At 57.4% G+C, this 276704-nt stretch overlaps 7 protein-coding genes and 1 long non-coding RNA gene across 119 annotated transcripts in view; 4 read left to right on the forward strand and 4 right to left on the reverse strand.

Annotated features, from left to right (window-relative positions):
- Positions 1-1310: 1310 nt before the first annotated feature.
- HDLBP (high density lipoprotein binding protein) lies at positions 1311-68879 on the reverse strand. Of its 25 annotated transcripts, XM_085000793.1 has the most exons (30): positions 34006-34073; positions 33779-33900; positions 33576-33620; positions 29708-29772; positions 29004-29116; positions 27317-27474; positions 26203-26418; positions 20630-20836; positions 20329-20544; positions 19885-20091; positions 19625-19732; positions 18819-18923; positions 18495-18573; positions 16862-17001; positions 15811-15915; positions 15571-15684; positions 14895-14981; positions 14667-14798; positions 10741-10959; positions 8786-9007; positions 8479-8697; positions 7853-7991; positions 6167-6321; positions 5575-5679; positions 5243-5377; positions 4180-4323; positions 2320-2505; positions 2071-2187; positions 1845-1973; positions 1311-1762 (listed from the first exon to the last, which is right to left on the reverse strand). In XM_085000793.1, the coding sequence occupies exons 5-30, from the start codon at positions 29077-29079 to the stop codon at positions 1676-1678; spliced, it is 3807 nt and encodes a 1268-aa protein (XP_084856919.1). In that variant the 5' UTR covers positions 29080-29116; positions 29708-29772; positions 33576-33620; positions 33779-33900; positions 34006-34073; the 3' UTR covers positions 1311-1675. The 25 variants fall into 25 exon arrangements, with proteins under 25 accessions (XP_084856919.1, XP_084856917.1, XP_084856926.1 ...); XM_085000791.1 differs by lacking the exons at positions 33779-33900; positions 34006-34073 and adding an exon at positions 34506-34663; XM_085000800.1 differs by lacking the exons at positions 33779-33900; positions 34006-34073 and adding an exon at positions 34506-34663 and having other exon boundaries at positions 29004-29167.
- On the forward strand, positions 67566-101946 carry SEPTIN2 (septin 2). Of its 11 annotated transcripts, XR_014828778.1 has the most exons (15): positions 68272-68870; positions 74045-74216; positions 74887-74916; positions 77728-77848; positions 87340-87426; positions 88708-88831; positions 89881-90015; positions 90182-90299; positions 92253-92354; positions 92711-92856; positions 93937-94020; positions 95465-95522; positions 97747-97849; positions 100062-101363; positions 101459-101946. XR_014828778.1 is itself a non-coding variant. In XM_084998097.1 (14 exons), the coding sequence occupies exons 3-13, from the start codon at positions 74908-74910 to the stop codon at positions 97846-97848; spliced, it is 1086 nt and encodes a 361-aa protein (XP_084854223.1). In that variant the 5' UTR covers positions 68024-68180; positions 74045-74216; positions 74887-74907; the 3' UTR covers position 97849; positions 100062-101946.
- Positions 101947-104051: 2105 nt separating this feature from the next.
- FARP2 (FERM, ARH/RhoGEF and pleckstrin domain protein 2) lies at positions 104052-187805 on the forward strand. Of its 50 annotated transcripts, XR_014830374.1 has the most exons (31): positions 104052-104137; positions 118438-118641; positions 138357-138461; positions 139916-139958; positions 141847-141925; positions 143305-143402; positions 145048-145162; positions 150396-150543; positions 156763-156858; positions 158705-158868; positions 160370-160438; positions 160835-160892; positions 163733-163949; positions 172851-172972; positions 175928-176017; positions 176477-176610; positions 176696-176774; positions 177375-177633; positions 178854-178984; positions 180686-180754; positions 181217-181306; positions 182491-182739; positions 183075-183145; positions 184154-184174; positions 184368-184447; positions 185252-185360; positions 185460-185578; positions 185846-186006; positions 186774-186881; positions 186981-187132; positions 187360-187805. XR_014830374.1 is itself a non-coding variant. In XM_085000830.1 (28 exons), exons 2-28 carry the CDS (start codon positions 118465-118467, stop codon positions 187427-187429), a joined length of 3087 nt encoding a protein of 1028 aa, XP_084856956.1. In that variant the 5' UTR covers positions 104052-104137; positions 118438-118464; the 3' UTR covers positions 187430-187805. The 50 variants fall into 50 exon arrangements, 18 of the variants coding, with proteins under 18 accessions (XP_084856956.1, XP_084856958.1, XP_084856946.1 ...); XR_014830358.1 differs by having other exon boundaries at positions 156730-156858; positions 175928-176610; positions 182992-183145; XR_014830361.1 differs by having other exon boundaries at positions 175928-176610; positions 182992-183145.
- A 303-nt stretch (positions 187806-188108) lies between these two features.
- STK25 (serine/threonine kinase 25) lies at positions 188109-198132 on the reverse strand. The gene is given in 12 exon segments (XM_021076024.2): positions 188109-188589; positions 188710-188846; positions 190048-190119; positions 190299-190413; positions 190532-190687; positions 190689-191122; positions 191200-191357; positions 191946-192054; positions 192552-192608; positions 193112-193342; positions 197392-197513; positions 197976-198132. Coding segments are annotated over 11 exon segments (1560 nt in total). The 5' UTR covers positions 197443-197513; positions 197976-198132; the 3' UTR covers positions 188109-188549.
- An 11645-nt stretch (positions 198133-209777) lies between these two features.
- Positions 209778-216396, reverse strand: LOC102164681 (uncharacterized). Of its 2 annotated transcripts, none has more exons than XR_002339393.2 (4): positions 216295-216396; positions 214607-214758; positions 214428-214506; positions 209778-210003 (listed from the first exon to the last, which is right to left on the reverse strand). It is a non-coding gene; the product is annotated as an uncharacterized LOC102164681 (long non-coding RNA). The 2 variants fall into 2 exon arrangements; XR_001304724.3 differs by lacking the exon at positions 216295-216396 and adding an exon at positions 214892-215078.
- Positions 215011-227903, forward strand: BOK (BCL2 family apoptosis regulator BOK). Its single transcript, XM_021076030.2, has 5 exons — positions 215011-215320; positions 215804-216055; positions 218320-218448; positions 224525-224688; positions 225534-227903. Exons 2-5 carry the CDS (start codon positions 215833-215835, stop codon positions 225657-225659), a joined length of 642 nt encoding a protein of 213 aa, XP_020931689.1. The 5' UTR covers positions 215011-215320; positions 215804-215832; the 3' UTR covers positions 225660-227903.
- Positions 227904-229943: 2040 nt separating this feature from the next.
- On the reverse strand, positions 229944-267623 carry THAP4 (THAP domain containing 4). 8 transcript variants are annotated; one of them, XR_014830377.1, is made up of 8 exons: positions 267032-267184; positions 263853-265018; positions 246209-246368; positions 243988-244097; positions 243195-243298; positions 234168-234292; positions 232676-233864; positions 229944-230671 (listed from the first exon to the last, which is right to left on the reverse strand). XR_014830377.1 is itself a non-coding variant. In XM_085000841.1 (7 exons), the coding sequence occupies exons 1-6, from the start codon at positions 267106-267108 to the stop codon at positions 234173-234175; spliced, it is 1737 nt and encodes a 578-aa protein (XP_084856967.1). In that variant the 5' UTR covers positions 267109-267623; the 3' UTR covers positions 231541-233864; positions 234168-234172. The 8 variants fall into 8 exon arrangements, 5 of the variants coding, with proteins under 5 accessions (XP_084856967.1, XP_084856968.1, XP_020932071.2 ...); XR_014830376.1 differs by lacking the exon at positions 229944-230671 and adding an exon at positions 231541-232258 and having other exon boundaries at positions 267032-267623; XM_085000841.1 differs by lacking the exon at positions 229944-230671 and having other exon boundaries at positions 231541-233864; positions 267032-267623.
- A 120-nt stretch (positions 267624-267743) lies between these two features.
- Positions 267744-276704, forward strand: part of ATG4B (autophagy related 4B cysteine peptidase) — a 22391-nt gene continuing 13430 nt past the window's right edge. For 19 of the 21 annotated variants that reach the window (XR_014828762.1, XR_014828763.1, XR_014828769.1 and 16 more), the window contains exons 1-3: positions 267744-267779; positions 275322-275423; positions 275547-275618. Coding sequence is in view for 3 of the 21 variants with exons in the window: in XM_084998091.1 (XP_084854217.1) it covers positions 267770-267779; positions 275322-275423; positions 275547-275618 (184 nt within the window). In the remaining 18 variants the exon portion in view is untranslated. 21 annotated transcript variants of the gene reach the window in all.

Genomic DNA, 276704 nt, shown 5'->3' on the forward strand with positions numbered 1-276704 from the left:
AGGGAACGGACACGCACGCCGGTCCCGCCAGGGCCCTGCCCGCAGCGGCGGAGGCCGCAGGAGACAGGCCCCGGGCACAGTCATCTCGGGATGCTTAACGACACCCAGCGACGGTGAGCGGGACCCCAAACGGCTCAGGAAGGGGAGCCTGCGTTTATGACATTTAGCAATAAGTGCACATGTGCAAAACCTATTGTGAGAATTAAACATTTCCCTTGGGCAACGGGCAGGGCTGGATGCTGCAGAAGAGACAGAGGGAGGAGCAGGTGTGGGCAGGCGCAGGGAAGGCTCGGGACTCGTGCACGAGGAAGAGGGCGTCTTTCTCTCTCGTCAACTCTACCCAGTTCGGGGCGGCCCGGCCCGCTGAGCGGAAGCAACGCCCTTTCCTTCTACCCCGTTTATGGGGCCTACACACGGGCACACGTAAGGCTGCTGGGGCTCCCGGGCCCTTGCAGAGGCAGCCGCAGTCAGGCTCGGGGTCAGCGAGTCTCGGTCCCACTCCGGAGCTGCAGAGCTGAAGGCCTCCAAGCTCTTTTCTGAGCATGAGAAACCCCGAAGGGTGGGGCGTGGGCGCCCAGGGCACAAGGCGGCTTCTCTGGGAAGTTGGTACCTGGGTGATACTGAGAACTGGAGAGTGGCCCAGTCACTCGCGGTGCAGAGACAGGGACCCAGACGGCCAGAGCTGAGGGCCTGTCCTTGGTTTCCACGCCACACGACACAGGTGTCTCTGCTGCCAGGGCCCCACCTTGCCCTCACCCCGACTCCCCAAGGCCTGGGGCCCAGCCCCTGGGATGAGCTCCCCCCCCCGCCCCGGCCTCCTGCCCGGGAGCACCGGGCGCCTGGTCCAGGCTGCCAGCCTCTCTCTACCCAGGACCAGCCAGCCTGCCTCCTGAGCAAGCGGCAGAGGGCGGCCGGGGTGGCACGTGCACTCCCTGCTGTGGACTGGCGCACTGGCCACCGGCCACCCGTGGGTGAGGGAGGGCGCGGCCCCCCAGCCCCCAGGCCCAGGGAAAGGCCCGAGTGCTGGGGAGACGCGGCCGCCGGCTGAAGTAGAGCAGAGGCCCTTCCCGCCCCCGTTGGCCCTTCGTCTGGGCGATGAGACCAGGCAGGGCTGAGCCAGGCCCGTCTGAGACCCGGCTCTCCCTTCTGGCCTCCTGGTGCCTGTGGCTCCGCGGCCGCCCAGCGCGACCAGGCCTCCCTCCCCACCCTGGGGCCTGGGCAGGTGGGCCTCACGGCAGCTGGAAGGAGGCTCAGGACCAGAGGCGGGGGCAGCGGGGGCAGCGGGAGCTGGGAAAGGAAGAGGGCAGACGTTTTGGCTTTTAGAAAGTCAAGGACATTTATTTCCTGAGGTCGTGACACAGGAAGTGGACGCGGCCGCAGCTGCAGCGCTCTCCCGGGGAGGCCGGAGCCGGGGCAGGCCGGGTGGATGACGCGGGCCTCCGCGGGGCTCGTGCGGCCGCCGCCCCAGCACAGAGGTCGGGAGCAGAGCCTGTGCCGGGGGCGGCCAGGCCTGAGACCCGGCCGCCAGGGCGCGGGCCACGCCGGCTTCGCTGTGAGACCTCGGGGAAGGGGCGTCAAGAATTTGCGGAGGGTCCAGCCGCTGGGTCGGATTGAGACGGACCATCGTGTGGCGGGTTCAGGTCAGCAGGCTGGAGAGGTTTCTGCTTGTCGAGCATTATCGCTTGGGGCCCCAGGGGAGGGTCTTGGGGGCCACCTGAGCCCCGAAGCTGGGGAACTCCTCCGAGCTGCTCATGTCGGGGGCCTGCGGGGAGAGGGCCGCTTTAGGGAGGCGCCGCCCGCACGCGCCCGGGCGAGGCGAGCCCAGGACGGCGGCAGAGGCTCACCTTCTCGCTGCTGCTGGCGGTCCAGGGGGCGTCCCGCACCACGAAGCCCCTGGACGGCGCCTTGGCCTCCTCGTGGGCCGGGGGCTTCATGTACAGCTGCAGCGCCTCGGTGTCCACCACGTCGGCCAGCTGTGGGCGTGGGCAGGCGGGTGGGCGGGCGTCAGTTTGCCGCGGGGGCCCTGCCCCGCCCGCCCCCACCCCGGCCCCCGGCGCCCCCGGGACTCACGTATTCCTCCTCCAGGTTGAGGATGTGGTCGATGGCTTCCTCCACGTTCTCCGGCAGCCCCGTCACGGTGACGCAGTTGGGGTCGGGGGCCCCGCTCTGCGGGAAGCGAATGTCCACCTGGAAGGAACAGGCACAGCCGCTGCGACCCCGGCCGACCCCACGGCTCCCCGTCTGGAGCCGAGTGCGCGCGGAGCCCAGGCGGAAGCCCCACGGCCCCTCGACCAGCCTGGCGGGCTGCTGCGGCCTCACCTTGAACTCATCCATGATCTTGCGGATGGCTTTGCCGCGGGCACCGATGATGCGGGCGTGGACGCGGTGGTCGAGCGGCACGTCCTCAGAAACCATCTGCTCGAGCTCCCCCACGATCTTGAGGATGGCGTCCCGGGCGGCCTCGGTGTTCTTCTCGTAGCCCGTGATGGTGATGTGGTCCTGCGGCTGCGAAAGCAGGGCTGGGTCGGCAGAGGGGTTCCTGCCCGGCCCCACGCAGGGGACGCGGTCCGGCGGGCGGACGCCAGCAGTGGGCTGCTCGGCTCGCCTTGCCGGGCAAAGCGCCCCGCTCGGCAGAGACGGGGTGGAGAGGAACACGGGGAGCGCCGCCCACCCTCCCGCCTCCCCGGGGACGCACAGACACACAGGCGGCCCGCTCCAGGGACGCCCCCCGTGGGCCCGCAGCTCTGCCCCACCCCTCAGGGGAACGCGCCAGGCCCCTCGGGACGGGCAGAGCAAACGGTCACTCAGGGCGGGAGGACGCCAGGAAGGACGGCCTCAAGCCGCGTTCCTCGGCTGGGAAAATGATGATGCCCACGCGGAGAGAACGTGGCGCGGCGGAAAGGACCAGAGGACAAGAACGGAAACTCGCAGAACTCCAGGTCACACCAGGACAGCGGCCAGGGGCCCCTGCCCTGGTGAAGCAAAGGCAGACAGCGGGAAGCCCAGAAACTTCCCTCGCCCACCAACTACACAACAGCCACAGACAGACTGCAAGTGACGCACGAGTCTCACAGGAAGAGCTGTGGATGAAGAAGACACCACCACTCGACCCCACGTAGCCCGTGGAAGTGAACTACAACAGTCTAAATGCTAACCGGTACCTAAAACATTGATGCTTCTGTGGAAAAATGGAGGGAAAAAAAATGTAGCGAAGGCAAGAAATTCAAAAGCTAAATTCAAGATCAAGAAGATCAAAAAAGTGAAAAATGAAGGAGGGCAATTCCATCATTGTTACTTTTTGCTTTTTAGGGCCGTACCTGCGGGGTTGGACGTTCTCGGGCCAGCGGCTGAGTCAGAGCTACAGGTGCCTGCAGACACCACAGCCACAGCAACGCTGCCAGTTACACCACAGCTCGTGGCAACGCCAGATCCATAACCCACTGAAGGAAGCCGGGGATCGAACCCACATTCTAAGGGATATGAGTCGGGTTTGCTACCTCGGAACCACAACGGGAACTCCAGGAGGACAGTTTTATAAGCAGAAGTACCTAACAGGCACAGTAGGAGTTCCCGCTGTGGCAGAGAGAGGGTTAAGGGCCTGGCATTGCTACAGCTGCTATACAGGTCACAACTGTGGCTCAGATCTGATTCCTGGCCTGGGACCTCCATGTGCCATGGGGCAGCACTGCAAAGAAAGCCCCTGGCGAGGGTGAGTGAGGGTCAGAGCAGGGAGCAGAGAGGAGGCCAGGACGGAGGCCAGCGCTAAGAGGCTGGGGAGGGAGGCAGGTTCAGCAGGCGGCCCGCCACGAAGCCCAGGCACGGGCAGAGGCTTGTGGGATATGCTGGCCAGAAGGTTCCAGTGACTCACTGCCCGGCACCTGGGCCAGCAGAAGACCAGGCAGAGACCAGCTCCGCTTACGCAAGGCCGGGCGGGGAGGTGGCCCCCACCGGACCTGGGTCCGAGAGGGTGGGGACCCAGAGGCAGGGCTGCGGGACAGCGCCCCAGGTCCTCAGGGCGACAGACGGGTCCAGGAAACCTCACGCGGGTGGCCTGGGCCGGAGTGGGGCCCAGACCCCAACCACACTCAGATCCGCAGGGACCTGCCCGCCTGGGCACCCCCTGAGTGCCTGGTCGCCGTCCCCGGGCCTGGCGCCCCTGTGCCCGGTGCCCGTCCGTACCTGGCTCCCATCGTCCTTATCAGGAAACTGGATGTTGACGTCGTGCTCCAGGCGGATCTGGGTGATCACCGCCCCCTTCCGCCCGATGATCTTGGGGTGGTACTTGGGGTCAACGGTGACGCTCAGCTTGAAGCTCCGCAAAGCCTGCAGACGAGACCGGTGAGCGCGAGGCGAGGGGAGGGCGCCGCCTCCGTCTCGGCCTCCAGCATGGCGCGCGCCCCGAGCACACCCGTCGTCAGCTCTGGAGCCAGAACAGCCTCTGTGCCCCCTCCCGCCAAGGGCACAGGTCCTCAGAAGAGGGCTGAGGTTGTGGGCGGGGGGCCCCAGGCCGGGCCGCTCCCCTAACTGCGCAACGGAGACCGGAGACAGGAGCGTAAGGACAACACCGCTCCGGGGCTTTGGGAGCCGGGGCCCGAGAGCCAGCGCAACGGAGCACAGATGCTGCGGGACGTGCCCGGCCAGGCGCTCAGCTCGGCCTTGGTGGGAGGACGGACCTCCGAGCCTGCGGCCGGCCTGAGCCAGCGACTGGCGAGGTCCATGGGCCCTGCCCCATCGCCAGACCCCAGGAAGGTCCCCGGGCGAGGACCCCGTTATCCCCCAGCATCAGTAACGGGCCCCGGGTTCCCGGAACCACTGCCCCTGCAGTCCTCCAAGCGCCGGCGCCACAGAGAGGCTTGGACGGCGGAGCCCTCTGGCGCCCCCAGGACCGCACGGTCACACGCGGGGCCTCTGCTGGCAACAGCTCCCAGGCCCCCAGCTGGATTTTTCCTGGGAGGCTGGAGGTATCGCCAGTGTCTGCAGATTTACCTAAATAGCCATCAACTTGAAGTCCCAACCATGTCACCATTACCTTAAAGAGAACGGATGGCCCTGTCCCCACCGCCGCTTCCCATTAAAGCCCCCCAGCCCCCAAGACCTCTGGACGCTGGCTACTCAGTGGGGCCACCTGGCTCTGTCTCCCGCCACCTGATGTCACCAGACGAGGAGCAGCCCAGGCGCTGGACACCTCAGCAGGTCTGGCACCTCCCACGTGTGGTCAAGGAGGTGGCCCGCAGGCGCTCACCCGGTCTTCCTGCTCCGCCTGCAGCTCCTTCACCCGCTCCAGCAGCCCAGCCTTGGCCCGGTCCAGGTTGGCAGCCAGGCCCGTGATGGCGATGACGCCTGACTGCAGCTCGGGGGCCGGGACGTGAATATTCACCTGTGGGGGACAGGCTGGTGCTCACCGGGGCCCGCAGCACGGGCTCGGGTCTACCTGCCCGCCCGTGGGGGTTGGCGAGCCGTGGTCAGCGCCCGCCCGTCACTTTGGCCAGGGACACGACGGCGGGCTCGGACCGGGAGGGTGGGGGAAGCCTGTCCCTAGGGAGGGCCGGCGGGGGCAGGGCCCACGAAGCCCACCTCAAACTCGTCCATCATCCTGCGGATCCCGCTCCCCTTCTGGCCGATGATGTACCGGTGAAGGTCAAGGGGCACCTCCACCTCAATGGTGACGGGAACCAGGGCCTGCGGGGAGCGGCGGGTTAGCCCTGTGAGAGCCAGTGCTCTCTATACGCTTCGTACTGTTCCGCCGGACGGAGGCTGCCTCCGCCTGACTCGGCAGAAAACACAGGGCCGGGTGTGGAGGCCGCCCTGGCGGCAGCGTCTCACAGCCATGGGACCACCGGCTCCTCCCAGTCCCCACTCCAGCCTCGGCCACACCCTCCACCCTGCCACCTGCTCTCCCCACAGCACTTCCCGCCACTCGACACGGGACAGACCCCTTTCTCGGCCGTCTTCGTCTGCTCTGGCGGGGCCGTGCTGAGGACAGCACCCCCGTGGGTGGCGCTCAGTACGTACACGGACCAGGTCCCGTCACCGTCAGCGGCACAGCACCGAGGGGGAGTCTGAGACCCGCCAGCCCTGCAGTGCCAGCCAAGGCCCTCAGGGTGCAGGGCTGAGGGGACAGGTGCCCCCCCGCCCCGACCCCCAGGGAGCAGAGCCTCCGACGCACCTCAAGGGCCTCCTTGGCGGCCTCGCACTTCTCCTTCCGGCCGGAGATGGTGATGATGTCGCATCTCCTGGGGGAGCCGGGCTCGGCCTCCTTCCCGTCTCTCCCCTCCCCGGGGTCGTCGCCGTTCTCCTGGACGGCTGGCTCCGTGCCGTGCGCTGAGGGAGAGAGAGGGGCAGCTCGACCTGCGGGGGGGCGCCAGCCCAGGACGCCCTAGGCTCGCAGCTCACACGTGCCCAAGCACCAGGCGAGCGTGAGCGCTGGACACAACAGCCTAGGGCACCACGACCCATGACCCTGGCCTGAGGTGAGGGGGGAGGTCAGCTCTCAGGCTGCTTTTGTCCTTTTTAAAATCTTTTTAGGGCCGTGCCCGCAGCCTGTGGAAGTTCCCAGCCTAGGGGTGGAATCAGAGCTGCAGCTGCCAGCCTACACCACAGCTCACGGCAATACCGGATCCTTAACCGCCTGGGCGAGGCCAGGGATTGAACCCACGTCCTCTCGGATACCCGCCAGGCTTGTTGCCGCCGAGCCGCGACAGGAACGCCTTTCCTCTTTTTAAATTAAAGCACGGATGGAGCCCCGACTCGACCCCTAGCCCGGGAACTTCTGCATGCTGCAAATGCAGCCCTAAGAAGAAGTAATAAATAAAGTACGGGTGATTTATGACGTGAGGCCAATTCCTGCTGCGCCACAAAGTACTCAGTCAGAGGCGTGTGTACGTTCTTTCGCATGTTCTCGTCCACCGTGGTCCACCCCGGAGACTGCAGAGCGTCCCCTGTGCTGCACGGCAGGACCGCACTGCTCCCCCAACCTAAGCTACCAAAGGTCTCTTTGCGACACCTTGCCTTGCTTTGCGGTCGGCTCTGCTTGCAATCGAAAGAGCAGGCCTTGCTGTCTCGTGCTTCCTGTCAGCGTGACGTACCTGGCCCGTCCACTCACCTTTCATGCACATCTATCTTATATTCAAAGTCACTTTCCTGTGGGCACCTTGCAGCTGGGTCTTGTTTTCACGGGGTGGGTGAGAACACAAATTTGCCTACGTCTTCACACTGTTCTGTGCGACCCTTCTTGAATGTGGAATTGTTTCAAGATTGGAAAGCACACATTCAAGTGTGAGGCATAAATGTGACAAAAGTGATCTAACTAGTTTTCTACTCTCAGGGGACAGGACAAGCTCCAGAGAAGACAGGGCTCCGAGTGCAGGGCACAGGGCAGCAGAATGGGGGAGGCCCTCCTCGTTCCAGCGCAGGCCTGAGACACTAGCTGGATCCCTGTCCCAGCACACATCCTCCCTGACCACGGGCTACCCCACCCCACCCCCAGAGGCACCAGCACAAGGTGATAAGCAGGACACCCTCCAGTGGCTCAGTGGCCACCTCACAGGGGACAAGCCTCACGGGGCAGACAGGCGGGCAGAGAGAAGCTGCTGCTGTGAACAGAGCCCATCACATGGGCACTCAGAGGCCGGGCAGCAGCTTAGAATCCCTAGAACACTTGAAGGGCACCTTGTCCCCCTGGAGGCAGCCAACACAGCCCACCTTCTAGGGACCAGGGAGGGACCTGGGCCTCTGGGAGCCCCCAGGACAGCTGGACACCCGTGGTGCAGCACTGCGAAGGAAGGGGCTTCACTGTGACACCCGCCAGCTGCCCGCACCCCCCTCCCCAGGTGCGGGCCAGGCACACACCCACCTGGGTTCTCCTCTCTGTCTGGGAATTTAATCTGAACGTTATGGTCGCGAGTTATCTGCTGGATTCTGGAACCTTTGGGGCCCATGACCGAGCGATGGAACTTCTGGGGAATGGCGCACTCTATGGTCACCTGGGCTTCCTGGGGGGACACGGTGGCAAGGTCAAATCCACATCCCAGCCTTCCCAGCCACTTCCCCCCGCCCCCGCTGCGGAGGCGAACCCAGAGCTGGGCGGGGGCAAAGGGGAGGCTGCTTTCTGAGAGGTGCCCTCAAACCACAGCACAGAAGGCACTGACGCTGGCTACCAGCTGGGACCTACCAACACCCCACTTCTCTACTGGAGGGCCCCCTGGGCCACACGCGTGAGGGGCTGCTAGGTGCCACCCCCACAGGTGGCATCATTAGCCAGGTGGCAACTGGAGGCTGGGCTGACTCCACGAGGGCGAGGCTATGGGGACTGGTCCAGAAAGCCCGAGGAGCTTCCACCCGGCTTCTCCGGGGGGAGGGCAGGCGGGACGGAGGCTCCGAGCCAGAGCCTGGCACCTGCGGAGAGGCCATGCGGGGCTGCCAGCTGGCCTGCCTGTGGGAGGGACGCAGAGGCGGCCCCCGCCCGCCCCGGGCGCCTACCAGGTCCTCGATGATCTCCTGAATGCGCTTCTTGGCCGCCTCCACGCAGTCCTTGGCCCCCTTCAGGGTGACTCTGTCGCTCTGCGTGCCGGAGCGGGGGAAGCTAACCATCACCCCGCCGTACTCCTCCGCGATCTCCCGCAGGACCTGGCCTCGTCGGATGACAAAGTGACGGTGGTGCCTGGGGTCCACCAGCATGAAGTCCTCAACCACGTTGTCCTGCGGCGACAAGACGGGAGGAGCGTGAGCCTGCCGCTGCGGGCGCCACGGGCGCCGCCGTGTCGGCCCCGCCCCCACCAGGCCTCACCAGGTTCTGGATCAGGGCCTCCAGCTCCCGCTGGGCCTCCCGGACGGCGTCCTCCCTGCCTATGATGGTGATCAGGTCCTGGTCCTTGTCCTCGGCGGCGGGGAAGATGATGCGGGCCCCGGTGCTGTCGCGCACCTTGCGGATTTTGCCGCCCCCTTTGCCGATGAGGAACTTGTGGTATTCCGGCTTGGCTCGGATGTCGACGGTGAAGCTCTTGGTTTGCTGCAGAAACGAACCCCGCGTACGGCGGCCTGAGGGCAGCGGCCCGGCCCCGGAGCAGGCGGATGGGGACCACGGGGACACACTGTCACCGCCCCTCTAAGCGAGGCTGCACACACGGACCCCAGACACTTCTGCGTTCCCCTCCGAGCTCAGAGACACGGAAGAGGGAACGGCGGTAGCGACCAAACGTGCGCAGGCTGCACTCCAGCCGCACCGGCAGAGGGGCCGAGGCGGGGGTGGCCTGGGGCTGCACCCGCCCAGCAGGCAGCCCTGGGCACACACAGCCCCCAGGAACGGGCGCCCTCAGGCCTGTCAAGCAAGCAGGGTGTGTGCACCCACAGCCTCAGGCCTGGAGAGGCCCAGGGCCACCCGCGCCCCGCTCGGTGGCCTCCCTGAGATGCCCGCGGCGCCCCGCCCACGGCTGACAAACCCACTCGGTGTGCCCCCCGCCCGCCTCTTGTTTAGACACCGGGCCCCCGAACAGGAGCGGTCGGAGGGCATGGAAGTTGCCAGCGTGCTGCAGGGTGAACTGAATCAATTCTCCTACCTTTAAGCGCAGCCTTCACAAGACACTGCTGACGCTCACAGCGCAGCACTTGAAAAAGCTGCGAGTTAGGGGAGCCCAACCTAGCAACGCGACACAGACAATACATCCAAACCACGTGGGATTCGCCTCGGAAACGCAGGGCTGCGTGCACAGTACACCAATCTAACCTCCTCTAGCAAAGGAAAACCCAGGTGAGCCAGTCAAGGGACCACTCTAAAACCCACTCCTGACAGAAGCTCTCCGCAAAGCCGGACAAGAAGGCACTTCCTCAACCCGAGAAAGGCACTGCTCGAGGCCCACGGCTTGCCGCACACGCAAAGGGCCGAGGACGCTCCCCGGAGCCACCAACAGGCAAGGCCGCCTGCTCGCAGCCTGGCTGCTTTCCACCGTAGGGCCACACAGCCAACAAGGCGCACGGGCGGGCGGACGGACGGACGGTCAGAGAGTGATGCAACTGCCCATCCGCAGACGGTGTGCTCCACATCCCAGCGTCACAAGGACCCACAGACCACCCTGGTGCGAACAAGCGAGCTTTGGAGCAGATGCTCGCCGCAATAGCTGAAAGCCCAAACGCCTAAAACAGTACCATTTGTCACACCATCACCAACCAAAACAGACAGACGCCAAACAAAACGTGAACGAGGTGTTCACGCTAAAAGCTACACAACGCTGATGAAAAATCAAAGCCTTCAACAACGGAAGCGACGGGGACCGGAGGTTCGAAACTGCCAAGACAGCAATTCTCCCCAATCCGTCTTTAGATTCCCATAAGCCCAGTCAAAATCCTGTAGGATTTTTGCCTCTGGAAATTGACCAGCTGGTCCCAAAATGCATGTGGAAGGGCGCGGGATCTAGAGCAGCCAGAGCAATTTCGAAAAGCACAAAGCTAAGGACTCCCCAGAGGCCCCTGGCCCTGTGTCTAGCTGAAGTGGGCAGACTCCAGAAACAGGCGGGTCTGAAGAGGGTCACGGGAACCCTGGTCACATGACCTTGATCTCAGCGCGGGTCACACGGATGCGTGCTCACCACACCTCCCAGCTCCCTGCCAAGATCTCCTGCACACGCGAGGGAACAACCCAAGCGACAAACCCAAGGGCGGATTTTCTAGGCCGAGCCCGTGGGCGCCCGGCCCCGAAAGGCCCTGCGGCAGCAGCAGGTGCACGACGGCCCTCCCCGCGGTGCTCACCTTCTCCTCCGCCAGGTGCAGGAGCTGCTTGCGGGCCTTCTCCACGTCGGAGGAAGGGCCCCTGATGACCACGGTGTCGCTCCCGGAGCCTTCCACGGGGAAGTGGATGTGGACGCCGCCGCACTCCTCCATGATGGAGCGGATGAGCCGGCCCTTGGTGCCGATGAGGGCGTTGTGCAGCCGGGCAGGGATGGCGACCTCCACCTCGGCGATGTTGGCCTGCGTCACACACAACACAGGGGAGCCTGCGTCACACACAACACGCGGAGCCGAGCCAGGATGCCACGCTGAGGGTCGATCCCCCGTAAGCTGGGCCCCTGCCTCCGGTCAAGACGCAGCAGCAGGACTGGAGTCATCGTCCACGTGCAACAGCGCCCAGACCTCGGAGGAGGAGACCAACCAGGCCCAGTCACTGCCCACGGCCAAGGTCTGCATCCAAGACGCAGACCCGACAGCCCAGGGAGAGCGGCCCGGGGCACGGCAGCCCCGTGTGCTGACATGTGCGGGCAGACCCCTGGGGAAGAAACAGGGGCTGCAGCTCCAGGCCAGCTGCCCACGCTATGGGACCTGGAGGGGTAAGTGGTCCCAGGTCAAGCACGGCTGGACCCCACCTAACAGTCTGCAAAGTAAGTCCAAAAAGGAGGAAGCTTTTTTAAAGCACCTTAACGAAGCTCAAAAATATTTATAGGAATGAAAAAACAGCCAGCATCCACCAAAGTTAACTCTGTAATATTTGGCATCCAATAAAAACAAAGGACATGCAAAGAAACAGGGAGAAACAATCGACAATGAGGAATGAACCATGGAAACCAACCCAGAAACGACACCGATGTTGGAGCCAGTGGGCCAAGGACACCACAGCAGGTGTTTTCATGTCACCACACCTGGCAAAGAGCTAAAGGAAAGACCGAACGTGCCGAGCACAGAAACCAACGGCCCACCTGCTGACGCCGAGCTTTTCTCTACAGAACGACAAGCGACAAGGTCCTACCGTTCAGCAGAGGGGCCTGTACTCAACATCCTGTGGTAAACAACAATGGAAGAGAACGTGAAAACACGCTCGCAGACCGAGTCACTCTGCTGCAGCGCAGTAGACACAGCGGAGCAGATCGACTCCACTTCAATTAAAAAAAAGGGTTCAAGTTGAACTTTGAGAGGTGAAAACAGGATCTGGAAAGAAAAAAAAGACTCGGTGTGACCACAGAGAGAGCAGACACTGGAGAAAATTAATAAACGCTAAAAGCTAAGGGAGAGAAGAAAGCGCTCCCCTTCCCATCCGAATAAAAAGAGCTCCGGTCAAGCTGCCCAAGGCCAGGTAACGCACGTTTCTGAAGAGAAAGACAGAAAAACAATGACCCAAGTATTTCCAAATTTGACGACAACTCTAAACTCTCAGCTCCAAGGAGCTCCGTGAACTCACGGCAGGGACACACGACATGACATGAAGACGAGGCGCGCTGTGACTTGCTGCAGCTGCTGACACAGCCGCGCCGTGAGCTGGAGGAGCAGGAGCGGCGTCAGGCGCGTCGTCAGAAACCACGCGTGTGAGAAGACGCTGCGGCCGAGGCTCGGTACCGAACGAAAGCCCGCCAACCTCAGGGTGTGGGGACACAGGGACGCTTGCCCCGGGCTGGTGAGGATGCTGGATGGGGCAGCCCCCGTGGAAGATGGTCTGGCTGTTTCTCATAAAACCAAACACTCCCTTTCCTATGCGATCGCGAAGAGGAAGAATCCAATCTGAAAAGGCCGCATCCTACTCCAGCCTAATGACACTCTGCAGGAGGCAAGCTCTGCAGCCAGTGGAAAGCTTGGTGGGTGTCATGGTTGGGGGAGGCGGGGGGGGGCGGCGAATGGCTAGAGCGACAAGGGACACCTTTAAGTGCGTAAATACATAATATTTTCTTCTCATTTAAAGCTCCCTAACAGGGAGTTCCCGTTGTGGTGCAGCGCAAATGAATCTGACTAGTATCCATGAGGTTGCAGGGGCTCGATCTCTGGCCCAGCTCAGTGGGTTAAAGATCTGGCGTTGCCGTGAGCCGTGGTGTAGGTCACAGACGAGGCTCAGATCCCGTGTTGCTGTGGCACAGACCAGCAGCTATAGCTCTGATTTGATCCCTAGCCTGAGAACGTCCATATGCGGAAGGTATGGCCGTCAAAAAAGCAAAAAAAAAAAAAAAAAAAAAAAAAAATTGAAACAAATCTCCTAAAGAAAGGTTTACAACTCGTGAACATAAGACCTGATGACAAAGCCCAGTGTTTGGGGGCAGCGTGGAAGCCCCCTGCTCTCCAGTCCTCATACTGCAGTTCCAGTCACATCCAGGTGCCCGAGAAGCCAGGCTGTGATGAGCTGAAGATGTATATACACTGAACACCCGAAAGCAACCACTCAAATAAGCCAAGAAGCACATCCGACAAGCCAAAGAGGAAAAGAAAAGGAATCATAAAAACACCTACTCCAAAAGGAGGAAGAAAGAGAACAAGGCAGGCAGGATCAACAGAAACCAAACAGCAAGACAGTGGATTTAGGGAGTTCCCGTCGTGGCTCCGTGGTTAACGAACCCGACTAGCACCCATGAGGACTTGGGTTCGATCCTTCGCTCAGTGGGTGAAGGATCCGGCGTTGCCATGAGCTGTGGTATAGGTCGAAGACTCAACGGCTCAGATCCCACGTGGCTGGGGCTGTGGTGTGGGCTGGCAGCTGCAGCTCCTCTGTGACCCCTAGCCTGGCAACCTCCACATGCCGTGGGCGTGGCCCAAGAAGGAAAAAAAAAAAAGACAGTAGATTTAAACCCAGCTACTGGATGCCTGAGGTGGCCGGGGTGGGCACAGGGGAACGAGGTTGTCATCAGTCTCCACTCCGGGAGACGATGAAAACTTCCCGACACAGACGGCGGGGACGTGCACAAGGCCAGCGTGCCAAGGGCGCACGCCAAGTTCCGGCCTCAAAGTTACCACAATTTAAAACTGAAAAATTATAATGACGTCAGGTACAATTCTTAAAATTCACATTAAATGTAATTCAATTAACAGGTGCATGAAATGAAACATGCAACATACCTGTATAATTACTAGTGTAATTAAATATAAACACCATTATCTAAAAGGCAAAGATGCCAGAACGAATAAAAAGGCAAGCTGCCTGGAAGAAACTCACCTTAACACGAGAAAGGACAGATTTCAGAGAATAATGCTACGTGGATTAAAACGAGGTCCTTCTGTGATGATGCAAATCGCACACATTAGGGAGGAGAAAGACAAAGTAGCCAAGGACAGGACGCACCGCGACACATGCGACGCTGATTAACCAGACAAATCACATTAGAAAAAGCCCCTTGAGGAGTTCCCTCCTGGCGAAGCCTCGAAGCTCAGACAAAAGGAGCTCCATCTCCTATGACGACGCACCGCCCAGAACTAGAGGAGGCCCCGAGACGCGGGCCGACACGAGGAGTCTGAGCCAAGAGTGGAGCCAAAGCAGCCAGACCCGCAAGAGGAGACGCGGTGGCTTCCTCCACACAGCAGAGCGGGAGGTGAGAACGGGTCGACTGTGGCAGGACAGGACGTGTGGATGGGGGCGCCGCGCGGGCCCGGGGGGCAGAGGAGGCAAGGGAAAGGGAACGAGGGTATCCTGGGGACGGACGTGCGTCATCTTCAGCTGGAGGGGATCTCAGTGAGGTACACGGGTGTCAAAACTTTAAACACGTGCCGCTTCTTCCTATTAATTTCTCGAGAAATCGAAAAAAAAAAGGGCCACACCTCCAGAGCGCGACCCTTTCCTAGCAGCCGTGGCGGACCAGCACCGCCGGGGGAGGGCTGGGGGAAGCCCCCGAGAGGCCCGCCGGCCCACCCGGCCCCACGCCCTCGGTCCCAGGCTGGGGCCCGGGGCACCGGGATGCTCGACCGCGCCCCGCCAGGCAGCGCCCTGTTACCAGGTCTTTCTGGATGGACAGAATGCGGCTCCGGGCAGCCTCGCAGTTGGCTCGCTTGCCTGTGATGACAATGGTCTCTGAGTTGCTGTTCTCGGCGGGGAGGTCGATCTTGGTGTTGCTCTCTTCTCGAATCTGCGAGGACAGAGGGCGGTGAGGAACGGCCTCCTGGCTGAGGTGCTGGGGCAGGGCTGGGGGTGGGGCAGGCTTAGGAGGCGTGCGGCCAGCCACCTTCTTAATGTTGGCCCCTCCTTTCCCGATGATGTTCTTGTGAAACTGCTTGAAGATCGGAACAGAAATCGAATAGCTGTTTTCCACCTGCAAAGAGAGGAGCCGCACGGTCACCCACGCTGAGTGAGGCGCCCCTCTGGCCCCTGGGGCCGTGGCGTGGCGGGTGGGGCCCGGCGGGCAGGGACACAGACCCGACCCCACTGCTCCGGATCCAACCTGGAGGGTCGGCCCCAGGACCGGCGACACACCGGACAGCGAAGCACCTGGTGTGCAGGTCAACTGGCCAGGCGGGCAGCGGGGGTGTCTAGGGCACACCCAGGCCCCCAGGCCGAGGGGCGGCACAATCTCCAGGAGACCCTCCCGCCACCTCTTGGAGGTGACCCTGAGCCGAGACCAAGCTCACAAGAACCCCGGGGCCTTCTCAGCAGCCACCCTCAGCACCCTGCAGACAGCCCAGTGCTTGAGGAAGACCAGCCATCAGTGAGCGACCCCTCACGCTCACCACTGTGGGCTCCCCGCCTCCTCTCCCCCGCACCCCGCACATCTGAAGGCCCCTCAGACCCACTGACTCCACAGGACAGAGAAGGCTCCCCGTGAGCGTGGGCTCCCAGTGGACCCCCCGGCCCACACCACCGCCGACACTGTCACACAACAGAGGACGGCCAGCGGCTCCTACCAGATCTGCCACCATCTTCTGCATGTATTTCGTGCATTTTTCCACCTCGTTCTTGGGCCCCCTGAGTTGAACAATATCGCTTTTCTGGGCTGGGTCTGGAAAGTTGATGATAACCTAGAACAAGTCAGCAGGACGCCGAGCTCAATTATCGGTTGAGGACTGACCCCCAAAGGCTGAATGCCCTCCCCTGCGGTCAGACGAGCCCTAGGGGCTAGAGCTCGCCCGTGGGAAAAACGGTACCTCCGGGAATTTGTCCCGAATCTCTCGGATCCGCTCCCCCTTCTGCCCGATGATGGTGCGATGGAACCTCTGCTCGATGATCAGATCCTTGGTGCGCTCGTTCTCCTACGGACGCAAGCGGCCGGGGGCGCCAGTGAGGGCGCCGGGCGGACCTGCAGCGCCCCTGCTCCCTCCAGCAGGGGCCTCACCGCACGGTCCACGGGCCCCGTGTTATTCTCCCCAGCAAAGTACAACTAGAAATGGAGCATAGGGCCCTTCCCTGGAAGCAGCCAGTCAGTGCGCAGCCCACTCAGCACCTCTGCCTAACAAGAGCCCGTGAGGCGCGGCGCTCGGCCGAGTGGGGAGCCACCCCTCCTGAACGCAGGGTGGCTCAGACGCTTCCCTGTGTGGGGATCAAGGAAGAAGGGGTTGGAGTTCCTGCAGCAGCTCCGTGGAAATGAACTGTATGCGTGTCCAGGAGGACACAGGTTCAATCCCTGGCCCCGCTTAGTGGGTTAAGGATATGGCATTGCCGTGAGCTGTGGTGTAGACAGGCAGCTGTAGCTCTGATTCAACCCATAGCCTGGGAACTTCCATATGCTGCAGGTGCGATCCTAAAAAGACCAAAAAAAAAAAGAGAAAAGAAGGTCGAGAGCCACGCCCTGTGCTGACCCCATGAGAACGTCAGGCGACACCACAGAGCAAAAGCGGCACACGGAGAAGAGCAACAGCCGGACAGCCCAGCAGATCCTGGGTCAGACTGGTGTCAGGTCAACAGAGAAGCGAGGCACAAGACGCCCCAGGGCGAGAGGCTGTGTGTCTGCACCGACCCAGAGGACCGAGCCGAGCCGAGCCAAGCCGGTGCGTGTCCAGCCCCCACCCCCGGCCCCCGGCAGGGCGGGGCACCAGTCTGGGAAGGGGAAGCAGCCCCCAGAGGAACCACAGCAGCAACTCTCAACCCTGGCGGTGCAACCACCACCGGGACCCCTCAGAGTCCAGGGCTGCCCCCCACCCCACCCCCCGCCCCGGGCGCCCGGGGTCTGGCGAGGCGGAGGCCCCAGGGCGGGCTCACCATGCGGGAGGCGAGCTCCAGCAGCTCGCGCTTGGCCTGCTGCACGCCCTGCGGGTCGCCCTCGATGCGGATCAGGCTGCTCCTCTCGCTGTCGGGGGGTATGCGCACCGACACCTTGTACTGGTCCTTGATCCTGTTTACTTGGGGGCAGAGCAGGCGCTGGGACGCGGCCCCCGCCCGGCCTCACGCCTCAGGGCTAGACCCTCACCTACCGCACGCCCGCATCCCCCGAGAGCTGAAGGGACCCTTGGCTCGGGCCACTCAGCTCTGGGATGCAGCTGGCGTGGGGGCAGCGGGCGCTGTAGAAGCTTTGAAAGGTCCAGACGTTTCTAACGAGGAGATAGACCAGTGTGCGGAAAAAAAGCCTCTGTCGTCAGCTCCAACCCAGCCTTTGCAAAACCCCTCCTGTCGCCTCCTCCGGATGGAGGACGTTGCCCACCAGGTAGCAAAGGGGAGCCACCTCCCCAGGGGGTCGCTGGGGAAGGTTCTAGGCAGAGATGGCCATGAGCGTGAGGCCGCCCTGTTCCACATGGGACTGCGGAGGACAACAGCCAAGGACGCAGAAGCTGGGGGCGCAGTTCAGGTGAGAGAAAACGAGGGACCTGAACCAGCAGCAAGAGACAGGTCCTGCGAGCTCCGGAGAGGGTGCTGCACCCGGGAGCAGAAGGCCCCGTCTGCTCAGAGCTGCGCTTGCCGAGGCTCCGTTTGCTTCGGAAAGCCTTACGGCCACCCCAACAGTCAAAACCAGAAGCAGGTTTCTGGGGCCGGCACGGTCCAAGCGGGTGTGCCACGGGCGCAGACCTAGTCACTCCGGCGGGTCCTCGCCCACCTTTAGGAAGCCCAGAGCGTGGAGCAGCAGCAACCAGCCCACGTTCCCCCGAACAGAGGAAGGGCCACGCGAGGCAGAACCCCGAGAAGGCAGGCTTGCAGATGCCTGCTCTCTATACTGGGGCGTCTCTGCAACCTTGGGGGGACCCAGGAATGGCGGCATGTTCGCCCCCTCCCCAAAGGTCACCCGCAAGAGACAAAGCCGCCCCCACGCCCTGCAGCTGAACCACGCAAAGGAGTGGATTTAAAACCCCACGGTGGGAGTTCCCGTTGTGGCGCAGTGGTTGACGAATCCAACGAGGAACCATGAGGTTGCGGGTTCGGTCCCTGCCCTTGCTCAGAGGGTTAAGGATCTGGCGTTGCCGTGAGCTGTGGTGTAGGTTGCAGACGTGGCTCGGATCCCGCATTGCTGTGGCTCTGGTGTAGGCCCGCGGCTACAGCTCTGATTCGACCCCTAGCCTGGGAACCTCCATACGCCGTGGGAGCAGCCCTAGAAAAGGCAAAAAGACAAACAAACAAACAAAAAACCCCACGGCGGATCCAAGCGCAGCGTGCAGAGCCGTTCCTGACGCCCCACCACGGGGCTCCGGCCTGACACGGTTCCATGTGACGTTGGGCCTGGCCCTACAGACCCTCCCTGCGCTGCAGCAAGTTTTTAACCGGGACGGAAGGCTGCAGGTCAGGGGCGCGTTGGGTGGCGAATACTTGGGGCCGGGAGAACCCGCAGACCCACTCCAGCAGGCCTGGCTGGAACCGGTGGACGCGCCTCTTGGGCGCCCCCTCTGCCCGCCCCCCCCTCACTCACTGTTGGCCCCGCTCTTCCCGATGAGGTGTCTGTGGAACTTGTGGTCGATGCTGATCTCCACGTAGTCCATCCGGCTCACCTGCGGAGGGCACGGGGTCCGTGGGGACGGAGCCGAACCGGCCGTAGGCCGCTGCCGCCACCACCCTTCCCACAGGCCGCCTCCAGAGACCCTCCTTCCAGAGAAGGCTTTGTCTGACCCTCCTGGACGCTGGATGGGTGGACCCATTTCAGAACCCGCCACTCACCGCCCAGTGCACCCGCCCGCGTCTCCAGGTCCCTCTCGCGAGGGCTGCGCCCACTGGGCCAGCGCAGGGGGCCCCTCACCAAGTCCTTGACCATGGCTTCGATCTGCTCCTGGGCCGCGCTGACGTCCTCCGTGGGGCCTTCCAGGGTGATCCTGTCCTCGCCTTCTGTGAACTCAACGTGAACCTGCCGCCAACACGAGGCCGGCCTGTCAGGACAGCGCCGCCCAGCCCAGCGAGCCCGAGGCCCGCGGCCGCCCTCCCGGGCCAGCAGCTGATCCCAAAGCCCTTCACACAAACGTGTGGCCACAGACACCATGAGACCACCGTGATTCTGGTCTTGAGCGCTGAGTGGGAACTGCTCAGGTCCCCGGTGCCGGAGAGGGGCAGGACAGGTGACGGGGGCCACGAGACCTCACCCAAGTCCACCGGCCCAGGGACAGGCCACCCACCGCCTCCCACACGCCAGGGAAGGGCGACCAGGTGGGCTGAGCCCACAGAGCAGGCCTCTGCGGGGAGCAGACACGACGCGTGCGCTCTCGGCTACATCCATCCTGGTCAAGGTCACCAGACCCACTGCCCCCCCGACGAGCGCGGGCTGGAGGACTCAGCAACACCTGGGTCAGTTCTGCTCCACAAAATCCACTACCTACTCAGTAGTTACGCCACCACGGCCAATAAATGCGTTCTGAGGGAGTCATTAAACTTAGCAAGCCCGTCTTTTTCTGCTTAAAAAGATCCCCCGCTGACGACAGATATTTTTAAAAATGCCTACTGCGCTTCCTTAACTAACCGTGGGACGCCTGTCACACACACCCGAGTTTTTAAAACGTACACCAACCGTCCAAGCATCTCCAGGGCAAGCCGGAGCCCGAGGCGCCCCCCTACCTTGGGCATCTGCTGGGTGATTTTGGCCAGGTTCTGACCCTTCTTGCCAATGATGAAACGGTGAAGCCAGGAAGGAGCCGAGACGGAGGAGACCGTGAAGCTGTTGGCCTAGGAGCACCGGGAGACGGCAGGTTCGTGGACGCCGCGCCAGGGGGCTGTCAGGGCTCCGGCGGGTGAGCGCTCCCGTCCCCCCGACTCGGCCCCCGGCTCCAGGTCCTGGACGTGCCCGCCAGGAGGCCGACGCCACAGGGAGCCGTTACCTTGGCATAGACCTCCGTCAACGCCTGCCCCAGCTTCTCGGGCTCGCCTCGAAGGATCACAGTCTCGGAGGCGCTGTCTGAAGGTGGGATCTCCACAGAAACGCCGGTTCTTTCCAGAATCTCTTGCAAGGAGTTGCCCTTGGGGCCGATGACGTACTTGTGCTGGGACTTCTTCACCTCGACCGCGATGGTGGTGGTCTTCTTTTTCTGAGGAGAGCGCCCGGGCGTCGGAGGGAGGGCGGCCAGCGCGGGCGCGGCCCTCGGCCTCTGAGCCGCCCCTGCGGGCCGGGCCGCGGCCTCAGACGGGGCCCTGGAGAAGCGGCGGCGTCGGGCCAGAGGAGGGCTGCGCTGCGGGAGGGAGAAAGCGCCCAGGCCCCGCCCCGCGGGAGCGCCCCAGACACCTGCGGGCCCTGGCCGGCACCGCGGGGCCGCCGCCCGGCCTACCTTCTCCTCGTAGATCTTGCGGATGCGAGCCACGGCCTGCGCCAGCTGCTCCTTCTCGCCCGTGAAGACGATCTCGGTGCGGTTGACGCTGGGCGGCGGGATGTTGATGCGCGTGCCCGTCTCCTGCATGATCTCGCTGACCAGCCGGTTGTAGGGCCCCGCGATGAAGGGGTGGAAGGCCTTCTCCACCTCGAGCCGCTCCACCGCACGTTTGTCCTGACGCGAGAGGCCACGGCCGTGAGGGCGCCGCGCCGGCCAGGGCCCCGGACGGCCCGGCCCGGCCCGGCCCGCCTGGCCTCACCTGCTCCGCGGAGATGAGCAGGACCTCGTGGCGAGCCTTCTCGATGCCCTCTTTGGTGCCGGTGATCCTGATCTGATTGCTGGCGTCATCGGGGCGTGGGATCTGGATTTTGGTTGCGGTTTTGAGCTCCAAGTCCTGCAGTTTCTCTCCGTTTTTGCCGATGACAAAGCGATGGTGCTCTTTGGGGATGGCAACGGTGGCGGAGGCCTGCGGCGGGAGAAGACCCAGAGGAACAAACCCTCCCGCCAGAGGCCCCCGGCTGGAACGCCGTCCGCGCCCGCCCTCGCCTGGCCGACCCCAAGCCGCCCTTCAGGACAGCCTCGGGGGGGACGTCCCGTTCTCGGGGAGGAGGCCCCAAGCCCCAGGCCAGAGCAGGTTCCGAGGGACACCCGCGGGCCCGCGGCACACCTGCGGCCACTACGGGGACTCGTTGGCGGGGTGTCTTCTCGGCCCAGCTAGAAGCCGTCACCAGGACCGGGGCCTTCAAGCACGGCACCTCTCTCGCCTCCCTCTCAAAGGCCCCCGTGCCACGCCAGGGCTCGGAGGACAGCACGCACCGGCCGACCGACCCGATTAAGCTTTGTTTCTAGAGCGCTGTGCTGTGTTTTCAGACGCCAGTGCGCCACGTGCTGACAAGCCCTCCTGTAGTCCCTTCTACGCCACTTAAAACAGACAACTTATTTGAGGGAAGAAAACGAAAAGTATCAAATCCTTCAACCAAGGAGTCAGACAGCTAGAAATTAAGCAAATTTCTGAGGTCACAGAGGAATCTGGGAGGAAGGCAGAGGTTTCCGGTCTTCCTGAATCTGTACAGAAGACAGTCTTCAACCAGGAGAAGGAAAAAAAAAAAGGACGAGTGTGAGTTAGGGTCCCAGCGCTACTGCAGCAGGCATCACAGCAGGCACGACTCAGCAGCAGCCTCCTCAACACGCACAACAAACAGTGAAGCGCGACTACCCAAGGGCCTCAGCTCCCAAGGAGCACCGTCAGCCAGCAAGCCCACGGGCTCACACGCTACGGCCCGGAAGGTTTATTCTAAAACGGTCCAATGTTGGGAAGTCTATTTATACAGCTTACCATCTTCTTAGAGCTAAGGAGAAAAATGAAAAGACCCTCGCCACAGAACTCAAATCCTTTCGGGATGAGAATCTGCAGGAAAAAATCAACACATACATACATACCTTCTTTCTTTTTTGGTCTTTCTAGGGCCACACCCACAGCACATGGAAGTTCCCGGCTAGGGGTCGAGTGGGCACTGAAGCTGCCGGCCTATACCACAGCCACAGTAAAGTGGGATCCGAGCCGCGTCTGCGACCTCAGCTTAGGGCAACGCCTGATCCTTTAACCCACAGAGCGAGGCCAGGGGTCGAACACACATCCTCATGGATACTGATCGGCTTCTTAACCGGTTGAGCCACACAGGAAGTCCTGGACTTTTTTAACGTGACAAGCTTCGCTATACACACTTCGGCTAAAGCCGTGCTTGCTGGGCAAGTGCTGCCCACACCACTACTTACCCTCCCCTGGAGTGTTTCTCCACGAAAGGAGACACGCAAGAGCAAAACAGACACGAGGCCTGGACAGGAAGAGGCCCGTGAGTGCCCACGCAAGACGCTGGCAAAAGTCTGTACCTACCTGGTTCCTTCTGTCCCCAACAGGAAGGAAAAACTAGGACCCAGAAGCCAACAGCTTTAACTTCCACTGACCACATCCAGGTAGAAGACATAGTGGCAAGACCTCTGACTCCAGCTGCTGGTCAGCACAGAGCAGGGCCGGAACATGTGCCTCAGCAGCCAGAACAGGCCCCTTAGGCGACCCAAGGCCACCTGGAGCAGAAAGCGGGTGACCAAGACTGCATGGTGACAAAGAGAACGGAAGACAGGACGTTTCTGGAAAAGCAGCGTACGGGAGGGTAGTACCTGTACCAGAGTAAAGCCCAGAACCATCACCACACAGAGGACGCTGGCACAGAGAGACAGACCAACAGGTCAGGACCGAAAATCCGGGAACACACCCAAGTGAGCATGAAAGTTCAGAATGGATAAAAACTGCCACTCCAGGCGCTGCAGGGAAACTCTTAACAACGGTTCTGATGACACAGGTGACAGGCACAGGTGAGTGGGTGGAACTGGACCTCCAGGTCTGCACATTCACTACAGATTCTAAACTCGTCCGGAACGGAAACACAAGGACATCTTCACAAGCCCCAGAGGAAACAAGAGGAAGCTTCTTACACCCCCAGACTAAAAAGAAACCTCCCTGACAACCCAAACCCCCCAAGATTAATAAGTCTGACCACAACCAGAATGAAACTTTCACACAGCAAAACACACTGAGATCAAAACACAAACAGCACACGGAGAAACATTACCCAGAACACACGTCACTGACGAAGGAGCCCTAACACCTCGAGCTCGGAGGGGGCTTTAACCCGACCGCAAAGAGCCGGAGAAAGGACAGCGCAGAGAAAATCCCCTCCGACACTGAAAGCAGGCTCAACCTTCTCATCAGAAAAATGCCAAGTCAAAGTCTCCGTAGCTACTTCTCGGAGTGAAAAACCCAAGCAACTGTTACCCTCTGACCAGACGTTTCATGTCTAGGAAATCTATCCAACGCACACTGGGGAAGAGAGGAAACAGCCGAAACACAAGGTGTGAGCTGGGACAGAATGTCTGACAGCAAAAGCCTGGAAGCCACCCGGGCGCCCTTCAGGAGGAAGGCCTGACTAGTGAGCACACACCCGCGCAGCCCCGAGGGGAGCTACCACCTGCGTCCATGCAGACAGCGCCAGACTCTGCAGGGAGAAACCAGCCAGAACCGAGCTGACAGCAAGTGACCTGGTGCTGAGGCTGCTTTTCTGTGCCCACGGCAGGCGGAAGCTCCCAGGCCAGGGACAGAACCTGTGCCACAGCAGTGACACAAACGTTGAGCCCACTAAGCTACCGGACGTCCTTTTGTTCTATTCTCAATCCGAACAACGGATGAAGGCACCGAAGTCGAAGCAAGACGACCTAGCAGTGGAGGACAGGACGAGGGGGTCTCTGAACAGAGCGGACGTGGCTCTGACTTTGCAAACATGAAATGTTGAAGTACTTTTACAAAATCTAAGACACTAAAAACAAATGAACCCAACTCCACATCAAGATGACAGTATAGGAGTTCCCGTCGTGGCACAGTGGTTAACGAATCCGACTAGGAACCATGAGGTTGCGGGTTCGGTCCCTGCCCTTGCTCAGTGGGTTAACGATCCAGTGTTGCCGTGAGCTGTGGTGTAGGCTGCAGACGCGCCTCGGATCCCACGTTGCTGTGGCTCTGGCGTAGGCCAGTGGCTACAGCTCCGACTCGACCCCTAGCCTGGGAACCTCCATATGCCGTAGGAGTGGCCCAAGATATCAAAAAGCCAAAAAAAAAAAAAATGACAGCATAACCTCAATAGAGAGAAGAATTACTTCAGTGATTTTAAAACCTACGATCTCTCATCTAATTACGAGTCCGAGTTTGAACTCACGCCACTTCCTACCCTAAACGCCCAGCTGTCCTGGACAAACAGCTGATCTCAGGTCTGCAGAAGGAAACGGCCAAGGTGAGTCCACAGACCTTTCTGTGTAAAGAACAAGAAAGTGACCGATGCGTGGTCAGGTCAGAAAGCTGCAGGTGCCACCTGGAAGGCATCCCCACTGGCCAGAGAGGAGACAATTTCGGCATAAAGAACAACTAATAGGAGTTCCCATTGTGGCACAGTGGTTAACGAATCCGACTAGGAACCATGAGGTTGCGGGTTCGGTCCCTGCCCTTGCTCAGTGGGTTAACGATCCGGCGCTGCCGTGAACAGCTCGGATCCCGCGTTGCTGTGGCTCTGGCGTAGGCCGGCGGGTACAGCTCCTATTGGACCCCTTGCCTGGAACCCATATGCCGTGGGAGCGGCCCAAGAAATGGCAAAAAGACAAAAAACAACAACAACAAGAACAACAAAACAGCTAACAAACACATCGGAAGATCACAGAGACACTAAAAAGGTCCATGGATCGCTAGTAAAGACGCCAGAGCTCCAATGCGGTCCACAAACTCAAGAGACGAGGATCAGTTACCGACCCCGCACTTCCCACCCGAACGCATTCCGGTCCTTCACAAGCACGCCACCGACTCAGGCGGGAGAGGCGGGAACGCCCTCTCTCGCCGCCTCCGGCGGACTCCGGCAGCGAGCGGAAAGGGCTGGCACAACCAGCAAGCAAGAGGTGGGCCAGGAGCTTCACGGGGACGGACCTGGCTGAGGACCCCGGGCTCTACTGGTCCACCTCGGAGTCGGAGCCGAGCACCAAGCACCACCGGCATATTTTCCTGCCACTCACACAAGGTGAACGTGGACGGAACCCGGAGCTTAGCGCCGTCTGATGGATGGGGAACCAACCTACACCTGCCTGGTCCCCCAAAACACATCAACGGCAGTAAGAAGGGGGCCCTGCTGAGGAGTGAACGCGCAGGCGGGTCTCACCGGGCCCGGAGGCAGCTCCACTGGGAAGGCCTGGCGCAGACGGGCTTGGGCGCGGGGAGGCTAACACACTCCCACTAGCCTTCCTTAGGCCGTGACCACCACAGAGGTTACGTTTAATTCAAGCGGGCCACAAGGGAACAGTTACGCAGAGGGACTAAGGTGTCTGGGGCTTGCTTTAAAGTAATGGGGCGGGGCAGGGGGACTAGAAGGGGACAAAGGCCTCGGATCTGTTCTCTCCCCGCCCGGGGCTCAATCACAAAACAGTCAAACATCCACTGACTAGAAGACAGCAGCAAAGGTCTGAGCGCGTCCTGCACAAGAGCTGGGCCGTGAGACCCCTTGGACACACCTCGCCTTCCCACCCTTAGACTACGGCCGCGAGGCCAGCAAGGGCTGGGGAAGGCCCAGGGCGCCACAGGGCCGAGTGAGTGCCAGCGGGGAGCGCCGCCCTCCGAGGCCCGGGCCGGGGCCCCTGGTGCCTCAAAGTCCCATCTAACCGCCACATCAAGAGCCCGCCCCCCGGGGGGCAGAACCTTCATTTCTAGCTAAGCCCGTCTCAAGCTCTGTCGGTCCTACAACATTTTAATGATTATCTGCATTTATCTGAGCCTCTAGGTGAGGCCACCTGGGGAGCAGGGCATCACTGGTTTACCTGTTTATTACGATGGCTCCCAAACAAGGTCCAAGTGCCGGCGTCAGACTGCTAAGGACTGTGGAGCCTGTGATAGCCACGCCCAGGGCCTGGGGACGTGTACCCCACAACGCACGCACCCACTGACTCTCAGAGCCCGGACTGGGACCTCCGACCTACGCACGCGTGTCCTGACTCCACCATCTGGACGAGCGCAGGTGAAGTATCTGGAACCCTGGCACACGCCTTTGACTTTCAGCTCACTCACCCCAACAGCCAAAGTGGTAGCTGTCCTAGTTCTAGTACAGAGGTAGCAGGTTCTCAAAGGGTCAGGAGGCTGCAGGTGCTGAGCCCCTCTGCACTCTGGCTCGGCCCACTGGAGGGAAGAGTCTGAGGAAGTCCCGTGCCAGCAGGGCCCCTCCGGGGGGACCTGGCCTGGGGCACACCCACCTGAGTCTGCAGCCGAGCGACAATGTCCTTCCGGGCCTTCATGACGGCGTCCAGCTTCCCAGAAACCATGATGGAGAGGCCCTGGTCTTTGGCGAGGGACAGCTCCAGGTGAGCGCCGGTCCTCTGCATGATCTCGAGGCAGATTTTGGCTTGTTCACCTTCTCCAAACTGGTTCATGTCCTTGTACTTCCTCTCCTCCAGGGGTACGTGGAACACCTGCTCCGAAGCGGTCCGAAAGGGGAGGTTACGCCTGTCCGGGACAACGAAGCACCACCTCCCCGCGGCTCCGAGGCCAGAGGGAGCTCAGAGAGCCGCAGGGAGAGAACGGTCGACAGGAGGCTGCCTCCTGGAGAGAGGAGCCCCACCCCGCAGGAAGACGGGAGGGGCTGGAGGTAAGAGCCAGCTGGGAGGCTGGGCAGAGGAGGGTGGGAGGACTCAGCTGGGCAAGCTGGAGGTGAGGTGTGGAGGGTGGGCAGGAAGGAGGGAGGGATGGGGGCCTGTGGGCACTGCGGGGTGTGGCCGGTCCCTCAGCCCACCCTGCAGTGCAGGACGCATTCTGACGGGTGACTCTGGGGCTAAGGGTGGAAGCAGGGCAACCAACAGCATTCTGGTTTGGGGCTGGAACCCCCAGGCAGACTGGGCGCATTTGCCAACTGGGAGGATGGCGGGAGGGACACCGAAACACAGCTGGTCATGGGTCTCAGGTGTGCGGTGGCACCTAACGTCCAGGGCCCGACATCAGCGGCACAGAGCACGGAGCCTGGCAGGACCCCCGCTCCGGGAAGCAGAGAAGCGGACTAGTGGAGACCCCGAAAGCCAAGAGAAGAGAGAACGGCTTCAAGACTGCGGGACAGAGGCGGCAAGGACAGTGTGGGTGGGTGGGAGCAGAGATGAGAAACAGAAGGGACCACCCCTGCTGGGGGTGGTGTGTGTGCCTGCGCGCGTGCGTGTGTGCCTGTGTGCGGGTGTGTGTGTGCGTGCGCGCACAGGAGTGTCAGGAGACTGACCTGATCCGAAGGCCTCTTCTCACACCTAAAGCACTCACACTTCAGTGAGCAAAGATGTTACCTTTTCCTACTTGGAGAGGCAGGTGAAGAAAGAATGGAACGGCTACCTGAGTGATGACGGACGCCTTGATGGGCCGGATTTTGTTGCTCCAGGCGCCGGCAGGTTCCTGGGGGTTTTCCAAGCAAGCTGCTTTCTCGGGGAGCGGGGGGAAGGCATCCTTGTAGGTTGGAGGGTCGCTCTCCTCTTCTGAATTTAAAGTGGCAACTGGACCAGCCAACACAGAGGGAGCACAGTACTTTCAACATGAGGTGAAAAAATACTAGGAGGGCTTTATGTCAAAAAGAAAAGGAAAACAGAAAAAAGGCCTAACTGCTGACAACTCCCTCATCCTCTGACTCAGTCAGGGGAAGGGCCCAGCAGGTCAGCAGGCCCATGCCCTCAGGTCCAGTGTGTGACCTGGAGAGGCCAGACTCTGAACCCAGTGGCACCCCTGTCCCAACACCTCCCCTAACGTGGTGAGCTCCTTCGAGCCTTGACAGAGTTTTCCGCCCTCAAGAGTCTCATTCTTTAAAAAAAAAAAAAATCACAATCAGGACGATGCCTGGCACATAGCCAGCTCTACAATTTGCAGAACAAAATAATGCTGCTGCCCAGCACTGCCCATGAGCCCTCTGGGGGAAACCCCGGCGGATTTCCCACTGAAACAGGCCGTGCTGCGCTGGCCTCCCCTCCCCTGCAGGAAGCACTGCCTCGTGGAAATCAGGTCCCTAATAATGAACCACCTCCATCCTCCACGGCACCCCAACTGCTCACGTCCCTGACCCATTAACCCCGGTGCCAGGAACACAGGAGTGCGACTGTGCAGATACCCCCGATGTCGGGGGCTGAGCTCAGGGTCTGGCAACGGCAGGACCCGGGAGAAGCAGAAGGATGACCTTTGGAACCAGACAGAGCCAGGGCCCACTCCGGGTTCAGCACCGCTAGCCCCGTGGCTGTGCTGTCCGCGGGTGCCAACACAAAGACTCTGTGCTGACAGCTCGCTTCCCTCGTCTGCAGAGGGAGGCACAGGCCCCACAGGGCTCTCCACTGCCCCAACAAGCACCTGTGTGCTTAGTCACCACCCCGTGTGACGGGTCAAAAATGTTGACTTTCAACTGATTTAAGCTTACGAAGGTACTCGATTCAGTTACTGGAAGGCATTAAAGAGTGTCCAGACCAACGAGGAGCAGACCCAGCCACTCTTTCAACAGAAAATCTTCTAATAGCTACACACAGACGAAGGACTCTGGGTGAAAACTCGGCACTCAAACCAAGCTGTCCTGTGGTTTGAACACATACCAGATTTTGAAGGAATGCAAAGACCGTAAAACGTGCCATTAAAGAGACGCGGAAATGTGTGTTTTGGCCGCAGCGGCTGCCAGTCCGTTTCTACCGGACGGCACCTTCCACCTCGGCCACCTGCCCTGGAGAGCAGGAGCCAGAGCCCGCCTTCGTCCTCCAAGTGGTCTCCCAACAGTCTCTGCAACGTGTTACAGTCGGGTGCTAGTCCAACACAACGGGGGCGAGGCAAGTGTGAAAGAGAGCCCACTCATCACTGTGGCCTGGCAGCTGTCCACGTTTTAAATCTCACCGTGTGCGGTCCAGCTGCCACTCCTGGCCAGCTTCGCCTGCACACGGAGGTCGTGCAGAGCAGAGGGCACACCACCAGTGGGCCCTCAGGGCCGAAAGGCACCTCCGCAGAGGCCAGAGGACTGCAGAGGGCTGGTGGTTAACACGGCGAGTACGGGCCTCACCTCTTATCTGCTGCGGAATGAGTCCACTGCGGTGCTCAGCAAAGCTCTCTTGGGTCAAAACTGCAACGGAGCTCATGGTTGATCTCGCGCCTCCACACGGTCCGGGTGAGCCACTGCAGCGGAGGGAGGAGGCGGAGAGGGAGATGGCACACAGGCGGCCGGCGCTGCCAGGGCGGGCGCGGGTGAGAGCTTCAGCCAAGCGTCCACCCTGCTCCACCAGCAGGTGCCACCTCATTCCCTCCCTTGCACCTTCAGACCCAAGGGGCTTCCCAAACTCTCACCGAGTGGTGAAGAGGAGAAATCCCTGGACAGCTGCCCCTGAAAAGCTGCCGTCGCCAAGGAGACAAAGGCTCCAGCGGAGAGTACCGGGATGCCCAGGGCCCCGGAGACGCAGTCCCACCCCAGGGCCCCACTGAAGCCCTCCCGGCCTGACCCAGCCCCAGACGCAGACGCCGTGGGGCCGCTCCTACTGAGGCCATGTGGGTACGCGGTCCGTCTGTTCACCCGGGCGCCCCTGGTGCTGACGGGAGCTACCAAGGGCCGCTGGAGAGCAGCTCCGGCTCTGCTGTGAACACAGCAGCAGCGAGACGGCAGGGGAGCCGTTGGGCAGCTTCGCAGCCCACCCCCGGCCCCACCCGAGGGGCGGGGGTGCTCCGTGAGACTCCGGGTCTCAAACCACAGCCCCCTTGACAGGACAGACTTACCAGCAAAATGGTCAATAGCCAGAAGGTCCGTCCTGAGGCCGCCTCTGTCAGCCTGCCAGCTTTTGCTGGGGTGGGACAGGAAGCGAGAGGGAACAAGGAGAAAACCAGAGAAAAATCACTCATCTGCGTCCCACAACCCAGATCCTTTCGCCTCGCACCCAGATAAGGTGAAACTACTACTGCTCACGCTTCAGTTACGAATACCAGGACTTCGGCAAATTCCTCAAGGGAAAGACGGCGCAAGAAGCCCTTCCATCAGGCCATTCGTTTCAGCAAAACGCACTGCAGTAAACCCTAGACCACTGAGAGCGTCTCACTTCTCCAGGGGCCCGAGGGAATGAGCCCTCAAGTGCCGAGACTTTCCCAAGTAACCATGTGAAGTAAAACTCTCGCGTGGGGAGTAATCTCCCCCTCGCTCCTCTTGCTAATCTCCGCTGAGCCAGGAGGAAAAGGGGCCTGCAGTACCGTGTGTGGTGTGAGAAAGAACGTGGGCCTGGGGGCTTCAGAGCTCTCTAGGGTGACCGAGTTCTCCGTGTATTTTGCAGTCACTTTGTTCTTCTGGCTGTTATCCTATAAAAGTCCTTCCGTCCCTCTAATCCACTGGGGATTTAGAAACCAGGCCATAAAATAGCAGGGTTGGAAAGAACCTTCAAAGGTCATCCCGGGAGGATCAAGAACTCCCTGTCAAGAAAGAGGGTGTGGGTCACTTTGCCTAGTGAAGCTGCCAGGGAGGGTACCTGCCCTTTGACGCAAAACGCCGCCTGTGCTCGATAAGGCGGACACCGCGGCCGGGTGAGGCAAGGTCAAGATCAGGAGAGCCAGCACTAGCAAGATCGACTCACCTGACCGGGGAAAAACACCCCAAATTCTTGCCCCTAAGACACACATGGTTCCGGAGCCAGGAAGCCTGTGTATGGCAATCACAGAGTCACGGTTTTAAACCCGACCCTGGATTTGAAGGGTCTCAGCGTCTCAGCTGGGGACACAGACCAGTGATGTTTCAGGATTTAAAACACAAAACCCTCTACACGCAAGGGGCTCAGTCCCAGGGGGGACGTACCAGAGCCAGAGGCTAGAGCCTCGCTGAGGCCCAGTCCCACCAAGCAGGCCAACGCACTGGAGACAACAAACTGAGCGAGGCTCTTTTACTTAAGAATCTGTCTCCAACAAATACTAATCTGCAGCTTTTAATGGTCCAAAGAGAGAAATCCCGTCCATTAAATCAAATGATCAGAGTAGCACATCCACACGTGGTTTTGATGGGGCGTGAAAGGCGAGTGCGTGGCGGGGTCCCAGCTGTCGGGTCAGTCCACTCCTGGCCAGTCTAGCGATGGGTGGAAGCACTGCAGGTCAACGCACCTACAGTGAAGCCAGGACCCAGGCGTCCACCTGGCTCTCCTTGCTGAGAGGACCCCCAACAGGCTCCTGCCTGCCGACCTTCCACCCGAACAGCACCCACGCCAGGCTGTCCCACGTGCGGATATCACTTCTCTCTCTCTCTTTTTTGTCTTTTTGCCTTTTCTAGGGCTGCACCCGTGGCATATGGAGGTTCCCAGGCTAGGGGTCTAATCAGAGCTGTAGCCGCTGGCCTGCACTACAGCCACAGCAACACAGGATCCGAGCCACGTCTTCGACCCACACCACAGCCCACGGCAATGCCGGATCCTCAACCCACTGAGCCAGACCAGGGATCGATCCCGCAACCTCATGGTTCCCTGTCGGATTCGTGAACCACTGCGCCACGACGGGAACTCTGGATATCACTTCTCAAAACCCAGATGCCCGCCCTTGAACAAGCCAGGTCCACCCACGTGACCTCAACTGTGCCCGCGCCCTCTTCTCTGTGCTCCTACCGACAGTCCTCCTGCTTTCCTGGACGGGGCAAGCTCTCTGGGCCCAGGGAGGGACACACAGTTAGTCTGGTTGTGACACACAAGATAGACGAACTCCTGGCAGTCTCTTCTGAGACAGCTCACACAGCTCGGAAGTCAGCTCCAACTGGCCCTTCTGGGAACCCCTTAGTCCATGTGGCCCGAGAAAGAGGCTTCAACACAGTGGAAGCTCCAAGTCTGGAAGCACAAACCGAGCAGAGCCTCTAACAACCCCACGTGTGCACAGGCCCTCGAGCAGCCAAGGACAGTGAGGTGACCTACAGAAAACTTCAGGCTGGTCTGACAGGATACACTAGGTCTCTAGCTCGATTTCAAACGGCAGTTTGTCACAGCTGGAAACAAGAGGGTTCTGCTACCATCGGATTAGGTGGTTGCTTTACTTCCTTTCCTTTCTCTCTTCCTCCCTTCCTCTTTCTTTTTTAAAGACTGCACCTGCGGCATACAGAGGTTCCCAGGCTAGGGGTGGAATCCAAGCTGCAGCTGCCTGGCCTACAGTACAGCCAGAGCAACGCAGGATCCTTAAACCACTGAGTGAGGCCAGGGATCGAACCTGCATCTTCATGGATACTAGTCGGGCTTTTTTTTTTTTTTTTTGGGGGGGTCTTTTTGCCTTTTCTAGGGCTGCTGCCACAGCATATGGAGGTTCCCAGGCTAGGGGTTTAATTGGAGCTACAGCTGCCGGCCTTTGCCACAGCCACAGCAACACAGGATCCGAGCCACATCTTCGACCTACACCACAGCTCATGGCCACGCCGGATCCTTAATCCACTGAGCAAGGCCAGGGATCGAACCCGCAACCTCATGGTTCCTAGTCAGATTCGTTAACCACTGTGCCACGACAGGAACTCCACTAGTCGGTTTCTTAACGTACTGAGCCACAAAGGGAACTCTAGGTTGCTGCTTTTCTTATTACCTTCTCAAAACCTTGTCTGTTAAGAATCCCTTTTACTTTTTATTTTTGGCCGCACTCACGGCACATGGAAGTTCCTGGGTTAGGGAACGAACCCACACCAGAGCAGTGACCAAAGCTGCTGCAGTGACATCATCTTAACCCACTGTGCCACAGAGAACTCCAAAGAGCCCACTTTAAGCACGGTTTGATGACCTGTGTAAATGCAGACCTCAGCTCCGCTCTACCTGAGGCTCTGGAGTAGGTTTTATCCAAGGCCAGCCTCAGCCCTCCCTCCATGCCCCTGGCCAGAGTATCCATCTGCCCCTAATTCAAAAAAGCAGCACGTAAGAAGCTGCCCCCCGCAGCACCACACCGACACCAACCTGCAACCCACTGGCTCCGCTGTTACGGACCACACCTAACAGGTTTACCCGGCTCCCGGGAGGTCTTCCACAGCCTCACAACTGTGACCACGGGGGTGTCCTCTCCCGCTCACCTGCTATCTCAAGTTCCCAGGAGACTTTAGACAGGCCCCTTATCGAGGGCCAGAGGCCAAACATTTGCTATCACAGCTCAAGTGGTCAAATACTGTTGCTCAAATTAGGACCGAAAGGGACCTCAGACAGTACTGTCTGAGTAACACTGGGGACAGGAACTGCACAGCCCCCAGGGAGCCCGGGCTCCACTGCCGCTCCACCTGCTCAGCTGTCAGAACAGCAAACCTGCAACTTCTTTCCCCTTCTGGCCGCAGAGCAAGCCCACCCTCTCCTACAAGACTCCTGCAGATCCGTGAAGCCCTCTCTCCTCCCACCTTCGGCGAGTCCCAAGACGGTCCTGGTCCTTCATCATTTCGGACGCTCCCAGCTACTTTCCATGCAAGAGGCACACAGGTCCACCAAATGCAAATCTCAAACTGGTCTCAACCTGAAGTTCTGTTTCTCAGACTCTAACATCCACAGCAAAACAGTCCCGTTTCAAAGTATAACTAACGAACAGCACTAGCTCAAAGAAAGAAGGCTAGACTGGAGCAGAGTTTCTTCTCTCCCTGCCCCCAGGATGGATGGAAAGGCACACACACACTCACCTTCTCCTCTGGGAGAAACGTGCAGTTCGCATCTGAAACCTGGTCCTAACAAACGCACCACAGGGAAGTCTTTGAGTGAAGAATTTTTTGTAAATAAGGGCATGTAAGTTGATTTCTTTGTAACGTTTTGCCAATCACACAAAGGGAAAAGCTGCCTTCTGCAAAGAGAACTCCTAGTAGTAGTCCAGAAAAAAGAATTTTACCTCCCTGCTTTATTTCTATACTGGACAGGACTGGTTATGGAAGTCACCCCAAAACTCCAAGAAACCCAGGACTTCTGTCTTCTTCCACAATTAAAATTATTTACTTTTCTCTCCACAGCAAGCTTGCAAGGGGAAAAAAAAAATCAAAACGCTTCTCAAGACCCACAAACCAACTAAGTGACATCGCAGAGAGCACAAAGCATAACCCTAGGGAAGGCCACCCTCACCGGGTCCACAGGACCGGGGCAGAAGGCAGGCGTCTGTGCCTCGCACCAAGTTCTGGAAGTCGGCACTCGTCCTGCAGGAGGAACTTTCGCAGATGCCACCTCAGCACGGCCCTCCCACAGGCCACGCGAGCCCGCGGGCGGGGACAGGCTTAAAGGGGCAGGAGCGCGCTCGGCCTCCCCGCCTTTCCTCCACATTCGGTACTTTTCCGTCCTGCACTTTTCGTCCGCGGGCCCTGGGGCGCATCCAAGACGCGCTCCAGCCGCGAGGGCAGCACGGCTCAGCCGACCACGCACGCGGCAGCAGGTGGTGGAGGCGAGGCCGGGCCTACCCAGGCCCCGTCCTGCCCTGCCGTCCGGTCCGGTCCCGCCGCCCAGGCTGCCCTGCGGGACAGGGACCGGCCCCCGCCCCCGCCCGGCGGCCTTGTGAGCTGGGGGGAGGGGCGCCCCTGCCCGGAGCGGGAGGGGGAGGGGGCAGCTGCCCGGCCGCCAACGTCACCGACCTGGGCCCAGGTCGGCCGCCCCTCTCCCCGCGCGGGCAGTTGGGGGGACCTGGAGGGAGTGGGGCCCGGCCTGAGGTGGTGGTGGTGGTGGGGTGTTCCGCCGGGTGCGGGGCAGCGCGGAGCCCGCAGCCGCGGGACTCGGGAAAGTTTCTCACTCTGCCCAAGCCAGCGCGGCGGCCCATGCGCAGTGGTGACACGTAGCCGCCCCCCCCTCCCCCGGCCGGGCAGGAGGAGCGCCCGCGGGGGGAGGGGGCCCGCCGCGGTGGGAGCGGGGGGTGCACGGCTGCGGGGGACCCCGGAGGAGGGGGGATCCGGGCCCCCTCCCCCGCCCGCCCGGTGCTCCACGTCGGCAGCCCGGAGCCCCAACTCCCCCTGCAGCCCCAGCCCAACCCCGGGGCCCGCACCCCCCCACTCCCGCCCCGGCCTCCTGCTCACCCTGCAGTGCACCCACCACCGGTCCGTGCGTTCGTCCGCCGGGAGAAGCCGGGACCCCCGCTCGCTCGCTCCCTCCAGGCCGGCGCCCGGGCCCCCGCGGCTATATAGGGCGGCGGCTCCAATCCCGCCCGGACACGTCAGACCGCGGCCGCCCCGCCCGCCGGCCGGCCAACGCCGCGCCCCCGCCCGCCGCTCAGAGAGCACCCCAGGAGTCGTGCCCAACTCCACGGGAGCTCGGCAGCCTTTGATGGGGGGGGGGCACTGGGAAGTCATTCGCCACCTTCGGAAAGCAGAGGCGGCGGCGGATGGGGAGCCCCGGCTCGGGCAGGCAGGAAGGACGGCGGCTCCAGCGGTGGAGGTCCCGACACCGCCTTCCCACCCCGCGAAGAAACAAGCAGCCTTGGGGGACAACACGAAGGAAATGAACTGCTGGCCCCAACCAATGACAACTTCAACAGCTGCACGACAAGCTGGCCCAATAAACTCCCTCGGGGACACATCCCATGCCCCCCAAGTTGGCAGCACAAGCATCCACTCCCTCGTTTGCCTGCGGTCCTGGTCCTTGCGTCCTTCACTTCTCCGAAATAGCCCCGCTCTGCCCCCGCTGCCAACCTAAGCCCCTTCCGCCAGGCAGGCCCCCTTCCTCTAAGGGCTCTCTCAGAGTCCTGTATCTCCGAGGTCCCACAGGTCAGAACCGGGGCCTTAAACAAACAAGAGAGCAGAGTCCCCACCCTCAGGGGGCTTCCAGGGCAGTAGCAGAACCAGTCAGGTCTGCGGGGTTACTTTGTTCTCAAGAGCACAGGCTGGCGGAGGAACTCGCGGCTGTGGCAGCACCTGCGGTGAGCACAGGCCTCCATCGGGCGCGGCCGGGCCCGCAGGTCCGCAGGGCCAGGGGCCAGGCTTGGGCACCAGAGGTCAGGTTAGAGAAGCCCCTGGGGCTGGCTCAGCACAGCCTGTAGTCTCCACACACATGTTGCTCAGGTTGCTGGGATGCTGGTGGGAGCTCTGAGGGGCAGCAGGCAGGACCAGACATATTTTCTTAGAGGAATCCTGCCCAGGTATGTACACAACGCAAGGGGCAGGTGGCGGGAGGCCCACTGCACATGCTCAGCCTAAAGATGACAGCGCTTCCCACTATGGGCGCCAAGGCAGAAGCACTGAGTGGACAGTTCGAATGGCAGCACCAAGAAAGGCCTTAAGGTCCTTATTAGTTGGACGTGGGAACGACACAAGTCAAGAATGGCAGGGAGGTTCTTGGCTGCCCCCACAGAGATGGGGGGACTGAAGGAGGCCGTCTAGATTGGTAAAGGGGCGTGTGATGCGAAAACTCAGGATATGACATGTGAGCTGCCCACTGGACAGTCAAGGAGGCCACTGCGTGCACAGGGTGAAGATCGGGGCGAAGCCTGCACAGCTGACAGAAGACTCGAAACTTCGTGACATCACTGGGGCCAGAATCCATGGAGCCGAGGACGTCCGCTCACCAGGATGGTACCTGGGCAGGTGGCAGCTCCTCAGGTCTGGAAGACTCTCCTTAGCATCCCCTTCGGTGCTATCATTGCAATTTGCAGGCAGTCTTTCCACAAGGATTAATTACCCAACCAGCAACCCAGACAAGTGTGTTCTGTTGTGTTTTTGTTTTTGTTCTTGAGGGCTCAGCTCTAGAGAAGGGGATGAGGGGGGAGGAAGAGGGGAGGGATTCAGAAAAAGTAGGCGGGTCAAGGAAAGTCTAAGGAAGCTAAGAAGTCACCACAGAAGCTTGCAGAGTACCTGGTGCACCAAGGCGTCAAAAAAGCTGGACCAAAAACATATAATTAACAAAAGATATTAAAAATTAGGGAGTTCCCGTTGTGGCTCAGTGGTTAACAAGCCCAACTAGTTTCCAGGAGGATGCAGGTTCGATCCCTGGCCTCGCTCAGTGGGTTAAGGATCTGGTGCTGCTGTGAGCTGTGGGGTAGGCTGGCAGCTTCAGCTCCAATTAGACCCCTAGCTGGAAACTTCCAGATGCTGTAGGTGCAGCCCTAAAAAGCAAAACAAACAAACAAGCAAAAATCAAATGTTAAAACTGTGCTACAACGCATCCCAGGATGCTTATGTGCTGACAATTACAACCAGCTTTTCTCCCTCTCAAGATTTACTACACTGGAACTCCTAGTTCACAGGGGCAAATGCTGAGACATCTGGGTCCAGCGATAGTCACGGCAGATAACGTGCAAACCCCTACGGGGAACATTAGCATGCGACATTTGGGTTTTTAGTCTTTAAGGGAACAGGGGAAAAGCTCTGGGCTCCTCAAGGCACAAGGTTAGAAAAGAGACATGATGCCCTGTAGGACTAACCCCCAGCAGTCATTAGGCCCCAGCCCACCAGCAGCCTACAGGATGCTTCCTTCCTGACCGCTCCAATAAAGGTTCAGCCCCATTTGTCCAAAAACCCCCAGCCCAGACCTGGAAGTAATCCAAACAGAAAGCAACCTGCTGAATCTCAGACGAGGCCCCAAAGAACACCCACAAATGTATCCATTCTGTAGAAAGTAAAAGTCTGAAGTTCAAAAAACATGTGAAATAGGATTGGACTCAAAAACTTCAGGTGACAGAATTATCAGATTGAGATGATTAAAAAAAAACCTTAAAGTGACTAGAGACACAAGCCAAAGAGATAGCAATTTAAAAAATATCAAGAGTGGCAAACTATTGCATTTGGAGTGGATAAGCAATGAGGTCCTGCTACAGCACAGGCAACTGCATCCAGTCACTTGTGATGGAACAGAATGGAGGATAATGTGAGAAAATGATATATATGTGTGTGACTGGGTCACTAAGCCATACAGTAGAAACTGACAGAGCACTGTAAATCCACTACAACGGAGGAGTTCCCGTCACGGCACAGCGGAAACGAATCCGACTAGGAACCATGAGGTTGCAGGTTCGATCCCTGGCCTTGCTCAGTGGGTTAAGGATCCGGCATTGCCGTGAGCTGGGGTGTAGGTCAAAGACGTGGCTTGGATCTGATGTTGCTGTGGCGTAGGCTGGCAGCTGTAGCTCCAATTCGACCCCTAGCCTGGGAACCTCCATATACCTCAGGTGCAACTGTAAAAAGCAAAAAAACAAAACAAAAACAACTAAAACCCCCCCAAAAAACCCAAAATCAAGAGATGGAACAAATTAAAGCAGTGAAGAACCTCAGAAAACAGGATGAGGAAGTCCAACATATGTCTAATACAAGGTCCATAAGAGAAAAACACAAAGAACAGAGAAGAAATTCAGAAAAATACTGGAGAAAATTCTAGAAGGCACTGATATCACATTTCCCACCTTTCCTCAACAGAGACAGAGCAGGTGGCTAGCAGAATAATTTAAACTATACCAAAACATAGAACAGTGAAACTTCAAAAATGGCCCAAGACAAGAGTAGACCTTCAAAGCAACTAGGGAGAAAAGACAGATCACCTATAATGGAAAATCAGAGACTGAGGGCAGACCAGTGACAGCACAAGGCCGACGAGGACAGACAAATGACAGCAATACCCTATGCTGAAGAAGTAACGGTCAACTTAGGGTTCTATATCCTCTTTAAGAATGACAGAGACACATTCAGACTAAAATAAAGCAATTCCTATCTTTTTTTCTTTCTTTCTCTCTCTCCCTCTCTCTTTTTCAGGGTCACACCCACGGCATATGGAGATTCCCTGGCTAGGGGTTGAACCGGAGCTACAGCTGCTGGCCTACACCACATCAATGCCAGATCTGAACCGTGTCTTCAACCTACACCCCAGCTCATGGCAATGCTGGATCCTTAACATGCTGAGCAAGGCCAGGGATTGAACCCGCAATCTCATGGAAACTAGTCGGGCATGTTAACCACTGACCCACGACGGGAACTCCTCAAGCAATTACTATCAATGGATAACTGCTAAAATAACTATTAAAGGACATATTTCAGCAAGAACGTAATAAAAGCCAGAGACTTGCAGAAAGCAATACATAAGAAACCAGTAAACTAGATAAAAGTGAAATAAGAATTGACTATATACTAACAAGAACAATAAAGTCTGGAGGGAATTAAAAGATAGAAAAAACAAACTGTTTAATAAAACTTCCAAGCCAAAAACCAAACTTTCATTCAAATGGACGTTGCTGGCAATGTTGTAGCTCTCGGGTCAGGCTGCAGGGTCAAAGGTATTCGCTACGATACACATTATCGTTTGTTGGTTATGTTATTTTGTATTGCTAATTATTAAATAAAAGAGAGGAAAAAAAACCAAGAGGAAGCAAGAGAAGCAATTCAAAAGCAAAGCAAATGAAACACAAAATACAATGCCAGAAATGAATCCAAATGTGGCAACTATCTAAAGTTAATGCACTAGCCAGTCACAGAATCCAGCGAGGAGCTACTCGGGAATCCTAAACCACGAGGACACGGAGGATGAAAGTAAAGGGTGGAAAGAATACTCCAGGCACATACTAACCAAATTACAGCTTAACTAGCTATATCATCTTGAGCTAAAACAGACTGTAGGATAAGAAGCATTATTAAGAACAAAGAAGGTCAAGAATAAAAAAACACAGTCGACTCTGATTATGTATGTATCTATAACAAAATACATAAAGTAAAAACTGAAGGTTATTAGAAATTGATATAGCCAAGATTACAGGGAAAGATGGACTCAACTCAGTGACATAAATTATGAAGATTAAAAGTGTACAGAAAATTAGGAGTTCCTGTTGTGCCACAGCGGAAACGAACAGCATACATGAGAATTCAGGTTCAATTCCTGGCTCTGCTCAGTGGGTTAAGGATCCAGCGCTGCCATAAGCTGTGGTGTAGGTTGCAGACACAGCTTGGATCTGGCATTGCTGTGGCTGTGGTGGAGGCCAGCAGCTGTAGCTCCGATTCGACCCCTAGCCTGGGAACCTCCATGCGCAATGGGTGTGGCCCTAAAAAGCAAAACAAACAAACAAAAAGTACAGACAAGGAAAACTATGCAGGTAATAAACCTACTTTATTGGGTTTATGTAATTCTTTGCCAATGATCAGAATGGTCATTCTTTTGAAGTGTACATTTAACTTTTACAAAAATTGGCCAAAAATAACACTGTAACATTCTATGACAATCAATCAGAAGTCGAGTTGAAACTTTTAAAAGCCTGGGAGTGCCCACTGTGACCCAGCAGAAACAAATGCAACTAGTATCCATAAGGATATGGGTTTGACCCCTGGCCTCACTCAGTGGCTTGGAGATCTGGCTTTGCCATGAACTGCGGTGCAGGTCTCAGATGTGGCTTGGATCCTGCACTGCTGTGGCTGTGGTGTAGGCCAGCAGCTGTAGCTCCAATTTGACCCCTAGCCTGGGAACTTCCATGTGCCATGGGTGCGGCCCTAAAAAGAATAAATAAATAAATAAATGGCCTGGAAATCTAGAATCTTGTGTCTAAATAACCACGGGTCGAAGAGGAAATCTGAAAATATTTAGCACTGAACTCTAAAGCAGTTATATATCCAGACTTGTGGAGTGAAGCCAGAATGTTACTTAGGGACAAATTTATAAACGTAGCCATATTAGTGAAATCTGTGTGAAAATTAACTAGCTAATCACCATCTTCTAAAATGAGAAAAACAACAGAATAAAAATAGAAAGATAAGAAATTAATGAAATAAAAGACATACACCACAGAGAATAAACTGAGCCAAATCTAAAGACTAGTTAGATCTCTGACGGAAATGATCAATGAAGAAAAGCGAACGGGTAAAAATAGGCAATACTAAGAACTCAAAGGGGATCAAAAGCCATCACAGCAACTCTGCAAAATCATACAAGCAGTCCATCGAGAGAAGTACTACCAGAAACTTAGAAACAGGTGAAACAGGCAATCTCTAGGAAGTTATCCAAACTAAGTCCATTAAAAATGGAACGTTTAAATAGCCAAACTCGGAGAGCTCATCACGGCTTGGTGTTTAACACATCCAACTAGTATCCGTGAGGACATGGGTTCAATCCCTGGCCTTGCTCAGTGGGTCAAGGATCCAGTGTTGCTGTGTGCTCTGCTGCAGGTTGAAGATGCGGCTCAGATCTGATGTTGCTGTGGTGTAAGGCCAGTGGCTACAGCTCCAACTAGACCCCTAGCCTGGGAACCTCCACATGCCAGCTGTTGTGGCCCTTGGCCTTTTCTGTGCTGGTTGTTATATTCATAAAAAGTGTATATGTGGGGGTTCCCGTTGCGGCTCAGCAGTAACGAACCCAAGTCATATGCCGCAAGTGTGGCCCTAAAAAGACAAAAATAAATAAATGAATAAAGGTTGTCTTTCCAACTCGCTTACAAAGCCAGGAAGCTATACCTCCCAGACAAGGAGAGTAGGAGAAAAGAATGTGGGAATTTCATCTAGGTATTTAAAGGCTGAAGCCTAAAATAATCTAGCAAACTGATCCAGAAATGCAAAAATAAAAATGTAATATATAATAGTAAAGTCAAGTTTAATTAAAAGATGCAAGGTGGGAGTTCCTGTCATGGCTCAGCAGTAATGAAAATTTCCAAATCTGATGCAAACTATAAGCTAAGTTCCCAGAAGTTCAATGAGCTCCAAACAGAAACAAACTCACACCAGCACACACCATAATTAAATTCTTTTTTCTTTTTTTTTTTTTAGGGCTGCACCCTCGGCACATGGAGGTTCCCAGGCTAGGGGTCTAATCGGAGCTGCAGCTGCCAGCCTACACCACAGCCACAGCAGTGCCAGATCCTTAACCCACTGAGCAAGGCCAGGGACTGAACCTGCAACCTCATGGTTCCTAGTCGGATTCGTTTCTGGTGTGCCACAATGGGAACTCCCATAATTAAATTCTAAAATCATGTTGTAGGAGTTCCCCTTGTGGGTCAGTGGGTTATGAACCTGACTAGTATCCATGAGGACATGGGTTTGGTCCCTGGCCTTGCTCAGTGGGTTAAGGATCAGGTGTTGCCATGAGCTGTGGTGTAGGACGCAGATGCAGCTTGGATCCCACGTTGCTGTGGCTGTGGTGTAGGCCAGCAGATGCAGCTCTGATTTGACCCCTAGCCTGGGAACCTCCATATACCATAAGTTCGGCCCTAAAAGGACACACACACACAAAAAGACCAAAAAAAAAAAAAAAAAAAAAAAGCAAGCAAGGTGGTACAATACCAGAAAAACAGATTAAAGTAATTCACCGCATCATTAGCACTGGAGGAAGAATGATTTGATCATCTCAAAACATTCAAATAAAGAATCTGATAGGTAACTAGGACCACAAGGACACACTCCCTACCTAAAGTCCTCACAGAAGCATTCGTGTCAGGGTCACGTCGGGAAGACAGGTTGCACGGAGTGGCTTAGCTCTTCCAAGCCGCGTGAGATTCTAGCCAGGGCAGGAGGACTGGAAACGAAGTCCCAGTGTCCATAGACACACAACCGCCTACCAACAAGGTCCAGGAGGGCCTACACACACGCACTAGAACCATTTCAAGAGTCCAGGACGTTTTCTGGGAAGGAGATCAGTACACACAATCAGCCATGTTCTGAACACAGCGACAGACCACAAATGGGGCCCTGCCATGTTCACCTACATAGGAAGGCTTCATCATCAGACCGCACTCTCTCCCCGCGAGGCTGAAAACTCAATGCAAGTGCAACTTAAATCCCAAGAGGGGCATCTGATGTACACATACGTAATTAATACATATTTACTATTAATATATATTTCTATATATAATTATTTTATAATTCTGCATCCTAAAACAATATATACACACACACAATTTTAATTTTCTAATTTTTTTTGGGTCTTTTTGTCCTTTTAGGGCCAAGCCCTTGGCATATGGAGGTGCCCATGCTAGGCGTCTAATCGGAGCTGTAGCCACCGGCCTATGCCAGCCACATCAATGACAGATCCAAGCCGCATCTGTGACCTACACCACAGCCCACAGCAATGCCGGATACTGAACCCACTAAGCGAGGCCAGGGATTGAAGCCACAACCTCATGGTTCCTAGTCGGATTTGTTTCCGCTGCTCCACGATGGGAACTCCCACACACAATCTTTAGAGTGATTAAATATACAATTTTTATTTATTTATTTGGACTTTTTAGGGCTGCACCTGTGGCATATGGAAGTTCCCAGGCTACGGGTTGAATTGGAGCTGCAGCTGCCGGCCTACATCACAGCCACAGCAATGCGGGATCCAAGCCGTGTCTGGAACTACACCACAGCTCACGGCAATGCCGGATCCTTAACCCACTGAGCAAGGCCAGGGCTTGAACCTGTGTCCTCATGGATACCATGTGGGTTCGTTACCGCTGAGCCACAACGGGAACTCCTACATATCCAATTTGTATGTCTATTATAACAACCGTCACAGAAGAGGTCAAGGGCCACGAACAGCTGACACGATGCTAAGGAAAATGAGGTGCAGAGGACTTGCCTGTCCCCCCCCCAGTGCAAGATGGTCCGGCTGCAGCAATACAGGCCACGTGTGCTCCTGCAGGGAGAGGCCGAGGACACGGAGCAGGTGAAAGCGGAGCCATGGACCTAACAGACAGCCGCCACTCCATTAGAGGGGACTTCAGGCGTGGGCTCCACAATCAAGGCCCCTGGAGAAACTGATTATCCAGATGAGAAAAACCCTAGGTCCCCACTTCGAACCACTCACAAGGCAGTTCAAGCCCGAGATGCAAACACCGTGACAGACCCTCTCACTTCTAGATACACACTCCAGAAGAACGCTCTCCCACGTGGGTAAGAGAAACGTACACAAGAGTCACATATCCGAGTTTCCTCCCTGGTGGCTCGACAGGTTAAGGATCCAGCACTGTCACTGCTGTATCTCGGGTGGCAACTGCGGCACAGATTCTGTCCCTGGCCCTGGAACTTCTGCATGCCACAGATGCATCCAAAATAAATAAAGTAACCCAATCTTATTTGTGTTAAAAAAAAAAAATCACATCACATTACTGTAGCAACAGCCAAAAAATTTAAATAACCTGTCAATAGACAAGTATGAGCTGTACCTGACCGAAGCTCCTTCAGGCAGGGCCATACTGAAGGGGCCAGGAGGAGCACTGGACCTGGGGGCACCCCTGGGGCCAAGGAGCGCTCAGGTCTGCTCCTCGCTCAGTAGCCCTGTGCCCCTGTAGGAAGCGAGCACCAAGGGACAGGGTGTTTGCCACAGTCTGCGCTCCCTACGGAGTGCGGCGTCAGGCCAGGGCCAAGAGCATCTTTTATTTTCACTCCTCTTGACAGCTGAAATGTACTCATCCACTCCTTTTATGAGTGCACGTAAGCTGCAGTGTCCCTGATGCTAGCCACGTACAGATGAGTGTCTGGCCAGGTTGCCCTGTAGCATCTTCTACAGTAAACACAGAAAAAAGGAGGTTCCTTTCTTTGGCTCAGAGACCATATACATGTTCACCTCAGCAGCTCTGTTTCCCCAAAATACAGCAGTCCACGTTCAGACGAGAAACAAGCAGCTATAGTCTGTGGGTTTTTTTTGTTGTTGTTGTTGTCGTTTTTTTTTTTTTTTGTCTTTTTGCCTTTTCTAGGGCCGCTCCCGCAGCATATGGAGGTTCCCAGGCTAGGGGTCGAATCGGAGCTGTAGCCACCGGCCTACAGCACAGCCACAGCAATGCGGGATCCGAGCCACCTCTATGACCCACACCACAGCTCACAGCAACGCCGGATCCTTAACCCACTAAGCAAGGCCAGGGACCGAACCCGCAACCTCATGGGTCCTAGTGGGATTTGTTAACCACTGAGCCAGGAGGGGAACTCTGCTATAGTCTGTGTTTTTGTTTCCATAACTGTGAATGAACTTTCTCCACTAACACGTGCCACTTCTTTTTGGGCCATGAGAGGGTAACTTAGAATTTTCTTCAATGACATGTATCTCTCTCCACAATGTAAAGACAGGTACCTTCACCCAGCTTTACCTAAGCCATGGCTGGTGTCTCGTGAGAAGATACCGCGGCTGCTATCAGGACACCTGGTTCAAAGTCTTGCTCGATGCTCTCTGGGTTACCCTGCCAGCCGTCTAAGCTCTGACACCCACACCTCCCACTTGTATAAACTCGGGGAGCCTGTGTAAACTGCTGCAAAGATGAGGAAGGTGGCTGCTCTACGGCAGCCACCCCACTGTTTGGAGAGATTAGAACTCATTTAGCATAAAACTCTACTCCATTCATCTTACAATTTCGGAGATAACCAGCAGTATCTTTATAAAGATGAGTGAGGAACAGTATTTAGAGTGTAAATCAAGAACAAGTGTCAGATAAATAAACCTTTTAACTCTTTTTAAAAAGCCGGCGGAAACAGATTCAAAGATTCTGAATCCAAATTCATGGTTACCAAAGGGGAGATGTAGGGTAGGTGGGACTAAATTAGGGGGCAGGGAGCTCCCATCGTGGCTCAGCAGAAACAAACCCGACCAGTATACCCAGTACCCATGACGACGCAGGTCTGACCCCTGGCCTCTCTTATTGGGTTAGGATCTGGCCTTACTGCGAGCTATGGTGTAGGTCACAGATGTGGCCTGGATCCAGTGTGGCTGTGGCCGGCAGTTAAAGAACCAATATGAGCTCTAGCCTGGAAACTTCCATATGCCACGGGTTCAGCCCTAAAAAGCAAAAAAAGAAAAAGGCAGTTGGGATTGACATACACACACTGCTACAATAAAACAGATGGGTGACCTGCTGCACAACACAGTGGAATCTACTCAATACTGCGTAATGACTCTATGAGAAAAGAACCTAAAAAAAACCAGATATATGTATAACTAATTTACTTCACTGTACACCTGAAACTAACACAACTTTCTGTCAAGTATACTCCAATTAAATTTATTTTTAAAAAAAGCAGATAGGACAAAGGCCGAGTTCAAAAGGGTAAGTTAATGGACTTCCAGGGAAATGAAATGAAACACTACTCTAGAGAGCCATCCTGGCCAATACGTACTGGCAACACGTGCCTATGGACCCTCGTGATACAGCCAGTTAGAACTGATGGAGGCGGAGTTCCTGTCGTGGCACAGTGGTTGACGAATCCGTCTAGGAACCATAAGGTTGTGGGTTTGATCCCTGGCCTTTCTCAGTGGGTTAAGGATCTGGCGTTGCCGTGGGCTGTGGTGTAGGTTGCAGATGCGGCTCGGATCCCATGTTGCTGTGGCTCTGGCGTAGGCCGGCTCCAGCTCCAATCAGACTCCTAGCCTGGGAACCTCCATATGCCACGGGTGCAGCCCTAGAAAAGATAAAAAATAAAAAAAGATTAATAATAATAATAAATTAAACAGAACTGATGGAGGCTGTACGTCTCAGACACACACTGGGCTTTGAAGACTTGGTACAACAATGGGAAGCGTCTCCTTGCTGAGTCCGTGTTGGTCACCTGAGGAAATGCCAACATCTCAGACCAGGTTAAACACCACGCACGACTGCAGGCTTCACTTCTTACGTTTTTAAGGTGGATACTGGAAAACTTTTAACTATACATGTAGCTCTTACTGAACAGCAACGCTACAGCACCGGTTTTCCAAACCAAAGCGGAAGTGCAATCTTATTAGTAAGCTTTCTTGCTCTGGCTGCCCTGTGGCATATGGTGTTCCCGGCCAGGACCAGATCTGAATGGCACTTGTAACCTACACCACAGCTGCGGCAATGCTGGATCCCTGACCACCTGTGCCGGGTCAGGGCCTGAATCCACATCCCAGTGCTCCAGAGTGGGAACCCCCGAAAACTAGTTCTAAAGAAAAACCACAAATCATTTATTACAAATCTCTTGTTTTAATGAATAAGTTCAGGTTGGGGAAAAAATACAAAATGGGTACTTGTCTTCTCGACCATAGACAGCCAGAGGCACATGGCAAAGGGCACAGTCTCCAAGACCCCAAGAAAGGAGTGGCCGAGTGTAGTTTACAGTATTTCTTCCAAACACTCTAACAACCCATTAAAAAAAAAAGAAAAAAAAGGCAAAAGCTACAAAAATCTTTCACAGAAATGTGGGAAACAGGAGTTCCCATTGAGGCTCAGTGGTTAATGAACCCGACTAGCATCCATGAGGACACGGGTTCGATCCCTGGCCTCACTCAGTGGGTTAAGGGTCCGGTATAGCTGTGGGCTATGGTGTAGGTCGAAGACGCAGCTCAGATCCTATGTTGCTGTGGCTGTGGTGTAGGCTGGCGGTTTATAGCTCTGATGCAACCCCTAGCCTGGGAACCTCCATATGCCGCCAGTGTGGCCCTAAAAGACAAAAAAAAAAAAAAAAAAAAAAAAAAATGCAGGAAACATTTAATTTGTACCAAAAAATGCTATTTGCAGGCAGGATGAGACTCAACATTTCACCTCCCAAACTGTCGAAAATAAAGATGACAGAAAAGGTGTGAGCACACTATGTGAGTCTGAGTGGGCTCAACATGCAATTTGATTTCACACTGTAATTTAAAATACGAGTTTTCTTTGACTCAGCAATTCCTACTTCTAAGAACTCCTCATATACATACTCATATATATGTCCAAAGACAACAAACATATAAATTAAAAAAAAAAAAAAAAAGAACAGAGTTTCCTTTACGGCTCAGCAGTAACGAATCTGACTAGAATCCATGAAGACACAGGCTGGAGCCCTGGCCTCGCTCAGCGAGTTAAGGATCCGGCATTGCCGTGAGCTGTGGTGTAGGTCGCAGATTCGGCTTGGATCCCGCATGGCTGTGGCTGTGGTGTAGGCTGGCAGCTGTAGCTCCAATTGGACCCCTAGCCTGAGAACCTCCATTAAATGCCACAGGGGCGGCCCTAAAAAGCAAAATAAATAAATAAATAAATAAAATTTAAAATAAAATAAAAATAAATACAAAGCTTGGCTGATTTTTTCCATCAGAAGAGACTGAGGAGACAAGGCTGGCAGCGCAGTCTCATAACTGAGCCCACCCAAGACCAGGCCTCCACTCCCCCCGCAAACTGTCACTGACCCATTCTCCCCAATGGCCATCCTGAACCCCAGCGCCACCTGTGACAGCGGTGCACTTGCTCCCCAACCTGCTCACACCAGTTTTGCTTGGTGGGTAATCACATCATATAGAAATAATACAGAGTTCCCCTCGTGGCGCTGTGGAAACAAATCCGACTAGGAACCACAAGGTTGCGAGTTTAATCCCTGGCCTCGCTCAGTGGGTTACAGATCCGGCATTGCTGTGAGCTGTGTGTAGGTTGCAGACAAGACTTGGATTTGATGTTACTGTGGCTGTGGTGTAGGCTGGCAGCTGTAGCTCTGACTGGGCCCCTAGCCTGGGAGCTTCCATATGCCACGGGTGAGGCCCTAAAAAGACCGAGAAAAAAAGAGAAAGAGAGAGAGAAATGTTTCTATGAACACTAAGTCTACCACACTGAAATTCTCCCTAAACCAGTCTGCTTTAAAAAAAAACAGGTCGGGTGAAAAAAATCCTTAAACCCTACATTCTAACTACTTCATAAGTGTTTTAAATTCTTTCCTTTTTTCTTTTCTTTTTTGCCTTTTAGAGCCTCACTAGCAGCATATGGAGGTTCCCAGGCTGGGGGTCAAATTGGAGCTATAGCTGCTGGCCTACACCACAGCCACAGCAATGCAGGATCCTTAACCCACTGAGAGAGGCCAGGGATCAAACCTGCAACCTTACGGTTCCTAGCAGGATTCATTTCCTCTGCGCCACAACGGGAACTCCAGTGTCTTAAATTCTCGATGGCACCTGAGAGACTGATGCTGAAGGCCCCTGATGACGTCCTATGAGTTTGGTTTCTGTAAGAGACTATGCAGGATGCAGCCAGCAGGCCTCAAACCCCCAGAGCCCTGCCTCAAATGGTCGGTGAATGAGGTCCCCGCTTACATCACACCCAGCATCCGTGTCAGAAAAGGGGCAGCTCCGCATTATCCTGACATGCAGTCAGCTGTCTACACGCGAAGCGTCTCTAGAAGGGTACGACAGCCGCTGAGAACACGTTAGCGGGCAGGAGCAGGGTCACAGGATCGGGTACCGACAAGGGCCAGTGCCAGGTAGAGAAGGGGCTGCACTTACTGACTTGAAAAGACAGAAACGTCATGAAGTGGGGAGATGAGCACCGGTAAAAGCACCTATTTCATATACCGCTTACCCCAAACTGTTGTTTGACAGGTGCTAAGCATCCACGAGCAGAAACGTGGGCGGTGGGCTCTGCATGACATCGTGCGCCTCGCTTCTGCCACAGAGACACCCTCACTGGGAAAAGGAAACAGAGGCACCGGGAAGCACAGCCGAGTGTGGAAACACTGACCCACCACGCAGCACGGGGAGGGCCGTCTACTTGGCGTCCGTAACAACCGACACGGGAAAGAAGGATGGACAGATGTATATGGAGAACTGAATCACTTTGCTGTCCATCACCTACACGCGAATAAAATTCTTCTAAAAAAGAGGTGCCATTACGTAGCATTAGTAGTTACTAAACAAGTGAAAGGCGGAGTCACGAGCATTTTCTACTGGGCCACGTTATCAGCAAGAAGTCTGAAGGCAGCCTTCTCGTGGCTAGTTTCTTTGTCAGGGACGGCTGAGCGCAGAGGGTGAGACTCTACATGGACCCACTGAAGCCCTAGGGACGTGGCAGGCACCTGGGAGCTGACTCTCAGCATCTGCAGAGCAGCACAGAAGGGCTGAGCTCCGCCAGCTGCGAGGACGCAGTTAGGAACTACGAGTGCAGATGCCTGGCACCTCCGCACAAAGACCAAGTCCCCGAGAGGGGCGAGCCTCGCAGCCCTCCCCCCCCGCCGTCCTCCCGCAGGGCCAGGTCTGCAGAGAGGACCCCTCAGGTCTCCGACTCTCCACGTCTCTGGTGGTGGTGTCAAGGAAACCAGTCACTGCTTCCAGGTGAAGGGCGTCCGTGACGTCTCTGAGGCCACACTGCAGAGCCGTCCTCCACACGCAGGTTCCCTGCCACAGGCTTGGAGGCCCCCGTCCCCGCCCTGACCGTGGGGGCATTTCCAGGAAGAGAAGGATGGGGATGCAATGGCTATGGAGGGGTGCCGTCCTAAGACTAATCTACAATGAACAAAACAATTCTTAGTTTGTCCCAAGGCAATAACTTATACCTGAAGGTATTGTTTTTCCTACAATTTACATAGAAAAGTTCCATGAGCTAGAACGAGTTTAGCTCATGTTTACAAAAGCTTTGCTATGGACACCAAGACAGCTAAAGGTATGGAGGGCAGGGATAATAATAATTAGAACCAGCCCTGTCCAAAGAGAATGCTTTTCTACAAAGGAAGACACGACGGTCCCAGAAATCAGGCCTCCAGCTTCAGAGACACCCGCCTGTACCATGCTCTCCAAGAACTTAAAGCCAAGCTGGAGGAGCACCATGAGCATCGAACACGGCTTCGGGGCGACACACAATCACACACACACATCTACACGTTTCTAACTCTAGGAGGCATCGCTGCTTCTGCAGTTGCTAGCCGGAATGTGTTCTAAATGTGGATAAAGGAAAGAACTCCTTTCTCCTTTCTCTCCAGCTGAAACTGTATTTCAAAATAACAAGAATTGATAAGGGAGACCTTCTTGATATAAAAATGCCAACAAGCAGAGTTCCCGTCGTGGCTCAGTGGTTGACGAATCCAACGAGGAACCATGAGGTTGCGGGTTCGGTCCCTGCCCTTGCTCAGTGGGTTAACGATCCGGCGTTGCCGTGAGCTGTGGTGTAGGTTGCAGACGCGGTTCGGATCCCGCATTGCTGTGGCTCTGGCGTAGGCCAGTGGCTACAGCTCCGATTCGACCCCTAGCCTGGGAACCTCCATATGCCGCAGGAGCGGCCCAAAGAAATAACAACAACAAAAAAGCCAACAAGTAGCAAAACAACTAGAAAAATCTTCATTCCGTGATTGCTAACTGCAGGCTAAATAAATCATGGCCCCCAAAGATATTCAGGTACTTAGCCCTGGAATCTGTGCATGTTACAAATGAATGAAGTTAGAAATACTGAGACGGGAAGATTATCTGGGACTATACAGATGGGTCCCAACTGAACCCTAAAATCATGTGCTTTAAGATAGAGAAAGGGGCCACAAGGAAAAGGCAAGAAATGGATTCTCCCCTAGCGCCTCTAGAAGGAAGCTCCGCTGACACCTTGACTTAACCCCAGGGAGACTGATTTCAGCCAAGTCTGTAGCAATTTGTTACATCAGCAATAGGAAACTACCAATGAAACAATGGATACAAGGAAAATGGCTGTTAAGCCCATGAGACAAACTTCACAAAGGACAGAATCAGCCTGCTGACCCTTGTCTTCACCTGTCACCTCTAACATCACAAAGAGAAAGACAGCCTGACACGAGCCTCCCGGCATAAGGAGGCCTGAGGTCCACAGCACAACCTACGGCAACTGTGCAAAATAAATCAATACATAAAAGCAAACAAAAACCCCAAACCAGTTAAGCATCTAGGCCTAGTTACTAGTTTACAGGAAATATGAGAGTCAGAGAAGTACAACACATGCCAATGCAAGTTAAAACAACCAAATCCAGATTGTGGGAAAACCCACAGCAAAAATGGCCCCATTGCTTTCATAAACGAGTGGCATTTTTTTTTTTTTAAGAGAAAAAGGAATTGTTATAGATTTTTAATTGTTTATAGATTTCCTCTTTAATGCAGTGGGGAGACTTTTCTTTGGAGTTTGTTTCATTCAAACAAACCAAGTATACAAACATTTTGTGATATTTGAAGAAAACTGAATACAGAACAGACACTGGGTGATATTAACAAAATAGAGTTAATTTTTAATGTATAATTTCTCAAGGTCTCATCTACTGAAGATACACAGTAAGTATTCACGAGTGACATGAGGCGTGGGATTTGCCTTAGGACACCCAAACTCAACATTAAAAGTATGCCTGGCAAGTGGGGAATAAGCAGGGAAAGACAAAAATGGCAAAATGCTGGCAACTGTTAAAGCCAAGTGGTAGGTGGATGAAACATCAATATTCTCTTCTATTTTGAGGTTTGTTTAAAAGTTTTCCTAGCAAAAAGACTTAGATCAAAGAGCACTACCTACCAAGGCCTACAGGACGCTACCAAAGCTTTACTCTGAGGATGAATCAAATTTATAAGGAAAAATGCAGATAAATGCACTAAAGCATCAAAATCAAAACGGAAAGAGAAAATCAAAGAAGTACACAGAATAAACAAACAAAAGAAGAACTGTTGAAACAGAAAACAAAAATCAGGGAGTCCTGTCATGGCTCAGCAGGTTAAGAGCCTGACTAGTATGCATGAGGATGCGGGTTCAATCCCGGCCTTGCTCAGCTAAGGGTTAAGGATCTGGCATTGCCATGAGCTCTGGTGAAGGTCGCAGACGCAGCCTGGATCTGGTGTTGCTGTGGCTGTGGTGTAGGCCAGCAGCTGCAGCTCATATTCAACCCCTAGCCTTGCAACTTCCATAAGTCACTGTGGCCCTAAAAAAAAAAAAAGAAAGAAAGAAAACAAAAACAAACAAAACACACCTGGTTCAGTCAATCAAAACCACAATCAGTTTATCTGAAAAAAAAAGCAATTAAAGAGCAATTAAGTCTTTCAAGTCCGACAAAGACAAGGAACTAACACACAAAGAATACAAGCTCACAATGATACAATACTATCCTTGCCCAACACTGAAATAAGAATAAATGTTACAAATAGCAGTAATTATATCTTCTGGTAGCTCCCAAGGAAGTAAGAGTGTCTCTGCCCCATGGGGGGCCCCGTAAATTATTTTTGTACCTTACTGGCATTAATTGGGTTCTGAGTCCGTTAGGGGACCAGTAAAATAGGCCAGGAGCCACAGGGATAGGCTACATCCATCACCCACAGCCAATCAGGGTCCATCCACACAGCTGGGCCGCTTCATCAAAAACACGCAGCGTATACTTGGGAGAAAGGGTGGCTCCCCAGAGGAAAATCCCCAGTGCATTATTTTGCCTCCCCAAAATAATGAGTGCATGCTGCAGAGAAGAGATTACCAACTATAAGTCAGTTTACAAACACGTAAAATTTTAAACAAAATATCAGCACGGGAGTTCCGTCACAGCACAGCAGAAACAAATCCGACAAGGAACCATGAGGTTGCGGGTTCAATTCCTGGCCTCGCTCAGTGGGTTAAGGATCCAGCATTGCTGTGAGCTGTGGTGTAGGTTGCAGATGCAGCTTGGACCTGGGGTTGCTGTGGCTGTGGTGTAGGCCGGCAGTTGTAGCTCTGATTCGACCCCTAGCCTGGGAACCTCCATATGCCTCAGGTATGGTCCTAAAAAGACAAACAAAAAAATACCAGCCCAATAAATCCATTCTAAACTTGAAAGAATGAGACACCGTGACTAAGTAAGTCTGTTTCAGGGATGCAGTAAGGATTCAATATTAGGTAGTGTATATATCTCACATTACAGCTCAAAGGAGGACAAATAAACACACACACATCAATGACAGACGGCCATTTAAAAAAATGCCCAAAAGACTGATGAGGCTGCTGTGAGCTGTGTGGGTCGCAGATGTGGCTCGGATCTGGCGTGGCTGTGGCTGTGGTGTAGGCCGGCAGCTGCAGCTCCAATTCCACCCCTAGCCTGGGAACTTCCACATGCTGCAGGTGCAGCCCTTAAAAAAAAAGAAAGCAAAAAAAGATTGATGAGGCTTATTATTAGCATCTATTTCCTGCTTCCTCTGGAATGTAACATCAGGAATAGAGAGAAATGGCTATATGAAGAACACTTCCCACAAGTAAAACACATCATTATTTAGTGAAAAGCTAAAATTATCCTATTAAAATAACTAACAAACCAGCAAAGATGTCTACGATGGTCAAAGACCATCAAACATGTAACCTAAGGAGAAATAATTAAGAGACAAATGCCACTGTTTGCAGAAGACCATCTGTCCAGAAAGCCCTTCTTTATATTGAAAAGCTAGGAAAACTGAAGGCAAGTTCAGTGTTAGCACAACAACGCACACACTAGATGCCTGAACCATGGCGAAGTTCCAACGTCCAGGAAACTCAGCACAAGGATGTCTGTTTTCTCCAAGTTCATCTACAGCCCCAGGGAAATGTCAAATGACACCTGCGGTTTGGCTGGACAATGGCCACCCAAAGGTATCCGGTCCTGATATCTGGAATTTACGTGTCACCTTACCTGGAAAACAGTCTTTCCAGATGTGACTGAAGATCTGGAAGAGAGGACCCTGGATTATGCGGATGGGTCCTAACTGGCATTACAAGTCTCCCAAAAGAGAGGCAAAGATACACCGTGCGGAGGAGGAAGCTTCTATGACGGAAGCCGAGGCTGGAACCACCCGACTGCAAGCCAAGCAATGCGGGACCAGCCAGCGGAAGCTGGAAGGGGCAAAGAACGGCTTCTCCCCTAGAGCCCCCAGAGGGAGGTGGCCTTGTCCACCTCAAAGACCTCTAGCCCCCAGATGTCAGAGAGTAAATTTCTGCTGTTTCAAGGCAGCCCTAGGAAACAATGTCCCAGTAGATTTTCAAATATGTACACATACACATATTTGAAGAAATATCATACATATGATTCCAAAATTCACCTAAAAAGAAAACCTTGGAAAAAAGGGGAGGGGGAAAAAAGGGCAGAGGCGGGGTGAGGACAGAAGCAGAGGACCTAGTGCACCGTGAAGCAACAGTGATTAGTACTTGGCGGTTCTAAGAAGAAAGCAGATACATGAAACAGACTCACATGTATTTCTGAGTTTAGCGTTTGAAGCAAGTGCCATTCCAGCTCAGCAAGGAAGGATGGACGAGGCAATGAACGGAACTGGGTCCATCTTCAAAAAATTATAAAGATTGATCCCTACCTCACATCACACACCAAATAAATTTCAGCCAGACCAGAGACCTGGCAGAAAAAAAAAAAAAAAAATCAAGCCTTGAGGAACCAAAGACGGAAGAGGAAAGCCTGTGTTTTGAGGAGGCAAAAGCTGCCTGATGACACAGACGGTAGATGCCATCCAGGACCCAATGAAGGCTTAGCATTTTAGGAAGTTAGTATAGACTAATACAGAAGCTAGACTACAAACAGAGTTTCTGTTCGGAAGACTCCAGAATAGGCTAGGACACAGCAACACACTCATAGAAAATTAACACACCGCACATAAACACCAACAGATGTGTCATCCCCACTCAGCCCTCATACTACGCGATCAACAAAAGTGACACAGACTTTGAAATGGCGAGGAAAATAGTCTACCTGAAAGTTGAAAATGTGTAAAATTAGAAGGCAATTTAAAAACACATAATAGGAGTTCCCGCTGTGGCTCAGCGTTAACAAACCTGACTTGTAATCATGAAGAGGCGGGTTCGATCCCTGGGCTGGCTCAGGGGATTAAGGATCCGGTGTTGCCGTGAGCTGTGGCGTAGGCTGGCAGCTGTAGCTCCCATTCGACCTCTAGCCTGGGAATTTCCATATGCTGCATGTGTGGCCCCCAGAAAACAACCCCCACTGAAAGCAAAAACATGCGATAAGAGGCATACACACAATCCAATTCAGTGATGACACTTCCTGGAAGCTACTCTCCGGACACTGGGACATGCAGAGAACTGGAGAAGACACAAGTGCGCCCCAGTGAAAAAGCAGTGACACACCACACAGCAGGTGTCACCGACAATGAAGCCATGGCTCAGGTAACAGCCTGAAGAGGCAGAAAGACGGTGGCATCTAGGACTGTCACTGCTGGAAAAGGACGTTACCAATCTGGAACTGGAGAGACGGGATCAAACCTCGTGGTGTCATGCAGAAACTGCAGGTTCTGGAACGAACGCGTGTCTTCCAACACACAAGATACAAAAACAGACACAAGTATATTATAAACACACAGCCACTGCATATACACGGTACACACACTTCTTTACCTCTGTCTGCGAAGGGTCTGGGTGCAGTGGCACCCAACAACAACCTAACTGGTGCCCAGATCCTGCTTCTCCGAGCACCAAGTGTCATGAAAGGCTTCGGGCCTCCCTGAAGCAAAGGCTGACGTCAGGTCTGAGGCAGGAAAGTACAGGAAGGACCCAGAGCATCCTGCTGCGCCAGAATTAAGGGGAACCTATCAGGAAGGACACAGGAGCTGGTTTTAAGGGGCTCCCACTGGCCACACATGGAACAACATGAGCACCAAAATAAATAATGACAATAAAAGATGATAACCGACTGGATAAAATGGGGGGCTGTGAGCCTACATGGATAAAAACGAGTAAACTGAAAGTCTGATAGGAAGGCATATCCCATTGTGGTTCAGTGGATTAAGAACCTGACATAGTGTCCGTGAGGATGCGAGTTCAATTCCTGGCCTCGCTCAGTGGGTTAAAGGATCCGGCATTGCTGCAATCTGTGCTGTAGGCTGGCATTGACAGCTCCGATTTGACCCCTAGCCTGGAAACTTCCCTAGGCCACAGGTGCAGCCCTAAAAAGAAAAAAAAAAAAAAAAAAAGTACTTCTCCCCAATGGTATACTTCTTATCATAAAGACTTCACAGTGGGGAAGCCTTGCGACCTCACCTTCATCAAAGGATCAAAATGACCATTGCCGGTAACGGGACGAACTGAAGCCATGTGCCATGGGATACAAAGCAAAGACCCCACTGTTCCTTCTGTGCTGTTTCTGATGCAAAACCTGAATCCAATCAGGTGGAAACAACAAACTCACTATGAGGGACCTTCTGCAAAATAACTGCCTGTGGTCATTAGAAGTGTCAAGAGGTCAGGAAAGCCAAGGTGAGACTGAGCCCATGTTTGCTCCAGTTTGATACCAAAGAGACCCCGAAGGCTGTTACACCCACTGTGAACCGGACCCTTCCGGGGAAGGGGAACTGGTCTGAAGGCAGCAAAGCATTCGCCTTAATGGCTATATTGTGCTTCAGGAGGAAAGTGTCTTGTTTGTGGGAAACACAACAAAATAACCAAGGGTAGTGAGGTTTCCTGCGCCCAACATAACTGCAAGTGGTTCAGAAAAAGTACTCTGGATGCCACTTCCACGTGCTTTCTAAGTATGATAGTTAAATCAAAACAAAACTAATTTAATGGAGGACAGTACTACTTCTGAAATTAAAAGAAGCAAACGCCTTAATTTATAAACAAACACACTGATATATGGGAAGGATGGCAAATCACCTCAATTTTACAACACTGTCACGATCTGAAACCTGTTACACATCCTTTCTCCAAGTTCATGAATACGCAGACTGTTTAAATCACAAAGTGTCAGGGAGGCCTCTGCTGGCACAACCTGGGCACGCTCAGCAGCACTCCCCACACAGGCACCCCTGCTGCCCCAGGTGCTCGCAGAGCTTTCCAGACACACACGCAGAAGGCAGAGCACAGGAGACGCCACATCTGAGCTCGCCACCAATCCGACGGTTCTCTGAGCAAAAGTCAGAGCCCATAGACGAGCAAGGCGCACCACGCGGGAGGGGCGGTAGGGACGCTGCCGAGGAGGCAGCGACACGCAGCCCAGGCGAGGAGACCCGAACTCTATCCATCGGCAAGGGCTTCGGAGAGAGGGAGAGACTCACACGAAGATAACTGAACGGAGTTCTAAAGAAACACGAAAAAGACTGGGTGTTCCCGTCGTGGCGCAGTGGTGAACAAATCCGACGAGGAACCATGAGGTGGCGGGTTCGGTCCCTGGCCTCGGTCAGTGGGTTAAGGATCCGGCGCTGCTGTGAGCTAGGGTGTAGGTTGCAGATGCAGCTCAGATCCCATGTTGCTGTGGCTGTGCTGTAGGCTGGGGGCCACAGTTCCGATTAGACCCCTAGCCTAGGAACCTCCATATGGTGCGGGAAGCAGCCCCAGAAAAGGCAAAAAAACAAAAATAAATAAATAAACCAACCAACGAACCAACCAACCAACATAGAGGCTGAAACAAAACCCGAATGTACCTCCAGGAAAGCAGCAGACCAAGTGCTCTCAAGAACCTAATCACCACACAGGTCGACACAACGCTTCACCCGCCACCTCCTCCCCGAAGATGAGGTCCTACAACGACCCACACGACGCGGCCCCAGCAGGAAGAAATCAAGGGCTGGAGGGTGCCAGACACTCCCTCCAGGTCAGCAGCATCGCTGCGGATAAGCACACCTGAGGCCCGAAGCCCCGAGCGACCAAGGACAGGGCGACGCTGACAGGCCCCAGGGCTCCCAAAGCCCACGGAGGCCTGTCCTAGCGGAGCGCGGCGGAGCCCACTGCTCAGGCGACAAAGGCAGTAAAGAACTCTGGTCTCAGGCGGAGAGGCAGCTCCCAGCACAAGCAGTGCTTCGAAACAGAAGCCTTGTTTCCAGAGGGAAAAAACTGTTATTCCTCCAACGGATTTCACACTGATCAAAGCCAGAGCCGCAGATAATGCACATCCTACCTGACTTAGGTCACCCCAGCGGGCCAAAGCCGCGAGCCCACACCTGTCACCACCTACCACCCCACCTCCCGGAGTCTCATCTCCGCCAGAACGAAGGCGAGCGAGGAACCGTGGATTTCAAGTGCTCCTCACACACCCCGCAGGGCCTCCGACTCCACAGCGGACAGGCTCGTCATCACCCCAAGTTAGGGAGGAGGAGGAAGAGGTTACGTGGAGTCGTCCTTTCCCCTTTTCAAAAATTTTTTTTGGTCTTTTTAGGGCCAAAAAACGGTTAAAGGACAAAGAGTCGTCAACTCTGTGCAACAAGGAATCAAACCACACACAGGGCATGGAGAAGGGAGCCCCGAGGGGCACAACCACTTCCCAGGAATCACGCACCTCAACCCCAACTTCAAACACAGCCCCCCAAATGCCAAACGCGACACCTTTCAAAACCAAGTTCTGGGACCCCGCACTCTCCTGTTTCCCCTTTCCCTCCGGCCTCCGAGGAACCGAGGGGCTGGGCCCGTCAGGAGGGCGTGGTCTCCCTGTCGTGGCCCCAAGGCCCCAAGGCTGTCGCCAGGCAACCTCCTCAGGAGCGCAGCTCTCTCCAGAGCCTCCGGACGCACACCTCCTTCGAGGCTGGCGAGGTTGCCAGGCTGCCATGCAGGCTTTGCTCCCAAGGCCCCTGCAAGGAGACTGCCTTCCATCCCGCGGGAGCCACACGCCCAGGGCTCTGCAGGATGAGCCCCCAAGGGGAGCACAAGCCCTGGCACCGTGACCTCCTGCGACGGACCCTTCCTCGCCGTCCACATCCACTCAGCTCCAGGCGCCCAGGCCAAGTGAGGCGTAGGCTTGACCTGCTGCGTCACCAGGTCACTGCCAGGTTCACACCAGAACGCCCCTGGAAGGGGCGACAGTTTATGCGGCAGTGTAACGCGACCCTCGGACTGCCTCTGGCTGCAATTACTTCTTCCCTCCAGAAAGAAACCAGGGGTCCCGCCTGCACTGTGTCTAGAAGCTTTCCGTGGCACGGCTGACCTGAAGACAGTGGATCCTGCTCGTGGAGCGCTGAGCAGGAGCCCCGCAGAGCCCTCCATCACCCAGTAGAGCGATGCTGAGAACTGCTCCACCGCAGACATCTGGTCCCAGCTCAACCCACCCCCAAAACGAGATGCTAGAAGCTCAGAGAGAGCAAACGTGCTGATCAAGGTGACACAGTGCAGAAAACCGGCAAGAGGGCTTCCCCAGCAATGGCAGGCCCCGGCCGAGCCACGTGGCTGGCAGAAAAGCCACGCGCAGCGAGCCCCCGGACGTCAGCCACACGCGGATCAAGCACCCCGCCTCTGGAAGGGGCTGCGCGAGGCGACGCCTGCGGAGGCCAGAGCGCCGAGGGCAGTAGGAGCGGCGAGCTGGGGGTGGCCACGGACGGCCTGGTTTCTAGGTGCGGCCCAGCCCTCGGAGCCTGGAGGGCCGCTCTGGCTCGCAGTGGAGGTGGCGGCCCGCTGTAGCCGTAATGCACCCAGGTCTGCAGAATGTCCCCAACATTCCCTCTTCAGTCTCAACACTGGCCTGGCCGTTCGTCCCCTACACACACACACACACCCCCCGAAGGGGACCCGCCACAACCAGGACCCTCTGCTGTGCGGAGGGCAGGACAAACCGAGAGGGGTCCGGGCAGGGCCGCTGCTTCAGGAAGACGGGGACACCCCACGACGCAGGCCGAGCGCTCAGCTCACTTCCTCCCGGGAAACCTACTGGCAGACGCGGCCGGGCGAGAAGCGCCCGAGGACGCGTTGGCAAGAGACCCGGCTTCTGAGGGAGCAGGACGCACGACCGGGTGGACGCGAGGGCAGAGCATCTACCCTGCTGCAGAGGCCCGGCCCCGCGCTGGACATGACACGCCCTCGGCCCGGGCAAAACCCTAAGTGAGCCGCCAGGGCCGAGCGCCTCGACCGGCACCCCTGAAAGAAGGCCCGAGCTAAGAAACACTGAGCAGAGGCTCGGCCTCCTCTGGGCCTCGCTCTTCCCCGGTCCTGTAGGAGGGACCCGACATGACCACCTCCCCAGGCGGGGTCACCCTGAGGATCACGTAAGCTCCCAGGCAGAGCAGGCGCGGGCGGACTTTCTGCCCCCGCCCCGGCAGGATCTGCGACCGAGGATCCCAGCAGCGCGGGCAGCACCGGCTCCCCGCGGGCAGCACCAGCTCCGGGAGCCACACAGGCCAGCTGCTCAGCCCAGCAGGCCCCGCGACCGCCCCATCCCCGAGCCCTTCCAGGGCTCGGTGGGAAAGCAGGGCTTCTCCACCTCAGCCCGCGTGCTGACCTTTGGGGGCCCCTTCCCTGCGGGGCCGTCCGGGGCACTGCAGGATGCTGAGCACGTCTGGCCCCTTCACCACCAGATGCCAGGAGCACCCCCGAGTCATGACAACCAAAAACATTTCCAGGAGTTCCTGCGGTGGCTCAGCGGTAAGAAACCCGACAGGTATCCATGAGGATGTGAGTTCAATCCTTGGGCCGCTCGGTGGGGTAAAGGATCTGGCGTTACCAGGAGCTGTGGTGTAGGTCGCAGACGAGGCTTGGATCCCACGTGGCTGTGGCCGGCAGCTGCAGCTCCAATGGGACCCCTAGCCTGGAACGTCCATATGCCGTGGGTGCAGCCCTAAAAAGACAACAAATAAATAAACAAACAAACCCCAGACATTACCAGATGTTCGGGGGGGGGGGGACACGACTGCCTGGCCGAACCCCTGCTGGAAATAAATAGACCACAAAATAGGCTATCCTACATGAGTGAGTATCAGCCATGAGACATCCTTCCAAGAGGAAAAACTAAGTTTCTAATAAACTGAGTTGACCAAGGTGGGAGACGGAGGGAAGGAAGGAAAGGAAGAAAGAAAAAAAGAAAACCACCTCAGAGCCACCTTTCTTATCTCTGAAAGGAAGGAGCTAAAGTCCTACAGGTCAAGAAACACCCAAAGTCACAAGACCGATGAAGCACAGGTCTCCTGACTCTCAGGCCAGGGCAGAACTCCCTGCACAAGCACCTCAACCCTTTGTCCTGCCTCGCAGAAAGAACCGAGGCCCAGCTGTGCACACCCAAGACACGAGCACTGCTGCATGTCTGCCAAGGTCCGCAGCAGGAATGTCTAGGAGTATCAGTTCCTATAAATAAAAGGCAAACCTGAGAGCATTTTCAGAAAACTTACTGAAATGATCCATCCTAATTTCTCAATGGCACCTGCTAACTAACTACTGGCTTCTGCATCAGCAACTTCCTGCCTCTTTGCCCTAGATGAAGCCTACTTTCCCAGTGGTGGGGTCTCAGGGCACATCAAAGCCTCCTGAGAGGGTCCTGCATCCATGGCACAGCCTGAGGTGGCAGAGGCCATGCGGGCAGCACTAACACCAGTTTTATTAACTGGTCGTATGAACAGGCTAATACCTCTTGCTGCAGTGATGGGTTTATCAAGGAATGTGATTTTAGCGTAAAAATACCTTAAAATACAATTACAGGAGTTCCCGTCGTGGCGTAGTGGTTAACGAATCCAACTAGGAACCATGAGGTCGCGGGTTCGGTCCCTGCCCTTGCTCAGTGGGTTAACGATCCGGCGTTGCCGTGAGCTGTGGTGTAGGTTGCAGACGCGACTCGAATCCCGCGTTGCTGTGTCTCTGGCGTAGGCCGGTGGCTACAGTTCCGATTCAACCCCTAGCCTGGGAACCTCCATATGCCGCGGGAGCGGCCCAAGAAATAGCAACAACAACAACAACAAAAGACAAAAAAAAAAAAAAAAAAAAGACAAAAATACAATTACAACAAGAAAGGTAAAAACTGGCACTCCTTCACGATTCCTCAAGAACCATCTCCCAAACTATTGTTCTCTCTACACGTCTCTGGATATATTTATGGTTTAAGTAAACATAGGATCACAGCCCATCGTGGCACAGGGAAACAAAACCGCCAAGGAACCACGTAGTCTCGGGTACGATTCCTGGCCTCACTCAGTGGGTTACGGATCCGGCGTTACCGTGAGCTGTGGTGTAGGTCGCAGACGTGGCTCCGTCTGGCGTTGCTGTCTGTGGCTGTGGTGCAGTCCGGCAGCAACAGCTCCAATTAGACCCCTAGCCTGGGAACTTCCACAGGCCTCGGTGCGGCCCTAAAAAGACCAAAAAAAAGGGGGGGGGTCACATGACACGCATCGTGTCACCGCTTGCCTGCTAGCTTCCATTTAAAAATGCGCCACGGAGGTCTTCCCAAGTTTTACCCACAAACCCACCTCACTTGTTAACAACTTCACACTGCAGAAAACAACCGTAAATTAAATCCCCCTTTTTTTCTCCTGATTACAAACACTGTTGAAGAGCATCATCTGCTCACTGCAGCCTCTATCGACAGTTTTCATAAACTCCAAGAAATGCAACTCAAGATGCGTGACCAGGCACTGCCAGGGCAAAAATTACCCTCCCAGTGAGCTAAGCTAGTCTTATTCCAGGACATCCGAGTACACCTGCCCCTCACTCTCGGTAACTCAGAGGGTCACGCTTACCCTTCCCAGTCGGTAGGGAAATACAATTTTCGCGTCAAGTCTCTGATCATCAGCGAAACACATCTTGCTCTGCATACTGGCCGTTTCAATTTCTTGACTGAAGACCAACTATTCACAACCTCCATCCACCTTCCTACCAGGAACTTCAGGACACTTTTAAGACAAAGTAAAACTCAAGGCTGGGCTACAAAAGGTGTAGCAAACAGAAGGAACCACAAACTTCACTGAAACAAGTTGTAAGCTGAAAAACAACACTGCTAAAGGGCATCCAGGCAAAAGCCATAAAAACACTGCACTAAAAAATACTTTTTTTTTTTTTTGCCTCTCATGGCTCTTGGCCAGAGGCCGTGGGTTTTTTCTCTCCTGGAAAGGGAAACAGAATCTCTGAACTGAGGAGCAACGGAAAACATTCTGAAGACAGAGGAAGTAAGTTCTTCCACAGTTATCAAGGTTGTAGCCTTCTGGAGTTCCCATGGCGGCTCAGGGGAAACGAATCTGACCGGCATCCATGAGGATGCAGGTTCAATCCCTGGCCTTGCTCAGTGGGTTAAGGATCCCGAGTTGCTGTGGCTGTGGTGTAGGCCGGCAGCTGCATCTTCGATTCAACCCCTAGGCTGGGAACCTCCAAATGCCTCAGGTATGGCCCTAAAAAGAAAAAAAGACTGTAGCCTTCTCCCTTCACTTGGCCCCGGACACAGGCAGCCAGGCAAGAGGGTGGGAGATATTTTTCTGGAGAATCTAAAGAGATTTGAAGAGATGTTCCCACATGGCAGAGTGGGTTAAGGATCTGGCATTGTCACTGCAGTGTCTCAGGCTGCTGCTGTGGCGGGGGTTCGATCCCTGGCCCAGGAACTTCTGCATGCCATGGGTGTGACCAAAAGATAAATAAATAGAGGCCTGAAGAAGCTGTCGGGGTGCTGTAAGGAGAGGGCCCAGCCAGAGGCCTCCGCAGCAAATGACACAGTTGGCAAGCCCCCAATCACAAGCTGAGTCCCTCTAACGCATAAAGAGACAAGAAAATGTCACCAGGTAAGCCCAGAAAAGGCTCTGTTAGGAAAACCAAAACCCCAAAAAACAAAAAGCAACCTGAAGCAAGCAGTGACTTCCGGCGGGGGTGGGGTGGGGGGGTGGGTTTAGAAAACTTCAGAACTCATTCACGACCTCAGATAAGAGGAGTTACTACATCCACGAAACAAAAACAGAAGATTATGAAACGGGAACAGAAAGCTTAGAAAAGAAGTAAAAAACTCAATAGAAGGGCTAGAGGATATGGTTGAGAATGTCTTACACAAAGAAATGGAAAAACCTAAGAAAATCAGATTGTCCATCTAGAAGGCGCAACACATGAATTCTAGAAAGAGAAGGAAAGTGAATGGAAAGAAATCAGGGTAATAAGACAAGACGAATGCGCAGCACTGAAGAACAGAAATTTCCAAATAAGAGGCCCAAAGGGCTGGCAAGACATGAGATGAAAACAGACTCCAAGGGACACCACTGCACTAGGTGCTTTGAATTTGAAAGAAAATCCTTCAAGCTTCAAAAAAGAAAACACAGTCACATTAAAAAAAAAAAAAAAAAAAAGTGAGCTCCCATAGTGGCTCAGTGGAAACAAATCCAGTATTATTCATGAGGATTCGGGTTTGATCCCTGGCCTCGCTCAGCGGGCTAAGGGTGCAGTGCTGCTGTGAGCTGTGGTGTAGGCCACAGATGCGGCTCGGGTGCTGTGGTGTAGGCTTAGTGGTAGCTCCGATTCAACTCTTAGTCTGGGAACTTCCATAGGCACCAGGTGCGGCCCTAAAAAGCAAAAAACCCCAAAAAAGTTCAGGAACCAGAATGATTTAACTCTTCGCCAATAACACTGCAAGATGGAAGCTAGAGGAGCGGGATGATGTCCACGCTCTCACTCGGGTCCAAGAGCAGAATAAAGCACTCTGACACCCAGGCTCTCAAAACTGTGTCTCCCGTGCAACTTGAGGAAGTGCACCATCAAAATGAGTTTAAGAAAAAATCTACTAGGAACTCTATCTGTCACTTGTGATGGAGCACGACAATGTGAGAAAAAAGAATCTATACGTGTATGTGTAACTGGGTCACCATGCTGTACGGTAGAAAATGGAGAGAACGCTGTAAACCAGCTATAATATAAAAATAAAAATCGTTATATTAAAACAAGAAACTAGAACGAGAAAGACATAGACAGGTTCCAGGAAACCCAGGCAGTGATACCTGCAGTGAGTTCCTGACAGATGGGAGGCCTAGGAGAGATTCGGTCAGGATGAGATTAATACAATACTGAACTTGATCAGATAAAAATGACCAAATTTCTTGAAAGGAGATTGAGACGACTGGTGAATTTGGGGATGAATCTTAGTGACAAATACACAGAACACTAAGAAAACAACAAAAACGACTCATAAGACTTTTAGGGAAAACAGAAACTTCTCCAGGAAAGGAAACAGGACCCCATCACACGATCCGGCCGAGATGCCAACGGAACCGCGTTGTCAGAGGTACACTCATCACAGGGGGAAGCTAAAGGTGCGCCTGCCTTGGGCGGCCACGGATCTGTCTGCACAGAGAAGGCAGAGGGCTGAAAGGGCCCTTTAGGTAGAGAAGTTTCAGTTGGGAAGCACTGCGGAAGATCTGACTAGTCCGCTTGTGATCCAGATCACAGCCATCCTGGTGCACGGGGCGCTCACTAGCAGCCCTGCCCAAGCCAGCGTCTTAGACGGGACTGACTGAGGGGCATGCAGTCCTTCAAGACAGGATCTCAGCCAAGCCCTCCACCGTTTGAGACGTCGGCGGTGCACCAAATTCTCAACCTCTCCCCATTTATGCTGCCAGCCAAAGCTGTCCCCTGTCCCCTTTGCATAGCTAGTCTTTTTATCTAGAACACGCCATCGTCCTACCTCCTCCACCTTGAAACACTCTACTTCGTCTTCGAAGCCCCAGATCAAGACCTATGTTCTCTGTGACGGTCTTCCAGCAGGCGATCGCTGCCCCTCTTTCCCGTTGCCATACCTTGTACACATTTCCATTTCTGCACCTGGAAGGCTGAAGCCTGCTCCTTTACAAGGGACTCTCCCATACTAGACCACAAGCTGCTTGAGGAAAAGAAAAAAAAGTCTATGTCCTCGTTGCCTTTGCACCCCAGAACCCCTGACAGTGCCTGGCAGAAAGCAACGTCCAACACATTCTCTGGGGGAAACATCTTCTACTGCTGAAGAAGTCATGAGGCCAAAGTCAGACCACCAAAACATCAGTCAACAAAACCAAAGGAGAAAAGGACTTGAGGATTCAGAAAGAAAGTCTCCCATCAGGACACTGAGAAGCCAGCTTGGCCCCTGGAGAGGGCACTGGGACAAAGACCCAGCGGGGCCTCGGGTACCAAGGAGCGTGGGCCGACTGCATCCTAGCGTGTTCTCCTTACCTCACTGCACGTTTCCTCAGCTGATGTCCGCCTGACCAAAGAGGAGGTGAGCCCCAAACGGAGCTCGGCCCAGAGTGGAACTAAAGGCAGTGACTGGGAAGTTTAACCGTCATTGTTGCCACTGGCTTGCAAACTCTGTTCCTCGATTTTCTCCAAACCTCAACCTCTCCTGAGAGGCTGATGGTTGAGGTCTCAAATCCAGAGAGCTGGGAGTTCAAACGACTGAAGCCATTCTGAACCAAACACCTCCTCAACTAGTTTAACACCGATGCCAAGCTCCCAGTACTAAACGAAGACACCGGGTTTAGCTCGCGGGCACTTAACTGTCCAAAACGATGGCAACAGGACCTAAGCACCAGGCGCCACCCGTGTCATTAGCGCAGGTTCGCCTCTTCTGCAGGACGGCACGAGCAGCTGTCAGGATCCCGTGACGCGCCCTATCTTACAGGGTCTCAGGAAAGTTACTGCCAAGAACGCGACGGTCCGTCCTTACGCCGACACCAAGCACGGGGGGACTCAATGCCTGAGGGCGTAAGGCAGCCAGGAGGCTGAGGGCAGACACCCCAACCGCAGACCCGATGCGTGAAGGGCAAATCATCCTGTTTCTGAGGCTTCAACTCATCTATACCCCTGCAGATGTTTCATTTGACCACGAGCGCTGCGTAATCAACACGGAGGGCGACTGCTCGGCTGCTTCACAAGGTGCCCGAGCACCGCGCCAAGGCGGGCAGAGGACACCTGGCCGCCGGCCCCGAGCGCTTCATTCTTTCCGAAGACGCCCTCTCGGGATCCCTACGGCCAGAAACAGCTTCGCCCCGCAGACCCTCAAGAACCGTGCTGACTTTCAGTCGGGGGAACCCAGAGAGGCTTCCTGTACGAGGGCACTGGCGCCCAGCCTCCCAGCGAGTACGGGCCAGCTGCGGAGCCTGCAGGCCGCGAAGGGAGAAAGGACGCCCGGGGCCGGGCGGTCAGGCCCCGGCCCGGCCCTCCCGCCCCCGAGCCGCGCCGCCCGCGCGGGCTTGGAGGCGCCCCAGGCCTCACCTAGCCCAGGACGGCAGCCGCCCGCCCGCCCTCCCCCTCCGCGCAGGCCCCAGCCCCGGGCGCACGAAGGCCACGTCCCCGGGGACGGGCGCGCAACTCTATGGTCAGCGCGCCGGCCCGCCGGGCCCACGTGACGCGCGCCGGCCAATGAGGCGAGGCCCGGACCACCGAGACGACGGCCGCCCGGCGCTAGAGCAGCCCCGCCTGGCCGCAGGCCGCCCTCCGCGGCCTCGCTCCGGCGCTCCAGCTCGGTGCTGCCGCCATCTTCCTGGAGGAGAGGAGCGGAGGCCAAGGGTCCCCTCGCCGTGCTCCGTCCCAACTCTTACCGCCGCCTGCCCTCCCCGCGTCCGCCTCTCCTCACAGGTCATTTAGCTCCATCTGTAGAAACGCTCTTTTTCCCACCCCAGTTACTCACAAGGCAGAGTCACATTACCTGTTCTACTCTTGGCAGCGTAAGGAAACCCAGCTCATAAGGTAAGAACTGTGGCGAAACAGGGGCGAGCCGCCATCTTGGTAAAGGAGAAGAGGCTACGCTTGACCTCCCCCCACCCCCCAGCCTCTATATGGCCAACTGCTGTGGGAGGGGCACGGCGCCTGCGCAGAGGCGGAACCGCGGACGAGCCCGAGCCTGCGCACTCCACAGCTGGCGAATGGGGGCAGGGACGGAAGCGTTTGGCAAGGGGCGGGCCGACGTGATGACGCAATCCGACTGCGCGCGGAGCTGGGCGGGGCGCGAGCAGGCGGTGGGTGCTGGGCGGGTCCGCGGCGCGGTTGGTCGGCGCTTGTTCTTCGGTTCGTCCGCGGTGAGTATCTTGCGGTGTGTCCCTGCCGCCGCGGGCGAGCGAGGGAACCGACGCAGAGGGGCGGGGGCCAGGTTGGGGAGGGGGCCCGGCCGCTCTGGGGGGCAAACGGGCGGGGCCGCTCGTGCGGTGTGGGGGAGGGGCGGCTGGCCCCGTATTCTGGGCGGTCCCCTGGCCCTCCCCGGGTCTCCGCTCCCTCCCGCTCGTCCCTGACCCTTGACCCTCCCCCGCTCTCCCCGGGGCTCTCTGCTCTGTTCGTACCCTCTCCGACTTTCCCTGGCGCTCTCCGGCGCTCCCCACCCTCTCTCTCTTTTCTCCACCCTCCCCCACTTTCCCTGGCGCTCCTGGGTCTCCTTATCCTCCCCCGTCCTCCCCGGCGCTCCCTGGTGCTCTCCGCTCACTCCCCGGCCCTACCCTGTCTTCCCAGGCCCTCTCCGGCTTTCCCTGGCGATCCCTTTCCTCTCCCCGGCTTCTCCGCCCTCCTGGTCCTCCCCAGTCTTCCTCCGCCCAGCTCAGCCCTAGGGGGTCCCGGGTCCCATACCTCCCAGGCTTTCCCCGGGCCCCCGCCCACCAGTAGTCTCGCGGCGGGGTATGTCCCGCGAGAACCCAGGTGACTGCTTGCTCACCTTGCGAGAACTCCGTGGGCCTGGGGCTGCTGGTCGTGGTTCGGGAGGGAAAGTGCAGGTCGGCCGCGATTTCGGCATGTGGCCATCAGGTTGTCTCCCTGACACGAGCCACTGCGCCCCTCCAGCTCCCGGCCGAGGGTAAGCCTCAAGGAGTTCTCGCCGCTTGGCCGCAGATACCGCGGGAGGAGAGGAGGCCCCGGGCCTGCGTGGGCCAAAAGAGGCGGGATGGAGGTCGGGCGGCCCCCCATTTCCGGGGAGGCCTGAGATGAGGCCGACTCTCAAGGGGCCCACGGGACCCACACGACCCGGCCGCCTCTTGCCTTTCCGGCCGCAGTTTTCGTCAGTACCTCCCCTGTCTTAGCGTCTTTTCCCCACACGTGCACCGGGGACCACCTGTGCGGAATTCGTAGGTGGACCGCTGTGGTCCTCCTCACCTGGGCCTTGGTCCAAGGCCTCCTGTCTGACCCAGTTCCCTCCCCCTCTTTTCTGGTACCTGCTCTGTTACTCAGACTCTCCCTGATGAGATTTCTTCCCCTGAAGTGGGTGTTGGCCTGAGGTCAGCCTCTCATCCTGCGTGGTACCTGTCCTGGGAGGGGCATGGCGCTATCCTTTACTGGTCCAGCTCGGTGACCAGCACAACTCAGATCATTGTAATAGGTCAAGATGACCTAAATGCTCCAAATCCGTCTTACCATCGTGAGGAGAGATGGTTAGGGGTTCGGGGTCATGTGATTTGAGGTTCATCGTTTTTGTTGTTGGTAGCTCCCACCCAGGCTTTCTTTGCTCCACCTAGCATCCTGACTCCCAGCTAATCAGGGCAGTGATCTCCTGTGCTCTCACAGGTTGTCCTGATATTTTTCGTTTTTCATCTTGTTCTCTCACTGAGCTCTGCAGCCCAGGGTAAAGAACAAGGGCTTGTCCATCAGATCGCAGTTGCATCCTGACCGCTCCTGAACTGGCATACAGCCCTCCCTGGGGGGGGGGGGGATGGATGGCACGAGCCTCCCTGTCATTTTTCATAAATGTTGTTGAGGTCTGTTTTTATACCTAACTCAAAAGGCAGAAACTCCTGGAAAAGGAGAAGGTGTGTTCTTTCCTCCTGAGAGAAGGGTCATCCAAACTCAGGAGGCAGCAGAACTGCGGTGAAGGCAGTTGAACAGTCTTATTGTCCCACGTTGTGCTCCCGTGGTCGTCGTCATCACAACAGAAAATGCATTTGATTGTGGGCTGCCGGGCGAAGCCGCTGAGAGCCGTCATGGTTTCCTGTACGTGAACCTCAGGTCCAGGCTCTGGATAAGGGACCTTCGAGGGCCTGCGTTGCAGGGTCATTTTGTGGATCGGGATAAGGTACAGAAGTCCGTAGTGACAAGGCGGTGGATGTGGCTGATGTACATAGACGCGCTGGCAGGGCAAGGTTATGTTGACAAGGGTCCAGTTTTATCCCCTTGTTCTTTGTCTCTTTTGTTTTAGAAAAGTTGATTTCTTCTGTGAGGTTTGGGGGTGCAAGTATTGCTCTTGGAAGAAAGAAGCAATGGTCCAAGAAAGAAAGCCTTTTTATTTTATTTTTATTTATTTTGTCTTTTTAGGGCTACATCTGCATCATATGGAAGTGCCTAGGCTAGGGGTCAAATCAGAGCTGCAGCCGTCAGCCTACACCACAGCTCTAGCAACACCGGACCCAAGCCGTGTCTGCGACCTACACCACAGCTCAGGTCAATGCCAGCTCCTTAACCCACTGAGTGAGGCCAGGGATCGAACCTGAATTCTTATGGATACTAGTCGTATTCGTTACCACTGAGCCAGGACAGGAACTCTGAGGAAAAAAACCTTTAAGCAGTTTATAGTATCTAGAATGAGTACAATCTACATTTTTTCATTTCACCAAATTTCTGAGGTTTGGGGGATTTGATTGATCTGCAGCCAAGGTTTAAACTAATCACAGTGCTTGACGTTTTGTGTTGCTGGACTAAAAAGCCTTCCTGCCTAAAAACCAGGCACTTCAGAGGTTCAGCATTCCTCTCTCAACTTTTGTTTCGCTGTAGTTAATAACTTAAACTGTTGGAAAACTGTAAAAGGTACAAATTATCCTTCAAGGGAAAATAGTCAGTGTGAAAGAAGTGGAACATGGCAAGAGGAACTTGGTAAAATTCAGGCGCATTTGAAATAGGTGTCTTGAGAACTCCCATTCTGTTCCCACAGTACTATTCTCCATTTCCCGCCCGGGGCCTCTAGGCAGGTCTTGGGTCCAAAGAACCCGATAGAGAGGAGCGGGCGTCCCCCTCTCCCCTGTGGAACATCCTCGGCCCTGCCCAACCTGCGGAACTGGGCAAGGGGTGACCGCCGGGCGCCAGGAGCAGCTCGGCTCAGTGCGGAGCGGGCCTGCGGCTTGGAAGTCAGACACACGTGGTAGCTGGGAGGCTGGAGCCTGCTTGGCCTTCCTGACCTCAGGCTCTTCACCGCCAGGTGCCACAAAGTCATTTTCTCCAGCCTGGTGAGAAAAATCCGTTTCATTGAGGATTAGGGCTGGGCTTGGGCTACATTCAAACACTAATTTAGGAAAATAAAAGTGGTTAGACTCCTTTAAGGCCTGTTTTCTTTCTCAATCTGTTCCTGTGTTTGTTTTGCTTCCACTCTATCTAAATGGTGTCTTTCCTCCAATTCTCGGTATTCGTTGTCAGTACCGAGTAGAATTTTGACTTATTTAATCCCTGTCTTATGTCCAACCACCTTGCCTAAGTTATTTTATTCTAGAAATGTTTTAAACCAAAGTGTTTGTCTTTTGCGTATTCAGGTATATTAGCAAAATCATTTTCCCTGAACTTGCCGAAGTAGTGGTAAAGGGTGATGGCGAGATTGGGGTATCGAGGTCTTATTTGGATCCTGATTGAGTCGGCAGCAGCAAAGGAGACAGAGAAACATGAGCGCTGGCCATTCTGTTATGTTAAGGGTTATTGTTAGTTTTTGTGGTGGTTTGTCATTTGCAAACCCTCCTTTTTAGAAGTGTCTAGTATTCGCAATCAGGGCCTGGGGACAGTGGGTAAGGGGATATTTGAAACAGCATTCGTGCTGAGTTGATCATTGTCGAGCTGGATGATGAGGTGGTAGGTGGGGTAGAACTTTTGTATATGTCTGGAATTTTTCATAGATGTTTAAAAATAGCTGTGGTAATGGATATCCCTTCCCAGTTAGTGATTGTAATTTTTTTTTTTTTTTTTTTTTTAATCTAGGTCCACACCCACGGCATATGGAGGTTCCCAGGCTAGGGGTTAAAGCTGTAGCCGCTGGCCTGTGCCAGAGCCACAGCAGCATGGGATTCGTGCCTCGTCTGCAACCCACACCACAGCTCACGCAAGGCCTGATCCTTAACCCACTGAGCGAGGCCAGGGATCGAACCTGCAACCTCGTGGTTCCTAGTCCGATTCGTTTCCGCTGTGCCATGACGGAACTCCCTGTGATTGTAATTTAAATTTAACATTCTGTTGTTTAGAGAGTTACCTTGCCATTGATTTTTGGAAGTATCAAATTATATTAGGCAGTTTCCTCACTTGGTGTTTTTATTAGAGTTGTTTGCTGAATTTTATCATACTCGTCTTCATTTATTCAGATGTGGTTTTCCCCTTTAATTCGTTGCAGCAGCTTGTATCGATAGATGTTTTTGGTACATTTCTAGGATGTAATGGCTAGCAAATACTTCACTGGGGATTTTTGCCATTTCTCTTCACGAGTGAGAGTGACCTGAGGAGCCAGTTTGCTCACTGCTGCTTCTCCATCTGGGTCTGCTGTTCGAGTTGCACTGCCTTCGTAAAGTAGACTGGAGTGCTTTCTCTTTCTGTGGTGGCTTGAGGGACATTGGTGTTACCTGCTGAGGTTTAGGTGAAATTCTCAGTCTGTCCAGTCTTGGTCCCCTTTTCATTGGTAGCTCTAGCTGTTTAGTGGTGTCCGTTCTAATCTGGTGCTCAGTTCCCGGTTCACTTTTGGTGGGTGGTTCGCAGTGTCCAGGAGACCACCCGTTGCTTCCAGAGTCTCGAGTTCGCGGCCGTCTTGACACGTGGGGTCTCCATGTCGGTGATTATACCTGCTGCTCTGTGTGTGCTCCTTTTTCTTTGCTGGGATTTGTGAGGAGCTTGTTTCAGAGAACTGGCTTTTGGACTTCTCTGCCCATCCATTGAGTTATTTTCTGTTTATTTGTCTTTGGTGTTCTTTAAGAATGAAAATAGGTAAAACCCAATTCTCACTTGAGTCAGTGAAGCTTATGCCCTGACCCTTAGGTTTCGCTTCTGTTGCCTTTTCACGGCTTTCTGGGTAGTTTGTGGTTGCGCTTTTGTTACCCTCCTTGATCCCAGGGTTAGCCTGGGAGGTTCTAAATAACTGGGAGTTACCTGTGTTTTGCTTTTCGGGGTGTTTTTTTCCCCTCTAGTTTTAACAGATCATGATTTGAGAACACCACTTTAAAAATACCTTAAAATTTGTGTATATTTTCTTCATAGTCATTTCATGATAATTGCATTTTTCTTTTCATCATTGCTTTTCTTTATTGACTTGAAGAGTCTCTGTATCTGTTAATTCAGATTTATCGGTTGGATTATTCAGTCCTTCTCTGTTCTTGCTCCGAATCTGTCCAGTTTGGAGAGCCGCTGAGCAAGCCCACCTTGCATTGCGCTGTTAGCAAGTTCTCTGGCCCTTGCTGTGTGTGCTTACCTGCTGTCAGTTTGCGGGCGTTTTATCTTTCCAGGTTGTTCCTGTATCTGGAGGCTTTCCTTCAGTCCCATCATGTTTGCGGAGCTCTGGGACCTTAGCCTGGCCCTTGATTTTTAACGTTAACGGGGCTACTTTGTATCCCTAGAGCTTATAGACAGGTTTGGGTGTGTTCCCCCCAAACCTGTCTCTTCTTTGAAGGAGAGCATTTACTTCTTTTACATTTAGACTGACGACTGATTCTTGAATTTTTGTCTTGTTTCTCTTCCTTTTTTTTTTTTTTTTTTTTTTTTTTTGCTTGTTTGGTCAAGTGGCTGTTTCATACTTTTCTCTTGGAAGTGTTTTTTTTGATGACTACCTTTCCTCCTCTTTTGTCATCAGACACTGTCCTCTTTATTACTTGAGGACAGCGTGTCTGTTTCCTCTTCTGCCAGGACCGTCTGTTTTCCAGCTGGCTGCCCTGTTTCCCTTCTGAAAGTGTTACTTCTCTGCGCTCACTCCTGCCCCCAGCTCTTAGGTTTGGCTGCGGAAACTTAACATTTTAAATTCGGGAGTATGCACAGTGTTCTCTAGGCTGTCCCTTCTGTTCAAGAGCATAATCCGCTGCTCTGTTACAGCTCCCAGTCTTCGCTCTTCTTGGGAAGGTTCTCTTCTGTTACTGCTGTTTTCCTCCATGTGCTGCTTTTGCTCGTGGGAACCCTTGCTGTTACAGGGTAGACTGCCCTGCTCCAGGGTGGCACCACACAGGCACGCTGCTGTCTCAACCCTGGTTAACCGTGTTTTTCGGAGGTGAGTGGCACCATTTCCACGCAGAAAGGAAACTGAGGGTGTGCAGTATTCAGGAATGTTACATCCAGGGAGGCCGGAGGGTGAGAGAGCCTTTCCAGTCAGTCTCTGTGCACCGGAAGGAATCAACTTTGACGTCATTCACATCTCTTGACTTTGGTATCAGAGGTTCGCCGACAGACTCCACGTTTCCCAAAGTTTCTGAAGTACTCGGGAGCCCCGGCCCTCTTCTGGTACTTAGAGAGAGAGTTCCTGCTGCTCCCCGGGCCTCAGGGTCCAGATCTCGTTCTCAGGGGCTCAGGGAATCTCCAGGGCTCTGCAGGCACCCCTCCTGTGGGACGTTTTCAAGGAGAGAGACGTTTCATAACCCAGAGGTGGTGGCACTCGTTTTGCATCCCTAGTGCCACACATACAGTCAGTACAAAAAAGTGGTGTTGAAAACCTGGCACACGTGTGTGTACATTTAGGTATAGGGGGTCGCTTTCTTTAGCTTAAACTTTTCTGTCTCGTTTATCTTTATAGCAAGAGGTGGTCATTTCAGCATTTCTGGGGAAGTATTTGCTGTGATGAGAAGCCAAGTGAAACGAGCTGTTGATGACTTAGGTGTCTTGCATGTCAGTGCACGTTAAATATGTGTGTATGTGGATATGGACGTACTTTTTCTTTTTAACAGATTGACGGAACTTCATTAGAGATGTCTAAGGTAAGAGATCACACTTCGTCATTTATCTGCACTACAAAGAGACACTGCTTTGTTTTCAAACCTCTTATACTCAAGATTTATGATTCTTTTCTTTTCGTCTTTTTAGGCTGCACCTGCGGCACATGGACGTTCCCAGGCTAGGGGTCAAATCGGATCTCTAGCTGCCGGCGTACACCACAGCCACAGCCACAGCCATCTAGGATCGAGCCCAGCCTGGGACCTACACCACAGCTCACAGCAACGCCGGCTCCTTAGCCCACTGCGTGAGGCCGGGGATCGAACCCGCAACCTCGTGGATTCTGGTCACGTTTGCTGACCACTGAGCCATGATGGGAACACCTGTGATTCATTATTTTTAATACAACCAGAATGTTTGACTCACTAAGACAGAGCTCTGATTTGTCGTCTTAAAATCTTTGAGCTTTTCTTTTTTCAGATTTTCAATTTCTTGTTTCTAAAAACATGACAATACATTTAACTTCCTTAGATCATTTCTAGCAGACCATTCAAATATTAGTTTTAGGAGTTCCCATCATGGCTCAGCCGTAACGAACCTGACTAATGTCCATGAGGGTGTGGGTTCGATCCCTGACCTCGTTCAATGGGTTAAGGATCCAGCGTTGTCATGAGCTGTGGTGTAGGTCGAAGATGAGGCTTGGATCTGGCATGGCTGTGGCGGAGGCCAGCAGCTCATAGCTCCAATTGGACCCCTAGCCTCGGAACTTTCATATGCTCCTAGCGTAACCCTAAAAAGTAAAAAAAAAAAAAGTGTCATAATAAGTTTTAAAATTGTAATAATTTTTCATGATGAGGTAGATGGGGCTCTCGGACTTGATAAATTGGTTTTTGCAAATTAGCCCAGAGCCCTGAAAGGATTTAGTTCTAAAAGACATGCTGAGAAAGCAGAACTTGTGGATAAAATTGCAAGAATGTTATTTCTCTTTGCCTTTTGTTTTTAAGTCTTCTGAGAGTGTTCATTACGGTGATACCCAATGATAGTAATTTTTGGTTTTTATGTAAGTATCAGTGTGGAACTTTGATAAATGAAAAAAAAAAATCAGAAATCAGCCGTAATTCCATTATTCAAAATAACCACTAGTGAATCTGGTAATAGTTTTTATGCACCTGTGGATACACATCTGAAAGGTAGCCTTAAAGGACATTCTCTTCTGTAGCTTGCCTTTTGCCTTTAATAAGTCTCTCTCTCTCTCTTTCCACACCTGCGGCATCTAGGACCACATATGCATATATAGGGCCACATATGGGACCACACCTGCGGCACTTAGAAGTTCCCAGGCTAGGGCTTGAATGAGAGTTGCAGCTGCTGGCCTACGCCACAGCCGTGCCAGATCTGAGCTGCCTCTGCAGCCCTCGCTGCAGCTCACGGTAACACCAGATCCTGTAACCCCCTGAGCGAGGCCAGGATGGACCTGCATGATCAAGGGTACTAGTTGGGTTCTTAACCTGCTGAGCCTCAGTGGGAACTCCTGTCAAGTCTCTTGATGGATCTTTTTATTTCCTCCCATTTTGGGCGCCACGGCCTGGATCCCACAGAGTTCCACTGGACTGCACTGGCTCCTCGTGTCGGGAATGCGGACGCTTCAGCCGTGTCCGCTGTGATCCGCTTGTATCCGTCTGTGAAGCCAGGTGCTCCGCACCCACCCCAGGTGGCCTGCCTCCCCTTGGTGGGCTCGCTTCCTTAGAGCGAGGAGTACAGCAGCGGCCTGGGCTTTCTCCCAGCTGCTTTGCACAGATGCTCCACTCCTGATAGCTGCAGGTCTTTACTTTGGGAAGCTATTCTTGAGTTTGTCGGATGGCACCGCTGTCAGTTGTTGCCTTACATGCTAAGCTTGACTGATTTTCCTTTAACTCTGTAGACAGTTTCTCAGGTCAAAATTTGAAATTGTAATAAGGTTAATTAAGCATGTGTCTTTTATGTATTGCTTAATTGCTTAATAGAAATGTTATTTTAGGGAATTCCTGTTGTGGCTCAGTGGTTAGCAAATCTGACTAGCATCCGTGAGGACACAGGTTCGATCCCTGGCCTCGCTCAGTGGGTTAAGGATCCGGTGTTGCCGTGAGCTGTGGCGTAGGTCGCAGATACGGCTCGGATCCAGCATTGCTGTGGCTGTGGTGTAGGCTGGCAGTTGTAGCTCCGATTTAGACCCCTAGCCTGGGAACTTCCATGTGCTGCAGGTAAGGCCCTTAAAAAGCAAAAAAAAAAAAAAAGAAAAGAAAAGAAAATCTTAGGTCACCATGAGGCACGAAATGATACTGGATGGGATTTTTTTTTCTGTTTTTAATGTTTTTACATGAATACTATCAATTTACTGATGGAAGTATTTTGAGGCATTCCCATTGTGGCTCAGCGGATCAAGAACCCCACTAGTATTAATGAGGGTGCGGGTGTGGTCCCTGGCCTTGCTCAGTGGGTTAAGGATCCAGCTTTGCTGCAAGCTGCAGTGTAGGTCACAGATGGGGCTCAGGTCCAGTGTTGCTGTGGCTGGCGTATGCTGGCAGCTGCAGCTCACATTCAGCCCCTAACCTGGGAACTTCAGTATGCCGCAGGTGTGGCCCTAAAAAGAAAAAGGAAAGAAAAAAAAAGAAAAATATTGCAAAAAAAATTAAAAGCTCCAATCAGAAATTTTAAAAAAGTGGCTTTGGAATGTGTATGCACTTGTGTGTATGTATGTATGTACTTTTTGAATTGTGAGAGCTAATAACCTATTTGTCACAGAGTTGATTATGTCTGTCTTAAAAGCAACTAATAAGGTGTTTTTCGTTCTTTTTTTTGGTCAAATCTTATTTTAGCAACAACCAACTCAATTTATAAATCCAGAAACTCCTGGCTATGTTGGATTTGCAAATCTTCCCAATCAAGTTCATCGAAAATCGGTGAAAAAAGGTTTTGAATTCACACTGATGGTGGTCGGTAAGAAGTTAACTTACATTCTCAAGCTTGTTTAATATGTGGACGTGTCCCTTTCCCACCCATGGGGTACAATGGTATGACCTTGCGGATGGGTTCAGATAACCTGGAAATTTGAGAAAAAGGTCTTTAGAAAATCTTGCTGAAGTGCAAAATGGGAATTTTCCTTCATTTCCTTGTTTATAAGTTGTGAAAGTTGTCACTCCTCGTGACAGCCAGCCTCTGCAATGGCCCCTAGCGATCCTTGCCTCCTGGTATTCAGGACACTTTCGGGTCCCGCCCACAGTGAACAGGGGGCCGTCGCGGGCATGAAGGTATGTGATGTCAAGACTGGCTCGTACAAGACATGGTGGCTCCTGCCTCCTCTTGAGTCAGTCACTCTGCGGGACTTGAGCAGCCTTACGAGAAGTCCCGCAAGGCAAGGGGCTGCGGCCTGCCGGCTGCCGAGGGCCCCATCTCAAGAACATCCTGGGCAGGCCGTCCAGGCTGACCTCACCATTAGTGCAGAAGAGACCCTCAGGCCGTACCCACCCTAGACACTCCCAAATTCCCAGAAATCTATGAGAATAAATGGGTTTTGTGTGTGTGTGTCTTTTTCAGCTGCACCCGGGGCATATGGAGGTTCCCAGGCTAGGGGTCTAATTGGAGCTACAGCGCCAGCCTACACCACAGCCACAGCCATGCAGGATCTGAGCTGTGTCGGCGACCTACACCACAGCGTGGGGCAGCGCCTGATCCTTTAGCCCACTAAGCAAGGCCAGGGATTGAACCTGTGTCCTCATGGATTCTAGTCGGGTTTGTTAATCTCTGAGCCACGACGGGAACGCCAAGATAATTGTTTATTGTTGGTTTAGGCCTTGGAACTTTAGAATAATTTTTTTTGTACTTTTTTTTTTTTTTTTTTGGTCTTTTTGCTATTTCTTGGGCCACTCCTGCGGCATATGGAGGTTCCCAGGCTAGGGTTCCAATCGGTGCTGTAGCCGCCAGCCTACGCCAGAGCCACAGCAACCCGGATCCGAGCCGTGTCTGCAACCTACACCACAACTGATGGCAACGCTGGATCCCCAACCCACTGGGTGAGGCCAGGGATCGAACCCGCAACCTCATGGTTCCTAGTCGGATTCGTTAACCACTGCGCCACGACAGGAACTCCAATATTTTGTACTTTAAAGATAACTAATATACTTAACTGGAAATGTGTTATTAATTTTAATACTTGTAAAAGTAACTCTTAACTTTTTGTGGTAGATGTATTTTAAACAAGGATAAGTCCTTACTGCACACATTTTTTGTTTTGTTTTTTAGGGCCACACCCGCAGCATATTGAAGTTCCCAGGCTAGGAGGTCGAATTGGAGCTACGGCTGCGAGCCTATACCACAGCTCACAGCAACGCTGGATCCTCAACCTACTGGGTGAGGCCTGGGATCAAACCTGAATCTTGGACATGAGTTGGATTCATTTCTGCTGAGCCACAACGGGAACTCCACATTTTTTAAAATTACGGTCCTTTGAAACTGAGTGGTTACCTGAAGTTTCTGTACCATCAGGTGTATGTTATCGTGGGTGTGGCAGGTGGTGTCTCAGCGTGTCCCTAACAAACTCACCTTGATGAACTGTCATGTGGTTATTGTACCACGTTTGGGCTCATTCCCAGCACTCGCAAAATTCTCCCCAAACACCAGGACGGGCGACCGCTGCACCGGCCTGATGGGGTGGTCATGTGTGAGTGGGACAAATGACTGTCCCTGGGGTAAGTAGTTCACAGACCCGAGAGGCAGGAGATTGGGGCCCTCGGTCCAGAAAGGTGCACGGTGCTGTTTCAGGAGGACAGTTACGTGACCGTGTAACAGTGCCTGGTCAGGCTCCTGGTAGAGAAGAGAAAGCAGCACAGCCTCCACACAGCTGCTTCCGCTCCGGCCGTGATCGGGCGACTCGGGCAGCAGACCCTGAGGAGGGTCAGACTCATGTTTGATGCTTGGTGAGCCGTACAGTTTGTGGTCAGGTGTTCTGCTCCTCTGTTGTCTGGGAAACAGCCATAGACAACCCGTCAGTAAACAGGCACCTCTGTTCAGGTGAGGCTCTGATTGGTTTTTGGTTTTTGGTTTTTTTTTTGTCTTTTTGCCATTTCTTGGCCTGCTCCCGCAGCATATGGAGGTTCCCAAGCTAGGGGTCGAATCAGAGCTGTAGCCGCTGGCCTACGCCAGAGCCACAGCCACGCCAGATCCAAGCCGCATCTGTGACCTACACCACAGCTCACGGCAACGCCAGATCCTTAACCCGCTGAGCGAGGCCAAGGATCGAACCCGCAACCTCATGGTCCCTTCTCGGATTCGTTAACCACTGCGCCACGATGGGAACTCCAAGGCTCTGATGGTTTACAAAGGAGCAGGCTGGATTTGCTGGAGCGTCGGGAGTTTGCTGAACCCTGAAATAACTATACCAGACTAGTCCTCCTGCTGTGCATAGCTCGAAGGCTGCTCAGAATATGTGAAGCAGCCTTTTAAGACATTGAACAGGCAGTGCAGAACTCTGATCCCCGAGAGAAAGAAACTCACCTCATTCACCCCATTCCAGCCTCTGCCCCGGGAGGAGGAAATGGCCCTGACACAGCAGCCTGGGCTGCAAACGAGGTCACGGTTCAAGGAAGCTGAGGTCACAGGGCAGAGTTCGAGAGAAGAGACATACTCCCCCGTCGGCATCGGGGTTCCCCTCAGCACCGTGGCTGAACTCCGAGCTGCCAGTGGCTGGGTAGGTAGGGCTGGCCTCCATGGAGCCCGCAAGACCGTCGCTGGAGTCAGAGCTGACCTGGAGCCTGGGAGTGCAGAGCTGGAGGCCACGCCGGGGCCAGGGCACGTTGGAGGTCAACCCGGAGGCGGCTTGCCGGACACCCGTGACTTTGAGCAAGCTCCCATAGGAGGGGGGTCAGCTGCAGAGGCTGCTCTGAACCCTCCCTGACAAAGCTGGTGAGCCAGCCGTGAAGGGTCAGGCTGATCCACAGATAATGAACTACTCGCCAGGACAAAACCCATCCCTCCTTAAAGAAGGACGTCAAAATCCAGACATTGACAGGGTAGTGTTCACAATGCTGGGCGTCTAATAAAAAGTTCCCAGATGTGCAGAGAAAGGGGCCCCGTGGCACGAAACCGAGAGAGAAATCGGGTGGTGGAACCGTCTCCGAAGGTGGGACGCGCCGGTGGCGTTGGCAGCCGGGAGCGAGGCTGCTTTCAGTGTGGGTCTGTGCTCAGAGCAAAGCCAGGATGCAATGCGGTAAGTTAACGAGACGCTAGAAAGAACAGAATGGAACTTTGAGAGATGAAAACACGTGCAGGTTCTGAGGTGCGAAACTGTCTGGTGGGCCTCGCAGCAGAGAGCACAGTGCAGGAGGAAGGCCGTAGGCGCACCCAGAGTGCGGGCGCCCCAAGGGGATGCACGTGCAAGAAGCACGGTCACTGGTGAGCAGGAAGGCTCACAAGGAGCCGGAAGAAAGACACGCTTCCACACAGAGCACCCGAGGTAAGAAGGTCCACGAGTTCTGCTCAGGAGTAAAGCAAGCCGCATGTATAGAATGACACCTTGAAGTACTGAAAGTACAAAACCACAAGCCCGGAGCTGTGTGCGCATCAGAAATAACCTTTAAAAATGAAGGTTAAAAGAAAATAGAGACATTTTCAAAAAACAGGCAGAGGAAAATGAGCAGCGTCAGAGCTGTTCCGTGAGAAAGGTGCGACGAAGTTTGCGGCGCCGAGGGAGCGCACTGGAGTGGCAGGCCTGCGGGTGAGCCTCAGGTGTGCGTCGCTCTTTAATGTCTTGCCCCCGTGTAGCAGGGAGGAAGAGCGAACGAGGACCGCGCAGAGGCCCCGCGGGCGCGCGCCCTCCAGGTCTGTGGCCCGGTGGCGCCTTCCTGAGAGGAGGGTGCCCAGCTGATGGCGCACGTGGCGAGCTTCCGTGCAGCCTGGAGAAATAAGGGCTTGGTAAAAAGCGTTCAGTCAGAGGAAAGGACAAGAGAAATGGGTCGACGAGACAGTAGAGAAGGCAGCGAGGTGGCCGCAGTCGTGTGAGTGGACACGGCCGCCTGGAGGAAGAGCAAAAGGCGTCATCAGACTGCTGCCCTGAGGCCACAGCAGAAACACTGCCAGTCGAGAAGCCCAGATCAGTAGAAGGGGGGAGTTCCCGGTGTGACACAGCAGTGGTGAACCCGACCGGTGTCCATGAGGATGCCTCGCTCAGTGGGTTAAGGATCCGGCGTTGCTGTGAGCCGTGGTGTAGGTCACAGACACGGCTTGGATCCCGAGTTGCTATGGCTGTGGTGCAGGCCGGCAGCTACAGCTCCAAATTGACCCCTAGCCTGGGAACCTCCATATACCGCAGGTATGGCCCTGAAAAGACCAAAAAGGAGAGAGAAGACTGGGAAATTATCATGCAAGGCCCAGTCATAACAAAGCCTTGGTGGCTAAGTTAACATCCGCCAAAGCCGACTTCAGGTCTCCTGCCTGGCTGTCCCCAGAGATGGAGAGGGTGTGTCACGGAGTTCCCGTTGTGGCGCAGTGGCTTGAGGACCCCAGGGTTATCGCCTTGAGGATTCGGGTTTGATCCCTGGCCTTGCTCAGTGGGTTAAGGATCTGATACTGCCACAGGCTGCGGTGTAGGCCAGCAGCTGCAGCTCTGATCCGACTCCTTGCCCAGGAACTTCCAGAAGCCGCAGGCGCTGCTGTAAAATGAAGAAAATTTATGTCAAAACGAGAAAGGAATCTGTTCAAAACAACATTGCCCTAAGTATACCTGATGCAGAATCTGGTGGGAGAGTCAAATCTGTAAAAATAGGAGTTTTTAACACTCTTCAGGCAACTTAGGAAGCAGGTAGAAAATCCGTGATGTTGTGGCATGTTTAATGATACTGGCGGCACAGTGTTTCATACTGCAGTACTGGAGCTGGTCGGCCGTAGGACCCGGCCGACATGCGGAGCTGCGCTGCTCAGCTGCCGAGCACGCAGTTCTCCTCTAGGGCAGGATGTCCGTGTGTTCCTGGAAAGTGGCTGCTGTGCAGGAGCATGCAGTGAGAACCGCCAGCTCGTGGAGAAAAGAGGGGCGTGTCCCTCGGTGACACAGAGTGAGGAGCATAATTAAAACTGTCTCGGTTTTATACATGTTACATGGCTAAGAAATCACAATTACTACGTCAAAAGCGATTAGAGTAATAAAATCTCTTTCAAAGACAGTGTCAGTTATAGCAGCATAGAACGTACGCATTGCTCAGGGCTGATTGAGCAGCATGCGTGCGAGACCCGCACTGAGAACTTCCCCCTGCCGAGAGGCTGAAGGAAGCCCGGCCTGCTCGTGGGTCGGAGCACAAGGCGGCCTCTCCCCAGCTGACCCACGGTCAAGTCCGTCTCAGTTGGTGTTGCAGTGGACTTTGCAGAAATAGAAATGAACCCTCTGATTCTGATGTGCAGGTGTAAACGCAGAAGGCCGAGAGCAGGACAGAGCGACCTGAGTTCCAAGAAAAGGCACTGCCGTGTGTGAGGGGCGGCATCGCGGTCAGCCGCGCTCAGTGACAGCCCAGGCCCCGCACGGTCACCTGGTCATGAGGTGCCGAGGCGATGCAGGCGGGGTGGGAAGAGGGAGCTTCATCCTGCTGCCCACTGGACAGCAACGGTTCATTCGAGGCGGATTGCCGGCCTAATTGGAAAGCTATAAAAAGTCTGGAAGAAAACGGCCTTAAGAATGTGCATGAGGAGTTCCCACTGTGGTGCAGCGTGGTCGGCGGCGTCTTGGGAGCCCCGGGATCCAGGCTCAATCCCCGGGCCGGCCCAGTGGGTGTGCTGCGGGGCGGCCAAAAAAAGGTGTGACTTTGGAGCAGGCAGGTTGCTGAGGACATGCACATGAGTCCCCGAGAGAATCGTTGTGCTTCTGTCAAGACCAACTTTCTTCAGAAGCACCAATAAAAAAAATGGGCCATAAGCTGAGAAAGTACGGGGATGCCTGGGGCATAGCACTTAGTCTAGAATATATAAAGCTTTCGCGGCTCACTAAGAAGTTAGATGAGCCAGTTTCACAAAGGGTCCCAGATCCGAACAGACATTTCACAGGAGAGAAACAAATGGCCAGTAGGCACGTGTCCTCAGTCATCTGCACGGTGACCAGGTAGCACCGTGCACCGGCTGGGGTGGCTGAAGTGTCAGAGGCTGGTGGCGAAGGTGTTCGCAGCGGGACAGCCGGAGCGCGCCTCCCTGGTGTGGCTCAGGTCATCAGACCACTCCGGAAGCCAGCCCGACCTCTCGCAGCCAGGCACACACCACAGGGCTCATCAGCGCCCCGGGTCTTCACCAAGGAGGGACCAGCATCTCCACAGCCTGTGTGCAATGCTCTGAGCCGCTTTTCTGGAACTAGCACGGGTGTGTCCAGTGGCAGGAGGGCAGGTCAGCGAGCTGTGCTCCTCACCCGAACAGCAGCACTGACCAGCCTCAGGAGTGAACGCTGTGTGCCCAGCAAAAGCAGCTGGACAAGGAGAGGCTCTAGGGTGTCCTCAACCGGGCTGGAGTGGCAGGAGCAGGTTGCAGTGGCGGCAGAGGGGCGAGTCGACTCGAGTTGTTCAGAGGAGCCCTCCAGGAGTGTGGATACCCCTCACCGCATGGCACACTGGGGTCAGAGCCGATCCAGCCCTGTAGTTTACATGAGTGCACTTAGGAGCTCCCTGGGGGCCCAGCAGGTTAAGGATCCAGTGTTGTCACTGCTGTGGCTCTGATTACAGCTGTGGTGCAGGTTCGATCCCTGGCCTGGAAACTTTCCATGCCGCAGGCATGGAGAGAGAGAAGTTTGTATGTGTGTGTGTGAAGCTTATTGCCAGGAGTTCCCATCATGGCTCAGTGGTGACAAACGCAGCTGGTATCCATGGGTTCGATCCCTGGCCTCACTCAGTGGGTTAAACCATCTGGTGTTTCCATGAGCTGTGCTGTAGGTCACAGACGAGGCTCGGATCTGGTGTGGCTGTGGCTGTGGTGTAGGCTGGCACTGTAGCTCTGACTTGACCCATGGAGCCTGGGAACCTCCATGTGTTGCAGGTGCAGCCGTAAAAAGACCAAAAAATAAAAAGTAGGTAAAGTTTATTGTCAAATATTTCATCTGGTAGGAAGTTGATGGGGTGGGGGTTGTGACCAGATTTACGAGAGGGTTACGGGGCGAACACTGGGAACCTGACGGCTGAGCTGGAAAGTGAAGACTGGCTGGAAAGCAGGCCTCTGCTGCGTGATCTGAGCTCGCGGGTTGTGAGAATGTCCACGAGTGTTGCGGGCACGGGGCCTGGTGAGCACCTTCTCCCCAGAGCTGCACCGCCGTCCGGTTCTGCCCCCTCCTGCCCTCGCGGGCCCGGCTGGCTGCCCCGCAGCTGCTGAGTGGACGGAAAGCCGAGGCCCCCGCCCTGCCCCCTCGCTGCCCGGTGGGTACCGTGCAGGGCCGTGCAGTGCAGTGCAGCGCGGTGCTCTGTCTCACCTGTGTCCTCCGGGCGCCGCCCCTCCTTGTCTCTGATGCCACGTCTTTGTAACAGTGTCAGCTCCGAATGCCTCCCTGCCTCCGAGCCTTTGCTCTTGCTGCCTCTAAAAGGTGACCCAATGAAGATTGCTGACCGCAGAGTGTTTTGTCTGCTTCCCCACCAAAGGCGCCTTTTTGAGAAACTCCTGGCAGCCCTAGAGATTCTCGTGGAAGGAGAGCAGGGCTGGGTGTGCTTGGAGCTGCAGTCCGAGTGCCGTCGTGGCGGAGGTGGTGTGTGAGTGGTTTGTGACTGTTCCCCAAAGGCTCTCCGACCAAGCGCAGCGATCTCTTACGCTCTTTCTTAGAACCACCCGTCTCCACTCGGACACCTGTGCTCAGCTTTCTGGCCTCTGTCCCTCTTCAGCTTTCTTATTTGCAGCTGTCCCCGCTCGGTTGGTAACAGACCGGCTCTGTCATCTTCCCCTGCTGGACTGCAGAGCCCGTGGGAACGGGGACTTGCCCTGCTGTTCTCTGCGTCCCTCACCCGGCCCCGGGCCAGGCTCTCGGAGAGGCCTGGGTACCTACTGGCAGATCCCTGCAGGGTCGGGAACGTGTAAGGGGCATTGCCCAACGGCCCGGTCAGAGGGTAGCCTGCCCAGGTAGTGTGTCTCATCTGATTTTTCCTCTCCCTCGTGTGGACATGTCCAACATGTAATTCTAGTTTCGTCCTTTTAATGTTCCTTTTCATTTATGAAAATTGGAGTCTAAAGGGTAGCCCTAATTTTGTATGTCTACAAGATTCAGATTCAACTTTTTTGTTCTCATCTCAGTTTTCTGGAGATAATGTTTTTTTTTTTGTTTTTTTGGTTTTCTTTTTTGCCGTTTCTTGGGCCACTCCAGCGGCATATGGAAGTTCCCAGGCCAGGGGTCGAATTGGAGCTGTAGCCTCTGGCCTACACCAGAGCCACAGCAACGTGGGATCCGAGCCATGTCTGCAACTTACACCACAGCTCACGGCAATGCCGGATCGTTAACCCACTGAGCAAGGGCAGGGACCGAACCCGCAACGTCATGGTTTCTAGTTGGACTCGTTAACCACTGCGCCCCGACGGGAACTCCAATGATTTTTTTTTAATGGGTGTGTGCTCCTTCCCCGTGCTGAGCAGGACCTGGCAGAGGGAGAGTCAGAGGCAGGTGCCCGGGCACAGTCAGACCAGGTTCAGAAGCACTTCTCCATGCAAGATAAGCCATAGGCAGTACCCCTCAGTAAGGCGATGGGATCTGTTCACGCTTCCTTCCAGTAGGTTTTACTTTTTGGTGTTTGGCATCTTCTTTCTAGTTAAACTTCAGATATTCAGAATACATAGCTAACTGTGGTTGAAGAGGAATTTTAGACTCATTAAACGCTCGAGTGACTGTGCTTGCCTGACTTGGCCGTGTCACGCTCACCCCAGTGAGCAGGAAAGTGGCCTGGCAGCGCGCAGCGGGCGGCGGTGGGATGCGGGGTGTGAGTAAACAGGAAGGGGACGGGGTGGCCAGAGGGGGACACTGCGGCCTGGTAACACGCAAGGGAGCCTCGCGTCGGCCCGTGCCCGTAGCGGGGAGCCTGGCTGCCGCAGGGCTGCGGGCGCTGTTGGACGGGTGATGTTCAGCCATCTGAAAACGGGCCGCGTTTACAGAGTAGCAGACCCCTATCGGAAAACCTTTCGTTTTACTTACCAGAAAATAAAGACCCACCTCTAAAGTCCATCCCATGAATTTGGGGAGAGGTAAGATCGTGTTTCTGATCTCACGATGTGTGAATTCTGGAGTCTCACAGATCTAGATTCCGTCAAGGCCCTGCTCTGGCCGGTGCTCTGGCCGCTGAGCCCGCTGCCCCGGGAGCACCTGTTCCCCACCAGTGAGCCTGGAGACCAGACCCCTCTCGTCACGTGGCTGTGGAGGAAGGGCCCGCGGGGTCCTGAGCCCGGTGCCAGGCCCGCTGTGGCGCAGGGATGACATCCTAACAGCCCTTTCGCTTTTACCCCAGGTGAATCGGGCCTGGGGAAGTCGACGCTCATAAACAGCCTGTTCCTGACCGACCTCTACCCGGAGAGAGTCATACCTGGAGCCGCAGGTACAGAGGTGCCCTCGCCTCCCTAACCTAGTTCTGCACGAAGGTGCTAAAGCGTGCCGAGAGGGTGCTTTTCGCCCCTCAGTGTGATCCGTTTGTTTCGTTTGGCTCTGGACACGAGGAAGACCTCAGGTAGGTGGGGAAAGGCAGGCCGCCCTGACGTCCCTGGATCCTGGGGGCAGCAGACGCTGGCCGTCTCCCCAGGGCCCATCCTCTGAGTTTGTTTTCTTGCTCTCTGAAGTCGACTAGGGCCTGCCCATGTCGTGTTTGATGGGAGGGTCCGGTTCTGGCGCAGGAGGAAGCCTGCCCACGCGGAAGGCGGGGTAGGCGTCCTCTGCCCTCTGCCTCTGGGGCGCGATCCTCCAGCTCAGGACACGGGGCTTCGTGAGGGTGTGGAGTGAGCGCCCCATGCACACAGTCAGCCTAGGACTCGGGCCACCGCAGCAGGATTAGAGCCCCTGGCCAGTGTTGGGGTTTGTTTTTTTGTTTTTTGTCTTTTCGCCATTTCTTGGCCCGCTCCAGTGGCATATGGAGGTTCCCAGGCTAGGGGTCCAATCGGGGCTGTAGACGCCAGCCTACGCCAGAGCCACAGCAATGCAGAATCCAAGCCTCGTCTGCAACCTACACCACAGCTCACGGCAACACTGGATCCTTAACCCACTGAGCAAGGCCAGGGATCCAACCCGAAACCTCATGGTTCCTAGTTGGATTCGTTAACCACTGTGCCACAACGGGAACTCCTAATTCAGGTTTTAAATGAATTAATTGTTTTGGTTTGGTTTTGTTCCCGGGAACAGAAACTGTAATTTTTAGTATTGGTGTTTTTACCAATACTGGGTAAAGGGCCCAAGTAGCTTGTTAGTCTTAGCTGGACGTTTCCCTTGCTGACCCTGGGGTCATTTAGACACGTTCTTCATGTCACCCTCTGAGAACTGCCCTTGAGAGAGAACGGTCTTCTGAGTTGGTGAATATGACAAAGTAAACGACGGGCAATTTCTCACCTTTGCAAACTGGCCCGACGCTAAGGTGCGTCCTCTCACCGCCTTTGCTTCTGGACGTGAGGATGACTTGGCTGCGACGTCTGTCACCCCATTGGCTAATCTGGGTTGATCCCACTGGCTAGGCAGGTGTGCCCCTCCTTCCTCAGTGCTCCACGTGTGTCCTTCCTGGAGCTGCACGCTCGGTCGAGGACAACGGAGGACTGTTCTTTGGCCAAGGGTGTACGAGCAGCTGCATCCCTGCTAGGACCTCCAGACAGGCTCTCAGGTTTGCTTCTTTTTTTAGAGAAAATTGAAAGAACTGTCCAGATTGAGGCTTCAACTGTTGAGATAGAAGAGCGAGGGGTCAAGTTGCGCCTGACAGTGGTGGACACGCCCGGCTACGGGGACGCCATCAACTGCAGGGATTGGTATGTGCCCTCGGCCCTGCAAGTGAAGAGGCTGCGTGCCTGCGCCCGCTTGTTCCAGTGCATTTCAGGGTGTGGTGTTCATGCGTGATTGCTGGGTTTGCATATCTGTGTGTGATAGAACAATGGGGCAGTTTAAGTCTTTTTCCTTTTTTTTTTTTTTTTTTTTTTTTGTCTTTTTAGGGCTGCACCCGTGGCATGTGGAGGCTCCCAGGCTAAGGGTCAAATCAGAGCTGCAGCTACCGGCCTACACCACAGCCACAGCAGCTTGGGGTCCAAGCAGCATCTGCGACCTACCCTTAGCCCACTGAGCAAGGCCAGGGATCAGACCTGTGTCCTCATGGATACTGGTCAGGTTCATTACCACCGAGCCATGACGGGCACCCCTTAAACCATGTTAATTAGGACCTTTCCAGTGAAGACTCTCTCAGGGAAGGAGTGGCTTTCTTAGAGCACCCTAGTGAGAGCTGATCCCCCAAAGCCAGGCGCACAGTGAAAGCACCTTGATCTGGCCTGTGGCCAGTGGATGAGATACTGCAGCACAGTCTCCTTCCTTCCCGTGTTCAAGAGAATGAGCTCTCCGAGGAGACTCAGGACCCAGTGTCTGGCGTCAGCCACCCGTTGGCAGCACCTGCACAGTGAGGAAGTCGAGAAGCAGAGTGAGAGTGCAGTCTGTCCTGTGTACCTTGCAGAGAGGACCGCTGTGACCGTAGCCTGTCTCCTGGTGCCAGTCCCCTGAACCTAAGGCATCAGCTTTGCAGCACTAGACGAGAAGGGGGGGGGTGGTGAGGTTCTGCCTCCGCCAGGTATCGTCTCAGCACACCTGGGCGCGGGCCTCTGCCCCGCTCCGCTCCAGCCCTGTCTGGGCTCAGTCAGCGCGGCCTCTTTGTAACCGGTTCCCTTTGGGCTCTTCCTCCCAAACCCTTGGAGGAGATGCTTCTCGGCCCAGTTTCCAAAATCCTCCGTCTTGCCAAACCTCGGCTTCGGTTTACTTCTCTTACCGTGCCGACGTGTCCTCGTGCCGCTGTGATGGCTGCTTGTGCTTCTCGCAGCTTCAAGACCATCATCTGCTACATCGATGAGCAGTTCGAGCGGTACCTGCACGACGAGAGTGGGCTGAACCGGCGGCACATCGTCGATAACAGGGTGCACTGCTGCTTCTACTTCATCTCCCCCTTCGGACACGGGTACGGAGGCGCTACCGCGGAGGCCTGACTCGGAGACCAGGGTTTGCACCTTCCCCCAGACGGTGGATTTTAGCGCAAGAGCTGCGGTCGTCGTTTTGCGAGAAAGTCTCTCGCGGCGTCCCAGTTCTTTCCCTGAGGATGTGACGCCTTCCTCCGCTTGTTTTAGGCTGAAGCCCTTAGATGTGGCGTTCATGAAGGCCATACACAACAAGGTGAACATTGTGCCCGTCATCGCAAAAGCCGACACTCTCACCCTGAAGGAGCGGGAGCGCCTGAAGAGAAGGGTGAGTGCGGGTTGCTCGTGTGTCAGAGCCGGGGCGCGGGCGCCGCAGCGGAGCCGGGCGGAGAGCTCGGTGGTTTGGGCCCGGCGCCGAGGACGATGTTGGAACTCGTAGCTGCCGTGCTCTCACAAGCCAGCGGGCTCGTGCTTCCCGCCCTCCCCATGCCCTCTGTCCCTCGTCGCTGTGTGTTCGCAGAGCTTAGGGCAGCGCTGGCACGTGGGGCCTCGCCAGTGCCTGTGCCGTCGGCAGTTGTGCGAGTCAGACGGCGCCTTGGGAAATTGAGGCGCGCTTAGAGTTTTGAAAGAGGGGCTGCATTTCCCTCAAAACGAGTTTTTAGCAGCTGGAGCTGCTCTTCTCCCCACCAGAACAGCCCCGGATATGCTGCCGGTGTTTGTAAAGTCTCTCCCCTCTGGGGGCTGGGAGGTGGTGTCTCGTTTCAGCTGTGTCTGCCCGCTTTCTGGTGCCAGGGTCTCTCCCGGTGCCTGAAGCCCGCTGGCGGGCGCTCTTGGGTTTAGAACCGTGCCGCTCTTGTCGGCTCGGGTGGAGCCTCTGATAGGCGGCAACGACGGCTGTTGCATTGCGGGCGGTCTCACCTGGTCGACCTCGGCGTTTCGTGCTTGTCTTGCTGTCCTCCGCCCTCGCAGAGGTTCGGAAGGGGGTGTGCATGTACCGGCCAGCCTGTTCATTGACTGTCTCTAGTGCCTGTCAGTTTTCGAGAAGATGTTCAGACTCTTGGAAGAGCCTCAGAAAGCTTAGGCGTCTTTATGCTTGGCAGTAAATACCTTAGCGACTTGTGCTTGAGGGGACCTAACTCTTCCTAGGAGGCTGCATTATGTTTCAGCCACGCGGGGAAGGGGCCGTCAGGCCTAGAGTGCTTTGTACCCGTCCCGAATCGTGTCCAGAGCTCTCAGGGCTGAATTTCAGTGGGAAAGGGATCGAAATCTTGGGCCTTTTCAGCTCTGTGCCCCTGGTCTAAAGAACCCCGTCCCGGACCTCTGGCCACTCCCCCGTCCCTGCCAGTGGTGGCGGGTTCTTGCTCGGCCAGACCGAGCTACGTGAGGGCTTCCGTTTGTCGCCGCCTCCCCTGTCCCTTGCAGTCCGCGTACCTGCCTGCGTGTTTTCCTCTGCTCCGTCCTCGTCCCAGTGTAAGCCCTGTCTTGCCGGGGCCGAGGGGTGGGTTGTAGGCTGGAGCGGGGAGCCGGCCAAGCAGGTTCCAGCTCACTGCTCGGCGCTTCCAAGAGATTGAGGTCAGCCTGCAGGTAGGGGCTGCCGCCAGGCGGGGGGCCAACCGTGGGTTCATCCAGGGCTTGGACCTCACAGGGCCCCTAAGCTCACACTAAGGAGGAGACAGGGGAGTAGGTTTGAAGGAGGGCTTTGCTCTCTGCTCACGTGAAGGCCCAGACTCTGGCTGAGAGTGGGCAGGGCTCCCGTGGACGCCCAGCGTCGGGGGAGTGGGGCCGGGCTGCAGTGACTGGGGATGGCTGCTTACTTCGCTCCGGCCAGCCCACTGCTTGGTGGCTAGTGCAGAGCGCGAGGGTACACTGCTGACCGCTTGTTAACCCCGGTCATACCCTCTTACCCAACTGGACGTCCTCCCTTCCAGCCGTCCGGGGTGGCTCCTTATTCCCAAGACCCACACTTGCATCCTCGTGTCCACACGGCCGGCAGGCCTCCTCCCTCTGGCACTTGTCCCTGCTCTACCTACAGGGCCTCCTGGGGCTGCGGCCTGCTCTCCTGTAGTCTCCTGCTTGGGCCTCGAAGGCCGCGTGTCACAGTTACTCTGTGCACAGAGGGCCCCTGGGCTGCGGGCACGGATGCCGCCTGAGCAGTGTGCAAAGTCATCTGATCCCTTGTCGACGTGTGCATAGTTCTGACGTGTTTCTAATGTGATGCATTAGACTTGGCTGAAATAGCATGCAGTTGCTAAAATGGCTCTTGGTTTTGTCATTCTTTCAGATTCTGGATGAAATTGAAGAACACAGCATTAAAATCTATCACTTACCTGATGCAGAGTCAGATGAAGATGAAGATTTTAAAGAGCAGACCAGGCTTCTCAAGGTAAGGGCTTTGCGCCCGGTGCACAGTGTCAGCAGTGACTCCTGTTTCCTGTGGTCGACGCATTTAAAATGGGAAGAGTTGGCAGGGCCCGAACCCTGGACAGCTTGACCTCTGAGCTAGTCCGGGTAGGTTTGGTTAAAATAGCCCTTTTGTTTTGCATGTATTTTGGCAGGGCTGTCACCTGGGCTTAGGATTCTTACTCCAGGTGCAGGCCGTTTTCGGGTGACCTGTCCCACGTGGAAAAGAGCTGCCACGTGCCCTGCAGGGTGTGCCTTGCGGTTGGCAGCGATGCACTGACCGCACCCGTGTTCCCATGGGTACACGAGGGTTGAGGTGCCCTGTGTGTCCTCTTCTAGGCCAGCATCCCCTTCTCCGTGGTTGGATCCAATCAGCTGATCGAAGCCAAGGGCAAGAAGGTCCGAGGCCGGCTGTACCCCTGGGGCGTCGTGGAGGTGGAGAACCCGGAGCACAACGACTTCCTGAAGCTGAGGACGATGCTCATGTGAGGGCGGCCGCGGCCTCGGGCGGTGCCTGGCGGGAGCTGCGCTTGGACCGCAGGGGGGGCTGTGGCCACCGTGGCAGAAGGCCCTTTCCGCCCTGGGGCTGCGGCGAGCTGGGGGCTGCGCCGGGGCCTGTGGCTGAACACGCTCTCCTTCCTAATCTGGCAGATCATGTCCATGCGAAAGGCAGACTAGACCTGAGCCGTGGTGGCCCCACCACACGTGGGACGCCTCAGGCTCTCACACGAGGTGGCCCCGCCAGCCTTGAGCTTCTCCAGTTGGCTCTCAGCAACCAGAACAGACCTGATGACAAAAACAGACTTTTTTCCTCCAAAAATAAATGTCACAGTTAGTAATGTACGGCATTGCCGTGGCTCTTGAATGAAGAGGCAGAAGGAAGGTGTGCGGCTGAAATCTAACGCCTCTTTCATCAGAAAGTTTGCAGATGCTGCTCCAGGTAGATGGGGCAGAACCGGCAGTTGCTGTGTCTGCCCCGTCGGCCTCGGGCAGTTCGGTGAACTGAAATCACTAAGCCTTCTGTTCGAGTCACTGCTCCTGCTGTGTCAGGTGTGGAAGCTGTGACAGTGCAGCCCAGCCCTCCGGCAGTAGGCCCTTGGTCCTGTCTCAGAGCTGGAAGCTGGGCGCTTTGCTCACTCTGGAGCCTGGAGTACTTGAGTGTCGTTTCGCACGGTGACTCGAGGGGTCAAAGAGCTGCTTTTGCCTCGTCCGATTGATGCTGCGTTTGAGCGGTTTCTCCTCAAGCGCCTCGTCACTGGGTGCCGATCAGCTCCTTGTGGTGGGAAGCGTTACGCTTACGAACCCACAGACGTTTGAATTAAGTCCTTTCAGAAAAGTGTGTTCTTTTCAGACAGTGTCCCTAAAAAACTTTCTAGAGTCTCTGCAGCGGGACATGCTCATGCAGAGATGGGGTGCCCGTGGCCCTTGGAGGCGTGCACGGTCTGTTGTGGCCCAGAGACCCCGCTTCTCCCGTGGCAAAGGGACTCAGCCCCTGCCGTGTGCCCTGTGCCCTGGGCACGCGTGGTGATGCAGGTGGCCAGCCCTGTGCTCCTCTTCTCTTTCAGCACCCACATGCAGGACCTGCAGGAGGTGACCCAGGACCTTCACTACGAAAACTTCCGGTCCGAGAGGCTCAAAAGAGGCGGCAGGTTGTTGCCCGGGTTGCGGGGTAGCCCCTCCTCCGCGCGGCCAGCTCGGCCTTGACCGCGAAGCAGCCCGTTCTGGTTTTCTACTCGGAGCTGTTTCGAGACCTGTTGCCAATTTAATCTCATCATGGGTGGTTTTTTGAGTTTTTGGCTTCTTTGGACTGTTCCCCCCCCCCCACTGCCCCCGTTTTTTGGCCGCCCCCCAGCATATGGAGTTCCTGGGAAAGGAGCAGCTCTAAGTGGCAGCCAGACCTCAGCTGCAGCTGTGGCAACGCCAGATCCTTAACCCACTGTGCCGGCCTGGGGTCGAACCTGCGCCCCAGTGCTCCCAAGATGTGGATCCCATCGTGGCCCCGCGGCCGCGCCTCTCTGGCCGGTCCAGGGCGGCTTTGTTGGCGCTCAGAGAGAGCAGCTCTGGACAGAGAGATTGTGTTGGACGCTGTCTCCCGGGTGTCCCTGTCAGCCGGGATGAGCGGGGACAGTGGCTGCTGCGGACGCTCACCGTCCGCGTCACCGCGCTGCCGGGGTGTGTGTGAGCTCTGCATCTCGTGGCCCCATCTGTGCCCAGCAGAAGCGCGAGGGCGTGGCGCGCGTCCTTTTTCTCCAAGGACGTCTCACGTTTGTCACAATCGCCGCGGTTTTACGGGTGCGGGTTTGTGTGCACACATGAGGACTACTTTCAAGTCTGCCGTGTGAGGTCCGCGATTTGGGGGCCGGACAGGAGGAAAGGATTTAGAGGCAGCAGGCACTTCCATCTGAGGACGGCAGCCAGGTTGTGGCCCCAAGAAAGTCCTGTGAGGCCTGTGTCACGCGGGTCCCTGAGGGCTCCTCTGCCTGGACACACTTGTCCTGGTCCTTTTTTTTTTTTTTTTTTTCCTTTTTAGGGCCACACCTGTGGCACATGACGTTCCCAGCCCAGGGGTTGAATCGGAGCTGTAGCCACCGGCCAGCACCACAGCCACGGCAACGCGGGATACAACCTGGACCGGCGGTGCTCACGGCAACGCCAGATCCTTAACCCACTGAGCAAGGCCAGGGATAGAACCTGTGTCCTCATAGATGCTCATCGGGTTCACTGCCCCGAGCCACGACGGGCACGCCTCCTGGTCCCTTTTAAGTACCGTGGTTGTTACGGTCTCAGTTCGTGGCTTAGCTCCGAAGGGAGTCGTCACACAATATACCTGCTGGTCTTGAGCAGGCGAAGATGAGAGCTTAACCCCCGGCTCAGAGTAAGACAAAATGTCTTGAATTTTTCCATTTTGTGTTCTTGTTTCCGTCATTCATTCTTTTCTTACTCATGTTGTTAATCGGAAAAACGGTACAGATGTGTCATCCGCAATAGATGTGTTTCTCAGAAACGCGAGGTGAGGCTTTACTTGGGGCGTCTGTTGTCAGCAGTAACTGTGTTTGCGGCAATGTCATGACGGTAGTTTCTTTCAACTCTTAGGAAAGTGGAAAATGAGGACATGAATAAAGACCAGATCTTGCTGGAAAAGGAAGCTGAGGTACGTAGAAAAGTGTTGTTTTTTTTGTTTGTTTAATCTTTTTTGCTTTTTCTAGGGCTGCACCCGTGGCATATAGAGGTTCCCAGGCTAGGGGTTGAATCGGAGCTGTAGCCGCCAGCCTACACCACAGTCATAGCAACGTGGGATCTGAGCCGCGTCTGCGACCTACACCACAGCTCACGGCAACGCCGGATCCGTAACCCACTGAGCAAGGCCGGGGATCGAACCCGCAACGTCATGGCTCCCAGTCGGATTCGTTACCCACTGAGCCATGACGGGAACTCCAGAAAAGTGTTTTTTGAGTCTAAAATGGGTATATCCAAAAATATTATTTGTAGTTAGCTTATTATAGTTTTTTTTGAGAAGGAACATGTTACATATAACTAAGCTATTTTATTATATATACATGTGTGCTTAACAATATGCATATATATACATATACACATGTTCTCTCATTTGATCTCCGAGAACAATTTAGTGGGAAAAGTTGGAGAGAGAATTTAGTAACGTGACTGTTTTTTTTTTTAAATGTTTAAAAATCAGTAGTTTCCCTGTACATAGACAACGGAAATATAACGAGAGGAAATCCCATTCGCCAGCAGTAACAAAAACTTAGGAAGTGTGTGGGCTTATGTAGGGGAAGAAATTAGAAGAAGCTCTGCTGAAAACCCCCCAGCCGAGCACCATGGATTAAAGGATCTGGCATTGCCGTGGCTGCGGTGTGGCCCAGGAACGCGATACGCCATGGCATGTGGCCGTAAAAAAACAAAAAGAAAAGTAAAAACTACTTTCAAAATTTAATAGGAATTCCCGTCAAACAAATCTGACTAGCATCCGGAAGGACACAGGTTCGATCCCTGGCCTCACTCAATGGGTTGAGGGTCTGGCGTTGCTGTGAGCTGTGGTGTGGTTTGCAGACATGGCTCGGATTCTACGTGGCTGTGGCGTAGGCCAGTGGCTATAGCCCCGATTCGGCCCCTTGCCTGGAAACCTCCATACGCTGCGGGTGCAGCCCTAAAAAGGCGAAAAAAATTTGTTTGAACAAACAGGGCTTTTAAGGTAGGATGCTCCAGGCAAAGATGACACTTCTCTCTAAATGTAACGCGGTTCCAGAAGGCTTCTGGGTGTTTGCCAAGGTCTCCCTTTTAGGGGAGAGTTTGGTAAAATAATCCCTTTTGTTGGGAGGGCGGACACACAGGAAGCTCTGAAGGGCACACTAAGGGGAAGAGGCTTGCTCCTGCTGGCGGCAGCCTCGGGCAGCAGGGCTCCTGAGGGGCTTGGGCTGCAGATGTGCTCTGGGGGCAGGGTGGGCGCTAAGCTGCTGGGGTTGTGGGGTGCAGGCACGGGCAGGAGACTAAGAAATCGGGCCAGCCTTTTGGGAACAAAGATAAAACTCACTCTTTGGCCCCATGAAGTCACTGTGGATCAAATATTTCAATGTTAAAAACGTAACCACATAGTCCCCTGAAGAGAACGCGGATGGGTACCGAGAACACTTGCCTGGAGGCCTTTCTGAACACCCGGAAGCCACGCTGATAAGGCCTGATGCGGGAGCGGGAGCGGGAGCGGGAGCAGGACCACTTGAGCGGGGGCCCTGCTGCGCACCAGGAAGCCGGGCCAGGCCCGCCCCAGACGCTCGGTCCCTCTGTGCTGGCCGTCTTGTCCTGCGTTTTGAGGGGAAAAGTAGCTCATGTTGTTTTTCTTCTTTTTTCTCTTTATTGATCGTTCTTATTTTTTGTTTGAATTGATCATTTTTATTTGAATTTATTTTTGATTGAATTATGTAACTGAATTTATCTTTTTTTTTTTGTCTTTTTGCCTTTTCTGGGGCCGCTCCCGCGGCATATGGAGGTTCCCAGGCCAGGGGTCTCATCGGAGCTGTAGCTGCCGGCCTTCGTCAGAGCCACAGCAACGCGGGATCTGAGCCACGTCTGCGACCATCACCACAGCTCACGGCAACGCCGGATCCTTAACCCACTGAGCAAGGGCAGGGATCGAACCCGCAACCTCATGGCTCCTAGTCGGATAACTGAATTTAAATTTTATTTATTTGTAGTTTATTTGAATTTTGCTCGGTTCTCTGTAGTCACTGGCCCTTGTGCCGCTGTGTAGCAGCTGGTTGGGACTCGCTGTCCTGTGTGGGGAAGGCACAGACGCTGACGTGGACGTGCCGGGACGAGAGCCCTGGGCACCCACAGCGTGTCCCTGCGTCTTGTGTCCGCAGCTCCGCCGCATGCAGGAGATGATCGCAAGGATGCAGGCGCAGATGCAGCTGCAGATGCAGGGCGGGGACAGCGATGGCGGCGTTCACGGGCACCACGTGTAAGGTAACGAACGGGCCTGGACAGCGGCCAGTAGGTCCTGGAGCTCCGTCCTTCACCCCTGCTGGCCCAGAGGGGACAGGTTGCTCCTGAAGAGACAGAAGCTTCGCCACCCCTCCCGTCCGGGGAGGGTTTCATGTTGCCTGAGCTTATAAATGTGGCAAGGCTTTCCTTCCCTCCTCCCTGCTGGGGCTTCTCTCCCCACGGAAGCCGCGCTCCTGGTCAGTGGAGGGCAGCGCACCCACGTGCCCGCACACAGACACGCTCACAGGACTCGGAGAAGCAGTCGCCCGGGTCCCCAGGTGGCTGAAGGACCTGACAAAGGACGCGGAGCACGGGGCCCCCAGGGTGAGGTCTGAGAGGGTCCCCAGTTCCAGAGCTTCTGTCCCCGAGGAGCTGGGGTACGTCAGCAACCCGGACGCTCTCCAAGCCCCCACTTTGGGCACAGGCTCCTCTCGCCTCTCTGGAGAGGCTCCCGAGCTGGAAATGACAGGCTTTTGTCGTGGCTCTTTCTGGGGACCACCTCCGTCCAGGAGCCCTGGTCAGGAGCAGAGGCAGGACTTGGCCTGAGACGCTCCCAGTGCCCTTCCCACCTTGGGGGCGCCGGATTCGAAGCGTGTGCAGGGCCGCCAGAGACCAGGCACTACGGTTCACGCTCAGACAAGGTGGAAGGAAAAGTGCGTCAGAACAGCTCTTGTTGGTGCTACAGTTAGAAGGGTGTCAGAGCCAAAAGGATCTCTTCCCAGAGCGTTTCTAAGCGTCTCTGAACCCGCTTAGACGCGGTGGAGACGGGGCGGAGGGCGGGGTTGTGCCCGGCTCAGGGGCACCGTGTCAGAGACGGCTGCCCTGTGCCCCGCCACGACTCCGCTCCGACCACCGCACTCCCTGGGACCCGTGGACGTCTGGCTGTGTAGACTGGCCGCCCTGCCTGCGGGGGCTCTGCAGACACCAGGGGCCCAGGACGAGGAAAAGGCCAGTGTCCCGTCCCTGCCGCCTGCGGACACTCAGGTGGCTGCCACCTCCACCCCGAGAGGATGAGGGAAGGGGCCAGCGGAGGAAGCGGTTCCGTGGGGTTGGGGAGGGGGCCCAGAGCTGGGGGGCCGCTGGGGTGCCGGTGGCAGGGACCCGGCTCTAGGGCAGGAGGTGCTGTCATGGCGTGAGTGACCGCACGCTGAGCTGACACTGAGGACCACGGAGATGGAAGTCAGACATCTCCGGAGACCCAGGGAGGAACGAGGGCCTGTGGGGGCGGCTCCGGGCCTTGGTCTCGAAGCCCAGCCCTTGCCTTTCTGCGGCGTATTGGGAAAGGTTTTAGTTGTGAAATACATGGACAAAAGGACGCCAACACACACGTACAGAGTAACCACTTTTTCTGTGGGGGTGTTTTGGGTTTGTTTGTTTGTTATTGTCTATTTTAGGGCTGCACCCTCCCAGCACAAGGAAGTTCCCAGGCTAGGGGTCGAATCCGAGTTGTAGCCGCCGGCCTACACCACAGCCCACAGCAACGCCAGATCCGTAACCCACTGAGCAAGGCCAGGAATCGAACCCGCATCTTGATGGATACTAGTTGGGTTCATTACAGCTTCGCCACCACGGGAGCTCCCACCCTTTAAGGGAGCACCCACGGAAGCCCACCTGGCCAGAGTCAGTTGGTTTTCTTTTGTTGTTGTGTTGAATCCTTAGAACATCTCAGGGGTGCCAAGTTCCCACTTGGCTGAAAAGGACATGGATGCTGGGCCAGTGTTTAAAACAACCTGCCTTTGGGCACAGCCCTTGTTAATTCTCTGACCTCCTGAGTCCAGAGCACGGGCAGCTTTGGCACCTCACGGGGGATGGGGTGGGGGCTATTGATGGTAAAATGCAGAGAAGCTTGACTCCTGGAGGGTGGGGTTCACTTGAGGCCGGAAGGAGCGAGAGACACCAGCTCATTAGCTCTGATCTTGCTGCTTCTCTTTTTAAAACTTTAGTCAGGGAATTACAAGACGTCTCCTTCTGGCACATGAAATTAACTGTATTTCTGTATACGTCTCGGTTCTGTGGGACTCCTGATTTCTCAGAGCTTCGCAAGTGGCATTTTGATTTCCGTCGACTCTGGCCTGAGCCGCCTTCTGCTCCGTCTGTGGCCTCTGTTGCTGTGCGGAAAGAATGGTGCTGCTCACTGCCCAGGGCGTAGGCGCTGCGTCCCTCCCACTTCCACGCGTTGTGTTTTGTTTTCCAGGAACCATCTCGCAAGACCCACATTCCGATGAGCGGCACAGCTGCGTGTTCTCACGGCGGCTGGAAGGGTGCCATCCACGGTCTATAGTACCTGTGCCTGAGAAACTAATTTTTCAGAAACTTTCGAGGTGTTACTTTGTATGAAGTATCTTAACATTTATGTTTCATTATGTTATACTTTCTTCTTTCTTTCCTCCACCGCAACTAACCACTGACCTTAGCATCGATTCCCGGGGCCTTCAGCATGTAGAGTAAATCACTGAATTCGACTCGGCTGGCCTCACCACCCAGCCCCGATTTGTTTCTAGAAGCAGACAGATTTCCCGGACTGTTCTGAGTGGTGCGGAGGGACGGGCTGACCTGGCGCAAGGCTGTCCACTCACCAGGTCGCCACGTGAGCTTGACTTCCTGGCTTCTGTTGGAGCCCAACACCTACAACCAGTTTTGCTGCTTTAACTCAGAACTGATGATTCACCTGCGTGTTGATCTGTTTACCAAATGAAACAGTTTTCTAATGAGATACATGTTTATACTTAAATAGCTTTTTCTAACGTGGGCTTTTGGGGTGAATTTTTTAACAAGCCTCTGGGTTCCGATGCTAGGTCATTTTTTTAAACCGCTATGCATAGAACTCTCCACCAGCCACGTTCTGTAGAGTAGGTCACCAATACTAGTTTATTCTGCTCCAGGAAAAAGCCCTGCGTCCACGAGCAGCAGTTTTCACGGTGCAGCTAAGATTCCGACCTACACGGTGAGAGGCAGTAAGCGGTTTCCACTCAACTAAATTTAAAACATGACTTAAGGAAAATTAACAAGTGATTGTGCAGAAACCACCTTGGTAATACTTTACACTGCAATCTTGAATGTGCTTTGTGTAACGGCGGCGGTTCTAGAGGCCCCGCCTGGGCTGTGGGAATCAGGGTCCTTCGGCGGCAGCCCTGGGGCCTCCGCCCCACGGATCCTGAAACACACCCGGGTTTTCCTCACGGTAACGTTCTAAACAGCGTCCAGGCGGATAGCAGTGATCCTTGCTCTGTGCAGACCGTCTGTCCGCGTGCTGTGTGAGAATGGAGGGTCTTTCAGATGCGCGCCGGGGCTGGCTGGCCGGTGCCCCCAGTCGAGGCTGCCCCCGGATGGGTTTGTGTGCTCTGCGGCCCCGTCCCGGCCCTGTCCTCCCGCCCAGGGGCCAAGGTGCTGATACTTCTGCTGCCTCGGGAGGTGGGGCCCAGAAAGTGACAGCTGGACGCTCTGGGAGGAGGTGGTGCTGGTTCCGTTTTCTTTTCGCCAGAACAGGAGAGAATGTGTATCACTCCAAGGATGAGGAGGGTGGCTTTTGCCAGAGAGGAAGAAAAGCGGGGTGGTCGGAGCACCTTCGAGTCACAAGGGTGTCCTGCAGAGGCTGCCCTCCTCCAGACCTCCTTCCTGTCGCCTGCCTGCGGGTGGTCGGGAGCCGCAGCTGCAGGCGCACTGGGCAGATTTTACCAGGGAAACGTCTTCCCTGGCCTGAGGGCCCCTGCACGCAAGGCCAGTTGTTTGGGTGGTTTGGGCGTTGATGCCCTACGCTAGTGAACGCTGTTCAGCAGAGGGGCTGGGGCAGCATTTGAAAGTGGTCAGCGTGAGCCCTGTCCTGTCGGACGACTCCCTCCTGCGCACAGCTGCCGCCTAATGGAGATGCAGGGGTGGGCCTGCCCTGTTAGACTTTCAGATTCCCGTTTGTCTGCTGCCCAAATCTAAGTAAATACTCTTGCTAATAGATAATTGCTCTTTTACTAAGGGATAATCTTTACCTATGAAAGTGTATTTTGAAAACTTATTTTACACAGCAATTTTGTATCCATTGAAACTAACCTTTTATCAATAAAGCACTATTGTTTAGATACTGAGAATTTCTCATTGTTGGCTCTTTTTTTTTTTTTTTTTCTTTTTAAGGCCGTACCTGCAGCATATGGAGGTTCCCAGGCTAGGGGTCCAATCAGAGGTGTAGCTGCCGGCCTGCGCCACAGCCTCGGCAATGTCAGATCCCCAACCCACTGAACAGGGCCAGGGATCCAACCCGAATCCTCATGGATACTAGTCGGATTCATTTCCACTTTGCCACGAAGGGAACTTCTCGTTATAAAGATGGAGGGTCTTCTGGGAAAGAGTCAAGGAAAGCCCTGCTTTTCTTGTGTATTAAAATCAAGGGGGGGAGTTCCCGCTGTGTCATAGTGGAGTAGGAATATGACTGCAGCAGCTTGGATGACCGCCAAAGCTAGGGCTCAGTCTGTGGCCTGCAGCAGTGAGTTAAAGAACCTGGTGTAGGTCTGAGCCCCAGCTTTGATCCCTGGCCCAGGAACTTCATATGTTGGGGGGGGGGGTGTGGAGGAATTTGTACCAACAGTACCAACACCTCTGTACTGGTGATCCCAAACCCCAAAGAGCATGCCATCAAGACTGGAAAGGAATCATTTCCAGGAAGAACGATAAAAATTAGCACTGGTGAGTTCAGTGACTTCTACCCACAGAATACAAAATTTATCTCATTCACTGTAGTTAGAACTATTAAGAAATTTTGAATGTGCCGCAGGTACAGTCCTAAAAAGCAATCAGTCAAAGCAAGCATGAAGGGGTTCCCACTGTGGCACAGTGGAGTAATGATCCGGCTTCTCTCTGTGGCATTGGTGGGTTCAATCCCTGTCCTGAACACAGTGGATTAAGGATCTGGCCTCGCCGCAGCTATGGCGTAGGTCACAGATGCAGCTCAAATTCCATATCTGGTTTGAGAACTTCCATATGCCTTGGGTGTAGCCAAAAACAGAAAAATAAAAAATGGAAATGATTTTTTTTGAGAAGCTGGTCTGCAGCCCTATCTGAATGGCCAGGCGGCCCTCTGGCTGCCCACTGCACTGACCACCCTAGGACAGTTTGGGCCCCCTTCCTTCCTGGTAGTTGTCTGCCTAGACTCCTGGAGAGTGAGGTCCCGGCTGTGCAGGTCCCCTCTCCAGTATTACACCCCGCAGTGTAGCCTCTCTGACCAGGTTCTCCGCTGCGGCACCCCGCTGGCACGAAGCATCTGTCCAGGGTCTTGCCCTAGGGGCAGTGAGAACAGTGCCTGGGTTCTGACATAGGCGCTGGCGCTGGTGTCCCTGGGGGCCGGTTAGAGGAAAAGCCTGGAGGGAGCGGTGGCCGAAAGGGATGCTCTACAGAGGCTCTGACCCTCCCACCTCTGGGTGAGGAGTCTGGGCCTTGCTGAAGCTAGACTCCAGGTTTGGTCCGGATCCATCCTGGATTTACTCCCTAGGGCAGCCGCGCGGGGGCGCCCCTGACCGGGCGCGTAGACCGCGGCGGGTGCCAAGACCGGGGCAAGCCGAACCGAGTCTTGAAGAGTGCATAGGAGTTCACTGAGTCCGTAGAAGGCGCGGGCTCGGCGTGGTGTCGTGTTTCCATTCCCGGGTGGAGGTCGCGAGGCTAGAGGAGGACCGCGAAGGCTTGGAGGGCCGTGGGCCTCCCCAGCAGGGCCTGTTTCCGCCGCAGCACATCCTCGCTTGGCACCCAGTGCCTCCAGGCCACGGCCTCAGTAGCCCCAGGAGGAGCGCAATTGCCAGGTGTGGCGGCAACCGGAAGACGAGCAGCTGGCGCGGAGGGAGCTGGCAAAGGGAACCCGCCCCTCCCCAGCGCCCCGCCCCGCCCCTCCCCAGCGCCCCGCCCCGCCCCTCCCCAGCGCCCCGCCCCGCCCCGAGCGAGGCCCCGCCCCGCCCCGAGCGAGGCCCCGCCCCGCCCCGAGCGAGGCCCCGCCCTGCGAGCAGAGGCGGTGCTGCATTGCGTTCGACTCCTTTTGTCCCCTCTCGCCCTGCCCCCTCCGGTCCGTTCACCAATCAGAACTCCGTGCCTCGCTTTCTGGTCGCTGGCCCCGGAGGCCCCGCCCCAGAAGCCCCCAGGCCAATCGGAGCTACGTCCGCGGGGGCGGGGGCGGGGCCCAGGGCGGCCGGTTGGGGACCCGGCGCGCGGCGCGGGGGCGGCCCGCTAGTTGTCGGGAGCGGGCGGAGCCGCCGCGAGACCCGGGGGCCTCTGCAGGCGACAGCGCGAGCTGGGCCGCGGGTAAGGACGCCGGGCTGCAGGCGGACAGGGTCCAGGCTGCGCCTCGCGACACGGGTGGTGGAGGCCGCGGGCCGAGGCCCCAGGCAAGGCGGGCGCTTCCAGACGGCAGTCGTCCAGGGGAGTCCACACCCCGGCTTGGAAGGCCTCCTCGGGCGGCGGGCCCCGTGCGAGGAGGGCCGTGTGTGGGGAGCCTGCCTGTTGGAGGCCTGGAATGGGCGGTGAGGGTCTCGCGTGGAGGCCCAAAGTGGGCTGGGGGTCCCGCGTGGAGGCCCGGGCGTGGGCAGAGAGGGTCCCGAGTGGAGGCCCGGAGTGGGCTGGGTGTCCGGCGTGGAGGCCTGGCAGTGGGAGGGTAGGGTCTCGCGTGGAGGCCCGGGAGTGGGCTCTGGGGCCCGGGCGTGGGCAGGGAGGGTCCCGCGTGGGCTGAGGGTCCGGCGTGGAGGGTCCCGCGTGGAGGCCGGGGTGTGGGCGGGGAGGCTCCGGCGGGGAGGCTGGGGCGGAGGCACAGGTGGAAGCTCTGTCCGCGGTGTGACCACGCCTTTTTCGACCGTTCCTTAATTTCGCGTTACCGCTGGGAATCCGCATCAGGTGTTAATGGTTTCACTCCTTGAAGCCTAGGAAGCCGCTTAAGGCTGGGAGGAGCCTCTAGAGAAAATCGTGAAAGCTGGGGCCGGAATCAGACCGGAGCATCGTTTACTCTGGTGGCAGCAGCCTCTGATGGCCTTGCTTGGACTGATCAGTCATTGCTGTGAAAAACAAATCCAAACAAGGCACGTGGAAGGAAATAACTCAGTCCACAGCGAAAGGATGGGAAGATTTTTCTGGGGTGGTTTTTCTCTTTAGATTCTGTGAGGGAGCGTTGGGCTGACCTTGTGCAGATGTTCGCTCACCTCAGGAGTGCTGGGCTGAGGGCTGGCTGAACGCAGACTGTTACAGCAGACGGCACCATCCTCTCCTGCCGGAGAGATGGGAGGGGACGTTTGAGGTCCACAGGCCTGGAGTGACCCGTACTTAATAGGCCAAATCTAATGTCAGTTTTCTGTATCTCCTGGGGTTTTGCTTTTTTTTTTTTTAATGCGTTCCTTACACCAGTAGACATAGGTCGTTGTGAAGCCCTTCCTACTGGTTCTTTTTCTGGTTCTCAGCTCTCCCCATTTGGAAGCAGAGGAAGTGGAGTTGATATCGGAGAGGCAGCAGTGAGTGATGGCTTGAATCGAGATCCCAGTTCTCTGCTCAGGATTGATCCTGGGCAGCCTGGATGAAAACCAGGAACCCTATCCACTAGACTGGCCGAGGCCAAAAGCAGAATTGCCCTGATTCTTGTTCCCATTGAAAGCAAGACTGTTTCAAGGAGGCAAGGGGTGTAGAGTTTATTGTTAGCGTCACAGGACAACATGGGGAGAGACAGAAACACAGAGCCTTGGGCTGTGTGTCTAGGGCGGAAGCAAAGCCGTCATCGCTCCCAAAGGAGGAGTGAGGGTGCGGGCGTCCCCCTGGACGAGGAGCGAGCCACTTCTGTGGGACCGTTCTTCCCGGCCTTTGCCGTTGGCCCACTGCCTTGTTTTATCTTTCACACCCGACCAGACCCGGGGTCCTCCCCGACCTGCATGCCGGAGCAGAGCATGGCGGGAGGTTACCCAGACTCCTTATGGCCTGGCGCCCCCTCCCCTTCTGACCCAGAGGGGCTCTCTGCGCATGTGTGGTTGGGGTCTCCCTGCCCTGAGGATGGGGAGGACGTGGCCTCTTTGTTCTGCCCGGCAGGGCTCAGCCCCTCTCCTGATCCTATCATCATCTTTGTTTATCAAGGGCACAGAAGACAAGTGCCCGTCATTTGCCTTGTGCCTGTTGTTATTTCTGTCTTGCAGTATAGACAGGTGGCTGGTCGTGAATGTCTACCCTGTAGCCCACCTAGCTCCTGCCTCAGGAAGTGTAACTACAAGGCCAGTTGCAGTTGTGTGTCCTGGAGCCCATCTGTCTCCTGCCTCAGAGTGGCTGGTTTAGGCTCACACCCTGGCTGTGCCTCCCCAGTGCTCCTGCTTTGTTGCGAATCAACATGTGCTTGGCGCTGAGTTGCAGACCAGATGCTGCCAGGCAGCTGCCTGAACTGCAGGAGTTTGCAGGCTCGTTTAGGTGTGGAAACACCTTCCCTGTAGACTTCCAGGCCCTTCTGCTCTAGTCCCCGTCCCCAAAGGGACGTTGAAATGATGCCCTCATTGGTCTCGGCCTGAGGTTCCTAATCCACCAAAGGAGGCCCTCGTGGAGTCTGCGAGGCTCCAGCATCAGTGAAAAAGCTGTGAGCTAGATGCCTGGCACCCAGTAAGTGCTTAATAAGTGTTAGCCCTCGTGTTACCAGATGGAAGGATAATCTGAGTAGACAGCCGAGAGCGAGGTAGGCGGGGTTTAGGCAGAATTATCCTGCTTGGAGGGAGAGGCAGGGCAGGAGGGACAAGGCAGAGATGGCCTCGTGGGAGTTCCACACAGGGTCTGTCCCCTCCTGCCGTCAGGACATGCCTGCCTCTAGTCACATGGACACCTCCGCTCTCCGAAAGTGACGGCTGTTTGTTACTGCTCCTTCCCCCGTCGGGCGTGTTCCTGCTTGTCCATCACCCACTTTCTCAGACCCTTGCCAGCTCCCCTTCTGCCTGGTGGGCCGTGGGCTTCCAGCGCACAGCAGGGGGTGTCAGGAACCCCTTCAGGCTTGGGCACTGAGCCAGGGTCTCCCCTCATGCTCTCTGAGATCCAGGTCTGTAGCATCGTGGGACGTTTGCGTATTTGTCAACTCCAGGTTACCTTGGTAACAGGGTGTCCCAAAGGCGAGGGTTCCTCAGAACTTCGTATGCTAAAGTCCACAGTTTGCTGGGTTTCCAGTGATTCTGGAGCTTGGTCTCATCGCTTTGGAGAGCAACTAGCAGTATGTGATAAAGATTCTGATTTTGGAACCCCAGTTTTGGAAACGAACCCTGTTACACCGTTCTGCCGTCGGAGCGGCTGAGGAAGCCCCAGCCAGCAGGTGCGCTCTGGCGGCGCCGTCCCTGACCTTCCCGCCAACAAAGCGCCCACCAGTTAGATTCACGGAAACATGTTCCACAGCGTGTCTGAACCAAAAAGGCACAGCCGTCTGTGCAGGGTGGTTATGCTGCTGTAAAGATAGGCCGCGACGTGGCCAGGACCAGAGGGAAGGGGGAGGGAGACGAGTGCTTTTCCTCCCGGGGACTCTTCCCCAGGCGGGAGTTGAAGTCCACAGTCGTTTTAAGTTCAAACGCAGGAGGCACTGTAAGCTGGGGTGCGGCGGCGAACCCTTCTTCCTCCCCCGGCCCCCCAGCCCTCTTAGCTGGCCCGCGAGGTCCCTCACTGCCCAGCCCCGACAGCCGCTCTTGTCCTGCTGGTCGCCTGTCTCCCAGCAAGGCCCAGCTCCCACTTCGAGCCTGGAGACCCCCGGTCCACCAGCGGCGCCCCCTTCCTCCGTGTGGCCTCGCGCCCTGCTCCCCGCCACCGGTAGGTGATGCCTCTTCCCTGGTTGTCCCTCCTTCTAGGGAATCCTGTGCTCGCCTTATGGGTCCCTTAAGCTGGGGAGGAGACAGCACGCCCGGGCTGGGCCGGGCCGCCTGCAAACTGACTGCCAGCAGGTCCCTGACCCTCCTGAGCCTGAGTCTTTATGGTGACATGTGTGATGGGGGTGCAGGGGCCGCGGCACTCACTCGGGACCCACCAGAACCTCTGTCGGCCTGATGCAGCCACCCCGCCCTGCTGAGGCCTCTCCCTCCCCGCCAGCCACCAGGTTCCTGGTGGCTTCCTGACCTCACCTTCCCCCTTTGAGCAGAGGGCCCTCTTTGGCCTCCCGCAGTGGGGGGGCCTCTGCCTCTCATGAGTGCCTGGCTGCAGGGCTGAGCAGCCCAGTGCTCAAGAACTGTTTGAACTAAGCAAGTTTCAGCTAGGGCGCGGGCAGGGGCCAGATTTCATGGGGCCTGAGACTTAAACAATTGGGAGGAGGAGCCTCTTTAGGAAAATACAATGTTACAGATAGGTATTAACTGGGAATGTAAGTATTTATTTAGAGTGACAAAAAGTAAATAAGTTATAGATTTGAAAAGCTGACCTGTCATACCTATATCACTGAATCCAAAAATGTGCTTTTTTTTTTTTTTTTTTTCCCCTTTTCTCTTTTGGCTGCCCTGCTGCTTATGGTGCTCCCAGGCCAGGGGTCAGATCCGCGCCTCAGTCATGACCTAAGCCGCAGCGGCAGCAACACCGGATCCTTAACCCACTGTGCTGGGCAGGGGATCGAACCTGCGACCCAGTGCTCCCAAGACACCGCAGGTCCCTTTGCGCCACAGCAGAAACTCCTAGGATGTTTGTTAGTTACCGACACACCTCTGTGATGCTTTTTATTTGGCCGCATGCTTTTTAATTGCCTCGCCGCGACGGAGAATGGAAAGGGTGCAGTGATTGCTCCAGTGTGTGGTCAATCAGAACCTTTATTAGTGACTTGGGGCCTGGACTGTGGGCTCACACTTGTGTTTCTAGCTCAGCTGCAGAGTGTGTCTTGGACAAGCAGGAGCCCTAATAAACGCTGTTTTGCACAATTCCATTCAAAAAAGTAAAAAAAAAAAAAAAAAAGTGTATTTTAATTCTTCTGCTACATTGTTAGTTTTCTGACAAGCAAGAAGTGCAGTTTGGCTCCTGGGTACTGAATCGTGTCGGGTGATGGTGTTCCCACAAACGGGCGTCTGGGGCCCCGCGTTTCACACCTTCTTTCCCACAGGTCCGCTCCCAGCCGGGGGGTGTGTTCCTGCCACCGCAGGGCCCCTGGCCTGGGCACAGGGGTGAAACCGGTGTGCCTCAGGCCCAAGCTGCGCTGAGATGGCTGGTCATGACCTCAGTCACACAGAAGCAGCTGCAAACAGCCCTCGTGTCCCCCGAAACCCAAACTGAACGTGCAGGGCGCTCAGGCCACCCACATGGAGGGAGGACGAAGATAGTCTTAGCCAATTGCAATTGGAATATTTTTGCGAATTTTAAACAAAAGGCTGTGATTGCGGGCTCACTGCACTGAGGGCCTTTCCTGGCACCTTGGGAGGGGCCGGAAATGAGGCAGAGCCGAGTCACACTGCTTGCCCAGGGCCACTGAGGCCCGACGCTGGTGCCAGGTGACACCACAGCGCCCCCTCTGGCGGCTGGTGGGGTGTCTGGGAAGGAGGGAAGGACACCCGGTCGTTTACAAGTTACTTGAGTCACAGGCTTTGTTAGCTGCTTTCTCCCGCAGCATCCAGATCCCAGCTGCCTTGGTGCGAGCTAATAAGATGCATGTGGGAGACTAAGTCTCCATATCTGAACCAGAAATCCATTCCAGGGAGAGTTCAAGAGTGTTAATTTAGGAGTTCTTCTTGTGGTTTAGCAGGTTAAGGATCTGACGTTGTCTCTGTGAGGACATGGGTTTGATCCCTGGCCTCGCCCAGTGGGTTAAAGAACCGGTGTGGCTGTGGTGCAGGCTGGCAGCTGCAGCTCTGATTTGGCCCCTAGCCTGGGAACTTCCACAGGCCATGAGTGCAGCCCTAAAAAGGGAAAAAAACGTTAATTTCTGTTTTAACTCTTCTCTTAGAAGGAAGAGCAAGGGTGACCCCTGAGCAGACATGGGAGCTCCCCGCCTTCTCTATGGGGCGGGGGGGCGCCGCGTGGTCCTTAGGAAGGCCCGCCGCTAGGGCGTCTGAAGCAGGAGTGCTCACGTGGGGGTCTGCGCAGAACCCCCTCGTTCAAATGTAGGCAATTTGAAAAGCGCAGACCCGAGGAAAGCAGGAAATAAAGACCAGCCCTCTTCCTCTCCCGGACAACCGCTGTGACCTTGCTTAGGGCGCGACTGTCCGCCTTGGTTCCTGGGAGATGGAAGGACCCGGCCCGGCCGGCCTCTCCCACTGATGGGGCCACAAAGCTGGACGGCTGCGTGGAGCAGCTACCTGAGGACCCAGACGAGTGGGTGGTGACGGCAGACAAAGGCCGGACGTGAGGGCTGCCACGCCAGCAGCGAGTTTCCAGCTCTGTCCCAGCATCCCCGCCTCCCCGCCTGGCCGCCCGGCACCCGAAACCCAGAGAGGCTCCAGGAGGGAAGGGGGGCCACCGTCCCTCTCCCTCCCTATTCTCCAGGCCGGGCCGAAGGAGCCTGCAGGCCTAAAACTGAGGGCCGTGGACAACCCGTGCTGCCGTTTCTCTCTCCTGCAGCCTGGCCCCAGGCTGCAGTGCAGGCCCAGGAGTGCACAGCAGAGCAGGGTGACAAAAACCACAGGTTTCTGCCTGGAGACCACTGGGCAGCGTTTCAGGAAGTGACCCCTGGAGTTGCTGCTGAGCCTGTGGGCCGCGTGCGAGCTGTGCACGTGGGAAGCCGACCCCAACAGCTTGCTGGAGACTTCGGGAACTTCCCCAGGGGGCAGCCTGCTGCTTGGGGGCAGCCCGGCCTCTGAAGGTGGACCTGATGCTGGGCCATGGCCAGGCCCACCAGGCCAGTGTCAGAAACGCCACATTCTCTGTTGGGATTTAAACGAGGCCCAGAGGCTCACAGTCCATAAACAACTGTCCAGGATACAATCCCGAATTACCCGTGTATGCAGAACCAGGGACAGGCCACAGCCGAGATGGTGCAAACATGAGCTTGCCTGCCAGACACCTGGGGGGAGGCAGAACTTTGGCCCCCATGGCCTTCTGGGAGCAGGTTGCGTTACATGGCGAACGTTCTTTGCAGATGTGATCAGCCCTAAACAGGTGAGGGTGTCCTGAGCCCTCCAGCTGGGCCTCAGCCGATGGCACAGCTGTGTCAACCAGAGACTGTCCCAGCCGGCGGCAGAAGACAGGCAGGGAGGTCGGGAGCCTGAGAGAGACCCAAGTACGGCTCTGAGGATGGGGACGCCACCGCCGGGGAGTGCCGGTGGCCTGCAGAAGCTGGCTGCGGCAAGGACAGCGGCTCAGTCCGGGCCCAGACAGACCCGCAAGAGCTGGAGGGGCTTCTCCCCCTGAGCGTCCAGGTAAGACCCCGGGCCAGCTGCCGCCGTGACCAACCTCCGGAGCCCCGGGCAGAGCACGCTGCGGGTCCACACGGTGCCAGATGCCGCCCAGGTTGGGGCTGTTAGTTTAAGCTGCCACGTTTGCACTTGAGTTGCTAAGGCCAACGGTAAAAAGCAAAACGTGCTTTAAGGCAGCCGTATGAGAATGTCCTGAGGAGCAGGGGCCCTTCCGAAATGAGTGGGCAGCGGAGTCCTGGCCAGAAACCCCAAGATACAAGGAAGAAGCAAGTGGGGACCTAAGAACCGGAGGCGCGATGCCCGGAAGGAACCGGAGGAGTCAAAGCGAAGCGCAAGCTGGCCATGCTTTTGCTTTGCAGGCGGGTCTTTCGGTTTCTCAGTCGCGAGGAATCGCAGGTCTGCGACACTGACCTGGGCCAGGACGCTCGGGGGCCTTGAGCCAGCGGCCCACGGGGTGAGGGCCTGGCCCACGCCTCGGGGTGAAGGAGCCTCACGCCCTCCCTCCCCCCGCCCTGGGCTCTTCCAAGGGTTGGGCCCCCCCCTCACGGACGGAAAACTCTAACACTAGCAAAAGTGGAGAAGCCATCTGTCACCCGCCAGCCTCCAAGGCAGCACGCGGCGGTAGCTGTGCGGGTCTGGGCTCCCCTGCGCTGATCCCCACCTCACGGCGCTGTTTTCAAGTAAATCCTGGACGTTCTGCTTTTTGCACAGAGATGGGGACTGTCCCCCGCCTTGCACACGATGCTGTTAAAATGCACAGCAAATTAATGTCGTCTGATCCGCTTGTGGCCAGATTTCCTTGATTGTCCCATGAACACGTGATCCAGGTTTGTAGAAGGCCCACACGGAGCATTTGGCACCTAACATCTTTTAACGGTTTGTACTCTGCTTTTTCTGACGATTTATTGAGGGAATGAGGCCGTTTCTTCTGTAGGATATGCTGGGCCCTGCTTTTCCCTGTAGTCTTTTCAATCCCGGGGCCGTGGCTCACTAAGGAGCCGACTGCGGTTAAGCCACTTGAAGTAGTTCTCTTGGTAGTTTTGACACAGCGCTGGTGCAGGCGGGGCCGTCTGCTATGCTGTACTTGCCGTCTGACCCGTAAGAACGGTGGTGACAAGGAGCCTCGGCCCGAGGCAGCGCTTTACCCTCCCGCAAACTTGCTTGAACAGAAGCACGTTCCTCCCGTTTAACCACCGAGCACCTGCTGGCGCCTTGCTCGAGTTCACTTTGATAACAAAGCAGCATGTCCAGATCTTCCTGCTTCTGTCTGTGGAGCTTCTGATGTGAAATGTGACAGCGTCATACCGAAAACACAAGCAGACCCCCCAGAAAATCCTGGCGAATCCAGACTCACTTCACCTCTGAAGGCTTCATTTTTCAGTTGCTAGAATCTCACTTAACACGAAGTCAGAGCACGTGGCCGCAGGTTACGTGTGGAAAAAGCTGTCTCGGGTTCAAGCCGTTCTCTCGAAAGTCCAAGGACTGAAAGTGAGGTGTGAGGCTTTCAGACCCGCCTCTCCAGTCCGCTCTGGGGCCGGGGGTCTGAAAGCCGTGTGCCCCTCTTCTCGCAGACGCCGAGCCGCTGTTTTCATGTGTGAGGCTGGATGGGTGCGATGACACCATTTTATGGGGTTTAAGTTTTGGCTGCTGGACACTGTAAACTAGTTAGAATCAAGAACACATCTCCTTTGATTTTATTTTCACATTGAGCTGTCTTATCACAGAATTATGGATTCTCAGAGCTGAAAAGAGTCTCATGAGCACCCTCGTCCCCCCTCGCTCTCCAGGACAAAACTGGGGCTGAGGAGTTCCCGTTGTGGCTCAGCGGGTTAAGGACTTGATGTCTCTGTGAGGATACAGGTTTGACCCCTGGCCTCACTCAGTGGGTTAAGGATCCAGCGTTGCAGCAAGCATAGGGCACAGATGTGGCTCGGATCTGGTGGTGCTGGGGCTGTGGTGGAGGCCGGCAGCTGTAGCTCCAATTCAACCCCTAGCCTGGGAACTTCTATATGCTGCAGCTCTGGCCCTAAAAAGACAAAAGCAAGCAAACCCAGGGCCAGGGGTGTGAGGTGAGCAGGCTTGTTAAGGGCAGAGCTGGCGCTGGGTGTACGCGCCCTGAGCCCAGGTTGCCGGCCTCCTCGTTTCCACAGCGCCTGCCTTTTTACTTGGCCTGCTTCTGGTCACAGTTTGTAGGCACCTTTCTGTTGGCGGGAGCTGCCTCTTTCGGCCCCAGAGTGTCCGGGGCTGGTGCCTCCTGGTGTTCGTGGGGTGGCCTTGCCCGGGATGTGTTCTCGCTGGGCCGTAGGTTTGGCGCAGGTGAGGCCTCCCAGAGCACCTGCCGAGCGCCACCTGCAGCAGCTCCTCCCCGGGTTTCCGGCGCGTCTGTGATGCTGTCAGCTGCTGTTGGCTTCCAGCAAAGGCCCAGCCACATTCCCGGGGGCGGGGGGGGGGGGGGTCATACAGGCAGACAGTCCCTGCGGCGAGGGTGCCCCACAGCCTCCGTCTGCCCCATCTCTCGCATCAGCTCTTTGAGTCCTTGCTCACGGTACAAGTTTTAGCGTTTTTTCCCTCCAGTTCCTTGCAGTGAGTGAATTACTTAGTTGCTTATTCTAAAAATCATCCGTCATGCTTATTAGAAAAGGGAAAAGGGGGGCCTGTCTCCTGATGGCGGCAGTGACGAGGGGGAGCCACCCGGCTGGAGGGACCGGGCGGGCCTGTTGTGACCGCATCTGCAATGCAAGTCGGTCCTGACAACAAGCGGGTTTTAGGCACGTCAGACAAGCCCGGTCAGGGTGGCGAGTGTCGTGCTCTGCTTCCTTAGGGAGTCAGCGGAAAAATATGTTTTTTGATCCTCTGAAAGAGGCGACCCAAAATATTTTAAGGAAGATGGATTTTCTTTTTCTTTTTTTTTTTTTTGCACAGCAGAAATTGCAACCAGCTTCCTTTACCATGGATGGTGGGCCATGCTCATCTGGGGAGCCAGGTGCTGAGTTTCCAGCCCAGGGGAGGCAACCTGGGGGCTGAATCCAGGCTGGGCTCGTGTCCTGGCTCTGCCATTTCTGATTTATGTGTTCCATGGCCAACCCTGGTTTTCGTTTTTTGTTTTTTGGGGGTTTTTTTTAGGGCCGCACCTGTGGCATATGGAAATTTCAGGGCTAGGGGTTGAATCAGACCTGCAGCTGCCCATCTTCACCACAGCCGCAGCAATGCATGATCCAAGCCACATCTGCGACCTACACTGCAGCTCATGGCAGCATCAGATCCTTAACCCACTGGGCGGCCAGGGATCGAACCCACATCCTCGTGGCTCCTAACCTACTAGCCACAACGGAAACTCCCTCTGCATGCCCTTTCCTTCCATTTTCCCCTGTTGTCAGGCTGGAGCAGATGACTGCTGACTGAGCAGCTACAGGGAGAGTTCAGCTCAGCTGCTTTTTCCACTGCGGACCAGTAGACTTTGTGGCCAAGATGCAGTAACATTCAGAGCGTTGGGGCTGGGCTCCATTCTCCCTCAAGCTCCTCCCTGGGCTCTGACGCCTTCGGGAGCCCGTGCTCAGTGGGGTTTCGGGCACCGTTGGCAGCAAACAGCTTCCTTTGGCTGGAGGTGCTGAGCACAGCCCAGCTGGGTTGCTGCCCTGTGTGACATGGTCCAGGTGAAAATGGCTGGGGTGTGGGTTTGCTGCTCAGAGGGATACAAACCTGCTAAGAGCCACACTTCAGGATTCCTTTTGAGCCAAGAAAAGTATTCTTCTCACTTGTCGACGTTATCTTTTGTTCTTATGGGAGATGAAATAATGTAAAAAGTATGTTGGTTTTAAATATACTTTTATTATGAAATAAACACAGATGTAGAAAAACTGCACGAATCAAATATACAGCGTAAAGAATGATGGCGTGGTCACTGTCCCGTCGAGCGATGCCGCTGGGCCGCTCGCACCGGGACCCACCCCTGCCCCGCGAGGGCCGCGCCCTCCCTGCAGGCGGCCCTCCCCCAGGCCGTCAAGGCGGAGCCCTCCTTGCTGGCTGACTCTCAGTTTTCTCAGTTTGCTCCTGTGGACACTGTGGTTAGTCTTGTCTCTTTGGTTTTGGTTTTTTTAAGAAGTAGGTGTTCAGTAGGAGTTCCTGTTGTGGTGCAGCGGTAACGAACCCGACTGATATCCCTGAGGACGCAGGTTCGATCCCTGGCCTCGCTCCGTGGGGTAAGGAGCTGCGTTGCTGTGAGCTGTGGTGTAGCTCTCAGACGCGGCTCAGATCCCGCTTGCTGTGGCTCTGGCGTAAATCAGCGGCTGCAGCTCTGGTTGGACCCCTAGCCTGGGACCCTCCATATGCCGCGGGGCCGCCCTAAAAAGACAAAAAAGAAGTAGGTATTTAGACATGACTTTCTTACAGTAAGTAGAAGAGGAAGAACCTGGAGGAATTTTTTCCATCTAAAATTACCATGAAAAGATATGAATGAGAATTATACATTGGCACGAACCGCAGACTTACCTTCTGAAAATAGGCCTTGGTTACGTGTGTTCAGAATCGTAGCTTTGCTTAAACGAGGGAGGGACCCTGTGGCACCCAGAGTAACGCGTCCCACGGCTTGTGTCGGAAGAACCTCTTCTCGGGGGCTCGGTTTGGGGTGAGTGTCGTGAGCTGACCCCCCCCTCCCCGCCCAAGTCACCTGTTTGACGCTGAGAGGCCTCGAAGGTGGAGGCCGTCTTCCTGCGCGCCGTTCACCGGGCGTTAGCTGCCCGCGTTCGCGGGACTGGAATGAACACGCTCGCAGTCACGGTTCTCAGATCCGTCCGTGGCTCACGTGTAGCGCCCGTGGCGCGAGAACAGTGATCTGAAGCGTGGCGGGCGGTCACTGGGGTCTGCACGGCGCTCGCGTCTTGGGGCCGTTTGCCCTCCGATGGCCGTGAAGTTCCTGAGCAGACACTTAGCGGGTACCGACCCTGGATGCAGCCTGAAGATGGTGCGGCCCAGGTGCCCAGCCGGCGGGTCAGGGGACAGTGGCCGTTACACAGGCACCTGCGTCTCACAGCTCGGCCCTCCCAGGGCTCTGCCTTCTCACCGTCGGGGTACTTCTTTGACGAGCCAGCTCTGCGGGGTTGGAAGGGTTTTTGCTTAAGGGCACAGGAGGAGCTGCTTGGCAGGGGTCACTGAGAAGCTTTTCGAACTTAATTCAAGAAGTAGAAAGCACAGGAGTTGGTCTGTCTTGATAACAGAGGAAGCGGCTGGAGGGCTCAGTCGTTAAACCGGAAGAAAGGGAATGGACAGGGATTAGTGAGATTAATCCCTGAAATACTTGCTTCAAATTACTAGAAGCCTTTTTGAAGGGGACTCAGCAGAATAAAATAATTCTGCTCCGGAGCTCCCTGGTGGTCTAGCGATCAGGACTCGGCACTTTCACCTCGAGGCCCGGCCTTCTCCCTGATCTGGGACCTGAGACTCCGCATCAGGCCCCTGATGCTGCAGCCAAAGACAAAGGAAAACAATGATAATTTCTGCAGTTGCCGCTGCCTTTCTTGATTTACTGTCTGGCATTTATTTTTTGCCCTACTGTATTTTACTGTTAAATATTTGTCTTTAAATTGACGTTCATACATAAACACATATTTAAGAAGGAGATTTTGGGGAGTTCCTGTCGTGGCGCAGCAGAAACGAATCCAACTAGGAACCATGTGGTTGCGGGTTCGATCCCTGGCCTTGCTCAGTGAGTTAAGGATCCAGCGTTGCCGTGAGCTGGGGTGTTGGTCGCAGACGTGGCTCGGATCCCACGTGGCTGGGGCTGCGGTGTAGGCCGGCAACTGTAGCTCCTATTTGACCCCTAGCCTGGGAACCTCCATATGTCGTGGGTGTAGCCCTAAAAAGACAAAAGACAAAGAAGATTTGCTATGAACAGAAGGTAATTTTTTTTTTCTTTTTTTCTTTTTAGGACTGCACCTGCAGCATATGGAAGTTCCCAGGCTAGGGGTTGAATTGGAGTTGCAGCTGCCAACCTACACCACAGCCACAGCAACACCAGATCTGGGCCACATCTGCAACCTACACCGCAGCTCACAGTAATGCCGGATCTTTAACCCACTGAGTGAGGCCAGGGATCAAACTCGTGTCCTTCTGGATACTAGTTGGGTTCTCTCTCTCTTTTTTTTTTTGTCTTTTTGCCTTTTCTAGGGCCGCATCCATGGCATATGGAGGTTCCCAGGCTTGGAGTCGAATCAGAGCTGTAGCTGCCAGCCTACACCACAGCCACAGCAATGCTGGATCCGAGCCGTGTCTACGACCTACACCACAGCTCATGGCAACGCCGGATCGTTAACCCACTGAGCAAGGGCGGGGATCGAACCCGCAACCTCATGGTTCCTCGTCGGATTCGTTGACCACTGCGCCACGAAGGGAACTCCAAATCTTTTTTTTTTTCCCTAGTTGGGTTCTTAACCCACTGAGCCACAACAGGAACTCCCAGAAGGTAACTATATTGGTGAAGACAATTAAAAGCAAGTTGCTATTATTAGACTCCAGCCAATACTGAGCCTGTTCTTTCTGTGTTAACAACAATGCAGTGATTGGCCCTGATCAACTTAATAGCTTAAAGCTAGAGGCCTTTCTCTTGGTGCCACAAGGAGGGTTGAAAGGGCATGAGTGCCTTGCTGGGCCAGCCCTCGGACCCTCTCAGACCCTGGGTGTCGTCATCCGGTGGGTGGGCACTGGGTGGAGATAAAATCACTATGCAGATGTGGTGCTGTCCCCCCAGTCTGTCACCTCCCGAGGCCACTGGCTCTCTCCCCAGCCTGGTAAGACACAACTTAGAAAAAACCAAGGCGTGCAGAGCTGGCAGAGACGAGCTGGCCGTCTTCCTCTCCTCCCCTTGGCCTTCTCCCCACTGCGTCAGCGAAGCGCCGAGCTGGCACCCGCGGTGCGCCCCCGCTTACCTGGGCAGGAGAGCCCCGTCCGGCCCTGAGAACCATGGTCAGCACCTGTCTCTGGGCTGGTGGAGGGAGGATCTGGGGAAGGAGGCTGCTGGCCTCTCCTCCCCACCAGCTGAGCAGTGACGCTCGCAGAGTTTCTGCGGGTAGAGTTAGCACCTGCCTGCCCAGCAGGGCCCCTGGAGACGGCGGCGTGCATTAGGGCGCGGTGCTCTGACTCCAAGCGCAAGGGGGAGAGGGGCTTTAAGCTCTTTGTTTCGCTGTCAGTCAGGACTCCCAGGGGTATAGAAACAGTGCCAAGGACGCCTGACTGCGCGACCTCTTTTGTCCTCTGTTTTAATACCTGAGCATGTGAGGTGACTGGCTTTCCTGTTTGCTTCAGCGCACTCCCACTCCTGGCTGGTGAAGGATGGGCGAGCTGGAAGGAACCTACCGGGTCCTGCAGACCCCGGGGGCACGCCTGGGCGGACAAGCCCCCGTGGGCGTCAGCACCCTGGAGCCCGGGCAGAGCCCCGCGGCGGCAGCGGCCAGGCTGCAGGTGCGCGTGGAGCTGCTGGACGGCACCGTGGAGGCGTTCGCCGTGGAGGTAAGATGCCGACTCTCGGAGCCAGAACGCGGGCAGCGACGGCGCGGCGTTCCTCATCGCAGGCCAGACTTCGCCTGTCGGTCAAGTTGACCAGAGTGGCTTTGGTCATAAGAGGTCCTTGGAAATAGCTCAGAGGCGGCATGGGCTCTACGCCCTTCTCTTGAGGAGGTGGGCTGAGCGCGGTGGCCAGTGGGCTGGAGCCACGCGTCCCGCCTTCCTCGCCAGCCTCTGGCTGCCTGGGTGCCAGCGGCCCTTGGCCTGGCTGCGTGTCTCTTCAGTGCCGCTCCAGGTGGCAGAGGACCAAGCGCTCACCCCGCCAGGGGCCTGCACAGAGCCAGCGTGGCACTCGTGGGTCCTCGTCAGCAATGATGACGTTTTTATGTTGAATTCCCTGAGAGCAGATCACACTGATAACACCGGCAAAAGCAATTGAGTATAGCAGACATTAAAAACATCTTTTCTCATCTTCTAGATGGCATTAGAATGACTAGTCTTTTTAAAAATTACGATTTTCATAAATAATGCGTAAGTATGCATTATTCGTTTTCCTGATATTTTTCTGTTGGTTTAAAGTGATACGTTTAGAAGCATTTCTGTGCTCTTAGTGATGCGAAGTAAAGGTGAGAGAATGAACTTGGACTCCAGCAGGAGGTTTCTTCGCCTTGTGGAGAAGTCAAGGCGCTGCCCGGGCAGCAGAGGTCGAGCCGTGGCCCGGCTGGAGAGGCCCAGAGGAAGTCCCCCCGAAGGCTGGGGCCGGGGCCCAGGCCCAGGCGACGGGCGAGGGCGGGGCCGCGCCCGGGGCTGGGGGAAGAAGAGGTGCCCTCCTGTGTGGGGCCCAGGCTGTACCAGCCTCTCTTGCTGGAGTGTTCGAGGGCATGTATCTGGTGCCTAGGTCCTTAGGGTCTGAGCTCGGAGAACTCTGAATGCTTCTTTAAGGTCTTATTTGAGGAAGAAATCAAATACCACCTCATCAGGGCAGTGGAAATTGAAACCAGTAGGACCTGTCTGTCCAACTTCACGAGTAACTCCTGTGTTGCAAGAGGCGGCCTGTGCAGGGCAGGGAGCCTGAGACAGGCCACCTTTGAGCCCTGGAAGCGAGGGCTGGCTCTCGGCTCTCTGCCAGCGTCGCTGTCTCACCGAGCACTCGGGCGGATTGCCTGGAGGAAATGGGTTAAAGGTCTGGGAACGTCTTCCTGGGGCTCTCGGATCGCTTCCAGCGAAGGGTTTGGAAGAATTTCCACCACGTACGTAGCCATCGAATGAGAAACGCACCTGCTACGGTCTGGGCCTGGGAGGTCTGCCCGCTCCCTCTCCCAGCGTCTCCAGGCCGCAGCAGCAGAGGTCCCCAAGATGCGGAGTTCCAGGCCAGCTGTGCCCTGGGCCTCCCGTCCCCGCCCCCACCCCTGCCCTTCGTATCGGACCGTGGCCGGGGTGCAGGGTGGTGTCGTGGGGAGCAGGCGGTGGGGCTCTGTCTGCAGCGCTGGGGGCGGGGACCGAAGGGAATGGGAAGTTGAGGGGCGGGCTTGGCTTTGGGGCCCCTGCACCTGCCTCACTGCTTCCTCGGTTTGTTCCTGACCCCGTCTCAGCAGAGGTGTCTGGCTGCCTCCGGCTCAGGGCGCTGGCCTGGGCTGGACGCGGAAGGTCTGCTCTTAAAGGGCCTTTTCCACTGAGGGGGGATTGGACATTTAGTTCATTTCCCACTGTTCTGTTTTGCTTCCGTGAAGACGCAGAGCGCCTGGGCGGGGGCCTCCCCGCGGCCAGAGGAGGCGCCTCGGCGGCCCGGCTGCCTGCGCTCAGGGGGCCCGGCTCTGCCGCGGCCCCGGGGCCAGGACGGCTGCCCAGACCCCGCGGGAGCGTTCCTCGTCCCTTTCCTTCTGGATCCGAGAACCCCTGGGTCCTGCCTGCTGATCGACCGGTGGTGCTGGGGGCGGGCTGAGCGCACGCTTTGTCGCAGCTGGATGGCCACAGGGTCACCGCCCCGCGGAGTCGCGCACCCGAAGCGCACCGTTCAGGGTGACAGAGTTGCAGAGGAGCGCGGCCGCTCGTGGAGCATTTTTGGCACCCCACAAGGAGGCCGCCTGCCCTTTAGCTGTCCCCCCCGGAGCCCTCGGTCCTCCCCCCCAGCTCCAAGCAAGCGGTCACCTGCGTGCTGTCCCCACAGGTGTCCCTGCTGCGGCCCTCCCTCCCCGTGTAGTCTTCTGTGACAGACGGGCCTCTGGCACCCGGGGGACGCAGCGGCTTGCCCCGCCCGTGCTGTCCACGTCGCCGCAGGGCCCTTCTCCTCTTCACGGCCCAGTAGTGTCACGCTGCATCACTTTGCCACACTCGGGCCACCCATCACCGGCTGTGGGCTCCCAGGCTCACGCCGCTCCAGACTTCGCGCGCAGGTGTGTGTGTGGACGGGCGTCTGCAGGCAGCTGTGCGTGGGCACCTCCTGTGCGATTGTCTGAGCCACTGGCAGCCTGGCTGCAGAGTGGCTGCAGCCTCTTCACCCTCGCAGTCCGTGGGCTGCCAGCCCTTCCACCCGCCCACATGCACACTGGCTTTTTTTTTTTAATGAATTTTATTTTATTTATTTATGTTTTGTCTTTTTAGGGCCACACCTGCAGCATATGGAGGTTCCCAGGCTAGGGGTCAAATCGGAGCTGCAGCTAACAGCCTACACCACAGCCACAGCAATGTGGGATCCGAGCCACGTCTGTGACCTACACCACAGCTCACAGCAACACCGGATCCTTAACCCACAGAGTGAGACCAGGGATCGAACCCACAACCTGATGGTTCTTAGTCAGATTTGCTTCCGCTGCGCTGCGACGGGAGCTCCCGGTCTGGCTTTCTGGTTCTGGCCATCCTAGTGGCTTTGAAGTGGTATCTCATTGTGGTTTAAAATGAAATTTAAACATTTTTCATGGCTAAAGAAAAGGGTTTTGAGCCAAAAATACAAGAATTGTACCTTAAGAAGTTACCTCGGGGCGCTCCCTGGGCAGATGGTGAGTCGTTAGGAAGTGGCCACACACGGAGTGGCGAGGACCACGGAGAAAGCCGAGCAGAGGCCACCGAGCTCGGGGATGCAGCTGACAGGGAGCTTCCTCTTCAGCTTTGTAGACGTTTCGAAGTTCCCTTCAGAGGGGTGTAAGCGTACAGAGCCCGGGGCTTTAATCGACACTGTTTTTAAATCGGTGTCTCCTTGGTGAGCAGTAGCTGCCAGTGTCTGTGATTCACCCTCATCTGCGTGGGGTTATTTGCTGCAACAACCCAGGCTTGTCGGGCTATGTGAGATCGTGGAGTAAGACACTCTCCGTGGGTCTTTGTGGTGGTTACTAGTTAAAATACTTCTTTTTATCCGGCGTTGCCACAAGCTGCTGCGTAAGCGGCTGCGGTGTCGACCTCAGTGGCAGCTCCAGTTCCAGCCCCGGGCTGTGAACGTCCATATCCCACAGGTGCAACCATCAAAAGGGGGAGAAAACAACTGTTTGTGGGGGGGACGCAAAGCAAGGGAGAGAAATCGGTATGCGGGTTTGGGCGGTGCTGTCTGTGTGGCTTCAACTGCGTTTCATTTTAAGTGCAGTTGACGTTCACTGCTGGGCCGCTTGGCCACCCAGAGGTCGGTCAGTGGCCACTTCTTTGATCTAGTGAAGCCAGGATTTGTTTTCCATTAATTAAATGAATTCCGTGGTTTTGAAATTAGCCAGCTCAGTTCTAGGAAGTCTTTTTTCTGAGCCGTGAGAAAAGCCATCCGGCAGCCAGGCGCCGGCTCGCCCTGTCCTGTGCGCAGAAGCGGAGTGGGGAGGTGGAAGGGGTGCCACGCGGCCCAGGGCAAGGGTGCAGCTGGCCAGCGCCCCCCCCCCCCCCGCCCCCCGGGTCACAGAGGCCGAGGGGCCTGGAGAATCGACGCTTCGCCAGTCGGTCATCTGCTGCCTAAGAACTGATGTGAGTGGGAGCTCGTCTGCTCCCCGGACGCCAGGATGGTGGAAGGCACGATTCGGGCTCTGGAAGGGTGGGCTGGATGCAGTTTGGCCGCAGGGAGCAGGCGCGGGCGGCACCCGGGAGCAAGGGGCCGGGGTGCCCGTCGCCCTCCGGCCGCCCGCGCCCGCTCATCTCTGTGCTCAAGTCCCCCTTTGCTTAACTCAGAATTTCCAGAGTGGGCTTTCCTTAGGAATCGGAGAAGCTTTCGCTTAAATGTGGGCAGTAGGAGGACGGATTCTCAGTCATGAAGTTCCGTGCTGGCAGACTTGAAATTGCTCTTCCAGTGAAAACTTAATGTTTTCTTTCTGGCCAGGAAGAAATAGCTGGAATTCCAGAAAGTATCATAGCCAGATGTTTGTCACTGCTTCCACACGAACCTCCTAAATACGGCACATAAACGGCTGAGAACTTCAGCCTCATCTCAGAAGAATTAGAACGGAGCATCAGAAGTGTGGATAACACAGGCTGTATCAAGAGCTCTTATTTGGTTCTGGGATGCACAGCTATGAGGCGATTCTGTCCTAGCTCTGAAACCTATTATTTCGTCTTGGAAAGCTGATCTGTTTTCTTGACCCTGATGCTCAGGAATGTGGCAGGGAGTGTAAGGCAGGGAGGAGGGCGTTCCCCCAGTTGTGTTGAAGCTCCAGCACACACGCACGTGCAGAAACACGCCTGCAGGCTGGCTGGTGTGCCTGTGCGAGATGGCTGGCGACAAACATAAGAGGGTTGGGCAGCACTGCCCGAGAAGCCACCACGGCCGTGTAAAGGGACTGGCAGTCATCTCAGGGCGTCAGCCAACAGCCATGTTCATGACACCTGCCTGTGGCATCGTCGGAACCTGTGACGCTGTGTGTACCATCCGATGGGCTTCCATCCCTGGCAGCCCCAGCAGGAGCCAGCAGGTGACACAGGTGACGCCGGCCCCTCCGACGGGTGAGCCCCTGCTCTGCTCACAGGGCGCTCCTTTCTAATCAGGAAGAACTTGCGTCTGCTGTCCTGCACGCTCAGGAGCTGCAAGAGCTTCGACGGACGTGCCGTTTGGCCTTCGAATCGCGATCCCCCTGGGCCTCCATCCCTCCCAGAAGTTTCAGATGCCGACCTTCTTGGCCCAGCTCCCCACATGGAGCCACCTCCTCGAGGGCGACACTTGCCCGGGCGTCTCTCCTTCAGGCCTCCCAGGCTCGGCCTGCTCGCCCCATCCTGCGGTCGGCTTCCTTCTCTCTCCCGAATGACGAACCACGTGGGGCCGGCCAGGACCCTCTGCCACTGCTGTCTCAAGTCTGGGGACAGCTTGCTCGGGCCCACCCGGACCTGTGACCCGGCAGGATGACCTCCGAGCGCGTCCCTTCCTGCTGGGCCCTGTGGGCACACGCCCCGTGGCCTGTCTGCCCACGCTGGTCCCTGAGCCCCAGGCTTCCTGAATGTGCCGGAGTGTGTTCTGCAGGTGAGCACGGGGCTCGCGCCCCCGGATGGTAGACGCTGTGCTGCTGGGGACAGTCTGTGGGTGTCACTGTGCGCACCTGCGCGGCTGACACAGCGCAGACGTCCTGGTGGCAGGCGGTAGCCCCCCCAGGGCGGCGCTGGCTCCGTCCCGTGCCCTGCACCGCACCGCGCTGCCAGCCGGCCGGTGTCTGCGCCGCTCTCCCTCCCGCCCAGCAGCGCCTGGTCCCCCGGGGTCTCTCTCTTCCCCGCAGCGTCCACAGGTGCAGCTGCCCCATGCAGGCCGGTTGTGGACCTGGCCCTGGGGCTGTCTCTGTCCTGACCACGGCCGCCAGCGGGCCGTGCCAGTCTGCCGCCCCCTCCTGCAGCCACCCCGCCTCGGTGGGCCTCTGACGCCTGCCGCAAAGTGGAGTCACCAGGAGCACCTTTAAAGCAGGAGCCCTCAGCTGATCTGGGTGGGACCTCACCCCCCGCCCCAGCCTCCCACTCGCTGGACAGCGTCAGGCCCTCCTGCCCCAGGAGGCACGGCCTCCTCGGGCCCCTGCAGCATCACTTCCGCGGGGATTTTTGGTCTGGCTGGTGGTGGTGGTCGTTTTCGGACAGTGTCCCCGGCTCCCGGAAGCGGGTTGGCGGGGGTGCCGTTCTCCCTCCTTTCTCGAGCCTTCGCGCGTCCACGGGCGCGGCGTCTCATGCACATCCTTGGGGCTGGCGCCTGTGCCCCCATCCGCCCGCTCCGGGGAGGCTGCCCGCCTATGGGCCCCTCGAGGGCCCTGCCGCGAGGACCAGCCAGGACGCACGGCGCTTCAGCTTCGGGCCTGGAGGGCGCTCCTCTGAGGCCTCTCGTCTTCACGCAGGAGAGCAGAGTCTGGCCGCCGCAGCGAGGCCAGCCGGCCCGCAGGAGACAGAACAAAGCAGGGAGGGGTCGCATTGTGGACACGCCCGCAGATGGGACACCCTCCCCTCAGGCGCGTCCGAGGTCCGTGGCGGGCCCCCAGGCGGAGACAGAGGGAGATGTGCACCCAGGGCCTGGGACTCTGGACCAGAGCCAGGGCTCCGGCTGCTGCTGCTGCGGCCCTTCTGTGCACCGCTGCGCTCGGGCTGCCAGTGTCAGAGGTGCCAGTTGGTGGCCAAGGAGGCGGCCTTTTAAACCATCCTGGTCCTTGGCTCCGGGGCTGTGGTCGTCATGGCTTTTGTTTTTAGCGAGCTCTTGACTGGTCACAGAGAGAGACGTGAGCGACATCCGAAGGTGCTTCCAGACTGTTGGTGCTGGAACGTTCTTTGCACATGTGTTATGCTCTCGTGCGTTTAACTTGTACTTCATATAACACAGCTTCATTTTGCCACAGTGGCAGAGAGGGTCCCAGCCCTACTCGAGGGCTTTTTCCAATGTCAGTGACAGTCAGAAAGAACGTCCTGGGGCCACTGTCTCAAACCGCCCTGGGTTGGGCCCTTCTCTGAAGCCCAGTGTGCACTTCTGTCACAACTCCATGGATGAACCAAAGAGATCCTTTTCCAAAACAAATTTAAGGAGTTCCTGTCGTGGCACAGAGGAAACAAATCCAACTAGGAACCATGAGGTTGCGGGTTCAATCCTTGGCTTCGATCAGTGGGTTCAGGACCCAGCGTTTCCGTGAGCTGTGGTGTAGGCCAGCAGCTATGGCTCCGACTGACCCCTTGCTGGGGAACCTCCATGTGCCACGGGTGCAGCCCTAAAAAAGCAAAAAAAAAAAAAAAATCATAATGAAACATACGTTTTTAGTGTTTCCTTTGTAGATATTTATAATGTTTCCTCAAAATTAATATTTTTTTGCCTTTGTTTGGCTGACTGATATGTGGCCATATGCTTTTTTGCATCTTTTGATATTTGAAACTGGTAAAGTCAAATTTTTGTAGCAGAAGAAAAGCCTTTTTTTTTCCGAAGGAATTTTCAGTTAAGACAACTCAGAAGAAGCTTAAGGCTCTAGACGCTGCTGTCCTTCTGGAAAATATGCTGGAGTGTGAGCTCTTTTAAATCAAACGTTAAATCAAGGGTAGTCAGCTTTGAAGCTGTTTGCTTCCGGCTTAGACCTGCATCAGTTGTACATCTTTAAAAACCATATAAAGTAGTGGGAACATATCCTAAATGGAGCTGGGAATCCAAATTGTGTCATGAAGTGAAACCATAAATTATACAAGGTACTAAGAGACAGCTGAACTTGGTAGCGTGTTAACGTAAAGAATAAAGACGTCTTGGAGAGACTCTTGCTGCAAGCACAGGCTTCTACAAGTCTTCAGTTTGTCCTTTGGTGGAATCAGGTGAGAGCAGAGACCTCAGAACGCAGTAGGAGAGTAAACTGCTTTTGGAAGATTGTTACTGTGTAAAATTCTAGAAAACCAAAGTTTTCATTGCTATAAATTTTCTACAGTTTAGAAATTGATGCTGTTATTTTTAATTATTCAAATCAACTGGATTTATAAAGTAAAGTGTTTTGTGCTGGTTTTTTTTTTTTTTTTGCATTTTCCACCCTAGAAAGTTTTTTTTTTTTTTTTTTTTTAATTATAAAATTGGAGTCCCCGTTGTGGCTCAGTGGTTAACAAGTCCGACTAGGAACCATGAGGTTGTGGGTTTGATCCCTGGCCTCGCTCAGTGGGTTAAGGATCTGGCGTAGCTGTGGCTGTGGTGTAGGTTGCAGACGCGGCTTGGATCCCGCATTGCTGTGGCTCTGGTGTAGGCCAGCGGCTGCAGCTCTGATGAGACCCCTATCCTGGGAACCTCCATATGCAGCGGGAGCAGCCCTAGAAAAGGCAAAAAGACAAAAATAAATACATACATAAATAAATTATGAAATTAATACACGCTCAGAATAAAAAATTCAGTCAGTTCAGCACAGAGGGAACAAACTAAGGCGTTAGTCTCCTGCGTTCCGAAGTGACATCCCGATCAGCCTCCAGGCCGGGAGTCTTGTGTTGGCGTGAGCAGCACTCGCCGTCCCGTCGCACGGGTCCGCTCCATCCCGCAAGCCTTTCCCTCCTGCAGGTGCGGGAGTGAACCTTGACAGCGCGGGGTTGGTACGGCTGACGAGGAAGCGCGTGCTTTCTCTTGGTCTCGGTGGCTTTGGGGCCGCAGCCTGGCCGTGCCCTCTGTAAAGCCCGTGCCCCTTCCTTTGCGTCGCTGCTGGCAGCACATGGCGGTACAGGAGGCTGCTGTGGGTTTGGCGCTTTCCTCCCCTGTTTGCAAGTCTCCTCTCTAGGCTGAAGACAGGACGGCTGCACACACCGGGGCCTGCGGTTTCCAGGGCCTGCGGCCGAGCCCTCTGGGGGCTGGGAAGGTGGCTGGAGTAGGAGTTGGCCGTAGAGTTGGAGTTGGAGTAGGAGTTGGCAGTAGAGACGGGCCACTGCCGGCGGCCGAGGAGAGACTACAGATACGGAGCGGGAGCTGCGCCAGCCGCCGCGCATACTTGGAAGAGGCTTGGACCCTGGCGGTGGGGACGGTGGCTCTGGTGCCCGGGACCAGGCTGCAGGCTGGACGCTGCCCGCGGGCAGGGCTGCACCTTGAGCGAGAGTCTCAGGAGGGCCCCCCCGGAGGCTCCCGGCCCGTCAGAGAGGAAGGTCCACAGGTCCTGTCCCAGGACCACCAGGCCCGGTGGAGAGGGACGGGCTTGGAGCAGAGAGCCATCGAGTAGGCGGCCAGCGCGCGCATTTAACAGGGCCCGGCGGGAGGGTTCAGGCTGTCCTGTACTTGAGGGGGAGCCACCATAGAAAGAGCTGGGGCACCAGCACACCCATGCCTCGCAAGCTCATTTATGCCCCCGTCTGCGGTCGAGATTGGGGTCCAGGACCCTCTGTGCGGGGATGCGAGCCAGAAGCTTCTGGAGCAGGGGATGCAGCACGCTCTTCCTGCTCTCGGACCTGACGCAGCCCCTTGGGCTTAACACGCAGCTGGAGGTGGACCTCGGACCAGAATTTTAGGAACATGTGAGAACCTCGGATTTGAAAGCGTACACCAGAGTGAGTGCGAAACGCCCATCAGAAACGCCGTGGCCTTTCTCTCTCTTTTTTTTTGCTTTTTAGGTCCACATCCTTGGCATATGGAGGTTCCCAGGCCAGGGGTCAAATCATAGCTACAGCTGCTGGCCTACACCACAGGCACAGCCATACCAGATCCCTGACCCACTGAGCGAGGCCAGGGATCGAACCCACATCCTCATGGATCCTAGTTGGATTCATTACCACTGAGCCACGACGGGAACTCCAGAAATGAGGTAACCTTTCAAAGCATCTGGAATGAATGGAGCCAGCTGCCTCTGAGCCCTCGAGATGACTTTTGTGGGCTAGTATATTGTAAAAGGAAATTTGCGGTTGATCTAATTATTAGACAAGAAAACCCTTAAGTAACGAAGCGACGAGTGTCATTCGTAAGGGAGGAAACGTTTTGCAGTTTGTCAGAGGAGCTGTCAACGGGCCGTGAGGCCCGCCAGTTTCAGAACAGAACCAGGCGTTTTTGAGAAGAGCGTCCCACTGCTGGGGACAAAGAGCACTTTGTTAGCCAAGCTTCTGTCGCCCAGTGTCGTCCGGACAGAGTCTTCCCCAGCACCGTTCCCGACGTAAATGGTCGGCAGCATGCTTCGTGTCTGAGCTTGGAGAAGAGCGCTAATGGTGCGACCAACTGGGAAAATGGAAACTGAACCGAAAAGTTCAGTTTTTAACCTAAATTCGCGTGCGCACCATGTTCTTAGTGCCGTTGCCCCCCCAGCCCGGGTTTGGGGGGGAAGTCTGGGTCCTCACGGGTCTGTTGGCTCAGGCAGCGTCGACCGTCGGCCACTCCGCTGGGCGTGAATGCGGAGCACGGGGCCGCCCGCGGCGCTGGTGCCAGACGCGGCCGACTCTTCCTGGCGGCTGGGTCGGGTCGGGTTGGGTCGCGTCTGTCCTTAAACAGCCTGCCTGCCGTTGGTGCCGCTCTGGGCCGCCTTGCCCGCCGCGCAGGGCGGCTCTGCGGCACGGGAACAGCCGCTTCTGCGGCGCCCAGAGCCCGCGCAGCCTCGGCGCCCAGTTGGCGGGTTTTCTCGAGGCGGTAGATTGAACCCCCGGCGGGGGCTGCAGCCCGCGCCCCGCATCGTCTGTCCTCTTGCGCTCGGACCCTGGGGGCTCCGGTCCAGCGAGCGTCCCTGGTGTCACGTCGGCCGACTCCTGCTGTTTACTGCCCCCTGCGGAATCCTCTCCTGTCCAGCGCCCGTTGGTGTTGCTGCCGTTTTCCTTGCCCTGTATCGTCTGACTTTTCCTCGTGATGGCCGGGCCCGAAACACGTGCCGGCTTTAGGGCCTCTGTCGGACTTTCGAGTTACAAAGATCTCCTAGCCTCCGACGTGCCTTTCTCCTGTCTTCACAGTAACGTCTGATGTACAGACGTGTGTGATTTGCGGGCAGTCCAATGAGTTGCTCACTCTTCTATAGCTAGTGCTTTTTGTGTCCTGCTTAAGAAACAGTTGACCTACCGAAGCTTGACTGTTCTACCTTTGTGATATTCGTGTTCACATTTGCGTGCGGCATGAGGTAGGGGTTGGTGTTCGCTGCTTTCCACCTGGATGTCCGCCTCTTCCGTCGGCTGACTGCCAGTGTCGTGTAGTTTCGGGTACGGCAGAGTGCATGAGTTATGCATAGACACGTAGCCATTCTCTCCCCAGTGGGTTCTCGCAGAACCTTGGGCGGAGTCCCCTGTGCTGCGCCGGAGGTCCTTGCCGTCTGTTGCGTACCTGGTAGGTGTATGTGTCAGCGCCTTCCTCCTCATGAGTCCCCCTGCCCCCGTTTCCCCTGTGGTAACCATAAATCTGACTTCAAAATGGTGAGTTTGTCTCTTCTTACTAAAAAGTTATCTTCTGTCATTTTTATTCGATTCCACGTACAAGTGACACGGTATGCTATTTGTCTTTCTCTGATGACACCGAGTATGACGGTGTTTCATGGGTTTTGTGGTGGCTGAGTAATACTCCGTTGTGTGCATGGACCACGTCTTCTCAAGCCAGTCCTCTGTCGAGGGGCATCTAGGTTGCCTCTGCGTGTTGGCCATTGTGATCATGGGATGGGTGCATCTTTTCCCGTTCCACTTTTCTCCAGAGAGGCCCCCTGGAGTGCCATGGCCAGGTCATATGGTAGCACTATGTTTAGCTTTTTAAGGAACTTCCTTGCTGTCCTCCGAGGTGGATGCCCCAGCTTACGTTCCCACCAGCGGTGTAGCAGCCTCCCTTTTCTCCTCACCTTCTCCACCAGGTATTGTTTGCAGATTTTTGAGGATGACCACTCTGACCAGTGTAAGGTGATACCTCATTGTGGTTTTGATTTGCATTTCCTTAATAATTAGCTTTGTTGAGCATCTTTTCATGTGCTTTCATGTGCTCATGTCTTCTTTGGAGAAATGCCTGTTTAGATCTTCTGTCCATTTTTTTGGGGGGTGTCCTTTTGTCTTTTTTAGGGCTGCATCTGCGGCATATGGAGCTTCCCAGGCTAGGGGTCAAATCAGAGCTGTAGCCACCGGCCTGCACCACAGCTCATGGCAACGCAAGATCCTTCACCCACTGCGTGAGGTCAGGGATCAAACCCGCAACCTCATGGCTCCTAGTTGGATTCGTTTCCACTGCACCCCATGACAGGAAGTCCCTCTTCTGTCCATTTTTGATTGGGTTGTTTTTTTTTTTTAATGTAAAGCCGAATGATTGTATGTTTTGGAGATTAACCACTTGTCAGTTGCCTTGTTTGCAAAGATTTCACCCCAGTTCTATGGGTTGTCTCTTTGTCAGTGGTTTCCTTCCAGGGTCTTTTGCGATTCCATGCAGATTTCGAATGTTTTGTTCTAGTTCTCTGCCGCATGTCGTTGGTGATTTGATGGGATTGCCCTGAATCTGTAATTGCATTCGCAGGGTTCACTTCTCCAGCCCACGAGCTCGGTCTAGCTTTCCGGCTGTCTGCGTTGCCTCTGGTTTCTTGCGTCCGCGTCTCACAGAGCAGAGGACTTTCCTGACTCACCGGAGATTTGCCAGCGGCGCCCCAGTGCCCCCGTTCTTCACGGGTGTGCCCACAAGGACGGGCTTCTTCAGTGTCATTCGGGGCACTCCACGTGTCTGACCCTCCTGCCCGGTCCCCGCTTGGTCGCACCAGTGTCCGTCGTGACCAGGGCTGGAGCTGACAGGCCTGCCTCTGCGCCGTGGCCCGTGACCCTCACGATCTTGATGTTTCTGAAGATCACGGAGGTTATTTTGTGGCCGAGCCTCAGATTGACCTTCTGATTGGATCCAGGTCATCTTGGGCAGGTATTCTGGCCTGAATGTGTGTCTCCCCGAGTTCGCGTGTGGAAACCTGGCCCCCACAGTGATGGTGTGCAGGTGGTGCCTCGTGAATGGGCTCAGCGCCCTCCCGCAAGAGCGCCTGGGGAGCCCCGGCCCCTTCCGCAGGTGAGGACCCCCCTGTGCCCGGGGAGCGAGCCCCTCCCGCCCCACCCCCAGCACCTTGATGCTGGACACGCAGCCTCCGGACTGTGACGACCCAGCGTCTGTTGAAAGCCCTGCAGCCTACGTTTCAGCAGCCCGAACAGAGGGAGACTGGGGGTCCGGGGACGGCCCGGAGCGGGGCCGGCCTCACGGCCTCCTGCTGCGCGGCACACGTGTCCACCGTGTCCGTCTCTGGGCTGTTCTCTGACCACTGCGGGCTTCCCAGGGAGGGCGCTCTTTTCCGTGTGGAATTTGTGTTAGCGAGAGGGACTCCAAAGGACGTTGGGTGTCGGTGTCTCACTGCTCACTGAGCTTGCTGTGTATCTGTTTAGTTCTATCCACACGGACTCGGGGACTCCTGTGCAGCGGGTTTGCCCCCACCACACCCTGGATTTGGCCGGCGGGAGCTGCCCCTGCGCCCCGCTCAGAGTCCCCACCTCTCTGCAGGCACTTCCTTGTTCTGTGGCTCAGCGTGTCTGGGCCCCCCTTGGTCCGAGGCCCTCTGGCAGAAGAGCTGGGGGCTGTGGCCCTCTGTGCCAGGTCCGCTCCCCATTGCTCTGACATCTGTCTGGGCTGCGGTGTCTGCCCGCACCGCCCTCCCCTCCACTCCCACCCACCCCTTCACCGCCTGCCCCCCCCCCCCAGCAGGTTCTGACATCCTGCACTTGGCCCTTAGGTACCAACAGCCCCCTCCCCGACCCATCCTCAGGCCAGGGATCAGACCCAAGCCACAGCTGCAACCTGCGCTGCAGCGGCAGCACCAGATCCTTTAATCCACTGCACCGGGACGTGGCGGTGCGGCAGAGGCTCAAACCTTCGTCCTAGCGCTGCAGAGACGCTGCCAATCACATTGTGCCGCAGCTGGAACGCCATACTCCATTTTTTAAAGTTCTGTAGACTTGAAAAATAGGTTAGTACACATGCATGGTAGAAATTTCAGGAACCATAGGGTGGTGTGCAGTGCATGGCTCGGTTCTCTGGAACCAGCCTTCCTAGTGAGCCGTGCCCCTGGCAGAGAGCCTGGGCACCTGCCTGAGGTTCACACCTGCTGTTCGCAGGTCTCCATCTGAACAGCCGCGGCACTCGAGCGGTTCTGCTCCCCGCCCGTCTCCCTGGACAGTTCGTCTGAGAGGTCTTCTCGTTTTAGTGCACAGAGAACAGCTCCGTCTGACTGCTCCAGTGTCCCTGATGTGCCAGAGCTTGGCGGCCTGCCCTGTCCTGTCGATTTGGGGTGTGTTTAATCATTTGCAGTAGAAGCGTTACTGTAACAAACATGGTTCCGTAGACGTGGCCTTGCACCTGCGAAATGCACGCTTTTAGAGGAGGGGCTTGAAGAGAACGGCATGGACGTGGAAGCTTGGTACGTGGGCAGCCTGCACAGAGGCGCCCAGCTCCTCCCGCTGGCCCACGCTGCGGCTGTCAGAGCCAGCTCTGCCCCTTGCGTGGGCAGAACAGTGGACTCTCAGTGTCATTCCGATTTGCATCTCTCTAAGCGTGAGCGCCGTGACCCTCTTTTGTGTGTTCAGACGTCATGGAGGTTCTTCCGTTTTTGTGAACAGCCTGCCCTTCTCCCCATTTTTCTATTCAGCTGCAGTTTGGCCTCTTCTGGAGAAATCGGCCCTTTGTCTGTGCTGTGAGCTGCAAAAGCGTTTCCCTGTTTGTCTTTGAAGACGTGTTTGACTTCACAGTGTTTCTTTCTGTGCAGGCGACTTCAGTTCTGTGTTGTTCCATCACTGCGGTGGCTTTTAGCTGCTGAAGGGACCAAACCGGCCTTTTCCCCACTCGGCACATAAAGCGGTTTTATCTCACTGCAGCCCTTAGATGAGGAGATGTATCCTGTTTAGATGCGTTGCTCGTCTGGAAATGGTGGTGTGAGATAAGGGTGCAACCTGGTTTTTCCAGATGGATGCCCAGTAATATTTTTTGAATGAGCCGTTTTCTGCCCACTGAGTGACTTGAAGTTGCTGGACCGGACACCCCGCCAATCGTGTATATCAGGGTCTGTGTCTTCACTTCTGACTCTGTTCCGCTGATTGGCCTGCGTCGACATGCGCCAGTGCCAAGCCTCGTGGTCTTTCAACAGCTTGCGTATCTGATACGGCGAGACCTCTCTTTTCTTTTTCAGAGTTTTCTTGGCAGTTCTGGGATTTAAAAGATGGCTGACTGTAGAATCAGCCTGCCGGGCCCTCCGAGGGCCCGCTGGTGCCTCTCGGGCTGCGTGGAGTCTGGGGTAACGAGGACGATGAGTGCGTCTGCGGGCGCCTCTCTCCGGGAAGGGGGCTGCCGTTTCCCTCTTCCTCTGTTCGCTGGCTCTCTCGCTCTCTCGTCAGTGTTTTAAAATTCTCTCCGTACAGCTTTCTCTTGGTGTAAGTTTATTCCAAGATACTTCTGCTTTTTTACGGTTTTATTTTTTCCACTATAGTTGACTTACAGTATTTCAGCTTTTCCACTGCTTCCCTTGGTGTAAGTTTATTCCAAGATACTTCTGCTTTTTACGGTTTTATTTTTTCCACTGTAGTTGACTTACAGTATTTCAGCTTTTCCACTGCTGTCACGCATGTGGTTGGTTTCTTCCTTTTCGTCCTGAAAACGGTGGGTAGTCGTGTATGCGAAGGCCGCTAGTATCTGGGTAGTCTTCCCCCGTCACCTAGCTTGATTTCATCTTTTTTACGACAGCTCTCTGATTGCCGGCCTTGGGTTTTCCGAGTATGTTTTCCCCTCTGCCAGCAGTGGCGTCTCGCGTCCTCGTTTCCAGTTCTCACCTCCGTTCCTTTCTGGTTCGAGGTTGGCATCACTCAGGGCAGAGTGTGCCGCTGGGGCGGCCGCTGTGTCTTGCTAGAGGTTAGGGAATCGCATGCCTCTCTTCCCGTTTCACCAAGGATCGAGCTTTCTGCACCACACAACAGGTCCCTGTGGCCAGTGAGTCCACACACCCCGTGTTCTGTGACAAGCCACGTGGGAAAAGAATCTGAGAAAGGAGTGGATGTGCGCGTGCGTAACTGAATCGCATTATTTTATGGCAGAATTCCTCACAACGCTGTAAATCAACCACTTCGATAAAACTAAAAAATGAAAAAAATGGCAGTTCCCATCGTTGTTCAGCTGGTTACAAACTCGACTAGTATCCTTGAGGATGCAGGTTCGACCCCTGGCCTCACTTAGGGGGTTAAGGATCTGGTGTTGCTGTGGCTGTGGCGCAGGCCGGCAGCTACAGCTCCTATTTGACCTCTAGCCTGGGAACCTCCCTATGCTGTGGGTGCGGCCCTAAAAAGAAAGAAAATAGATGCTCCAGAGTTCTCTTGTGGCACAGTGGGTTAAGGATCTGGGGTTGTCACTGCGGCAGCTCGGGTCACTGCTGTGCAAGGGTTTGATCCCAGGCCCAGAAACTCCCACATGCCGTGGGTGCTGCAAATAAAATATCAAAGAAAAAAAGGAATTGAATTTGATCAGATGCCTCCTCAGCATCTCGGCATTCCCAGATTTTGGGAATAACCATGGGATCTTTTTTCTGCAGGCCTATTAATAACATGTGATGATAAACAGCCCAATATCATACTGAACTATCCTCTCTTTTTGAATAATTTGACTGGGTTAGGGTGTGTCACTCATTCTGTTTTCCCAAGATGACGTTCGCTGATATTTTGCTTAGGATGTTTTCACTGATATCCAGAAGAATGAATTTTTCTATTAGGGTGTAGGGGGTTGTTTGGAGTTTGGGGGCTCTTTTCCCTAAATAAATGTAAGGGACACCCCCATATCAGTGTCACCTTGGATTTTACTTTAAATGACTTTGGAAATGTCTGTTCCTACATGGTTTGTGAGAACGACTGTTTGTGATAGTTTTGTGGGGGTTAATTATGTATTAACAGCAAAGTGATACACAGCAAAAAGTTCCTTTTGTTACCTGAACATAGGATAGTAATCAATTTAGAAAGCTTTAGTAGCTCGTTCTAATTCAGGGACTTAGGAGTTCCCATCATGCGCAGTGGTTAATGAATCCGACTAGGAACCACGAGGTTGCAGGTTCAATCCCTGCCCTTGTTCGGTGGGTTAACGATCCAGCGTTGCAGTGAACAGCTCGGATCCCGCGTTGCTGTGGCTCTCGCGTAGGCTGGCAGCAATAGCTCTGATTAGACCCCTAGCCTGGGAACCTCCATATGCTGCGGGAAGTGGCCCTAGAAAAGGCAAAAAGACAAAAAATAAATAAATGGATAATTCAGGGACTTAGATGTCGTGTGTGTGCTCACTCAGGTCTGTGTACACGTACGGGACGTGGGCGTGTCTGTTCCTGTGGGGCTGGGACGTCAAGTGTGCTCGTGTCCATACGTGTATAGTATGTAGGTGTGTATCTCTGCAGATGCACATGGAGTTGAACGTGCGTCTGTACCCAGACCGAGGGCTCCTCCCCAGGCGTTGGACGCTGCGGTGGCCGTGGCCGCGGACATGCCTCTGTGTGGCGCACTCGCTCTGGTTGGCGTCCCTCAGTCCCCGGCAGGCCTCCTGGACCCTGTGGGTAGAGGGCTTGGCCAGCTGGTGGGTGGGCTCCGTGGGGCTGTTGAGCTTCCCACCTGACTGCACACAGGGGTCGGGCAGTTGACTGGGGGCTGCGGGTAGCAGGCAGTGGTGGCACCAGCCTGGGGGGTGGGGTGGCTGAGAACCAGCTCCAGCCTCAGATTCATGCTCAGGCCGAAGCGCACCGTTCAATGACCGCATCCCGTGATGGCTGGTGGAGTCACGGGCACGGGGGACGTGACAGATGGCGCCTTGGCAGGTTCTGGAGGCGGGGGTGCAGGCCAGCTGCAGGGGAGGCCTGGGGGCATCCTGCCTGGGTAGCCTTCCCGCCCCCACCTCCAGGCCTAGAGCGAGGGGGCTGCCTGTGGGCCTGGGGTTGGGGGGGCAGCGACAGGATGGCACAGGGCAGTGATGCAGCCCAGGGGGTGTGGGATGCTCCACCGTCTGGGCACGTCCCCACCGCTGACCAGTCCCAGGCCGTTTGGGGCGCTGCGTTTGGACGTGGGAGCTGTGTCGCTGGCCTCTCTGTCCCTCCAGCTGCTCGCCGTGGTGTCATCTCTGGGCGCCTCCTCGTTGGGCCCAAGGGCGGCTGTTATTCCGCAAACGACGGTGCGTGGCCTCTCCTCGAGGTCCCCGAGGGGGGCCCTGCTGCTCCGGCTTTGCCTCTCCCCATTTCAGTGGCAAAAATAACGTGCACGCTTCTGGTGAAAGATGCAGCTGTTAAAAACTAAGAAGGTCACGGCTGCGGCAACACTGATCGGCCTCACCGCCTGTCCCGCCTGGACCGGGCGCGGCCTCCAGGTTGAGGGGGCGGGGGTGCTCGTGAAGCTGAATCGGATGGCCTAACTGCCTAGAGACGGAAACCTCTTTTTCTTGACTAAACTGTAGTCCTGGACTTTGCACAGAGTTCTCGTGCTTTTTAAGGGTGCGCAGGGCTCCCGCTGTGGTGCACGGGACCCGCAGCGTCTCGGGAGCCCTGGGACACAGGTTCGATCCCCAGCCCGGCACAGTGGGTCAAGGATCTGGTGTTGCTGCCGCTTCGGCTTAGGTCTTGACCGCAGCCCAGATCTGGTCCCTGGCCCGGCCTAAAGGAAGAAAAAGGGTGGGGCGTCGTTTTTAACTTGTGGGCACACTGTTCTCTGTTTTAGCAACTCTGCTGCGTCTGTCCTTGCGTTTTCTACTCAACCCTGTGCGGCTGTTTCAGATCATCCGTCAGAGGAGGTGCCAGAGCAGAGCTGCTGGGAAGGGTGCGTGTGCACCTGTGAGCCCCCCCACCCCAAGAGGTTTCAGGCTCCCCCAGGAGGCCCCCTGCCACGTCCTCCCAGCAGTGGGACGACAGCCCCGCCACTCACAGTGCCGGCGCCATGCCCCCCCCCCCGAACATCACAGCCCTTTTGATGGGTGAAAACGACGCCCGCCTGTTTAAGCTGTCCTGCTGTCAGAGGCTTTTTTATGTGCCTAATAGCTTTTGTATGTCTTCGCCCAATTCACGTGCGCAGTGTGAGACAGAAATCATAGTTTTCCATGTGCTGCTAGGTGGTAACTTGGCTCAAATGTTTCTCCTCAGGAGGTTTTCGTTCTACTTCATCCGATCCGTCGGTTTCCCTTTGTGCTGTGCTCAGGGAGGCCGTAGAAGTGCTCTCCTCCGCTCTGACTTTCGGCCGCTGGAGTTAGTGCGAGCCAGGGAGCCACCTCGTTTTCCTTCTAAACGGAGAGCTGAGCGCCCCGCCCCGCTGACCAGCACGCAGAAGGCGCCCAGAGGTCAGGCGGTTCCTCGGGGTCCTGGGTCCTCTGCAGACGTGGACCGGGAGACTCCACCGTCAGACTCCTTTGATAAAATGTTTACTGAACCCAAGTGCTTCCAAAGAACCATGCCCCAAGACACAGGGGATACGGCATCGCAGCGACTCTAAGCTTTATTTTGGCGTCCGTTTCTGAGCACGAGGAGCCTCGGGCTCATTGACTCGCTTTGTGACAGTTTGTGAGCTTTACTAGAAGGGAAAGTGAAGCAAGAAATTAGATGTAGTAACGTCACAGGGCGTTCCCATCGTGGCTCAGCGAACCCGGCTGGTGTCCGTGAGAACGCGGGTTCCATCCCCGGCCTCGCTCAGTGGGTTCAGGATCCTGTGTAGCCGTGAGCGGTGGCGGAGGCCGGCCGCCGCAGCTCCGATTCAGCCGCTGGCCTGGGAACGTCCACACGCCGCGGGTGCAGCCCTAGAAAGCCATGTATTTGTAATAGTTTCACATGCAGGGGGTGACTTTATACCACAGAGCTTGTAAATCTTTCTTGTTTAAGGTCTTTTAATCCTCCTCATGCTTTTTCTCACCTGTCCCATCTCAGCCTAAATGCACCGGGCAGACGCTGCTGACGCAAGTGTGGAAGCGTTTGAATCTGATAGAATGTGACTACTTTGGCTTGGAGTTTCAGACCCTCCAGTCCCGCTGGGTATGTACCCTGAGCTGCTGTCGGGGGCTGGGCCCCGGGAGTGCTGCGGCGGGGGGACCCCGAGGCTCTGCAGGAGTGATGCAGGCGGGGCGCTCTGCCAGGGGCGGGTCGTTGTCATCACGGCTGTGCTGCTGAAGCGTTTTACCAGCGGCTGTGGGAGCTGCATTCCCTTGTCTAAGCCTGAGTTTGCATCCTCCTACCTTCTAGCCCCCCAGTGTGTGCCGAGGAGACCCTCTCTTCCTAGGCTGTGAGAGCAACCGGCAGCGCCTCCTGTGCCGTCATCATTTCAGGAGTGCACTTTGAGCAAACTACCGCCTCTTACCTAAGAGATGAGCCTTGAAAGCGTGGAGCCTTAATATTTATGGGTGGAACTGTTTTAAAGAAACCAGGTCAGGGAGTTCTTGTTGTGGTTCAGCGGGTTAAGAACCTGACTCGTATCCACAAGGATGCAGGTTCCATCCCTGACCCCGTTCAGTGGGCTAAGGATCCAGCGTTGCTATGAGCTGTGGTGTAGGCCGCAGACTCGGCTTGGGTCCCGCATTGCTGTGCCTGTGGTGTAACAGGCAGATGCAACTCTGATTCCACCCCTAGCCTGGGAACTTCCATATGCCACAGGTGCTGCCCTAAAAAGACCAAAAAAAAAAAAAAAAAAAGAGAGAGAGAGAAAAGAAAAAGAAAAAAGAAAGAAAGAGAAATCCTGCAATTTGGAGTAAAAATTATATCATTTCACCAAGTCTTCATTTTATCAATTACAAAATAAAATGTTATTTCAAAAGGGGGGGGAGCGTTCCCGCTGTGGCACAGCAGAAAACAAACCCAGCTAGTATCTATGAGGACGCAGGTTTGATCCCTGTCCCTGCTTAGTGGGTTAAGGATCTCAGGTTGCCATAAGCTGTGATGTAGGTCACAGATGCAGCTCGGATCCCGCATGGCTGTGGCTGTGGTGTAGGCGGGCAGCTACAGCTCCAATTCGACCCTCAGCCTGGGAACGTCCATATGCTGCATGCGGAGCCTGAAAAAGGCTAAGGAGGGAGAGGGAGGAGGAGGAACCAGAACCACCCATGAGCGCAAAGCTCAGGTTAGAGCTCTGTCCCCTCCTGGCCTGTGGTCCCGCTCCTCAGCCTGGGTTGGCAAAGGCAGCCGTGCCAGAGACTCGTTTGTCCTCGAAGGACACCCTCCCCCCAACGCACAAGCCTCGGGGTCCATTCTGGGCAGAGCAGCAGTGGGTGTGGACTGGGCTGCAGCGCGGTGGCTTCCTGACGTGCCCCCCCGACCCCCTCCCAGAGCCACTGGCCTGTCCCCTCAGCTGGTTTCCTGGGGTTCGACGGGAGGCTGAAACCGTCCTGCCTCAAGTCCCTCTACCTTAATTATAAATAGTTCTGTGTTTTGTAATGTACTTATTAAACAATGAAGCGAATTAGTGGATTTGATATCTTTTCTTAAATCCTCTGTAGGTTTGGCTTGAACCCGTGAAGCCTATCGTTAGGCAAGTACGAAGTAAGTCCTTTTTTACTCTTTAAGAGGTTCATTTACCATGCCCTGTTCTGTTTTGTTCCTTTTTTGTTCCTTTTCCTTTTTAGGGCCACACCTGCAGCACATGGAGGTTCCCAGGCTAGGGGTCCAACTGAAGCTGTAGCCACCAGCCTACACCACAGCCCCAGCAACACCAGATCCAAGCTGTGTCTGCGACCTTCACCACAGCTCACGGCAACGCCAGATCCTTAACCCACTGAGCGAGGCCAGGGATCGAACCCGCAACCTCATGGTTCCCAGTCCAACTCGTTTCCGCTGCACCACGACAGGAGCGCCATGCAGTGCTCTGCTCTGGACGTCCAGGTTCAAGGCACGTTCAGATGGCCATTGTCACTCCGGGCAGCAGTGACGGGATCGCCAGCAGGTGGACCTGGACGTCCCTTTGCTGCTTCGTGTCAAACTGCAGGGAACAGAAGCAAGCACCGGTCTCACTCGGCTCGTTCCGCCTCAGCTGCCGCACATTTGGGACAAAGAAGAGGTTCTGTTCAGTGTTGCTTTAATTCGTGGCCAGTATGCACTCTTGAGTATGCAGTTTCTGTGGGACGAAAAGGCATGAAATAGGCAGTCGCTCGCTGTGGGAATTCATGTGTGACTTTTGGGGGTGGGTCGAGGAGGAGGAGGTGAGGCAGGAACCTCTGTTCCCCAAGAAGCCCAGGGCTTCTCAGCGCCTCAGATTTTACCCACGCAGTTCTTACTTTCTTCTGGTGAGAATTCCATGGCTAGGTTATTATAACGTCAGTAAAATGAAATTCGCAGGCGAGCTAATATTTTATGCCTTTTCTTGACAATAATCAGGCTGCTCTAGTTCAGTGTGAGTGAGGATAACGTTTTTCTTTCACTAAAGTATGTAAGAATTTCAACAATAATTTGGTCTGGGGAGTTCCTCGGTGGCTCAGAGGGTTAAGGATCCGGCATCGTCACTGCTGTGACGCAGGTTCAATCTCTGGCCCAGGAACTTTCGCATACCTTGGGCACAGCAAAAAAAAAAAAATGGATTTTTAAGTTATTACTGCTACAAATAGTAGAAACACCTTAACTTTTTTAATCCTAAAATATAAGTAGGAATATATTTTAAGATTTTATTGTATAGTTTCCTACTTGTTTTTAGGGTCTATTTTAGTAATTTCTGCTTAATGAGAAAGTTTAAAAATTTTTCTTTGGTACATGTGACTGGTTCTTAGGACTCATAACTTCATGCCTAGGAAGTTTCTTACTGCCTCTTACTTGAAAAGATTTGCTTAACAGTCCATTTGAAAGTACTCAGCAGATTAGTATCCATGAGGATATGAGTTCAATCCCTGGCCCTGCTCACTGGGTTCAGGATCTGGTGTGGCCGCAAGCTGTGGTGTAGGTTGCAGGTGCAGCTCAGATCTGGCATTGCTGTGACTGTGGTATCAGCCTGCTGCTGCGGCTGCAATTTGGTGCCCAGCCCAGGAACTTCCATATGCCGTGTGTGCAGCCATAGAAAGAAAAAAAAAAAGTGTTGAGGGATTTCCCATTGTGGCACATCGGAAACAAATCCAACTGGGAGCCATGAGGGTGCGGGTTCGATCCTTGGCCTCGCTCAGCGGGTGAAGGATCTGGCGTTCCCGTGAGCTGTGGTGTAGGTCGCAGACGCAGCTCGGATCCTGCATTGCTGTGGCTGTGGTGTAGGCCGGCGGCTACAGCTCCGATTGGACCCTTAGCCTGGGAACCTCCATATGCTGCGGGTATGGCCCTAAAAAGCAAACAAAAAAAAAAAGTGTTGCGGGAAAGCCCTGCCGAGTCGCACCGCGGCAGGCGCATCGTGCAGAAAGCCGGCAGACCCAGAGGAGGACCTCGCTTGCGGAGTTTCCAACTTTTCTTTTTACAGGGCCCAAGAGTGCTGCGCTCCGCCTGGCAGTGAAGTTCTTCCCACCCGACCCGGGTCAGCTGCAGGAAGAACACACACGGTAAAGAGCTGCCTCCCCGCCTCTGGGTGCTCGGAGGCCTTCCTCCGAACCAGCCCAATGTCCATGCGAAGCTATAAGCAACGTGTCGCAATTAAAAGAAGCATTTTTGCAGTTGCCTCTTGTTCAGACACAAATGCAGATAGGCTTTGGAAGAAAGGTTCCGTGCCAACCTGAGAATTAAAGGTGGGACGCCTCATTCTTTTTCGTCTTCTTTCCATCCTGGCCTGGCCCAGGAGATTGGCTGTGGTTCCCTGGGCGACGCAGGACGGAAGGTCCTCTTCTCTTTAGGAAAATCCGCATGTTGGCACAGTTCCCTCGTGGCTCGTGGGTGAAGGATCCAGCACTGTCACGGCTGTGCTTCTGGTTACAGCTGTGGTGCAGGTCCGACCCCTGGCCTGGGACCTCCCTTCCAGCAGTCTGAGAACGCGGGGCGTGTCCTTCTGGTGAGTTTAGGTGACGTGCGAGTACACCCAGCATCTGTGGAGGGATCCTGATTTTACGAAACAGCGTCAGCTCTGTGTCTAGAACTGAAAGTGGGTCCTTTTAACCCACACGTCCATAGCAGGCCGTGGGCGTCGTTCTGCATTGGTACACACGTCTGTGGTCTGATTTCTCAGCTAGTCCCATATGGATGCATATATTAATGCACAGCTAGGTCATCCCCAGTGTTTCCCTGTTATGGAGCTGTAAGTAGATGCCCTTGTCCACATAGCGGGGTGAAGCCTGGACGTATTGGTGTGAGAAGAGTTCACAGAACTGGGACGGCTTCGGCTAAAGGGTGTGCTTGTTTGCGTTTCGGGAGAGGCCTGGGGGAGTTCCCTGGTGCTCCAGCAGTTAGGACCCTCACCAGCGCTTTTACTGCAACAGCCCGGGTTCAGCCCCTGGTCTGGGACCTGAGAACCCACCTCCAGCCCCTTGGGTCAGAGTAGATAAGTGAATAAAAAATGAATTTAAAGAGCGAGAAGACGGTAGCACCAACAGCTCACACCGGAGCGTGCATCCAGCGAGTCGCTGAAGCTGTCTTGTCACATGGTGCTTCCGGAGCGCGGGTGCTCAGTGGGCAGTTGTTGGTGGAGCAAACACACACACAAACGTTGTCAACCCCTCTCTGTTACCTTCTCACCGGTGCTGTCACCCGCCCCCGTTTCTCGGAGCCCAGCCAGGAGCAGAGGCTGCCAGCCACCTTGACAGGCCGTGGCCGCGTCTTCCCTGGCGCTTCCTGCACTTGCCCACAGCCGCGAGTGCGATCTCGTGTGTGCCACAGACGTGCCTGAGTCGAGAGCCCCCTGGAGCTGGGGGCATGGTGTGTGTGTGCCCGGGCCGACTCGGGCAGTCCGTGTGGCGCGGCGGCCTGACCTCTGCGCCTGGCCCCCCTCTAGGTACCTGTTCGCCCTGCAGCTTAAGCGAGACCTGCTGGAGGAGCGGCTGACCTGCACGGACGCCACGGCGGCCCTGCTCGCGTCCCACCTCCTGCAGTGTGAGTGCCCACGGGAGGCTGTGTCCGCGGCTTTTCTGTGAGCTTGACCTTGTCTCAGAACAGAAAGGGTGTTGGTTTAGGTCGTTGGGCTTTCACGATCCCTGTTTTTTTTAGTTTTTTATTTTATTTTTGTTGTCTTTTTACCTTTTCTAGGGCCGCTCCCGCAGCATATGGAGGTTCCCAGGCTAGGGGTCTAATCGGAGCTGTAGCCGCCGGTCTACACCAGAGCCCCAGCAATGCGGGATCCGACTGCGTCTGCGACCTACACCACAGTCTTGGCAACACCGGATCCTTAACTCACTGAGCAAGGCGAGGGATAGAACCCGCAACCTCAGGGTTCCTCGTCGGATTCGTTAACCACTGCGCCACGACGGGAACTCCAGCGATCACTTTGAAAGTGTGCGAAATGAAAGAGACACTGAGGGAGCTGCTGATGCGGCTCAGCAGTAATAAAGCCGACTAGGATCCATGAGGGTGCGGCTCCCACCCCCGGCCTCGCTCAGCGGGTTAAGGAGCCGGCGTGGCTGTGGCTGTGGGGCAGGCCGGCAGCTGCCGCTCTGATTCAGCCCTGAGCCTGGAAACTTGCATAGGCCTCGAGTGCAGCCGTAAAAATAAAACAATTTTCGAAGCTTTATTGACGTGCGGTTGCTGCACGGGGTTGCGATTGCCTCTGCTGTTCAGCCCGGTGCCTTAGCTGTACGCGTCCCACCTCCGTCTGTCTCAGTCTTGCCCATAAAAGTATTTAAAATACAGTCTCCTCAACAGATACAGTCAGGACATTATCCTGGTCACTGTAGTCTTGAGACAACTCTCAGATAAAATATGATTTTTTTTTTTTTTGCTTTTTTTTTTAGGGCTGCCCCTGCAGCATATGGAGGCTCCCAGGCTAGGGGTTGAATTGGAGCTGCAGCTGCCGGCCTCCACCACCAGCCTACGCCACAGCCACAGCCACGCAGAATCCCAGTCGCGTCTGTGTCTTCCACTGCAGCTCAGGCAACACTGGATCCCCGACCCACTGAGCAAGGCCAGGGATCGAGCCCGCATCCTCATGGATGCTGGTCAGATTCGTTTCTGCCGTGCCACGAGGGCCGCTCCAAAAGTGATTTTAAACACAGCAAACACGGTAAAGGCGCAGCTCAGTGTGTGCGCCCGGCGTCAGTCGTTTCCCTCCAGGACGCGGAAGTTCTCCGCGTGCCTTCGTGTGCCTCGGTAGCACAGACATTTGGAAAAGTAAAAGCAACCTGTTGGCGATTTAGGGCGTATTTACTACAGACTTAGGGTCACCGTTTCCCCTTTAATTGAGCGCTCGCATGGCAGGTGCTCGCAGCTTTTAACTTAGAAGTGAAAAGGAGGAGCTCCCGTCGTGGCGCAGCAGAAACGAGTCCAACTGGGAGCCATGAGGTTGCGGGTTCGACCCCTGGCCTCGCTCAGTGGGTCAAGGATCCGGTGTTGCCGTGAGCTGGGGTGTGGGTCGCAGACGCTGCTCGGATCCCGCGTGGCTGTGGCTCTGGTGCAGGCCGGCAGCTACAGCTCCGATTCGACCCCTAGCCTGGGAACCTCCATGTGCCGTGAACGTGGCCCTAAAGAGACCAAAAAAAAGAAGACGAAACAAAAGAAAATGACCACTGTCCCTGTCTCACCTTAGCGGAAATAGGCGACTACGACGAGACGCTGGACCGGGAGCACCTGCGTGCCCACGAGTACCTGCCTGGGCAGGAGCGTGCCCTCGAGAGGGTCCTGCAGCTGCACCGGCAGCACGTGTGAGTTGGCAATGCTCCCGGGTGGGGAGGGGCAGCTGCCTTGAGGGGGGCCTTGGGGAGCCTTTGGGGAGCTTTTCTGGAAGGAAGTGAGGGGCCCTAGGGTGTCGAGGAGAGCAGAGAGGCATGGGCCGGACGGGCTGGTGGCCGACGGGCCTGGAGGCTTGTCTGCTTGAGGCGGGCACAAGGAGAGGGTTCTGGGGGACCAGCCACCCTGTGGGGGACCGGCCTGCGAGGTGCAGGTTCATCACATCCAGGAACGTCCTGTAGGTAGCGCTCTAGGCGTCCCCTTCACACCGCCGACGCACTGAGGTCACTTCCCCTGTGCGACCATCTGCTTTTGCACACGCGGTAGTGCTCCCAGTGCTCTGGGGCCCTCGCAGGCTGGCACGGGGTGGCGTGGGCTGGCAGGAGGCGCAGACGTGGAAGTTACAGTTCATGGGCTGCAGTGATGGGCAGGCCCACTGTATGGGAGTGGGGTGGGGGCAGCGAGAATGGAGAGGGGCGGCGGGGGCGGGGGTATGAACAGAGGCCTGTGGGGCCTCACAGCACCTGGTCCCGGCCGTGGAGGGAGCAAAGCATGTCCACACACGTGACTGCATGTTCATGTTCACGTGCTTGGTGTGTCCGTGTGCAGGGGTGCATGAGCACACAGGTGTGCATCTGAAGGTGGCTGCTCACACACCCTGGCAGCCAGTCTGGAGGGAGGAGCTTGGCAGCCTGCTTTTCAGGGAGCAGAGGTGGCTCCTGCGGGGAAGCAGGGCCTCAGCTCTGCCCCAGCCCCACAGCCCCAACCTGCCACCCTCATCTGTCATAGTCGTGAGAAAACTATTGCACATTTTAAATTTTTAAATCATTCTTTGTGTAGTTTTGTTTTGTTTTTGCCATGCCCACAGCATGTGTAAGTTCCTAGGCCAGGGATCCAACCCATGCCCCAGTGACAACATCAGATCCTTAACTGCTAGGCCAGCAGGGAACTCCTTTGCATAGGTGTTTAAAGGACAATCAATTAAATTAAGGACAAATAATTCAAGATAAATTTCTTACATAGTTTGTAATTTCCTTCCTTGACCCCCTGGGAACACCCTCGTAGTCACTGATAAGACACTGAAGAAGCGTCTTTCTCGACTTCTGCCGTGTTTCTTTTGGATCTTTGAGATCCCGGAAAAAGGAGCGGAGCTAGTCTCTCCCTTCTTTCAGGAGGCTGGAGCAGAAGACCACAGACTGGGCGGCCTGTCGACCAGACATTTATTTCTCTCAGTTCTGGCCGCAAGTTCGGGTTCGGGGCAGCAGCAGATTCGGGTCTGGTGGGGCGGGCTCACCTCCTCCCTGTGTCCTTCCACGGGGGAGGTGGGGGCCTTCCGGGCCTCTGCAAGGTCACTGACCTCATCCGTGAGGCCCCCTCCAGATGCCCTCACCTGGGGCTGGGCTTTAGCATGTGAATTCTTGGGGGGATGAAAAATTCAGTCCATAGCATCCTGCCCTTGTCCCTTCTCACGTGCAAAATAGGTTCATTTCACCCCACCGCCCGCAGGTCGTAACTCATTCCAGCATCAGCTCTAAACTCTAAAGCCAACAACACAGACAAACAGGAGAATAGACCGTGCTCATGGATTGGAAGGATTAATTTGTTAAAATGGCCATAATTTGCAAGACAGTCTTCAGATTCATCACAATCCCTGTGAAAATACCAATGGCACTTTTCACAGAACTGGAACAAATGATTCTTGTTACATAAATCAACCTGTTCATTGAAGGGTAACAAGGTTTCGGGTGGTGGCCCTCGTGCTGTCCTTCAGCTCCGTCTGAGGCAGACGGCAATGTCGTGGAGGGGGGCATGGGGGGCGGGTGCAGGGGCAGGTTCCTGTTTTCATGCAGGAACCATGGCACCAGATGCCCATGGCCCGTCTCAGGTCTCTTCACCCTTTTCCTAAGGGAGGCACCAAAATGGGTCCCATATTACCCATGATTCCAACCTTGGTGGGTTGCATGTCACTGCAAAGTCGGCCCAAGCCCAGACACAGACCAGATCATTCTAAAATGTGCACAAAAGGCCGTAAACAACCAAGGCAGTCTTAAGAAAGGTCAGCGTTGGAGGTGCTGCTCTCCCTGACTTCAAACGATCCTACAGAGCTGCAGTCATCAAAACAGTATGGTACTGGGAGTCCCCGTTGTGGCTCAGCGGGTTACAATCCCAACCAGTACCCATGAGGAGGCAGGTTCAATCCCTGGCCTCGCTCAGCGGGTTAAGGATCCAGCCTTGCCACAATGTGCCACATTGGTCACAGACATGGCTTGGATCTGGTGTTGCCGTGGCAGTGGCGTGGCCCTCAGCTGCAGCTCTGATTTGACCCCTAGCCTGGGAACTTCATATGCCACAGCTGAGGCCCTAAAACCAAAAAAGGAAACCAGAAGACAGTGTGGTCCTGACATAAAAACAGACCCGGGTCAGTGGAGCCGGCAGAGAACCCAGAGAGGAGTGCACGTGGTCACTTGACCGACAGCGAAGGAGGCGGGAGTAGCCAAGGGGGAGAGGCGGCCCTTGGATAAATGGTGTCCGAAAACCGGACCCCTGTCTTCGGCCACACCCGGTGAGCTCAGAACGGATGAAGACGTAAGGCCTGAAACCGTGAAACCCCGAGGGGCGTGCAGGCAGTGGGTCCTTCAGCAAGACGGGTGGCCCTCAAGCAACACGGGCTCGGACGGGGCCAGTCCGCCTCCACGCAGACCTCCCAGCGGAAGATACGAGGCGCCGTGTGATCGAGGGGCTGCACGCTCAGATGCGGGGCTGCAGGCGGGCAGGACTCAAGGCAAGCTGTGCATAGGGGTGGCGCCCCAGCCCCCGAGTTGTTCCAGGGTCTGCTGTGTTTTGTGGGGTATCTCTTCAGGCAAGAGGAACAAAAAGAAATCAGTGGGACCTCATAAAACCAAACCTCCTTGAACAGCAAAGGAAACTGTCAGCAAAGCACACAGCAGCCTACTGAATGGGAGAAAATATTTGCAAATGATATATTTGATAAGGGCATAATATCTAAAATACACAGAGAACTCATACAACTGGACATCAAAAAAAAAAAAAAAACCCTCAAAAAAATGGGCGGAAGACCTAGAGAAACATCTTTCTAGAGAAGACGTGCAAACGCCAGCAGGCACGTGAGAAAGCGCTCACCACCCCTCATCATCAGGGAAACACCACCTCACCTGTCAGGATGGCTGTGTGTGCTCAGAAGACAAGACTCGAGCCACGCGTGAGTGGATAGAGGTGTGGGTGTGGGTACACCGCGGCGCACCGCTCCGCCGCCTGCGGCAACGGGGACGAACCTGGGGGCACTGGCTCAGTGAACAAGTCGGAGACAGGCAAGCGCTGTGTGCGGTCACCTACGCGTGGAATCTAAAACTACGGCACACCAGTGAGTATAACAGGAAAGCAGCAGATTCAGAGAATACACCCGTGGCTACCGGTTGGCGGGGTGGACAAACGGTTATGTGTAGGTTAGGCTACAGAGGTGTACAAATTGGGAATGTAGCTGGCACTTGCTAACTGTAAATGGCTCGTGACCTTTAAAACTGTGAATCGCCGTATTGTACACCTGTAACTTATATAATACTGCGTATCAGCTGTACTTCAGTTAAAAAAAGATCAAAAAATAGGAGTTCCCATCATGGCGCAGCGGAAACGAATCCGACTAGGAACCATGAGGTTGCGGGTTCGATCCCTGGCCTCGCTCAGTGGGTTAAGGATCTGGCCTTGCCGTGAGCTGTGGTGTAGGTTGCAGATGCCGCTCAGATCCCGCGTTGCTGTGGCTGTGGTGTAGGCTGACAGCTGCAGCTCCGATTGGACCCCTAGCCTGGGAACCTCCATATGCCACGGGTGCGGCCCTAAATGGACAAAAAGAAAAAAAAAAGACAAGAAATAAGTGTTGATGAGAAGAGGGAAGCCGGTGCCCTGTGGGGGATGTAGAGCGATGCAGCCCAGTGGAGGGCAGGACAGAGGCTCCTCAAACAGAAACAAAATTGCCGTGCAGGCCAACAACTCCACTCCTGGGTGTTTACCCAAAGAAAACAGTCCTTGGAAAAGATAGCTGTGCCTGTCTGTCATGGGCGCAGCATTTACAGTTGCCGGGATACGGGAGCAACCTGAGTGCCCATGGAGAGATGCCAGGAGAGCGGACGGCGGCGGTGTGGAGAATCACAGCGTCTCCTCGTGCTTTTGTAAAACCAAGTTAACAGGCGTCCGCATCAGCCCCACAGAGTGGGAACCGCAGGGATGGCATCACCCGCGCCCTCGTTGTACTCCTTGAGGACCCAGAACTCAGGCCTTCAGAAGGAGACGACGTCGGGGAGCTCCTGGTGGCCTGGACGCTGGGACTCAGCGCTTTCACCCCTGCGGCCCGGGGGGCGATCCCTGGCCTGGGGACTGAGATTCCCCCGTCAAGTGCTGCGGCCAAAAAAATAAAGGGTTGTTAATGGAAAATGCCCGGGTTCAGGCCTCATCCGAGCTGTCCCCGTGGGTGCAAGGGGCCGCCTGTGATGGGCATGGCCCGTGGGGGAGGCCTTTAGGCGGGTCAGACCTGTCGTCTTGATGGTGGTATTTTTACCTATTTTCATAATTTCATCTTTATAAAAGTGTATCCTCATGGTTGGTGTTATATACTATGACAACCAGTTTTTATAAGTTCCTATTTTGGCGCAGCAGACACGAACCCGACTAGTATCCATGAGGATGTGGGTTCAATCCCTGGCCTCATTCAGCGGGTTAAGGATCCGGCGCTGCCGTGAGCAGTGGTGTAGGTCACAGACACGGCTCAGGTCTGGCATGGCTGTGGTGTAGACCAGCAGTTGCAGCTCCGATTCAGCCCCTAGCCTGGGAACCTCCATGTGCTGCAGGTGTGGCCCTAAAAAGAAAAGCATAGTGTTTTAAAGTTTTGAAGTGGCTTTAATGCGACACTCGGGTTATCTCAGTATTTCCTGTATCTCACACGTGTCCCCGCACGTCACGTTTGCACGTCCCTCGTCAGTGGTAAGGTGACATGGACCGTCGGAGCGTCTAACGCAGGCCCCTCAGGGTGGGTCACGGGATAGGAGGAGGCCCGCTCCGGTGTGGGGTGTGTTTTGTGTGTCCCGGCCAAGCAGGCGCCGTGGCGACGGCCCCTTGGAACGGCCTCCTTTGGGGTCTCTGTTCTCTTCCTGTGCTGGGGCGTCTCTGGTGCCGTGGTCACGCTCTCGTCTGTTCCAGGGGCCAGACGCCTGCCGAGTCGGATTTCCAGGTGCTTGAAATCGCCCGGAAGTTGGAAATGTACGGCCTCCGATTTCACGCGGCCGCGGACAGGGAGGGCGCCGGGATCAGCCTGGCGGTCTCGCATATGGGTGTCCTCGTCTTCCAGGTAGGAGAGCAGCAGCTGGGCTGCTGGGGCTGGGGCGACCTGCCTGGGGGGTGTCGCAGGGATGAACAGGTCGCGGGCTTGACAGGAATTTTGCACGTTAGCCGGGTAGAGAACCGTCTTGTCCTCACGGTCACGGAGCCCCCTGCCCCCGGGCTCCCCGTCCCCTCCCCTGCTCCTTCCAACGCTGGACGGAAGGTCGCCCCGTGGAACCTCCAAGCGGGCTCTGGCCCTGCCCCGTGGGGCGCTGTCCGCACGCAGGTGGCCCCCTGCCCTGCGAGGGTCCCTATTCACGGGCACGAGCCAGACCAGCCCGCACAGCAGCCGCGGCGTCGCGTGCATGGCGACCGCGCGGCTCCCGGGCACCCGTGCCGGTTGAGTGTGGGTGCGTGAGTCGCCGCGTACCTGGCTCTGGGTTGCCATCGCGGTGAAGAGAATCACCTGGGATCGTCTGTGGCCCGGCTCTCGGAGCCAATGGCCCTGGGCCCGCGGAGCCGGCGCCTGGCTGAAGGCGGCCGCTGGGACGCTGTTCTGACACGGCCCCCCGCCCGGCACTCTCATCGCCTTTCCCTTATCCTTTTTTGAACCCAGCCGTCGAATGTCCCGTTCCCATCAGAAAAGAAATTTGATTTTGCACGTAGAGTGTTAGTTGTGTGACAGTCCACCTGAAAACCTGTGCTGGAGACAGTTTGCACCAGCCAAGCCCTTGGGGGGGCGGGTCCGGGCCCCACGCCGCTCCCCGTGGCGGGGAGGGGCGGCCTCGACCCCTCAGAATCGAGCTCCTGTCATGTTTCCAGAAAAGGACAAATGATTTATAACCAGAGGAAAATGTGCGATCAAGGGAGTAGAGACTTCAGACCAGAGATGCCAACTTGGATTCCCTTCTGCTCCCTCAAAATCCCCGCCAGGGTGGCAGCGGAGGAGTTTTTTTTGTTTTTTTTTTTTTAACCTTCACGTCAGCCAGAACAAGGAATGGAAAAGGAGAGCACGGAAAACGAGGAAACCGCAAAGGAAAACCTGGAAAACGAGGAAACCGCAGAGGAAAACCAGCAGAGTTTTGCAAGGTGGCTTGGCAGGTCCTGACATCAGAGGCGAAAAGGCTGGCGTCCAAGGGCAGTGGTGGACCGGCCAGCCCGGAAGAGGCACCTCCACTCAGAAAGTGGGGTTCAAAGGTTAGGGGAGGCCTCTGATGTAAACGGTGCACCAGCTCCCCTCTCCCACCTCAGCGGCCCCAGCCCAGAACCCAGCCGGCTGCTGGCCTGGAGACAGGAGACTGCTTCCCAGAAAGTCTGACCAGCCTGGCGGGACCCCCACGGCGCTGATACGGGGCACCCAGAGGTGACAGGCCCAGGTCCCCACCCCAGCCCACAGGACGCTGCCAGCCACACCTCTGGCCTCACTGGCCACATGAATCTCGATGCCGGGTTTTCTGTGCTTCACCTAATGAGCAGTCCGTGGACGCGTGCTGTCAGGTGCAGGTGTTCTGTGCCAGGTCCCACCCATGGCATCCCCTGCCTGCGCCTGTGTCCTGGACAGTCACAAGCCCTGGCACGTCTGGAGCCTCATCTTTAAACATGGACGGTGGGTGATCAAGGGTCCCCGGGACGTTGAAAGCCGTTCTCCACAGGAACATGCATTTGAGGGCTGGGCCGGACGGGCAGGCCGACCTCAAACAGGAACCCTACTGGCGGCGGCAGCGGTGGGAGAGCCGAGCCTGCAGGGCTGGCACCGTTGTCACCACCAGAGACCCCCACCCTGGCCCATGCTCCGGGACGCAGCTGCAGCGCAGATGCAAACTCTTTCTCGTGAGCGTTATTCTGGCCTCGTTTGTGAGCGGCCTGCATGGCACGTCCCCTGAGATGCGCTCTTCTGCGGAGAAAGCACTGCCGAGCCCGGGCGATGGGCTCCCCTGCGGATCCCCGCACAGCGACCGGACGGCCGCCTTGGCTGCGGCTCTGGGGAGTGGGGAGGGCCGAGTTTCATTCTGGACTCGTTTTTGGTGCCTTTGGAATTTGCACCTTGGTTACTGTATCGTGTATTCGATGCGCTAAAGAGCCTTGCAGAGAAAACCGGAGCCGGGCGCGGTCTCGGGCACACGCAGCCGGTGGGCAGGACGGGGACTCTCCTCAAAGCAGACGAAGGGCGAAGGGCGGGAGAGAACCGGGACCGGCGGGAGGCCGAGGCGGAATTGTTCCGGGAGAGCTTCGGGCGCAGGTTTGCAGGTTCGCCGGGGCGTCCCTGGTGCCTCGAGGGAGGAAAGACCGAGGCGGACGCCCCGGTGGGGCCCGGTGCCCGAGCCGCCCGCTGCTGGCGGAGGTGGAGCCGGAGACCGAGCTCAGCCTGTGAAGGACCCTTTCCAGCCTGGAGCGCTGCACCCTGCGCGGCTGGAGTCCTCCTCGAAGAGCAAAGACGGCCGTCCTCCCAAGGGCAGTTCCTGTGCATCCGTGACGACGCCCCAGGAGGGGAAGCCAGGCTGCAGGAGGGAGCAGGCGGCGGCCACCTGCGAAGGCGAGGTCTGCGCCCAGAGGCGAGGACAGACCGTTCACAACCAAGGCCCCGGGGAAGTTGGGCCCGAACTAGTGATGTGTGCGCAGAAGCTTAGGCACGTGAGAAGAGGCACAGACCTCGGCTGCGCTGTGGGTTTGATCCCCGGTCCAGGAGCGCATTGCATGCTCGGGGGCGGGGAGGGCAGAGAATGAGGCGGTGACTCCAGGAAAATTAAAAGCAAAGGAGCAAAATATAGTTGTCACTCACCTTGGTTCAACTTCCAAGTGATAGATACGGAAACTTAGAAAAAGCTGAGGGGGGGGAGGGGTGGACTTGAGGCAAAGGGCAGTGGGGGCCTCACTGTTCAGAATTTGGGGTGTGGGGGTGACGAACGGGCCAGATCTGTGGAGGCAGGTCCGAGGCGGGGCCGCTGGGCCCTGGTTTCTGGGTTTTGGTTCAGGTCTTACTAGACATGAGCTGCTGTGCGGTGGGTTCTCTGATAAAAACCACAAGGCGTTCCCATCGTGGCTCAGCGGTAACGACCCGACCAGCATCCATGAGGACGAGAGGTTGATCCCTGGCCTCGCTCAGTGGGTTAAGGATCCGACGCTGCCCTGAGCCGTGGTGTAGGTCGCAGACACGGATCGGATCCTGTGTTGCCGTGGCTCTGGCGTAGGCCGGCGGCTACAGCTCCAATTGGACCCTGAGCCTGGGAACCTCCATATGCCAAGGGAGCAGGTCTGGAAAGCAAAAAAAAAAAAAATTAAAAACGTCATTGAAAGCAGTGGTCTGAGGTTCCCACTTAAGTCTCAAGCCCCCAGGTCGGCGTCCGAGGCACCTTGGATTCTTCGTTTCTGCCCGATTCAGGCCACGGGTAAAGCCCTTTGGTGTCGTTATTCTTTATTTTGACCAAAAGGGAAATGGGACGCAAGCCCGCCACTCCGTCCTGTGTCATCCTCTCGGCGGCCGGGCACTTCCGCAGCCACCTGCCTCCGGACGCCGTTGCCCTGAGCGCGTAGCGTCTGGCGGTGAGAGTGAGGTCTTCTCTTTCCTGACGTTTTAAGGTTTCGTTGGTTGGGTGTCTCTTTGGCTTGGAACCTTCAGTGTCTCACTTGGAGGAGCAGAGGGACTTGGTGCCCGGGCCCTGCTGGGAGCTGGGTTCTCATCAGGACCCTGACGTTTCTGTTGTGGCCTTGAGGGCGTCTCTTAACTCAGGAATTTAAAAATTTGGCTGTAATTCACAGAATGTAAAGTTCCGCATTTTATTTATTTATTTTTTTAATTTTTTAATTTTTTGTCTTTTTGCCTTTTCTAGGGCCGCTTCCGCGGCATATGGAGATTCCCAGGCTAGGGGTTGAATCGGAGCTGTAGCCACCGGCCTGCGCCAGAGCCACAGCAACACGGGATCTGAGCCGTGTCTGCGACCTACACCACAGCTCACAGCAACGCCAGATCCTTAACCCACGGAGCAAGGGCAGGGATGGAACCCGCAACCTCATGGGTCCTAGTCGGATTCACTAACCACTGTGCCACGACAGGAACTCCCAGTTCCGCATTTTAAGATATAATTCAATTGTTTTTAATATACTCACAGAATTGTGCAACCATCGCCCCAATTTAAATCCAGAACCTTTTATTTTATTTTATTTTATTTTGCTTTTTTAGGGACACACCCATGGCACATGGAGGTTCCCAGGCTGAGGGTCTAATCAGAGCTGGCCTACACCACAGCTCATGGCAACTCCGGATCCGTAACCCACTGAGTGAGGCCAGGGGTTGAACCTGCGTCCTCATGGTTGCTAGTCAGGTTCATGACCGCTGAGCCACGACGGGAACTCCTAATTCCAGAACCTTTTCCCTCCCACCCTTACCCGTCCCCAGGAGCAGTCAGTCCCCCCAGCCCCTGACAGCCACGCATCTGCTTTCCGTCTCTGTGGGTCCTCCCTCTGGACGAGGACTGTACACACTCGGGGCCTCTGTGCCCGCTGCTTTCTCGTGTTTCCGAGCCTTGTTCCCCCACCGGCCAAAGCTCTGGGGTTTTCTAAGTGTCTGCAGAGGGAGAACCTTCTTTCCCCGCTGTCCCCATCCCGCGTTGCAGGAAGAGTGACGGTCACGAGGGTCAAGAATCGAGAAGAAAATGCCAGAAAAGAGCTCAGTGCAGTCAAAGTCTTTATTCTGAAGTTTTCAAGCTTGCAGAAGAGGTGCAAGAACAGCACAGGGACCTCGCTCCCTGGAGACCCCACCCAGACTTCACCGGGGCCCAGGCTGCTTGCGTGCAAAGGCCCGAGCTGAGGTCAGAGGCTCTGCCCAGCACGGCGGCCCCTGGTCTCTTCCGCCTGGAACTTTCTTCCTTCCCTCCTCCATTCTCACGGCCGCGACGCGCTGGCGGTTAGAGGCCTGTCATTTTGTAGCGCAGGCTTGTCCAGCCCTCGCCCAGGACCGAGGTTAAGCCTCTTAACTAGGCGGGCCCGTCGGAAGCCAAGGCGAGCCGGTCCAGCCTGCGAGGGGCCTGCCGGCGGCGCCCGCGCCTTCGCCTGCTTGGAGGGCGCCTGCCTCGCTCCGGGTTACTTCGTAGCCTTTGTCATTAGTGTTCCTGGAAGGGATGTGGATTCCCTCCCCTTCCCACCCACCTTTTTATTTTTTATTTTTTTATTTTATTTTTTGCTTTTTAGGGCTGCACCCACGACATATGAAAGTTCCTAGGCTAGGGGTCCAATCGGAGCTACTGTTGCCAGCCTACACCACAGCCCCAGCAACACGGGATCTGAGCTGCAGCCGCGGCTGCGACCTACGCCACGGCTCACGGCCACCCTGGATCCCTGACCCCCTGAGCGAGGCCAGGGATCAAACCCGCATCCTCGTTCAAGGATACCAGTCAGGCTCGTCTCCCCTGGGCCACAGCGGGAGCTGTCCACCCACGTTTTTAAATTCCATGCTTCGTGCTCCTCTTCTGTTGAGTTTCTTGACGTCACTCTGGACCCTGGGATTTGTATTATAACCGTACTGTGTTTGGGCTACAACCTGATATGTGGTGATACCGTTACTTATTTTCAGGGTTTTGTTTTTTGTTTTTAAAGCCGTACCTGTAGCATATGAAGGATCCCAGGCTAGGAGTCCAATCGGAGCTGTAGCTGCCAGCCTACACCACAGGCGCAGCAACACAGGGTCCAAGCCACGTCTGCGAGCTACACCACAGCTCACAGCCTTGCCGGATCCTTAACCCACTGAGCGAGGCCGGGATCGAACCTACAACCTCATGGTTCCTAGTCGGATTTCCGCTGCGCCACGACAGGAACTCCCCCGTTATTTATTTTCATCGTGTTACTTTCTTACCCAGTGGGACACCCCAGGCTCCTGGTGTCCTTTGCCCACCCGGGGGCTCACTGCAGCCTTCTCCCTCTTCCCTCCGGGAGAAACCCAGCTCTGCTCTCAGTGCCCGGCCACCACCAGGGCCCCTCCCAACCACCGTCCTCGCAGGGCGGGCCTCAGAAATGTTTGCTGTATCACTGACGAAACAGTTTTCATCAAGCTTTGTCGAAGCAGTGGTTTTCTTCCCAGAGAGACGAGACGGTTAGTCATGACATTCTGACTCAGAGCCGCCCCGAACCTAGAACGGCGAGGGGGCTTGCTGTGCTTTCTGCCCAGACGTCACCGAAACGCTCCTGCTGCGTGAGAAACTGTGTGTGCTCCGTCCGGTTACAGATGTGTCACTCGGTGTCCATCTCCCGATTGCAGAGCACCACCAAAATCAACACCTTCAACTGGTCCAGGGTCCGAAAGCTCAGCTTCAAGAGGAAAAGGTTTCTTATCAAACTCCACCCAGAGGTCCATGTAAGTATTGTTGCAGAACTTTTTAAATTATCAGAGAGCTTATTCTGCTAGAACTTTGAGCTTTACATTTCTTAACCTACCATTTCACCGTGCTGTACACAAGCATTTAAGGCAGAATTTGGGGCTGGGGCAAGGCCTGCGCTGATCTGCAGGGCAGTTCTCACCTGGAGGGTGTCAGCAGCCCCCAGGGCTGGTCCCCCCAGACACTGCTGGGCCCCACCCCGAGATCTGGATCCACAGGTCTGGGCTGGGCCTGAGCCTGCAGGCACCTGGCGAGCTCCCAGTGTTGCTGGGAGCTGATGGGTGGTTGTGTCCGCTCTTGTCTTTGTAACGAAGCAGAAATGCAGGGTGTGTGCTGTGATCTGAAGCCCCAGAGCAAGTCAGTGTTGGGGTTTCTGTCCAGAACGAACAGAAGGTTGATTCCAAAATTCTTGTGTCTTTGGAGCCCCCGTCGTGGCTCAGTGGTTAACGAATCCAACTAGGAGCCATGAGATTGCGGGTTCAATCCCTGGCCTTGCTCAGTGGGTCAAGGATCTGGCATTGCCATGAGCTGTGGTGTAGGTGGCAGACACGGCTCGGATCCCTCGTTGCTGTGGCTGTGGTGTAGGCCGGCGGCTAGGGCTCCGATGCGACCCCTAGCCCGGGAACCTCCAAATGCCGCGGGAGCGGCCCAAGAAAATGGCAAAAAGACAAAAAAAAAAAAAAAATCTTGTGTCTCTTTGCTTCAGAAATTGAGCTTTTAAAAACTCTAGTGGAAGAAGCCTTGATTTTTCAGAAAATAAATGTTTCTTTCTTTTGAGACTGTGAGTCGATGAGATAATTATATGTAAGTTTCCTGAAATTAGTGAACAGGGACGAAAGCAAAAGCACAGGCTGGGAGCTGGGAGCCGGGAGCCCAGCCCTCAGGCGCTTCAGAGACTTCCCGGTGGTGCTCTCCCGTCACCCCTAGGAGACGAAAAGCAGATTAGCTGGGCCTCTGGGGTTGAAGTGGAGGCGCCGAGTCCGTTTAGACCTGGGGTGGGAGCGTTAGAGCCCTGGGCCAGTCCGGAAGCAAGGCTGCACCTAAGCTTTTCAAAGGCGCCTCCTCAGCAAGGGCTCATCAAACGCCGGGGTCACGGGCTGCATGAAGTGAGTTTCCTTTTGGTACAAAGTGTGAACGGAGAGCTTCGTTGTTTATTCAAATATTCCGTTAGTGGATGAAAGGAATGCCCAAAACATATACGAAATGCAAGTAAAAGCTGCTTTTTTCCTCTGGAAGTTTAAAAAGAAAAAAGAAAAGTGTTGCTGGCAGTTATTCTGAAAGTACAGGGAAAGGAGATCGCTATTGGCCGGATGCCAAAGCACCAGTTAGCTGGCACAGCTGGTGGTGACCCAGAGCTTCAAGCCGCGCCTCTGTGCGCCCGGCAGACACTCAATGGCCCTCGCACGCAGGTCTTTAAGACCAAATGTGGGGATCGTCGTGGGCCCTCCTGGAGAGGAATGCGGTCCGCCCTCACGTGGGGGTCGCCGGACGACCTCCAGGAGTGTGTCTCGGGAGCAACCGGGAGGGCGTGCAGGGCTTCCCGGGCACCCTGAACGTGCCCCCAGCGCCAGGAGGATGGTGCCGAGAGCGCCCACGCGAGGCGCTGGCGCCGAGAGCCTCGGAGACCAGCTTCGGCGCGTAGGCGGTTGTGTGGCCGTAGGTGCGACTGCACCTTTCCATGGCACGTCTACACACACGCGCTGTGCTTTTCTGCTCTTAAAGGGAACATCTTCAGAAAAGTGTCTTTGTAGTTCGTACCTTTGGAATAGCCTGTTGGCTGAAGTGCTTCCTCTGCTTGATTCCTGATGCGTCTTGTGTTTCCAGGGACCTTACCAGGACACACTGGAGTTCTTGTTCAGCAGCAGAGACGAGTGTAAGCGCTTCTGGAAGATCTGTGTGGAGCATCACACCTTCTTTCGGCTTTGCGATCAGCCGAAGCCGAGAGCTAAAGCCGTGCTCTTCACCCGAGGCTCCTCCTTCAGATACAGGTGCGAACCTCCCCAGCACGCGCTCGTCAGGACAAAGTGCCGTGACTGCTCCGGGAGACTGCACAGAGGATGCAGCCACCGCGAACCTGGAAACAGCCTCGCAGACGAAATAGTGGGACAACTGTTTAGAAAACTGGTTATGCTTATTGCAGAGCATAACTTTAAATTGTATATATAGGGAGTCCCATTGCGTTTTGTTTGTTTGTTTTCTTTTCTTTTTTTTTTTTTTTTTTTTTGTCTTTTTGTTGTTGTTGTTGTTGCTATTTCTTGGGCCGCTCCCGCGGCATATGGAGGTTCCCAGGCTAGGGGTCGAATCGGAGCTGTAGCCACCGGCCTACGCCAGAGCCACAGCAATGTGGGATCCGAGCCGCGTCTGCAACCTACACCACAGCTCACGGCAACGCCGGATCTTTTAACCCACTGAGCGAGGGCAGGGACCGAACCCGCAACCTCATGGTTCCTAGTCGGATTCGTTAACCACTGCGCCACGACGGGAACTCCTGTTTTCTTTTCTTTTTGTCTTTTTGTCTTTTCTAGGGCTGCTTCCTGCAGCATATGGAGATTCCTAGGCTAGGGGTCTCATCGGAGCTGTAGCCGCCAGCCTGTGCCAGAGCCACAGCAACCCGGGATCCGAGCTGCATCTGCAACCTACACCACAGCTCATGGCAACGCCGGATCCTTGACCCACTGAGCAAGGCCAGGGATTGAACCCGCAACCTGATGGTTCCTAGTTGGATTCATTAGCCACTGAGCCACAACAGGAACTCCTGGAGTGGTGCAGTGGAAACGAATCTGACTAGTACCCACAAGGACACAGGTCCAATTCCTGGCCTCGCTCAGAGGGTCAGAGATCCAGCATTGCCGTGACCTGTCATGCAGGTTGGAAGCACAGCTTGGATCCTGCGTTGCTGTGGCCCTGGCGTAGGCTGGCAGTTACCACTCTGATTAGACCCCTAGCCTGGGAACCTGTGTATGCTGCAGATGTGGCCCTAAAAAGCAAAAAAAAAGAAGAAGAAGAAAGTATATATAGGAGTTCCCTGGTGGCTCAGAAGGTTAAGGATCTGGCCTTGTCACTGCTGTGGCATGGGTTCAATCCCGGGCCCAGGAACTTCCATGTGCTGTGGGAACAGTCAAAAATAAAATAAATAAAATGAAGATTTGTATATTAGGAGGTCCTATTGTGGCACAGCAGAAACGAATCCAACTAGGAACCATGAGATTGCCGGTTTGATCCCTGGCCTCGCTCAGTGGCTTAAGGATCTGGTGTTGCTGTGACTGTGGTGTAGGCCGGTGGCTGTAGCTCCGATGTGACCCGTAGCCTGGGACCCTCCACGTGCCAAGAGTGTGGCCCTAAAAAGCAAAAAAAAAAAAAAAAAAGTGTGTCCATGTAAACTTCAGCACGAGGATGGGCAAGTCTCCCTTTTCCTTTTTGCTTTTGTGAAAAATTACTGCTGTGAATGACTGTTTATCCTTTTCTTTAAAATCCGGACTCTGTTCACAGTGGAAGAACCCAGCGGCAGCTAGCGGATTTGGTCAAAGCTGGTGGCGCCAAGAGGGTTCCCTATGAAAGGTGAGCCCTGTGCTCCTTTTGATGCCACGTGCCGCCTTCTAGAATTAGCAGTTAGATATTTGGACCTTTGTCTGAGTAAAAGCCCTTTCAGATCCGCAGCTTTGACGCTTGAGGTCGGTTCCCTCCAAAGGCCACACACAGGCACCGGCGCAGTCAGCGGCGTCCCCTCGGCCCCACCCCGCGGGGACCTCGCCTGTGGAACAGGCCCCCGGGGGAGGGGATCCGCCGCCGGCTCCGGGCGTGGGGGCCGGCCCATCCTTGTCTCCCTGGCCTCCTAGTGAGACACCTCCTGGAAGCGGGTGGGAGTCTTCGCCACATCTTTACGCGGGTTCTTGGAGTCGGGAGTGGGGAGAGGAGGGCTTGGTGGCTCATAGCTTGTCGTTCCTCTGTTTGCAGAAGACACAGCAAGATGCGGGCGCCTCTCCGGACCCCGACTGCAGACGCGCCCCGGCCGGTTAGTCCTGGTTAAATGTACCCGCCTCGCTCCCCCGTCCTCTTTAGGAAAATAATCCGGCAGTGTTCTGACACGAGTCCTGAGATGAGTCTTGTCACTTACGAGGCACTTGCAGTCCTGGGGCCCTGTTTGCAGCAAGGAGTCCTGAGCTGGGGGGAAGCTTTGTGGGCGGAGACGCACGTGGCTGTGCTGCTGCAGCCCGGAAATCCTGGCCGCCGCCCTCGGCCAGGCCACTCGCTAGCGCGGTCGTGTCGCTTTGATGGACGCTCAAGAGCCTTGAAAAGTCTTGTTTCGGAAGAGCGTGTGCGCAGAACGCATTCAGAAAATACTAGTAAGGGAACGAGCGTGTTGCAGAGCAGCCTGTGTGACACGACCCCGCTGCGGTTTGAGACAGTGTGCGGGGACCGAGCCTCAGCACCAGACACCATCTCTGAGGGACCGGACTCCAGGCAGTTTACCTTCTCTTTGTGCTCTCACTGGCTTTAGTTTCCTGCAGTGGACATACAGTGCCTTTTGTCGTCAGGAAAACAGACTGATAAACTTTTACAAAAGCTTGAAGCGACAAGGAGTTCCCGTCATGGCTAGGACTAGGGAACCATGAGGTTGTGGGTTCAATCCCTGGCCTCGCTCAGTGGGTTAAGGATCCAGCATTGCCATGAGCTGTGGTGTAGGTCGCAGATGTGGCTCGGATCCCACATGGCTGTGGCTGTGGTGTAGGCCGGCAGCTGCAGCTCCAATTCAACTCCTAGCCTGGGAACCTCCAGTGTGGCCCTAAAAGACAAAAAAAAAACCCAAAAAACAAAAGCTTGACGCTATGAAATGCCAGCTTAGGGAGATGACCCACTTACCGAGGCCGCGGTCGATGTTTGTTCAGGGTGAAAGGCAAGCGACAGATCATGTGTGTGTCTGTGTGTTTGGCCTGCTTACAGCTGTACCGAAACAAAGGCATACACACAGGCACTCGCCAGCTCGCCTCAGAAGACTTCTGGCCACAGTGTCCCTCACGTGACGGCGGCAGTTCTGTTACCAGGACGGGACATCGGTGGCCTGTGTTTCAGGCCTCTTCACAGCCACCTCTTCCTGCTGCACGTTTGTGGTGGACTCTGCCACGTGCAAGCGTGTTTTTAGAATCTCACGCTTCTCCTTTTCTTTGGTGGCGGGGGGGTGGGGGTGCTGTGCCTGTGGCAGGCAGAAGTTTCTGGGCCAGGGATCAAACCCGAGCCACAGCAGCGGCAACACTCGATCCTGAACCCACTGAGCCACCAGGAAACTCTCAGAGAATCTTGCTCTTTTCATGTAATGTCATTTCATAACTTTCTGCATGCAGCTAGATAGTTTCAGATTTTTTTTTCTTGCTTCTTTTGGCCTCCCGAGGCAGATGGAGTTCCCCAGCTAGGGATCAGATCTGAGCCACAGTTAAGACCTGTGCCACAGCTGCGGCAATGTCAGGTCCTTAACCCACTATGCTGGGCCAGGGATTGAACCAAGTCTGCTGCAGAGCTGTCACTGACCCTGTTGTGCCCCTGTGGGAATTCTGTCATGTTTATGATTTTTTTTATTTCTACGTAATGTAAATTTTTGTTGACCGTTTGTTATTTATATTGTCATAGTATTTCCAGAGGCCACACTGGTACCTCATATATTAAGTTCATGTGTACCAAACTTTTTGGGGGGGCTGCACCCACAGCATGTGGAGGCGTTCCTGGGGCAGGGATCAAACCTGTGCCACAGCAGTGGCAATGCCAGATCCTTAACCATTAGGCCACCAGGGAACTCCCCTAAACTTTCTTTTTCATGGAGTCTTTTAAAAAAAAAATCCTTTAACCCTTCTAGGTATGTTTCCTATTTCAGAATTCCTTGTTAAATCAATAGAAATTAAAAGAACTTATTTTTGTCCTTTTAACTCAGTTCAGGTTTATGAATAGTCTAAAATAAACTTACACGTGAGCTCTAGCTCTCCGGTACTGTCTGTTGAAAGCCCGAGAGCATGTTCGATGTGGTCGGTCGGACAGGGAAGAGGACACGTGAGCACTTGAGGGCAAAGGACCCCCCCAGGCTGTCTCCAAAGCACAGTCCTGCGTTGCTTCTGCTGTGGGTGTGCGCCTTGCACCGAGAGCTGTTCCTGACCTTTCAGCTCCGTGTTGCTCCCACCGCTCCCTGCGACATTGTGGGTTCGCGTGGGCCCTGGAGGCATGGCTCTGTCTCAGTGATATACGAGAGCAGTGGGCTCCTCCGTGGCCTTGCATGTGGGACAGCGAACGAGGACACGGCTGAGGCGCCCGAGGGAGGGGGGTCTCTGGCCACCACCCCCTCCCCCACGAGCCTCTCCCCACGCGGGTCGCTCTAGCGCGGCTGAGACGCCCGCGGGCTCCGTGTGCGTGGACGGCGCCAGTGCCTTCCATCCCCCAGTGACCCAACGGGCGCGTCCCCTTGCTTCGGGGTCTCGGTAGCTGAGCGGGTAGCTCCTTCCTCCAGCCCTCGAGGCCCCAGGGGATGACGGGTGCCCAGAGACGGCCCCGGGCTACCTCAGGGTGACACAGGTGGAGGAGGCAGGGGCTTTTCGTGAGGGGCGGGTGCTCACACAGACACCTCATGCCTAACGCAGAGAAAGGGGTCACAGGGGGCCCTAAACCGATGGTCCTGGGTCCTTTGGGAGTCCCGTCTGCATTTCTGGATCTTCGCTTCTGAAAGGCTGAGTCTCAGCGGTTGCCCTCCTGTTAGGAGCCGGGGTAGAAACGCGGGGCTGTGCGCCCCGGGCCCCGCGGCTCTGCGGCTCTGCCCGGCGGCGCGCCGTCTGGGCTGACGTGCTCCTTTCTTTCTCTTCCCGATTTCCACCCCAGAGCATCTCGTTCACGGAGGGCCTGAGGACGCCTGCCTCCCCACCGTCGTCAGATGCCTCCCCTCCAGCCCCGCCGAGCCTGCTCGGCTTCCAGGACGGCTTCCCCAGGGAGCCACGGGCTCCAGACGCCAGGTGGCCAGCAGCAGAGAGGAGCGGCAGAGCCGGGGACGCGAGCCGGGCCCAGCCGCCCAGGCTGCCTGCGCTGCAGCCCTGCCAAGGTGCTGGGTTTTGTCGTGTTGTCGGGAGCTGCGGCCCCAGCGGCCCCGCGGGGCAGGGGCGCGGTGCCTCAGACCCAGAAGCAGAGGGTGCCGGCCGGGCGCGCCGGGCGGGTCGGGGTGATGGTGCTGAGGGTGACCTGGCGGCGGGCTCGTCCCCCTCCGGCAGGGGGCACCCCTGCGGCCAGCAGAGCAGCGGGGGCGGCCCTGCTTTCCCGTCGACAAGCGCCCAGCTGCAGGTGTCCGAGGAGTTCATAGACGACGACCCCGCGGACATCTCCTTCTTTGCCGGAGGCTCCGAGGCCTTTGCCCTCCCGTTCGGCAGCCTGGCCCCGCGGGCCCCGCTGTGTGGCTGCCCAGGGTCTGCCCCGTCCAGCCCGGGGGGGTCCTCCCCGGGGGTGATCCGCAGGAGCCGGGAGCATGGCTTCGAGCTGGAGGAGGAGGGCGGCCTGGGCGAGGACGTGCACCCCTCGCCCACCTCGGAGCTGCTGGAGGTGAAGGCACAGGCCAGCCTGATGCAGCGCCTGCTGAGCCCCTCCGAGACCAGCTCGCTCCGGAACAACCGGTCCGAGACCAGCTCGCTCAGCAATGCGCCGCTGCCCGGCGGCCTGTCCGCGCTCACGCCCAGCTCCGCCAATCCGTCCGAGGCCAGCTCCATGGCCAACTTCCCCGCCTGCTCGGTCCGCTCCGAGGCCAGCTCGGCCTTCCGGTTCTCGGACATCATCGACCAGCTGGAGCAGCTCAGCTACCCGCCCACGACGGCCGAGGACTCGAGCGGCTCGGACACGGACTCGTGGGGCTCCGAGGCCGAGGCCCCGCTGGACGTGAGCCTCTTCTTCAGCAACCCCTTCGTGCAGAGCGGGGAGGGGCGCCCCTTTGACCTGCAGAGTAACGTCAAAGGGGAGCGGGTAGATGAGAGCCGGTCCTGACGGCCCTGGGCTGCCCGACGGGCAAGCCCGCCCGCCCGGTGGGCCGAGGCTTCAGAGGAGCGAGTGATCCTGCGGGCGCGGCTGGACACGCTTTTTCCCCCCGACTCTCTGATTGATGGTTCGGTTTTGAACGTCAGAAAGTTAGAACCTCCCCTTGGAAGGGTGTCAAAAGCTACGCAGCAAATTCACACACATGAGTGTTTCCAGCGGGTCCCCCGGGGGCGGAGGACTTGGCCTCTGCCACTCCGTTCACTGGGCCTGCGCTCCGGCTCAGGGGACACGGGCGCTCCCCGTGGGGAACCCTGCGCCTCCCCAGCTGGTGTGGGGCCTTCACGGCGCGTGTGTCACAGCTCTCGCGCAGCTGAGGGTAGAGGCTCTGTCCGTTCGCACCACCCAACGTCGGGCCAGCCCCGCAGACCCCATGGGCGGGCAGCGGCTGCAGCCTCCTTGCGCTGCGCCCGGGGTCGCCCAGACATCTCGTCGCCTCTGCCGCTTGAGACCCAGGAACGTGCTGTGCTTGGAGGGGCTTTGGCCGAAGCGGGCTGCGGGCTCCTCCGCCTGCCTGCAGAGAAGGCCGATTCCGGCCGCAGCAGCCGCTCCCTCTGGACTGACGGCGCTTGTTCCCCGTGAGGACGTGGCGCCTGGGGGCCCCCGAGCCTCCAGGGGTTCAGCCTTTTCCGGAGGGCTGCTGGCCGTTCCTGATGGACCGTCGCGGACACTGTCCCAAGGCCGTGGGGAAGGTCTCGCTCCTTCTGGGCGTCTAGCCATGGGGCGGAGGCCGGGCCAACGCCGGGTCCCTCGAGTGCGGCCCGGGCCTGCGCGGGCAGGGATTTGTCGGCGAGCCCGCGGGCTGGGTTCTGTGCGTCATCTCTGGTCTGACGTCTCGCTGCCGCAGCACGTTGAGAGGTTGGTTTTCCTCTTGGATGTGCCGACGGGTGTCCCCCGCCTCGTCCGTGGCGGCTGAGTCTGAGGGGCTTCGGCTGAACTGAGCTCACCGGGACGTTCCAGCCTCACAGCGGCCTCAGCGATGCTGTGTCCGCCGGGCCAGGGGCGCAGGCCGGGGTCCTCGCGGGCCGCAGTCAGTGGCTGCAGAGGTGCTGCGGCTACAGCGAGTGTGGCCTAGTCGCGAGTCACTGGTGGGAACAGCGGGTCGGGTCGTCTGTCTGGGCTTTCGTGTCTCTCAGAAAGGGGTCCTGTGGGGGCAGTGGATGTGGACACTCTCCCGAACCCCAGGGGCGGGTTCAGTCCCCGCCTCCTGGCCGCGCTGACACCTCTCGGTCAACAGGGTTGTCGTCCTGCTCTCGTCCCCAGAGCCTGGCTTGGCGTCTGGGCAGGTGGTCGCATGCGGGTGGGTCCTAGCCGCTGAGCAGCCGGGCCGCGGGACGTGGGGCCTTGTCACGTGGGGCTCGCCTCGGAATCCGCATACGTTCTGTCGCGGGCGTCTTCCGGGCCTTCCCAGGAGAGGGTTATTATTTCATTGGTTCAGTGAAACTTCATTTTCCCAAGATGATTTTTAGCTTTTTGTTCAGAAAGCTTTCGAAACAGCAGCAGGAAGAGGACGGGGGAGGAGGCCAGCACCTGCCCTGCGGTGCCCGGGTGGCCCGGCTGCACGCCTTCTCCGGGGCTGTTTCTGTCACCCAGCCAGGGGCCCCGGTGCGTCTCGGAACCATCAGGACACCCTGCCAGCCCCGGCAGACTCACCCCCGAGACACACGACCCAGGGTGTCGCACACGCTGAGGTCTGCCTGGCTGCCTGACGTTCCCATCAGCCCGGGCACAGCCAGGTCTGTGGGTGCCCTGCCCCGCGGCACCGTGTCCCTCCTTTTGGTGCCAGCAGCTCGTGGAGAAGCCCGCTGCCCCTGACCCCGCTCCCGCCACCCTGAGGGGCAGCGCCTCTGAGAGGAGCAGCACCGCCCTGCACCGAACCCGCGTCCCGCACGCTGTGTGGACGCTGCGGTGAGGGCACTGTGTTCAGATTCTGGGTGAGCTTTGCGGTGAGATGTGCGAACCTGAGAAGAACTTTCCTGTCCCAGCACGTTCACGGCATGTCTGCCTCCAGCTTGTCCCTTCTGACCAAGGTGCTTCTTAAAGGGGTGTTGGGCTCTTTGAGGGGCCTGGGGGCGCTCTCTTCCCGCCACAGCCACGGCCTTCTGCTTGCAGCCCCAGCAGAGACCCGTGCTCTCTGGCGAGGGTGTGGCTCGCGGTAAATACGAAAGCATCCACGGCCATTCCGACCGAGCGCCAGCGGCGGGCCTCTCCTGGGTTTGCCGAGGGCCGCGTGGCCTTGTCTTTGACGGACGTGAGGTAGTGACAGTACCTGGACCACAGGGCAAGCGCTCCGATTTGAATACGGCGACTTGGACAGCCCTTCCTGCCTCAGGAGCCTGTCTGCCGAAGTGCCGGGGACCTGGGGACGCACTCCTCTTGGTGCCTCCCCCTCCTCCCGGGAGGGGCGCCCCAGCGCCGTCCCCCCACTCTGGCCCAGCCTGTTGGTGTGGCCGCGGCAGCAGCTCTGCAGCAGTGGCCCCACTGCAAGGCCCCCAGAGCCAGCACCTCCTGGCCCGCTGAGGCGGCCGCTTGTGGTGCTCCGCTTTGCAGAGTACTTATTTATTAGTCGTAAGTCTGCTTTGCATTGCGTTTTCCAAGGGCCAGGCCTTCCACAGAAGCCGGCGTGTGACACTACCAGCGGCAGCATTGCACCCCAGTGCGGTTGTACTAAAACCGGTCCTGGCGGGTCCTGTTTCTGCTTCTCTCCACGCGGGATTAGGTCAGGGCCCCTTTCTCCAGCAGCAGGCTCCTCAGAGCATCAGTGGTGGCGGAGGGTTTCCCAGGGCGGCCACGCCGGGGTCCTTTTCCCTTGGGGCGGACGCGCTGTGGCTTTCGCTGCGGCCCCCCGAGTCGCTGGGGGCACCAGGTGGGCGGTGGCGGTGCACCTGCCGTGCCTGCGGTGACGGACACTCGGTGCCCGTCCCGTGTGGTCACTCCTGCTCGCTCTGCCCTCCTGGTTCATGGAGCGTCGCAAAAGAAACCCATCCTTAGAACCAAGACTTGTGTCTGTCCTCACACGCGGTGGCCTGGCCGGGGCGTCCCAAAGTCCCTGTCCTGAAGCCCCGCTTGGCCCTGCTGGCCCCGCCGCAGCCCCGCCCGCCGCACCCGGCCCAGTCCGCCTCTGGCGCGAGGGCGGCTCATGCCTGGAAACGGGGCAAGAGCTGCGTCTCCTGTGCGTCTGAACTTGTTCATTCTTTAAAGAGACACGGAGGCCGCCTGGTCTGTGGCCCGGAAAGTCCGTCTCCCTTTGCGGTTGCCGTCTGTACACTTGCGGCCGTGTGCTAACCAGACGTCTCAGTTGCTTGTGCAGTAAAATCAGGGCTCAGCTGTGGCTCTCAGTGGGCCTTCCGGCTTCCTTTCCCTCTGCTGGCTTGCGGGTTCGATTTACATCTTGTGTCAAGCGAGCCCCGGAAACGCCACATCTCTCTCCAGCCGTGCCTCTGTCTTCATGGGCTCCGAGCAGCCAGCAGGCCACGGGCGCCTGACCGTCTGGGGCAGCTGTGAGTGGAGACGCCCTACCTGAGGCCCCAGGGACGTGCCTCGCTTTGCTCCGCGTCCTCCCCCGGGGCCTGCCGTGGGCCCTGGCTCCGCACGCAGAGGTGGGCGCAGGGAGCCTGAGGCCTGCTGCTCTGGGCCGAGGGCAGCTGTGTGCAGCTAGGGCTGGACCACGTGGTCCTTGGCGTCTCCTGTGCACAGAACGCGTGCTGCTGGCTTCTTAATTCCGAAATGAGGCCATTATTGCCTTTTCTCCCGTAGGGGGAGGCCACCCGTCAAACCTCTGACCCACACTGTAGCAGCTCCTTGGAGTCCAAACGGGACTCCCCGCTCAGCCGCCTCCCCCAGCTGCCCGCGTCCCTCCAGCCCCAGGGCTCTCCCGGGATGCACCGGGCAGTGGGCATCTGGGGCCAGGGCTGGGCTCTCCCTGGGGTCTTAGGGCACCCGGCCCCCATGCAGCAGGGTGGGAGGTGCCCGGCAGCCTCTAGGAAGGGCTCAGTGGGCACAGACTCCTCGGGAGCCTGCAGTGGGCAGGCACCTCCCAACTCAGAAGAGGGAACAAGAGGTCATAGCAGTGTCCCCCACGTATTAACCCCAGTCCGACTGACTGACCTGCCGCTGCCTGGCATCCCCCCGCTTGGGGATGAGCTGGTGGCACCTCAGTGATAAACCAGATTTCAAGAATCCACTCAAAAGCATTTCCGCCCCTGATGCAGGGGTGGCCAGCAGGGGGCAAACCTGAGCGGCCTTTCCGTCCCAAGCGTGTTCTCGCCCGAGGGAGGCCGCCTGCAGCCTTTGCGCTTTGTTTGAACAGTTTGTCTGGAACCTTGCTTCCCTCGCTCGGCTGTTCAGAAGACCCGTGAGCGCCTCAAGCTTCAGACGAAGGGCGTCCTTTATTAGGACAAGGACACCGAGCGTGTCACTCAGCGAGGACCCACCCGGAAGGCGTCATCGGGGCACAGGGCCCGAGTGTGACCGTGGTGTGGTCGGGACACCCATGTCTTTGAACAAGGGAGTGGCCTCGTTTCCTCAGAAGGAAATGCAAGACAACGCTGGGAACCGGTTGGGAGTCCTGCCCGAGCGACGTCCCCTCTGGGCGCAGGTGACCACACCACTTCCCGTCTGGCCCACAGCCCCACGACAGGGACAAGCGCACAGCAGGAGGAAGCCCCAAGCAGGAGCCGGGACCCCTCGGATGAGCTGCTCTTTTACCTTATGTTTGAGCCGGGTTTTGTGTAAACGTGACTCGTGACATCCTAGTTCAAAAGTGGAGCAGAAACGGTTTCTGCCGATGCCGTGGGTCCCGGGCGCCGGGTCCTCGGGGTCGCCGTCTGTGCCTCACGCCGCCCTCCGGCCTCGTACCTGCAGCCGGACCTCCAACCCTCCAGACCGGAGCCGCCTCTTGCTCTGCTATTAGGAGAGATTTTTCTTTTATCACAGAGATTCGAAGAAGAGAATTGAAAGATAGGAAATAAAAGCAGCTGAGCCTCCGGCCTGAGGGCGACTTCCTCTCTTGTCCCCTGCTGGCACGTGGCAGCCACTCTGCTCCTCGGGACGCCTGGGATCGCGAGCTGGGACGCAAGAACCTCCGGGGGAGCCGCGCCCGGCCCGCTCGCCCTGACCGTGGGGTGAGAGCTTCCGGGCCCGAGAGTTCCCGAACATGATGCAACCTGTGGCTCCGAGTGCGGCGCCCGCCCGGCCCCACTGCACAGCGCGGACTCGCGGGACCTGAGGCATAGGAATGTCCGAAAGCGGCTGCAAGGAGGCGGGCGCTCCTGATGCCACGCGCCCCGCCCCCGCCCCCCGCAGCCGCAGCCGCAGCCGAGCGAACGCAGACCCACCCGGCTCGTCTGGGTGGCAGGAGGAGCTCGGCGACCTCTCGCACACCGCGAGGCTCCTCACCGAGCCGGCGAGGGCGAAGCCCGCTGTGGCCCCAGGACCCGACGTCCAGGTCGGCCTGGCCGCCGTGCATTCGGATCCGTGGCCCGGGCGTCTTGAAAAACGTCTCCCCAGAGATTGCTTGGCTGGCCCTCGTAGCATCCGTGTTGGCCAGCTTGGAAGGAGACGGGACTGCTGACGCTCTCCTGTAGCCGAGAATTAATAAACCTTTGGTGTTCATTTATGGCACTGTTTCATCTGGTCACTAAATCTGAGTTGACTGTTTCTGGGAGGCAGTAAGTCCAACAGGGATTAGTTCCAGGGCCCCAGAGAGAGCAGGATGCCTCCTTCCAGACTCTCCCTCGTACGAGACCATGCGGTGCGGGCCTGTCACCCGTGCACCCGCTCCCGTGCAGGCCGTGACATCCCCGCGTTGCACCCCGACACGGCGTGGGTGCTGAGGGAGTAGCTGCCAGAGCAGCAAATTCAGTGTTGCTTCTCGGGACTTGCCGGGATTTTTTCCGGAAGCATATTTGGTCCTCAGTTGATCACACCTGCAGATACAGATGGAGCCATGTTACAATGACGGCGTCCCGTCATGACTTTCGACCTCCGTGGAGGGGCCCCCTGCTGCGGGAATTCATTGCTGAGAGGTTACTGCTGGGCTGTGGTCTCCCCTGGGAGGCCCCTGAGCCTGGCCGGCCTGTCTGCAGCTCCTCATCACGTGAGGCTTCAGTGCTGACGCCTCCTCAAGTGTCACCTCCTGTTTAAAACAAAGTCAAGGAATTCCTGCTGTGGCTCAGCAGGAACGAATCCAGCTAGTACCCATGAGGACGCAGGTTCAATCCCTGGCCTCGCACAGTGGGCTAAGGATCCGGTGTTGCTGTGGCCGTGGTGTAGGCTGGCAGCTGCAGCTCTGATTTGACCTCTGGCCTGGGAACCTCCATATGCCACGAGCGCAGCCCTAAAGAGCAAAACCAAAAAAAAAAAAAAAAAAAAAAAAAACAACAAAAAACCCACACAGTAACAAAGTCAGGTTTTGCAGAAACTTTTTGGCGACCGGTCGGTCCACCAGCTGCTCCATGTCGGATGGCCCATCTGGGAGGCCGGTGCTATGTGGGCGGGGAGACGGGCACACGGGGGACCTCGTGACCAGGGAGCGTCTTGGCCTCTCACCTTGAGCAGCACAGCTGTGAAGAATGAACAGATTCTAAGTTACCAGAAGCATCTAGACTTTTTCTGAAGAGTCAGTGTGCAGTTCTGGGCTCATTAGGGGCAGAAAGGACCTTGGAGCGCGACTCCTGAGAGTTCGGCTTCAGAAACTGCCTCCTCTCCAGGAGGCGCGCGCGGCCCGAGCCCTCGGTCGTGCTGTCCCTTGAGAAGCGACAATGCAGGCCTGGTGTGGGGGGAGGCGGACATAGGTATGTCATGTATTTTAAGGTCACTGAGCATATTTGAAATGTGTAATAAAAGCAGATTTTAATAAACTGGCTCTAACAAGTCCATGTTCTTACACTGTCCGGGTTTTCTAATGCCCGCGACCGTTTCTTTGTGTCTTGAATCTGGCCCGTTGCGGGACCCCAGGGGACAGCCCTGCATCCTCAGGCGCTGGTGGCTTGTCCCCAGATGCCCTGGGGGGGACCGCAGGGCACCGAGCTTGTCAATGTGAAATTAAGGTCTCCGTCCTGCCCTCGGGCCACATGGGAGGATCTGCCTCGGGCCGGCAGCGCCAGGCCACCCACAGGCTCCCAAGCTGCGGGCCCAAAGCACTGGTCACTGCAGGCAGGTGGCCTCCAGCCTCAGGCCCGTCACGGGTGGAGCGAGGAAGCACCAGGGCCTCCCCTTGAGTTGCTTCTCTTCTACCAGAGATGCTGGTAGTTTGGGTGTTAAAACACTATACATTTTTAAACCCGAGGGAAATTTCTACCTCGGAATGCTTTTAAACAGCAGTTACATTTTTCGTCTAAAACTCTGCTTTAAGGTACCTTCCAAATTTGGCATTTAATAGTTTCTGACTTCTAATAGAAAAACATTAGAAAAAATAGCTTTTGAGGACTTTTAAAGAATACAGAGCATTTCTCTGTTACAAAATGTTGGGTGAAATATACCTCATCATTAGCCTCCTTAGAACAAGACCAAAATGTTGGCTTCATCTAGTCAAAAGCATTGCTATAAGACGTGGTGAAAACCAGAATAAGATCCTCGTTAGTGAACATTTCAAGGAAGTAGAAAGCCGTCTGATGAGTAATCTCACGTGGTACCGTTTTTTAAATCAGCGGCTGGCGGGTTTGGCCTTAGAGCCTCCTTTTCCAGATCACCGGCATCAGTCTGGCCTGGTAGGTGTGCAGCCTCCTGCCGCAGCCGTGTCTGGTCACAGCCACATCTTCCCAGGAAGGCGGGGCCCGGAGCCCCGTTGCCCTGCTGCTTCTCTGCCTGTGGAAACCAGCGCAGCCTGTAACCGCTCTTGCCTGCGTCCCTCTGGGACTCGGTAAAGTCTGAGGCGACCCCCGTGCACCCTTTCTCACCTCTTGCTCCATTGCCCGTTCAATTCCAGGCCCCTCGGAGGAGAGTCCTCAGCCTCCCCCCTCCACCCAGGAGAGCCCGCTGGGCCCAGCGGAGCAGGGCTCCACCCCCCTCCTGAGCCCCGCCCCCCGTGTCACCAGGATGGACCACAAGGTGGGTACCCCCGGGGCCTTCTGGACTGGGAGCCAGGGCTCTCTGAGTGGAAGCGGGCGGCGGGCTGGCTCCCTGGTCCTGAGACCCTCCCGCCGCCTCTCCAGGGGTCTCTGTGCCAAGACAGGGCCCTGTTCCTTTGATGGCCTCCCTGCCTCTGCTCTGCTGGGAGGAGGCCTGGGTGCTGGCCCCTTGCCTGGGGGTCAGGAGAGGCATGGGCTGGTAGCTTGAGGGGGGGCCTGGACGAGCCCCAGGGGAGGCCCCCTTCATCCTGGGGTAGGAGTGATGCCAGGAGGGGCCGCAGACAAGGAGAGGAGCATGGGGAGGCGGTGGCCCGAGGCAAGGACAGCGCTTCTCCCGCTGCCCCCAGGCCAGCACCAAGCAGCGAACTAGCATCCCCATGGGGGCCCCAGGTTCTCCAGGACTCTCCTGGCGGGGCTGAGCTGCATCTGGGCTCTGGAAACCCCGGGGTCACTGACCAAGCCTCGTGCCCCTGCCTTGGCATCTGGCTGCCCAGCTGTGGGGACCCTCCCTCGGAGCACGTGTGCCAGCTTGTTCCCCGGGACTGCCACCACCACAGTCTCCCACTTAACATGCTGTTTGTCCTCCTTTTAACGAAGCTGGAGGAGCCACGGGGTGGAAGAGGCCTAAGATGCTTCTCCTCGCATGGGCACCGTCCCTCCCCCTGCCCTGACCTGGGGCCTGGGGACAGGACTGAGGGGCTGGCCGCTGAGTTTCCCAAGAGGCAATCTTTGCCCTGGAATCAGGGGCCACCGTGGCTGCACTGGCTGGCCGTCCATGAGCCCCTTGTCACTAGCTGGGGGCGCCTGCGGCATTACTGTGACCTTAGCGGCTGTGATTGCTTCCGAGCCTCTCTCCTCTGGACGTGTTCACTGCCTGCAGGGAGAGGTGCTGGGCCCTCCCCCAGAGCCCCCGCCAGCAGCGCACGCACAGACACGTCCACAATCCGAACCAGAATTGGGGTGCTCGGCCTGGGGGGGACCAGGGTGGAGGGCCGGGGCCTCCCAGACCACGGGCCTCTTGGGGCAGTCGGCCGAGCAGGAACGCTCCGCGGAGGTATGGCGTCGTACAGAGGTTTTCCTGAGTTGGGACTTGTAAAGTGGTGTTTAATGGCACAGAGCCCCGGAAGAAAGATGTGAAGAGCGTCAAGTCGAAGTCGGGAAAGGTGACCTGCAGCTCTGCGGGGGGCACCAGGGCCCCGGGCGGGGCGGGCCTCCCCAGAGATGCTGTGGGACTGGGAGTGGCTGCCAGTGGCCTGGGAAAAGCTGGCGTGAGAAGCCCCCTAAGCCCCGCCTGGCAGGCAGGCCCGGGAGACATCTTGGCCCTCAGCTCTCCCCTCCCCAGGCTGCTCCACGCTGGTGTCTAAAGATGTCTCTGGCTCCTGTGGTGCAAACGTGACCCCGAGCTTCCTCCCCAAACCTGTCGCCTGCAGCCTGGGACTGCTGCCCCTCCCGGCACGCCTTCCCCTGGCAGACTGGCCACCTCCACCCACCCAGACCTTGGCCTTCGGAACGCGGGCTCACCTCCCCTGCGGCTCCTGAGCAGCCCCAGATTCATTCCAGAGCACCCCGGCCTCACAGAAAGCGCCCCCACCCCCGACCCTGCCTTGCCGCCCATGACCGCTTGGCTCCCCCCCTGCCCCTCCCCTCATCCTTGACCTCTGAGCTGGTCCCACCACCCAGTGGACCTGCCCCGGCCTCTCCAGGAGGCAGCGCGTCCTGCCAGCCCCCACCAGGACAGGATGGAGGAGGGGCCGTCCGAGGGCCCGGGGTGGGGTGGGGCCCTGGGGGACCAGACGCAGCACGCGGCCCAGACGGGCCTGAGGTCTGTGCCCTGCTGGGGCCAGCACTGCTCTCCCCGCCCTGAGGCTGAGGGGCCTGTCGCTGCGGACTGGCCTGCTGGCCCCTCCAGCCCAGGGCGGGGCCCCGTCCACTCCGCCCTCAGGTCCGTCAGCCAGCCCCGCGCTCTAACTCGGGCAGTTACCTTGCACCGCTTGGCGATTCTAAGGCCTTTCTGTGCGTCAGGCTTCGTCCTTGATCATCTCACACACTAGCGCAGACCCCGGGTTCCTGTGCTTCACAGACACGGATTTTTCCCTGTTATTAAAGGTTCGTGGTGGCCTTGTATCAGCCACGTTTGTTGGCACCCTTCTTGCAGCGGCGTCTGCTCACTTGGTCTCTGTGCCGCCTTTCGATGGCGCCCACAATCCTTTGCACTTGCAGGATCACACTGGCTGTGGAAACAGCGGTCAGTGATCTGAGGTGTTGCTACTACGACTCACTGCTGCTCCCATGGTGGTTACCGTTTAGCAATTGAGACCTTTTGCATTAAGGCATGTACACTGGCGGTGGGGGTTGTTGTTTGTCTTTTTAGGGCCACACCTGAGGCAGATGGAGGTTCCCAGCCTAGGGATTGAATCGGAGCTGCAGCAGCCACCGGCCTACACCGGCCGACCCACAGCCACTCAGGATCCGAGCCACGTCTGCAACCTACACCACAGCTCACAGCAACACCAGATTCTTAACCCACTGAGCGAGGGCAGGGATCGAACCCGCGTCCTCATGGATCCTAGTCAGATTCATCTCCCCTGAGCCACAGAGGGAACTCCCACCCTGGTTTGCAGACCCAGCGCGACTGCTCAGGTCAGACCCTGGCGGGGGTAAACCTGTCTGGGTGCCGGGAACCACGACGCTCCCGCCCTCGCTCTTCCGCGTCTTTGCGGTCCTTCTGTGTCGTGGGTCCACCGGCTCCTGTCCTGGGAGTAGCGGGAACTCAGCGAGGGCCAAACAGCTCTTTTTTCAGACAGAATAACAGGATACGCGAAGAACACCTGCGGGAGACCCACCTGCGCTGCGCTGTTTGCTCAGCAGCGAGTCCCGCGCCGTAGGTCTCGGGACCGCGGGCACCGCTGCGGGCTCACCCGTGTGCTCCCCGCAGGGCGCGCCGGCCGACGAGGCCTACTTCATAGCGGAGGAGATCCTCGCTACGGAGCGAACATACCTGAAGGATCTGGAAGTTATCACCGTGGTAGGAAACCCACGCCCGGAGGCCTGGCTCTCGTCGCGGCTGCAGCAGGCCGGGCCGGAGGCGCCGAGCAGGGCTGCCAGCCCGGCTCCTCACGTGTGGCTCCCCTCGCGTGGCCTCGTCAGGGCCACACTGGCTCCAGCCTTCTTACACTGGGGACTTGACCCTCTGAAGCTTTTCAGGTCGGGAAACCTGGGCGGTCGGCCAGGAGGTGGCCAGAGCAGTGCTGCGAGCTGCCTGGGGGGCTGGCTCCCTGGGTCCTCTGGCCCTGGTCACTTGCACCGCCCGTCACCCAGCCAGGTGGTCCCCCCACCCCGGGCCGCAGACCCCCAGGCCCCTTCCAAGGCTCCCCGTCCCCTGTCACCCGGGGCCAGGGCAGCCAGCCCCCACCACCTTCTCTACATCACCCGGCCCCAGCCCCTGGGTCCCCAGGCCCCGCCCGTCACCCGCGCTCTCCCGCAGTGGTTCCGGCGCGCGGTGGCCGAGGAGGACGCCATGCCCGCAGACCTGACGGCCCTGCTCTTCTCCAGCGTGGACCCCATCTACGCGTTCCACAGGGGCTTCCTGCACCAGGTGGAGCAGAGGCTGGCGCTCTGGTAAGGCCGCCCCGCGCGCCCCGCCCGTCCGGGAAGGGAGCCGTGGCCCGCGAGGCCCTGATGCTGTCTGCCCGTCTCCACCCAGGAAAGTCTCCGCGGGCGCCCCAGCAGGCGGCCACCGGCGAATCGGGGACGTGCTGCTGCGGAACATGCTGCAGTTGACTGTAAGCGCCACCCCAGACCCTCCTCTCGGACAGCGCCCCCCCTCCCCGCCCCCGCCGCCGCAGGTCCCCCCGGGACAGCGTCAGGGCTGGGATGGGCTCCGGGCCGGGTGTCCCTGGGGCGGTGGGGGAGAGAGGGATGAGGCTCAGCCGGCGCGTTTCCCAGCCCAGGTCCCCGCTCTTCTGCGGGGACACACAGCGGACTTCACACCCCACAGACCTGCGACAGCGGAGGCGGGGGCGGGGGCGGCAGAGGGGTGGGGCCCAGAGAGGCGGGGAGGGGCGGGGCCGGCAGAGGGGCGGGGGCGGCAGAGGGGTGGGGCCCCGAGGTGAGGGGCGGGGTCGCCAGAAGGGTAGGGTCCGCAGAGGGGAGAGGAAGGGCGGGGCCTGCAGAGGGAGGGGGCAGGGCCAGACCCCCTGAGGGGAGGCAGGGGGCGTGGTGTTGGTGGGAGGGGAGCGTCTGACTGGTGGGGGTGGGGGAGGGGGAGGGGAGGGGGGCGCGGTGCCGGGGTGGAGGGCAGGGTTGGAGGGGGCCGTGCGGGAGGAGGGGCGGAGGGGCAGAGAGGGTCCCGCCCACCGGCCCTGAAGCCTCCCACCCCGCAGGCGCTGACCCACCACTTCCAGAGGCTGGACGAGGTCCTGGCGGGGCTGGACACGGCCAGCAGGCGCCTGCGGAGGCTGGACGCGCTGTGCCGGAACTTTGAACTCCAGAAGGTCTGCTACCTGCCGCTCAACGCCTTCCTGCTGAAGCCGCTGCAGCGCCTGGGGCACTACCGCCGGCTGCTGGGCCGCCTGTGCGAGTGCCCAGACCCCAGGGATCGCGGGGACCCCGACCGGGACCAGGACCGCGCTGACTGCCGCGGTGAGTGAGCGCGCTCCCGGGACCCTCCTCCACCGGTCCTGGGTTTGGGTGTGGGCGGCCCGGAGGGACCCAATGCCCACGGACCTTTCTGTCCCTAAACTGCAAACTTCTGGGTCACGTGGCTGTTGGGAGCTTCTGATGGAGGTTCGTGTGTTAAGGGACAAAAACGCAAACCCCAAGCTTTGAACCCGCATGTGTGACCTAAGCTGCAGAGTTCACATTCAGTTCACCACTGTCCTGGGGGCCCTGAGTGAGGCCGGGTTAGCACTTCTTCCAGCTGGTAAATGAAGAGAACAGAGTGAGGGCAGACATCTAGGGCTGCAGTTCTTGGGGCCACCAGGCAGTCAAGGCGGGTCTTGATAAAGGACAGCAGGGTCCCCTGACTGTTTCCAGCAGGAGAAGAAGGATGTGGTCACTGCCAAGCCGCGGCTCCCACTGTGTCCCGGTCAGGGCTGCAGAGACCTGGGTCTGATTGCTTCCTCTCTGAATAAGTTTCCCTTCCTGATTATAAACCTTCGCATCTTTGCCTAAAATATTTGATTATCATCTGCTCCTCCATTCAAGGAAAAAGATAGAAATGCCTTGAAGGCGCAAGTTATTTAGCCTTTTTGGGGGGCGGGGGTGGGTGGTGCTCCCACAACATGCGGGAGTTCCCAGGCAGGGACTGAACCTGCACCACAGGAGTTCCCACTGTGGCTCAGTGCTTGAATCTGACTGGCATCCATGAGGCTGCGAGTTCAACCCCTGGCCTGCCTCAGTGGCTTGAGGATCTCTCCTTGCTGTGGCTGTGGCGTGTATGCCAGTAGCTGCAGCTCGGGCTTGACCCTTGGTGCAGGAGCTTCCATGTGCCACAGGTATGGCCCTCAAGAGATTTTTTTTTAAAAAGTGAACCTGCACCGCAGAAGTGACAAAACCAGATCCTTAACCTGCTGAGCCACCAGGGAACTCCAAAGTTATTTAGCCTTTGAACTACAGTAAATCACTTTCCCTAAGGAGCAAACACTGCTTTGCCTGTAACAATAGTCGTTTTCCAAGCCTGAGGGTTGCCCAGTCCAATGTCCAGGTCATCTACACGTGCTGCTCCTGGCAGTCCTGGGAGGACTTTGAGTAGAATGTTCTGGAATTAAAACCACCTTAGAAACGTCCGTTCCTGTTACAAACAGGTGGGTGGAGGGTGTTGTCCACGCCCCCCCCACCCCACCGAGGGCCTGTTCACACAGACGCCCTCCAGGTCATTACCGAGGTGACGGCCACACTGCAGCACAGCCTCCTCCGGCTGGAGAACCTCCAGAAGCTGATGGAGCTGCAGCGGGACTTGGTTGGCGTTGAGAACCTCGTCTCCCCTGGCAGGGTGAGTGACCCGGGGGGGGGGGGGTTCCAGCTGGTGACTTCATTATCCTTAACAGACAGACAGTCAAAGTGCCATCCAGTGGTTTTCAGTATGTTCACGAGGTTGTGCAACCAGCACACCAAGCCCAGAAGATTTTCGGCCCTCTAAAGAACCCCCGTCCCTGTTTGTAGCCACCCCGCCGCGCTCCGCAGCCCCGGGATCTGCCTCCCGGACGTGGACACACACGGGGCCTCAGCAGGCGGCCTCTTCGTCTCACTTCTTTCACTCAGCACCGTGTCTTCCAGGGTCACTTGTGTCGTGCGTGTCCTGGCCTCACTCCTCCTTGTGACCAAATGGTCACATTCATCTGTTCCTCTGCTGGCGGACACTTGGGTCACCCCCACTGGGGGGCCGCTGTCAGTAGTGCTGCTGTGCACACGGGCACAGGTCCAGGGGTGAACACGTGTTTTCCGTCCGGGCCACGTACGTGTGCACAGACCTGGGGGCGGACCTGCTGGGTCGCGTGGGCGCTTCTGTTTCACATTTCGAGGAGTGGGGACTGTTGGGGTTTTCATGTGCGTTTCCCTGGTGGGGAAGGTCAAGGGCCTGGACTGGAAACCAGGACAGTGCTGCTTCCTTTCCCCCTGCGAGCGCAGGGCTCGGGGGTTCTCTGGCTGGGAGCTCCCGAGAGGGTCCGGAGGGCGTTGCATCTGTTGCTTCTCCAAGGGCCCCGCGCAGCGCCTTATGGGTGGTGGCCCCAGGAAACTGTCCCTAGAGGGGCAGATGAACAAGCGTGGCCACACAGAGCGGCTCTGAGACGTAGGTGCCGGGCGAGACCGTGCTGCCGGCCCTGGTGCTAGAGTCAAGGTCTCTGAGTCCTCGGCGACCACCCCCGGCATCTGCGCGGGGCGCTAGTTTGGTACAAGGAGGCACGAGGGTGAGAGGGTGAGGCTGCAGGGGGAGCACCCCCTGCAGGGCGGGGGCACAGGCGGGGTGGGGGCCGCGGCTCGGGGGCCGGGGTCAGGCTGCGGCCCAGTCTGGCGGCGCCGAGCGGGGCAGGCCTTTCGGCTTGGGCAGGCGCCCATCTCGCCGTGTCTGCAAGGAGCCTCCTTTCCGTGCCTCACGCAGGTCACCTGGGGGCCCTGAAGGCCGGGCCCTCTGGCGTGTCTGCAGGGCGCGGGCCCGTGTTCCTCTTTGCCCAGAAGGAACAACAGGTGGTGGACGTGTCCCACGAGAGTCCAAAATGGAGCGTGGGGGTGGGAGCCGGGTGGCCAGCCACGGCCGGCCTCTGCACCCCGAGTGCTGGGGGAGAGGCGGACCCTCTCCCCCCCGCCGAAGGGCGGCCAGGGTATGGGGTCGGCCCCCGCCAGGGCTTAGCTCCCTAGGGTCCATCTCTGGGCTGCGGGGCCCTCTCTAGCTTAGGACCCTCTGCTCGGGTGCCAGGGCGGCAGCGGGCAAGTCATCTCCACGTTTGGCGGAGCCACCTGTCCCTCCTCCTCTCTCCATCCTCAAGCTGCCCCGCCCGGCTTTTCTCTAAGCCCAACTCAGACATTGTCTCCAGGGCAGGACATTCCAGAAGCTTCCCCTCAACATGCCCTTTGCCTTGCAAGCCAGCCCTCGGCGCAGCTGCCCACGGAGCTCAGGGACGGGGCACCAAGTTCACCGCCCAGAGAGCAGGGGGCGGGAGGGGAGGCCGGAGCTCACACGCCCGCTGTCTTCCAGGAGTTCATCCGGGAGGGCTGCCTGCGCAAACTCACCAAGAAGGGCCTGCAGCAACGGATGTTCCTCCTGGTAGGTGGGCCTGGCTCAGGAGCAGGGAGGGGTTGCAGAAACACCCCCGGGCTGGCCACCTGCCCTGTCCTGGCTTCTGTGGGATGAGCAAACCGCTCTGCTTGTGCCAAGCGCCAGTTCCCAGGGCTGCCTCGCAGCCCGGAACTCCTCCCAGCGAGTCCCTGCTGCCACCAGGTTGCCTCCTGTCACCTCCCTTCCCCACCTGGTCAGTGGATTCCAACCCAAGCCATCCTGGGGGAGGGCGGCTGTCAGGACCAGCTGGAAGTCCCCACTGCCTCCCGCTGGCAAGGCGGGCGCTGGCCCGAGGGGTTCCCTCCAGGCAGAGATGAGCGTGGGAGTGAAATAAAAACCCCCTTTTGCCAAAAACTGCCAGCAAACCACATAACCCTCCCTCCCGGCACTTGGAGCTGCAACGGGTGTGGTGTACGGTGCTGAGAGCGCCTGCGAAGGCCCCTCTCTCAGTTCTCAGACATGCTGCTGTACACGAGCCGGGGCGCCTCGGGGACCAGCCGCTTCCGGACCCGCGGCCTCCTCCCGCTGCGGGGCATGCTGGTGAGTGCCTCCTCCCGCGGCCTGGTCCCTCCCGCCTGGCCTGGAGGGGCAGCGCCGCCCAAGCCCCAGCACCTGCAGGAACCGGCCCTCCTGTGGGGCCGGCACAGCTCACCCGGAGAGGAAGCCCAGGCCCTGCTCTGCGGACTGGGGTTTTACTTCCTTGGCTTTCTACTCCCGTGTCTTTGATGCTGCGTTTGGCTCTTTGCGGCGTCACATCAGTTACTTGACATACACGGCTTCAAAAACCAAGACAGGTGCCACCGCTGCTAAAAAGGGGGTGGGGGCTGCAGGGCAAGACCCGCTCAGGGGGGCTCCCAGTGGCCTGCACGGAGCCTGTGTGGCCTCCCCATGTGATGAGGCACAAGCTTCATCCCCAGAGCTGCTTCGAGCCTGGGCTCCGTTTACACCACACGCCGGCAGGGCAGCTCCGCGTCCCCCCCGTCACAGTGGGACATGGCGCGGTGATGTTGTCTCTGATGAGCAGGAGTTCCTTGTGCTAATGTGATGCAGCCGGTCAGCCTTCTCCACGGTCAGTGCTTTTGTGACCTTGAAGGTCACAGAGGATCTGACAGCCCGACGCCCTCGAGTATAAACCGCACTCAGCCCAAACCCGTCTGTGGACGGCGGAGATAAGTAGCCCAGTTCGTCTTTGCCGTAAAGATGCGCTGTGTGTCCAGAACATCTCACACAGTGACCATGTCTCCCTGCAGCCCCCAGGTCTCCATCCAGGCGTAGACAGGTGGGGTCCGTACCCTCCAGTTCCCGAGTCCTGAAGCATCAGCACTGCCCTCCCCCTCCCCGGCTCTTCCCACCTCCCCTCTCCTTCCAGAGGGCAGCTCTCCTCCGCAGGCACCTCTAAGTCCTTCGCTTGTCCAGCTCTCAGCAAAAAGGGGTCGCTTCGAATGACCTCATCTGCCACCCCTGGAAGCAGACCTCATCTGTTTGAAAGTAGACTTTTTTTTTTTTTTTAGGGCTGCACCTGCGGCACATGGAGGTTCCCAGGCTAGGGGTCGAATCAGGGCTACAGCTGCCGGCCTCCACCACAGCCACAGCATCGTGAATCCCCAACCCACTGAGCAAGGACAGGGATGGAACCCTCGTCCTCATGGATACTAGTCGGGTTCGTTCCCGCTGAGCCACGAAGGGACCTCCCAAAGTACACTTTTTAAAATTCCACTTTATAGAAAAACACTGAAAGTGTGAAATGGAAATCACCGCTCGTTTCACCTCCCGGTAGTCAGCCCGGGGCGGCGCCGCGCCATCCTGTCCAGCTGTCTTGTAACCTGGCTTTGCGCAGCACCGCGTCTCCAGAGTCCTCTGTGTCCTCTGCGCTTCAGCTCGTTCCGGAGCCAGGGATGTGGGCTGCGAGCCCAGCCTCAGTGTGCTAACCAGCTCCTGACCCTGGGCATGTTGCAACATCTGGTTTTCCAGAGGTAGAAACAGCACTGCTGGATCTTTCCACGCTTCCCCGATCTCTCAGTCCCCGAGTTAAGTCGCTGGGCGCGCTGGCCGTGCAGCTCCCGCCTCTCTGCGCCCTGCTGCTCCGGTTCCCGCTGTGTGTTCACGAGGCGCTTCCAAACCCTCACACATGCTCCCCCGGGTCAGCAGTCCCTCGTCACGCTGCCTGCAGCTTGGTTTAAGCTGGAACTCCATCCAGATGGGGACTGTGTGTGTCTCACTTCCAGAACGGCGTCTGGCACAGGGGCCCTGACAGACTCGTTGCCGAAGGAGTTTTTCTGTGGTCACATCTGTCCATCTTCTCCTTTAGGGGATTTGTCTCCGGTGTGGGCTCAGGAAGCCTCTGCCCACCCCAGGATCATATTGGCACTTTCTTTCCTGGTGTGTGCAGTTTTATTTTTCTCATAATTAATGTGCCTAAAATTTATTTTCTCTGTTTTTTGATTGGGATGTAGCATTTTTCCCCCATGTGGTCACTTCCCCCATTACTTGTTGAATCCTTCATTTTCTTACTGACACTTTATCATCATAAAAACATTCTTGTCTTTACAAGTTGATTCTTCCTGGGAGTTCTGTTCCATTTCTGTCTCTCCCAACACGGGTGTACACTTTTTTTTTTTCTGCTTTTTAGGGCCGCACCCACAACATAGGGATGTTCCCAAGCTAGTTGTCAAATCACAGCTGCAGCTGCCAGTCTACACCACAGCCACTGCAACCCGGGATCCAAGCCACATCTGTACCCACACCACAGCTCACAGCAACACCCGATCCTTAACCAACTGAGCGAGGCCAGGGATCGAACCTGCGTTCTCATGGATGCTGGTCGGGTTTGTTTCCCACAACAGGAACTCGCAGTTTCTGATCCTTTGTGTCTGGCCTGACGCTCAGTGGTGGCATCCCATGGGTGCTGCTCAGGGACTGTCCCTCCTGGGGGGTCACCTGTAAGGGTCTCATCCCTCACTCCTGACTGTAAACTGAAGGTGGCAGCTCTTGGCTTGAGAAAGCTAATTTCACCAGGTGGACAGCTTCCTCTGCCCGAGACAGGCCATCGGAAGCAGCACCGTGGGTCTCCGCATGTGGAGCGGTGGTCACTCTTCCTGCGGCTCTGGGCCAGCAGCACTGCATTCCACCCGTCAGCTTGCTTTCGTCAACCCACCTCGCGTTCCCAGAGCAAGCTGACTGGGTCACAGGACAGTCTCTCAGTGCTGCACTTTGGTCTGATTTTATTCTGGAGTTCTTTTCTTTACTCTCCTATAATTGAGGTTAGTCTGTGCGGGTTTCTTTGAATCTAACTTTGTTTGGTTTTGGTAGCAGCTTATAAAATGAATTGTCCAACTCCCTTTTCGATAACGAAATTGCTCAACGTTTTCTCCTGTGCTTGATTTTCAGCTAATAGTGCTGGATCCACCGGTGAGTAGCTGGGCGCCCTGTGGCCCTGAGCTCGCCCACTGGGCATCAGGGGCCCCGGCGTGGGGATCCCTCAGGCCTCCCGTAGCCGCATAGTGTCAGCGTGAGCTTGGACAACACAGAGCGCCACACCGCCTGCGTCCTGCCGCAGGCCCCGCCGAGCGGGTCACAGCTCCGCCTCCTCTCCTGCCCGCAGGTGGAAGAGCTCGGGGAGTGGCCTGTCCCGCACTGTTTCACCATCTTCGCGGCTCAGAAGACCATCGTGGTGGCAGCCAGGTGGGGCCCCCCCCCCGTGTCTGCATCCCCTGGGCCCCGGGTCCCCTCCGAGCTGTGTGCTGCTGTCACCGAGACACACGCCTCCCTGTGCACGGCTTCAAGGCTGTGTGACCCAGAGTTCCCTTTGCGGCGAAGTGGTAACCAACCCAACTAGTATCCGTGAGGACGTGGGCTCGATCCCTGGTGTCACTCGGTGGGTTAAGGATCTGGCGCCGCCGTGAGCTGTGTAGGTGGGTCACAAACATGACTTGTCCGTGTGGCTGTGGCTGTGGTGTAGGCCAGCAGCTACAGCTCCAATTTGATCCCTAGCCTGGGAACCTCCACATGCCGCACATCTGGCTCTAAAAAGACAAAAAAACAAAACAAAACAAAACCTGCACAGCCCCGGGGGCAGCTTGGCCTTCAGGGGCCTTGTGACCACAGAGACCATGTGCAGAGACCGGCCGCAGCACCACCGGGCTGTTACTGTGCCCTGGTTCACCGAGGACAGTGTCTGGCGGGGGGGAGGGGTGGCGCTGAAACAGAGGGTTGCCAGCTGTCCCCAAGGCTGGGCAGCAGGAGGCCAACTGCCACAGCGCAGCAGCACGGGAACGCTTCCCTGCTTCCCGGGCTCTTGACCCAGGCAGCTCCCCCATGGCCATCGGCACCACACTCTGCCTGGTCCTGTCCTGAGGCGCGACCGTCCTGGCGCCTTCCAGAGGAGCGGCACCTGTCCTGTCTCTGGGGGCAGCCCCGGCTCTCAGCGCCACCCTGCAGGGTCCTGGCTGGCCTCAGGGCACAGGACACTCACACCCTCCCCACCAGGAAACCGGGCAGCCTAACGAATGAGGAGCCAGGAGCCAGTCTGCTATCTCAGCAGCGGAGACTTAGCGCCCCGTTCCAGCTTGAGGGGTGCAGGCTGGGTGCACAAGGGGTAATGGCCCCCGACCTGCTGCCCCTGGGAGAGAGGCCACGACAAGCAGCCCCGGCCGTGCGCCCTGCCCGGCAGCTGAGCCTCGGCCCCGGCCCACAGCTCCCGGCTGGAAAAGGAGAAATGGATGCAGGACCTGAACACCGCCATCGAGGCAGCCAAGAGCAGCGGCGACACGGCCCCGGCACCCACAGACAGCGTGCTGTGTGCCCTTCCCCACGGTGAGTTCTGGAGCCCCCCCCAGGAGACCAGCCGCTCCTGAGGGCGCTGTCTGTGGGAGGCAGCCCTGGTGGCGGTCTGCCCCCTGGACCCACACACTTCCTCTCACAGGGCCAGGCCGGGCCTGGATGGGGAGGGGCCTGAGCTCTGCTGGCGGGAGCAGCAGGTGCTTTTGCCCCCTGCCTGCTGCTGACCTGGCACCAAGAACCGCAGGCCCACACCCCACCCAGGTGGTCCCTTCTCTGAGCAAGGGCTGGCTGCTCCCCCAGGGTCCTCCGAAGAGGTGCCTCTGGAGCAGGAGTCAGAAGGTGGCTGCAGCGCCCAGGGTTCCTTGGACGGGCAGGGCCAGCGCCGGGCCACCACCACTGTGCACGTGTGCTGGCACCGCAGCACCAGTGTCTCCAGGGCTGACCGCAGTGCAGCCGTTGAGGTACAGCTGCCATGAGCGCCCTCTGCCTGTGCAGGCAGCTAGGGGACAGGAACCGGGGTCCACGGGGCAGGGCTGGGCCTCGAGCTGATCCCCCCACCCCCAGGGGCAGGGCAGCCCAGGGCACGCGGGGCAGGGCGGGGCCGGGAGGGCAGCAACCTGGAGCTCTCCCCGGGCCCATTCCCCTGAGAGGGCTGCCCCGCTGCCTCCACCTCCTTGAGGGGCCACTTCACGCTCTGGCATCCAGGCCGCCTCCTCTTGGGGTGGTTCTGAGCTTGTCGAACCCATGGACCAGCAAGCAGGCGAAGGAGCAGGTGGGGCCCTGGACCCCTCCTCAGCCGTCAGTCACGGCCTGGGCCGCAGAGGGCTCTGTTGTCCCTGCTGTTGGCAGACGTGCTCAGCCCAAGCACCCCGCCCCAGCGGGAGGTACAGGGGCAAAGGCAGCACTGGCTGGGGGGCCCGAGGGATGCACAAAGTCAGGCTAGGACCCAATGCCCAGAGCGGCAGCCCCTCCTACGCCGGCTGAGGGGACAGCCCGCCGCCACCCCAAGACCCCGGCTGCCTTGGCTCCATGTCTGTCATGGGGGTTTGTGAGGACAGGGGGAGAAACCCAGTTTCCCTTCACTTCCTGTCCAGTCCCTTAGACTGTCAACCACTGAGGAGCAGGCGGCCAGGAGCCTCGGCCTGTACCGGGGGGCAGTGCCAGGAGCGGCTGTCTGGGGCTGGCAGGCCTGGGCCACTAAGGCCCCTTTGCTGGCTCTTCCTCTCAGAATCAGCTCTCGGGGTACCTGCTGAGAAAGTTCAAAAACAGCAGCGGCTGGCAGAGGCTCTGGGTGGTGGTCGCCAACTTCTGCTTGTTCTTCTACAAAACGCATCAGGTAGGGGTGCAGCCTGGCGCCCGGGGGTGGGGACCAGGCCTGCCCGCCTGCCTGTGCCCGCCCGCCCTGCAGAGCGCGTGCCCTGCTGCCTTCCTCCAGGACGACTACCCGCTGGCCAGCCTCCCGCTGCTGGGCTACCGCGTGAGCGTCCCCAGGGAGGCCGACGGCGTCCACAAGGAGCACGTCTTCAAGCTCCAGTTCAAGTCCCACGTCTACTTCTTCCGGGCTGAGAGCAGATACACCTTCCGGAGGTAATGTGGCGGGGGGATGGCGCTGCCCGCCTCCGCTTCCTGGAGGGGAGGGCTGGGCACTGCCTCCAGGGCTGTGACTGGCCCTTGTTTTGCCCCGGGCCTGCCGTGGCCGGGAATCTTCCTCGGGAAGAACTGAAGCACCAGCCCACGGCCTGGTGGCCAGAGCGTGCTCTGCTGACCAAGCCAGCGTCCGGGGCAGGGGTCACAGCGGTTCGACCTCTCGCCAGGTGGATGGAGGTGATCGAGCGAGCCAGCAGCTCAGCAGGGAGAGCCGGGGCTGCAGAGGGGGCTGCGTGACGCCCGCGCTCCCCAGACGGGGCCGCCAACGTGCCCTGCACTTGCTCACCCCGAGGAGACTGGCCACAGGTGGATCTCACAGGCCCACGTGGGCGGGCATCGCCCCCTCAAGACCCAGCGCAGGCCCCGACCCCGGGGGCACCAGGAAGAACACGTGTGCGTGGGAATGGGCCAGCTCCGTGCGCTGACAGAGCCAGCGTCCCCCCGCCCTGTCCTCCAGGGCAGGCCTGGTCACAGCTGCAGGCAGGACCACCAGAAGGCCCTGTGGTGCCCCCGTCATATACTGCCACAGCGCGGAAGGCAAAGTCCCCCTTGACCCACCCCCAAGGAGGTGCGTTGTGCTCACATGGGTCAAAATAAAGGCGTGGCATTCCCACCCTGGTGTGGGGGCTGAGGATCCGGCTGCAGCGGCTCAGGGCGCTGTGGAGGCGGGGGTTCGATCCCTAACCAGGCGCAGTGGGTTAAGGATCCACTGCTGCCACCGCTGCGGCGTAGGTCGAAGCTTGGCTGGGGTTCAGTCCCTGGCCGGGAACGTCCATGTGCTGCAGGCGCAGTCCCCCCACAAGAGGGCAGCTCCCCCCCAGGGGCCGTGGGCAGCCCTGCCTGCCGGGAGGGGGCGCCAAAGCCCAGGGCGACTCTGCGAGGGCAGACCAGGCTGTCAACACCCCACTAGCAGCAGTCGTCATTCAGGTCTTTATTGAAAGCAGCAGGAGCCCTCACGGTTCTGTGAAAACTAACACCTTCACCTCGGACGCCCAGGGAAGCAAGGAAGGCGGGTTTTCTTAAAAAACAAAACATTCTGACACGAGTACTTAGAAGACAACGCGGTACCTGGTCTGACACAAGGCAAATCTACGGCCTTTTGAGGCCAGGCCCGGCTGGGCGGCGGCACACCTGCTCAGCGAGGTCTCTGCCCCGCGGTCTGGGCGGCCACACGGCCACCTCCTCGCTGCCGAGCATGGCCTTGGTCCGACCGGGAGGGACGTGGAAGTGGGACCGCCCTCTGCGGGGGTGGAGGGGGGTGGGACCCGGCCAGGACAGCAGCGGGGCTCCGAGTCAGCACAGTCCTGGCGGCGCGCAGGACAGAGACCCCTCCCCGGCGGCGCCAAGAGCAGCAGCGTCAGCGGGTCGACGTCAGGTGGTTTCTGCTGTGGGAGAACCTGTGGACCAGAGGCCGGCTCGCTGCTCCTGCCCCAGCGCAGGTGGGTGGGGGCCCCGGCCAGCCACCCTCCCAGGAGCGAGGGCCCCACAGCAGGGCCGGCCTGCCCGCCTCCCCTCACCTCTGCACGCGCTCCACCAAGTGGGCCATCAGCTTGTCCGAGATGCCGGGGCAGGACTCCTCGGCCAGGCTGAAGGCGTTCTCCAGCTCCTCCAGCGCCCCCACGCCGCCGCCGTTCTGCCTGTGCTTCTCTTTGAGCTGCGGAGAGACCCGTGTGCGCCTGACCTCCAGGCCCCCACCCCCCGACTGGGAGTGGAACTGCAACCGGCAGGGCGCCCACACCCGCTGCAAAGCCGGGCTGAGCAGGTCCTGCCACCCACCTGCGGGACAGGCGCCCAGGAAAGGTGGCCCCCGCGCCGCAGGCCTGCCCGGGTTTTGGTTCTCAGGAGGGTCTCTCCACTCTAAACATGTGGCTTCCTCCCATAGCTCAGGTCCAGCTTGTGAGAGATCATGGCCAGACCCAGCTGGCCTGACCCCTGGGGCCAGAGGACCACCAGCAACCCCCTGCCCTGTGGCCAACCAGCCCTCCCCTCAAAGCCCGGAACCCCAAGGGCAGAGGGGTGCACACCTCCCAGGACGCCCGCCAGCAGCCTGACGTCAGGCCCCAGCCCCCAGAACTAAGACCCAGGGTCTCCCCCCGCCAGCCTAGGTGGGCACCACCACCCTACCTCACTGGCCACAGGGCCCTGCAAAACCAGTACATGCACGGGTACACACGCGAGCGTACGCACACACGCGTGCGCACACTGCACATGTACACAAACGTGTACACACACAGTACACGTGCGTACTGGCCCTGCCCTGTGTGGGGCCTCCCTTGGGCCCCTGACAGGCGTCCCCAGCTCCGGCCAGCACTCCAGGCCCAGGGGGCGGGAGCCTGCCTGCCTGTGTTCTGACCCCTCCAGCCCAGAAAGCCTCTGCTGCCTCCACACTCACATCCCGCACCCCAACCCTGGGCTCCAGGCCCCCGTCTCCCCGGGTGCAAATGAGGCCCACGCCCACTGCTGACGTGCACTCCTGGGGGCAGTACCAACCACCCGTCAGCAGATGACACAGACACGGTCACCAGACCCCTGAGGAGTTGCCCCTAAGGCCTCTCCGGTGGGGGCCTGCTGCCCACCACCACCACCTAAACCTCAGGGCTCTCTAGACAGAGTCACCCGTGTGTCTGCGGGTCGAGATAAAAGGTCCCCGGACAAGGGTTCCTCACAAAGCCCCCTGGGCCCCAAGGACCCTGCAGGCTTGGACACTTGAGGGTTCCATCAGGCCAGCTTGTCCCAGCCACTTCCAGTCCTTCCACTCGGAAAGCCAGGTCCCTGGGTCCACCCTCATGGGCTCTAAGGGACATAGACACCGTGGCCCAGCGCGGTGGGGGACACCGCTGCCCCCCAGGCCTCACCTCTCCGAAGACAGGCCGGACCAGCGTGGACAGGCACTGGGACCTCGGCTGCCTCTTGACTGGCTCTGCCGACTGCAAAGGCACCGGCGGCAAGTGAGCCAGGAAGAACACGGCGTCCAGGGCTGCCCGATCCCTCCCCCCGCCTGCTCCTGGCCTCCTGGAGGCCCCCCCCACCGCCAAATGCCGCCTTCCGCTCGGTCAGCACTCCCAAGCCCTGCGCTCCCGGTACCCGCGAGGCCCAGCGGCCAGACCTTCTGCGGGCCGTGCAAGGCCGTCCCCTTGTGCAGCTTGCCGTGCGGGCTCGGCCGGATGGTGGGGGGGAAGGTCCAGATGGGGCCCTGCTCTCCATCCTCGGCATCTGCGTCGCTGGAGGGGAAGGCGGGGTCACCAAGGCCCTGGGGCCCAGCGCCGCCCCCCCCCCCCGCCCCCGGTGCCCGCCCAGAGCGGCCCCCCGCCCCAGCTCCGGGGACGCGCAGGCCCCTACATGTCCGAGTCCTCAGAGCTGGACTCCTCGCCGTGGCCCTCCGACCTCCAGCGCTTGTAGCGGTCGATGAGCTCGGTGAGGAAGGAGGTCTTCTTGGTGTAGCGCGTGATGAACTTGTGCTTCAGCAGCTCCTTCGCGGTGGGCCGCTGCGGGACAGACACGGTGGGCGGGCGCTGGGACGGGCGAGCGCGGCCCCTCCAGCTGCGGCCCGAGGAGCCTGGGCCCCGCCACCACGGCCCCCGGGAGGCCCCCCACCCCGCGACTGCCGCTGCCGCGCGCAGAGGGCTGCTCCCTAGGGCCTGTTCCGGAGCAGTCGCCAGGAACCGTGTGCAGCCCCTTGGGCTCCCCCTCGCCCACCTCGTGGGGCCAAGGCTCTGGCGGCTGCCCAGGGGGCAGGGGGCTTACAAATCGGGGGTCCTTGTTGAGGCAGGCCTCCACGAACTCCTTGAAGGGCTTGCTGTGGTGGCCCTCCAGCGTGGGGGGGCTGTTCTTGGGGATCAGGAACAGGACGCGCATGGGGTGGAGGTCAGAGTTCGGGGGCTCGCCTTTGGCCAGCTCGATGGCCGTGATCCCCAGCGACCAGATGTCCGCCTGACGAAGAGCCACACGGGGCCATTGCATCCGGGGCGCCGCGCCTGCCGCCCCCACCCCTCGCCCTCTGCGCCCACCTTGAAGTCATAGGCCGACTGCTTGATGACCTCGGGCGCCATCCAGAAGGGGGTGCCCACAAACGTGTTCCTCTTGATTTGCGTGTCCGTGAGCTGCCCCGCCACGCCGAAGTCCGCCAGCTTCACGTCGCCCTGCTCCGAGAGCAGCACATTGGCAGCTGCTCGACACAGGACAGCAGGGAGTCACCTCAGTGCCGCACGGCCCCACCTGGCCTCCTAAGCAGGGCTCTCCGCCCTCAGAGCCGTGGCAACGGGATAGTGGCAGGTGCCTGCAGCGTGAGCCCCCACCCCCGCCCCACAGGTGCCCCCGGGCACCCGTGTTCACCTCACAAGAAAAATCCCACGAACAGAGCCACTGCCCTTGCCCCGCAAAGGGCTCAAGAAGCAGAGGGAAGCCCGACTCTGCCCCTTGCTCGGCCGGCCACCTTCCATCAGCCCCTCGACCTCGGCCCTCGGAGGTGGCCTGGCCCGTGCACACCAGCACAGCTGCTCTAACCACCCCTCACACTCAGATCCAAGATTGCAAGCCATCCAGTTTGGGCCTAAGTAGGGTCCCGCTTACACCAGGTGCCGAGCTGGCTTCCCAGGGAAAGCAAGTCCTATGCGTTACTGGCAATGTCTTCTGGAAACAGAGCCAGATAGAGCTGCTCAGTTCCCAGGGCCACAGGGAGGACAGGCAGGGCGCCCTGAGCACCGCCAGTGACGCGCCCCACCCAGCGAACCGCCACTGCCCGCCCCGGAGGGACCTTTGATGTCTCGGTGGATCTTGCGCTCCGAGTGCAGGTAATCCAGGCCCCTCAGGATCTCCCGCAGGATCGTGGCGATGTAAGTCTCCTCCAGGGGCCCCGGCTTAAGCTGCAGACATGGAGGAGACAGCAGGGCCTCGGGCTTCCCGCCACCCCAGACCCAGGGCCCAGGCCTGGGCTCAGCCTCCTCTCCAGCAGGGGTGGGCTGAGCCTGTGGGTGGGAGGGACTTCCTATTTCTGGGGCCACTTTTGAAATCAGAGCTTCGGGTGCCAGGTCAGATGGGTGTGGAGCAGGCTGTTTTTTGAGAACAGACACCACCTTGGCCTGGGCTGTAAAGGTAACGGCTGAGGAGGAGGGCCCAGGCATGGCCCTGCGCCACCTGCCCCATTGGCCAGCAGAGGTCCAGGGGCCCTGCGCCCCCCCGGGGGGAAGGACTGTGGGCAGCAGCAGCACGTCTGGCTTAGCCAGGTCCTGATGAACCTCCAACACACAAGGCCAACGAGAGGCGACCACAGGCCCGCCGGAGTCCAAAGCCAAGCCCCCAGACAACGTCCTCAGTCCGCGCCCAGCCCTGCGGCCGCCCGCTGTCGTGGCCCGCGCCTCACCAGGTCCAAGGCAGAGCCGCCGCCCAGGTACTCCATGATGATCCACAGCTTCGTGCCCTGGGCCAGAGAAGCGCCGGTCAGCACGTGGCAGCAAACACGGGACAGGCCAGGTGCACCACCCCGCCGCCCGAGAACCCCAGGAATGGGCCCCCGCAGCCTCGCCTGGCTCCCCTCTCGTCACAGCACGGCAGACACTGCAGTCAAACCACGCTCACCACCCGCCAACAAGCAGGCGGGGAAGGAGCGCGGCGGGCACGCCTCCCGGCACCTGCACACCAAGCCCCCGGGGAAGGGCTCCGGGCTCCAGCTGCGGGGCCCCGAGTACGCCCAGCAGGCCTGGGGCCATCCTCCATCCTTGCCGCAGGAGGCGGCACAGCCAGCCCAGCCGGGACCTGCCGCCGCCCCACCCGCGCTCCCCCTCAGGGCACACGCGGCCCTGGCGGCTGTCATTTCTTGGAGGCCCAGCTCTGCCGCCCTCGCCTGTGGGGACCGCTCGCCCTTCCGACCAGGCCCAGGGGAGGGCAGACGGGCGGGCGCCCGAAGCACCCCCCCCCAGGCACCTTCAGGTAGGAGCCGAAGTAGCGCGTGATGTAGGGGCTGTCGCACTGGCTGAGCACCGTGATCTCCTGCTGGATGTCCTCGATCTCGTCCTCGGCCTCCTCCAGGTCGATGGTCTTGATGGCCACCACCTCCTTGGTGCGGTTGTCGATGCCCTTGTACACCTCGCCGAACGAGCCCTTGCCGATGCGGTCGAGCTTGGTGAAGAGCTCCTCGGGGTCCACGCGGGGGTGCTGGGGACACGGGGCGGGCCGCGCTGACCCCGAGCACCGGGAGCTCACGCGGCTTCCTGCCTTCCTTCTTTGATCCCTTTCCATTGAGAAACCCGAAGCCAAAGGCAAAACCCCCCCCGAGGGTGTGGGGGGGCCCGGCTCTGGCCAAGAGTCCGGGCCATGGGGCAGCCAGAGGGGCCACGCAGGCCACGCCGGACCCGCCCACACCCCACGCGTGGGGAGGACCCGGTGCCCCCCAGGAACGGGTTCAGAGGGAGGAGTCGGGGGAACACCGGGACCTGGACGGTGCTGGCACCACCCAGGGCGAGCCTCGCAGGCTGCAGACTTGGTCACAGCACGTCCACGCTTGTCACCCACTGTAACAAACCCCCGGGGGAGGGGCGATGGACAGGTGGAACCAGCTCACTCATTTCCCTTTAAACCTACAACGGCTCTGAAAAATAAAGGCTATCAATTAAACAACACCAACTGAGTCCTCCCTGTGCACCTGGAAGCCACACCCCTCAGAGGCCCCTCCAAGCCCCCAGTCAGTCCTGGGGACGGCCACCCCCGCACACCAGGACCCTGAGCTAAGAAATGACTCCTTGATGGGCGATCCTAGGTGTTGGCCTTTATGGAAAACTGCGCCCCTGGTCCTCAGGGCTGAGCCGTGGGTGCAGGGGGCTTGGCAAGACGCAGGACGGTCCCACAGGGGACAAGCCCGCTTTTGACCTTGACCCTCAGTGGGTCGGGGCTGAGACAGCGCAACTCGGGGGCTGCGTGGAAGACACCAGAGCCTCTAGGGCCACCCTTGGTGTTCCCCAGCCCCACCCAAGTGGCCCCCTGAGGGCACCTCACCCCCTCCGCCAGGCTACTGGCCATGTTCTCAGAGGCCCAGCAGTGGCCCAGGGGCTGGAGCCCAGGGACCTGCATGGGGTTGGAGCCCCAGGCAGGGCCTGTGAAGGGTGGGCGGGGAGCCTGGCGTCCAGTCCCGATGGGGGCAGAAAGGGCTCTCTAAGCCCTGCAGGCCTCACACCCAACAGGACACACCTCCCTCCAGAGAGGCTGCCCCCACGCCTCAGCAGTGTCACCGGACGTGTCTTGGCGACCACCTGAAGTGGCCAGAAGCAAAAAGGCCAAATCACAACTGGCTTTGCTGTGGAAGCACCGACCGCTCTGGAGCCAAGGGGGCCCAGCCCTGGGCAGCGCACTGACCTCGGCACGGCCAGCCCTTGGGCTCAGCCCCAGGCGGGCTCCGGACAGAGGCGGCACACATCCCACGTGCCAACAGCTGCCTCCCCAGGTCTGGAAACAGAGGGGCCACGTGAGCCCAAAGAGGGCCTCGTAGGGGGAGCCAGCGGGGCCAGGCGAGCAGGGAGGGCCGAGGGCCAGGCCCCAGCATGGTGGGCCGGCCTCCATGAGGTGGCCAGAGCCAAGGTGCCCACTCGCACCTCCCCCGCTAGAAGCTGCAGCCAGTGCAGCACAGGGCCAGGTGGCTGCCACCTGGGTCCCTCAGGCCACCCGTGAGGACACTTTCTCCCCCTGCTACGCATATTCTGAAAGTCCCAGCTGCTCAGCTGTCTTTGGGGTGGGGACCTCGAGATCAGAGCCCCGCCCTGAGTGGCCAGCCTCAAGGACTCTGCGAGCCTGTCACCAGCATGAAGACTCACCAGCATGAAGACGGCCTCCCACAGAGACCAGGAAACAGCCCCCGCCCGCTTGCACCCCCCCAAACCCCTGGGCACTGGGCCCAAATGCCACCTGGCCCAGTGCCCCCACGTCCCCTTCACTAGGCCCCTGAGCACCCAGCTAAGTGCTGGCCTGCAGGGCCTCCACCCCCAGCTCATCCAGCCAGGGCTCCTAGAAACGGTGCCTCTACTTCAAAGGGGGCCTCAGAGGGGACCTGGAGGAGGTGGGACCGAGGCCGGGCAGCACTGTTCCTCGGGCTTTCCGGGTTCCCCTCCCACCCTCAGGCCTCCCTCTTCTCGCTGCAGCCTGCACTCTCCACCCTAACGGCTTGACGAGAGGCACACCCAGCTGGGTGCCCAGACCTCCACGGCTCCTGAGGGAACTGGGCAGACCCCTGGACCAGGGGCTCCAGACTCAGCAGTGGGGGGAGCTCTGGTCCCAACGTCACACTTTTTGGGTCCCCACTGCTGTGGGTCAGTCTCCTGAGCAGACAGCATGACGGGAGCGCTCCTGGCTGTGACCCTGACCCTACAGGCACATCACAGGGACACCTGCGGCCAGAGCTGCCAGGGAAGGAAGGACAACTGCTCCCGAGCTGGCCTTGCACTCCCCTTCCAGAGACGGGCGTGGTTCAGACAAGGGCTCAGGCTGCTGGCAGTCCAGACCCTTGTCCTCTGGTCAGCCCTGGGCATGCGAGGTCAGTGGCCACTACCAGGCAGTATGTCTGCTGGTCATATCGCCCCACAAAATGAGGGGTGCCCAACGGCCCCCAACCACCCCACGATGGGTGGCAGCCAATGAGCTTCCTGCAGCCAGCCAGACCCTGTGGGCAGGGTAGGAACAAGGAACCAGCCGGGCAGAGGCCAGGAGTGGAGGGCCCCCTGCGGGCCATGGGGGAGCTCACCGCACTGCCCCACACAGGGACCGCCTCGCAGGGCCACAGTGACAACCCTCGCAAGAGAAAACAATGTCCTGTCAGGCTTCCTGCCACTGACAAAGGCCAAGTCTCTCCGCCCCAGAGGACAAAAGGGGCTTCCTTCCTTCAGGGTCCCTTCCTCAGCTCCTCTGGGCTGTGCTCCCTTCCCTGGGCATCTGGTCTGGACACCCAAGCCAAGCCCCTAGTGCCACCAGCACACAGGGACAGGGTGGCTCAGCTCCAACTTCCTATTCCAGGACCCGCGGGACCCATTTCTACAGCTCTTAAAAATAGCTGAAGCCAGGTTTTTCTCCCAGCTTCTCGGTCATGTAATTTACAAGACACGAGATGTCAAAGATGAATGAAAGACCTGCCAGCGGGCTTCAGCATCAGCAGACGTGCCAGTGCCCACCTGTGGCACGGCTAGTCCAGGATGCCCTGCCCGGCGGCAGCACGTGGCGGGTTTCTGCGAGGAAGCCTGTTGGGTGTGGAGCCGATCCTGACCCCAGCCCCTCCCCCGCCCCGTGGATACACACTTCCTGCTCCCCTGGCGCCCAGGCCTCGAGGACTCAGCCTGGGGACTCAGCCTTACACCCGAGGACGCTGCCTTACACCTTTCAGCAGGCGGCCGAGGAAAACAAAGCCAAGCAGTGGCCACAGGAAAACCTGGCTACCAGAGCCAGAGCGGCACACTCCACGTCCTACCAGCTGCAGATCACACCTGCTTCCCAATAACAGACAAGAGGGAAAGTACAAACCATGTGCCACACAACCCAGGGTGCGCTTTGGAGGGTCCCCCGGAATCAGCCAGTTACCGCTCAAGGCCAGACACCCCCAGATGGCTTTTGCTGTTGGCAATCCCAAGACCCAGTCCCCCAAAGAGAAAGGCAGTGGGTGTCTTCCCAAGGAGCACCTGTGGCCCGGGAGCAGCCCTCTCATCCTCTCCTGTGCTCTGCTCTCCCCGCGCACAGACTCGAGAGCTGCGTCAGCACAGCCCCTGCCCAGCACAACACGGCCTGTGTCCCCGCCCAGGCTGCGGCTCCAGCGTGGACCCTGACCTTGCAGGTCTCTCCAGGTGCAGATTCATGCTCGGCAGGATTCCCACCAGAGCCAGCGGCCCCTGCCCTGTTCCCACCACAGGGCTCTGCACAGCCTCTGCTGCCCCTGCACTGGGGCTCTATTTTGCCAAGCTTGTGGGCTTCTGCCCCACACAACTGGGCAAGCTGGCCAAGCTGAGTCGCCCCTGCGCTCACCAAGTCTGAGCGCCTCGAGACTGCTCCCCGCTTCGCCCACGACGCGCTCCGCAGGACTCCCCCGCGCCTCCCTTCACCCCACGCTCGCCCTCGGAGGGACCGCTCCTCTGAAACCTCAGGATGACAGTCCTGGAGGAAGCGCCCTTGCTTAGCCTCTGCAGTCGGTGCTCCGGTAAACACACACACCCCTCTCCCCGGATGCCAACCCTTACCTGGTTGGCAAAGCCCCTGAGGTGAGCCATGTCTGCGCCGCCCTCCACCATCCGCTGCAACCTCGGGAGGCCCCGAGATCCTGCCTGGAGGCTCCGGAGCCCGGCCCACTCGCTTCAGGCAACTGGAGGGAGAGCAGGCCTGCTCGGTTCGAGGCACGCGGGGCTCCCTGCCGCCCTGGGGACCGGCGGCCGCCCCGGGGGCGGGCTGGAGTCACAGGGCCCCTCCGCTAAAGGCCCCCACCGCCGCGCTCTCCTCATCGCCCCGCTACGGCCCGACGCCTCCCTGAGGAGCTCCCCAACACGGGGCATCCCTCGGCGGCCCTCACACTTCCACCCGCAGCCTTGCTCCTTCTTCAGACCCCTTACCCCGGCCAGGACCCCCGCCGGGACCCCCGCCCCAACCCCGCCCCCGGTGCCCTCGCCCCCCCCCCGGCGCCCCCCCCCCGGGTCCCCCTACCGCCGAGCTCCGCCTCCAGTGCCCTCCTCGCCGGCCCCCTCGGGGCCCTCCCCCTGCCTCACTCCCCGCACCGCCCAGCCCCCTCCCCAACCGCCCCAGGCGCGGGCCGGCCCGGCAGCGCGCCCACCTCCGGGGGGCTCCATCCCGGCCTCCCCCGGCCCGCTCCGCAGTGCCCACGAAGGCTCCCACCCGCAGCCTCCGCTCGCCCAGGGACGCCTGGGCCCTCCAGCCCGCGAAGCAGCGGCAGTGGCGGCGGCGGCCGGAGAAAGCCCGGCGGCGGCGTCAGCGACGGCCCGGGCGGCACGGTGTCGTGGCCCGGCGCGGAGCTCTCTGGGACACCGAGTCCCTCGTTCGCCCTGGGTCGGGGCGCACGCAGACCCTGGACTACAAGTCCCGGCAGGCCATGGGGCGGAGTGGTGTAGCGGCCCGCAAGCGTGCCGCGGTGCCCGCTGGGACTCCGAGTCCGGCTTCCTGAGAAGCTTGGGCCTACGTCTCCCGCCAGGCCGCGGTGCTGGGCGGGGCCTGTGGGGCTGGGGCGGGGCCAGGCGGGGCCCGCCCGGCGGCCGTGGGGTTGGGGCGCCCCCACCTTTCAGCTCTGCGGTCGCCCCCCCCCCCCCCCCCCCCGCCTTCCGTCCTCCGGCTCCCCTTCCGAGGGCCTGGGCTCAAGACTCCAATTCTATCTTTCAGGCCTCTTGCAGCCGCCCGCGTGTCGGGGAGGAACGAATGGGTCCCCAGATGCGGTCCAGACGTGCCCGGGGGTAGGAGGGCAGTGCTGACTCGGGCCATTGCAGGGACCAACCGCCAAGACGGTGGCTAAACGAAATAAGCTAGTCCCAAAAGGACAAGCAGTGCTTGGACCCACCTGTGTGAGGTGCCTGGAGTCCTGAAGACAGAAAGGCGACAGGCGGGTGCCAGGGGCAGGGGCGGGCGCTGGGAAGTGAGTGTTTAATGGGGACAGAGCTTCAGTTTGGGAAGGTGAAAAGAATTCTGGAGATAATTGTACAGCACTGCCCAACTGAATGCTTTAAGGTGTAAGCTATCACAATTCAAAATACGTAAAATTAAAAAGGCATTGTTTTTTGTTATATGCCACAACGTGGATGAAAACGTTATGCCAAGGGAAATAAGCCAGTCGCAAAGAGACAAATACCGTGTGATGCGGCTTCGATGACCTCTCAAGACTGGATCAGTTCAGGAGGCAGAGGTGCTTGAGATTTCCTGGGGCTGGAGGAAGAGAGAAGGGATACACCACAGGGTACAGGGTTTCCATCGGGAGTGGAGACCAAGCTCTGCGATGGCCCCACAACGCTGTGAACGTGCTTGACGTCAGTGACCTGTACACTTAAAATAGTCTCCGTGTGTGCTCTGTGTGATTTACATTTTACCAAAACATTTACAAGGATGCAGCTGTAAAGCAATGATAAATTTGATTTCATCGAATGTTTTAAATTTCGATTTCAGAAAGGCATTGTTAAGAGAATGAAAGGACAGTTCCCTCCTCGGGCGTTAAGGAGCCGGTGTCATCACTGCTGTGGTTCTGGTTACAGCTGTGGTGTGGGTTCGAGCCTTGGCCTGGGAATGTCCATATGCCACAGGCAAGGCCAAATATAAATAAAAAAATCTTTTTCTTGCTTTTTAGGGCCGCACCCACAGCATAGGGAGATTCCCAGGCTAGAGGTCTAATACGAGCTATAGCTGCCAACCTACACCACAGCCATAGCAACGCCAGATCCGAGCCTCCTCTGCAGCCTACACCACAGCTCAGGGTAAACCCAGATTCTTAACCCACTGAGCGAGGCCAGGGATCGAACCCATGACCTCATGGTTCCTAGTCAGATTGTTTCCACTGAACCATGACGGGAGCTCTAATAATTTTTTTTTTTTGAAGCTAGAGAAGTTCCCATCATAGCACAGTGGAAACGAATCCGACTAGGAACCATGAGGCTGCAGGTTTGATCCCTGGCCTCTCTCAGTGGGTTGAGGATCCGGCATTGCCGTGAACTGTGATGTAGGTCGCTGGTATGGCTCAGGTCCCACGTGGCTGTGGCTGTGGTGTAGGCCAGCGGCTGCAGCTCCAAATAGACTCCTAGCCTGGGAACCTCCACATGCTGCAGGTACAGCCCTAAAAAAAAAAAAAAAGACAAAAGACAACAAAATAAATAAAATGAGAGAGAGAGAAAAAAAAAGACAAGCTGTGGTTGCCACGGCTGCAGCTGAGGTCGTGACTGCAGCTCTGGTCTGGTCCCTGGCCGGGGAGCTCCATGTGCCATAGGGTAGCTGGAAAAAAAGAAAAAGAGAAAAGACAAGCTATCAACTGGAAGAAAAAAAACTGCACATCACATTAGCCAACTGTTTGTACAGAGAATATATAAAGAGTTCTCAAAACTCACCCGTTAAAAAACCACCCAAAGAGAAAAGTTGAGGATAGACTTAGACACTTCACAGAGGATGTACCGATGGCACACAGCACGAGAGCAGCTGTGCCACCTCGTGAGCCACCAGAGAAGTGTGCACCGAGCCGCAGTGAGAGACTGACTACCCGCGTTGGAATGGCTGCACCGACAGCACCAAGTGCTGACAAAGACGGGGCAACCGACCACCCGGTTTCCCCGGAGTTCCCAGGTTCCAGCACGGAAAGTCCTCTGTCCCAGAAAGCTCCGAGGTCCTGGTCACGCGGACAGCTTCGTGGAAAGTCAGCCACACTCCCTGCACAAGACCGGCAGTCCCTCGGCTGGGAAATGGAAACTCACCCTCACACGAACAGCTGCGCGGGAGTGTCTGCAGCAGGCCTGTTCGTAGTCGCCCCAAACAGGAGCCGACCCGACGCCCCTCGGCGGGGTGGGCGCGTGTCCTGGCGTCCAGCCCCGCCACGGAGCACCGGCGAGGCCCTGGCGCCTCAGCAGCCTGAGGCGTGGAACCGGCGCCCGGTGACAGAGGGCAGCCAGGCTGCAGAGCTCGTGCACGTGGTGTAGGGCTCCTTTTAGGCGACACTGTCGGCAGGGCAGGAGGCCTGAGCAGCAGCCCCCAGGGGCTGGGGCAGGGCCTGTACCCACCTCAGAGCAGCACGAGGGGCTCCCAGGCCTTGGGGCTGCTGGTGTCCTGCAGATGACAGAGGGCCAGCAGGCGTTAGCATTCGGAGACCTGCACTGACACAGGCAGTTCTACTGTATTTTCCAACATTGACAATAATTCCTTATCATCAAATATGGAGGAGCTCCCTGTGGCCTAGTGGTTAAGGATCCAGTTTGTCTCACAGATGCAGCACAGATTCGATCCCAGGCCCAGGAACTTCTGCATGCGGGGGGGACCAAAAAACCCTAATAATTCCTCAAAACATGTCCCTTCCTAATCATTTTGCCGCATTTTTCATTGTGTCTGGGCCCTGGTGCATCAGCGCAGCAGAGCCCCTGCCCCGCCCCCCCACCACGAGGGTGGCAGACCAGCAGGGGGGCATCCCGGCTGCTGATCCGACAGGCGAGCCCCTCCTGGGGGCAGGGTTCAGCGGTGCAGAGGTGGGCACACGGCGTCTTGGCGTCTCGGTGACAGAGGCTTTCGGCAGACGCAGGGCAGTGACGGGAGGCCGGGACTGGGCTCCACACCCACATGCGGCCCCTCCGGCTGCTGTGACAGGGCCCCAGACAGGCTGCCTCAGAGGACGGGAGGCCGAGGTCAAGGTCCAGGCCAGCGGGTTGTTTTCTGGGAGGCCCCTCTTGACTCCCAGGTGATACTTTTGGCTGTGTCCTCGCATGACAGACAGGCACAGAGAGGTCTGTCCCTTCTTGTAAGGGGGCTCACCCCATCATGGGGATCTCAGCCACCACTAATGCCCCCAAACCCCAAGTCCAAATGCCGCCACACTGGGGGTCAACATGTGAATTTAGGGGGACACGCTTCGGCCCATGATGTTTTAGAGGAACTTGCTAGAAACGCAGAAGCAAAGAAAAGCAGATCTGGCAAACAGTGGGGCAGTGGGGGCGGCGGCTGAAAGACGCTGTGGACGAGGGCATCTCCCCTGCTTCCAGGGGCCTGCGGGGCGCCCATCCAGGTCTCCAGGCCCGAGGTGAGGAAGGACACAGGTGCCGCAGCCCTGGCATTTGTCTCCACGGGCCGCGGTGCTGGTGGCCGGGTCGGAGCACAACGGGGCGTGGGCCCAGGCGCGGCTCGGCACCGGCTGCCTCCACGCGGGGGCGAGAGGGTCGCCGGCTGAGGCGTTCTGCGTGTTCGGGTGGGAAAGCCCTCTGGCCGGGGCCTTTCTCCGCCCCTCGAAGGCCATGTGTTGGGGAGGGTCCTGGGGGCAGCTGCTCGGTGCCCACCCCCGGGGAGGGGGCTCCTCTGCCACCGGGGCTTGGGTGACGCGGGGCCCAGAGGCCCAGGGAGGCGCAAGTTTTGTCTGGCCCTGTCCCGCTTCCTGGCCTGCCGAGCTCTGCTTGGCCCTAAGGATCCGTCGGGGGGTCACCCAGGTGCTGGGGTCGGAATTCTGCTGGGGCCTGTCCGGGGCCTGGGGTTGGGGTGAGGTGCCCACCTGAGGCGCCTCCATGCTGGGGGTGATCTGTGATCTGCCGGAAAGTGGGGGGCCAGCAGGGGGGCAGCCTGCCCCTGGGAGTGGGTGGCTGAGAGACATCTCCAACCTCCAGGACCCACCAGGTGGCGGTGCCCTCACGCTGAGTGGGCGGTGAGGGGGCAGAGGCCACACTGGGTGGGCAGCGGGTGGGCACAGCCTGGCCCCACCTCCTTGGGCTGAACTTGGCCCTCTGGCCTCTTCCAAGGCAGTGACGGGAGGAGGTGTGGACGGCTGAGCCACCCCCAAGGTGATCCATCAGACAGGGGCACCCGCTGGCCTTGACCCTAAGCCTCATGGATGGAGAGGGTAGCAAAGGGGAGCCTGTTGCCAGGAGCAGAGGACAGAGAGCAGGTGTGGGGGAGGGGTGACACCTTCGGCAGGGGTCCCCGGGCCCGGGGGCTGCCCATCTCGGGTGTCCTGCCGAGTGGCCCCTGGGCTCGGGGGCAGGACAGAACCCAGGTGCCGAGCGCTTCGGGACAGAGGACCTGCTGGCCCACCAGCCAGCACCTGCTCAGCCCAGGCCCTGCAGGCACCTCTGGCACCGGGGCTGCAGCCTGACACGCACACTTTGACCCCTGCTGTCCCCCGGCCAGGTCTGTGCAGGGCCCATGCGCCCTCCATGAGCCCAGGTCCTCTCTGGCCTGTGTGGACCAGCCCCTCCTTCAGGGCGTGTGTGAAGGAAGCCCCAGCTGAGTGTGAACTGTCTGGAAACCACACGAGCCCTGGGGCGCTGGGGCTGGGTCTGCAAAGGTCAGAGGGCACCAGGCTTTCTCTTCTGCGTCAAGGTATCTTGTCCGTCTGCAGGTTCAAGTCCAACCCCAGGCAGACCTTGGCCTTCCCACCCTCAAAGCAGAAGGAGTGGGAGTCTGAGAAGGACGGGGTTTCCCGGGCACCTGCGGGGGCAGGGGGGAGTCCAGTTACGGCTGGAGGTTCCCACAGCTGTTAGGAAGGAGGGGTTCTGGACACGGGCGACAGGAGGAGTGAGAGCTGGGGTTCAGAGCCGCCTCCTCGGTTTGCTCAGACGTGCTCATTATTTTCAGCTGAGGGCAATGGGCCTGATCGCTGCACAGCGATGCAGCTCTAAGGGTTTTCTTCATAACATGCTTTTCTGATTTTCCAAGTATGCTTTAGTGACCAGGATTCACTGTTACAGCCAGAAAAGTATGTTGTCTTTGGCTGCTGGCCGCGACTTTGAAATCTCAGAACAATGCAGAGTGTTTCAAAATACCATATTTGCGCGGAGGAGGCCTCCGGAGCTCAGGAAGAGGAGACAGAGGGACTCCGTCAGAAAACTTCAGCATCTCCAGAGGCGGCAAAAGGCCATCCCTGTCGGGGCCAGCCCCTGTCTGCTGGGGTGGCCCAGGACCCGGACCTCTCCCTAACCCGGACCTCTCCCTGGGCCACCCCAGCAGACAGGGGGCCGCAGGCTGGGGACCTTGGGCCACCCCTGGGCAGGTGAGCCCTGGACCCCAACTCAATCTTCATGCTCCCCTGTTGCACCTGCGGTCAACGGCCTCCAGACACCTTGGGGGCCACGGCTTCAGGAGCCTAGGACACGGGACATGACGGCTGTCCCCACCCTGTGGACACCTGACTGGCAGGTCCGCACCCATGGTTAACCGCTTACTACAGGCGAGAGGAAAGCCGTCCATGGGTCGTGGGCTCGGTGAGGGTGGGGGCCGGGCTGCTGCCTCCAGACCAGGGTGGAGGTGGGTAAGGACCCTCTCCCACGGCTGCTCGGCGGGAGGGGCCAGGGAGGAGCCGCCTTCCGGGGCCCCCACTGTGCTGCTGCCTGGGCCCCCTCCCCCTCACTGAATCCTCGACAGGAAGGGATGTGGCCGTCGCCCCGCCCCCAGCAGTGACCCGAACCACAGGCCACCTCCCTCTACCCCCGCAGGCCTCCCCTCCTCCATGGGCTCTGTCCCGCCCCTGACCCTCTCCAGGAGAGAGGCCCCTGCCCACCTCCCGGACGCCCTCCCCACCCTAGCTGGACGGTGGGCAGGCAGGCAGAGACCTGCCCCCTGGGTGCCCTGAGGGCCCCCTCCCCCAGCTGCTCTCTCTGGAGCTTGGACTGGGGCAGGCCTCAAGCCCTGGAGGCCCAGGGCACGGGGCTACTCCAGAGGCCTTGGTAACCCAGGGCTGGGCTTCGCCCTGTGCCCACTGCCACTCACGGCCTGTCCTTAGGTCCTCAGCGCTCACAGCAGCCTCAGGTCCCGGCTCTGGGACAGGGGCCCCAGTGCAGGCCTTCCCTGCCGGCTCAGGAGTTCCAGTCCCTATCCCCCCGCCCCCCAGGCCTCAGCTGGCCCTTCCCAGGGACCTGTGCCGTCTGGGGGAGCATCCGCCTCTCCAAGGGCCAGGGAGCCTGTGCCAGGTGTCCACTGCAGTGTGGCAGCCTGGCCTCCCTGCCAGAATGGCCCACGTGAGCTCCTTGCTGGCCAGCGTGGGGCACCATGTCTGGCACGTTGGGGCCTGCGGGGTTTGCCCTGTGGCTGAAGGGCTCTGTCACTCCTCCTTCAGCAAACCCAGGACACTCGCCCAGGCAGGCCCCCTGCACATCCGCGGGATGAGGGGCCAAGGGCAGCCACATCCTGGCGCCATCCCTGCAGTCGTCCCCCAGGCCTGGGCCACCTCCAGCCTCGCACAGCAGTCTCTGCCTTCTAAGACTCGGCTACAATTGAGCCCAGTCTAGTGGAGCCGGCTGCCCCCAGGGTCCCCGTAAGGGCCACTGCCTCCCAGCCAGCTCCTGCGCTGTCAACTGTCTCCCTGGGCAGAGGCTGCATTGCATCGGGCTCCAGCCAAGTCGGCGGCCCTGTTCCAGCTCAGGTCCTGGGGCTGGGGGCCCCCAGGGACAAGGCTCTCCCCGTAACACGGCCGGATGCAGACCCGGCAAGTCTGCTTCCGGGCATCGAGGCCAAGAGAATGATCAGAGACGCAGGATTTAGCTCAATGGTGAAAACACACAAACTTCAAAACCCAGGGAAACAGCTCGGGTTCCTGCCCGGCCCGGCCCTCGGCCCGTCCTCCCTCCTCTGTGGTTGGACAGACGCACACCCAGACTTCGACCACGGAGGGTGACTCGTGCGAATGCCTCAGGTTTTCCCTATGCTTTCCCGAGTTGCTCAGAGGAACACGTATTGGTTTTGCGACGAGGTTCCCGGGCCCAGCAGGGCAGCTGCAGAACCCGGGGCGGCGAGAGGCCATCCAAACTCGGGGTGAGGACGCCCGCACGTGTCTTTCCTGGGGCTGCAGTCACCCCAGACCGAGGTGGGGCTGGGGGCTTTAGAAGGTGTCATCGGGGCCCTTTCTTCTGGAAGCACCGGCACCCCGGGTTTGCACCCCGCCCCCCCTGCCAGCAGCACAGCACCTCCCCATTCAGCTCTTCTCGAGGCTCCCGCGCTCCCCGCGCACCCCTGGCTCTCCTTTCTCCCTGTTAGGACCGTCGCGATGACCCTGGGCCCCCTGGGCAATCCCAGGTGAGCTCCCCACCTTCAGACCCTCGGTTCGGTCACGTCTGCCCATCCCTGTGGCCGCAGAGAAGCGGCGAATTGCAGGTCTCTGGGGGTTGGTTGTCGGGAACACATGGCTCACTGGAAGGAGGCCCAGCAGGGCAGGAAGCACCCGCTTGACCGGGAAAAGACCCCCGCCCCCAGCCTGGCAAATACAACCGATGGAGCAGCCCCCCCACCCCCAGGGGGCAGGACGGCTGCAATAAGGCTGGTGTCTGGGCGTGGGGGAGGGCAGAAAGGAATTGTGTCTCTGGCTGGGGACCATGGACCCAGCAAACATGATGGAAACGGCACCGTCCATCAGCTCACAAGCTCGTGGCCTGTACAAGACGTGGGGGGGAGGCCCCTCCTACTGTCCTTCCAGGAGACTGGGGGGGAGCACGCGCAGGGGCACGGACAGAGGGACAGCATGTGGACACAGGGCCCCCCACTGTCCTTCCAGGAAATGGGGTGGGGGCAGGGAAGGGGGTGCAGCGGGGAACGGGGGGAGCGGAGGAACCACGTGCAGGCGGATGGACAGACAGACAACACACAAAGACACGGGCACCCAGACCACACACACTGGGGAAACCTTCCCCCAAATTGAGAAATGTAGGTTTTCAGGTCAGAAGGGGCAACAAAATTTTGACTGGACGTTTCTCTCGTTTTTGTTTTTGTTTTGCTTTTTAGCACCACACCTGCGGCATATGGAGGTTCCCAGGCTAGGGGTCCAATCAGAACTTTTGCCACCAGCCTGCAGCACAGCTCATGGCAGTGCCGGGTCCTTAACCCACTGAGCAAGGCCAGGGATCAAACCTACAACCTCATGGTTCCTAGTTGGATTCGTTTCAGCTGCGCCACGATGGGAACTCCATGACTGGACGTTTCATAGCAGCATTTCAGAACCCAAAAGATAAAGACAAATCCTAAGAACGGAGAGGGGTGCCGTGGATTGGATGGTGTCCCCGCAAGCGTGTGGAAGTCCTAAACCTGACATCTGTTTATCCTAAACATGACTTTATTTGCAAATAGGACTTGGCAAATGTGATTGAGTTAGGACGAGGTCAGACTGGAGTCCTAAGTCCAGTGGCAGTGTCCTTATCAGAAGAGGGGACACGGAGGGGCCATGCGATGAAGGGACATGGAGGATGGAGGGACCGTGAAACGAGGGCATGCGGGGGGACCGTGAAACGAGGAGACCCAGGAGGGCTGTGTGAGAGGTGGGTGACAGTGGAGTGAGGCAGCTGCCAGCCGAGGCAGCGGCCCAGAGGAGCGCATATAGACAGGTCCACCCCTGCAGTGTCAGCGGGCACCACCTCCCACACGCGAACTCTGAACAGATGCCTGCTGTGCTGAGCCAGCGCAGAGGTTGTGGTTCTCTGGGTGGCAGCCGCATGCAAGGAGCGAAGGATCAAAGGAAGGGGCGGAGGAGGGGAGGGAGGGTCCCGGGGGGAAGCCAGGTGGATGCTGCGCCTTGAGTATGAGGACTGTGGACGATGCATCCGTCTCTCCAGCCCGAGATGGAGTCAAAGGCATCTTCAAACACAGGGATTCAGGAGGTTGCCGCCCGAGCCTGCTCGGAAAGAGAACAGATGCAAGGGCACAGTTCACGGCCACGGGGACATCGGGGACACCCATAAAGTCTGCACGAGTGTCGGCTGTGAAGTGAGAAGCACAGGTCACTGCGGCACCTGGGTGAAAACAGTTTATCGGCGGTGTCCCCCTCACCCAGTCCCTCCAGAATGACAATGAAGGGATCTTCAAAGCAGACAGAACCCACGAGAACAAGGAGAACTGGACATGAGAACAGTGGATGAAGGGTGGACCCGGGAGGGGAGGGTGGTGCCTGTCAGCAGCGGCCCAGCCGGTCACGCTTGGTAACAAACAGCCCTGCAATCGGAGCAGCTCCTGGCAGCCAGGGTTTCTCTCTCAGGCAGTCATGGAGTCTCCCCAGTTCCCTGAGGCTCCGCCACACTGCCCACATGTGGCTTCATGCCAGGAGCCGGGTGGCGGGGGAGCAGAGCTGTCCTGGGGTGCAAGGCGGCACAGATGCACTGGCCTTCAAGCCTCTGCTCCCATGAGGCCCTCGCCGCCCTGCTCACGCATCGAGGCAAGTCAGGTGGCCTGGCCAGTTGTCTGGGGACCATCCCAGGAACATGGATGCTGTGACGATGACATAACACCACATACTCGCTGCAGGGGCCGTGATGCACAGTGGGGCTGGGCTGCTGTGAGGGGCCTGACCTTCCCTGCCTCCTGCAGCCAGGCCCCCGGGACAAAATGAGCCCTGGGAACGTGAGGGACAGTGAGGCCTGGACGAGGGGTAAAGGAGGTGCCACCTCCTGATCTGTGGGTTCTGGCCCCTTTCCTGCACTCTGCTCCAGGTGCCACTGGCCAGCCCGGGAGCCCGTCCCACCCCGAGCAGAAGACCTTAGGAACCTGCGCAGGAAGAGGACCACCGTTCAGGGACGGCAAAAAAAGAGGCTCTGCTCAGACCCCGCAAGGAACGGCTGGGCCATCTTGTCCACAGGGAAGGCCAGCCGGGAATGCCACCCCCACCCCAAAGGGAAGGACCAGGTCGTACAGGGTGCTTTGAAAACTGAGGACAGAGCGAGAAGCATGGGGGCGCCAGCCACCCCAAAGCCCCTTAAAGTCCCAAGCCTCAGGAAAGAGTCTGGAAAAGAACGGACAGGTGTGGGTGTGGCTGACCCTCCCTGCCATCCCCTGAAATGAAGGCAACACTGTGAGCCACCTGTTGCCCAATACAATTCAAAAATCGCAATCCCCAGAGAGAAGAGAAATGTGTCCATTAAACAGAGACCAGAGGACTCCATTAGGGCCGCAATCAAGGCCGAGAAAGGCATCGGAAGCCGATAGAACAGCCAGAAGGGAGAATGAAGGAGCTCTCCTCACCCAGCTGGGCCCTGCGGAGGCGGCTGGAAGATGGGGCGGGGGGCCTCCGGGTGATCACGACAAACACCTCTGGAAACAACGATGGGTAAGTATTTGCAGGCATAAAGACGTTGGCTCCTGGCACCCGGGTGCAGCCATCAGCTCTGGCGGGAAGTGCAGCTTCTGGGCTCAGCGGGGAGGCCAGTCACACAGCTGTGGTCAAGGTCAAGATGTGGGGCGGGCGGGAGAAGGAAGGAGGGAGGAAGGAGGCCACTGGAGAGGAAGGTGGGGCCGTCGTCTCCCAGCTCCATCGAGAAAGAGCACAACTGCCTGCGTGTCTTTAACAGGATGGGCTGGCCCAACTGCATGGTCGTTGCCCCACGGAGGCCTGCGGAGCGCGGGGCTGTGGGATGAGGGTATCTGCACCTGGGAGAGCTCCTGAAGCAAGTTAGCCCCAGGTTCGTGCATGCAGGTGTGCTGCTCCTGGGGGTGGGCGCTGAAGCACCTCACTGGGAAATTTGAACCGTGGGCATGACAACACACCCGTCACAGAGAGCAGAAAGCTGCGCCAGTCTGATGGAATGAAGGATCTGGGAATGTGAGACAGAAAGAGAGGGTCCGGCAAGGAGTGTGGGGCTGGGGGCTTCTTCCTCAGCCACAGGACGTGGCCTTGGCCAGGAGGAACGCAGCAGCCCTGAGAGCAGAGTCACTTGGGGGCAGGGCTGGGAGGCAGACCGGGGACAGCTGCTTTCCATGGAAAATTCCCAAGAGGCGCTGGACTTTTTTTTTTTTTTTTTTTTTTTTTTTTTGCTTTCTAGGGCCTCATCTGTGGCACATGGAAATTCCTGGGCTAGGGGGTTGAACTGGAGCTGCAGGTGCTGGACCACAATCGTTAACTCACTGGGCAAGGCCAGGGATCAAACCCACATCCTCATGGATACTAGTCGGATTCGTTTCTGCCGAGCCACTACCCAGCACTGGATTCTTTAAATCATAGACATGCATAATTTTTATTAAAATAATAATGCACAAAAATTGCATAAAAGTGGAAATGACTGTGCCAGGTGCCAATACCTACGCCAAGTAATTGGGAGTGTGAGGGGTTGAGGTCAAGGGGGGATCTGGACACACGGACTCAGACCAGCTTCAGCGTCGAGTTTAAAGTCCTGGAAAAGCTCAGGCCTCTTCAGCGGGAAAAGCTGGACCAACTGCCAGGCCTATTTGGGGAAGAAAAAAGAAATGAAAATCTTTTGAGCGTTCACAGAAATGGATTTTGAAAAGCACACCGGTCAGGAACAAAGCTGGGGTAGCCGGTTCAAAGAGGCCAGCAGGGGCGGGGCGGGAGCCGCGGGGGCAGGAGCCGCGGGGCCCTAACGTCCAAGACACAGCATCGCCCTTGCGTGGGAAGCATGTGTCCCATCCAGTGAGAAGAGGCAGCTCGGCCAAACGAGCAAACCACGGCCACGGACGTTGCGGCACGGAGCCCACCGGCAACCGGCAGACCCGCGAGTTCATATCACGTTCACGTGTCGCACGTCATGATGAGCCCAGGCGGTGTCACGTTCACCTGTCAGGTGGACATCCAACACTCTCTCGTCTGTAAACTCGGGTGCCGCCAGGGCAGGAGGCGGGATGTGGCTGGTCCGGTGACACCGGGGACATGTGAGGGGGCTGAAGGCCGGCCGGCGACCCCTCCCCTGGCTGCGCTGCCCTCTGGTCATGTGGGCTCCCAGGTAGTTTCGCAAAAACCCTTCTGGCCTGGGCTCCGATGCGCCGGGAAGGATGAGCTCCTGGTGAAAGTACCTGGGAGGGGCTGGTCCAAGGAGCGCTCTGGGAGAACGGGACTCAGCGCCCCAAAGCCTGGGTGCGGCCTCTGTCCCCCGAGCCCCGTCTGGTCATCCCCTGCTACTGCCGTGTCAGCAGAGCAGGGGCCACCGACACCCCCCAGGCAGCTTTTGGGAGCGGGGCCCCCACCCCAGGGGCCCAGCCCCTGCCCACAGCTCTCCTGAAGGGGCAGCGAGGGGCACATGTGGGACCTCAACCTGGCCGGGAGCTGCATGGGAACTGGGGTCCCTGTGCACCCCTTAGTCCCTGAGGGGAGACCCCAGGAGCCAGCCCACGGCAGCCCTGGTGTCACCTCCGGGACTCCCTCAGGCGCTCTGATCTGCACTGGCCCCAACCTCCCCAAGGCCAACTAAGCCCACCGAGGCCACTGGAGCCCTTTTTGGACCGGCCTCTGGGGCTCTTCAAAGTCTGCAGGGATCAAGGGCGCCCTACGCTTTGGTCTGGATCTTGTCTCCCCATGGCTTCAGCCACCAGCGGCCACGCGTGGAACCGCCCTGAAGCCAGGCCAGTTCCCTCCCCTGTCTTTTCTGGAGGCTCCGACCTCCTTGCAGGAGGCTGAGCACATAAGCTCCAGTCCCGCCAGAGCCGCCAGGGCTGGTTTTTCTGCTGCTTATAACACTCCCCCCTGCTCCCGTCCAAGGCAAATGATTCGAGGACCCACTGAGTGGCCAGACTGGGACGGAACAGGGAGCCTGAGAAGGAGGAGCAGAGGGGCCTGAGGCTGGACCGAGCAGGACCCATGGACAGCCTCATATGCCGACCCCGACTGGCCTCGATGGTTTGGGCCTCTGGGAAGGCAGACCTGGGGGAGCGAGGGGCACGGGTGTCACCCCTCTTGCAGGCTCCGCCCTCCTGGGCCACCTCATCCTTGGCCACCCCAGGGGGGACCTGCTTTGCACAGCAGGAGTGGGAAGATTTTGGTGCCGGTGGAGGGAGAGGCGGGGCGGGCGGGGGCTCTGAGCAGAGCTGTGAAGATCCAGGGAGGAGGCAGGGCCAGTGCAAAGGCCCCCAGGCTCAGAGTGTTTGCCTACTCGGATGATTTGCAGTGCGAGGTGTGGCCAGAGCCCTAAGAGCAGGCAGGGAGAGGAGTGGCGCTGGCTTCACTTGGAGGGTGACGCAGTGTGGGGGCCGTGCATGGATGTACTGGGTTGGTTTTGAAAGGACACTCCATCCCAGAGCACAGGGTGGGCTGGAGCAGGTGGGGTTGGTGGTGGCAGAAGTGACTCCCTCTGGAGAAAGGAGAGGCTGCGGTGAAGGTCTGCCCCGCCTGCGACTCCCCAGACACAGGAGCCTGGCGACTGCTCATTAACCGTGCAAGTGGCTCACAAGACGGTGGGAGGCCCGCTCAGGAGGCCAGCCTCCCACCAGACCCTTGCCGGGACACACAGCCCGGCCTGTGGCCCGGAGGCCTCAAGTGAGCCCTGCACGTCCAGCCCCACCATCCACACCCGTCCACTCTGGCTGTTTGGTCCCCGCCAGGGCCAGGCTGGGGAAGAGACCCGCATAAGCTCTGGAGGCGCCATAGACGGTGTTTGGGGGGCCCTGGGCGTTTGGCCCCGGGGGAGGGGACATGCCCTTTTGTGCCTGTCCCTCTGCGTGGCCATGTGCAGCCATGTCTGAGGTAGGTATTGCCACACACTGTCTGAATCTTCGGTCCCTGGGTTACCTACCCCTCTGCCCCCCAAACTGTGACCCACACGACGGACTCAGCTGATCTTTATGGAAACCAGGATCCTCCCCCTGGTCACCCAAAAGGGCCTTATGAGCCCCGCCTTCATCCACGAAGTCTGGGGAACTGACAAGGCCCTGTACCCATCCAGAGCCAGGGATGTAACAACAGCTTTGCACCTTCCCACGCCCAGCCAAGCTGGTTGAGAGCACGTGATAGAAGCTGCTGGCCCCAGGGCATCCCCAGGAGCTCCCTGGGAAGACTGGATTTGTAGGGCGTAGACAGGGACCTTTAGGCAACTTCTGCAATCACTCAGGGACAGCCTGTCTCAGGGTGAAGCCATCATGAAGGAGCAAGACAGACGCCGGATGGAAAGAGACTCCTGGATCCAGCCATGCCTGAAACCAGTAGATGTCTCCCTGGACTTTTTAGTCACATACATCACCAGTCTCCCCAGGCTCAAGCCCGATTGGGCTGGTGTCAGCACTGAGGCTCCTCACCAACGACACAGGGACCAGTGGGGTCAAGAGCAGGGCAGGCAGAGAGCGAATGTTGCAGAGGCAGACAGTCAGGGCCCGGGGGACTGGGGGAAAGTCCATGCACACTCTGGGAACTGGGACGGGGACTCGGCCTCGCTGTGACTCCTGGGAAGTCCCTTTCCCATTCTGAGCCTCCATACTTCCGCTGACAAAATACAGAAAACCCAGAGTTCCCGCTGTGGTGCAGTAGATTAAGAATCTGACTGCAGGATTTCCCGTCGTGGTGAGGCAGAAATGAATCTGACCAATATTCAGGAGGGTGCGGGTTTGATCCCTGGCCCCGCTCAGTGTGTTAAAGATCGGGCTGAGCTGTGGTGTACGTCAGAGACGCAGCTCAGATCCTTTGTTGTTGTGGCTGTGGTGTAGACAGGCAGCTGCAGATCCAATCTGACCCCTAGCCTGGGAATTTCCATATGCTGCAGGTGCGGCCCTAAAAAGCAAAAAAAAAAAAAAAAAAAAAAAAAGGAAAGAAAGAAAGAAAAAAAAGACTCCAACTGCAGCAGCTCTGGTCACTGCAGAGGCAAGGGTTCAATCCCCAGCCCAGTGAAGTGGGTTAAAGATCCCACGATGCCGCAGCTGTTGATTGGATTTGACCTCTGGCCAGGGAACTTCCGACTTTGATATGTCTGATTTTCACTATTGCTCACTTCAAAATATTTTACAACTTCCCTCCTGATTTACTACTTATTGTTTGATTTTTTTTTTTTTTTTTTTTGTCTTTTTGCCTTTTCTTGGGCCGCTCTCGCGGCATATGGAGGTTCCCAGGCTAGGGGTTGAATCGGAGCTGTAGCCACTGACCTACGCCAGAGCCACAGCAACGCGGGATCCGAGCCGCGTCTGCGACCTACACCACAGCTCACGGCAACGCCGGATCCTTAACCCACTGAGCAAGGGCAGGGACTGAACCCGCAACCTCATGGTTCCTAGTCGGATTCGTTAACCACTGCGCCACCACGGGAGCTCCACTACTTATTGTTTGAAAGTGTGATGTTGGAGTCCTCAGCGTGGCTCAGTGAATTAAGACCATGACTCGTATCCATGAGGATGCGGTTTTGACCCCTGGCCTTGCTCAGTGGGTTAAAGGATCCGGCGCTGCCATGAGCTGTGGTGCAGGCCGGCAGCTGCAGCTCCCATTGGACCCCTAGCCTGGGAACTTCCATATGTCACAGGTGTGACCCTAAAAAACAAAACAAAACAAAAAAAAAACAACAAGAAGTGTGATGTTTAACTTCTCAGTATTTGGAGGCTTTCTGATAGTTTTCCTATTGTTGAGTTTTAGTTTAATTTACTTTAATTCAGAGAGGACATACTTGTATGATTTCAATCTTTTGAGATTTGTTGGCTTTATGGTCCAGGATATGGCCTATTTTGATTAACATCCTACTTGTACATGGAAAGAGCATGTACTCAACAGCGATTGAGTGAAGTGTTGTGTACCCGTGAATGAGGGCGAGTTGGTTCATCCTGTAATTTGAACCGTGTGATGTGGGTTTAAGGAGAGGGAAACAGAGCGGAGGGATGAAAAAGGGTGCCCAACAGATCCTCACAGAGCCACTTGATTGATGACGTGGCCTCTTCTCCAACTCACCGGAAAAATGACGGCGCTTTCAGACAACAGTCGCAGGGCTCCTGGACCTTCATCCACTTGGAAGAAACGAGCTCTGACCCTACAAAGCATTCACAAGAATCAACCTGCGATCCATCACAGCGCTAAATGTGAATGGGAAAGGAAAACAGGGCAGGATAGTCTGATGAAAAAACACCAACCGTAAGAAAGAAGACTGCAATCGGACTTCATGGAGAAAACTGCAGCTCAATATAAGCAGCAGCAAACCCCAGAGTTGCAGAAGATATTTGCAGTGTCTTCAATACAATGCAAATCCGAGTATCCACCCACAGCAGCCAGCCCTGGGTCAGACCTGGAATACAGTACGCAGTCGATAAAGGAACCTCCGCGAATCAGTGCGATAATGGAGCCCCCTGTGAACCCAGGCGGCTGGCGCCAAAGCTGGGTCCTAATCACTGGGCCCGTGGCCCTTCTTGAGTGCATACCGGGAACTCGCTCGGCCGTCCTTAAGCCGGGAGGCGGCGGGGGAAGCTCTGGCCGCGGCTCCGCCCCAGGGTTGCCTTTCCCTTAGAAGGCAAAGCCCCAAGCCTCGCCTCTCGCCGGCGGAAAGTTGCGCTGGGCCGCCTGCGCTCCCCTCGCCCCCGACGACGCCGCCGGAGCCCCCGAGGCCCCGCGCACTCCGCGCTCCAGCCGGCTCAGGCGTGTACAGGGCGGGCGCCGGGGCGGGGCGCGCGTACTCGCCGGTTTGAATGGAAGGATCCAGATCGGCGGAGACGGCGGCCAGCACATCCTGAAGCCAGCACTCCTCCCCGGCCCCTGCGCCCGCGACATGCGGCGGGAGAGCTGAGCAGGGCGGGCCGCGCCATGGGAACGGCGAGGCCGGGGACAACCATCCAGGACGGCGAGGCGCAAAGGTGGGTGAGGTGGGTGGCGTGGGACGCGGGGCGGCCTAGGGTTCCCGCTGCCGCCCGTTGGGAGCACGATGGGCTGCGCCCCCCGCCCACTCCGCCGTCGCCAGCGCACTGGTCTTCCAGCGCGGGCGCTGCGGCCCCAGAGCGAATCGCCATTTCCCCGGGGTCCTTCCGAGCCCTGGCAGCCGCGGGGATCGTGTGATTGAGCTCGGATCTAGGAGAACGCGACCCCGTGCTTTTAAAGATTTGCGGCGCAAACAGGAACGCTTCCCCGCAGTTGGCCGCAGCCCTCCCCAGGGCCGCGCGCTGCCCGGCTCCCTGTGCGCCCCGGCCCGGCGCGCCGCTGCCCACCCTCCTCGCGCGGCGGGCCTTCGCCTCCGCCCTCCGGGCCGGAACGGGGCGGCGGGGCGGCGGGGCGGCGGGGCGGCGGGGCGGCGGGGCGGCGCGGCGGCGCGGCGGGCGCGTCTGAGCGCTGTGTGTCCGCAGGTGCGGCGCCCCCCGCCCGCGTCCCCGCCATGGAAGTGCTGAGGCGCTCCTCGGTCTTCGCCGCCGAGATCATGGACGCCTTTGACCGCTCGCCCACCGACAAGGAGCTGGTGGCCCAGGCCAAGGCCCTCGGCCGGGAGTTCGTGCACGCGCGGCTGCTGCGCGCCGGCCTCGCCTGGAACGCGCCCGAGCGCGCCGCGCCCGCCCCCGGCGGCCGTCTGGCCGAGGTGTGCGCGGTGCTGCTGCGTCTGGGTGAGTGCGGGGGCGGGGGACCCCAGGCCGCCCCTCTCGAGCTGGTTGGCGGGGCAGGGCCAGCTGCGCCTCGGGGTGCAGCAGGCCCTCCACCGGCCCGCCCACCCGGTGACCGCGCCAGGCCCCGGCCCTGCCAGCCTCGGGGGCAGAGAAGGGCTGGCCCCGCGCCTGGAATAATCTAGAGCACAAGGCAGGTATCCTCAGGCCCCCTCAGGCTGGCCTGCGCACCCGCCACAGACCTCCCCGAGTTGGCCTGCTCAGCCCAGGTTGCAGGCACCCTGGCGGTACAGGATAGAAAGCTCCGTGAAGAATCCTGTTTTGGTGGCCGAACTTCCACAGTGACCCTTGTACTCAGCGGGGCACAAAAATCCTTTGCCAGACCACGTGTCCTGATGTTTGTGTTGGAAAATAGGTCCTTACAGCGACTGGCTGAAGGGCTGCCCTGCCTCGCTCTTTTCTCTCGGTTTGGAGGAAATTTAGGAGAGCTGAACCCACCCGGCGGCTGGGGAGCCAAAATCCCACCTAGATGGCTGGTCGTGTAGACGAGGGGGGCCCTTGATTCTGGACTCACATGCAACCCAGTAACTGTCTCCATCTCCCCCAAGGACCCCAGGGAGGGAGGGACAGCCCAGCTGACTCAGCCAGTCCTCCTCGCCACCCACCTTGGACCCTGGTGTGCGATGCTTCCACGCCGAAAGTGTGCACCTTGGGGGGTGGCCTCCTGGATGGAGCCCTGACTGAGTGGCTCTCCAGGTGGACTGTGGGGCGAGACTGTCCCAGGACCCAGGTTGGGGGAGCCCCCCCCCCCCGTGAAAGAGGGTGCTTGCCTCTTCTCAGGCCCGTACGGGTGTCTGCTTGTTCCTGTGTTGTGGGGACCTGGGAGCAGGGCTGTGTAGACTTGGCCTGCCTAGGAGTGTGTTGGGGAGACACACAGATGCTGTAGGGGCCATTGCAAAGGGCCCCCAGGAGGGTGGTAACCCGCCCAGGCCTCGGGGGGTGGGGGGATCTCTAGTACTGAAAGCAAGTGGGGTTTGGGCGATCAGCCAAAGGTGTGGAGCCTGGACTCCCGTGAGTCAGCACGGGTCCAGCTGTGGGCACGTGGGGGGCGCGTTCTCGAGGGCCCTGGAGAATGTCGTCTCCTGGCTGCCTCTTCACAGCCCTTCCCCAGAGTCTGGCCTCGCTGGGGCTCCGTCGGGGCCAGATGGCTAAGGGGGCCGGGAGGGAGAGGGTTGGACCCCCAGAGCATTCACCTCTCGTCCGCCGCCTCTGCCCTGCCCTCGCAGCTGCTCAGTGTGAGCCCCTGTGTGGCCTGGTGCTGCCCCCCGGCCCCTTGTCAGCAGACGCCCAGCTCCTAGAGCAGTGGAAACAGGAAGAGGCCCTGGGGTGGTCCCGTGAGCAGCCTCTCGGGGCCAGTCCCCAGGAGACCCGGGCATCGGTGTGTGGGAACGGTCAGGCCAGCCCTGAGAAGTTCCATGCCACCTCCCCAGCCCTGCCTCAGCCCTGCTCTGCTTCCAGATCTTAGTTAGTTAGATGGAGTGCAGCTGGCCCCAGGGGTGCCGCGGCGCCCGGATCCCTGGGACCTCCAGTCGGAAGCACTTCCCTGTTTGCTTTGGCGGAGCCCCGCTGGGCCAGGGGACCAGGGCTGAGCAGAATTCCTGCACGTGGCTGTGGGGGCACTGCATCGAGCACGTGCACAGATGGGCTTTGCCAAGAGTGGCCGCCCCACCCGGATGCCCCTGCTTGGCACTGGGGGCCCAGCTTGACCCTGGGCGGCGCCAGCGGCCCCAGGCTGTGGCTCCACTCCCCGGTTCACAGAATGGTTCTGGGGCCCGAGTGGGGACCCCCTCTGAGGCAGCCGCTGGGCTCCCTACTTGTGTGGGATTGTTGGCACCTGTATGGGGTTGCTGGCACAGGCCCTGCCCATGTGTTGGGCTCTGGCCGCCTGCCCATCAGACTGTCGCCTGCCCGCCCGGGCAGCTTGCTGTGGGCTGTGAGTCACCGATCAGGCATGGCTGGGATTCCCGCCCCACCAGCCCAGCCAGCTCTGCCCGGAGCAGGATTGGGGGCGGCTGGCTTGTCAGAAGGGGCAGGCCCCAGAGGCAGATCAGGGGTGTCCACTGCAGCTTTCTGCTCTCGTCCCCAGGGGCGTGGGGGTGGTGTCAGTGGAGTGAGAGGTTCGGGGGTCAGGGATCAGGCTGGGTCCGTATGGGACAGGGCCCCAGCTGTGAGGGGACCACCTCTGACGCGCCCATGTGACCGCATAGCGGACGAGCTGGAGCTGATTCGGCCCAGTGTCTATCGCAACGTGGCCCGCCAGCTGAACCTCTCCCTGCAGTCCGAGACCGTGGTGACCGACGCCTTCCTCGCCGTGGCGGCCCAGATCTTCTCTGCAGGTAGGCCTGTGTACCACGCCCAGGTGCCCACAGCGCCGGCACGCCCAGGGTCTGTGGGGCAGGGCGGGGGCTGCAGCGCTGGTGGGCTCAGGGGGCTCAGCATGGTGTCCTCCCGTGGGACACACCAGCCCAGAACTGGGACTTGATCAGTGACAGATGGTGCCTCCCCAGTTGGGCAGCTGGCATGGGCCTCTCGTGCAGTTCTGGCCAGGCATTAGCCAGGGCCGCAGTGACCTGAAATCCCGGCTGGGGTGCGTGGCCCTGGCAGCCAGTTGGTGCTGGCTCTGGGCTGGAGTCAGGCCGGGCTGTCCTGCACGTTTTTTTTTTTTTTTTTTTCTTTTGTCTTTTTTTTTTTTTTTAGGGCTGCACGCATGGCATGTGGAGGTTCCCAGGCTAGGAGTCCGATCGCAGCTGCAGCTGCCGACCTGCACCACAGCCACAGCCATGCCGGAACCGAGCTGTGTCTGCGACCTACGCCACAGCTCATGGCAACACTGGATCCTGAACCCACTGGGCAAGGCCATGGATCAAACCCACAACCTCATGGTTCCTAGTGGGATTCTTTTCCACTGCGTCAGGACAGGAACTCCCTGCACATGTCTTGCGCGTGGTCCATGGGGTTTGGGCTTCTCGCAGTGTGGTACCAGGTGCCAAGCAGCCTGGGTGGGCACTGCTAGACTCTTGTGACGTAAGAAGTCACACCGTCGCTGTGCTGGAGGCTGTTGGTCAGAGGCAAGTTGCTGAACAGCCCCACGTCAGCTGAGGCTTATCCACCAGTGGGAGTCCCTGGAGTTCCCACTGTGGCTTAGCGGTAACAAACCCAACTAGTATCCACGAGGACTCGGGTTCAGTCCCTGGTCTCGCTCAGTGGGGTGAAGATGTGGCGTTGCCGTGAGCTGTTAGAGGTCACAGATATGGCTCGGATCCTGTGCTGCTGTGGCTGTGGTATAGACGGGCAGCTGCAGCTCCGATTAGACCCCTAGCCTGGGAACTTTGGTGTGCCGTGGGTGTGGCCGAAAAAGACAAACAGACAAGACTGGTGGAGCGGCTCACAGGGACGTCTTTGGGGAACAGTGACACACGTGTCTCGCCTGGCTGGCCCACGGTCACCTGTGAACTTCCTAGAGCCTTCATCTATGCCCTAGGAGAAGATCTGCTCCTGCCACCTCCCTGCCCCCGCCCTGTCCCCGTGCCCTCCCCTGGGGTTCAGCTCCTGCTGTCCTGTTCCTTCTGCACACCCACCTCCAGGCTCCTCCAAGAATCCAGGACTCATCCCCCCAAACCCTTCTTGTTCCCATATCCCCTCCTGGGGACCTCCTGGGCTCCTGGTGGCCCACAGACCCCATCTCCCCACCTGTGACCTTGTGACACCCCATGCTCTGCGTGTCCCCCTCACTCCTGTGTCCTGGTACGTCGCAGGTGCCCGGTGCTGCCGGCCGTCCGGAGGCCCAAAGCCTCAGCCACAGTGCAGTGCCTGTCCCATCCGCCCGTCCCACAGGTGCTTCCCCAGCACCGCCCCGCACTGCCCGGCCAGGGGTCTCTGTGACGAACGGGGGGCTGGGCCTAGCCCCCAGGAGAGGGAGCTCGGGGACCCCAGCGCCAGAGAGTTCTGGGGCTTCGGGGAGGGGCCCCGGGCAGCAGGGTGTCTGCCCCGACCAGGACCAGCATGGGTCTTGGCACCCCCTTCTCCTTTCCTCAAACAGCAGAGCAGGGCCTGGGGGCTGGGGGTGGGGCTGAAGAGGCAGCAGGTCTGTGGAGACCCCCCCCACCCCAGAAGAAAGGAGGCATCGGGCTGAGGCCCCCAGCCTCTCCCCAGGGGGGGCCTCCCTGGGTTGTGGCCAGTGGGGCGGAGATGCAGGACCCAGCCCCGCAGGCCACACCGGTCAGCACTGACCTCCAGCGGGAACACCCGGGGGCAGGGGCACGGGCTCCCCCGGAGCGTCTGACTGTCCTGGCCCGGGCCTGGGGCTCCGGGGGTTCGGCAGCCCTTGGGGCGCTGGTGGGGGAGGCAGTGAGCGGGGCCCGAGAGACAGGCGGGTCGCGGCTGGCCTCCTGGTCCCTGGCCTGGCCTGAAGCTGGACGCGTGGGTGGCCGCCCGCATCTGTCTCCGGGCTGGCGCACTGGCGGCTGGTTTACGAGCCGAGGGCTGGCTTTAAAAGGAAGGGTCACTGCCGAGAAGGCGGCTCTGGACGGCTGCTGGTTGGGACTGAGCAGGGAGGGGGGCCGGGCCCCAGAATCGGGGTGTGTGGGCAGGGGACAGAGGGCGGGGGCTGGGACAAAGGCCCCAAACCCGCCCGCCCAGCTTGCTCAGTGCAGGACAGGCCAGAGGTGCTGCGGTTTCTGGGCCGAGGCAGGGCCTGGGGCAGGGCTGGGGGCGGTGGGGAGGAGGCCTGTCGCCATGAATGGGCACAGGGCACGGGCGGCTTTTTTCACTTGTAGAGAGTTGAGTTTAAATCTCGTGATTTTCGTTGGAAACTGGAGCAGGACACACTTCTGTGTTCAGGAATCTCTAGCTCACCCAGGTGCCCCCACCACCCGTGACAGCCTCCACACCCCACCTGCCCCCTGGTGCTTTGGGGTGCCCCCTGCCTCATGGGCTATGTGACCTGCCTGTGGCTTCTTAAACTCTCTGGACCTCACAGTCACCCGAAAGGGGGCAGGAGCAGACTCCAGGGAGTGTAGGGTTGCGGTCCCACTGCCTTCTGCTACTGACCGGCTCTCAGACCTTCCCGTGACCAGCTGTGGCTGCCCCCACCCCTGCTTCTGGTCCCCCCAGGTCTCCCCTCCATGCCTTGTCTGTCCCAGGCTTCAGCGACCCTGGACCCTCTGCCACTAGTCCAGCTCCAGCCCTCAGGTGCCCACTGGCCTGCCCTCTCTGCCCGCAGCCTCTCCTGGCAGCCGGGCCCTGCAGCTGGCCCCAGGCTGGACCTTCCTCCCCCTGCCTCCTGTCCGGCCCCTCCCTGCTTGGCTGTGGTGTGGGCAGCTCAAGGGCCACAGTGCAGGGCTCGGGGGTGGCCTCCCTTGAAGGGGGAGGCTGCTTTTGGCTGGAGAGACTTCTCAGCTCCCTTCAGTGGAAAAACAAAGTTGGCAGGTATTTTCGCTTTTTCCTTCTTATTACAAGAGCAAAACATTTTATAGCAGAAAGATCAGAAAATACACAAAGAACCCTTAGAAATCAGCACTAAAACTAAAAGACAATGTCGTTTAAAAGCGAGCAAAGGATCTGACTAGACCTCTGCTCGAGGAAGACGCGAGAATGGCCAGTGCGATGCGGAAAGTTGCTCAGCCGATCAGTTGTCAGGGGAGACTCACTCCCTCGAACCGCAGCGGGGTCCCACCTGGCGCCCCGGGCGGCGGGAGCCAAGCCGTGGGTGTGAAGAGCATCCGCACCAGCCTCTCGGAGGGCTCGGCTGACGAGTCGCGGCGGGACCCGGCAGTTGGCTCCTCGGGCCTAACCCGGGAGAAGGGAAGGCCTGCGCTCCGGCGTTCGGAGCCGCGCATCCGTCGCAGCCGACCCGGCCCACGACCCGGATGTGCGAATCCCGATGGGGGTCCCGTCGCGCGTGGTCCGTCCACTCGGAGGAATGTCATTCAGCCAGAGGAGGGAACGAGGTGCCGCCAGGCGCCACGCGGGGCAGGGGGAGCCCTGGAAGTGTTTTGCTAAGAGAAAGTGCAGACACAGAGTGGCCCTTCCTGTGTGGCTGAGCCCTCCGGTGCTGTGTCCAGAGCAGGTAAATCCCTGGTGACGAGGTGGGCCAGAGGTTGGGGGCACCGTGACCCGGGCTGTGAAAACCAAGCTGGCTGTAGGACAGGGTCAGCTTGCTGGAAACCCCGGCTCTCGCTGGAAACAGTGGACTCGCGGTGGTGAAACTGTGTCTCCATGAAACATGCAGAACACAGAGCCAAGGAAAAGAGGCCTTGCCTGAGCCCCCGGCCCGCCCCCGAGACCACCCTGCTGGCACCTTCCAGACCAGTGCTCCACTCCAGCTGGAGCAGGGCTGTCGCACAGCTCACCTCTCCACGCGGGGCCACGGCGCCTGCTGGCTTCCTCCCATCTCATGGCAGGTCCTCAGGACCGCCTCGTGCTCCTCGCGCCCCCAGCCCACGGTGCACCTGCCCCTGGTGGGCCTGGGGACCAGCTGGGTGGCGAGCCTGTGGGTGCCACGGGCACAGCCGTGAGCAGCACAGAGCCCACCCCCTGGGCCAGTGCCCCACGGCGGCTGGAAAAGGGGAGCGTGGCGTGAGGGCCCGTCACCGGGACCCGCCTCCCTCACGCCTGAAGGGCACTTGGCGGGACCTGGAGCAGCGCCCTGGGTGCAGGAGCAGCGAGGCCGGGGGCCGGCTCGAGGGCCTCAGACTTGGATTTATTTTGAAAGAGAAGGGAACTGACAGTAATAGGAGCGTTCTAAGTAGGGGAGGGACACGGCCTGAACGTCGGAGGCGGGGGGATGTGTTAAATTTTCTTTCATTGAGGGGAGGTTCAGATACAGTGAAGTGTGCGATTTGGCGGCATTTAGCACGTCTGCAACATTGTGCAGCCACCGCCTCTCTGGGTTTTTGTCACTGAGGAGAACACCCATGCCCGTTAAGCTGTCCCCAGCTCCGGGCGACCCCAGGTCTGCTTGCTGTCTCCGTGGATCTGGCAGCTCTGGACGCTCACGTGAACGGGCTCGGACGATGCGTGCAGTCTGCGGAGGCGGCTGCTGTTACTGAGTGTGAGGTTCCGAGGTCCAGCGGCCTGTCCGTGCTCCACCCTCTCTGGGGCCAGGCTCCGCTGTAGGATCGACCACAATTGCTTTTCCAGTCACCGTGGGTTGGTTTTGTCACGGCTGAATCCTCACGGCAGGTGTCGATTCGCACTGACTCGGGCTGCTGTAACCCGCGGCTCTGGCTGCGGTGTGCACGTGGGTTGAAGGGCGCTTGCGGTCTGTGTGCTCAGCGTCTACAGGCACCGCCCTTCAAGGACTGTCGCTGGGCCCGTGTGCCTTGTGTTGCCAGGGTCCCTGCACCTGTCTTTGCCATGCAGTTAGGAGGCTGCAGGCTTACCTGGATCCTCGCGTTGCCACTTTGAGGTTTTTGTAGGTTTTTTTTTGTCTTTTTAGGGCTGCGCCTGTGGCATATGGAGGTTCCCAGGCTATGGGTCAAATCAGAGCTGTAGCCCCTGGCCTACGCCACAGCCACAGCGACATGGGATCCTTCACCCACTGGGTGAGGCCGGGGATTGAACCTGCTTCCTCAAGGATACTAGTCAGATTCGTTTCCACTGAGCCAGGACGGGAACTCCGCCACTTTGAGTTTTGAATCTGATAGACTCCATATCTCGTTTGAATGAACACTTTGACGACAAATGAGGATAAGCATTTTCATCTGTCTGGTGTGGTAGTTGCATATTTTTCTTTGTGAATCGGCTGTTCATATTCTGTGCTCGTGTTTCTTTTTGAAGGTTTCTCTTTTTTTCTCATTGGTTTATAAAATCTCTTTGCATGTGAAGGAAGTTTACACAAGTCACAGGTGTGCTTCCCCGCATGTCGCCGTCTGTCTCTTCTCCCAGGTGAGCTCCGACTCGGTTCTACCTTCGGTAGCTTAGGGGCTCAGGAGGGACGTTCCTCCCAGGGCTTTAGCGTCTTTATTGGGAAACGTCCGGTTGTCCTCTCGGCCGTGCAGGGGACAGACAAGCCAGGCGCGGGTGCGTCTCCTAGCTGCTTCCTGTTCCTCGCATCTGATGCCCAGTTAGCGCCCTCGACCCTCTCAGCCCCCTCCGCCCGACTGCCTTTCTGTTCCATCGTGTCCTCCAGCGGATGGTGGGCTGGGCAGGGTCATCACGAGGCTCTGGCACAGGTGTGCAGGTGCACAGGTGTGCAGGGGTGGAGTCTCCGCCCAAGAACTAGCTGTGATGGTGGGCAGGACTGACCCGCAGCCAGTGGTGGCCAGGACTTGCACAGGCAGTCAGCTGACTGAGCACCGTGGGTCGTGGCTGCCCTTGGGTGCAGACCCCAGCCATCAGCGGGGTGGCAGGGCCATGGCCCAGAAAGGCACAGCCCTGTCATGTGACCAGCATCCGTCTCTCTCCCCGCAGGCATCACGTGGGGGAAGGTGGTGTCCCTCTACTCAGTGGCTGCGGGGCTGGCCGTGGACTGCGTGCGGCAGGCCCAGCCCGCCATGGTCCATGCCCTTGTCGACTGCCTCGGGGAGTTTGTGCGCAAGACCCTGGCGACCTGGCTGCGGAGGCGCGGCGGATGGGTGAGGGGTGTGGGATGCAGGGGGGCCTGGCAGGGGCGATGGCTGGGTGCCTGCCGTGTGGGAGTCGGAGGAGGGGACCCAGGATCGGGGGGTGAGCCGGGCTGCCGGGTCCAGGACTCCACTGCTCGCCTGTCCCTGGCACCTCCTGAGCCGGAGACAAACCTGCTGCCCCCTCATGGGGTTGGGCGTCAGTCATGCTCTTCCACTGTCCCCGTGCCCCCAGCCTCCTGCCCCGCCACCTGCAGCAGAGCCCGCTCCTCTTCTGAAGTGGGTGGTGGGCGGAAGTGTGGGACGCACGCTGGCCGAGGGGACAGAGTGCAGCCCAATGCCAAGGGTGGGGCCCTGGGTGGAGGGCGGGGGCAGGGTCTGGGTCTCCTCTGGAGGTGGTGCTTCCGGGATGACTCACACGCCTTGGGCATCCCTCTGGCCCTGCGGCCTTCCTGCCCCGAGCCCGGCTGGGGCTGGTCCCCACGTGGCCGAAGGTCAGGCCGCAGGGTCCCACTGCGTGTGTTAGCAGAACTAGAAAGAAACGAGGAAGTAAGGAGGGGCCGCTTGTTGGGCTTCTGGAAAGCTCCTCTTCTGCTCCTGCTCCAAGGATCCTGTCCTTTCCTGGCGCCCGCACAAGGACGCTGGGGTGTTTGTAGCCGCCCTGGCGGCCGGGAGCGGGGCCAGCGGGCTTCCCTCCTGCCTCAGTGTCCTGCCGGTGGCCCCTGGCGCCTCCCCCCTCCGTGAGCCGGGAACTGGGCCTCCTGCTGGGCTACAACCTTCCCTAAGGGCTGACCCGCGGGCAGGGCGCCGGGGCCACCGCTTCTCAGCCTCACACTGACTGTCCCCCCGCCCTGCAGACGGACCTTCTCAAGTGCGTGGTCAGTGCCGACCCCGGCCGCCGCTCCCACTGGCTCGTGGCCGCGTTCTGCAGCTTCGGCCGCTTCCTGAAGGCTGCCTTCTTCCTGCTGCTGCCGGAGAGATGAGCCGCGGGCCCCAAACCAGCAGCTGCGCCCTGCCCGAGCCGGGACGCCCCTCGGAGCCCCGGGTCCAAGCTGGACGCCCCGCCCCGAGCCCCTCCTCCCCAGACCCAGGCCCTCTGGACGGGGAGTGGGGGGCTTCCCTGGGCCTGGAGCTGGACTTCGGTGCCGACAGGTCCCCCACTGCCCCCTCCCCTGGAACCCTTGCCTGCACACTGCTCTCTAGAGCAGCGTGTCAAGGTCGCCTCCCAGGCCCCAGAGGAATGGCGCAGGGCCCCAGCTGTCACCTGACACCGGCGCCTGTCTGTTAGGAAAGCCACCTCAGGGCACGCGGTGGCCTGGGACCTTGTGGGCAGGGGCCCGGATGTCTGGCCTGAAGGTGACTCTGGCTTGGCCAAGGCCAAGTAGCTGTGGGGTCGGTCTTAGCGACCGTGCAGAGCATGAGGCCAGGCGGTTGCCAAATCCACCATGGAGGGCGCGTGTGCCCCGTGCACGGCGGGGTCCTGCGGCAGCAGGGACCTTAGAACAGAAAGCCCGTGACCGAGAAGCACAGTGTGTGTGTTCGATCCCAATAAAGTTCCGTGGCGATGGAGGGTGGACCCCAGCTGCTTCCCTGTGCCTGTCCTGCGACCACCAGGGCCTGGGCAGAGGGCGGGCGGGCCAGCATGGGCACACGGGGCACAGATGAACCCGGCGCTTCCTTGATGCGGGCAGCCTGGGCTCCCCTATCCCAGGACAGCACGCCTGCACAACCTCATGGACACTCCCACCTGCACACACCCGTGCACACACACATGCACGCACACACCTGTGTACACAGCCACACGCGCATGCACACACATACCCACGTGTACGCACCAGTGCACACCAGCAGCCTTTCCCTCCACACTGCCCCCATGTCCCCCTGGCAGAGCCACCCCTGCTTTCTGAAGCAGGGACAGTCCCCTTGGGGCCCCCCTGCCTCCAACAGGCCGCAGGCGCACAGGGCTGGGGTGGTGGCCTCTCTCAGCCCCGTTTCCCTTTGTGTGTGATGCAGGTAGGGCCTTCCCGCCCAGCCTGGTGAAGCGACCGAAGCCGAGGCTTTTCATGCACAAGGTGTAGTCCCCACCCCCGTCCCTCAGCTCCGGGGCCTGGTGCCCCCAGAGGCCACAGGCCTCAGCTTCCTCCCCCGCCTGCTCTGTCACGTCCTGCCCAGGGCCCCACGGGACCGGACCCCAGGGCGCTCCTGGTGGGAAGGAAGGAAGCCGGCAGAGGGAGCGGGGGAGGAGGGGTGGTGGCGCTGGCCTGGTTGCTGTCACTGGGGTCAGTCCCGTGGTACATTTCCAGCGTGGGAAAGTGATGTTGGGCCCCACCGAGGCTCCGAAAGGCAGCGGGGTTAGAGCAGCGGTCAGTCTCCGGGTCCGAGGTTCCGTGGAGGAGGGTTTCCAACAGCAACAAAAAGATGCCGTCCCGGGGATCAGCAAAGCAAGAGACGCGAAGCCTAGGGGTTCCCTGGTGGCACAGCAGGTTAAAGATCTGGCGTTGTCACAGGCTTGGGTCACTGCTGTGGCCCAGGTTCGATCCCTGGCCCGGGACGTCCACATGCTGTGGGCCAAAAAAACCACACAAGGCATTCGAAAACTTGTGCCAGGAGGACTGAAGGAGAAGAGGCCTCAAAGGCACCTGGGCTCGGACAGCCAGGAGACTCCACGTGGCATGAAGAGGACAGTTCTTGCCAAGTACAGTTGATGCGATGCCTGGGAAGGTCCCAGAGTGTCTTCTCGCCTCTGGAGCTAGACGGGCTATTCTGGAGTTCGTGTGCGAGGGGAGAGAAGAGCAAAAACAGCTCGGGAAACCCTTAAAAAGAGGAGAGGCGAGGGGGATCCAGGTCCCGACCACTGCGTCCGTCGTGGGCCCGCCGGGCGCCAGGCCGCGTGCAGCCAGGCGAGCGCAGGCACAGACCCAGTGCTGGAGCTCCAAGCCCCTGATGAGGTGGGAGATGCGCGCCTGTTGGCAAACATTGTGACGGCCGGCAAGCACTCGGAAGGAGGCTCGACGGCACCTGTCCGTCCCACTGCACCGAGACAAGTTCCAAACGGGTCAAAGGGCCAAGTACGAGAAATGAGACAGTCACAGAGAACAGAGCCCGTCACGTGCGCTGGAAGGTAACACGGGAAACAGAAGGTCTGTATACGTGTGACCGGGTCACTCTGCTGTGCAGCAGAGATGGACGGAACATTGTAAATCAACTCTAATAAAATTAAAATACAATTTTTTTTGGGTCTTTTGTCTTTTTAGGGCCGCACCCGCAGCCTGTGGACGTTCCCAGGCCAGGGGTCCAAGCTGCCAGCCTCCACCACAGCCACAGCAACGCCAGATCCGAGCCACATCTGAGACCTACACCACAGCTCACGGCAACACCGGATCCTTGACCCACTGAGCGAAGCCAGGGATTGAACTCACATCCTCATGGACACTAGTCAGGTTTGTTAACCACTGAGTCATGACAGGAACTCAAAAAAATAAATAAATAAATAGAAAAATGAAGCAAGTGCTAGAAACAATGGGTGAATTTCTCTGTAGCCGGGGAGGTGACAGACCCTTCATAAGCGTGACCTAAAATCCAGGAGCAACGCAAGACAAAGCAGTTACTGGAAAAAATGTTCTGAACGTCACTCTCAAAAATATTTGCAGCTTGAGACAGGAAGCAGGGTGTTGGCTGTCAGAGGTGGGGTAGAGAATGGGGGGACTGCCTGATGGGGACGGGGGATGCATGGCATTTCTTCCTGGGGTGACAGATGCACTGGAACCAGACAGAGGTGCTGCTTGCACAACATTCTGAATGTGCTAAATGCCCCTCTGTTCACGTTACCGTTCACTCTAGAATTGTGAACTTTATGTCCTAAGAGTGTTTCACCTCCATGAAGAGTGTAATTTAAAATTAGGACTATTGAGGGTAATATTTATAATTCAAAAGAGCTTAGCTTCAAAAGTTGCGAAGAAAAAGACAAAAAAGAGAAATGCAAACTCGGGGTTCCCGTCGTGGCTCAATGGTTAACGAATCCGACGAGGAACCATGAGGTTGAGGGTTCGATCCCTGGCCTTGCTCAGCGGGTTAAGGATCCGGCGTTGCCGTGAGCTGTGGTGTAGGTTACAGATGCAGCTTAGATCCCGCATTGCTGTGGCTCTGGTGTGGGCCAGCGGCTGCAGCTCTGATTAGATCCCCCTAGCCTGGGAACCTCCATATGCTGCAGGAAGCGGTCCTAGAAAAGGCAAAAAGACAAAAAAAAAAAAGAAATGGAAACTCAAACTAGTCCGGGATCCCATTTCTCCCTGCTCAGGCTGGCTGAGATCCAAATGTGACAACAGACTCTCGCTGGGGGCGCTGGCGGGGATGGGGGGGGTGCAGACTGGCCTGGTCCCAAGGGGGGAGGTGGCACAGCATGGACAGCATGGACAAGTCATAACACATTCACCCTCGGACTGGCAACTCCGCATCTAGAAACCGGTCCCGAAGACACATGGGCAGAAGCCCCAAAGGACACGTATGTACCACTGCTCACTGGGGCATTACCTGATGAGCACACGCCTGGGAACAGCACGACGCCCGGCACTGGGGTGTCTGCTGAGCAAAGTCCAGCAGGGCTGCCTGGGCGGGGCACCTGCAGCTGTGCCACAGACCCACGTGGAGCAAAATTTACCTTGTTTACAGTTTTGACAACAGGGCCAGGTAAGCAAAGCCAACTCACGAGAACAATCTGAAGGAATTAAACAGATGAGGTGTGTGTCAAGTTGGTGGCTTAAGCATCCAGAGACACCAGTTATTCCAACCACGGTGTATCTGAGATTTATGTCTTCAGAGAGGGGTGTAGAAACTAGAGGAAAATCAAACTTCCACCAGCGGTCTTACTGTTAACGGCAGTGTTATGTTCTGAAGTAATCACGTGTATCCTGTAGGGTAAAGCTGATCCCGACACAAGATTTTTCACCTGGGGGTTCCTGCCAGGGCTCAGTGGATTAAGAACCTGACTGCTAACCATGAGGATGCGGGTCTGATCCCTGGCTTTGCTCAGCGGGTTAAGGATCCAGCATTGCCGTGAGCTGTGGTGCAGGTCGCAGATGCGGCTCAGATCTGGTGTGGCTGTGGCTGTGGCTGTGGTGTAGACCATCGGCTGCAGCTTCGATTCGACCCCTAGCCTGGGAACCTCCATAATCTGCAGGTGCAGCCCTAAAAGGATTAAAAAAAAGATTTTCATCTTAGAAGAGGTAAAATCAGAGAATTGGAATTGGAATCATAAGTATGGACGCGCATTTTCCTTCCTAAAAGGTGTATATATTCCGTGTAAGGAGTTAGGTCATCTCTGCAGTTTGAGGGCAAATAGTTCAGCGGAAGTAAGTGGGCAAATAAGTTATGAAGGGATTTTCCAATTCTCCCAGCCACGGGAAGCCCGTCTACCTCCCTCCCCAACCAAAGGGAAGCAGGTGCCGGACAGAGGCCATCAGGGGTTGAGGGCTCCTTTTGGTTGACTCGAGGGTCATTGGGTCTCTCCCCGCTGTCCAAGAACAAGGCTGGACTTCGCTGGATCCCATCAAACACACAGAGGCGCCGGGTGCCTTAGAGAACCAGGAGGGGAGCGGAGGGTATGTGGTGTAGGGGACGGCTGGGGACGGCCAGCACCGAGTCCTCAGGGCATGCTCGCGCCAACGGGACCAGAAAGGAGGGCGTTAAGCTTCGGCGCTGGCTTTCTGGCGTGAACTTATCTCAGAGGAGCCAAGCTAAGCCTCCCTGGGTGGAGGGACGTTCTTCCAAGCCGATCCCACCACTGGGTGTGCACATGAGGATCCTTACAAGCTGTGTCGGTGGAGTTCCCGTCGTGGCGCAGTGGACATGAATCTAACATCCATGAGGATGCAGATTCGATCCCTGGCCTCGCTCAGTGGGTTAAGGATCCAGTGTTGCCGTGAGCTGTGGTGTAGGTCACAGATGTGGCTTGGATCCTGTGTAGCTGTGACTGTGGTGAAGGCTGGCAGCTGCAGCTCTGATTCAACCCCTGGCCTGGGAACTTCCATTTGCCCTGGATGTAGCCCTTAAAAAAAAAAAAAAAGACAACACCAAAATACCCCACAAAAACCAACCAAACAAAAGCCTCATTGACAACTCTGATGGGAGGTGGTCCAGGCAGGGGTGACCCACGCGGGCCCACAGGAAGCTGAGAGTACAGAGGGCCAGCAGCCACGTCTGACGAGTAACGTCAGCAGGAGCCACGTGAGGCAGACGGGGCAGTGCTGGACGTAAGATCCCACCTCCAGACTTGGAAATGGGGCAGAGGAACAAGTCAGACACCTCGAAGAGCCCACACGGATCCTGAGCCTGGAGCCTCCAGCAGGTGAGCGGCAAGCGGGCGGAAGGCCAGATGACCTGGTCAGTTATTTTCTGCTCATCTCCAGTGATTGGGGGGGGGGGGGGACACAAAGGCCCCGCCCTCATGAGTGGAAGGAGGGCCTTCACGACGGACTCCAGAGAGCAAGCACCCCTGCCACGCGAGGGTACGGAGGGAGCACGGCCTCACCACCTGGCCAGCCAGCACCCTGACCTCAGGCGTCCGGCCCCCAGAACCGTGAGAAAGTGACGTCTGCGGTTCGCATGCCACCCAGTCTGTGTATTTTTGTGCTAGCAGCCTGAACTGGGCAGTAACAAATACCCGAAAATGTGGCAGCGTCTCTGGAACGCAGAGGTTGGGGCGCCCACTAGAAAAAGCCCGCAGTGCTGCGACCGGGTTGTGTGGGGTGCCTGCTGCGGGTGAAGCAGGTGGCGAGGGGGCCTGTCTTCCTAGAGGGACCTACAGGATCCTGAACAGAACGTGGGGAGGAAGAATGCGTTTGTGTCAAACGATAGAACAGCCAGTTCTTCCCCACAAAATGGGTTTATTCAGGAGCAGCATAAAATTGCATTTCAGAACAGGCGACCCTGGAAACTCTGTTATGGAGGAGAGGGAGGCCAGGAGAGGCTGTTGTAAACAAAACGCGCGTTGGAGGCTGCAGCGGCGGCGGCGGCGGCCGGTGGGGGGGTGGTTCTGAAGAATCACGGCCTTTCATTGGGTGGGCTGCTGCCAGGCAGGGAGAAAGCCCTCCTCTTGCAGGTGGTAACCAGGGTGGCTTATCTCCTGCTTCTGTCCAGGCTGACATCCAGCGGGCCTGGGGGAGAGCTCGCCCTGTGGCCTCCCCACTCCACTTTGGCGACTTTCCCTTGACTAATTTCACGGGTGTAAGGCCATTCTGCTGAGATCGCGGAAGGGCCCCTGGCAAGGGCTGAGCTGAACTGTGCGCCCCAGCTCTCTGGAAGGCAGGACTTGGGAGCACTGAAACTGGTTATGTAGCTGGAAGTTTCCAAGCAAAATGAAGTGTGGAAGCGTGAGGGCTCTTGGGTACTTAGAGTGGGTGCACGAAGACTCAGACTTGTTCCCCAAAAATGAAGACCTTAAAAACTCCGGATTTTCACCCCGTCAATGCTCACAGTAATGAGAAAGCTTGTTTTAAGAGGGCACGAAAGCTGTGGCCACTCGGGTTAGTACTGAGCAGCCATGAGCTGGTTACCTGACAATGGGGAGATCAGTCAGAAGCCGCAGCTGCAGCGTCCTGGGGCAACGCTGGGGCGCGGGTTTGATTCCTGGCCTGGGACGTCCACATGCCGTAGGCACGGCCGCAATACGTGAATAAAAAATAAACAGAAGTCACGACAATGGAGAAGCGACATCAAAGCCTTTCAGAGGTCGCAGAGGTGCCCCTTCCACCCCAGGCCCGGGGTGCAAGGCTCTGTTCCCCGCATTCATGGGCCACGGCAGAGGTGGCTGCCCCTCTGGAAGGCACAGCTGCAATCTCTGCAGGAGTTAGCGTTCTGCGTCCTTAAGGTACCACCTCTGCTGAAGCCACAGGGCTCTGCTCCCATCCCCAGAACTTTTCCTTTATTTTAGGGCCGCACCTGTGGCACATGGACGTTTGGGGCTAGGAGTCAAATCGGAGCTGCAGCTGCTGGCCTTTGCCACAGCTCACGGCAGCGCTGGATCTCTGACCCACTGAGAGGCCAGGGATGGAACAGCATCCTCATGGATACTAGGTTGGGTTCCTTTCCACTGAGCCACAGCAGGAACTGCCCATCCCTGGGTTTTGAAGGATGGAGGCCCCTGGGGCCTCAGGCTCATGACCCAGGCAGACCCACACCCCGCAGGGTGGCCCAATGGGCAGGGCCCCTGGTGGGTGAGCTCGGCTTCAGGAGAGCTGTGGGCATGGACCCCAGTCCCAGAGCACTGCCATGGGGGTGGCACGCGACCCTGGGGGGCAAGACCATCACCCAGTGGGCCCAGAGGACAGGCGCTGCGCAGAGGTTTGTTCTCAGGGCTACGGCTCTGGACTCGTGCAGGACCTGTCACTCCTGGTTTCCTGCTTCTTTCTCTTGGGGGGGGAGCGTCCACCCGTTCTTCCCCCACAGCCGTATCTGGGGGGCGCAACCGCTAACCTGTCTGGTTTCACAGCTTCACAGCTGGGGGACCAGGCCTCGGGACTGTCCCCGAGCCTCTGCACACCCGACTCCCCGGGGCCGGCCCAGGTCCCCCCGCTGTGCTCCCCAGTACTGGAAACCACACCGCCCCCATGCTTTTGTCCCCAGGGTAGGTGACGAGTGGTGTGTGGCTGCAGCGGCTCCTGCAGGTGCTGTCTCTGCTCCTGAGCCTGTGCTCCTGGTGGGGCTTGAGATACCGTGCTGTGTGAAGAAAAAGGCTATGTTTTCACACGCGTACTGAGGCATTTGTGATAAATGGCACCGTGTCTGGAATCTGCTATAAAGGCTCCAGCAGGGAGTTCCTTAAGGATCTGACGTTGCTGTGTCACAGCTGTGGCTCAGAGTCCACCCCGGCCTAGGAACTTCCACACACAGGGGGTGTGGGAGCAGATGAGCCCACTGGCGGGGGATAGGCTGGCGGTGGTGAGCCAGGTGGGGGAGCGACTGTGCGTCCGGAAGCTTCCACCGCCGCCGACGGATGGAGGTGATGCTGCACGGCGATGACGATGCCGGCTCCTCCGAGCTCCCGCCCTGGTGCACACGTGCGCGGGTCCTTGCACCCTCAGCTCTTAGAAAGAAAGGAAAGCTCCCTGCAGTCCCTCCTGCCCTCTTTGTCTTCAGCTTGTTACAGACTCGACTCTGCAGAAGATTTATAAACATTTTAGATCTTGTCAAAACTGTGGGAGGAAAATGAGAGAGAGAAACAGTCGCCCTTTTAATTTTTAGGGAAAAGACTCTGGAGAGCAAACAGTCACCAGCAGATGAAAGAAATGTACAGTCTACACGAGTGATACTATTACAAATTCTCAGCCATAAAAATAAAGGCCTTTTATTTGGTTTTTCTATATGCCATTACAGGAACACGTGGCCACACTCCTGAACCCACGGTGACCCTGGCCACACCCACACCTGCCACGGCATCTGCTGAGGAGCTCAAGTGTCACGACGCAGGCCAGGCCCCGCCCGGGACGAAGCTCTACCTGGGTCACGGGGTCACCTTCTTGTAGGTGACGTGCAGGTGCTGAGTCATGGGCTGGGTAGTGGTTGCCATGGAGACTGTCTGTTCGAGCTTGCCTTCGGAATTCAGCCTGAATTTTCGGGTAATCTGAGCAGAACAAACAAGCACAGAGCACCTTAATTTTATCCGCCAAAGATTCAGCAACCGCTGAGGTCCCGCCACAGGTCAGGCGCTCCCGCGGGGGCCACAGCACATCTGCTGGTCATCGGAGACCTGCGAGCCGGGCAGCGTCCCTGCTGTGGGTGACAGACACGGCCCGAGGCTGCGAAGGGGTGTCCTGACCGCTCGCCTGTGCCCACATGCCCCAAGGTGAGCAGGCCATTGGTCTCATCTTAGACACCCTCCGAACAGAGCTGGCTGCCACAGCTCAAAGGACAGCCCGTGTGTTCTCAAAACCTCAGGAGCAGCACTTCGGGAACCCCGAGCCTCTAGGACAGACGGTGGCAGCTGCTTCTAAGGAGGATGCAGACCTGCAGCCGCCGGGCCCCGAGGAGAAAATCCATTTGCCGGGCGGCCACTGCAGGCACCACCGCCACCCTCTGGCGCCCAGAGCTCGGGGTGGCAGGGACTCCGCGAGTTGTTCAGGCCACAGTCAACTACTCTCTCTGACCAGCCCTCTGGCAGAGAGAGAAGACAGAAAAGCTGGACCCCAAAGAGTCTGTTTAAAAAGGGCTGCAGAGCCACGGTCTCGGGGAGAAGGGCGTGGGGCCTGGCCCAGGGCGCCGCCCGCCTGAGGCCTGCGCTGCCTGCAGGTCACGCGGAGGCTGGGGGCCAGGCTGGGGAGTGGGCGCCGGGCTGCCGTCCCCTGGGACCAAGAGTTACCCAGAAACAGACTGGGAAGCCCAGTTTCAAAAGAGCTCCGTCTCCAATGAACAGGACCTGCCCCTTGGACCAGCCACCAGAAGGACAAGAACTGCTCTCTGGTGGAAGACGAGATCAAAGCCTCAAGTCACCTGCGGTTTTTCAAACGCGATACTTGGAATTCAAGAGCAAACCTGAAAACTGGAAGACAACGGAATTCTATCTTTCAAGTAATTAAAATAAATAACGGTCACCCTAGCATTCTAGTTGCAGGGAAAATACCCTTCAAAAATGAAGGCAAAATAAAGACATTTTTAGACAAAAACATCCATGGAGAATTCAGCACCAGCAGGACCCCGACTCCTTTCTGGTTTGGAGAAGATGGGCCCTGACAGAAGCACCTCTCTCGGTGCTTCCATGCAGAGGCCACAAGGGGTGACCCGTGGAGCCTGCAGAGTCTGGCACAGGCGCAGGCCGTCACTCACGCATCTGGGGCTGCAGCGCATGTGCCTTCCCCCCGCGCCCCCCGGTGAAAGCAGAGGCAGCAGGAGGACTTGGAGCCGTGCTCCATGTCTGCCTCTCAGGGGCTCCAAGCACCCCCCGTGGCAGCACTGCCCAGAAAATGGTTGGAAATGCAGAGGCCCGGGTCCTGGGAGGCCCGTGGGACATGGTCTGAGCTCTATGTCCCGTCAAACTTCAGCCGACTGTACCGGCCAGGCCAACACGAAGGCCGGGAGAGGATGGGACGGGCCCAAGCCAGTGAGGCGGGGCGGGGCAGGGGAGGCAGGAGGGGCACAGGGCCGGACAGGTGGACAGACCGGAGGTGGAAGTTCTCACGCGACGCCCACGTCTCCAAGTTACAGCATTCACTCCAGAATTTTCTTTAAAACGTCAAGGCTATTACTTTTTTTTTTTTTTTTTTTTTTTTTTGTCTTTTTGCCTCTTCTAGGGCCGCTTCCTGCGGCATATGGAGGTTCCCAGGCTCGGGGTCTAATCCGAGCTGTAGCTGCCAGCCCACACCACAGCCACAGCCACAGCAATGCAGGATCCAAGCTGCGTCTGTGACTCACACCACAGCTCATGGCAACACCAGATCCTTAACCCACTGAGCAAGGCCAGGGATCGAACCCGCAAGCTCATGGATTCGTTAACCACTGCGCCATGACGGGAACTCCAAGGCCGTTACCTTTGAAGCCACTTTGCAGACGAGACAGAAGGGGGAGAAACAAAGTCCCACGTGTCACTAGAGATCAAAGGGACAGTGGCCGCCTGTCCTCGGAGCCCATGGTCTGCAGGGCTGCTCCTTGGAAGGGACACGCAGCAGGTAACACTGGTCTGGCCCGCACGCTGGGTGCCCTCCCCGTGAGCCCATCCTACCCAACGGCCCCCCCGAAGATGATACCCGAGGACAACCTGCCCCCGAGACCTGTGACATTAGCGAGAGCCATCGGCCCGCAGAGCAGGCAACTGGGCCTGAATAGGCAGCGGGAGTCCTGGGAGGGCCCTGGGTCCCAGCAGGGCGGGTGGGCACGGTGACGACGGCTCAGCACCACAGCTGGAGGGATCCTTTGGGCTCCGAGGCCCCTTGGATGAAATTTCTCATGCCATTCTCCTCTCCAAATGAACGCTGTTTGGACGGCTGGTTAAAAGTTGAGGCCAGTGGCCCAGATCCGGCTCAGGCTCAAGAACGGACCCAGCCAGGGTCTGCGGCCACCAGCGGCCCAAGCTCCGGGGGCCTGTTTCAGGCCTGGCTGGCCCTGCGGTACAGAGGGGGCCCAGAAGCAACCATGTGCCTCTGAAACGCCCAAGAGGAGCTTGTTCCGGCTACGGGGCCTCAGAAGCTGTGGGAGAGGAGCCTGGGGCCCCGGACATGACACATGCTCACTGCAGCCAAGCTATCCCGCTTCCCGCGCTGCAGAGGCCACGAGAAGCACTGGGGCGAGGGGGTGGGATGCGAGAATTCCTTGCGGTTTCAACGCTTTTTCTCAAAGTGGTTTTCTTCTTGTTCCCGTCTTGGCCTGTCCAGCAGGGAAAGGTGGAGAAGGAAAGGCCGGGAGAAGCACCACAGCTGGGTGACTTCCTCTGGGCCGCCCTGTGGCATTTGGAGGGCCCGGGCCAGGGACCAGATGGGCCGCAGCTGCAACCCACACCACAGCTATGGCCATGCCGGATCCTTAACCCACTGTGCCAGGCTTAGGGAGCCAGCCCATTTCCTGGTGCTGAGACACTCTGCTGATCCTGTTGTGCCACAGTGGCCACTCCAAGACGGCTCTGATTTTGTTTTAGGTCCCTAAGGAGAGAACCCAGAAACCGCCCACACAACATGCGAGGCGCCAAGGAGATGCCGAGTCAGGAACAAAGGGGTTGAGTCTGACAAACAAGCAAACGAACAGCTGTCTGGGAACCTGCGGACTCTGCAGGCCTTGGATGCCAGTCGCTGCGGTCAGGAATAGGACAGGCAGGCAAGTGCTGCAGATGCAGGCCCCTTCCTCCCGCCCCTGCCACGCTGAGATAAACTGATGGCAACAGCATCCAGACGTGAGGATCTGATAGGAGTGTATGTGGCGAAACGGCCACCACAGGGTTAGCTCGTGCTCCTGTCGCCTCGCTGCTGCCGTCTTTCCTGTGTGTGAGGAGGTCTCTTAAGGTCTGCTCTCCTCGCAAACTTCACCGATACAAGGCAGTGCTGTCACTAGAGGCCCCACGCTGGGCACGAGTCCCAGAGCCATCCCAACTCCTGGCCACGCGCAGGGGCGCCTTCTCCCTGATTCCCCGCCCGAGCCCCCGGGAACCACCTTTCTACTGTTTCTGTGAGTTTTCTTTTAATTTGAAAAAAATTTACAGGAGCTCCCATTGTGGCTCAGCGGTAACAAACCCGAATAGTACCCATGAGGACGCGCGTTGGATCCCTGGCCTCGCTCAGTGGGTTAAGGATCCGGCGTTGCCGTTGAGCGGTGGTGTAGGTCGCAGATGCGGCTCGGATCCCGCGTTGCTGTGGCTGTGGTGTAGGGTGTTAGCTGCAACTCCGATTCGACCCCTAGCCTGGGAACCTCCACATGCTGTAGGTATGACCCTAAAAAGAAAAAATAAATGAGTTTCACATATAAATGAAATCATGCACTTAATTAACATAATGGCCTCGAGGTTTCTCCGCAGTGTTGCGAATGGCAGGACGTCCCTCTTTCTGCAGCCGCATCACGTCCCTCTGGGCACCTGCGCATCTCCCTGGGCATCTTGCTAAATGCAGGCTCCTGGCTCCTGACCCGGCTGAAGGTGGACCCCCGCCCCCGCACGTCTAGTGAGGGGAACCTGGTCTACGGCTGCGGAGACAGCTGGTGGTTGTGAGCAACCCGCCTCCGACCTCCGCATGGTGACACAGTCGGGTGGTCGCGAGAGGGGAGGGAGAGGAGCAGAGGGGGTAAACCAGGGGAAGGGCGCCTGAGTGACGGCGCAGAGACAGGTGAGAAACTCACGTCACGGCTCAACAGCAACCTGGAGACGGAAGCAGACATTCAGTGAACCTGAAAACAAGTCCATTTTATAAGACACCCAAGTTGAATCATATGGGAAAAAAGATGGAGAAAAGTGAACAGAGTCCCAGGGACGTGGGGGACAACAGGAAGCAGGCCCATGTGTGCTGTACAGGAATTCCAGAGGGAAAGGAGGAAAATCAAGGCAGAAAGGTAGTCAGAGAACTAAAAGTTAAACCCCCAAGTTAAATGAAAACATCTCACAGACGTTAGCGTCCTGAGCTCCGACCACCAGCTGCTGCTTTGGATCAGACGTGCAGGCAAAGGTGAGCAGCTGTTGTCACCCAGCCCCTCCAGCTCAAGTAACTGCCAGGGGCTTTATTTACTTTTATTTACTTTTATTTTTATTTTTTTATGGCCACACTCACTGAATATGGAAGTTCCTGGGCTAGAGGTCAAATTTGAACTGCATCTGCAACCTACCCTGGGTCCTTAACCCACTGAACAAGGCCAGGAATCAAACCTGCAGCCTCATGGACGCTACATCAGGTTCTTAAGCCACTGAACCACGACGACGGGAACTCCTGCTGGGGGCTTTAAAGGGGCAACACCATTTCCCCCCTTCACCCCCCTCCCCCTTTCGGGAGTCAGATGCGAAAGGCTAGGAGCCTCCTAAGCCGCTGAACTGAGGGAAACGCAAAAGCGACTGTGCTCAGGGGAAGCTCAGAAAGGGCTGCCAAGGCCTTAGGCACCTGATGAGCAGCAAGAAAGCCAACAACGGTGAAGACAGACCCCAACCAATAATAAAACTCACCAAACCTGGGAAGTTTGAGTCTCACTTCTAGAGTCATCACACCATTAGGTCCAATGTCCAGTTTTCAGCAACAGAAACTGCCCCTCACACACCAACCAGTGAACTTTCTAGACCAAGACGTTATTTATTTTGTCTCCATATTCTATTTACCTCCTTAACCACTACTTTTTTTTTTTTGGGGGGGGGCCATGCCTGGGGCATGTAGAAGTTCCTGGGCCAGGGAACCAACCAGTGAAACAAAGAAGAAATCACAGGGAAATTATAAAATATTTGAGATGAATAAAAACAAAACCACAGAGCCCATCAAATTATATCATTTCCAGAGTTCCTGCTGTGGCACAGTAGGTTAAGGATCCGGTGTTGCTGCAGCTGTGGCTTGGATTCGATCCCTGGCCAGGGAACTTCCACATGCCATGAGTGTGGCAAAAAAGAAAAAAAATCATTTTCTTACAGCATGCAGCAAAAGCAGTGCTAAGTGGGAGATTTATACTTATGAATGCTTACGTTTTTTTTTTTTTTTTGTCTTTTTAGGGCACCAACCGCAGCACACGGAGGTTCCCAGGCTAGGGGTCTAATAGGAGCTATAGCTGCCGGCCTACACCACAACCACAGCAGTGCTGGATCCGAGCCGAGCCGTGTCTGCAACCTACACCACAGCTCATGGCAACGCCAGACCCTTAACCCACTGAGCGAGGCCAGGGATGGAACCTGTGTCCTCATGGATGCCAGTCGGGTTCATTAACCACTGAGCCACGACGGGAACTCCAACGCCTACATTTTTAAGAGGAAGAAAGATCTCAAATCAATAATCTAAGTTTGCAATTTAAGGAACTAGAAAAATAAACTAAATCTACAGCTAACAGAAGGAAGGAAACAATAAAGATTAGAGCGGAGATAAATCATTGAGAAATCAATAGTTGGTTCTTCAAAAAGATCAACAAAATTGACAAACCCTTTAGACGGACTAAAAATAGAAGACTCAAATTGCTAAACTCAAAAGTGGAAGCGGGAGCACTGCTCCTGGGATTATAAATGAGTGGTATGAACAAAGCTGACAACCTAAATGAAATGCAGAGTCCTAAAAACACAAAGCTACAAGAATGAATCATAAAAACAGAGAAAATCTAGGAGTTCCTGCTGTGGCCCAGCAGGTTCGGAATCCAAGGGCAGTGGCAGGTCGCTGTGGAAGCTCGGGTTCAACTCCCAGCCTGGTGGAGTGGATTCAAGGACCTGGCGTAGGTGCCACAGCTGTGGTATAAGTCACTGCAGCTGTGGTATAGGTCGCAGCAGCAGCTGTGGGGTAGGTCACAGTGGTGGCTCAGATTCAGTCCCTGGCCTGGAAACTTCCACATGCCATAGGTACAGCCATCAAGATTAAACAAACAAAACTACTAAAACAAATAAGTGACTTTAAGAAGGTTACATGATATAAGATCAATTTAACTGTCAATTTATTTCTATATACTATCGACAAATAATTGGAAAATAGAAAAATCATTTGTATCAGTATCTAAAACCATGAAACTGAAAAAATAAAACAGATTATGTGTACCACCCATACACAGAAACTCCAATAACTGCAGCGATCTGTCAAGATACTGGATCACAAGGCTCAGTTTGCTGAAGATGGCACTGCCTAAGTTGCTCTAGAAATTGAAGCAATCTCAACAAAATTTTTTCTAGAAATTCACAAACTGATTTTAAAACTCATATGAAAATGCATGAGATTCTTAGCTAGCCAAACAATTTTGGAAAAAGAGGAAGAAAAAAATCTGGGCAACGTATCCAATTTCGAGGACTCAGAAGAGCTACAGCAGCCACATCAGGCTTGGAGGCCAACAGAACGGACATGCCCAGAGCGAGCCCCAGGACCACGACCCACCGTCACACAGGCAGGCCCCCACGCACGCCAGTGAGTCAAGGGCAGTTCTTCCCTGCTGGACACGCACACGGGAAACACGCTAGCATCCTGACCCAGACCGCACAGCGAACAAGGCATCAACTCCAAAGTCACCCTCCCCAGCATAAAGGGGACATGGATGGTTCTTGAAGAAAACGCAGGCGAAGGCCTCTGTCTGGGTCGGGCAAAAGCTAGGACACCACCAGCGCCAACTCTACGAGAAAAACCTGGTAACAGAACTTCGCCAGAAGTAAGACATTTTGCTAAGGAAGTGAAATGGCAGAAGTCTTAGGTTGAGAACTCACTCTTGACACGTTCTCCGACCAGGGGCCAGATCCAGAATACAGAACAAACCCTTCCAGCTCCGTGACAAGACAAACCACCCCTGGGGAAAAAGGGCCAAAGGATCTGAACGCTCACTTCACAAAACAAACAGCTCGCTGAAGGGGTGAGCCACCACCATCTGTCATCAGGAGGCCCCACGATGAAATGCCACCTGGCAGACGCTGGGACAGCTAGAGCTAGAGGACCAGCCTGGACAGGGTGTGGGACGGCTGGCCCCCTACGCTGCTGTGCACGGGGCAGCAAAACTACACAGCACGCGAGCCCTGGCCTTACCATGGAGTGTCCAAGTCCTGCAGGGTCAACGCTACCGAACGCACAGAACAAGACTGGAAGTCGCTACACAGACCACACGCTGTGATGTTTTACTTTTTTTTGGTCTGTTTGTCTTTTCTAGGGCCACACCCGCAGCACATGGAGGTTCCCAGGCTCGGGGTCCAATTGGAGCTGTAGCCTCCGGCCTACACCACAGCCACAAGCAACGCCAGATCCAAGCCGTGTCTGCGACCCACACCACAGCTCACGACAACGCCGGATCCTTAACCCACGGAGCAAGGCCAGGGATCGAACCCACAGCCTCATGGTTCCTAGTTGGATTCATTAACCACTGAGCCATGATGGGAACTCCTGATGGTTTACTTCTGATGAAATTCCGTTATCAGTTTTTTCTCTTACCGTTGGTGCTTTTTGTGTCTTAACATTTTTTGTGTCAAATCTGAGGGTCTCTGGTCACCACTGAGAGAAAACTATCCAGTACCTCGTGTACAGACAAACCTGAGAGAGGCTAACCGTCTCAGTGTCCAAAGGAAAGCTTTAAGAACATGAGAAATGGAAGAGGAGCCATCGTTCTAGAGCGGCACACTCCTCCCTGAGCCAGAAGCCACATTCAGAGAGCATGAAGGAGAAGACCCCAGAGGCGACGACGTTTACAGCCTGTGCGGAACATGGCATCAACCAGGCTGACAAAGCCACCAAACGCGGAAATGCTGTCACACGCACAGCAGACGACAGGCTACCATCCGCAGCACACGAAAATCTCCTGTAAGTCAGCGAGGGAAGACAGCCTGCAGACGAAGACGCAGTGGCCTCGGACACCAAGTTTACCGAACAGGAGATGCTGAGGACCCGGGAGCACGGGGGACGCCCCCACCCTGTTCAAAAGTTAAATGTACTTATTTATTTATTTTTTGTCCTTTTGCCTCTTCTAGGGCCGCTCCCGCGGCATTGGGCGGTTCCCAGGCTAGGGGTCCCATCGGAGCTGTAGTCGCCGGCCCACGCCACAGCCACAGCCACGCCAGATCCGAGCCGCATCTACGACCTACACCACAGCTCGCGGCAACGCCGGATCCTCAACCCACTGAGCAAGGCCAGGGACCGAACCCGCAACCTCATGGTTCCTAGTCAGAGTCGTTACCCACTGCGCCACGACGGGAACTCCCATAAGTTCAATTTAAAACACAAATGAGATACCATCTTTGACTTATCAGACTGAAAAGACCAGCCTGAACCCCCAGTGCTGGTAAAGGAGGAGAGGACCAGGCCTCCGCGTGCAATGAGGGTGGGAACGCGGCCGTCTGAACCCGCGGCCGCCAGTGCCTGCGAGGAAGGACCCAGGTCGGGCCGGGGGGAAGGGTGGACTCAGCCTGCCTCCAGGCGACTCACCTGCTCCACGTGGGGCTCCCTGGCGAAGGACATTCTGGCGACGGAGTGGGACGCAATGCACAGCTCCTGCCCGTTGACCTCGCCCTCCTCCACCTCCACGATGCCTGCAAGGGGCGCTGTCAGCACACCCTCTGGGGCTCCCGGCCTCCCCGGAGAGGACAGCTCTAACCTTTGCAGCCAGCGAAGCACCGTAGCCCCTTGCCTGCAGTCAGCCCCCAGGAGTCAGGAGGGAAGACACACCTCCTCCTATGGCCGGGCAGATGACACCCCTACCCCGGTAATCTGACGGGAGGGACACAGGGCCTGGCAGGTGGACGCCCCCTGCTGCCCAACCCACGGATTTCCAACCCCCCCCCCCCCCCCCCGACCCCGGCGAGCTGGGCTCTTCTGGGAAGTGAGCTCTCCCGGAGCCAGGGAGCAGGGTCGGGGGGCCCCTCGGAGGTCTGGGCATAGTTTCTGATTCCTGAACCTGGTTAACTATTTCAGGATCGACTCCCCCCTGGGGGCAGAGTGGACTTGCCGGCAGAACTTTCCGCTGGACAGCAGCTGGCTGGTCTCTCCCAGGGCCCCACCCACACAGGAAACCCCGAGGCAGTCAGCCTGCTCTGGCAGGGTGGCTCCCCCAGCCCGCCTGCCTGACGGCTCCTGGGAGAGGCGCCCATGGGACCACAGCTGAGGGGAGGGAGGCCACTAAGAAAGCGGGAGGCAGAGCCTGCCTCGCCTGTGGCCACGCCCTGGCTGGCTCACAGACGTGCAGGTGGAGGGCAGGCCAGGCGGCCGGGCCAGGGCGTACCTGTGTTCTGGGCGCTGACAAAGGCCACCTTGTTGGTGTCAGGCTCCAGGCGGATGAAGCCACACTCCCTGTGCAGGGGCTTGTGCGTGTCTGGGTGGAAGGCGTTGAACCTGGACGGGCAAGCAGACAGATGAGTCCCAGGCACCTGGTGCCAGGCTCTGCGGATGCCCTCTTCTCACCTGGCAAGTGTCCCAGCTGCTCAAACAGGGACACACAGGGGCCACTTCCCACCTCCCACCAGAAGCCCCTCCGCCCACCCACCCTCCCCGTCCCCACTTCCTTCTGATCCTGGACCCGAGGCCTTGTTCTCTGCAACCCCGACAGGGACCAGGACACAGTAAAATCCCACCCAAACCCCAGGGCTTCCCTCTTTTTTTCTTTTTTTGGCCTCCCAGAGGCACACAGAGTGCTGGGACCAGGGATTGGCTCTGAACCACAGTTTCAGCCTTCACCACAGCTGCGGCATCGCCAGATCCTTGAACCCACGGTGCCAGGCCAGGCATCAAATCTGCATGCTGGCGCCACAAAGACACCCCTGATCCCGTTGAGCCCCAGCAGGAGCCCCAGGCCAGCCCTCTTCTGAGCTAGGATCTTGCCTAGGGGTCTGATCAATTCACATGGAGAGACGCTGGGCAAGCCAGCAGGCCAAAGGCAGTGTCTAGTCACCCGGCCATCCCTGCAAATGCCTGGTGGTGAACATGGAGCTGTGTCCCAACCTGGGAGCACTGGCTCACCACCTAGGGCCACCCTCCCATGTCACCAGCACTGCGAGCTGAGGCAGGAGCTACAGCAGGAGCTAAGGCTGAACTGCTGGGAGTCTGGAGGAACAGGTGTCCTCTCTACCGGGACCTGTCCCCCACGTAATTATATCTACCAAAATGTATATTTTCTTTTTTTTTTTTTTCTGCTTTTTATGGCTGCACTGCGACATATGGAGGTTCATAGGCTAGGAGTCAAATAAGAGCTATAGCTGCCAGCCTACCACAGCCATAGCAATGCAGGATTCGAACTGCATCTGCGACCTACACCACAGCTCATGGCAACTCGGATCCTTAACCCACTGAGGGAGGCCAGGGATCAAACCCATGTCCTCATGGATCCTAGGTGGATTAGTTACCTGCTGAGCAGGACGGGAACTCCCCAAAAGGTGTATTTTTTATCCTATTTCACTTTTCTTTAATGTCAAGTCAAAAACCCGAGTGACAAGAGTTAAAATGAAATTAATGCTAGTCACACATTTCTCTAATGGGGTATAACCCACACTTTAAAGACTACTTTATATTGTGGCTTGCTTATTTTTTTATTTATTCCCCCCCCCCCCCGCCCCGCTCCGCGGGCCACACCTGTGGCATATGGAAGGTCCCAGGCTAGGGGGCGAATCAGAGCTGCAACTGCTATCCTACAACAACACTGGACCCAAACCATGTCTGTTACCTACACCACAGCTCATGCTGGATCCTTAACCCACTGAGCGATGCCAGGGATCAAGCCCACATCCTCATGGATCCTAGCTGAGTTCTTAACCTGCTGAGCCACAATGGGAACTCCCTATTGTGGGTTATTCTGCATTATCCAGAATTTTCCCTTTTGGTTCACATGCAGGATACGACTTTCCTCTCGTCCATTCAGTCAACAAAAACACAAAACGGCATGAGGTAACAGACCCTCAGCGACCTGCCGAGCCCCAGCAGTGGCCCCTCCGTCTAAAAGCCTCAGGGAGTGGGACAGGGAGACACATCGAGGACCCTGCCTTCTGTACGGCAGGGATGGAACCACCGGCCTCAGCGGGGTCTCGGGGGTGGGGTGGGCAGGAGCCTAGAGGAAAGCCTGGCCTCCTATCCACAGTAGACCTGGGGAGACTGGCTCCCGCGCGGGAACACAGCGTGAGATGACGGTTTAATCGAGCACACGCACTTTTTTGGCTGTACCCGCACGTGGAGGTTCCCGGGCCAGGGATCAGAGCCTTGGCACCAGCTGCCCGAGCCGCTGCAGACATAGTGCTGGACCCTGAACCCGACCACGCGGGGGGCTCCACGCGCACTGACTTTTCTGTTTGGATCAACAAGCCTGATGCTCCGCGGTCAGCTCCAAGTTTCCAAAAGCATGAGGAAGGACCACTTTCACCCACAGCCTGTCTCAGGAGCCTCCTGGAAGAGCCCCCCCGCCCCCGCGTCGACCTGACTCTCGCTTGTCCTGCGGGGCAGGGGGCGGGCATTCTTACGAGAAGCTCAGCACGGGCTGGCCGGTGTGTGAGATGCACGCCTCCTCCAGGTACCGGAAGGGCTGCAGCGTTGGAAAAGTCCCGGCTCCCGGCGGGTCCGACAGCCAGGTGCCCAGCATCCAGGACAGCGGCTCCAGCACGGGGCTCATCTCGGGGGGCTCTGAGGACAGAGAGAAGAGGGTCAGCGCCCGGTGTCCCCTGCTCAGCCTCCAGTACCGGCAGAGCTCCGTGAGGACACGCACTCTTTCGAGCGGCTGTCACCTAATCCTGGGGACCATCAACCCACCCCCAGCCACCTGTCAAAAGGAGAGAAAAAGGCCAAGCAATTAGCAACATCACCTTGCCAGACCCAGCTTGGGAACCCTCCCCGGAAAAGAGAACGAGCGGGCCTGGGGGACAGGGAGGCTGGCAGGGCCCCCCCAGGCCCGCCTGAGACGGAGAGGAAAGCAGGGCAGAGGGTTTCAGGGCAGGTAAAGCGCCAAGGGCACCCTCTGCAGACAGGGGAGATCCCACCGTGAACTCAGCTTCCCAGGGGAAGCCTGGGTCTTAGCCCACAGCACCAGGAAACTCCTTCAGCCTGGAAGGCACAAAGGCACCCACTGTCACTGAAGTGAGACAGACAGCAAGGCCTCGAAGGGAGAGGTGTCGGGGGAGCGCCCCAGCGACGGGACCTGGGACTGCAGGCCAGGGGCACCCAGGAGGCAAGCCCGTGCCCACGGCTGAGCGTCAGGGTGGAGCCTGGCTGTGGACCACATGCTGCTGGGTGACTCTTCAGAAATCAGCTCACGGGAACCTCACGTGTGCAGTGGACTTGTCTGGCGGGGCGGGGTGGGGGGTGCATTGGAACAGGAGGTCTGATTCCCCGATGCAGCCAAGATGCCCCTCCCAGCAGGGCCACTTCCCATGCCTTGTCACCCTCAAACCCAAGTGTGCCCATGTGAGCAGAGCCAACGACACGAAAGGGAAAGCATGAGAGGGAGGCAGGCGGCGGCCGACTCGTGCAGGAAGCCAAACCGTGATGGGTGGGTTCTAGCAACAGACGCCCAAGTGCCGGGGCAAAGAGACCCGCTTCCCAGTCCATACAGCAATGGGACAGTTCCAGAAGCAGCCTGTCCTGAAATCCCTGAGCCCGCGCGCAAGGAGGAACGCCGTCTGGGAGGACGACACCCCGAGGAGAGGGGCTCAAAGGCCCTGGAGGGAGGACAGGGACCAGAGGGCGGAGACGCGGCTCCTCCAGCGCTGGGCCCGGCCCCACCTGGGGCCCGAGGGGGCATGAACTGGGTCGGAGTGGAGTGTGTGTGCAAACCCACTCCCTTCCTGACCCGACGCTCTCTTCCAACTGCCCGTGGAAAGTGTGGACGCGAGGCCGGCAGCCTTGGAGCTCCGACGCGGGAGGCGGTTGTAATTAGACTGCAAAAGAAACTGAAATCAGGACTTGAGTTACTCTCTTGCGCAACAGAACAAAAGCCTCCGAATCTCAAGTCCCGGCTCCAGCAGAGGCTGCTGCTGCTCCTGAGCTGCGCGGGTTACACAGAGTCCCAGCCATCACTGAGCCGGGGCCAGAGGCACACGGGCCGGGAGGGAGGCCGGCGCTCAGGGACATCAGGGGAGAAGCAGGAAGCGGGGTGGGCACAGGGAGCGCTTCCTCGGAGGGGCAGGGATGCCCTGGAGGGGGGTGCGGAGACCACGGCGGCCACGAGAGCCTCGTGGGCCCTGGAAGGGCCGAGGCCTTGGTTGCAGGAAACAGCTGCTGGTGGTGGCAGGGCCTGGGCCCCACGCAGTGACGGAGGCGGAGAGGGCAGGAAGCAACACGGCGGCAGGCCCACCCGAGAGAGACGAAAACTCGGCCACACGAGGGCTGAATGTGATGCCCACAGCCGACACCCCAAAGGCCTCCAGCAATGAGGGGACCTCAGAAGGAGCAGACGGAGCGGAGCTCGGCCGAGAGAGAAGCTCTGACACAGCGACGTGGATGGCACTGAAAACGGGTGCAGCGAGAGGGAGGCGGCCACTAAAGGCCATGCACTGTGCCATCCACCTGCAGGGAATGCCAGAGGGGCAAGTGCACGGGCAGAGAGCAGGGCAGGGCCCCTGCCACGCCGGGCGTCACCTCACTAGTGCACAGGGAAAGAACACAGGCGCCGAGGGCCCTTCTGGACGTACAGGCTGCCCGCCTGCCCACTGCGGCCACGAGCGGCCTCACGTGCCCGGGAAATGGGGCTGCTCTGCTGACAGGTGCCACTAGGGTGACACGCTGGATTTCAGAAACTATCTCAGCAGTTTCTAGGTATTGCTGGTTACGTGTTCAAATGATGACGCTCCACACGATACTGTTAAATGACCGAAGTTAATGTCACCTTCGACGCGCTGCTGTTGAAGACAAAAGGAGGTATGAGGTCCCATGACGCTCCTGCTGGACAGCCCTGGAAAGCAGTTTTCAAGGCTCAGGGCTGTCCCTGTGACTCCTCGCCGAGGATGTGATGGGGAAGAAGGACACCGAGGGTGGCAGGAAGGACTGAACGCCTTCCAGAGAAGCAGGTGCGAGCTCTGCGCACACGAACCGCATGAGGGGCGGGGGTCAGGGCGCAGGGCAGCCCGTCGGTCCCCGATAGAGGGCCCGTGTCCCCGAGGCTGACCAAGACCATGCAGGGCAAGACACACAGCAGGCACACTATCGAACAGTCAGTCAGAACTCACCCCAGACACACGCGACAGCACGTATTCAGAGAAAGAGCTTTTCACCTGGATCACAAAGCAAGACCCCCAACCCTTGATGTGAAGAAGAGATGCACGGAAAATAGCCTGGAAAAGGCATTTCGTACGTGGGGCAAAGGCAGGCGGTAAGAAAGCAGGCTTCACATCCTCACTTCAAGAAAAACAAAGTTTAGGCCAAAACGCACTCAACTAGACAAAGAATAGATCTTTAGAAAGATAAGGGTGCAGGAATTCACAACGGAGACTCACAACTACAAACACACACACCAAACAACGGCAGCAACACTAACACAGCACTGAAGACACACAAGTTGATGGAAAAAAATCAAAGGAAAGCTCGAGACACGTCCATGTCCAAGTGAGTAACGCTCACATCACGAAACGGAACACCTGCGCGACACACCTGCGCGACACATGGCAAACTCTGCAGCTGAAACGAGAGGATATTCCTGAAAGACTCATGAAAACCAGCCTTGCAGATGGTCAGACAGAACCTTTAAGCTCCCAAACGTGAGGAGCTCCCAGCACACCTCTGATCACAATGCAAGGGGACCAAGAATTCGAAGTGTCAGAGGTCCCCTAAAAACACCACGAAAGAGACACTGCACATGAGTGCACAGTCCATGATTCCACCTGCACCAGTGTCTAGAAGCAGCCCGCGTCCGCCCGCCCGGCCGCCAGGGCATCAGAGGTGTAAACGCCGGCTCAGTGAAAACGTGAAGAGGCAGAACTTCCATAAAACAAGCAAGCATCAAGAGAAATGAGAGACACGGCCTTTCCCCAGATCCGCTGACACTCAGAGCAGCACAGGGCCTGGTCAGCGCGTCACCTCACCTCCTGGCCTCAGGGCTGTGGGGACGGGCCCTCCTCTGGTGCAGATGTGGTATCCTGAGAAAAGCCAGAACGCTCACCTGGAGGGTGGAATATCCACTTCCTACAGGCGTTCAAATTAAAACAATAGGCACAGGTGTAGGCCCCCATCCCTGGCTGTCCTGTCCACCAGCTGCCACAGCCTTGGCCTGGAGTCACAGGGCATGTGGAGGGCCAGCGCTCTCCTGGCACCGTGAGCCCAGCTCCCAGGTCAGGAGGGCGAGGCTGGTGGCACACTGAACCCCTGTACTCTCAACCAGTGACTTCTAGAACTCAAGAGAAATCTTTAATTTTTTAAAATTTTTTTTTTTTTTTTTTTTTTTGGTCTTTTTAGGGCCGCACCTGGGGCATATGGAGGTTCCTAGGCTAGGGGCCGAATTAGAGCTACAGCAGCTGGCCTATGCCACAGCCACAGCCACAGCGGATCCTGAACCCACTGAGCGAAGCCAGGGGTTGAACCCACAACCTCATGGTTCCTCATCAGATTCGTTTCCGCTGCGCCATGACAGGAACTCCTCAAGAGAAATCTTAGCTGCCCCCCATCCCGGGGGTTTCTAAGCGAGTAGTTTCTGTGCTGAGATGCACAGGGAGCCGCCCTGGACGTAGAACCCCTGAGGATGAACCCCTGAGGGCCACACCTGAGGCTCTGCACGCTGCTGGCCACAGGGGACCTGCCTGCGCACAGACCATGGGGCACGAAGCCAGCAAAGTGCAGGTGGAAAGTGACGGCACCCTGGCTGCACAGATTTGCGAGCAGGGACAGTGGATCCAGCAGAAGAACCAGGCTTCCAGAGCCTGCGAAGTCTGCCTGGCCAATTCTCCCCCAGTCCCTCCAGGGCAGCTGGGACTGCTGGAAGCCCTGCACCCCGAAGGTGGTGGACATGGAGCAAAGACGGATTACAGATGGTCCTGGGGGTTCCCTCGCACCCTCGCTCACCAGGAGGCCAGGGAGGATGTGTCTGTATCTGTAAGCGACTACAATCAGATGCAGACTATGTCAGGGGACAGAGAAGGACAGGATGAGCTGGGAGGAGCGGGGGGAAGGGGCTCCACGGAGGGTCCCAGCAGCTCTTGAACAGGAAGCTCAGGGCACAGGGGGTGACTGATGACAAATGCAGAGCCCAGCCGGTCCTGGTGGTTGGGGCTGGTGGGCCTGAGCCAGGCCTGGGCCATGCCTGTTACACCTCACGGGGCTAATCAACACAGGGCTTGGACCGGTCTGAGCGAAGGGGAGCAGGGGTTCAGGCAGGGGAGCCAGGGTGCACAAACCATAGCTGGTGAGGTGCAAGGAAGGGCTGACCAGTCCTGGGCATGGGGACCAGGGAGGTGGCCCAGGGGACTGCAGGAGGATTCAGAAGCCAAAACCGTGGGAGTTCCCATCGTGGCTCAGTGGTAACGAACCTGACTAGGATCCATGAGGATGTGGATTTGACCCCTGGCCTCGCTCAGTGGGTCGGGGATCCAGCGTTGCCGTGAGCTGTGGTGTAGGCTGCAGATGCAGCTTGGAGGTGGCGTGGCTGTGGTATAGGCCGGCGGCTGCAGCTCCAATTCAGCCCTAGCCTGGGGACTTCCATGTGCTACAGGTACGGCCCTAAAAAAAGAGGCCAAAACTGGAACATGCGGAGGGAGGCTTAAGATGCGCCGTAGATCAGCGAGGTGGGTGAGGACAGAAGGCAGGGCAGCAGGATGGGACAGGCGTCCCTGGGGGACCAGGGCCTCGAGGGTGACAGTGTGGACCACACGGCCAAGGTGGACACTGCTGGCAGGACAGGTTGGAACATCAAAGAGAGGTGGACTCAGCCGGTCACAGGCCCTTGAACCGAGGGTGGAGGGCGTTTTGCGAAGGGCAGGCGGGCAGCGGCGAGGCGCTGAGGCCCAGTTCCCCGCCTCTAAGAGACCCAACCCCGCGCGGGCTTGTGCGGGGGCTCTGCAGGGGCCGGACCCACCTGAGGCCACACGGAGGCCTTTGGAAACAGAACCCCCAGCTGTGGGGACACCGTGTGTTTACTTGGCGGGATCTTAAAAAGACGGGGAAATTCTGACGATGCTTCCTTTAAAAGCCAGAAGATTCTGACAGAAATGCAGCACTTGCTCAGGAAGGAGGAGCGGCTGTTCAACAAACACCAGGAGACTCTCGTGTCCCCGAGCGCCTGGTCTGACGCCGCAAGCCATCTGAGACGGCTGGTTCCGCTCTGAGAAACACGTTGAATTCCGTCCTCCTGGCGCTGTCACTGCTCAGGACGCTGCCAAGGGCTTCAGTATGAACAAGAGCAGCGGAAAACAGTCGGGGTGGGCAGGTGCGGCCAGGCTGCCCCGCCTGGCAGAGCCCAGGGCCTGCAGACGCTGGCTGGTGGCCCCCTTGCTGCACCCATCTTGGAACTGCTGTCAGCTCCTTGGCCATTGTCCCCCTCGTCTGGCTGAAGTGAGGCTGGGGAAGGACCACGATACTCCAAAACTCCTAACACCAAGCTACACGAGCCCATTCCTATGCCACAGCCATCAAACCACATCCTTAAGACTGGGGTGTTTTACCCTATGCAAATCATGCCTCATTACGAAAACAAAAATAAAACACACAGAAAGTATAATAAATAAGAGATCTGACCTACTTGCCACTTTCAACCTCTTCAAGTAAATTAGACATGCTTTTTTTTCTTTCTTTTAAATGCATTTTTATTTATTTTTTTGGCTGCACCTATGGCATGTGGAAGTTCCTGGGTCAGGGGTCGAACCCAGGCCACTGCTGTAACCAGATCCGCAGCAGTGACAAAGCCAGATTCTTAACCAGCTGAGACAAGAGGGAACTTTTTCCCCTTCTGATTTCATTTTTCCTTTATGAAGATCTCAACCAAAATGCAAAAGCAAAAATTTAAATCTTCTCCAAGAAATTTAAATTTTCATTTTCTGGTTCAAGACAGTGAGTGCAGGCTTATCCATCCCTAAGCTTTCTAAACTATGGACACCGTCAAGATTCTTCAAGGTTGTTTTCTGCCAAAACACGGGAAATGTTTGCACCTGGCTGTTAACAGCTTGGCAGGAAGTGAACGCCAAACCTGCAGAATACATTCTGGGAACTGTAGTTCAAGGCCAGGAGAGGCTTCCCAGGAAGATGTGGGAGACACAGCAGGCAGGAGGTGAGGGCGTCTTAGAGCTGGGAGGGACGTGGAGGTCAAGTCAGGCCCGAGTGTCTGCAGCAGAGCAAGGAATGGGGTCTGCACCCGCTGCCACTCCTGCCAGCGACCCAAGAGAACCCACTTGCTCAACAGGGGCAGAGCACGGGGCTCGGCATAGCAAAGGCCTTTCTGGAACAGTCACTCTGGAAACTCCCGCCTCGGTCCCTTTGAGGCCTGCTGGCCAACACACCAGGACCCCACGGCGGGAAACAAGCAGACACGTCCACTGGGACCTGGGGCCAGCTCCCTCCCGGGCCACCCACCCACAAATTGCTTTCCGCTGGGGACACAAAGTGTCCTCACCAGGCTCTGAGAATGACACCACCCGCACAGCACAGCGGGGTGGAGCACTCGGTCCCCTGCCTAGTGCTGGCACTGGGAGTCTGGCTGGCCCCGACTGACACCAGAGGAAGCTCTTCTCTATTTTATTTTACTTTAGCTTTATAGAGCCGTGCGCGTGACATATGGAGGTTCCCAGGCTAGGGGTCCAATCGGAGCTACAGCTGCCAGCCTACACCACAGCCGCAGCCACAGCAATGCCAGGTCGGAGCCCTGTCTGTGACCTACACCACAGCTCACGGCAATGCCAGATCCTCAACCCACTGAGCGAGGCCAGGGATCAAACCCGCAACCTCATGGTTCCTAGTTGGATTCGTTTCCACTGCACCACAATAGGAACTCCAGGGAAGCTATTCTTTTAAAATGACAGCAAAGCCCTCACTTTATCACCCATGAAATGGAAAGGCACCCACGCATATCCTGGGAAAAAAGAGATGACAAAAAATAGAGCATATTTTCTATAAAATACAAAAAGACATAAAAAGAGGCCAGTTACTATTTGCAGATAAATATTATCATTGGTTATCTAGTTAATCTAAAAGTCTCAACTGAAAAAGTTAATAAGTGAATTTATAAAATACAGCACAAATAAACCTACGTACAGAACAGAAGCAGGCTCAGAGAGAACACGCCTGCGGTTGCCAAGGGGGAGGGGGGCTTGGGGTCAGTAGACGCCAACTATGACCTTTAGGATGGAGAAGCAACGAGGTCCTGCCACACAGCACAGGGAACGGTACCCAATCTCCTGGACCAGACCACGATGGGCGAGAATATCAACAAACAAACAAAAAAGCTCACTGAAAAAAAAGTGTATTTATGAAGGTGGGAGTTACTAAAACTAGTAGCTTTCCTGCACCTCGGCAACAACCACGTTAATCCTCACGGGGGGCTTCCACTCAGCCCTGATGCCCAGAGCTCAGAGGACTCAAGTCCTTCTTCACAGCAAGAAAAACACTGGAAGAAGTGCCAACAGACTCCTCAGACCCCCAGGGAGGTGAGGCAAAGAGGTCTCCCGGGGAGAGGCTGACATCACAGGTCTGCTCACCTGGAGCAGAAACTGCTGGCGAGGCTGCTGTGGGAAGCCTGCTGGGACAGGAGGCTGGGGCTGAGCAGGCGAAGCCTGGGTGTGGGTCTCTGGGGGGCTGCAGTCTCTGGGGCCCCACACTTTCATGGGTTTCACCTCCAAGAACCCTACCACGTTCTCACCATGCAAAGCCAAGGAACAAAATCACCTCCAGCCCCTGGGAAGGGAGAGGAAGGAAAACTCCACAGAAATAAGCCCAGGGCTTTCTCCAAAACAAAGGCCTGTCCTCCGCAGCTTCATCTCACCTGGGGGAGGGCCTTTCTCCAGTCCAGCCCGCCAGCCTTCCCTCACCCAAGGGAGGGGAAAGAAAGGGGGGAAACCCTCTGGAGGGCGCAGCCCAGGAACACAGGCTACTGAAAGACTGAAATTTAATTCTGATTATAAAAAGCTTCCCTCCCCCAGAGCACTCCTCAGGGCTCCCACATAACAGGAGGGTTAGAGGGGCAAATGGCCCAAGGCACAGACTCCATGAAAGGAGTCTTTTGAGAAACCCAAAGACAACAGGGCAGACCAAAAAAATAAGGACATCGGAGGAATCTGAAGCCCTGGCATGTACCACTGCAGCTAGAGACTGGATGCAGCCCAACCACTTGTCAGGTGCACTGACACTTGGAGCAAAGGCCCACCTGCCTCAGCTTCTACGATGACACATGCCTGCCTTTCCAAAGAAGTTACAAGGCTGAAAGGCAAGAAAAAGTGTCTGAAGAGACACAACCTCAGATACAGTGGAAATTCTGGAATGACCAGACTTGGGTTGGAAACAGCCATGATTACAATGCCAAGGACTCTGATGGGAAAAGTGCAAGAAGAGACCCTGAGAGCGATGTGGGAAGAGAGGAAGTGTGGGCGAAGAACGCGACACTGACGGCCAGCGCTGCTGGGAGAAGCAGGGAATCTGGAGATAGAGGAACAGAGACGCTCCCGACGGAAACGCAAAGAGAAGAAGAACAAGGGAAAACCCCCATAACAGCAGGGAATCGCACCATAGAAGTGATACATACGCACAGTGAGAACAGAAGAAGGGAGGGGAGGGAAAGAAAAATATGTGAAGTAAGAATAGCTGAGAACATCTCACAATTACAGACACCAAACCACAGATCCAGGAAGCTCAAAGAACATCAAGCACAATAAACACCAAAACATCCACATCCAGGCACAGCCCACTCGACTGCAGAGAACCAGAGACCAAGAGAGTCTTGAAAGAAGCCAGAGGGAAAACCCTCATCTGCAGGAGACCCTCTCAGAAGACATGCAAGCAGGAAACCAGAGTTCTACACCCCAAGAAATCACCCTTCAAAATAAAGGGGAAGGTACTGTGTCAGTGAGGCCGAGAAGCCCGCCAGCCTCATGCTCTACAGGGCCTGCAGCCCCCAACCCTCTGTCTCCATGGGCAAACTCATCAGCATCCCGCACTCAGAGGACTCACCAGTCTCCATGTACACACACACACACACACACACACACACACACACACACACACACACACACACCCCTACAGGCTTTATTTCTTAGAGAACCCCGACTAACACTACATCACGCATTCTTCTCAAGCTCCAGCTCACAAGAAACATTCACCAAGACAGACCACATTCTGGGCCATAACACACACGTTAGCGAATTTAACAGAGCAGAAATCACATAAACTATGCTCTCAGACCACAGTGGAATTAAGCTAGAAATCAGTAACAGCAAGAGAGCTGAAACATCCCCAAATACTTGGAGATTAAACAAGACACTTCTAAGTAAAAAGTGGGTCAAGAAGAAAGCCTCAGGAGAGATAAAAAAAAAAAAACTACTTAAATCAAATGGAAATGAAAATACAACTTATCACATTTTGTGGGAATCAGTAAAAGCCTTGTTTAGAGGGAAATGCACAGCACTGAATGCACGTAAACTGGAAAAGAAAAAATATCTGCAATTAGTCATCTAGGAGTTCTCATCGTGACTCAGCCATTAGCGAACCCGACTAGCATCCATGAGGACGTGGGTTTGATCCCTGGCCTCGATCAGTGGGTTAAGGATCTGGCATTGCTGTGAGCTGTGGTGTAGGTCACAGACAAGGCTCAGATCCAGTGTTGCTGTGGCTGTGCTGTAAGCTGGAGGCTACAGCTCCGAATGGACCCCTAGCCTGGGAACCTCCATATGCCACGAGGGCAGTCCTAAAAAAAAAAAAAAAAAAAAAAAATCATCTAGGTTTCCACCTTAAGGAAATAGAGGAAGAAGAGCATCAAGTTGGGAGTAAGCAGAAGAAAAGAAAAACTAAAATTAGAGCAGAAACTAGTGAAATTAAAACCAACAAAATCAAAGGTTCCCTCTCCCCCCAAAAAAGATCAATAGAACTGACAAATCTTTAGCTTAGCTAACTAAGAAAAAAAAAGGACCAAAAACACACATTACCAATGGCATGAATAAGAGGTTCATCACAGAGTTCCCACTGTAGCGCAGTGGAAACAAACCCGACTAGCATCCATGAGGACGCAGGTTCAATCCCTGGCCTCACTCGTGGGTTAAGGATCTCGCGTTGCCCTGAGCTGTAGGGTATGTTGCAGACCCGGCTCCGATCCTGCATTGCTGTGGCTGTGTAGGCCGGCAGCTGAGGTAGCTCCGATTCGACCCCTAGCCTGGGAGCCTCCGTATGCCTTGAGTGTGGCCCCAAAAAGCAAAACAAAAAAACAAAATCGAAAGAGGAGCACCACTACTAATCCCATGGGCATTAAAAGGCTAATAAAGGAATACCATGAAACGCTCTACGCCTACAAATTTGCTGCTTTAGGTGAAATAGACCACCGCCTTAAAAGACACAGACTACCAAACCTTAAGGAGAAATGGATAGCCTCAGCAGACCTGCATCAACTTGAGAAATGGAATTAACAGTCAATAACCTACCAAAACAGAAAACACCAGGCTTAGGTGGGTTTCTAGAACATCAGTGAACTCTACCAAACATTTAAGGAATAAATCCCCCTTTCTTTACAATCTTTTCTGAAAGGTAGAAGTAGAAGGAAGACATCCTAACTCCATCTACAAAGCCAGCATTATCCCAACACACACCAAGACCAGAGACACTGCGAGAAAGGCAACGCACAGATCAATCTCTCCCATGACCACAGATGCAAAACTCCTTAGCAGGAGCAAACGGCATCTAACACCGTAAAAACAGTATATCACAACCAGGTGGGTTCACTCCAGACCGCAGGGCCAGTTCAGCTTCCTATACACTGCCACATCAACAGGCCAAAGAAAACCCCTGGGACCATATTAACAAATGCAGAAAAAGTGACAAAAATCCTATACCTATTCATGATAAAAAAAACCTCTCCACAGGGAGTTCCTCTTGTGGCTCAGTGGGTTACAGACCCGGCTATGCGGTCCGATCCCTGGCCTCGCTCAGTGGGTTAAGGATCCGGCATTGCCGTGAGCTGTAGATCCTGCGTGGCTGTGGTGTAGGCCGGCAGCTGCAGCTCTGATTCGACCCCTCGCCCGGGAACCTCCATATGCTTTGGGTGTGGCCCTAAGAAAACAAAACAAACGAATAAAAAACCCCAGTGCTAGTGCCAGCCCCATGGTGGGCAACTGCCAGCTTCCTTACTATGATCAGGAACAGGGCAAGGATGCCCCTTGCCACTCGCATCTTGCAATGAACTCAAGTCCCAGGTGGTGCTACAAGAAAAGGAAATAAAAGGTACACAGAGTGGGACCAAAAAATAAAACGGTCTCTGTTCTGTTCTCAGAGAAGAGGGCCATCTATAGGAAAAACCTACAGAAGCCACAGAAACTCTAGGAGTTGGTAAGTCCTCCCAGCAAGGCTGCAGGGTCCCAGGTGGACGTACACGGAGGCTGTGTTCCTGAGGCCAGCACTAAACTTAAAAATGTAGCAACGTTTATACTTACATCAAAAAAGAAAGAACTGTTTAGATATAAATCTAACAATATGTAAAGATTTATGAGGCAAACAGAAGAAAGGGTGGGGGAAAAAAACTGTAACTGCAATGTATACATCTAAGGATGACCTGACCCCCTTGCTGTACAGTGGGAAAATAATTAAAAAAAAAAAAAAAAAAAGATTTATGAGGCAAACTACAGAATTCTGAGGAACAAAATTAGAAGGTCTAAATAAGTGGAAGGGTGTCCACGGCCCCAGACTGGAGGGTTCGACATCGTTACAATGTGCGCATCTTCCCCGCTTCGCCCATGGATTCGGCACCGTCTCCAGCAAGAGTCCCAGCACGGCCAGCACCGCCCTGATGTAAATGACCCTGCAGAGCTCCCAGTGCCCTATTTCAAGACGCACTAGGAGTTCCCTGGTGGCACAGTGGGTTAAGGACCTGGCACTGTCGCCGCAGCGGCTCAAGACTGATTCCTGGCCGGGCAACTTCCACATGCCGCTGGCGTGGCCAAAAGAAGACTTGCTGAAAAAGCTACAATAATCAATAAAACATGGTATTGGCGAAAAAATGGATTCATCAATCAGTAGAACAAAACAGAGTCCAGAACCAGAGCAACACAGATACAGGCAACTGATTTTTTTTACAAAGGAGCAAAGGCAACGCCAGAGAGAACAGTCTATTCAACAGATGGAGTAGAAACCGTGGATGAGGAGACACACACCTTCCCCAAAGTTAACTCAAGATGGATCACAGACCTAAACGGAACACTCTGGAGCACAAAACTCTGGGGTGACATTTGAGAAGATCTGTGTGACCTCACATCTGGCAGCGAGGTTGCAGACACGCCACCAAAAGCAGGAGCTGCGTGAGAAAAGAACTGATGGGTGGACATCACTGAAAGTAAAAATGCCTGTTTTGCAAGATGCTGTTAACAGAACAGAGAGAGACTATATCAGGCGCCCGTCTCCCTCCCCCACCCCCACAAGCCGCACCCCGTCTCCCTCCCCACCTCCTCTCCGCAACACATCTTTGAGTTTTCCTGGTTTTGGGAAAATTCACCTTCCTGAACCATTTCTATTTCACATTTATTACCCAAAGAATTAAAACAGGAAGTTCCCTCCCTGGCCTCGCACAGTGAGTTAAGGATCCACTGTTGCCGTGAGCAGCGGTGTAGGCTGTAGGCACAGCTCAGATCCTGCATGGCCGTGGCCAGCAGCTGCAGCTCCGATTCGACCCCTAGCTTGGCAACCACCGTATGGCACAGATGTGGCCCTAAAAAAAAAAAAAAAAAAAAAAAAAAAAGAAGAAACGACCCACTAGAGTTCCTCATGTGGCAAGGTGGGTTAAGAATCCTACTGCAGCAACTTGGGTCACAGCTGCGGCTCAGATTCAATCTCTGCCTGAATCCCTGGCCCAGGAACGTCCATATCCCTCGGGACAGCCAAAAAGGGGGGGGGAGAAGGAAGGAAGGAGGAGAGGAAGGAGGGAATAAAGAAAGAAATAAGCTTTAAAAAGACAGAGGAACTTAAATACACGTGGCCAAGGGAAAGAAGCCACCTGCAAAGGCCACTTGCTCTAGTCCACGGTCCACACTGCCAATCGTGAGACACTCTAGAAGAGGCGAAACTACACAGAGAGTCTAAACATCACTGGCTGCCAGGGGCTGGGGGGAGGCATGCACTGGTAGAGCAGAGAAATTCTCAGGGCAGTGAAACTGCTACAGAAATGTCTATTTCTAAGGGATACTATAAGGAGTGTAAAGTAGGAACTTAGCTAACACATCAGCATGGGTTCACAACTTGTAACCAACACAAGTGGTAACAGTCCCTGAAGGAAACTGGGGGCGGGGGAGGGTAAACTCCCCATTCTACCTGCTGAACTTTCTGTCCAGCTAAAACTTTCCTTAGGAGTTCCTGTCGTGGCGCAGTGGTTAACGAATCCGACTGGGAACCATAAAGTTGCGGGTTCCATCCCTGCCCTTGCTCAGTGGGTAACGATCCGGGATTGCCGTGAGCTGTGGTGTAGGTCGCAGACGCGGCTCAGATCCTGCGTTGCTGTGGCTCTGATGTAGGCCGGTGGCTACAGCTCCTATTGGAGCCCTAGCCTGGGAACCTCCATATGCCGCGGGAGCGGCCCAAGAAATAGCAAAAAGACGGAAAAAAAAAAATTTCCTTAAAAAGAAAATCCATTCATCAAAAAATACTGTGGAAGGTAGGGAGTCGGCAGAAATACAGATGAAACGAGAGCATCAGGACATTGATAAACGCTGAAGGTGTAACCCTAAAAAGAAAACTTTTGTGTGTGCGTGCTTTTTAGAGCCCCACCCGTGGCACATGGAGGCTCCCAGGCTAGGGTTCAAATTGGAACTGTAGCCACCGGCCTACACCACAGCCACAGCAATGCAGGATCTGAGCCCTGTCTGCAACCTACACTGCAGCTTATAGCAATGACAGATCCTTAATCCACTGAGTGAGGCCAGGGATCAAACCCGGGTCCCTCATGAATCCTAGTCGGGTTCATTAACCTATGAGCCACAAAGGGAACTCCTAAAAAGAAAAAAATTTTTTTAATTAAAAAAAAAAAAAGGCTGCACTGAGGGAATGGCTGAATCACAGGTGACAGTGGACAGCCTCGTTACATCAAGAAGGGAGGTGGCAACAACAGGCAGGGGACAGGGAGGGTACACAGTGAAGCCTCTGTCCTCAGTGGCTCCCAGGTGGGCCAGCCCTGTCTCTGGGCAGAGCTAACCCAGGACTGAAATCAGAGAACCCCACCCGTGGGGACGCCAACAAGCACCAGCTTTCTGGAGGCCACTGGCCCAGATGCTGTTGCAGGGTTTCTGTCCCCCAAAAAGGGGACTGAATAAACATGGGCACAGTCCCTTCCACACAAAGTCCCTGAAAACAACCAAAAGATTCCTTCACTGACGACCGAAAAGTCCCAAGCACACTAGGAACCTTCCTGAGGGCCGTCATTCTGAGGAAGACATCACAGGGCCCTCGGGTGGGGCTGTGGCGCCCCCTCCCTCCACTGGGAGCCCGGAGCAGAGGGCCGGCACCTGCCTCTGGCCCGATGGCTCAGCTCCTCTGGGCCACCCCAGCAGATGGCTGCTCCCCGGTCCCCACCCTACACACCCACTCTCCCTGCCGGCTATGCCCACTTTGCCAACACCCCTGACCACAGCTGTGCCTCCTGAACAGAGCGCCTTGTCCCCGGCCACCCTCACAGCCCCCTCCCTTCACACGCTCTCCCCCCAGCTCCAGTCCCGCTCCAAGGAAACGGGTCACCAGTGACCCCATGTGGCTGCGTGCAGCCATCTTCCTCCACAATCAGAGTGTTGCAGCCCAGCCGCCCCCTCCCTGCCTTTCCCTGCCCCCGCTGTGGCTCCAAGAGCTGGGCACCCCCTTTCCCCTCCTCTCCTGGATCCCTCCAGCTGCATGTCTACAACCTGGCCTGCGCCCGAGCCCAGCGCGCTCCCAGGAAAACTCACTCAAGTCCGTGGCTTCCAACAGCTCTCCCCTACCTGACACTGCAAACGCACAGCCCCGAGAGCCCAGGTGCCGACATCTCAAACCCCATCCTCTCAAACTGCACTGTCATGAGTCCCCCAATTCATTAAAAATTTCCCAAGAGGAGGGAAATGTGGATATAGTCAATAGTGCTAAATAAATAACCAATCAACAGAAGCGTACGGCTAACTATGGTTGGTTGATGGGGAAAGCCTTAGAGCTAAGATCAGAGATGCTCTGGACCGGGCAGCAGGGGGGCAGCACAGAACTGATCACCTCCAACATTTGTTGCAAGACAAGATGAAGCGGACTGTTTTTAAAAGCTGAAAGGGAGTTCCTGCTGTGGCACGGTGGATTTGGGTTAAGAATCCAACTGCAGCAGCTCAGGGTACTACTGCAGAGGTGTAGACTGGACCCCTGGCCTAACGCAGTGCGTTAAAAAGGAGCCGGCGGTGCCGCAGCTGCCACTCGGCTTCAATCCCTGGCCCGGGACCACCATGTACCACGGGTGCGGCCACTAAAACACACACACACAGGTCAGTGGCTACGAGAAGTTAGGAAACAGATGTGTTGACTAATAAAATAAATGAGACCCGGCCTCAGCCAGGATGGGAGCCACCAGTAAGAGACGAGTCCTTCGAGGTCGCAGTCAGACTGGTAGGGACAGTGCGCTAGGCCACGACGAAGCCTGGAAAGAGGCCACAAAGCAGGCACCTTTAAGTTACCGTGTCACTCTGCCTTAAAACAATGACAATTAGCTCCCTTTCCCCAATCTAATTCACTTGAAAACCAGTCACCACCCTTGAAGATAACTCAGGTTCAAGGGGGGAGTCAAGACGGAAGCTACAGACTCTTTAGCCACGAGCAGCAAGAGGCAGATCTGTGATGTGGAGCCAGAGGGGCAGGAGGAGGGACCCAGTCACACCGCGGGGACCAGGAAACACCCACCACACCCACCGAGGCTGAGCACGTCCCCCCAGCAGCCAGAAACACCACAAAGGCCAAGACCGCAGAGAGAAATGAGGATGAATGAAGCAGCAGCAACCTCTGAGACTGACCAAGGCAGGCCGTCTGCAAAGACTTGCAAGAGGGACAGACTCTGGGGCGTCGGACCGAGAGGGAGAGAGAAGGAAGCAACAAGTTAACATCAGCAACGAGAAACGGCAAGGACAGCTTCGAGAGAGCAGGAGAATGGAGCACGGACTTCCAACCGTCGCGCGTCAGGATGGGCTTTGGTTCTGCTTTGTGTCTGGAGTGTGACGGTGGCTGTCCTGGGGTCCACGAGGTCCCGAGCAGCCTGTCACACAGGAGCCTCTTCTCACCGGAAGCGGAAATTATAACCCGAAGACCATCCCCGATTCAGACCAAGTGGACGATGAGCTGGAAAACGGTTTCCACCTTCACACACACGACGCGTGAGAAACACCCCCTCAAGGCGTAAAGAGGCGACGCTTACAAGAAGCAGCACGCTAGGAAGAAGAGCAAAAACAAAAGCAGTAACGCGTAAAACACACACTCAACCTATCTCTGTACAGACGCACAAGAAACAGTCTGAGGTCACACACCAAACGTCAACAGCAACAAGGAATAAAAGTTCGCAGGTGAGGAAGAAGTAGGAATTTTCACCGCTTCTTGGCCTACGTATCCCTGCAGTGTTTTTACAGAAAGCATACGCCACTTAAACAGACATTGAAACCTTTACAGAAAGCGTTATTAATGCTGGAGATCATTTAGCTTCAAAGACGTTCATTAAAACACAAATGGAAAGAACTGCCTCATGATTTTAAGGGGCTCCTACAATTTTTCCGAAGGCCCACCCTGTCATCCTCCCCAACCTGCCAGGAATCTGCAGGCGAGGGAGGGCACCGGCCCCAGGGGCTCTGGCTTTCCCAGGGTATGTGAAACGCTTCCTTTCTCAGCAGCTAAACCCCCACAGCCACAGCCCCTTCCCGAGTGCGAGGGACCGGCTGGGGAAGCTCGCCACCCCAGCTCCCCTCTCCCGAGAGGTGGGGGTAGGGCCCCCTCGCGATGCCCAGGCTGCGTGGGAGCCGGGGCTCGGGTACTGACCGCGGCCGGGGGGCAGCAGGCTGCCCAGGTGGGGGAGGCTCAGTCTCCGCAGCTGGTCCAGCTTCTCCCGCAGCTGGCGCACCTGGCTGTCCGCGCGGCTGACCCTCTGGCGCAGGGTCCTCAGCTCCCCGTTCTTCTTCTCCACCTGCTCGCGCAGGCAGCACACCTGGCTCTTGCTCTGGCGGGAGGAGAAGCAGTAGGAGTGCAGCGAGTCGATGAGCTTGCAGGCCCCTGACGCCGACAGGATGACTTCGTTTATGGACATGGGGCTGGCGTCGCTGTGCTCGCTCTGCACAGCCTCGGCCGCCGGCTTTGGGGTGACGTCTGTTGGGGGTGCCGAGGGGCTCTGCGAAGGCTTCTGTGGCGTGGCCGTGAGGGACGAGCTCGGGGGGCTCTGTGCCAGGCCCTTGTCGGGCCCCAGGCTGCTCCCACTGCAGCCAGGCTCCACGTCCCTCTTCGGCCTCTTGCGGTCGACAGGCTCGCGGGGCACTGACGGCCTCTCACGGGTGTGCTTGGAGGAGAAACTGTAGGAATGAAGCGAGCCGATAAACCTGCAGGCCCCCGACCCAGGGGGAGTAAAGTCATCCACGGAAATGCCACTCTTGTCTACCACGTCCCCATCGGGGGAGGTGGCGCGCTCGTCGCCAGCATCCACAGCGGATGCGTTCGATTCTGCCTGGCTGCCAGACACTGTGGCCGGACCGTCCTCCGGTCTCCCTTCCAGGCGCTGCCGGGCCTGCTCCGGACCCTCAGGGCTGGCGGCTTCCTGGGCAGCCCTGGGGGCCGGCCTGCCCTGCAGCGCTGCCCGCTTCAGCTTGCGGGACTCTGGCTGGGCCATCGGGTTTTCGCTCGAGGACGATGACGACCCTGCCGCTGCCTTCCCGTCCGCGTCACCTGCCTGTGCCCTCAGGCTCCCTGAGGCCTTCCTGGCGTCCTTTCTCCTGCTGCGGCCATGGCCTCCGGCCCCCCTCTTCTTCTCCGCCAGGTGGAAGATGGAGGGCACGGCCGTGGGCTTCAGCAGGCGGTGCTGGTCCTCCAACCTCTTGGAGAAGCTGTCTTTGGTGAAATGTTCACTGCAGAGGAAAGAGTACTTCGTGGGGGTCCAGTTATCCCTCTGAACAGCCTTTAACCACTGGATCAGACGCTTTGAGTCCTTTAGGGGGAATCTGCAGGACAAATGACAAGTAAAGAAGATATAATTAAACATCTGCTCCTAAGACTCTTAGCTATAAAAGCAGAACACCCAAATCTGTGTTGGCTTTACCTGTTTGATAACCTAGGAGACATCTGAGGAATCCCTACTGAGGAGTTACTACTGGAACAGAAAGCCGGGAGATGCACTGCCTGCCCCTGAGAAGCTTACGGTCTGCAGGGTAGGAAGGAAGGAAGGAAGTGCCTGCTCCAGGCGGGAGGGGGGGGGGGGGAAATGCTGCAGACGCTGGCACCTCGGGCCTCACCGCACCAAAGGTTTGGGGAAGCCCTGGAAAGACCTCTAGAAGCTCCCAGATGGACAACCTCCCGACGTGCCTGGATGCGCAGGGCTCTGGGTGCTAAAAGCGCATGTCAGGCCAGGTGTCAGTCAGCAGAGATGGGAGCAAGAAGCCAGGAGAGCACCCCAGACACCACACGTGCCCAGCTGCGGCTCAAGCAGCTGAAGTGAGACCAGCTCTAAAGGAGGTGAGTCTCAAGGGCTGTAGTCCTGCGTTCCCCAGGGCATGTCCACCTTCAAAGAACAGTCAGCCCCAGAATATACTGAATAAGATTCTTAGTAAGCATTTTTTTTCTCATTTTTCTCATTCAGGCAAGCTCTGTATTTAAAGAACCCCCACAACACCGCACCCGCAGGGGTGGGGCGGTCATTCTGGAGGGCTGTTTGCTCCACCTGGGGTCACCAATCTAACCCACTGGGGCTGCTGTGGCCCAGGACAGGCGGATGCCAACTCCTCAGAACATGCCCCTAAATTTCCTCACTGCTTTGGGAGCCCATTTCATCATGACTCCCCGGTTCCCACCTCCCCTGCCCCAAACCGGTTTGACCTTAGGAAGGAACGAAGGAACCCAAGAGCTCTTCTGTACAACACTCTGCTTCCATTTTCAGAAACAGTAACAAAACGACTGGCTCTGAAGGAAACTCTAGAAAACTTGGTGTAGAATCTGAAATACACGATATCACTACTGGGAAAGATTGTAACAACTTAACGACCCAGAGCAAACCACTGTGAACCTTCAATAAGACTATACGGAACGACCGCCAGCCACTTCTTTAAAACTTCAAAAACATCCTGCAACATAGGAAACGTATCCCCAAGAAGTTTTTTAAAGCAGATCTCCTTCTCTCTCCTGTTCTGGTTCCTCCAGCGCCAAAGGTGCAGAAAAGGATTTGCTGAAATGGGCTGGATTCCAGAGCTTTCACGAAGTGGGCCAGGCCAGAGCGGCGACGACCCCCCCCCCCCGCCCTTCCCCGGGCCAGTTTCCGCGGGCGCCCACGGAAGGAGGCCCTTCCACGACTCGCAGGTGAGCCCCCGGTGAGGCGCGCGCCGGGCGGACGACGCAGGAGGCTGTCAGACGCCTCCTCGGACTCACCTCCACGCGGCAAGGCTACCTTCCCTGGGGCTGACCGCGAGGCCCCTTCTAGCGACAGGGCGTCGGGAGCGCGTGTTAATCCACGAAGCACAAGTTGCATTTGCACGGCCACATCCCCGATCGCAGAGACCAGGGCAGGCTCCCCCAGGACGAAAGGAGCAGACAGAAGAGTCACAGCAAACGCAAGAGAACAACTGACCTAAGGAAGAGCGTTTCCCGAACACACCGTTTCTGGAAATTGGCGGCGCCCACCCGAATCAATGGAGAGCAGGGCGGCCGCGCGGTGGGGGAAAGGGCGGCGGAGGCCACGGGCGGCCGCCGGCGGCCGGGGGTCGTGGGGGACGGGTGGCCGCGGGGCGGAGGCCGCCGGCCGCGGTGGCCCGAGGCGCCCGGCCCAGAGACGGCGGCCCGGCCAAGGTCACACAGCGCCCGCGCTGACTCACTCCCGGGACCGGCCCGAGGCCCGGCGCCCCGAGCGTCCCCGCGTCCGGCCGAGCCGCGCGGCCTCAGTCTCCCCGCGGGGCCGGGCCGGGCGGGGGCGTGGCCCGCGGGCCGCGCGGGCGGCGGGCAGGCGGCGGCGGGCGGGGCCCGGTTACCTGTGGAAGGAGACGGCGCGCTTCTCCCCCTTGCCCTGCCGGTTGGAGCAGTTCGCGGCCGCGCAGCAGATCACCATCTCGGGCCTCGGGCCGCCGCGCCGCCGCTAGACTCCGGCCCTCGCCTCGCCGCGCCGAGCCCCGAGCGGGACCGCCCCGAGGGGAGGGCGCGCGGCGACACGGCTGCGGGACGTGGGAGCCGGCCCCGCGGCTCCCGCCGTACGGCAAGATGGCGGCGCCCGGCCGCCCGTTGCCCCGCAGCCCAGCCCGGCGCTCGGTGCCCCCGGGGTCCCTGGCACTCTGCGGCGCGCAACCCACGGCTCGCCGCGTCGGTGGTGGGGGCGGGCGTCCCGGGCCGGAGGCGCCTTGCAGTGACATGACGCGCGGGGCGCATCCGTACGGCAAGATGGCCGCGCTGGCGGGCCGGCACGGACAACGGGCTCACACGACCGTCCCGGGGCCCTGGTGCTCGCCCGCGTCTGTTTCCGCTTCCCCGACGGGTGGCTGCTGGGGTCCTGGGAGGCACGACGCAGGCCTCCCGGGAGTGGAGCGCGCGGGCCCCGGACTCCGTGCTGGGTCCGCCGTACGCCAAGATGGCGGCGGCGCACTTCCGTCGCGTATTTCCGGCCCCGCCCACGCCCGCGCCTGCTCGGCCCGGATTGGCCCCGGTGGCGGCCCGTCGCGTCGCGCTGCGGAACCGTCGGAGCGACGCCGCGCTCAGTCGGCAGCCCTAGAGGGAAGATGGACGCAGGTGAGGGCTCGGCCCGGCGCGGGAGGAACCCGGGCGGTGCTCGCCGGACCCCTCGTAGCTGGGGACTCGTCCGAGGCCTCTCCCGGCGCGGCCTGGCCGCGGGGCGGAGCGGGGCCGCGGGGCGGAGCGGGAGCGGGCGGCGTCCGTGGGAGGCCGGCGCGGGTCTGACAGCCAGTATTTGCGCGTCTCGCGCTTTTAAGGGCCGCCCGCTGCGCGCAGGCGGCAGGTCCCCCGGGCTTGAGGCCGGCTCCGACGACCCGGGGGCAGCTTGGTGGCCGGGACGGGAGGAGGGGCACCAGACGGTGCCGAGGCTCGGCGTAGCCGGTCCGAAAGGGCGGTGGGAGGATGCTTTTGTGTCCCCCGCGAGGAGTTGAGGAAACTAACTCTTGTAAAGTTATGCGGGCAGACTGGAGGCGAGCGGTGTACTCCAGCACGCCAAGGACACGCATTTTTTTTTTTTTTTAATTCAGTAACCCGTAGGTGATCCAAGCTGTTTCTCTTTTGTGATTGAATAGGCAGGCTGGATCCATCTCGTCATCCCTTAACTTCCCGGGATCCTCATACAAAGAGCGGGGACCAGGGTGGGCAAGTGTGTGTATAGAAAGTGTACAAGTGTATGTACCTGTATATGTGCTCTTTTGGTCTGTTCCATCATGCTGCTGCTCCCGAGCAGACAGCTGCTTAATTTTTGTTGGCACTGTAATTTGGATCTTTGTCCAGTAGCCTTGAGACCATACTTACACTGTGAAAGGCCCTCTTTTTCACCCCACAGCAGAGGTAGTTCTTTCATACTTTGTAAGGAGTGATTTGCCTTCAGGTATCTTCTCATCTGTAAATACTTCTGCTGCTTTAATTTTACCCTTCATCCTGGATGGCATTGTTTTTGCTTCATTTTTCTTTTTCTGGCAGCTGCAATGTAAGTTTATTGACCTCTCAGTTTGAAAACTGGAAGCTGTAGTAGGGACCTGTATGGCCAATACTTTGACAATTTGTGGCATCTTGTCCCTTAAGTGTGTTGGATAGCAGAAAGAAATGGTAGCCCCGGCTCCTGGAAGGTGATGTATTGTGCAGTTGTTTAAAACAGATGAAAGAGTTCCCGTCGTCAGGCAGCGGAAACGAATCCAACTAGGAACCATTAGGTTACGCGTTCGATCGATCCCTGGCCTTGCTTGGTGGGTTAAGGATCTGGCATTGCCGTGAGCTGTGGTGTAGGTTGCAGACATGGCTCGGATCTCAAGTTGCTGTGGCTGTGGTGTAGGCCAGCAGCTACGGCTCCGATTAGACTCCTAGGCTGGGAACCTCCATATGCCGAGGGTGCGGCCCTAAAGAGACAAAAGGCAAAAAAAAAAAAAAAAAAAAGATAAAGAGTTTGGCAGAGGTGGGGGAAGGAATAGAATTATGTATTTTTTTAGGTTGCTACCATTTTAGTGCCCAGGACCATTCATTCGAGAGACTTGGCTAAGGTAGAACGCACAGTGTAAAGTTGGTTATGTTACCTTAAACGTGAAATTCTCGTGTTAAAATTGGGAGTAGCCACGTGATGATACTCTGTCGGGGCACTGATCACTGCTTCAAAGCAGAAAAGTGTTTGAAGGCCTTTGCTGATGCTAATAAAATGTGTGTGACATTTGCAGGGTGTTGTCAAGAGTTTTTTTGATGTGCTGTGCCCTTTGGGGTGACTCATGGCCCAGCCGCCCTGATCCCTGAGTCCTAGAGGCTCTGCCTTCTTCACCAAATGTTAGGAAGTTCCTGGTGATTTTCATGGTCATTCGTTCAATAACTACATTTATTATTCAGTGCAGGCTTGTGTCTGGCATCGTTCTGACCCGGGGCTAGGGATGTGAACAAAATGGATACAAACCATGTCCTGGGGGAGGTGCCGTTGTGGCTCAGGGGTAAGGAACCTGACTAGGATCCATGAGGGCGTGGACTCTATCCCTGGCCTCACTCGGTTAAGGATCCGATGTTGCTGTGGCTGTGGTGTAGGCCGGCAGCTGCAGCTCCCATTCGACCCCTAGTCTGGGCACCTCCATATGCCACAGGTGCGGCCTTTAAAAAAAAAAGCAAAAACAAAACAAAAAACTTTGTCTTGGCTGACACACTGAACATGACACCCATGGTGTGTTTGGTGGGAGAGTGATGTGGGCAAAGCAGGAGGGGTTGGAGTTGCCAGGATGGCCAGGAAAAGTCTCAGCACAGAGATGAGTGGAACAAGACTCAAAAACAGTGCGGGTGGCCTGTTCCCAGAGCAGCCAGTGGCCACTGTGGCCAGGAGGAGACCCTGAAGGCACAGCAGCAACGTGGCCCAATCGTGGGCCTTGTTGCCTCTTGCTGAGGGCATCTGAATGAGACGGGTGCTTCCGGAGGTTTTGAGAGGAGGAAGGACCTGGCCAGCAGGCTTACTCTGGCTGCTTTACTGAGGCTACAACTGCAGAGGGGCAGCAAATGGTGAGGCCGGGAGACCAGTAAGGAGGCTGTACAGTGCTCCAGGCATGACTCCTCCAAGGCCCAGGTCAGCGTGGGGATGAATTCTGGGTGTGTTTGAAGGTGGAGACAATAGGACCATACAGATAGGAAGTGTTGAGGGCTGGGGGTGGATAGGGACGAGTTTGAGGTGGTGCCAAGGTTCATGGCTTGAGCCGAGAAGCTCAGACCGGGAGGCTTGGAGAGTCTGCTTGGTGGGGAGCTGTTGGGAGTTTGGTCTTGCACGTGGTGACTGTGAGGTCCCAGTTAGACGTCCCTGTTGTGTTGTCCAGGGCGCCTTTGAGTCTGCAGGCCTGGCCGAGGAAGCGCCTGGACCACAGGTAGAGGAGTGCGAGGGCCACTCCGAGTCAGGTCACTGAGGGTCTGAGTGGGGGGAGAAGAGAGCCGGGCTGGGGCCGGCGTGTAGAGGTTGGAAGGCCTTAGGCTGCCTCCCAGACACTGTCCCTCAGAACATGCTGCGGTTGACACTCAGGCACACTCTGCTCCCCGGGGACAGAACGAGTGTCTTGTCCTGGGTCACCAGTGTTTTACAGTGTGTCTGGCTCGTGGTTGATCATGGAAGAAGCAGAACTTGAATAGTGATGACTTAGGCATTTCTGAGTTGTAGGATTTGTGTTGCATGGAAATCCGGTCTCTGGTGTAATGTGTACCCACGGTAGGGGCAGCTCACTGCCGGGCAGTGGGGTTCTGGGGGCCTTCTTTCCAGTGTGTTCACCACAGCAGTGTGTTCTGCTGTCCTGATGCTGCTCAAGGGCCGGCTCTTCTTCCCTTTCCCTCTCCTTCTTCTCTTCCTTTTTTCCACTGAGAACTGAGCCACCAGCATCTTCACATAAACTTGTTGGGTTTTGAAAAAAACGGCTTGCGGACCTGCTACCTATGTTTAAACATAAGCGTTTTCTGAGGAAGGGAAGATTCTTCCTTTTGATTTTACTTATAAAGTATATATACGTGTAGACATTTATAAAGTGTAATCTCAGAAAATAGGAGCATTTTAAGGAAGGATGTTTGAAGTGTGGCACATTACAGTAAGCTCTAGAAGAAACGTAACACTGCTTATTTTCTGCAGTTCTCTCTGGTTGAGTTATATATTTTTTTTCTTTCCTTTTCTTTTTTGTTTTTGAGGGTCACACTCATGGCATGTGGAGGTTCCCAGGCTAGGGGTTGAATGGGAGCTACACTTGTCAGCCTACACCACAGCCACAGCAACATCAGATCTGAGCCATGTCTGTGACCTAGCTCATGGCAACGCCAGATCCTTAACCCAATGAGCGAGACCAGGGATTGAACCCGCAACCTCATGGTTCCTAGTTGGATTTGTTTCCTCTGCACCACAACGGGAACTCCTTCTCTGGTTGAGTTATGGTGTTATTGAGACTAAGTTATCTGATGACGTTTGTTGAGTACAGCTCACCATTTTTCTGTCATCTTAATAACATTAAATTGAGACATTTTGTAAAAAGGAATTGCCAGCAGTTCCCGTCATGGCACAGTGGTTAATGAATCCGACTAGAAACCATGAGGTTGCAGGTTCGATCCCTGGCCTTCCTCGGTGGGTTAAGGATCCCGTGTTGCTGTGGCTGTGGCGTAGGCCGGCAGCTGTAGCTCCGATTTGAGCCGCAGTCTGGGAACCTCTATATGCCACGGGCGCGGCCCTGGAGAAGACAAAAAAAACAAAAAGGGTGAAAAGGAATTGCCATGCTGTTAAAGGGCCTTCTGCTTCCTCTTCTGGGTGTGACCAGGGACGTCATAGGGAGCAAGACGTGGAAAATCAAGCGTCTAGAACCCGGGTGACCAGATGGGAAAGGCACTTCTAAAAGGTGGACAGTGCTGTCTGTCCTGCTTCTCCTGTCTGTTGTCTTATTTCAAATTAAAATCATTACCTGGGGGTCTAAGGACTGGCGTTCTTTGGGAGTTTGGAGTCCTTTTAACCCAGGAGGTGTGTAAACTTCAGAAACGAAATGCCAGCAGATGTGAATTGGAGCTGGTCACTCCGAGGACGGGGTCAGCAAAGGATCCTCAGAGGGGGTCTCCTCAGCCTCATGAACCTTAGTGGTTGTGAACCTGGTTTGGGGGGTTTTAATTTTTATTTTAATTTTTTATTATTCATGTATTTTTTGGCTGCACTCGCAGCCTGCAGAAGTTCCCAGGCCAGGGACCAGACCCGAGCCACAGCAGTGACAGCGTGGATCCTCAGCGCCTGGGTCCCTGTCGCCCAGCCGGCCAGGGCTTCTCTGGTCTGAGCACAGTGGTCACGGGGACGGCAGGCGCGGGCTGCGCGGGGCCGTCTTCCCTTCCTCCCGGCCGTCAGCGCTGAGAGCCAGGGGCCGGGCCGGCCCCCACCCCGGGCCCGGAGATGGGGCCCCCACCCCGGGCCCGGAGACGGGCCTGTCCTTGGGGCTTGGCGTGAGGAGAGTCAGTTCCCAGTTGTCTCCGCCAGGTAGCTCCTGCATTGGGTCCTCCCCAGGTCACACCTCCCTGGGTGCTGCACTTGCCTGGTTCTACAGTGTGGGGTCTGTGTCTTCTGCGCTGTGCGTCCTGCTGTTACCCGTTTCACCGGCCCCGAAACGTGCTGACTGTCACCACCCAGTAAGGATCCAGGTTGTTCACATTATTGACGTGTTTCTTCCTCCCGAGGGACCCCCTGCCTCATTGGGGGGCGTGACTGGGCGGGTCCAGACCCCTGGCTCCCGGCAGGGACAGGGAGCAGGGTGCCATCCCAGGACGGGCCTCTGGAGGTGTGCGGGCGCTGCTTCCTGCTGGCTCCATCCCCTTGGGCGCCTTGCCCAGTAAAGAGTCTGCGGCTGCACGAGACGGGCACTGCTCTAACTTAGTAGTGCCTGTGGCTGCCTTCCCTCCGAAGCTGGCTTTGCTGCCTGGAAAGCTTGCTCGTTAACCTGGGAAATGGCCTGCCTTCCGCTTGGCCTTCAGGAGGGCCGCGCTCCTCTTCTGTCCTCGTTGGCTTGTCTCCATCGTCACTGTCCTGTCCTGCGCAGAGTCCTGAGGCAGCACAGGGCCTGCGGGCTCAGCCTTCCAGCGTTTAGAAGGCGTGTTTGCCTTCAGTGAGGAGCTGTGGCCTTAGAGGGTCTCAGTCCAGGGGGATGCACATTGTTGTCGGTTGAAATCAGACAGTCCTGCTTACATGCTTTTCTTGGGGAGTGAGCTCTGTGGGTGTGCGTGTAAATGCTGGTTTAGGCCTCGAGGGCAGTGCTTTCTGAAGAGGTGGTGGCTTTGGAGAGGTGGCGCCAGCACAGGATGCTCAGCTCCTTGAAAAGATAGAAGCTCGATTCATCCCAGCTCTGTTTTTATAATCACGTGCGGAGAAGAGCAATCTTATGTCGAGAGGGGAGAGGGAAGTTTTGGTGTTAAATCACTCCCCCCCCCCCCCACCCCAAGACAGCTTGGGAGTCAGCTGGGTGTGGAAATCCGGACAAGGCAGACAGGGTCCCTGCCTCACACCCAGGCACTCCGGGGGCTCAGGACAACTCTGACCCTTAGGGCTTCAGTGGGGAAGAAGGGAGAGCTGGCTCAGGGTTCCCAGCAGCTCGACTCGCTAAGTGGCAGCCTCGGGCCTCTGCTGCAGTGGGCCTGTTAGTGCAGTGAGCGCTGCTTTCCCGGCGCTGCAGCTGGGAATTTGCTGTGCATCCAGTTAGGCCTTTTGGACGCCGTGGAACTGCTCGCCTTTGAGCTGCCGTCTTGCGTTCTTGACATTGGTGACCCCGGCTGACCCGGAGCCCTCTGTCTGCAGCGTCCTGGTGAGCACCTTGGGGGAGGGTCTCAGGGGCACAAGCTGTGCTGCAAAGGACATCCTGTTATGTGTCCCTTACTTTAGGTGGGGGCTTTCCACACCCAGAGGTCAGGGTCCAAGCTGGGGTTTGAGCCCCGGGCTTGTGAAGAGCCAGCCCCCTCCCAGGGGTTGTATGGGAACCCCCAGGCGCACCTCGGGCTCTGGAGCAAGTGCTGGCAGCAGAATGCTGGGCCTTTTGCCGTTGGGCGGAGAAGAATGAGGCGCGCCACGGGCGGGGTGATCCCATCACAGGTCGGCACTTAGACTTCTGCAGAGAGAGACCTTGTTGGGCGCGAGGCTGTGAATGGTTCGTACATCGTGTCGCCTTTGGGGTTTTAAAGTAAGGAGCATATGCTGTTTTTACTTTTTTGTGTGCCATGTGATACGGTAGGGTTATTGTTGAAACGTAAACTCAGATGTGGGAGAAACTCATGATATTTTTGATTTTCCCAAGAGTTGAGTGGAATTGCAGGTGAGGGGCTGGGGCGCTGTGGAAGCTGGAGAGGTGGAGTCCCTGGAACACAGCATGTGCCCCTGGCCTCGCCGGCGGCAGCTGTGCTCTGGCGTGTGGGGCCTGTTGTGGGGGGGTAGGGGGGTTCCTCTGCTGTGGCCCCTCCCTCCAGCTTCTTGGTGGAAGCAACACGAGAAGATGGTGCTTGAGTCCTGGCGGGCCCGGGAGCTGGCCGTGGCCCTCGGGATGCAGCCCTTGATCTCCAGTTCTCAGTCCCTGGGGACTTTGCACTGCAGTTTGTCGTCCCCCCCCCCCCCCCCCCGTTTCTGGAGGTCCATGTGCCACCCAGGAGTAGCACCCTGCCCCTCTGCAGCTCACCACTCCTAACCAAGAAATGGGGGTGAGCTGGAACCCCCACTGTCCGGTGTTCCTGGGCCCTGAAGCATCCGGCTCTAGCACGGCGGCTGTGAGACCTTGTGTGGCCTCCTTGTCCCAAGATAAAGCTGGCGGGTTCCTCTCTCTCTGCCCTTCAGGTTTTAGTCTGACACGGTTAAAGGTGTCTTTTTGTTCTCCTCTCTGTCCCCTGGGCCTGGCCCCCAGCTGGGCTCTCAGCCTCGGGTCTGCAGATACTCTGGCTTCGACCCTGAAGGGGCACAGGAAGCTGGTGCAGAGTTGCTGCTGCCCAGCCCGAGTCTGGTGTTGCGAGTGTCGTGTTGAGGCGGCTCTGAGATGCAGAATGCCCTGGGGGGGCCTTTGTGCAGAGATGCTGGCAGCGCTCTGTGGCGTGGGCAGGTGAAGTTACAGGCCTGTCATTGGTCCACAGCTACTCTGACCTACGACACCCTCCGATTTGCCGAGTTTGAAGACTTCCCCGAGACCTCGGAACCTGTTTGGATCCTGGGCAGAAAGTACAGCATCTTCACAGGTAGCGACCCTGCACGTGGCCGCAGCGAGGCTGGGTGGTGATGGATCACCTCCTCGCTGTCACGTGGTCCCTCAAGACTTAGGGCTGCGTGTGCCCTTGTTTGTTCTTTCGTGTGCCCTCCAGAAAAGGACGAGATCTTGGCTGATGTGGCGTCAAGACTGTGGTTTACGTACAGGAAGAACTTCCCGGCCATTGGTGAGTAGCGTCGTTACAGCGAGGAAGGCTCAGGCTGTAGTTTTCACTCAGCGGGTCAGGCCCCGGCACTTGGTTTGGCCCTCAAGAAACCCTAGTTAAGTCGGCCAGCTGATGGCAGCTGCTGGGGGCCTCATGGCTCGGAGCCAGCATTGTCCCTGGCTCGAGGACTTCCACATGCCTAAGGTGCAGCCAGAAACCACAACACCAGGTGGGGGTCTGGGCCCTGGTTGTGGCAGAGCTGGAGGCCCCATCCCGGCTCCCGAGTTGCACTGAGGGCGGTGCTTTTTCTGACTCTGAGCGGCAGCTTATTGGGGGCCTAAGAGGAGGAGCTGCAGGAGGTCGCCGTGTCCCGAGGTGCCGACCCGGGCAAGGCTGCTGGGCACACTTGCACTGCGGGCCATCGCTCTGTATCTTTGTCTTGCCCTTAGTCCAGGGGCTGGAGGGCAGGATGGCAGGGAGGCGCATCCCCTTGAAGTGGCTCTCCCTGCTGTATCCAGGCAGGGCATGGCGGGGACCGGCTCTGGGCCTGACCTCTGCTAGTTGGAGGACTCAGGACCAAGAGAGGTGGCCCCTCCTTGGTGGCTGGTTCGGCCTCTCCTGGAAGTGGTTCTGTCTGTCGCCAGCACGCGACGTTCGGGAACACAAAGGCAGGGATGTGGTCCCTGTCACCGGGGTTGGCATTGGGGGGTGGGGCTTGTCGGGCTGCTTGTGGAACAGGCAGGTGGCTTGGCCAGCGGGGCAGGCTGTGCGGTGCCGGAAGGTCAGATTCTGAGCTGCGGGAGGTGGACGAGCCGGAGGGCAGCGCTCTGTGGGTCCCTGTTTTATCCCAGGCCCCGTGGAGACGGCCGTGTGAGGGCCCTTTCTGCAATCAGCTCTGCGGGCTTCCCTGGTCCCACTGCTGCCCAGGGGCAGCGCGGCTGGAGCCCTGGCCACCGCGGCTGGAGCCCTGGCCACCGGGGAGGGGGGCTGGCCTCGGGTCTTCCTGGGCGCGGCCTGGGGGCTGGAGGTGCTGGCATTTCTGCGCTTACTCGACCTGGCATTTTCTGCCGTAAGAGGCTGAGCATCTTTTCATGTGTCCGGACATTC

This window comes from Sus scrofa, chromosome 15, assembly GCF_054392235.1.
Source record: "Sus scrofa isolate SSC_HxYL_T2T_F1_AM1 chromosome 15, Sscrofa_HxYL_maternal_Yorkshire_Landrace_v2.0, whole genome shotgun sequence".
In the NCBI taxonomy this organism is placed as follows: domain Eukaryota; kingdom Metazoa; phylum Chordata; class Mammalia; order Artiodactyla; family Suidae; genus Sus; species Sus scrofa.

Coding starts and splice junctions, on each gene's coding strand:
- HDLBP (XM_021075261.2), bottom strand. CDS start 29,079: ATGAGCTCCGTTGCAGTTTTGACCCAAGAGAGCTTTGCTGAGCACCGC. Junction 15,916..16,861: donor TGGAGCTCGCCTCCCGCATG/GTGAGCCCGCCC, acceptor TTGCGTCCGTAG/GAGAACGAGCGCACCAAGGA. Junction 1,763..1,844: donor CCGCCAGCAGCAGCGAGAAG/GTGAGCCTCTGC, acceptor CTCTCCCCGCAG/GCCCCCGACATGAGCAGCTC.
- FARP2 (XM_085000820.1), top strand. CDS start 118,465: ATGGGCGAGCTGGAAGGAACCTACCGGGTCCTGCAGACCCCGGGGGCA. Junction 163,950..172,850: donor TGCGCTGCAGCCCTGCCAAG/GTGCTGGGTTTT, acceptor GTTCAATTCCAG/GCCCCTCGGAGGAGAGTCCT. Junction 176,775..177,374: donor GGAACATGCTGCAGTTGACT/GTAAGCGCCACC, acceptor CCCACCCCGCAG/GCGCTGACCCACCACTTCCA.
- SEPTIN2 (XM_021074597.2), top strand. Junction 88,832..89,880: donor GCCATCAACTGCAGGGATTG/GTATGTGCCCTC, acceptor TGCTTCTCGCAG/CTTCAAGACCATCATCTGCT. Junction 92,857..93,936: donor AAGCTGAGGACGATGCTCAT/GTGAGGGCGGCC, acceptor CTTCTCTTTCAG/CACCCACATGCAGGACCTGC.
- BOK (XM_021076030.2), top strand. CDS start 215,833: ATGGAAGTGCTGAGGCGCTCCTCGGTCTTCGCCGCCGAGATCATGGAC. Junction 218,449..224,524: donor GGCCCAGATCTTCTCTGCAG/GTAGGCCTGTGT, acceptor CTCTCCCCGCAG/GCATCACGTGGGGGAAGGTG. Junction 224,689..225,533: donor TGCGGAGGCGCGGCGGATGG/GTGAGGGGTGTG, acceptor CCCGCCCTGCAG/ACGGACCTTCTCAAGTGCGT.
- THAP4 (XM_085000841.1), bottom strand. CDS start 267,108: ATGGTGATCTGCTGCGCGGCCGCGAACTGCTCCAACCGGCAGGGCAAG. Junction 243,299..243,987: donor TGTCAGCGCCCAGAACACAG/GTACGCCCTGGC, acceptor CGCCCCTTGCAG/GCATCGTGGAGGTGGAGGAG. Junction 234,293..243,194: donor GGGAGCCCCACGTGGAGCAG/GTGAGTCGCCTG, acceptor TGTTCTGCTCAG/ATTACCCGAAAATTCAGGCT.